This window comes from Gallinula chloropus (genome assembly GCF_964237585.1).
Source record: "Gallinula chloropus genome assembly, chromosome: 2".
Taxonomy (NCBI): Eukaryota; Metazoa; Chordata; class Aves; order Gruiformes; family Rallidae; genus Gallinula; species Gallinula chloropus.
Genome location: NC_140086.1, coordinates 34715341 through 35003698, shown reverse-complemented (window position 1 = coordinate 35003698; position 288358 = coordinate 34715341). Strand labels below are relative to the sequence as shown.

Genomic DNA, 288358 nt, shown 5'->3' with positions numbered 1-288358 from the left:
GAAACTTATTTTATGAACTGGAGTGTGCTTCACTTGTAAAGAAACTTACCTCATGGTAGTCTATGGCTTCCTTAAGGGAGACCTCATGGACAGAGGTGCTGATCTCCTCTTTCTGGTGACCAGCAATGGGACAAAAGGAAATGGGATGAAGCTACACTGGGGGAAGTTCAAACTGGACACAAAAAAAAAGGGTAGTCAGTCCCAGGAAAGGGCTCCCCAGGGAACTGGTCACAGCACCAAGCCTGTCAGAGTTCAAGAAGCATCTGGACAACTTTCTTAGTCATATGGTTTAGTTTTAGGTAGTTGTTGGACTCAATGATTCTTATGGTCCCTTCCAAGTGGAGATATTCTATGATTCCATGATTCTGTGATTCCTCCTGAGAATCTTGTGATGAGAACCAAGAGCTCTGTTTCTTTGAGTGTATTTCTCTGCTCTAAGGAGTCTTTTAATATGAATTTTGCTCTTCCCTTGCAACATCCTGCTCTGTCTCCTTACAAAGGCTCTGTGTAGACTGGCTAATTACCTACCTTGCCTCGCAGTGTCACTGTCTCCTCTGCTGAAGGTTGCCACATTCTGCCACCTAACTGCTCATTTGATCACTCCCCGATCAGTCCCTGAGTAATCAAAACAAGCCTGCTTGTCACTGTTTAGCAGAAACTTACTGCTTTATATTAACTTAACTCATTTTTTGATGAAAATAAGGTAGGCAGTGATCATGCAGCAGCTCTGGTCAGTTGTCTCCTGCATGTTCTAGGACTTCAGCAGCTGAATTCAGAGGAGTGCTACATAAAATTGCTAATAAATCTAGTATTTCCTGCTATTTTTAAAGGTTTCACATAACTTCATGAACACTGAAACATGAATGTGTTTTTTTGGAACAAGTAAGAGATTTTCTAGAATGGGGAGTTCCTTTGATTAGCTTGGATCTAGATGGAGGTTGTTTTTTAATTTGTTGTCCTTTCTGTGCCATGGCAGAAATACTCCTAGCTTTTAAAAACAGATTAGATGTATTTGTGCAGCCTTGTGTGTTCCAAATAGCAGCGAAATATCTTTTCCAATATCTTCTATACTGACTTCACTATCTAAAGAGAATCAGTTCCTTCCTTTACATGCTTACAATAACAAGAAACCACTGTTGTAGTCATAACATTTACCCAACAAAATCCAAATAGCTGAGCTCAGCCCCTCTCACCCTTTATACTGCTTCTACCAGGAGTGTTCAGGGTTTAGATAATTTACAGGCAAACTGTTCAGCTGTCTATTCATTAGATTTCTTTCACGGCTGAGTTCACCATTCCCATTCCTTTGAAGCAGGACACACTGGCTTGCTCTCCCTTTATACATTCCTTCCCCAGTGCATGTTTCAGGTCTGGTGCAGATGTTGGGCTTTCTTATGGTCTTCATAAAACCTCATCTCTTTACGTGCTTGTTTTATGCATTAGGTAATCTGATGTTGACTTCATCTTTGGTGTCTCTGTTTCGATCCACTGAAACAATAGCACAGTTTACAGTCCAAAGCTCTTCTTTGTACTAATAAAAACTGTGGAATAAATGGCAAGTGTGTGCCTGTACAAGTGACCCATTCTGTCTTTGGTGGAAAGGGAGTACTGGTGAAAAAGAGAATGGCTACATATTTTCTGCACAATAGCAGTTAAAGTAAAAATCTGGTCCTCTCACCCCCTTTTTCAGAAAGGCTACTTCTCTCTGTGGGGAAGTTGTGTCCATGATAGATCCACAGGTGGGGGCAAAAGAATCCTTGAAGTTGGGCACTGGGTGGACTGCAAGCATGTACAGTGGACGGGAAGATGTAAAACTGGAGGTCGGTAACTTTTAGTGTAGCATATGGGAAAATAAACGTTGTATTATATAGGAATATTAGGTATCAGACCACTGCAGGGAAGCAGGGACCAGCTGCCAGAGAGACAGCAAACATCCTTTTGTTAGTTTAGTTTTCTAGACAGGTTCACTGGGGCCAGGGGAATGCCGTTCAATCTTCCTTTTGCTGTGTTGTGCATCTGCATCCTAAGAGTTGGAAAAACCCTGGAAAGGGTAAGGTGAGAAAAGAATCTGTATGAAATCCAATAGAATCGTTGTGAAGAAAGATGAGTGGTGCCTACAAAAATAGCTTTTGCTATTGCCATGGTGGTGCATTGTTTGCTAATGCAAAACATACTGTAGAAAATTCTGTCATCTCTGGTTTGGCTTCAACATTCTGTTTAGCAACACAGAAATCACTGCAGTTCACTGAAGTGCAATTTCACTGTCTGGAATTTGAATAAGAAGTTGCTTGCAACTTTATACAGGTAAGAATCCATACTGATCGTCATGTGAAATCCTTCATCTTCCAAGTACCCCAGCAGAAAAATAAAGGAAATTAAGACTATCCTATCTGAGAAAGTTGATGCAACTATTTCTGGTTTGTGGCATGGACATACATTAGTAAAGGCATTGTCCAGAAATGATGGGGAGGCTTTTTAAACTGTTGTCATTTAATTGGAACCACACTTAAGACTGGCTTACAGATTCAGCACATACCTGGGAGACAATAGGAGTACGGGAGTGAAGCTCTTTAACTAGACAGGAAGGAAAATAGGGAACTTTGTATTTGCCATGGGTGCTGGGGGCAACAGTGCAGCTACACCCAAAGAGTCCAGGCATCTCTGTTTGTAATTTAAGTATGGAGCTATTACATGGTCTATTAATTTCAAGACTCCTTGTTTTAATGCAATCATAAAAGCAAGCAAGAAAAAATAATTCTAGAATGTACTCCATTCCAGAAGAATTGTCACAAAGTTGGTAAGAAAGGTATGTACCATATTTAAGTCCTTCAGTCTTTCTTACTTCAATCAGCTCCTTATTTAAAACAGAATTGTATAATAACTTCAGTGAGCATTGATTTGTGATATAAGCTTTTGATACTGTTTCTTCCATGTTTCTAATAGTTTCCTAGATTCTATTAATTATGTGTACTCATTTAAGGGATATTTTTAATAAACTGTGAACATACATATTTTTATGTGACTTTAAAAAGTTAGACTCAGCACTGTGAAATTCAGTTTGAACATAAATTAATGTGTAAAAGACAATATTAAAAGGTATAAATATGGAACTATTTTTGAAGAGGGTTTTTTATATTATCATTGAGGTGTTTTTTCCCTTTTGTATTAGAAGGTTGGATATATGAATAATCAAAATGATGGTCCATATCAAAAATTATGTAGAAAATTGTAGTGGGGTTTTGGGATTCTGATGGAAAGAAACTAAATGCAACTGATATGATAACTTTAATGTGTTGTGTAACAAATTAGCCTCACATTGTCTTCTCTTTCTCTCTCTCCCCTCCAGTGCTTTCCATGGAAGGGAAACCCCAAGCTAACAGATGCTGCACCATATTCCAGCAAGTCTGCTCGTGGAAGACTGACTTGCACTCAAAGCTCCAGTGGAAAACATTAGGAATTCTTAATTAACAAAGTTGGGGGGTTTTTGTCTGGTGTCAATGAAGATCAGCTGTGAGCATTATAGTCGTTTCCTTGTGTAATTTTTTTTTAACTTTTGGAGGTAAATTTTTAGCTAAATTCCTTTTTCATGAGTTTCACTTCTGACTTTGAAATACCAGGGAAATCCCCCCCACACACACACTTCTCCCCCAGCAACATTTCTTCATTAATTTTAAACTTCCACTGGGTGGCATAGTTTCCCCCATATAAATTCCAGCACATGTGATCCTGCTGTAAACTCGGAGCTCTGAGTTTTCCTACCTTTGGCACAACTGTGGTTATCACACTGATGGTAAAAGAATGCTCCCCCCTGTAGTATGTTCCTTCTGTCTATTTATGGCAGTCTGCAGATGGTCTCTGCCTTTAGTTTTTCAAGACTCTTGTGAGAAGTGCTAGGTAGGTTTCTTTTGTTTTCTCCTTTTATATCCAGGATATCTGGGGAAACCAGCACAACTCAATATAAATTTATGTGTCTCTCTTACATAAGACAGTTTGTATTTATGAAGCTTTCTCTGGAGATGACAGTATTAGCTAAAATGAAAACAAAGACATCTCTGGGGGAAAAAAAAGTAAGAATTGTGGTGTACCAGGACCACACAACAGACATTTGACTCTCTAATAGAATCACAGATGACAGCTGAATGCAGAATGCAATAAAAAACCCCTCACAGACATGATGGAAGAATTCTAGAGTCTCAAATGGGAACTGGAGACTTCAATCATATCCCCCCAAAAAAGAATATTCACAAAAAATAATTTAAATTAAATGGGGGGAGTGAGGGAGGGGGGGAATGGATGTTCTGCCTTTAATTGTCTACATAACTTGAACCTGAACTCTGAAAATGTATCTTTCCCTTCATCAATTAAGGCAAGCAACCTTCTGTGTCTAAATCTAGCTTTTCTGAATATTCTTAGCATGAGTATTCAAAATTGATCCTAACTATAAGCCTAACTTTCCAGGCATTTTTCTTGACATGAAGCTCCTACTCAGGCACAAAAGTGTTAGTGAGATGGAACTAAAATTAAGTCCCTTGTTAGCATCTGTCAGTGCAGCATGCTGTCTGTCATGGAACACATAGTGTCCTAGACCACTTCAAAAGCCACCAATTGTCTGAAAGTTGTTTGAGTGTCAAATGTCCCTCTAAATTAATCAGTGAAAACTAGTGAAGTGATACTTGACATTGTGCACAACTAGGATCTGGTATTTCCTGGTTTGCCTCCAGGTCTTTAGATGTCTCACTTGCCAAACTCTTCTAATGCACAAAAAGGCAATCCCTGTCATGTAGGTTTTGAGTGGCATCCTTCATTTCTAGTTGTTAATGACGTTTTCTTTTTCCATACTTTCTGGTTAGTAGTGGCAAGCTCTGTGCCCACTCCCCTTATTGTGTTTCCAGTCTTTTATCCCAATCTATTGTAAGGGCAACAGTCTAGTTCTCCAAAACCAAAAGATGTAAATATTCAGACAATGTAAAATAAGAGTAAAAAAAAAAAACACCAACCACCAAAACAAACAAGAAAACTGAATCTCTTGTGAATTTTCTTTATTACATATAGCACCATTCAGCCTGAAAGTCAGGACGCAATGAGTTTTAATTTGATATATACTTCCCAATTGATACACTCCTTAGACTGACAGAATCCCAGAACATTAGGAGTTGGAAGGGACCTCAAAATATCATCTAGTCCAACCCCCCTGCCAGAGCAGGATCACCTAGACTAAATCACACAGGAACGTGTCCAGGCAGGTAGCTGTTTATGGCTCAAGATGGTATTTCAGATGAGATGGGTAGACAAACAATGTTCACTAGCTGAGGGTAGCTGCTTGGAAACTGAATTAGTCCTTAAAGGTTGCAGACTGATGATGTCAAATTATGATTTTATTGCCAAATAATTGGGTTGTATCTTTGATCTGGAAACTTCTTAGGGAACATTCTATTTATTGAATTATTTCTCTATCTCGTGCAGTTAAGCAGAAGATGCCTCAGGGTTTGCAGAAAAATGCCTCAATATGTAAAACAGCTCTGAAAATTTACATAATGTGATAGTTGTCTTGAAAGCCATTCAGACCTTGGAAGAACTGTCAAAGATTTCGTCCTAAATCTAGTTGGTTTAGGAAGGTAAGGGTTTAATCTCCTTTAATGCATGGTACCAAATTGTGGGGAATCAAATATGCCAAGTTTCACTGTGTGGATGTCGGTCTTTGGAGGAAAATAAATGAAGCTTATTTCCAATTATGAAGCTGATTTCTGTAGAAGTCTGCAGAAGCTGCAGGTGCTCACCATTTTTAAAATTCAGGCAAGACTATGTAACAAATCAGTGGATGATAAAGGTTGCTAAGCATTTGTATGGAATGAATGATTTGTAAATGGTGTTTCTGAGGTTGGCAAAAAATGATAATCTTATAGAACCCAGGAAGGAACATCAATGTGATATGTAAAGAATATGAAAAGCATAGTAAATTAGTTTAATTTTCAGTCATGTATGATATTACAGTGATAAAAATGCAGATTATACCTAGATTATTTTTAACACATTGGTACAAAATTAAATGCTTCATTTGTGGTACGAAGTTCTGAAGTCCAACCCAATGTTAAGCACAGGCTGAATTTTTAAAGTGACTTGATAACGTGCTGACTAAAAGGGCCTGTGATTTGGTAATTTTAAGTTGGAGAGATAAATTATTGCTCTCCCTGAAGTACTAGATGTCAACAACTATCAAAAGAAGGAATTACGAATACATCATTACGTCTCACCCAGCACATAAGTTATAATTCATTTGCTAAATAGTTGTTCTGTTTTAAAGTCAGAAAGTATGTGATTTTTCCATTTCAGGTCACCATCTATGAGTCATGGAAGTGAGTGGAACAGGTAAAACAATGTAAAATTGATGCTGTGATACCTTGCCAACGGATATATAAATGTCCACACAGTCTGTTCTTTGTATCTCATTATTACACTGAAACATATTCAGGAATCCAATTATGAACCTTCTATTCTTCTGAGAGAGAGTATCTTCCTAGCACAGCTGTTAAAACTGCGGAGGTTTGGTTTTTTTTTTTTCTTTTTATGTATCTTTCTTTCCTCTTGCAATGTGGCTAAATGGAATACTTATGGATGATTTTCAAAATTAGCCTTAGGAAAGTTTTGCCAAAAGAGGGAATTGACTGGCTAACCAGACCTGGGGTTTATAATTTGAAAAACCTGTATTGTATTGTTTTAATTTTTTGTCAACTGCCTCATGTATCTCAAGGTTTTCATATACTTTCAGCTGGGTTTGTTTCAAAAAAGGTGAATCTTCCAAGTGGATATGGTCATTCTCTAACATGTTGAATTTTATCTGTATCACTCTTTGACAACTTTTTTTCTACTTGCCTAGATTGCTATAAGTTTTCATGACATTTCAGTTTTGAAGTCTTGCCAATGTATTGTATACATAATGAACTCTCTTCTGTTTTCCCAGAGTATTTCCTCAATAACTGATTCTTCTGTCTAGTGAAGTTAAAATGAGAAAACCACTTGGTTTGTGACAGTTCATCACAACTTTATCTGCCCAGACGCTGTTTTCTGAGGCCTTACCAAGTATTTTTTTTAGCTTGTACAATTGTAGTTGACAAGCAGTGTGTCTTTCTGAATACAAGGACCTGAATAGAGTTGCTGAACTGGTGATCACAGAGTTTTAAAACTGAAAGACATATTCTCTCTTATTTTCATAGGGAACTCTTCTTTGCATTTAACTGAATTTAACTCTTTCAGCTAAAATCCAAACCACCAACTGAAACAGATAGTTACATTTGGCTAAGCTCTAGTCAAAGTCGAATATATTCGGTTTAATGTTTTCCACTAACGTTTCTTTGGGAGTTGTATGTATGACTTCACAGACCTTTGCAGAATCAGCCTTCACAGGTTTAGAAAACTCGTGAATATGTAACCAGTCTCTGAACATATGGCTCAAGGTATCATTTTGATGCAGCAATGAAAGGATGGTCCTCCTCATATATTTAATTTAGAGACCTTCTTTCCTGTAGTTATTTATCATTTCTCTCTGGCTTTTCTGAATTCGAAGTATTTGTTTAGTTATCCTCACTCTCATCATGCTGTTCAGTTGCAATTTCCTGCAATCTTCTTGGGAATTTGAACCACAATCAGGTGATCTTATGGATATAGAGGACAGTCTCCTTCCTGAAAAAAACTTTTTTGCCATTTGACATGGCCACTTCATCAAAGGGAGTTGCAGAAAATCATCTGCCCTGGGTTGGACCCTTCAGCTGTTTCCCTATGTCCAAGAAGAACTTTTTTTCTAGGAATTCTTCCTAGGATTTCTAGGATACAAGTATCCAGCTAGTATTGAATAACTATCCCTAGACTGTATTTAAAATCCTGAATATCCAGGAACATATTTATCTTTTTAGCTTGTTAGCTGAGATAATCTGGAAAGCTCTTTTTGTTGGGCCCATAGCTAAAAGCACCAAAACATTTACCACAGCCTGAACATCTAGAAATTTTTCTTGGTCATTTTAGCAGAACAAATTTAGCTTTATTATTATAAAAGTCTTTCCTGTAATTATTTTGGATTAGCCTTTGAAGAGTTTAGTTTCAATTTACAGATTGAATCTGATTCATAAAATAGTGCTATTAATGTTGTTGGTAGGGTGGTTTGGCATAATTAAAATCTGTTGGCTTTTTAACTTAAATAATTGATATTCTGTAATCATTATAGACAATTTTGGGGGGTGGGGGAGAGTGGAGAGAGGAAAAAAATAGAGATAATTTTGTTCCTACCTTACTTGCTGGCATCCAGAAATTGTGGACTATAATTCTGAACAGCTAGCTCTGAATATTTCAGGTTTTCATTGATTTAATTGCCATTAAATAATTTTTAAATAAATGGCTTATCTCAGAGAAACCAAGCAATCTGATGCCTTATTTGGTAAACAGTCTTGAGTTTTTGAAAGCTAGAATTAGATTCTGACTTAAAAATAAATATTTAAGACTCCAAGGGAATTTTTAATGATTTTAGTTTTAGAATATGCTCAGACCGCTCATGCTGATTCTTTTGTTTAAAAAGCACTAGCTCTAGTTTCATGCATAAGTGCTGTGGCATGTCTCTTCTGGTTTTTTTGCTAAACAAAGACAATCTAGAATTGATAGACAATACATTAATATCCAAAAATAACTTTTCCTTGTCATTACATGGGCTTTTGCATTGACCTATATTAGGCAATATTGGTTTATGTTTTAAAAAGCTTAATGCATTTTAACTGATCAAATCTGATCCAGTTCAACCTATCAGTATTCCTGAATATGTGCCAGCAGCGTGAGCTGAATCACTCTATTTTGAGCTATTCCCAAATAAATAACAGGCAACAGCATTTAGATTTAGTTGCGTAAGACACTGAAAGTGCTTTAGAAAGACACCAATACATCACTCTTCAAAGGTCCATTTGTGTTTTATCTAACTAAAGGGAGAACAATCTGTATGAAAGGAGGAAAGGCAGGAAAAGATGCCAAAAAAGAAATTTGGAATTTCTCACTCCTAAGTTTAGAATGTGAGGGAGGGAATACCCAAGATGGGGGATCTTTGAGGAAAGTATATTTAGATGATGATCTCATGACAAACTATTCCAAACTGCTTTGGTCTGGTCTTCATGGATGTGGGGAAGGACATGAACTTGTGTGTCCCTAAGAAAGGTTTTCCATTACAGACTAGACTAGTTCAGTTTGCTTTAAATGAAAATTATTTCATTGGGGGAAAAAGGCTTCAAAAGTTGGGGTTTTTTTGAAAGAACTGATGGTCTTCAGTTGGAATTTTTTTTGTCATCCTATAAGGAAGAAGCCATAAATAATGAAGTTTCTTTCAGGGAGGGAGGGAGGAAAAATAAAGCCGTAACACAACTCTACCTGGTTATCATTTCTCCCTCTGCATCTACTGATATGTATTGTTCATATACAATACCTAGATAAAGTCTGTCGCTAAAAGCGCTTGCTAAAATAAACTTATTGCAAGTAACAGTATAGGGCAATAGCAGGATATTGTTGTGGGTCTCTCAAGTTCCAGGGGAAACTTGGAGTCCTGTTGAAAACCTGGGTCTGAAGAGGTGTAGCCATGCTGGTACAGTTCTGTCCTTAGTTAATAAATCCTGGTAGTTCCAATCACTCTGGCGCTTCTCTATGGTATATGCAGTCTATAACCAAGAGAGACTACTCAAAGATAATTGAGTTGGTTCAACATACATGTTCTTTCTTCCTTGCCATATCTGTATGAAGCTGACCTCACTGTGTATTGCTTTTGCAGATGAGACTTGCTGGTCTCTCCCAGAACATGTAAATCTTGAGTTTACTGGGCTTTGTAGCTTTTACATGCATGAAGATGTTAAACATCAGTAATACTACAAAGCTCATGACAAAAATGTGCTCATCACTGAACTCAGCCTTCAGTTATCAAGATGTGTAATATGGATTTTAACCATGACACAGATGCAGAGCTGGTGTCATTAAAAACCAGCCTGCTTCTGGCTGTGCTTACTGGTGCAGCACTCACTCACATGAACTAATACAGTCATTCACCTTTCAGCACCATGATGGTTCCAGATTTAGCCCAGCTGTCCCTTGAGCTGGTTCCACACACAGCCAGAGGAGGATACTGCAGAGGGTTTATCAGCGCAGAAGGGTCTGCATAAGTCTGGTTTGGTTCCATCGGGCTCTAGCAGGTCACCTTCAGTATCGGCCCTGCTGGACTTTCAGGTGAGAGCCAGTCTGTAACAGACCTCTGTGCTCATCTCCCTTGGTCTTTGGAGTCCCAGAAGACTTATTTGTGACATCCATTGTGTGGATTTCTAAGCCAGCCCTAGTCTGGGATTCTGCGTAAACTAATACATCTTCCCTGGAGTACTGCAGACAATGAGAAAAAAACAGAAGGGCTTCAGTACAACATCTGGTTCTAAGCAGCAATGTTAAGCCAGAGTTAACACCAGAAAGATCAGCTCAACTTGAACCACCTCCATGCAAAGTTACTCAGAGGCATCCACAACATGCTACATATAATGCCTCTCAGATACTATGTTTTCAAAGTTTTTCTCTTCATAATTTGATGCAATGGAATCCTTATTACTCTAGATACTCAGAGGCCACTGTACATCTCAGTACAGAAATGTCCAAATTGCCAGTTTTGAGGAGCATTTTGTAAATGCTTGACATTTCCTGTGTAAAGTAATGGTGTTTTTAAAAGAAAACACTGAACAAGCAAAAAGAGTCAACATGATTCCACTGAGGAACAATCTGCTTGTGAGAAATCTCTACAGCAGAGTGAAATCTAGCTGCTGTTAGTTTATTTGATGAAAAAAAGAAACAGACCATCATTTTGCCCACTTCCCAGAAATGAGTGTCTGTGGGTGTTCTCTCTTCTTTCTCACCAGTAATATATGAAATCTTGCAATAAGACCTGCAAATTACTGTAATGGAAAACACTGACATCAGCCCAAGATCTCCCTTGTTGCTTTTGCACCCTTCCTGTGGTGCAGTATCAGGAAAGAATCAGTTGCTTATTTCTTGGAAGAAGAAATAAGTCAAGAATTACTAAAGTCATCTCTAATGCTTTGCTGGATTGTTTTGCTTACTTAAAGCCTTCTTTATCTTAACCTGTAATTACATTTCTCCTGTGTAAATATGAATAGGAGAAAAAAATTTACAAATACTGAGTTCTCCAGAAACATGTGGTGTGAAGATGATGGGAAGTGGCTTCTCCTACTTATACTTGTGTGTCCCAAAACAAAGTATTCTTCTGTTTTGGAAAGAGATATTTCCAATGTGTATTACTCCTTTATCCCATAGGACAGGGAGCCAGTGGAGACCCCATGGAACTGTGATCCTGAGTGCTAAAGGAAACCTATGTTCATTCTGTAGCACTCATAGTAGCTGGGTACCTGATATTAGCAGGTAAATGTATTCAGTTCCTGGCTTTGGACTGTTAGAAATCCATTAAGGAAAAAAAAACTCATTACAAAAAAACTATGCAACCTGAACTGGGTTTCTATTTCCTCTACAGCTTACCCCACTTCCTACTGGTAGAAAAGGCCAGTGGATCATTGCTATAAATCCTTAGGAAATCATTCACTTTTGGTTCTAAGGTACTGCCCTAAGTTGGTAATCACTGCCCGCTATCTAGAGGTTACTACATCTACAGGTTCCTGCAAAAGAGTGTGTAAGAGCAGTGTGTGTAAGAGTGCTGCCTCCTTCCCTGGCGAAGTCAGGTAGGTTAGCTGAAACCACCTTCAGTTTGCCTGAGGTGATAAAGGATTACTTACTTCCTTGTATCAGCAGACTGGGGAGGTTGGTGACAAATACTAGAGTAAAACTACTTCATTTACCTTAACGTTACAAAGCAGTTATACTTCTGGATACCCTGATACAACCTCACACTTCCGTCCATGAGGACTGTGTTCCTAAAATTGTAGTGATTAGCAGGTCAGCAGATAGCAAAGAAATGTTTCCCCTTAGAATGCATGCAATAGAAGGGAGATGCATACAGGGACTGCAACACAATGTGAATACACGAGGGCGATGTATATGCTGTGGAAAGTGAAGACTCAGAAGCAGGATCATCAACTGGAGGAGATGTTGGCTTTTTGGCAGCTGGGATGTTTCTGTATGATCTGTCACAGAATGCTAACTCATCATGACCTCCTTTTTCCATCCTTCATCCTTGATATACAGCTCAAATTCACCCAAGTTAGAGAAAGATAATGATGGTGAAAGTGTAACCATTCAGAAATAGACAGCAAGAAGGCAGAAAAGACAAAAGTCAGGATTTCAGCCTCATAAAAGTGACCAAATTTGACAGACACAACGGCACAAATACTAGCCCCTAGAAAGCCATCATCTCCTCCATCTGACAAACCAAATGATCTTACTGCCTCCTTTTGAATAGCTATGCTTTCATCACTGTCATCATCCTTCTCAGATCATGACAGCATAAAGGATGGAAAAACAAATGGGGAAATGGTGGTGAGAAGGGAAGGCTTTTCCACAATTAATGATGTAACTATGAAATGACAGTTAAAGAAGAAATAGTGCAGGGTGTTGCTGTGCTGTATACTGAGGAAGATGATGACAGCTAGAGTTTGACGATGGAGATGATGGGGTTGAGTGTTTATGGGTAAGAATCAGGGAGAAGGCCAGCAAGGCGGGTGTCATGGCAGGAGTCTGTTACAGACCACCCAAGCAGAATGAAGAGACAGACAAAATATTCTATAAGCATCTATGAGAAGTCTCATGATCACTAACCCCTGTTCTTGTGGGGGATTTCAACTTAGCAGATATGTGCTGGAAATGCAATATTGCATTTGTATGGAAGATAACCCCCTGCCCAACTAGGGAAGGTGCCCTGCTGGACCTGTTGTTTGTGAACAGAGAAGGACTTGTGAGTGATGCAATGGTTGGAGACCTTCATGAGCATAGCAATCACGAAATGATAAAGTTTTCAGTTCTTGGACAAGTAAGAAGTGGGGGGAGCAAGACTGCTATGTGGAGAGAACTTGGCCTATTTAGGAGTCCGGTTGGAAGACAGACCTGAAGGGCAAAGGAGTCCAGGAAGCCTAGACATTCTTAAAGAAGGAAATCTTAAAGGCACATGAGACGGCCGTCCCCATGTACCAAAAGATGAGCATGCAGGGAAGACCAGCTTGGCTTAACAGAGAGCTTTGGCTGAAGCTCAGGTCAGTTCCTTCACTGACCTTTGAAAGAAGGAGGAGACAACCTATGAGGACTACAAGAATGTTGTCAGGCTATGCAGGGAGAAAATTAGAAGGGACAAAGTTCAACTAGAACTAAATCTGGCTATTGCAGTTAAGGACAATAAAAACTGTTTCTATACATTAGCAACAAAAGGAGGGCTAAGGAGAATTTCTTCATCCTTTGTTGTTGGCATGGGAAAACAGTGACAAAGGATGAAGAAAAGACAGAGGTACTTAATGCCGCCTTTGTCTCAGTCTTTAGCATTCTGAGCTGGAAGACAGGGAATGGGAGCAGAATGAAGCCCCAGTAATCCCAGGGGAAATGGTTAGTGGCCTGCTGCACCACTGAGACACAGTCACAAGTCTATAGGCCCAGGTGAGATACTCCAAAGGGTCCTGAGTGAGATGGTAGAAGTTCTCACCGAGACACTAACCTTGGTGCTGAGGAAGGTTTATGGAGCAGATCATCTTGAGTGCCACCACGTGGCATGTAGACAACCAGATGATAACGCCCAGTCAGCATGGATTTAGGAAAGGCAAGTCCTGCTTGACTAATCTGATCTCCTGTGACAAGGTGACCTGCTTAGTGGATGAGGAAAAGGCTGTGAATTTTGTCTACCTGGACTGTAGTAAAGCCTTTGGCACTGTTTCTCACATCATTCCCAGGCTGCTAATGGCTTAGATATGTGTACTCTTCACTAGGTGAAAGACTGACTGGCCCAAAGAGTTGTGATGAATGGAATTAACTCCACTCGATGGCCAGTCACAAGTGGTGTTCCCCAGGGCTCAGTACTGCATCCAGTTATCTTTGATACATTTATCAATGATCTGGACCAGGAGATTGAGTGCAGTCTCAGTAAGTTTGCAGATGACACCATATTGTGCAGGAGTGTTGATCTGTTTGTGGGTAGGAAGGCTCTACAGAGGGATCTGGACAGGCTGGGTCAATGGACCAAGGGCAGCTTTATGAGGTTCAACAAGGTTGAGTGCTGGGTCCTGCACTTGGGTCACAACAACCCCATGCAACACTACAGGCTTGAGGAAGAGTGACTGGAAGACTGCTCGCTGGAAAAGAACCTCAGCAACCAGCTGAATATGAACCAGCAGTGTGGCCAGGTGGCCAAGAAGGTCAATAGCATTCTGGCTTGTATCAGAAAAAGTGTGGCCAGCAGGACTAGGGAAGTGATCATCCCCCTGGACCTGGCATTAATGAGGCCACACCTGAAGTACTGTATTCAGTTTTGGGACCCTTACTACAAGAAAAACATTATGGTGCTGGAGTTGTGTACAAAGAAAAACAATTAAACTGGTGAAGAGCCTAGAGAACAGGTCTTATGAGGAGAGGCTGAGGGAATGGGGGTTGTTTAGTACAGAGAAAAGGAGGCTGAGAAGAGACTTTATCACTCTTCACAACTATCTGAAAGGAGGTTGTAGCCAGGGGGACGTTGGTCTCTTCTTCCAAGTAACAAGTGACAGTATTAGAGGAAATGGTGTTGAGTTCTGCCAGGGAAGGTTTAGCTTGGATATTAGGAAAAGTTTCTTCACCAAGAGGGTTATCAATCATTGGATCGAGCTGCCCAGGGAAGCAGTCAAATCACCATCCCTGAAGGTATTGAAAAGATGTGCAGATGTGATGTTTAGGCACATAGTTTAGTGGTGGACTTTGGCAGTGCTAGATTAAAGGTTGGACTTGATGATCTTAAGGGTCCCTACTAACCTAAATTATTCTGGGATTCTATGAGGTGGTATGAGGCATTCTAAGGTCAGTCTGCATCCAGCAAAATGGCAAAACTTTCCTGATAACCATGGTCTGAAGTTTATGTCTAGCTTAAACTCTGCATAAACACTAGAGTCTGTCTTATGGAAGTCATGTTCTTCCTTCACTGACCATTAAAATAAGCTACAGTGTCATTATATAGTCATAGGCTTTTTATTCAGCAGCACTCCTGCCTCCTTTGATGCATCAGATGAACGATGCTCACTTAATGAAGAACCATTCAGTATTGTTTTCATTTTGTTACTCAGTGTGTGGCCCTCAAACTGATTTATTACGTATTGTTCTGGAGACAGAGCTATGAATTCTCTTAGCAGCTTTCCTCACTACAGTGAATGTATGTATCTCACAAAGCAAGTTATTTTACTGGTGTTATAGATGAGGTGCTGCTCCACACAGGGAGTACATTTCAAAATACCTGCTGCTGAATCTGAGGCATTCTGGATCTGTTTTGTTCAGAGTACTTGCAATAAATAGCGCTTCAGATGCAAATACACAGATCCCATTGCTCTTACTGTGAGTGTTCAAGGCTTTAACAAGCAGGGGCCTGGAACCTCTGTCCAGGCACATAGAAAATTAGGAAACATACAGTTGCAACTATTTAAACACAGTGGAATTCATTTTTTCACAGTAGTATGAACTGAGAACTCTTTTCTCTCCCAGCATCCCCATATCTTTCTCACTGTCATTAAACTTCAGCAATGAAACACACACAGTGACTGTAAAAACCAAAGTGTCCTTGCCTATACAAACTCCATTCATTCCTTGAGGCAAGCCTATGAGCAGACTAGCAGGATGAGAAGTCACAGGGAAAAGGGGCAGAAGGCCACACACAGAGCAGAAATCTGATGTCCCTTTGGCACACGACAGCAAGCCACTGAATGTAGTCATTTAGTGAAGGCCAACATAATTCACAAGGGGTTGAAAGCAACTGATGTTTGTGAGGTGTCTGTCTACAGTCATGAGCACAACATTGTGCAGAGGGAGGAAGAGGCATAAGCTACACTTCTGGTAAAAGATGGGTTGGATACTGGTGACTTCCACAGCAAGCTAGAGCTCTTCTCCAACTACAGCTGTTCAGGGCCCTGACAAGAAGAGGAGCAAACTCTGATAGAAGGGTCATCTGTGCCAGCCACACTTGGCTGATAGGTGAGAACCAGAGCTAAAAAGAGAAGCAAAGGATAATAGTGCTTGGAGATTGCTTTCTTTGGAAGACAGGAGCACCCATCTGTTGCATGAAGCTGCTGTCTCAAGAGGGTGGTTACTTGCTCAGGACCTAGATTTGAGACACCAAATAAACCAGGGAGTAATCTGGTCTTTAGAATATTATGCTTTACTGCTTTTCCATATGGGCACTAATGGTACTATAGTACTGGTGTGGACCTTGAGGAGACTACTGCAGTCCTCTGGGGACAAAGGTGAAGGGTAAAGGACTTGAGATGGCATACTTGTCAACCCTGCTGGCCAAGGGAAACAATTGAGGCAGGAGTGGAAATGCAGCTCAGCGTCTGCCTGGTCAGGGTCATCAGAAGGGTTTTGGCCATGGGAGACTGAAGAATGAGAAATGCTAAAGAAAGGTAGGATCCATCTGAAAAAGTGGGGCAAGTGCATATTTGACAGCAAGATTTAAAGTAGATTTAAGAAGCACTTATTCAGAAAAAAGGTGTGAGGGTCCTGGTGGACATAAGCATACCAATGTGTCCTTGCAGTGGTGAAGGTTTAACTGTGTACTGACCTATGTTATCTAAAGCATGAAAAGTAGTCATGCACCTAGTCCTGGTGAAGCTACATCTGGAGTATTGTGCCCAGTTTTGGGCCTTGCAAGAGATATGTCAACAAAACTGAGAAAATCTAGAGGGCTACTAAGGTATTCAAGGGGGTGGCACACACATGACAGGAGACCAAAGGAACTGAGTTTGTTTAGCCTGGAGAAAAGAAAGCTAAATGGAGAGAGGGGACTCTTAACTGTAATCTTGAAGTATCTAAATGAAAGTTAGAAAGAAGACAGAACCTCCATCATTATGGAGGCACACATCAAAAGGAACAAGAGGGAACTGCCACGAGCTGCAAGAGGGAAAATCAGTTACATGAGAGTAATTTGCTATCGCAGAGAAAGGCTGTAGCATCTCCATCCCTGGAGAATTTCAAAACTCAGGGGACAAAGCTCTGAGCAGTCTGACCTAACTTCAAAGTCACTGTACTTTGAGCAGTTGATTGACTTCAAGAGCTGTCTTCCAAGCTTTTTTTTTCATGACTCATCTCTATTAGTTATCAAAGTTCTCATTTACTTTAAAGTTAGCTCCTTGTCACTATAGAGCACACTTTTCTGTTCACATAAATCACATTTCATTGTTGCTCTGAGGCTAGAGATAAAGTTCTACTATTTGACATTGCACTGTGAATGTTTATTTGGTTCTTGGTGCTTTGCCAGGGAGCACAGAGGAATATGATGGTAGAATGAGAGCTGCCATATCATCTAGTGCAGCTATGCTCATTCAACACCAGATAATGGCAAAGACACTCTTTGTGTACATTAACCAGATCTACCTCATTCTCTCTTTGCAGGTCACTGTGAGAGGAATAAATCACTGAAACAGAGTGTGGTTTTATTACCTTGACAAAGTTCCCATAATTGCTTTCACATTTTGTGTCTAATGGACACCTTTCATCAGCAACAGACTGAGCAAAGGCAGTTCCTGCCCTGCAACTGACTCTACAGAGAGATGGACTTGCAGTTCCTCCATCATTCACATGTTATGAGTAAGGATCATCTACCAATTGAGGTTTCAAGCACTGGTCTATCCTAAACTATCAGTAGGCACTTCAGGCAACAACAGTGTTGGGGTTCTTAAGCCTGTACATGTACATAAAACACAGCTGGTAAATGGTTTTCTGAAGTGGTGAGCAAACAAACAGCCAGCAAACCAGACATCCCACCATAAATCCAGCATCAACAGGGAACATGTGTGCCCGGCCCTTATCAACACTGGCAGTTCAGAGAACCATTACATTAATGTGTGGGCAGATACAGGAGGGAGCACCATGAGTTTGTCATAGTTCTTTTGCATATGTAATGGATGCACATAGAATCATGCACAAATTCAACTGTGAGTTAAGGGATTCCTGCATTACATTGGGCATTAATGGGTAGTAAAATGCCCTGATTGTTTAGGCTATGTGCACTGCAACTGTTTAGGCTTTAAACCCTAAAAGAAAACCAGTAAGGAACCTCAGTAGTTTTCAGGTGATATAAAAATCTGTCATGGAATTAGAAGTTTTCTCATGTTTCATGTTTCAGTAGAAAACCTTAAGGTCATTTCTTTGCCTGCAAAACTCATACATTAGATCTGTTTTGGCTCCATCTAGAGATGCATTTACAAACTGACTGTGGCAGAGCCACCTGCCGTGTCCCTACAGGCTTTGTGTAAGTGACCACAAGGTACATGATGTTGAGTACTGACAACTGATTTTAATGCTGAGATCACTACTAGTTCTAAACCATGTACCTTATCCTTCCCAGCCATTCCTAGAATGTGTACCCCATGAAACATTCATGCCTAACAGGGCCTCTTTTTGCCAAAGTGAACTTTCAGAAAGTGACCAAAACTTTGTGCAGAGGTTATAGCTTCACATGTGTTCTGACACAGCCTCCATAGGTATTCAGCAACATCCAAACCCACACACTGATTGCAGGCACTTTCATTCACTTGTGAAGGCTCCTTCTGGATAAGGGGCAGCTTTTGGACTGGGGGGTATTTCCTCTTCCCAAGCTAAGCCAGCTCTGGATGCAATTTTAATGATATTTCACGTAACTAACTGGAGTATCTTTGGATCTCAGCCTAAGCACAATTGCTTGAAATAAAATAGTTTCAACACACCAGAGCAATTGCCTCTTAGTAGCCTTCATCTGTGCATAGCTTTGTGCAGGGGGTTACTGGGAGGAACATTTCCACAGCATGTTGCTGCAGAACAGGAGACTTTCTGTCTGATAGACCTGTCAGCACTATTAACTTTGGCATCTCAATAGGATCCTGAAGGTCTTAAAGAACCAGAAACTACTCAAAGTACTTCTGCACTACGAATACGTAGGTTTAAGTTCAGGGCTTCAAGAGAAGACATTGCAAATGGTTAAGAAACAAAAGTCCTTGGGAAAAATAATCTTTGGAGAGAGAATTTCATCGTCCTGATCTCCAGCAGGAGAAAAGTCCTGTTTTTTTTCAGGGACACACAGACTTTCCCTACAGATTTCCTTCCATTTCCCATGGAGAACAATTGTTACCCACACACATTTATCTATACTGTTAAAACACATAATATGAAAAAAGGCAGGAAAATTTAGTATCTTTACTATTTTTGCAGAAGTGACAGTTTATCACTGAAATATATATATATTCACTTCAAAAGCTCAGCTTCCGAGAAAATGTTAAGAAAAGTTTATTCCTGTTGCAAAATCTTGGTTCAGGAACACTCAGATTGAATGAAAACATGCTAAGAAACTAAATTCTAGATTCAAGACTTGCACTCTGAAAAGCACCATTCAGGCAGAAATAGCTCCTTTTGCTCAGGCATGTAGATATTGTGAAAGAAGAAAAGAAAGCAACAAGGAACAAACAAACCCAATAATAATCTAATCAATTAATAAAAAAGTGCATTTAAATCTAACTACGTATCAACATTTATCATGTAACATGATTCACTAAGATGATATTTTAAAGATCACATGTATGTGCCATCACTTGATTTACAGGCTACAGTCAGTTTTGTTTATAGATTCTTCAGTACAACAGTCTTCCAGAAACTGCTAGTACAGCATCCAGGACAAAAACTTTGCATATTTATCTCAGGTTTGCTACTCCAACACAACTGATTACTCCTCTAGATTACTTGTAGAGTTGAAAAACAATGGGATTGGTAAAAGGAAGCATGTTAAAGGAAAGGATTGAAATTAGTGTTACTGTATTCCCATTCCCTGTTTTTTTCACAGCTTCCCTGTTTTTTCACAGCTTGAGTTTTCACAGAACCTGAAGGTAAAAACTGTAAGAAAAGAAGGAAATTTTAATAAAAAGCAGCAGAGACTTGATCATCTGAATATATGAAAAAGAGCAGACCTAAGGAGGAGTATTCCAAGGATACTGCCCCTCTGCCAGTCCAGCCCAGTCCTCACTCCCACTGAAAAGTCTGCTGGCTCAGACCTGGCTTTGGACTTTCTTTGCAGATACGTACCTGAACTGGTATTTAAAGCCAACCTACAAGCCTAGTCCTGTAGGAGTCCTACAGGAGCCAAAATTGTCTCCTGAACTTCTCCTACTGTGCCTGTCCAGAGTAATGAACATTTTGGCAGGGCAAGGAATGTCTGTATTTATATCAAGTCTAAATTTATTTAACATCCACGGTAGATGTCTATAGACCAAGAGATACTTGAGCCAGTAGGATAACTCAGACCATATGTAGCACTGAGTTCAAAAGAAAACATAGCCATTACTCAGAAAAACTTGATTTCTAAGAAGTGTAGGTTATTTTTGCTGCAGAAAGATGTATGGGATTTTGATGCGATCTCGGTCACAGAAAAATACTGAGTACACACAGACAAGCTCTTCCCAGGTAAGTGTGCTAGACTGACCTGCTAAAAAAGAGCACAGACTCTGACCACCTGCCCAAGTGCCTTAGAAAACTTGAGTCAGGGATTCATGTTTGATAAGACTAAATCCAGGGCAGGATTTTGGATGGTGAGTCACAACTCTGCCTGCAAGGACAGCTCAGCTGGGGGCCTGTGGGGAAGAAGACAGCAATCAGGGTTTTTATAATGGCAGTTTCTCTGGAACATCTATCCCCACCTGTGATCACAGGGACCTGGCCTCAGAGCTCTCCCTGGTCACAGTGCACCAGCCGGCACAGATAGCATCCTGAGACAGAGCCAACCAGGTATCCTGGTTTCCTTCCAAGCTCTAGGTTGCCTTCTGTTCCTGCAGGCTGAGTTTTGGCTTGGCTGCCAGCCTGCCAGGTAAACCTTGGCAAGCCATGTGTAGGTCTCTTCTCCCAGCAGAAAGAAGAGCGTGGTACCAGTGTTAGTGGTGGAGTACTTCAAAGTCTGCTAAGAATGCTGCCACACACACAAAGGCTTTACAAATGGAAGCTCTACAACAGTAGTTAGAAACATTTACATTTGGGCAAGCCAGGGACTGCAATCCTGGAGGAGAAATGAACACTGTGACAGCAGAAAGCCAGATGTTAGGACAGAGAAGCTAGAAGGCAGTTAACTCTTTCTTTGTCAGGTATTGGAAACACGCTAGTCTGGAAGTACTATTCAAAATACATACCCTCTGGAGTCATTCGTGTCTTTCTACATTAAGCCAGCTAATTTTTAGTTTTATACAGTAAGACAGACAAAGCAAATAACAGAATTAAAGGAATGTTGTGGGCTTTTTCTAGGACTTATGTCTTCCCAGTTTCATGTCTTCAAAACACATACTTGAGATCAATAGTTTCAGAGATGCTCATGAGAAGTAAAGCAGCAAAGGTCACACAGAAACTTCAAAGAACCACCAGGCTCTAAACTGACAAAGTCACCATTACAACTAAACCAGCATAATAATAAAAGTAACATCAACTCCTAGTTAACACTGTGCTTAAGTCATTTCCCAGAGAAACTGTGGCTGCCCCCTCCCTGGCAGTGTTCAAGGCCAGGTTTGATGGGACTTTGGGCAGCCTAGTCTAGTGCAGGGTGTCCCTTCCCATGACAGGGGGGTTGGAACTAGATGACCTTTGAGGTCCCTTGCAACCCAAACCAGCTTGTGATGCTATGATTTACACCCTGGATCCATTAGTCTTCTAGAGTAAAGAATGTTATAGAGCTAGGCACTACTTCTTAACAGATAATTAACAGTTCCTTTGCCTAAGTAAAACCAACTGAACTGTCACTCAGCATTTATGCTGCTTTCAATCCTGATAGCTTGTCCTAAAAAGGGGGTGTATTAGTAGACCATCTGTATAAAGAAAAGCCCTACCTACTTTTTCTTTCTCCTTTCACAAAAATATGTTTCAGACATAGGAGGGAATAGCAAAAGAAAAAAAACAACCCAAAACTTCAGGTTAACAAAAGAAGCTAAAATTATAAAGTTAGGACTGGCACAAACAAGTGTTGTATTACAATCTACTAATTAAACTTGTTCTCTTACAGTTTGGCTGTCTTAAACAATACCTGGCAAAGTTAAAGAAAAAAAAAAACAACAACTCTACCTGTTTTTCAAACTAAAACTACAGATACTGAGATATTGAATCCCATTTTCCTACTTGTCTCGGCTCACTCTATCTTGTTTCTTTCTATCTTGGAGGCCTTGTTATAACGATGTGTGATATACAGTATCTGTATCAAAAATTTAAACATGCATGGTGCTGAAATTACTGGGTACTACTCTGGTGTTCTATACATGAGACACTCAAGAGTGATCAGGACTTGGAAACTTTGATTTTATTGTGCAATAAAAAAAAAAAAAAAGCAGAATATTGTGGATAACAGATGCCATCAGATATGGCAGAGCACAGTAATCCTCACCCAGCCCCTAATGAAGCGCAGCAGAAGTGGAAACGTGCCATGGGCAGAGCCTCACCGCACGGCGGTGGGGCCTGGGCAGCACACGCTCACACAGCCAGCCAGCACTCCACACAGACTCCAGGGTCTGCTGAAGCTCTATGGAACAACCCAGACTCCAGGGTCTGCTGAAGCTCTATGGAACAACCCAGACTCCAGGGCTTGCTGAAGCTGTATGGAACAACCCAGACTCCAGGGCCTGCTGAAGCTGTGCCGCACAGTGGCAGGGCCTGGGCAGCACACGCTCACACAGCCAGCCAGCCAGCCAGCCCTCCACACAGACTCCGGGGCCTGCTGAAGCTCTATGGAACAACCCATACTCCAGGGCCTGCTGAAGCTGTACGGAACAACCCAGACTCCAGGGCTTGCTGAAGCTGTATGGAACAACCCAGACTCCAGGGCCTGCTGAAGCTGTGCCGCACGGTGGCAGGGCCTGGGCAGCACACGCTCACACAGCCAGCCCTCCACACAGACTCCGGGGCCTGCTGAAGCTCTACGGAACGCCTCTCTGCACCGCCGAAACAGCGCTTGGCAAGTGAAGTTTAATACTGCTGCTTACACCTCTCTCTGCTCCCTTTTCATCCTCTACCCTAGATTTTACTGTGCCTGTGGCTTCTTCCCCATATACACCCTGTGGCCCTGTGACTGTACACTCCCTTATTTCTCACTGTTTCTCTCCAACCATTATTTCATTATTCATAATGAATAACCATTATTTCATAATGAAAGATATTTGGTGCAAAGAGTAGTTGATATGAACAAATACTTAGCAGATAAAAAACTGCTTTTGTGGAGGATTGTGGGTTTTTTATCTTTAGAAAAAAAATCCAGGGAAATTTGCTTGCAGCTCTGAACTTTGAAAATCTGCCTATCTGTGCTGTAGTAGCACAAAGGCCACAAGCACTTCTCTTTTCATGAATAAAGCTACACATGGCTGCTGTGATCACCCACAGACTAGAAAATGACAGGAGCTTTGTGTAGAAAATTTCTCTTGGAGTTCACGAGCTCATATTTTTCAGATTCTTCAGACATGAAAATTCACACTATCGAAGAGCCTACTTACATCTAAACCTGTATTTAGGTAGGTGACAAATATTTTTGGGATCCTAGATGCGTGGAGTGGTCTGGTCTGGTCCCTAAGTATGCAAAGCAGAATGGGAACTTCACTAATGAGAACTGGCATGATGATCACACTAAAAATCCCTGAAGGCAAAGAAATTCCCACTACAACTTACACTGAGTTAAACTAGTTGAGCAGAACATTACACTTGGGATTCAGAAAGCCAAAATTTTGTTGCCTTCTAAGCTCAACTGTTTTCAGATTTCTATCTTTTTTCTGTTTTACTGTTTCCTAATCCAAGATAAAATTGGGATTTTTACTCCTGGTTTAAGACTTTGGCACAACCTTAACAAGGAGCAACATGCGAAGTTTCTCTCACCTACAGCTCTGTGGAAAGAGCAGTCCTCTAGAAACTGGGATACAGGATTGGTTTCAACAGAACACATGGATCTGATTTCCTAGGTGTGAGGAAACCAGTTGCTCTATGAAGCAGGGACACCTCTTTGCTTGCTGGGGACTCGGAAATGACAGTAACTCATGCTTGATTCTCTAAAAAAGCTATGGCTCCAAATCCCCAGGAGAGAGCTGAGAGATCTGGATTCCAACCAGGCAGAAACAGCAAAGCCCATAAAGGTATGTGAAACCCTCCCATCCCTCTCCTGAGCAGTTTATGCCAAGGTTTAGGTGACTTGCTACACTGTGTGCTGCATCAATCCAAGTTCCCGTGCAAAGCCCGTAACATCCACCTCACCCAGTTCTGAAGGCCTCGTAAAACAAGGCTCTAACTTGCATCCCTGGAGTACTGAAAGAGCTGGCATTAGTAACTTCTGGTAAGTTTTTGCTATACTTCTAAGAGATTTGTTGAGTGTGCTCCAGGACCGCCTTAAAGGAAGAAAAACCACCAAACCTCAAGTGAGAAATGACCACTGCCAAAGAATCTGGCACATCACTGGTTAAGTGTTTCAGTGTCTAATTATCTACCATTAAAACTGTTCTCTTAAAGCCAAAATTTATCTGGCTTCTATTTCAAGACATTTCATCCTATTACAGCTTTTCTAGATCAAAGAATTCTCTATTATCAAACTACTTTTCTCCACAGAGGCAATTATAGGTAGATTCTCATTTCGTAACTGTGTCTGCCTTAATTTATTCAGTTTAAAGCTCTCTGAGTATTGTAAGGCATGTGCTTGATTTTTGGCACAAGAACTGGATACTGCATTTGGCACTAGCATAAGCACTACTGGAACAAAAGTAGTATTACCTCCCCCATACCATTCGATATTCCCTTTTTATTGCATCCAAGAATTGCAGTTGGCCAAGTGGGAGCTTATGTTCAGCTGACTATCCATCACGTCTCCTCACTTTCGCTCAAAACACTGATTCCTGGGATAGGCTCCCATCCCCTTTCCAGATGTGTGACTTAACAGTTGGTGATAGTGAAACAGGCTGTATGGACACCAGGAAAGAAAAAAAGGGGGAACACCAATTAACTGTAAAGCCTGTAAACCTTTGCATGCCTGAAAAATTTGTGAGTTGTTAGCATTTCGGTCTCCTGTTGCTTCTCCAATTGCTATTAGGTAAAGCTTCTGGCTTCACTTCTGAAGAGGGAAAAAAAAAAATAAGGAAGATGTTGGTCATTGTGAAAGAGGATAAGGGTTCATAGAAATTTTATTCCAGAATGTGTCAGCAGCTGGCAGTTACAGACAGCGAGAAAACAGCATGTTTGCAAGAACCTGAACTTTATCACAGAATGTTGACAAAGGATCTGCATTATTTATTGTTCAGGGACCAATTGATTGTCCTTCATCCGCTTTTTTTTTAACTCAGTTACCTCATAATTGCTTCAAAATGTACTATCTGAGCATTTAATTTGTGGCTCGTGCCTCAATTCCAGTACAAATTTTGACCTTAACTATTGGGCTCGTGAGCCATTTCTGTAACTGCCTACTACAGGACATGCCCCAAGAGCAACACCAAAAATCCCCAAAGCTATCCTAGTCTAGGTGGTGACAAACTACACAGGATTACCAGCCTAAACACAACCACGCTTGGGTATTATTTCCCACGCTACGTACTTACACCTTGCAGCTGTTATCTGAAAGTGCATGTTAGAGGCAGGAAAGAAAAATGAGCTGCTGGAGTACCATGAGAAGCAGATCGACTTTCTCCTCACCACTGCATTTGTGCATCTACCCTTTAAAGGCAATTTGGGGCCTACAGCACTGATTAACTTCACCAGTTGATCTTTCTATTTTCTACAGGTATCGTATCAAGTCTGATTATATCCATGAAATGCTTTTCTGTTACAAGTCTGTAGGAGTCAAAGGGAAGTGAAGACCTTGTAGCAAAGTAATGGAAGACTTGTACTGACTGAATCAAACAAGGATACTGAAGTCAACAAAACCTCCCGGGACATCCCAGACACCTGAATCCTATTGCTCAGTGGTGCTGTTTGAAGCTGAAAGGAGTCAGACTGTTCTCTTACAAGACCAAACCAAACCCTTAGCTTTCCCTTTTAACAGTGTAAAGTGATTACTGTTTTTCACTGTGATTTTTTACCTGCACACAGGACCTTATCAAAGTGTTGCCATGTAAATCATACTACTTATTGGTCTACAAACATGCCAGACAAATTAATTACTTTTATGGTTTCACCTCTTGCGCTCATTAAACACTGTCCAAGCATTTATCAGTAGTCTAATTACTTGTGCTGAGCAGCTCTAAGGAACTGCTACTAAGTTCTGATTTAGTGCAGTCATAGCTTAAATGGACAAAGGTGTTCGTGCTTTCACATTTACCAACAAACAGCTAGATTTTGGAGCTGGACTTAAACTAGGAGAATTATCACTTCACATCTTAAGAGCTCAAGTTGCTTATGTATCTGGAAACACTGACCCACCTGATGGTTGGTTGTTTTGCTTAAGTTCTACTACACTAACAAAAGCTATTTTCAGGTAAGGTACAATCACATTTAAAAACTAAATTGGCTTTTGGCAAACTTTAATAAGCTAGCATTTTATGAACATCCTGGTAATGTAAATGCAGCCTGTGCCTAGAAGTGAGAAAAGCATTTCAGCCTGAGGAGATGCAACACACTGATACATTGTATGGGCCTTCTCAGCAGGCCAAGATTCCCTTGCTAGCATGCCCCCAAGAGAAGTCGGTTTGTATGCAAAGAAGTGAGCATTTTACCAGTCCCAGCTTTCCAATCTGAATGCTGCTGGACCTACACATTAGCAACCACTGTTCATATCCTCAGGAAGTCTGTGGTCTCCAATAAAACACTGCCAACAATGTAAATATGATCTTACAATCATGACTTTAACACAGTAAGACTCGATTTACCCCTGCCTCTTCCCTACATAGAAAAATCTTCTCACACAGCGTTCTGGTGCACTACAACCAAGTAGGAATCCTGGCCACTCAACAGCACACACCTCAGTTTACTGTACTTTTAACACAAATAATTGTTGCCACTCAAGAACTAATCAGTTGCCCACATTAATCCTTCCAGACCTTCTTCCTCCAAATGAAGGTGAAATGGTACTGTAATCTACATACCGCTATTTCAAATTATACACAGCTCCCTGAAACAGGTTACTTCAGGCTGACATAGCAGCCAGCACTAGAGAAGAGAATGACAAAGAGACCAATCCTGATGACACACTGTTTTGTGCAAGATGTTTTTATTAACAGACCAGAGTTTTAAAGACTGCAGCTGGGCATCTGAATCTGAAAGGGAAAAAAAGGTACCATTAGACACATGTAGATCTGAAACTATTCTGGCCACCCCAGGATTTCATACATTTCTACAGTTTGTAATTTGGGCTGAGAATACAGAATTTTAAATCATTGGATTTAAAAATTCAGTAGTCTTACACACTACTGTATTCACATCTCTTTACTCATAAAACAGCTTTCAAATGCTAGAACAAATAGGATAAATATTTCTACCTTGGTAGAAACTGGCACCCATTTTGCTATTTGTCTAAAAGCACAGCAGGAGGGAAGCTGATTTTTCAAGACATACTAAGGCGTTGTGCATTTTAACTTTTGCTGAGCACCTTTCAGGGACCATTTACATACAAGAACGAAAGCAAAAGCAGACTCAAGACCAGTTCCTGTAAAGTCTGGTTGAAAGCTAATGAAATTCAGTATCTTGCTAATAATGAATTGCCAAAATTTGGTAGCAAGTACTATGCTCTTTTCCCCCAATCTATATGAAGGAATTGGTACTGACAGTGGTGGTTTGTGTTGTGAGCTTTTTTAAAATTTGAGACTACCACTTTAGTTGTAAGAAATAAAGAACAAATAGTAGGAAGCCATCTATGTATAGGGAAGAGACACAGCCATCTTTAGACACGTGACCCTTCAGAATGATGTAGAATACTGCCAATATCTCACCTGAACCTACTGCTCTAGTTGCCCATTACCCTCAGTATTAACTACAACATTCTTCTATTTCCTACACGTAGGTTACCTGTATCTTAAACATGTAAGCTATTCAGAACAGTAGGAAAATAGCAGGAATAGAAAATACAGGGGGGAGAGAACAAACCATTATCTTAGCTTTACACCAGAGGTACATTTGCTTGCAGTCCAAACAGAACAACTTTTTATAAGGATAAAATAAGAAAGATGGAGTAAAGCCCTAATACATACATGGGGTGCTGAGCTAGAAGTCCAATGAAAAACACAAGCAGGCAGATGAATAACCCCAGTTTTTCTGCCAATATACTACTCATCACAGACACTTCTAGCCACTGCACTAGTGAATTAGAAGCTTCCCTCCAGCAGAAATGTTCCTGAAAACTCAAGATCACCAGTATACTTCAGTTTGTCAGTGAAGACAGAGGAAAAGGGATCTATAGTGACAGAAAAGCTGCAGGTTTTCAATAAAATCAGCAGTTTCTGTCCCATGCTCGGAAACCAGACAGGAACATAAAGTAAAAAGTAGTTTTGCTGTGTCTTGGCTATGAAGCCTCACCCACTAACTTGAAGGAAACATCTGAATACTAAACCTCTTGTTTGTGCTGCTGCTGGCACAAACTGTTAGAATGCTAGTGTGAGTAACCTAACATCACTGCAGAAATTCTGCCTCAAAAGTTACCCACTTCTTCCCATAGTTGGGCCAAAGAACTTAAGAACACTGTCACCAGTAGGCAACTATCTGCCTAAAGTGAAGGTTTTCATGTGCCAGTGGAAACCAGAGCTTTAAAACTGCTGCTTCACAAATGGAGACAATAAAGCAACGTGCAAGAAGTCTGCAGGAGTAGAAGCTGAAGCAAAACAGCCAACAAAAGTTTCAAGAAAAACACAAAGCAACCTGTCAGCCAAATGGAAAGGTATTTCACAGGTCTCGTTTAGCTCCTTGGACAGACAGAAGATCTCAGTGAGCTTAATTCACTACTTTTTGGGCTATAAAAGCATTTTTAGAGGCTTTAAAAAAAAAAAAAAAAAAAAAAGAAGACTTCCCTCCCTTCAGAGAATTCTATTTCTGAGAACTCATCCCAACAGCAACTGCACCTGCTTTAAGTTGCAAAGCCGCATCACCCCCCACTATTTTTTTAATTAAACACCACAAAGTTAGGAATTCCTAAGTAAGCTGCTCATCTGATATAAAAACAACAAAACCCCCAAAACAAACCCAAGCCAACTGAAAAACCTTCTTGCCTTTGAAGGAACTAGTTTGGGGAAAACTGGGTCTTTGCCTTATTATTCTTTCCAGGCATCCTAACACAATGAAGTTTCCAGCATAACTGTCATACCAAAAAGGCATTTATCCTTGACTGAAATAAAATATGGGCAACATCAAAGCTAGTTTAGTATGTGAAAAGAGGTGGAAAAAGCAACGGCAAGTATGAGAATTCTGAGAAGAGTTTTGGCTTTGAATGGCAGGCTTCTCATCAAAGCAGGAACAGCAGAGGAACAACAGCAGATGACAAGACAGATTGTTTGAACAAGATGCTAACTTCAGGACTCAGTTGTCACTGTCAAACTGCTTCAAGCGTTAACACACCTTCCCATCTCTAAAGGGCGGACTATTCAAATGGGCACATTAGTCTGCCAAAATTACCATCCTGGCCACATTAACATGAAAGCTTAAATTGAATCATTTTGAAGCTTGAACAAGCTGAAAATTTAGACCAGCCCTAAACAGGCTTATTATAGTAAAAATTAAATAATCTGAAAAAAACCACCGTACTTACAATCACAAGACTTTGATCATATTAAAAATTCATTAATGAGGGCTGCAAATATCAGTCAAGATCTCAGGGATTCCCATTGTAAAACCCAAATAAGGTTTTAAAACAAGTTACTGGTAAATAAAGAAGTTATTGGTAATGTTTATACTTCCCAAACGCAACAGCAACAAAGAAGATTTAACTTCTTCACAAATATTTCAGCTTTAATAAGGCTTTAAAAATAAAATCCAAGTAACTTTACGCTGTAGGTACCACCCAAGCATGGCTGAATATATATTAAACCTGAATGTTCAACCAGTAACAGCAACAGCCTACACAGCAGAGATGGAACAGTGGGGAGTATTAACCGTCAGTAATACCTTAGCATTAGTTCATTCTCCTTATGAGTCTGTTGATCTGATCTTCTCTGTTACCAGCATCCCCACCTTCCACGAAGTGGATGGTTTTCTTCTTCATTCCACCCCGAGGAGAGGATAACTTGAAAGGCCAAAGGAAGTTGTTCACAACTTTGAAATTCTTGCCAACAGTGTAAATTTCATGGATGATATCTTCCATGCAGATGATGCCAAGCTTTCCTACAATGCAGAAACGTTTTCAGAAAGGTTGCAGAGCCACTGTTCAATAACAAGGTAAAAATTACTGAGTTATTACTGTCATACCCACTTATCTTGATGCACTCAGCAAGTCAGAAAGCACACACTCTGTCCCAACACCCAATGTCTGTCTTTTCCAATTACAATGGATTTGTGGCAGCCAACTCAAAGTTACTTGATTGCTACATCTGGCAAGAGGCATCAGTTTCAACTGCTGAATATTTGTAGCCAGCAATGAGGAACAAAATCCAAATGCCAAACACTGCTTAGTAAATCTTAAGAAAATACAACTGTTCTTTGAAGAAAAGCTAAATACACAAACTGTAGTTGTGTGTAGCTCACAGAAATTCACTGAACTACTTATGCTGCTGAGTAATGCAATAACATTTCCTTAAGCCTTTCCAGAGTCTTCAGTGACATGTTACAAGTTAACTGCTCATAAAACACACTGCTGAAGAGGAAAGTGATTACCGCATAATACTTGTACTTTTAGAATTGATTATCTATTGCACTGGAGAACGAACACAATACTATCCAATCTAAAGTGAAACAGAAGTGCCAAAAAATGAGACACGCATCAGTGTTTGCTATCATTCCTACTGGAAAAGAAGGAGCCTCACAGAGCAGTCTATTTCCTGACAACTGACTACCACCCTTTAACACACTAATCACTTTCACTAGTTAGTTCTTCTGACAGGGAGGTCTAAAACACAAACAATGTCTAATATTAGGTTTGAAACTTCAAAGCTATTTATGATAAGCTGCTTTCCTGCTGCAGCACCTTTTCATTACTGTTTCACTGACCCATTAAAGGTCAAGGGGTTTGAAGTTAGAATTCTAAATTTAAAATGGTAAAATTCGATTTACAGTCGTTTCCAATACTTAACAATCAAAGTAACTTCCAGCTTGCTCTGTACTAAGAAACAGATTATTAACCCATCGCTACTATTCCCAGAGACAAATAAGGACAGTTGTCCTGCTTTGCCTTAAGCATCCACATGCAAGAAGCTGGTTTCCTGATGGTTAAAGTGAAGCAGTTATTTACCAAGGCGTTTCCGAATCAGGGCATTATCGGTCAGCGCAATGCGCTGCTTGTTGATCTTGCCATAACCACGCTTGTAGATCAGTTCATGCACAGATTTCAGATTGGGGTAACTGGAACAGGTAAAAAAGAAAGAATATTACGTCTCTGCAAACCACATTCCAAGTTAACATTCCCAAATGAAACTTCCACAACAAACAATTTTAAGATTTATTTCAGCATGCCCCAAGTGTAAACACAAAAGCAACTGAGAAGCAAATCTTACACCAAGCTCCCAAGAGTACTAGTATAATCCTCTCGCAAGCACTACCTTTTGAAGCATTACCTTATCCAAGTTTTAAAATTCAACACAGGGAAAGCACACGGAAGACACGGAAAGATTTTGAACACAAGGGAACCCTGCAAGTCTAGTGTAGCAAAGTGCAGACAGCATTCACACCCTGATTTGATAGAACTGGCCACCTCACTCACCCCCACGCAATGTAGGGTTCAACAATCCGCAGCATGTTGATGGAAGCTTTGTTGAGTTTCACAAATGTGCCATTGAAGATCTGGCGCAGGCGGAGAAGCTGCAACACCTTGCGGACCTTTGGGCTGACACCGTTGGTACTAGAGGACACAGGAAAAAAGCCTTTGTTATCTACATCCCAGAAAACACAATGGATCAGGTTAAAAAAAAAAAAGCACCATAATATCCTTTCTGTAAGAAACGCAACCCCATTTTAACAATTACACAAAACAACCTAAGTAAATTTACTGTCTATATATTTAAGTGAAAACAGATCTATTTCCATGAAAAGAATTAAAATAAAAACTATACTGAAACAATTTAAAACTTATCTTTGAGCTCTCCTGAACATAGTTCTTCCCATCACACCTTCCAATACTTTTCTCTAACACTTTATCAAAGCAGAGTGAAACAAACACTTCAAATAAAGCTTGGCAGTACATTAGGGAATACTGGCATGTAGTAAGATTAAGACGAAACGGAGCAACTGTGCATGCATCTGCAGCCTTGACGCTTTCTTAAAAATCAGGGATTGCTAAGGAGAGCAGACACAGCCAGCATAATGACTTTGCACTTAATTAAAACACAGCTCTGGTGCACGTACAATATTCTGTCAACAATATACCAAACCACCAGTAGAAGGATTGATTTTATTCACATACCCAAGCCCTCAAAACAGATAAATAGCAGGAAAGCCAATTTCAGTGCTTTTGAACATAAAATTGTTTACATCTGTAGTCAATCTTACCCTCTTATCCTGATCACAAATGCCAGTTTAGGTTCTGCTGGAACGTAGTAATTGCCAGCTTTCCTGGCCATCCTGGCCATCCGGATCTCCTGCCTATACATGTGCCTGTACTCCTTGTGGTATGCTTTGGCTTTTGCATAGATGAGTTTCCTTTGTGCCTTACGGAACTGAAATCAAATTAAAATTATTTAAGATTATATAATGCCTTTTAACACGTGAAAAGCACCTTCAAACACTATAGCATGTTCTACAAATTCTTGCAAATAACACATTAAAAGAGGATCTGCCTGTTATCATGGAATTTAGAATCGCTCTCACTGCTATTCCTGAAAATCTGTAAGATTTACACAGCAGTGCTGCTTTACCTTCAACAATGTTATCACACAGCAAGCTTACCCTCACAAAGGCTATACATAACACGTTCCCTTGTCTGTTAAGATTAGTCTTCTACAAATTCGCCCTTACTCTGCCCAGAACTGGTTCAGAAAAAGGTGCGTTTTAGTCAAAGACATTAAGAACACATTAATGTGCTACGCCTGAACACCATAAACTTTGTGTCACCTCACCAGTATAAATTGATACTGCAACAGATAAGCAATTTAGCTTAAGAAGTCATGAAACTCACCTTTTTTATAGCCAAGATCTTCTTCTGACGTTTGGCTTTCATAGCCGCATAAGCCTGCCGCTTTTTCAGCAGGCTTTCTGGTACCGATGGCACCTTCTTTGCTCTAAATCAAAAGGGAAAAAAAAAAAACCCACACCACTCTTTTAGTTAACATGAACATTGGAAAAAAGTTACACATGACAAACACCAATATAAACTCTTAACACAAAACATATTCAGGCCTTGCTGCCTTGAGCCAGTTCACTGAGGCATCTTCCTTGTTACCATTTCTTACCATGCTCCAAAGCAGCCTTAACAGACCACCTTCTGTACTCGACAAGACAGTCTGGCACATCAGTTGAACTGCACAAAACCTATGTACTCAACCACAAAGACTGAGAGCACTTGAGTGTCTGACAGCTTTTACCCGCTCCTGCTACAACCTAGTCTGTAATAAAATCTCTCTCAGAATAATAAAGACTTCGGCGGTTGCTTTAAGAGAAAAAGATTCTGGAGCATTCCACAACTCATCCCACAAGCCTTTAAACTCAGATTTTAAACTCTTCGATGTGACAGAGCTTGCAAGACCAGTACTTGCAGAGCTGTAATTACCCGGGCAGGCTCCTACCCTGCGCGTATCCAGCCAGGACTTCCCGGCCGCTCAACGCCTGGCGCATCCCAGCGCAGCACTGACCTCCCGCCCGGCCGGGAGGAACTGCCGTCCCGGGCCCTTCACCCACAAGCAGCGTTTGAGGCGAGCTCTCCCTCCCCTCCCCGCCACGCCGAGAGCCAGTACGGCAGCAATCTCAGCCTGCGGAAGGGACAGGACGAGCGGCGGCAGCAGCCGCGCCGCGCTGGGCCACATCCCCCCGCCGCTCTTGGCCCCGGGCCGCCGGTGTGCCCTCCCGCATCGCCGGTGGAGACTTAAGCGACCGGACAGGCGGTGGGCAGCATGCCGGCGGCGGGCGCGGGGTGCAGGCACCGCCACAGCCACCGATGGCAGCGGATTGTCCCAAGGCGGGACGGCCACTTACTCCTTCTCCGCCATGATCAGCGCCGGAAGAGAGAGGGCAGGCGCATGCGCAGAACCGACTTAACCCTTCTGCCGGAGCAGGCAGGGCCCTGAGAGCCTGCAGGACCTCGGTTTGGGCGTCCGCGGCGGCGCCTGTTCGCGGTCCAGTGCCGGGCTGACCAGCGAGCGCCTGAGGTAAGAGCGTCCGAGCGCTAACCCCCTCACGGCGGGGCTGGTACTGCCGGTGTGCCGGCCGGGCGGGAGCCGCTCTGCCCCTCCACCCTCAGCCTTCCTTCCCTTCAGGAGGCTGCAAACGTTCCGTGCGGTGGTGAGGCTGCCGCCAGGCATCTCGCGTCACGCAGGGTTTCCCCTACTCAAGCCTTAAAACCCGGCTGGGAAGGCACCGCCCGTCCTGCGGGGACGGAGGCCGAGGGAGAGGGTACCGCTCCCGCCGACCCCCTCAGGTACATCCGCACCGACAGCCGGGCAGCCCGGAGGGCGGGTCAAGCGGCAGGACGACCGCGGCGAGGCCGAACCTAGCTATACGCTGGTACCCGTGCGGCTCCTGCTCATCCCCGCGCTCCCGCGGTGCGCTTCCGCCTCTGGATCTCCCCGTGCGGCTTTAGGCAGCCGCTGCTCACCTGCGCCCAGCCCTCGGTCATCCCGGGCGGGACGGTTCACCGGGACCCGTGGGGAAACGGGAACCGCAGGCGCGGCTTTCGTCAAGCCGTGGTTTTATTAGGTTGGGTTTCTTCTCAGCTCACCGTACAAAAACGGTAACGGCGGCTGGGGAAGCTGTGCTGCCCGGTGAGTGCCCGAGGCAGCGCAGCGGCTTTTGATTCGGAGGGCTGCTGACTGCGGGCCTGATCCCCTGTGCTTAAAGTCACCCACGGAGGCACTTGGTGCTGGCGCTTCATTGCGTATGCACGGGAAGAAGGGGAGTCAGTGGAACTCAGAGCAGCAAAGAGTAATCCGGTGTGTAAAAAGAGCGGGCAGTCGGGCAAAATAAATGCTGAGGTCTGCCCTTGCCGGTTTTATGTGTTGCCTGCTGACAGGACCCAGAGATGCTGGGTGGCTCTGAATGTTACTCAGAGTGCTTTGGATTTAAGTCCCAGCTGTGTGAAAATAGCGTTACTTGATGTTAATACAGAAGCTTCTGTCGCTTGATCTCTTTAATAAAAACTATAATAAAGGGAATAACTAAAAACTATCAGCACACAAACGTGCAATAAGCCACCTAACAGTATCTGGAGCAGAAGACTGCGCTTTGTCCCCAAACTTTTGAACTTGAATTTCTGCTAAATCCGAGAGGCGGCCAATCCAGACACGAAGCTTCTCCAAGGGCAGCGAAGGCCGGCGGCCGTGCGGGGAAAGGAGGTGCACGCAGTGCCCCGCTCTCGGGCGAAGGGACGGAGGTGACGGGACGGGTCCTGCCCACCCGTATGCGGAACGCGGCAAGGGTGCGCTCGGCTCCTCGTCCTCTGGAGCCGGCAGTTCCCAGCGCTGGGTGGCCCCAGGGTGCTCATCTCTGGGAAGCGACCCTCGTTACCTCACGGAAAGAAAGCGCTGCCTGCATGCAGACACCGCCGAGTCCCTCCCGTTTCCACCGGCGCTTGGTCAGGCGTACGGAGCCTCTGTATTACCGAGCAGACGGGGAAAAGAACACCCCAAAAAACTAAACAAGCAACAACAAAATCACTGTCGGGGCTTTAGTTCCTCGCAGGTCGGCAGAGGCACCCGCGGCACGCCGACCAGCCGGCCGAGCTGAAAGCAAAGCGCGGGCAGGCCTGGGGGAACCCGGCGGCGACCCCGGCAGCCCGCCGCTTCCATGCGTCTATGACCTTTACCGCCTGTCCGTACTTTTTTTACCCTACGCTCCAGCACCGTGAGGGCCATGGCGGGCGCGCAGGACGCGCCGCTCCCCTAGGGCCAGCGCAGCCCGCGGATAGCGGCCCGCAGCGAGCCGCTCTCGGTCCCCAGCCCCGCCACCCTCGACCAGCGCCGCTGCCTCAAGATGGCGCTCCGGCGGGAGGCGCTGCGCACCCTGGGACGCGTAGTCCTCACCGCCCGTTTCCCGCCGGGAGGCGGCTCTGGGCCGGGCCCCGGGGAGCTGCTTGCAGCTGCCGGGGAACCCGCCCCTGAGAGGCGCGGGGCACCGGCCGGGCCCGTTCCTGCTCCCCTCGGACGAGGCCTGACACAGCCGCGGGACCCTCCTCCTGGCGGCCGAGAGGCGGGGCGGCCCTGGCGTGCGGAGTGAGGAGTGGCCGCCGTGACTGTGGGGAGGGGGTCCCGGGAATGAGGGGCGGGCCGGGCCGGCCCAAGGGAGGGCTGTGAAGCCCGGGGGAGGGGCCCGGCCGCCTTGCCCGTCCTATATAGGGGGTCGAGCGAGCAAGATGTTCACTGCCAGTAGCGGGGCCAAGGGTGTACGGGGACGTGGCTGCGGGCGGGCAGGCAGGCAGCGCCGGCTTCGGGCTCCTTCCTAGGCGCGTGTGACTGAGGCAGGGCGCGGGGCTGCGGCGGCGCCCGGCTCTGAGTGCGAGCGGCGCAGGGAGGGGGGCCCCAACCCCGTGGGGTGCGGCGGGAGCGGAATCTCCCTTCTCGCCCGCAGCCGGAGGTCCCGGGTAGGGGCGGCCCCAGGTGGGGAAGCCGGGCGGCGAGGAGGAGCCGCCTCCGCCGCGGGGAGTCTCTGCGCTGCCGGCGTCCGTCCCCCTCCGGCTCCGCGGACAGCCGTGCCGGGACGCGCGGGTCCCCCTGCGCGGTCGGGGTCCGGCAGCATGAACATCCTGCTGGAGCTCTTCGTGGTGACTTTCAGAGTGCTGTGGGCTTTCGTGCTGGCCGCGGCCAAGTGGCTGGTGCGGCCCAAGGAGAAGAGCGTGGCGGGGCAGGTGTGCCTGATCACCGGGGCGGGCAGCGGCCTGGGCCGCCTCTTCGCCCTGGAGTTTGCCCGGCGCCGGGCGCTGCTGGTGCTGTGGGACATCAACACGCAGAGCAACGAGGAGACGGCGGGCATGGTGCGCCACATCTACCGGGAGATGGCCGAGGCGGCGGCCGCCGTCCCCAGAGGTAAGCGGTGGCCTGCTGGGGCCGGCTCCCCGGACCGTCCCCGCTGCCCGGGCCGGGTGCTGCCCTTTGCCTCTCACCTGCCCCGCCAGCCGCAGGCCCTGCCCCGGCAAGAGTTAGCTGAGGCGGCGTGCCCGGCGGGCTCCAGCCCGGAGCCGCTCTCACCTGCCCGCCGGGCGCGGGGGCATCAAACGCCCGTCGTTGCCTCCGGCTCGGCGGTGGGGAGCGGAGCCCAGCTTCGTGCAGCCGTGAGCTCCGCAGCGCCTTTAAAACCCGCAGGTCTCTTTTTTTTTTTTTTTTTTTAAACGCTTTGGCAGCCACCGTAAATCATAGAATTGTAGGGGTTGGAAGCGACCTCGAGAGATCGTCGGGTCCAACCCCAAAAATAGACGAGTGCTTGTGTACTCCCGTGACACTAAAGTAAATAGTTTTGCTGTAATGGAAGAGTGTTTGCTGTTTCTACTCGACTACTTGTTTGAGTGTCAAAATCCAAGTAAGAACTTTATTTCTACACTCTCCCCTCCTTCCCCCCCACCCCTTCTGTTCTCTTGTCTGTATTCCTTAGTAGCTGGAGATGGAGAAAAAGACGTGCTGCCACATTGCGACTTGCAGGTTTACACATACACCTGTGATGTGGGCAAAAGAGAAAACGTCTACTCAACAGCAGAGAGGGTCCGCAAGGAGGTTGGCGAGGTGTCTGTCCTGGTTAACAATGCTGGCGTGGTCTCCGGGCACCATCTTCTGGAGTGTCCGGATGAGCTTATTGAGAGAACCATGATGGTCAACTGTCACGCACACTTCTGGGTAACTATAAGTTCCTTTTTGCTGCCCTTTTTGTCAGTGAGTTTTGACTGCTCTTGCTCCCTCTAACTTGCAAGCTCACCACTTTTGGTTTCTTATTTTTAACTTGCTGTTCTGTTTAACAGGAATGGTGGGTATTAAGAAATAATTTCAGATCAATGATATTGTCCAGAGTTCTAAGTCTTGTACGCTTTTCTGTAGCCCTGGACATGAAATCCATTGCAAGCATAACCTCTGAATCTGCTTAAAGGTTGTTACTGTTAATGAATGACTTCTCAGACTTCCTCCCATAGTCTTCTGCCCTCATGTTAGCAACTTTAAGATGCTGTTTTAATGATGGCTACAATAGCAAGCTTGCACATATCTGGAATAAAATACCTAAAACCCCTGCTGGAAACGTTGTTTGAATTGCCTTGGAGGCAAATTGTTCCTTTTGAAGGCTGGGAGGAAAGGCGAAAAAGATTTCTCAAGAAATCAAGCCAAGAACACGTTTTCAGGAATCCTGCATATTTGTCCTCATAGCTTTCTCTGGGGGCTGCCAGTGCAAGTAAGAAAATCTTTAATATGGTTTCTGGGCTGATATTGTCTCCATAACTACAGATGCTAATCAAGGAGAACAAGCTATGTGATCTTACTCTTTTTTTTTAATCTACCTAAACCTTGTTTTCCTGTGTAGCTTATTTTTAAACCCGTCTTAGTGTGGAGTTACATAAATTTGAGTGCCAAAGGAGGGCATGATGCACAGTTGGGTTGGCGTTAGCTGTCAGACTGAACCCATTGTTAGTATTAAAACTGTTCTTTGGTCCTTCAAATAAGGTTATGAAATACACTTGCATAACAATCAACGGATTAAGCAATCTGAAATATACTTCAACTTAAGCCTTCCTTGGCTGGTCTTACCTTTTCATAATAAAATGTTGTAAAAATGCCTCATCTTTAAAACTTAGAAGGCCTTCCCAAACCTACCTTTTTAACATGGAACTGAAATGCTGTTTCATAACCCTGAAGGAGCCCCTTCAAATTTGCACTGTGAAACCCTTAATGGCAGAGCAGTCCTTTTCCAATCTATAGTAAAGCTTGCAGAAAGTCCTTAAACCTCAGTGCACATGAGAGAGAGTTTAAAAGAGTTTGTAAACACACTGTCAGTGTATTTTAAGGCAATTTGAAAAGCTCTGAGAAAGCTCATGTGACTTCTTACATATAAGAGCTCTGCGTGTTACTCTTCATACAAGTTAAACTGATGCTCAAGCAGAGATGTGCACTAGATTTAATGATTGTTATTGATGTGGTTTGAATGCTGAATTGACAAAGTTTCCAAGAAGTCTAAATTATGACATCACCATGAATTAAAATATGGGAGGAACCTAAATTCTCCAGCTGTTCTTCCTTCAGGCCTAAGTCATATGCTTATTTATAACATTGTTTTAGAGACCTTTTTAAAGCACCCTCTGTGTTCGGAGTCTCTTACAGTAATAGAAAACTAAACTTAGAGTCTAGTTTTGCTATGACTGGGTTTCCATAGCAGTTTCATCCATCTCTAAATGTTACAGTGTGAGATGACCTTAAAATTAAAAAAAAACCCCATGCTCCAAGAAGGTGTAGTTAGATCTGAACTGTGGAACACGAGATCTTGGCTTAAGCTTCTAAGGAGCAGTCAACACCCTCTGTATTTTATTGAGGATCTGTTCATATGTATACTTCCTGCAGATCCTGTGTCCTGCTTTACTTTTTTTTTTTTTCTCTTGGCAAAGCTCTTTTTGCTTGTCTTCCCCTTCATGATCACAGAAAAGGTTGGCTTGACCAACAGTGGGTGGACTTCTATGAAAAGTATTAGTACTTAATTCATAAGATATCATCTGAATCAGCTGATTTGAAGCCAACTTTTTTGATGCAAGTCAATGCTGACTTAAACAGAACAATGTGTCTAGATGTGTGAAGTCTTATACAGCTGGTCTTTTCCATGTCAGCTTAACTGGTGGTCCAAAAGCAAATCTAATACTCTGGAGCATTATGCATACTTTTAACTATTCTTGGAGGGTGTTTCGTCCAAAAAGCTGTAAATGGATTTTATAAAGACATGGATCTTCCATGTAATATTGCTTTAGTAGTTAAGTGTCTATACTTCCTAGGGCTTTAGATTTTTTTTTTTTTAGTGTGTGATGGGGAATTCCCCCTTATGCCTTGACCATTAATCAAGCTTTGCAGTGCTTCTATATTAAAAAAAAACCTAAAATGGGGATCTAGTACTGTCCTCATAAAGCATCCAAAACAAGATGGATTGCCTGCTGTCCCTGCAGAATGCAGGTGATCTGTGCTTGCTTTATGTCAGCAGCTGCCCACCGAGGGCTGTGCAACTTCTGCAGTAGGCAGTGATGTGAAAGCCTGTTGCTGGTTTGCTGTTGTGACTCCAACTGGGCTGTGTGCTGTATCACACACTGGCAGTCAAGAGCGCCTCAGCAGCGTGCCACAGCCTAAACAGATGCTTTCCATTTTGCTGACTTTCATGATTTGTATAATCCTTCCTATGAGTGTTCTATATAAACATGTCACCACTGCATCATGTAGCAATTTCCACAGCATAAAGTCCGCTGTGGTATTAAAAACCTGTTATTTCATGCTGTGATAACTTGAATGCTTCTGATATTGAAAACATAGGGACAAAATCCATTCCCAGTAGGAAACAAGCCAGCTCTGGCTTGCTAAAATTTGCAGGTGCGTAAAACTGTAGTGGGAGTGTAACGTTACCTTTCCTGCCAGTCTGTTGCAAGAATAGTAAGTCTGCTGCACTTGCCAGTCACTGGAACTGAATTTCTGGCCAGGGAATTTTCTTCCTGTGATATGTCATGATTCAGACTTGATGAATGCTAAATCCACAATATCAGATAAAGCTGTTGCTTAATGATTTTTAAGCAGATATAGGAATAGCAGTTATCCTTTCTTATGGTTTTACAATAAAGCTCAAGCGAAGCATCAAAATACTGTGGTTTAGATGGTGGAACTGTACTTAATAAAACAAAAAACATATTTCATGACAATTCAAGATTCTTGGACCTACTCTAACTTTTTTTTTTTTCTGGAAGAACAATGCTGATTCTGGGTAAATAGGTCTTTGTATTATACAGTAGTGTGGTACTTAAGAAATCTTGGATTTGGTTGTTGAATGGGACCCATGGGGGGGGTGGGGCTAGGGCAGGGTAATGAACAGGGAACTGTGAAATTATAGTGTGAAGGTCCTTATGTATAGCAGATCTTCAGTATTCATCTCTGAGAGAAGAGTGATCTGCGTTTCCCTGCCATGTGGATCCTCTGGAACTTTCAGCTTAAAACTCTTCTCCTGGAGGAGTTCTCTTCAACTTACCAAAAGGGGGAAGCAAAAGCATTCAGCTCCAGCACTGTCGTATTTATAAAAAAAAAAAAAATAAATCCACATACTAGAAACTAAGGCCTGGAGTTTGAAGACTTGTGTATTGCTGCCTTAACTGGGGTAGTTATGTTTATTCACTTACAAACTACTTGATTTTTTTTTTTTTTAAAGTTATGCAGGTTTTTGGTTGGTTTTTTTTTTAGAAATTGGACAACTTTTTTGGTAGTCTGGCATTGATACTGGAAGAAATAGTGAATAAAGAGGGAAATACTACTCAAGAAATTAGGGCATTCATAAATACCCTAAACCTTAAATTTACCTTTGAAAGCAAGCTAATTTGCAGTTACAAAATCAAATATATATTTATGCAGCTGCTGTAGTTAGTCTAATTAAACTGACAGGGTTGCTAAAGCTTTGGAAAACAACAGTGCTTTATAGTTATCTGTAATATATCAATACTTATTGTTATTCTAGTCTCTTCAAGCTCCCTTGTGTTAAATAAATCTCTTATGCTTATAGTTTATTTAGTTTAAATATGGAAGTATTGCACGTAGTGTGCACACTGAATCTTCTACAGAAGAAAAGACATCTTAAATTATGCTTTTTGAAACTATACCATGCTGAGTCTTGTGAACTGCTGGCATAGTAACTTGATTTTTGTTTTCATCTCTAGGGTTCTAGTATCTATGATTAAATATAGACATGATACTCTACTGACGTAACAGCTAGCAATGTTAAGCATTTTGGATGACTGGAATTAGCTGCTTTAATTGCTTTTATTATTTTTATTTTCAGTTCATGATAATGTATCCCAAGATGCCTAAGTTTTCTTACAAAGTTTAATCTAAAAGTTCTTGACTTTTTTCCTTTGAAAAATGAGTTGGATTAAGTTCAAGCAAAACATATGAATGTGATCCAAAAAGTGTCGTCAAAACTAACTCTTCCCTTACAAAATGATTCCAACTACATGCCACCAGTAAATTACCCTGCACAGGACATGTTTCATATACTGTGGTAGCATGCTGGGTAGTGAATATAAAGAAGAAAAAGCAATCACACTCTTAGCTATGGAAATAGTCGTGTTGCACTAAAACTTGTAAGTGCTTTGGTATGGTTCTGCAGTTCATAGGTTCTTGGGTTCATTTCTCAAAGATAGAGGGAATCTATAAACTGAGAAAATACTGTCTTCCAGATGCATGCATGCTCTGGAAGAACTGCACTTTCCCATTTTATGAAGGCATGTATGTACCACAAGTTTCAGAAAACAAATGGATGTGTATATGTAGTTCTGGAGCTTGAGTGGGCACGAGACTACTGGCTCAGAGCTCTCCTCACAGATTTATTTTATGGTCTATCAGGAGCTTGTCTAGCCTTATGTCACCAGCTGTCACCAGCGTGTAATCTTCAATTTTGTAAACTGAACCTTGCAATCTGTGTGTATCTGTAATCTAGCCTTGCAATCGTGTTTCAGTTGTAGTGATCATTTAAAAAAAAAAAAATTGAAAAATCTTCATTTTTTTCATCCCTTTTGGAGGTACCAACCCAAACCATTTAGTTAGTTACCTACATGTCTAAGTATTGGCTGTAGAAGCAGTCTTATGTTGGTTTCAGAGCAGATGTAGGTAAGGATAAAACTGACTCTTCAGACAACTTACCTGAAGAGTTAGTAGACATAATTAAGCACTTCAGGATGGTGTGGTAGGTGTGTCTTAGTGTTAAGCAAAACACCCCTTTAGTTGCCTTGTGTAGGAATTGTATGAATTCAAGCACCTATATTTGGGATTCCAGAGTGCTGCCAACTGAACTGCAGTTGTTCCACAAGTCATTCAACTCTAGTCCTTGCATCTCTTCTGGCCATTCAGTTATGATTCTCTGTATCTTGATACATGAGTAGCTTCATGTCAAGGAGTCTGAAGAAAACAGCTTATAGTGCTTGTTTAATTAGCAACATTCCATCAGGGCAGTGGGAAACCACGCCAACCTTCCTGTATATAGTTTCTGTGCTAGAGCATGTTCCTTGCATGGTGGAGAATGCTGACCTCTTTTCTTCAAGCAGCAGCTGCATTCATGCATTTCCTTTCCTTCTATTTAATGACAATTTTCATCTCAGTCAATGAACAAATCTGAAATGACCATTCAGAATGTTTTCCTCAAAGAGCTTCAGTTGCACCCAAGCTTTTGCAGTAGCTTCTCTCAGGCATGCTTTGGGAATTAATTTGCTGTACCATTTGAAAGATGTGTGGATCTTAGTCTCTCAAGCAACTGAAAATAGAGAATTTCAGATTGTGACCCATGGATTATTCATAGGGTTGGCCTGTAGATCAACATCCAAGATGACAGCATAAGGTGTGAGCAGCCAGTTACTTCCATGCGCTAACCTACACAAAGCTTGAAGAGTTTGGGTGGAAAATAGCAATATATTTCACAAAAAACAACGTGAAAGTTCCATTAAAGAAAGGGAAAGTTGTCCTGAGGAGACCATGCAAAGATTTCCCAACCTACTTGAAACACATCTGAAGTATGAATTAATTAGTGGCTTGCAATTCTGCAGCCATTTAAAGCAAAGCAGGAGTTGCAGTATAGCTTGCAGAAGTAAGGCACAATAATGGGCTAATCTCACTCTTCAGCCTCCTGTGACTTATTCTGAGAGTCAGAGGGGTGCCAGCAAACTGAATGAATGCTTTCAGGATTGCTAATCTACTCTGAAGACATGGTCCTGGATGAGCAATCAGTGTGATGATTAAGTTCCTCCTTGTGGGGTGAGGTAGGTTTTTGCTATGCTGACTTTGGTCTGATACTTGTGAAGCATTTGAGGAGACACCAAAACCTTGAATGGAGCAATAGTCTTTGCCAGCACGGTGTGTAACCTTGTTAGAAGCGTTGAGTGGCTCCTTGCTGTTTCACTGAAGTACTTGGTCTAAATGATTACGTGTACACCTCGTTCTGTAGAGGTTAGGAAACTCCATTGCTTTAACATTCCAGATTTTGCTACCTACGAGTAAGATCTACTTTTATTTTATGAGAAGGAGCTAAGTTAATGAAGTCTCATTATGTCATTAACTTTCTGTAATAGCCAAATGACTATAGCAGGCTTCTTAGACAGGTGTGTTCATCTGCTCGACCGGAGAAAAGCAATTCTAATTATGCTGTGCCTAAGTGTCCTGCTAACCCAGTGTTTGCATCACTGCCTAAAACCTGTCTTAGCTGAGCTGTGTGGGTGAGAAATCCTTTCCTGTAGCTCTCAGTGTCATCAATTACTCTGACTAGACAGGCTGAGGAAAGATGGATGTTGTGTTCTCTAACACCATCCCTGTCATTTTAGCACTGCACTTTTAAAATCCTTTCTACTTTTATCTTTATCAGCTGTGAAGTGTAGTATTCTTTCCCATTGCTTCTAATGCTTTCATTTCACTTCTGGTTGTGGGGAATTTTTTGTTTGAGAGGGGAAGGTTTTTGTTATGTAGTTCTAGTACTAAAACTTTCCACAGTCTTCTGTATGTAAAAGCCAGAGCATCACTCTCTTGATAAACCTTGCTCCCTTGACCTTTGTGGCTTTCTGGCTATTCACACTGATGGTAAAACTGAGTTACTGATACCTGTCTGTCTTTTGTGGTAGAGGTCTTTCTGCAAAGGCAAACTGAAGCTGACTTACGTGTGATGCCGTGTGCTTTCATCTGTGGTCATAGGCGGCTTAGTCCGTTAAAGAGCCTTTCAAAATGTGGTTACGCTGTAGGTGAGTAGGGATAGACTTTGGGATCGGTAGAATCTCAGTTTCTGAGTGTTTAGTTTGAAAGAATATATGTCACAAACGGGGGGAGAGATTTACATCTGTGCTTACACTTCTGAATGAACACTTTGTTCTTGTAAATAATTATATTAGTATCATGATTTATATACCAGTCAAATTAACACTTGACACAAGTGAGTTATCACAACTGGGATGGGAGGGCATGGTAGGCCAAGGAATGCTGGAACAGCTGTGGAGCCGAGGTGGCTGACTTGGTGTGAGCCTTTTGAAATTCAAGTTTGTTTGGCTGTTGAATTCTGCACCTAAATGTGCCCTGGTGCTGGTCACTTCTGCCATCTGTTTGAACTTGTGTGACAGCTTCTTGAGCTTTCAGCGCTGGTTTGGAAAAGCACTTGAGTGTATGCTTAAAAGTAACTTGTCCTAAGTTTCTGTTCACTAGGGGTGAAAATACAAGGCAGCTTAGTGGTGGCAAGGCATCATGTGGGACTAACCTTTGAATCTGCATTTTTCCTTGCCTAGTTTTGGTATTCATCTAATCCTTGGGTGAGCCCATTCAGCTCACTAGCTTGTCCAGAGGAAAGACATTAATTTTCTTGGCCAATTTGATTTAGTTTTTCTCTTTAGAGACTAGGATCAACTCATCAACACTTCACACTTGTATTAGCCAGCATGTGTGTATGTGGGGGGTGGTGGTGTTGGGCAAAGGGTGAAGAGGAATAAGATAAAACCACGTAGCTGTGAACAGGACCTCTGCAGCTGTCTAACGAAATCTCCTTGGAGAGACTTTCTGGAATAGGATTTACAAGCACTAAGTGGTTAAATAGTCATAAATTTTTCCGAGCTACAGCAAGTCTGCCACTGAATGTAACAATTCAACTTCAGAAGAGATTGCAGTGTTTTAATTGCACACTATTAAAAATCCTTAGATAAAAGGTAAGTTTGTTTCCTGAGCACATCAAATAATGTGTTAACTGCTCTAGCTTATTTGCCTTGCACCAATGCTATGATTGCTGTTGTGTAACATCGAGAACAATGATCTCTGTGCCTACTGTGCTGTCTGACTTCTCTGGAAATCAGATGTACTAATGCTGCTTGAATGTGGAAAAAACAGGCCAGAGCCATATTTCAGCTTGTGGGAAACAAGCATATTTTCCACAGGCAGGCAAAGGAAGGAAGTAGCGCTCTGTCTTTGAAAACTCACCCCTAAGAAAGTGAGTAGCTTGGTGTTTGGTTAAAATGCCTGTGTGAGTAGAATCTTTGTTATTAGCTACTGTTCTGGTCACTGTGTTGGCTGGAGATTTTATTTGTCATTTTAGCCTTTTTGTTTTCTGCAGGGAAAGTTTACCTGCTGAGACTATTTATTTTTTTGCAGAGCCTTTTTGGTGAGCATGGGGAGAAGTGTGAAACAGTGTTTTTTAAAAATCTTTAATATCCATGCATTTAAAAAATGTTACTTCTCATTCAGTGAATTCATTCATAGTAAGATAGACCTTACTGTTTCCTCCACAAACTTTGAAGTTTAATTTCCATCCAACTATAATATCTTCTATATTTTTCCGTTTCCACTAAGGAAGACTTAAATGAAAAGGGGAACTTTCCTTCTAATCTTCCTCTTGTAAGATGCTCAGTTACAGCATAATCACTTTCCTTTTTATGCAGTAATTGAGTCAAAAAAATTACTTGGTGACTGAGTTGGAGAGGATGAGGAAAGTGACTCAGCTTTCATCTGCATGCAAGTACTATAGCAATTGCAATTCTATGGAGGTACTAGCCTTAAGGTATCTATAAAATGTGAGACAGTCTTTTTTAGTTTAGCCACTTCTTGGAAAGTCTGTTACATAAATTGTAAAACATGAATGCTGACTTCATATTTTCCGTAAGTAGTTCTGACAGTACTGTTCTCTAGTAATTTTTTGGAAACATGCAGACTAAAATACCAAGTTTTACTAAATATTCCAGAGGATGACTAAGCTTATGGCAAACAGGAGAAAAAATGAGTATTTAAAAGTTGGATTATGTTCTTGTTCACCGAACAGAATATTCTGAGCTCTTATCTAATAGTTGTAAAATTAATTTGTTATGCGGATTTTTCACTGACTCATAGGGGCATGTTTTCATTTTTGTCAAGATTATCAAATAGCTGGCAATAAATAACTGCTCTCCAAATGGTTGGACATTTGCTTCAAACTTGTGCTAATGAAGGTGAGGGACTAATGTGTTTGTTACACTAATGTCAACATAGCTCTGAAACACTACAAGTCCTTTGACATGGCCATTTGTCAGTATATAAACAAAGTAGAATTTCTAGTTGCCTGACTTCAACAGAGCTTAAACCAGCTTTTGTGGAAAGGAGGAGCCAAGTGTTAACTTCTTATATCACTTGACCAGCAAACACTAAAGTAATTTCAGATTTGACATTGAATAAATGCAAGTTAGGTCATCTTTACTGACAGTTCTGCCTGCAGAAGAATACAAGCTTAGTGGTGCTACCTACTGGGATTGTAGCTTAAGTTTCTGAATTTACAGGAGTATAACAAGGCTGCCATAGCCATGTTGAAACTCTGTGTTAGTCTTGAGTAGATGGAAACCTCAAATGTTTATATAGTAAATGTGAACAGAAGGATTCAATTACTTTAAACTGTATGTGGCTGCAAGGTTGGCTGCTGCCAACCATGTAATACTTGCTTTAATTTGAGTGGTAATTTGGTTTCATAGCTATGATAGTCTGAGAGTATGGTGAGATCAATATCTGTGCAGAATGGATATCAATGTCTTTGGAATATCAATGAATATTGGTGTCTTTTGAGCATGAGTCCTTCGCAAGCTTCAGTTCTCATGCTTGGTTACACCTTAATGTTGTGCTGACTGAAGAAGTCTGCAGGTATACATTTGTTCCCAAGTTCCTCTTTGGCCTAGATTTGTATCTTGCTTGTTTTGCAGAGCAAGGCAGTCTAAGCATATAGCTGGGCCTCCAACAACTGTCTTACCATGCCATCTCACCTACTTCTCATCCTTCTCAACTTTTAGATTGGTTTGGCATTTGAAATCCACAACAAGCATCATTGTCAACTTATGTTGTACACTTCACACTGCTGTCTTCCTGCTTATTGCTGGCTACCAAGAATCCAATACAATTGTTCCAGCTAAGATTTAAAAGCCATTGAAATTCAAAGCAGACAGAATTAGCTCCGAGGGCTCAGGATACCCTTGAGCCGTCAAGGGAGTGTAGTTACTAGAAGACATCTAATAGCCAGGGGGACACCATGAGTTTTTGAAAACAGTGTGGTATGAGTATATTCTGGATGGACTCAACTGAAATATGTTAACTCTACAAGAAATTAATCTAGGTGCTCTGCAGTTCTTCATTGGACCCTATCTCCAGCTGAAAGGATTTGAGACCAAAGGAAAAATGGAAGCAGAACAGACACTTTCAGACAGAGCAAGATAATTTATTAGAGGCAAGAGGTCTTGTAGGAGAGAGATGGCAGAGGAACTGGCATCCTTTCCAGTTAAGATTCTTTGTTGATAAACTTGCACTAGCATAGAGACAAAGAGTCTCTGCTGGCTAATGAACTTTTTCTTCTGTGAGAGGAAGAATGGGCTGTTGAGCAGGGACTCAGTATTCTTAAGTGAAGAATCAAAGAATGGCTGAGCTGGGAAGGGATTTCATCAGGTCAACCCTGCCTGCTCAAGCAGGGCTACCTAGAGCCAGTGGCTCAGGACTGTGTCCAAATGGCTTTTGAATATGTCCAAGGATGGAGATTTCCACAGCCTCTCTGGGCAACCTGTAAGAATGCACTTTTTCATAGCCATATGAAATCAAAGATTTGCAAAACCTAGGGAGAAGAGCTATAAATATACCATTAGTGATTTAAACATACAGGTGAAGCAGTTCTGCATCAACAAAGCAGGTACTCCTGCCCTTGGTAAAGGTGCACTCAAAATCTAGAGTGGTGCAGTGGTGGGGGATGCAGAAATCTTTACGCAACAGACCTGGGAGTTTGATTAGCAGCAGACCGCTGCAAACTTTAGGTAATGATGCCTTTTACACTCTCAAGAAGAGTTTCTGAAGCAGGAATTGTCTTATTTAAGTAGTGTTCTTGAGTACTTAACCCACACGCCAGAGGAAAGGGAGAACAAAGCTGTTTTCTACTTCAGTCTGAGCTAGCCAATTTGGGGTAAGATCACGGGAAAGGAAGCCCTTAAAAGAAAGGGCAGAGGTAGACAACGTAGTGACATAAGGCAGCAGTAACAAAAGCTTATGTTGAAATGTCCTTCCCCAAGCACTTTGCATATCCTACTCTCTGTAGACACAACCCTTTTTCAACTAAACCTTGTTAACAAACTATACAAAAGGCAATTTAGCCAGGCAACATTCAGTCGCCCTAGGCATGGCATACTTAGTTCTAGTAGTAAAGAGTGGAAATCAATGATTAATGTTTGAGAGATAACTAGTGGTATTAGTTTCCTGCGTGTTTTTTGGTTGGTTTGGTTTTTTTTTTTTTTTTTTTGAATAGCATTACTTATCTTATCTTTACTGTCTACCCATTGCAAACAGCTTTGTGGCACTAAGTTCTGATTAAGGAAACTGCTTAATTCAGTTTCAGCTTTCTTCTGATATGCTCAGCATGAGTTGACTCCATTCACAGGAAACAGGTAACTATTGGCTTTGAAAATTGAAGAAATTTTGTAACTGGACCCTAAATACTATAAATGCTAAACAAGTTAGTGATATAAATATGGACTGTAGAATACTTGTTCTATAGCAGATGGCATGACAGATGTTTTTTACTAGTAGTAAAGCCACTTACAAACTTCAGTTAATAACATTTAACTTTTTGTACAACTTCGGTGCTTCTTAGCGGATTAAATATGTCTGTTGAAAAGCAGGGGATTTTATGTGTATGTGTTGGTCATGAGGGTGGAGAAAACAGGAATATTAGTTATTAACATGATTTAATAATTAATTAAACCAAGTGATTCAAGTAATAGGTCATGTTTTTATTAAGCTAAGATTTTGTGTACTTCAAAGCAGTATTTTATTCAGAGTTATGGGGGGGAAAGGATGCTTATTTTTCTGTAAATCAAATACAGTTTTAAATTAACCTATGTTGCTTTTCACTGTGACTTCATTCTTCAGGCTATTTACTTTTTGTTGCCTTCACCTCTTAACCTGGATAGATCTTATCCGTGGTTTCACTCTGTCTGCAAATGTAGGCTATCCAAAGTATTGGGATGTGTGTGTGGCTTTGCTACCTTGTTACTCGTCATCATTATAGACTCCTGTTGAAGTCTATCTTGTTCTTTCATGAGCTTCTGGTTGCAAGGCAACTGTAACGTTATTACCGTGCATGTATGTTAAGCATTAACTGCTGCTGCAGTTCAATATTAACGGAATCCCCATGGCCCCCAAACAGTGGGTTTTTATGTGAAGGACAAATAAAGCTTTAGTGAGAAACTGAAGGTTGTGTTGCCTGCCAGGAGCTAAGTAACTAAGGGACTCTTTTTGAAATGAAATATTGGAAGGTCTAGCTTTTTTGTTTTGAACTCCGGGCCTGTTCAAGGCACACTTGAGGGCAATCCTCAAATATTTCCTTTCATGCTTTTAATACAGCTGTCTACAGATGCTTGGCTTGAGGATGTCATGTGTATCTCCTGATTCTTTTTGCTTCAAAAGGAGCTGGGTAGACCCATCAGCAATCCAGACAAATCTGTGACTTTCTTTTTTAATTCATTACTTTAGGAAGCCTGGATAATTCTGCTGCATTTTTCATTATCGTTTCTTGAGAATAGAAACTGAAGATCAAAAATAGCACTAATTTCCACAGCTATTCAAATATTTACTTAGACAGTGGCTAATTATCCTGAAGGGGCCCAGCACTTCTTGAAAACATTCAGCAGAGACATCTGAGCTCCTTTAAATCACAACTTTGGTCCCTTATGTTAGCAAGGTCAACAGTAGTTGTAGACTTCTGTCTACCTTCTGTATTCTGCCTGCTACTGGCAGACCCACGTCCTTTGGTGTGCACTCTCTCTGGTGTTCAACTCGGTAGCTGGTATTTTCATGTAGTCTTAGCATAGTCACCAGTCTCACTTTAACCTAATATTTCAGATATGCTTGTGTAAAGGAATTTAAGGATGTGGAGATAATATGGGGAAAGATAATTGAGATGATAGTGCCAATGACAAGTAATTACTCTGTTCTCATTGGAGCCAAATAAAAAAAAGCGAGAAGGAAAATAAGTGGTTAAATCCAGGCTTGTAACTGCATGCTTTGGTGCATGAGAAGGCATTTTGGATATTAGAGCCTCTAACTGGAATGAAGTCTTCTTTGAGAGTTACACAGTTCTAGGATATACTTTCAAGCCCTCTTCTAAAACTATTTGGTAGTGGCTGTCACTGTATTCCTGTAAATGAAGCTTTACCCTGTGTTTATAAAATGCATTGAAAGTTATCTTCTGAAATAAGCTGAGTTATATGGCTGTAGCTGAAAATAACTTCAGTCTGTTTAGTTATGAGCTTGCTGTGGGGGGTTTCCCTCTTTCCATTTTAACATACAGTAGTGCATTCATGCTACGCAACCCAGTTTGGACAAACCTACTTTAAGGCAAGGTGGCCATAGCCTGTCTGCAGAAGACTTAGAGGTGCTATTTTGTCAGACCTTCATGCATTCCTTCTTTCACTGGAATGGGAACAGAAACTGGGGCAAGTGGAAATATCTGTATTTTGATTGATGGAGGAGAGAGTGGTCACATGCTGTTCTGCACAGGAGTAGGAGATCCTTCAGTGTGTCCTACTGTGGTCCATGAAGAAGAATGGGAAGTAAAGAAGGTGACATGTCTGTGCTAAGGAGGGGGAGAGAGGATATATAAAGTGTTTTAGACAAAAACTTGGAACAACATTTTCTTGTTACCAGCTCTGTTGCTTTGTGATAATAGTTAAAGGATTAGCTAACACTAATGGCATCAGTCTTTTACGATCTCTGGTACCTTAATTCCCAGAGCTGTCTGGATGAATCATTGACTGATCACACCAATTTTGCTTCTTGGGCATGGCCAAGTAGTGCTTAACATGAAGATGAAACAATGCATTTACCCAAATGTTGCACTCATTTGCACTATTATGCATCTGTCTTGGCAGCCAGGAATAGCTGTGCCTTGGGAGGAAATATCTTACCTGTTGTACCAGTTCACTGCTGTTGGGAATAACTACAGTGATGTAAAACCTCACCTGGTGTGACCAGCCACAGAAAAATAACCATGCTGTATCCCCCTTATCTGAAGGGGCCACATGAAAAATGAACTGTTTCTTTGGCATAAAGGAATTTCTGCCTTAAAGCAGCTTGTTTACGCCATCAAAATAGTTTAAAAGGGCTGTTGAACATTGACAGAAGGCAGAAAAGGATGAAAAAAATTACTGTACTGAAAAACAGGAACTTAAAGTACCTTACAAGTTAGTACCTGCTTTGTTTGTTTCTTTGATATAAAGACAACTGTCTAAATATGAGATAGCATGTACTTTTCCATTTTGGTGTCCTTTCTGCTTTGAGTATCTGTTGTTTTGGGCTGCATACAGCTAACATTGTTTTCTGTGGATGCTTGCTTTCTACTTTAAGAATAATTAATCCAAAATTTAATTAAAAAAATCACTTTCCCAAACACAGTATTTCTTCATATTCTCATTTGCTGTATTTAGACTAATTTGTCTTGACATTGCAGCTGTGCTGTTCTTTGTGTTGCACAATCTTTTGAGTTTTGTTTCATTAAGAATGGAACTAAAGAATTTGGGGAAGGGGAGGGAAGAAGTGCTAGACTGTTAGAAGTTAATTTGCCGTAAACCGAAATGTTGAGAACAGATTACGAAAGCTATGAAGTGACATGTAATGCTTGTTCAGTTTCACACTTGTGAGAAATAAGTCATTAAAGCTGTGTGCACATGAAATAGATGTTTGGTTACAGCTACTGGGAATAGTTTGCTCTTACTGGTATGTTCAGAAGCATCTAGGAAAATGCTTTAGAGATCAGGAATTTATCTCTAGTCTCAAAAACATTAAAGAATAAACTAGCTTGAAAAACTAGCTCTACTTTCTGTTCAGAACAGCTTTATATGCTCAATCTTTCTTAGTTGCTGTATATAGACTACATCGCAGGTTATAAAATGCATATTTGCACCATGCTTTTGGGGCTTTTAATTTTTTTTTAATTTTTTTCTAAAAGAAGAGAATGCTTTCTAAAAGAAGAGAATGCTTAACTGGAATTTCTTTATTGAACATTGCATAACTTCCACTATATTCTACTTAGTGTTTTCCCCTCAGTGTTGACAAGTGTCTTATGTTTGCCATTAATAAAAGACCCAGCTCTGACTTTAAGAACTTAAATATTTTGGTTAGATGTCTTCCTCTGCAGCTGAGAGGTGTAAAACTGAAACCTAAAGGATCAAACCAGAAGGCAGATAGTTTGATTAAATCACTTGAGTTGATTTGAATTATTTTGGGGGCCTGGTTCATGACCTCTAATGTCATGGACAATACCATGTGTCTAGCTTGGTATCTTCTAATACTTTTTTTTTATGGAGGATTAGCATGTCCATGCGTCACCTCAGAAGACTAATGTGGGCTGTGCTACCTGTTCAGACAAACTCCAGATGGGAAGGCCACCCAGGAGGCATCTTGCCCCTGAATGGGTCAAACTCTTAACTAGTTTCTCAGCAGTACAGCAAGCGCACATAAGACTTCAGGTCTGGTAGGCAGATGTAGCTGAAGCTGAGAGAAACTAGAAACAAGAAACTAGGTTGATCTGGTTTGTGTAACAAGCAGAAAAACTGGGGACCGGAGTATGGGGAAAGCTGCTTTGATCAAGGAAGTGGGCTGTGCCAGAAGCTCAGTAAAACACTGATTTATTTGGGGATTGCTTATACCATGAAAGAAAATAACTTCACTTTGGGATTGTTTTTCCCAGCAAGAGGAGGCTGGGAGGAGCAGTGGGCAAGCTTTTACTCGGAGACTGGAAATGCATCCCCCCCGTAGGGTGTGTCTGCCTCTGACAGTGCTTGTTTTCAAGTTCTGACTCCAGCTGTAGCAGATGGCTGGAGGATGGCAGCAACTGAGATGACTTCCTCTGTCATCCCGTTAGCCAAGATGTTGATGGTTGACTGCTGAGTGCTGTACTTATGGTGGCTGTGTTATCTTTATAGACTGCTTCAGGTTTTAAATGGATTTGGGGGATAATGTCCCATAACAGAGTACAGAGGTCTGCTATGAAGATGTTTCAGAACACTGAGGTCTCAGAGATTTCCAGGAGTTGTCAGTTGCCTTCAGAGAAGCTGTATTTTTTCCGATGTGGCTGTAAATGGCCTTTTAAGAGATGACTTAAGTGAAGTGACTGTAGTTCTGCTGCTGGGAGTTGTTCAGTCTGGGCTTGGATTTCTGAAGAAGTCACCCAAAAGTGTTCCTAACGGGGTTTATTCATCATGTGCCAATTTCATTTTGACTGAGAAAGGGTTACTTTAGCCGCAAGCTTTGAAGCTGTGTAGCATGGTTAAGACTGGTCTTTCTGAATTTTACTGCCTTGTGTTTTTTTCTGGTTATTCCCCATGTCTATGTATATGTATGCTTGTGAAAATTCTCCTCTTCAGCCCTAGATAAATGTAGACATTTAGGAACACCTAGTTATAGTTTGCCATACTCAAAACAGAACAGTACTGTAATAAAGCCAATATAAAAACCTGTCCCAAGCTTGCTGCACTTGCCTGTTTATCTCTTGAAATAAAGCATTGTTTCATGCCTTGAAAGTGTGTGTGTGTGGGGGGAGAAAGTAATCTATTACTACTTCTTTCCCTTCTTTCTCTCCCCAAGACAAACTCCAAGGCAAGTGCCCCTTCATTTCTGTAATTGCCATGGCTTTCAGCCAGAGCTTCATTCTGCATTATCAAGCTTTCTGGCAACGCGAGGTGGCAATCAGTCATTCCAGTGTGATGTGGACAGATAACTGAGGCACTGCTGTGGAAACTGCTGCTGGAGCTGACTGATGCTCCGGAGAGGAGTAAATTGTTAGCAGGACTGAATTGGGAGCATAGGTCTCCTAAGGGATGGCATGGAGGATCAGGACTGGTATACATACCGCTGGTGTTGGGGTGTGTAAGGCAGGCTGCAGATAAATAACGCACTGTAAAACTTAAGTGCCGTCCAAGCAAAGTCTCTTACCTCTTCAGGCGGCGCTGCCCTGTGATGACTGGGCTTTGTTGCCATGCAACGTGGAAAGAGAGGCTGAATCTTTGTGTGCCTGGCACAGATTAGTTTAACAGAGAACTAGATTCTTGTCCAAGGCTCTGCCATGAGGAAAGAAACTAATGCAAGGCAGCTTGCTCAGATTATTTTTTATAATTAGCTTTGTTATGCAGTTATGACAGAATCTAGGAGCTGTATGAATCAACAGTAGAAAAAGCAAGGAGTCAGGAGGTCTGTTAATCTTCTATCATCTGCCAGCTGTCCAGTGAAAACACTCTTTTGTGTGGTGTTAGGAGGTCTGGATTAGTCATTTAACACCTGCAGGCAAAAATGTTGTACAAGAACATGTGAAAATCATTAGAGCAAAACTGTCCTGACGTCTGTGATTGGAAAATGCAGACAGCATAAGAATGGAATTAGATGGATTCAGCTGTAGCTTGCATGTCTTTTTAAGAATGTGGCTGACATGACTCAAACCAACAATCAAGCAAGTAGCAGATATTAAGGGGCATTTGCATGCTCTGAGTTTATGTCCAAATTACATGGGAAGACCAGGTTTCTGGGAAGATTAAGCATTCACCGTACTGAGTGAGTTAGAATGGAATAATAGTTCTGTCATGAATAGATTTATATATTAACTAGCCGTGTTTGTGATTAAAAAACATCATCTGAAGTTCTTTGGCAATTTAAATGTGATCCCATGTAGTACACTGATTACGTAGAAGCTGAAGTAAGTCTACACATACTATTTTGCTACTTCCCTGATTCTTTTTAGCATATGTGGTGCTCTGCTTAATACTTATGTAAATAAGGGACATGTTGAGTCAGCTTCAGAAAACAGATATGACAAAGGTAGGTATTCTAGCAGAGGTGATCTAGCTAATGCCCTTAATTACTTAGAGCTTGATTTTTTTTTTTTAAAGGTATTAACTCTGACTTGGGTTTTTAAACAGAAAAAAACTTTGTTAGAATCAAAGCAGAAGAATTGGAAGTTGAAATAAAATTTTTGTCTTAAATCTTGGTTCTGGTTTATTTTGTTTTATTTTGAAACTCTTAAAATAAGGAATTGTCTTTTTAATTAGAGATGCTTATGGGTACTAAAAAAAGATGGAAAGTGATTTAGAATAGTAGATGTTATTGTATTTTATATGTGAAAACATAAGCAAAACTCTGCCACCGGTATTTCTTTTAATGTAAGATACTAAAGATGATAAGTTAATTGGATAAAACTAACCATATCTAACTTCCCAAACACTGTCAATAACTAGAACTGATAATCAGAACACAGGTCTTAACACAGATATGCTGGATGGCATAATTAAACACTTGTCATTCCTTTTTCTGTCTTAAAAAAATGTGACTTCCATTTTAGGGTCAAATTATCTCCTTCTGATAACTAGTCTCTTACAGAAAAATAAACATGTCTGAGCTCAATTGATCCTTTAACCTCAGGATTGCTGGAGATATAATCCGTGCTGTCTGAATTCACAAACAAGCTGTAGATTTTCTGTTTGCATTTCTGACAAACTCAGAAGCTCAAAACCTGTACAGTCATCGTACTTCTAAATTCTTGATAATAAATTGAGATAGAGGTTTTGAATATCTGTAATGTAGTTTTTTATTGTTTTGTTGTGTTTCTTTTCTTTATAGACTACTAAAGCATTCCTTCCCAAGATGCTTGAAATGAATCATGGACACATTGTGACAGTTGCAAGTTCCTTGGGATTGTTCAGTACTGCTGGAGTGGAGGTTTGTTGGACTATGATTAACAATATATTTGGCACTTCTTGTTTAGGATAAGTATTTGTGTATTATCAGCTGGCAAAAAAACCAAAAAATCCAAGTGTTAAATACATTTGGAAACTATGGTGCTTAGTGCCATATCAAGACCTGGCTCCGTGTGAGTGAGATCCACAGGACTTGGGCAGCCACTGTATCCACCTGCTTTGCAGGTGGACTTGCCACTTAGAGTGAAACTAGGACAGCTGAGGAGTTCAGAATGCTAAATCATCTTTGAATTGCCCGATAAAGTTGTAAACCTGAAAGGTGCCCCCACCTACCTACATCTGTCAAGATGTTCAGTACTAAGCTTGGAAACAAAGACAAGGATTTTCAAAAGTAATGTTTTCTGTTTCTTGTTTCTGTGAGGAAACGGCTGCCAGCCTTCCCTCCAGAATATTCATCTCACCTGCCTTACTGAGCTCCCAGTTATGAGCATCTGGTTGTCCAGTTGCTAGCAGCTGTTTGAGAACACCATTTGGAGAGACTTGCTTGGTGTACATACTACTAGTTTAGGATCAGAGCCTGTTACCTTGCTTTTTGGGTCATTAGCATAGATGCAAGTGTGAGCAAAAAACATTCAGTGAAAATGAATTTTTGCAGAATAAGGGTCATATTATCCCATAAGCACAGGCTTCTTTGCATGTATGTAAGGCTCAGTCCAGGGTCTTAAACTGCAGTGTTTCATAACAGAAATTAATGGAGCTGCTATAACTTAAAGTGTTAGTGTATTTACTGTCTTGGGAAAACTGAAAAGAATTTCCTGGTCTGTGGAAATTATGTTTGTGAATATATCCAACAGAAAAATCAAAGGCTACTGCTGTCTATGTGATTACTTTTAGTGTTGCTGAACTTAGTGTTTTTATTAGGTTTTCAAGCCATATCCTCTTCTAAAAATTAAATAATACAGTCCAGTCTCCATTATATCTTCTGTTTAAGCTAACCTTAAAAATAAAGCATTTAAGGTGTTTTTTATGCTTACACCCTGCCAACTTTCCAAGCTTTTTCAAATCTGACCCAAGGTAGTATTGGGTATCTCAGTCCTTTGTTGTAGCATTTAATATTGAGCAAACTGGTAATTGGAATAACTTGCCATGAAAGCCTGCCTGATTGAAAGACCTGAATCCAAGGTAATATCCTCCTACATTCAGATTTCCTGCTTTGATGATTCTGTGCTAATTGCCTCAAAAGTAGTGATAAATCATTTGATGTGATACTCTATTTGGTGGGGTCTTTTGTTGCATCTGTGCAGAATCACATCTCTGTTTTGAACATGATTCATATCTCTCTTTTTTTAAAGTTGCCTTTTTTTCCATGTTCATTGCCAACACAGGATTATTGTGCCAGCAAATTTGGAGCTGTAGGTTTCCATGAGTCTTTGAGCCATGAATTGAAGGCTGCTGAAAAGGATGGAATTAAAACAACTTTAGTCTGCCCTTATCTTGTAGATACGGGAATGTTCAGAGGGTGCAGGATCAGGTGAGTAAAATTCTTCTCTCCTGTGTTTGTGGTGTCATAAAAGTACCTGAAGGTAGCTAAACTGCTACTGTAAAAGTAGTGAAATAAGTATTATCTCTGCTTTACTATATGCTAGTGTGATCTGTAATCCTGACATGAAAAAGGGACTTTCTGGATCCAGTATCTTCTGTCTCATTTGTTAGGCAACACAAGTTTTGAGCTTGGTAACTGAACAGTGAATATAAAAATCCTTGAAGTCTTTGCCCCTGCTGAGGCAGTGAATTAAGAAATTGAATTGAATTAAGAAAGTGAGTTAATGAACTCTTCGCTGAGGTCTGTGGTCCTTTGTGTATCTTATTAATCTGTCTTAACCAAATATTTCAGAAAAGAAATCGAGCCCTTCCTTCCACCCTTGAAACCAGAATACTGTGTGAAGCAGGCTATGAGAGCCATCCTTACGGACCAGCCGATGATCTGCACACCTCGCCTCATGTATATGGTCACCTTCATGAAGAGGTAAGAGCTGAAACACCAGTTTGTTGGCAGTACAATCTACAGAATGCTAGTAAAACACACAAGCATACATACTTTCTGGATATAAACTCTCTTCCACCTACACAGGCCATAAGTGCTGTTATGTTAGAATTCATAAGCCTCTTTCTTGGCTTGCATGAGTGTAGGTTGCTTGCTTGAGAAGCTACATAAAGCTGAGAACCTGTGTGTGATGCTTACCCTTCTTCTAGCTTCTCTTGTCCTTAGATTCTGATTTTTCAACAGGCTTCTCTTTCCGTTGTTTAGGGTCTTCTTTAGGAATGGGGCATAAGGCAACATCCAGCAAAGGAACCTTCAGGAGTTGTCTCTAGAACTAAAGTGTAGGAGGCCCAACTTGCAGATTCTCTGGGATGTGCAACAGATAAACTGGAAATCTGCACATTCGGAACCAATTTTTAGAGTCTTACATTTTGAGGAAAAGCTATTTAAAGGAATCACCTCCTTTGTCCTGTCTAATACACTACAGGTTTTGGATGGGAACTCAGTGTAACCAGGATGACACTGCAGTGATGCAGGGTAATACAGCAGTTGGCTTGATTCCACTGAAGCAACATCACTTGTATTCTAGTTTATAGAGAACAGCTTCACGGCTGTCTGTGTTTTGTTTTGGTTTTGAATCTGTAGAGTGTAGGAGGAACCTTTAAAATGTAACACTGTCTTATTTTACTTCAGCAAGGCATGGTTGAAATAGAGAACCTTGGTGCTTTTTATTCCGCTTACAATGCAGTGGTACTTCCCTGCCTCAGGTCTCTCATGGCAGACAGGATCAGCAAAGGCTAGAGGAGACTTCAATGCTCACCTCTTTCCTGGAAGAGAGGATTTATGTGTCTTCTGCCAACAAATCAAGCCCACTGTCAGCATCTTTAAGAACTAGCTTCTTCAACCAGAAGCTTCAGTGCCCTCTGCACAAGCAGTGCCTTATGCAGCAACAGTGACATCAAAGGCCCTTTGGGTTGTCTTGGGTTCAACACTTTAGCTTCCAACAGGGAGATCAAAGCTTCTGCATAATCCATGCCCCAGGCAGCAGCGCTGAGATCAAAGGCTCTGCAGTGGCTACTGCACAAGCAGTGCTACTTGTAGCAAGGACACCTGTACCAGTGACATCTACTACTCAGTGCTTCAGTGGTCATTACTCCTGATGGCTAGATTCTCTGCGTTGCTTTCCACTGATTGAGTGCTTGCTGCTATTTTGAGGGCCTGGGGAAAGCCTATTTTAGGCCTCCACTAGAGCCCCCGAGTACTGTGTTGGAAGTAAAAGTAATATTTTGTTGATATGGGAAGGAGGGGAGAGTCTGTAGCTAGGTATCAATCACATCATCAGCTACTGGAATTTTATCTGGAGGGGAAATTGCTCTCTTTACTTTGGATCTTTCATTTTTAGGATGGATGATTGAGTTTAGAATACAAGTCAAGGTTGTTAGGCATCTGGTGATCAAAGAACAGCATTAACTAACACTAATCCCACATTAGAGAATATCTTAAATGTCTGATGACCTCTGCTGATGTGGCTTTGAGCAAATGCTTTGCTTTTAGTACCCTCCACCCCCTTTAAAACAAGCTATCACACTGCTTGTGAAGCAGTAGCAGGGAATCTGGTCTAAGCTGGAAGCATGTAAATAAGTAGTGTCTTCCTCCTCTCTTACTTGCCTGTGTGATTGGAACTCTAGAATTTAAGTTTTCTGAATTGAATAAGTGTCCCTGTGGAAAAAACCAATATCCAGTAAGCCTGTTGGAACCAATAGCTATGTTGCCTTTAAGGATACCAAGTACACAGTGTAAGCAGAGGGGTTTTTATTTTATGCTATCGTCTTAAAGTTTTGCAACCTCTTTTTCACAGTATTCTGCCCTTTGAAGCAGTCGTATGCATGTACCGGTTTCTGGGGGCAGACAAGTGCATGTACCCTTTCATCGCTCAACGGAAACAGGCTACGAACAACAACGAGGCAAAAAATGGAATTTGAGCCTGGTTGGGACGGACTGGGGTGGAGAGGTGGAGATGATGGCCCGTGACTGAACTGCAAAGTGCACTTGCGTCCGACAGATGCAAACGTCACCGTCGCGTTGTGGCATTCTCTTGAGTCCTAAACCTGTGTACTGAACTCTAAAAATCAATGGGGGTTTTTTATATACTGTAAATAAAACTGACTAGAGTACTTGGAAAATGTGATAGATAAGCGAAGTGAATTTACAATGTAGCTGCCACCGTTGTCCTTTAAAATATCACTGTATGTACAGTAAATTAGTCATACTACTTCTTGTAGGGATGCACTGTGTGATATCTCTTTCTCAGCCTGCCAAGGTTTATAAGAGCTGTCTCTAACTAGAAGACACAACGTTTCAGCAATTGTTTGTCTTTCCCTATGTTATTTGGGAAGGGGGAGGGAAGAAAATCTTGAGATTTAAGCTATTGCTCATGACCTTTTAGCAAATTGAAGGACAGTGTCTGAATGCACCTCTTCACTTGTTCACCAAGCTCTCTGAAGGACACATGGCCCAATTGTGATGTAATTTTCTTTTGTAGCAACTGTGTGTTCTGTCTGAACAGAGATAAAGAGAAATTTGTAAACCTCTGCCTATACAAAGGCAAGTGAATGTCTCCAGTACTCTCAGAGCAGACTTGTACTGGGCACCTGGTTTTCTAGGCATCTGCTCAGTGATTTTAACTGACTCTTCCCAAGCCACTTGATTTGGAATACGCTCTGTTTTGTTTCCCTTTATATGTCAGAGTGCAATCTAATATTATGGGCTACATGTTTCTTTTCTTCCTCCCCATTCTTACTTCTGACAGAGTTCTCTCACACCCCCAAGGAGGCTGTTGTATTAAATTTCTGTAACTGGACTTGTGCCTAAAAGACAAAGCAACTCAGCTGAGATACAAACTGTTTATGTAAGTGCTGGTCATATGCCAATTATTAGCAAAGGAATAATAGAATAATGCCTGATGCAACTCTACATGCAGAATATGGAAGGGTGTAAAGATTTTTTTTTGAGTTGTACTCACAATGTAGAACAGCAAATGACATTTTTACAGTATTTTTTGTAAAGCAAACAATTTTGTGCCTTGAATAATTTGGTAATCTGTATTAGTGAAACATTGTAAAAGTGAACTTCTACCTCTGTATCTTAATGTATACCATCCACTTGTAAACTACTATCGGACAAATTGTGATTACTTTTTTAGAATGTCTTGTTAAATAGTGACCAATGCCTGTGGTTATTAAAGTGAGCCACCTTTTCTTTAAAACCATGATTTCAATGCTTCCTTCAAAGACTAAACTAATGCAAACTACTTGTGCCTGCTCCGTAGCTCTTGAGTATCAACACAGTTCAAATATTTATTGCTCAGTTCCTGTATCCACTTTGTAAGCTACATGGTTTACAGTGTAGTCTCTTCACTCTATCAGTAAGTACTGTGAAATGAGGCTGTAGGAGCTGACAGCTTTCCCTGCTTTCTAAACTCAACGATGAAGCAATTGGTCAACCAGCTTTTGAAGAACATTCATTTTGGTTTTCTATGGAGCTTCATTTACATCTACATAAGAATGACCTGGTGTGGTTGCAGTTTTAAGGAATTAAAAAGTAAATGCGGTTTCAGTACAACTGCAGTTATAACTATATGTATAGCATGCATTTTAACAAAATCTGTATCTGTGAGGAGGATAGTGTTAACTAAGCCTGTTTAGAAATGAATCTAAAGTTGAAGAAACTGTTTACATTAGCCCTTACTCCCAAGTTCCATGCTCTTTTGAAAAAGCCTCTTAATGACTTCCCCAGGGACAAATTAACTCCCATGTTCTTACAGCAAAGTCGCTAAGAGCGAGTACAACAAATTTCCTTCTGTTACATGGCATTATTTTAATGCATATTTTTTCTAAGATGTCTCCATCTCTAGTGGTATCTTCAACTAAGAAACTGCTTTTAAAACTTGACATATTGCTTATTAGCCTGACAGAAAAGGAAAAAAAAGCATCTGACCAGTAATATCAAATTTATATAAAACACTGTGCTAAGTTTCAGGGCTCGTAAAGTTCTTTAATTATCAAAGAAGTTGGCATCCTGGTTTCTCTGAATTTACTACTGTTCCAGAAATCTCATAGTTCATCTCAGTTCTGGAGCTGTGTGGTTGAGGGGTGGCTCATGACTGGTAGGCTCTGTGAGCATCTTTCTAAAACTTGGTCGAAGACTTCTCTTGTTCTCCACTTGTTCTAAAACTTCGCTTTTAATCTCCTGTTGAAAAGTCACATACATATAGAGAAATGGGATGCCAGGTACATTTGTAGGTCTGGTGAGAATTGCTTAAGTGTTTGTGGGGAGGGTCTTTGAGGCTAATTTTAGATTATTCTAGATTGATGTGTACAGTAAATTTGGTATTACATAACATCCCTGGAGACAGCCATGGCTCCAAACTTGACAAAATGGAGAGTCCTTGTTGTACAAAATGGGGGATTGAGCTTAAATTCAGTTTGAGTCTCCAGGGAAACAAATGCCAAGTGTTAACCTTTTCATAACACAGACGAGCTGTTTTAGAAACAATCCCGAAAATTCTGTCACCTCTAGTCCCACCTTAAAATAAGAGCACATAAAAAAGCTGGCCACTGTCCAAGAGGGTTTTTTGTTGACTTGATGGCTTCACAGGTGACTCCTGCAAAGCAGGAAGAGAAGACTTGTGACTGAGGATGTAGTGGAAACTGGGGTTTCCCGTATTTATATTACCCTAAACTGCCACAAATGCCATGTGATGCTGGGAGTTTTCTTTAATGCTATGATCAGAAACCATGAGAATTTTACCATGTCTCTTTGGGCCTGTGGCTATGCAGCAATTAAGTGAGAAACTGCACTATTTCAGCACAAAGCTAGAGCAACTTCAGTAGCTCAGGTAAAAGTTTTCATTTCAACTAGTAAACTGGTGTAGGACTGATTGCCTTCATTCTGTAGGAAGATGCTGCGCAAGTGTATTGTTACGTCCAGGTGAGCCAATGTGGGTTTACCTCTTGGTATCTTCCCATTTTTGCCTTGTGCTAACAATGAGGTGGGATAGGGAGCTGGAGGAAGTTTTCTCACAACACTCCTGCCTTCATGGTGCTAAGCTTCTAGGCCTGTAAACAAAGCGTTTGCAGATCATTTTATAGCACTGTACTTCCCAATAAGCAGGACAAGTTGCACCCTTGAGGTATCTACAGCGATAACAGTCAAGTAGAGGGAAATAGGTGCTAACTTATGGGCTTGAGGGTTTTTGCTGAGTTTGAGTTGTATTCCTATCTGGTGATAGACGCTTTCACAACAGGGGAGCTGGCTGCTTCCTCTCTACAGGATCTATCTGGGTAACTAGTTCAGACATTTTCATTTGTGCATGGTCCAAGGAGTGGTACCTCAACAATTTACTTGTGTTCTGTTTGAACCAAAGCTTGGAAGGTGTGTGATTACTTTTTCCTCTCTAAGGAGTAAAATGCCTCATGTGTGCCCTGTGGTTAAGTACATACACACCGGCTGGTGCTACAGGCTAAGTGGTGTATCAGAAACATGTTCACAACCAGGCTTACCTTGTGGCAGCTTACCCCTGGAGTTATGCTTTGAGAGTCTTCTGTGTAGCTCCCAAGTAAATGTCTACACAAGTAGTTTTTTAGAGCCAGGTTCTTCCCAGTGGTGCCCATGACAGCATCAGAGGCAATGGGTACAAACCAAAACACAGGAGGTTCCCTCTGAAACACTTTTTGTGAGAGTGACTGAGCACTGGCATGGGTTGTCCAAGGAGGTTGCAGAGTTTCCATGGAGATATTAAAAAGCCATCAGGACACGGTCTTGGGCAATGGGCTCTACGTGGCCCTGCTTCAATGAAGAGGTTAGACAAGATGACTTCCAAAGGTCCCTTCTCACCTCAAGCATTCTGTGATTCTTTAGGAAAAAAGGAGAGCCTGGTTTCTGATTAGGAGGCATGCCATGAAAGTTTATTGTCTCTTAAAAGCTTGACCATGTAGGAAGGAAATGTAGTCTGAATTCACATCTCCTATACCAGCCTCCTATACAGACAGTCCCAATTTGTAGCAGAGCCAGGATTATGCTCATTGACTTTATATATCTGAATAGGAGCCTGTAAATCTAAACTTTCCCTCTGTCCAATATAACAGAGGTGCCTGGGCGAACTAACTTAGCTCTGTAAAATCTAAGCTGTTCTCACAGTGAGTCTTCCTTCTCTTCCACTCCCTAGTCTTTAAAAGGAGTCTGGGATTGCCAGGTTTCTAAACTGGGTGTATCCATTAAGTAACCAGAGTGGGATAAGACAAGTTTGGACTGCAAGTATCTTTGCTTTTGGTGTTAGTAGTTTCCTGTACCATGTACTTGTTGGTTATTTTATGCATTAATGTAGTTACAGCTTGGAGCACCTAAGCTAGATCCCCAGTATAGTATAAATTGTTCTATCCCCACACCTCATAAGGCCTATTTGGGTGGTGTATGTAGAGCTGTTAACACACAGTAAGTGTGTACCTCAGCTTACACCATAGCGACTTGTGCAGAAGACCTCTAAGTGAGGTAAACTAATCATGAACAGTAGCCTTTTGCTTTATAATGAACAAACAATTCAGGAGCGAGTATTGTTCTTTACATCCAAACACCATCATAGTTTGTTGAAAGCTTTGTGTGTAGACAAAGACTCCAATGACCTTGGTCTTCAGGAGCAACTTGGGCAAATTTTGAAGAAACAAAGCGGTGTAGCACGCGCACATAAATTAAGGGATTAAGTTACAGACCACTGTGTTTCTAACAGTGTGCATCTGCACAAGAGTTTAATGCTCACAAAAGCACTAACTTAGCCTCTGAATTTGGTTCCTAATTTTTCTCTGTGCCCGAGTAGACAAGCCTTGAGCATCTGTTCAACAAAACCGGATGATTGTAACACGAACGGTAATCCAGTACGTATTTTGCTTCAGGTCTGTTTCTGTCTACTAATGCTTTAAACCCAAGGTTTCCAAGTACAGAAACTTTGGGGCTCTGCTCAGTTTTCCATTGCTGCCAAGTTCTTATCCACAAACAGGAAATAAAGGGGATGAGTTCTTTTAGCAGCCCCTGAAGCAGCATGTCAGGCAGAACTGGGTGATGAGGGCACCTGATTAAAAGCTGACTTTGTCATGAAACTCTTAACCCTGAATTCCAGGTCTTTAGTCACACAGCAGCTCCCCTCTCTTGTGGAAAAAAAAAAAAAAAAAGAAAAAACAGAAGTCTAGGGACAGTCCCCATCAGGGTTAGAAACATAAAGCCCCCAAACCTGGTATCCTAATTAACCAGCCACGTTTTGAGCTGATCACTAAATGCTGGTGTATGCAGTGATAGAAAGTATGGCTTTATTGTGCTATCAAAGAAATGAAGCAATTCATACTGACTTTATTTAAACAGAGTTTAAGTGGTCAACCCAAATATTTAAAATAACTGTAGAAATAACATTCCAGCTTACATACTTATCTATCTGCTTAATGCTGACAATACACAAACAGTTCACTTCTTACACACACACAAAGTTTTTGAGCTAAATGATGTATGTGCAGAAGTCAAGATCAAGTGTTTGTGTATGTGTGTGTGTGTGTAAGTTAAATTGACGGGATGTTTGTTTCCCTCTCCCTAAATGGCACAATTGTCGCTCTTAAGCCAAGGAGCCACAATGTATTTTGAAAAACTGAAACCTTTAAATACATCCCTGCCTGCACAGCCTGACCAAGCTGCCTTCAAAATATTAGTCTGTTCTGACTGAAAACATTTCAGCAAACAACGTGCCTGGGCCAGCGTCCATGGCACTGGGAGAACTAGAGACTTTCTTTCCTAATCCAATTATCAATAAAAGCTGCTGTGGCAGTGAGATGAGGGAACAGCCATAGCTGAGCCGCTGGGAAAGCTAGTAGCTGTGTCTGGGGACAGGTTTTTAGCAGGAGAGGAAGAATGGGGTGCTAAGATGGCTCTAGGGATCTCCCCTGCGTACTCTGCATCTGTTGCAGAGTAGTGTGCATGCACAGCACCCCACTCGTGTGCTGACATCCAGCCCGCCCTTCTCATCGCAGCTGCAGGCAGTCGTGCTCTTGAGCCCCTCTACACACTCTCCTCCTCAGAAGTTGGTCTGGAATAGCTACACTTAAGTGCGTGCCTGTGTTTGTGCACGCCCTTGTGTTTTGCAATAAGCATAAACAGTTTCAGCCTAACTTAAACAAGAGCAGTGCTCTGGAGTAAGAAGCTCTGTGCTCTGGGACTTGCTCAGGACTAGCCTATGCGTGTTGGATGCCTGTCATACTGTCATGTCTAAACAAGCCCTTAAAAGATGGTGACAAACTTTCGCTGGGACGTGTCCACTTAAGCTGTGGATAAGCAAAGTTAGCTTAAATGTGTTCTGTTTTCTTAACAGGCAAGAACATTTTGATCCACTGTTTAGAAGAAACCTCACTTGATACAGCTTGGGTCTTTACATACGTCAGTAGTGAATGGGCAGGCAGAAGTGTGCCAGGGTGATTAGGATGTTAGGTTTTCCTGCTGCTCTGAAAGCCAGGAACGCTGACCTTGCCAGCTGTTTTGGAAAGGAGCTCCTGGCCAGTTAAACTTCTGGCATGTAAGGTGAGGAGTTTCATTTCAACAGCAAGATCAGAGGAGAGGGTGGAATTAAGGTCCCCCAAGCACCCCAGAATCAAGCTAGCATCAGGGCTCTTTGTTTTATGGTGTCTGCACAGAGGTTTCACCAATTCTTGTCTTGTTACTCCTTCTAGTTCAGCCTTGCTTCTAGTGGGAGCCCAAACACAGACGGGGCTCCAAGGGACCAATGTTTCCTCAAGGCCCCTGCTTTCCCAGGGCTTGCCTGTGAACTACAATGCTTGAAATGCTGAGGATTGCCAGCTTCATGACCAGCAAGTGCTCACAGTGGTGGGAAATAAGCACAAGGCAGATGAGACCAAAGCTTCCAGTGGAGGGCTCATAAACCAGACCAGTCTAGCAAAAACATTAATACATGGATTTTCTCATCTCTTGCTTGTATCCACAATGCAAACAACCTGATAAGAAATGCCAGCTTTTCTCTGCTTGCAGTGACTCCAAATAAAAATAATTTAAACAATTGCTCTCTATATTTTATTTCTGAACTTACAGAAGTAACCACTTCTCTGGTTGTTTAACTAACAATCTTGACATTTAAAAATAACACGTGGCTCACCTAATACATCATCTGTTAGCATCTGCAAAATAAGGCACTTTGTTAGTCCCAGGGCTAAACTGGGAGTTTCTGATGAATAGTAAGGTGGTTCTGAAAATGCAGGTTGTTCAAGAGAGAGTTCAGTCTGGTCTAACTCCTTTCATGTCTTTATTTTGTGTGGCAAACTAGAACAAATGGAGGAATTGGGAGATGTGTAAGTGTCCTTATTAGATGCGGGAACAAACTAGGCCAGGTCCATGAAGAACTTATAAGCTTTGGTAATGCTTTAAAAAATTACTTGAACATTATTTTTTAGTATGGAAACCTTATTTACAGGCAGAGGATTTCCAAGCCACAGAGACAGCATTTTCACAAGGAAATAACTAATTTCTTCTTTACTGAAAGAAAACAGTGGTAACTTTCACCAAACCACTGTCCAACTCTGGTTGGGGCTGGGGCTGGTACAGGGACTGGCAGAAAAGTTGTGCCCAAATTTTCCATTCCTGGAAAAGATTTTAATTGAAATCAGCAAGTACAATAGACTTGGAGGTAAGTCTTCCCAGTGTCTGAAACAAGCAGCTTTTAACTTTCTCTGGATTTTTGGTATTCTAAATATTTGCAGTCCCCTGTGAAGGTTCTCCTCTGAAGAGCTAGAGCATCTAATAGGAACAGTCAGGTCAGCCAAGGCAGCTCCTTTTTATTGAAGGGGCAAAACTGCACATGAAATTCCACGACCCTTGAGCTTATGGGACATAAGTTTCTTGTTTTCTCAAAAAAAGCATATTTTCATTTTTGCCTTCCTCCTGATACTTGAATGATCAGATGTGGAGATGCTGTCAGTGTTCCTGGGCTTCACCTTGGGAAGCCGAGCCTTTGTTACTAAATAATTGGAACCGGACCTAAAATTATTCTCTCACTGGGGACTCATAACACAATCTGCTGCCTTGAAAATTCTTACACGAAACAGCTTGTGGGACTGGGATGGCTGGGAAGCGGATAAACTAATACGGCACTCTGGGCCAGAGGGAGCAAGGCAGAGCAAAAGCTAAGGCCCCACTGGGAAATTCATTAACCACAGCTCCTACAGCTGCTGTAACTTCCTGTTCTGTCACTGTCTGGAATTTTTCCTCGAGTCCCAATCCCTGAAGACAATTCCTGTGTTATGGTCAGGACTCTGAGGTTTCTCACCTGACAAGGTGCATCCTTGCCTTCTCTCCCTGCCAGGGGTGATGGGTCTGCCCCAGGGCAGGGGGCAGGAGATGAACCTCATGGGCAATGCGAGAGGTCCTCATCTGTCAAGATGTTCTCATGAGGGAAAAAGGTAAGTTATTTGCCATCATCATCTTCATGCATTTGCTACTCTCCCAGCCTATACCAGAAAGCTTCAGGCGCCCGCAATGGAACCAGGACAGTGAGCTACCACTTGTGGGCTGGCCCATGCACAGGAATGATTTTCCAGCCCAACATTCTGTCATTGCTCTAAGACTGGAGAAGTTGCCTGTGGTCTTCTGTGCTGCATTGTAAACCTACAGCCCCATGAAAGCATCTCTAGCCCTGAAAAAACAAAACACAAGGCCACAGGCAGAGAATACTTATCTAACAGCCATTTCACTCGCAAGAAAAGAGAGTGTGAGCATGTGTGTGCGTGAACAGGAGTGTACTAGATGGGTAGGAATCTCTAATACCCCCAGGCAGAGCTGTGTCTGCAGGCAGCTCCAGTGCCTCCATGGACACTCACGTTTTGTCAGACACTCTTGACTTCTGCTGAGGTAAGAGGAAGTTGCACGTCTACCTTTTCAAACAGAAACCGACCACACGTGGGAGAATCCCACCTCTGAAAAGGAGAAGGCAATGTATCAGCTGGTGAGACATGGAGAGAAGCCCTTCCTGACCCCACCTGTACCCTGGTGTCTGAACGACATCTCATGCCCACTGGTGCTACCAGCCATTTGCAGCGGTACCCTTGAGGAATGGCTGCTGATCAAGGGAAGCTCTTCATGGCAACTGTGGTTAAACTGCTTGGTTTCCAATTGTCAAGGTTGTTAGACCAGATCTGTTACTTGAAGCCATCCAGACAGGCTTCCGTTAGAATTACTAGGACTCACTGTAAGGTAGAAGCTTTGTCTGCTGAAACAGCCACTGCTCATATACCTACAGCAGCACAACGAATCCAAAGGATTTGGCTTTGACTTTCCACCCAGTGTCCTGTGCTGTTATGTCTGCCACATTGCCTGTCCTGTGCCAGTGCTGAAGTCCCTGGTGCCCAGTAACCCAGCCCTGAGTTAAGCTCTCCAGCCGAGCAGAAGAGCAGGAGAAGGGCAAATGCGATGCAAAGGGAAGGCAGGCGTACAGGCTTGCAGGACCCGATCCTCAAACAGCGCTGCATGGCAGAACTGCATCGCCATTTATCAAATCACTGCCTGCTCAGTGTCTGAGCATTTCACTGGGTTGTTCAGGCTACAAATCCCCAGTAAAAAATGCTGTTTGGATCTCTCACTGTACAAAGCAAAAATTTTTTGTGTGTCGCCTTAGCCACTGGGTCATCTCGTTTCTTTACAGACCCTTGCTGCATGAGTACCTCTGCCTTCTCCCCTAGACTGGGTCAGATCGAACCACGGATTTTCATCCTGGTCTAAGCCTTTGAGTTTGCAGCTTACCTCACTTGGATACTTCATTTAACTATGAAATTCGCTTCACAGATCAGATCTGCAGATGTCTAAGCAGTGAATGCTCCTGGAAAGAGCAGTGGTTATTAGCAAGTGCACACACAAGGCAGACTGGCATTGGAAAACAAAGCTCAAAGACAGTGAAACAGAATTTTATAGCTGTCTACCACACATGAAAAGCAGATCCAGCACACAAAGATACCCCCTTAGTTCTTAAATCTGTATTTTGAACTGACTTTCAACCAGGTGTTTCCACTTTAATTTGATCCCAGGCATTCCTAGAGGTGATGTAAGATCCAGATCCACAAGGTAATAATGAAGTCAAGAGTTGAAAAATTATCAAGGCCTAATCTGGCAATTTAGTCCCTTGTAAATCACTGTGGTTAGTTATTGCAAGGCCATTCCTACCAACTAAGTTCTCTTGAGACTCAGCATTAACTTCGCCACCTGTTTGACTGTCAAAGAGATAAATTTCCTTGAAGGGAATCTTCCACTCCTCACTTTATTTATGACTGGGAGGAAGAGGATGGACTGACTGGAAAACTTCAACAACAAGGGTCTGCATATGCTGCATCAGGGAGTGATACGATTAATTTAATCTGTTTGATATTACATATAAGGTCTCCAAATGAAGCATGTGGGATTAAGAAATTCTTCTAACTTGTTTGCTGGGCAGAAAGCTCTAATGAAATGTAGTCAATCGCTGCTTTCTCTTCTTTTTTTTTTCCGAACAATCAGACCCAAATGTCAGAAGATCACATCAGAGCTATTCTGTAACTTAACACTGCATGTCTTTCAGAGCACCTGTGCACTCAGTATCCCTGTGGCTAATACCCAAAAAGTGTATCAGTGGGTCTGAAAAGGCTCCTCCACTGGGAGATATAACAAAAAAAACCCCAGGATAATAAAAATAGCTCAGTGGGATGGATCCTTCAGCTAACTGCCTGGGTTACAGGAGCAAACCATGAGCTCCGAGCTGTTAATGAACTGAATAGCTTGTGTCTTGAATCAAAGATAAAGCAAAATACTTTCACAAGCTCATGCTTGAGACTTCTACACAAAGCATAAGCTCAAATTGCTGCTCAGGCTGCTTCTTTTTTTTTTTTTTTTTTCCTTTTAGGAAAGTCCTTTGAAACAACTGAAACTGGAGTGGACTAGAAGTAAAAAATAAAAAAGAGATTTTTGCTTGTTTGTTTGTTTAAAATGTGTTATTTCCTGCACACACAAGTTGCTTCTGACAATATTTTATTGAGTTTCTTCAGTTTGAAATGATTCAGCTTGTAGTGTAGGGTTTTTTAGAGAGAGGCCCTGAGCATGGACACACAGACGCACGTCACAAAACTCTCAGCATTGCCTTCTCTCCTTCAGTACCCTGAATCTGCATCCAAACCACATGGCTTATTCTGTATAAAATCTGTCCACATGGCAAACAATTTTCTACTGCTCACAGCAGTTTTGCATACATTTGTCATACATGGTACTATATTAAACCCAGCCAATCGATGCTGTCTCTGCCAAAAGGCAAAAAAAGGCTTCCATGGCTTCTCTATCCTGTCAGTGTTCCTGACCACACAAAGCAACCAGTGTAAAGAAATCTTTTACCTGAATTTACACAGAGTCTCTAATTTCCTAAGCTTTTTAGAGGAACTTGTTTTGTTATTCTGTACTCTTGGAGGCTGCTGGCAGCCATGGGAGACTGTGCCTCCATTGGCACGAAGGCAGAATGCTCCTTGTTCCTCCAGGCTGATTTACCTGCCAGTGCAGTGAGAATAACCAACAAGCTGTTCTTTATCATCAGGGATTTTTTTAAAGATTTATGAGAAGGTCTGGAGTTGGGCAGGGGGGGGAGGGGACATCCTTTCAGCCAGGGAGAATATACGTATTGAGAGATGTAAACCAAGGAACAGATCGATGGAGAGGAACCGGCAGAGCTCTGGAAGATGTTGTGAGCAAAGCTGGCAATGTAAGTGTGCCTTAAGGAACTGGACAAAGTTAAGTAAGCCGACACAGAGTTAAGGGAATGGTCAGGATTGGATTCAGAGATGTTTCTCTTCAGGGTGTGAATCCTGTGCGCTCTTTATGCTGAGCTGTACAGTGGGTGATGCCAGGACTGTGGTCCTCAGCTCTGCTCCCATGCTCCCTGGTGGGAAATGGGGAACCAGAGCTGAAGCCCTCAAGCGCTTTTGAGGGCACTGGAAATGACTCCATGTGGGTAGAAGCCTTTCTAGGCACCTCGGGAACAGAAGGTCAAACAAGCTATGGATGAGGATAGATTCAATATCCTTTCTAACACCCGCTGGTATTTCTGAAGAAGACTGACAAGCTTTCAGATACAGAATCTCAGCAATCCACAGCCCAAAAGATCTTGGTCTATTTCAGAACCATTCATTCAGTCAAACTCATTACATTACTTTTGATTATATTAATGTTACCCTTTTTTTGACCCAAACTTTAGCCAAATTTGTGGAGCTGCAGGTGTTGTATGGGAAACTGAATATGGAGTCAGCTGTCTCTCTGAGGCAATCCTGTTTCCTTGCAAAAAAATTCAGAAACTATGCTTTCCCTGGAGGTCCCAACTGCAGGTGACGGTCCTTTCCCTGTTTCACTTTGCTGTCAGCCAGAGCTCTGCTCAAGACACAGCCACTCTCCAGGCTTTTCTCAGAATCACATTTCTGGGCAAATTTACCAATGCAGGAACTGCCCAGGCAGCTTAGAAAGGGATATGACACTGCAGCCTGGTTTTGGGGAGCCTTGGTAGTGCATTTGTTTAAACTGGCTGGTCACTGAGTTAAAAAAGAAAGTACAGAAGAAGAGGCCAGAATTCATCTGCTTTCCAGACAAGTCCCACAACATTTAGCTGTGGAGACATGGTCCTCTTCGTACTACCTTGCTGTCCACAGAACCTTGCTTGCTTCTGGCCCAGCTGCAGCCAACAGAAGGCTCTGGGAAACTGCATGGTGGGAAAGGTGGCGGCATGGACTTCACTACTGCTTCCCTCTTCAGTCAAAAATGTTTCAGGTTTGTTTCCTAGAAGAAAGACCCACCCTTTGTCATGGGCCCAGTTTTCTCCCTTTTTTCTTGGCCTATGGGCCAAATGAACAAGCTGTGGGGGCACAGGACAAGAGCATCTTGATGCCCTAGTGATAAAAGGATTGGGGACAGCAGCTTGCAGATCCAATCTCTTGCTTTTGGCCAGACCGGTGAGCCCTCTCCTCCGTGCAACCAGAGACCTTCTGGTTTCCAGATTTTGAGAGCTCAGACAACCAGATGCCCACAGCTCCCTGACAAATTGCTTCTGCAGCACATCAGCCCCACTCACTGCACATGAGCAGTCAGGTCTGTGTGTGCATAGGGTGTCCTGTCTGTCCAGGCTTCTCAGGTCGAGCAAAAGTACAGGTTGGCTTTGAACTCTCTCTCCTCTCTTGCCTTCAGCTCCTGTGGCGTTCTTTTGCCTCCATCTGTAAACCAGGACTATTTGGATCCTCTGCTGAGCTGGGCAGACCTTAGGCAAAGCGTGTGGGCGACTTGCCATTACAAGGTGTATCTGTGTACATTGAAAACAATTGCACAATCGGAGTCTTCAGTGAGAAGCACGTGCTGATAGGAGGGCTGGGAGACAGCTCTAGCCTTTGCAAGCAAGGAGCTTAGAAGCGGAGTGAAAAACATGGTAAGAGGAGTGAGAAGCTACAATGTCATGAGCACTTTGGAGGATGGGGTTTGGCTGGCCGAGGTGACCAGGGACCCAGGAGGACAGGGAGGGCAGGGGAAGCTGATAAGGACAGGCGTTAGAGTGAATGGGGATTGACCCTCAGAGGAAGCCATCTCCCTGTACATAAGCGTAAGAGAAGTGGATGGGCTTGTGCAAGCAATTCATTCTGGCATTGCTTAACTGTTGAGTCCTTGGATCGCTTAATGACAATATTTTTCACTGTATTGACAAGAACACATAAAATATACATACACTTAAGATATATTAAAATGAAAAAAAAATCCAGTGCTTCCAAAATAACATTGGTCTTATAGAAAACAAGTTAATCTCTTCCCAATGCCTCTTTCTAAGTGTTATCTTTTGAAAAATGAGCAAGAAACGCTGTAAAAAGATAAAGCTGGAAAAGGAGGAGCCAATATAATCAGGGCTGTGCAGAAATTTGGGGTTCAGACTCACTGGCTACTTTTAAAATATAGCCCTATAGAGAGAAGAGTTTGTGTGTTCAATGTATGAATGAAGGCCATGTGAGTCCTAATTCACATTTCCTGGCCCATGTCAGTCTAAGCCATTATAAAAATGTGGGTACAGGGGTGTGGGTGCTTGTAAGTCATGCCTTTCAGCTATCTGGGATACACTTCTGTGTTGTCTGTATATGACATGTAACAAGGAGCTTGGAAGAACAAAGCCTGAAGAAGCCAGTCTTCAATTATAATTTGAACACATGCTCTCTTCATTACAAGAAAACAGCCAAATCGACCATTAATTTTCCAAACATGAGAGTTTAAGATGATTTACTGTTATTTGGGTGTGCACCCATGTACACACACGCAGACACAGACACACAGAGCTGCTTGCATCCAGCTTTACAAGAAATCTCAGAAAATAGCCCAGCCTGCTTTACAGAATTACAGTAAGAAGAATGTAACACCCTTTGCCATTATGTTTGCTGCCAGTGATTCAGGCGGGGGTGGTGGGGGAAGGGGAAAGCTTTTGGCACAGCAGCTCAAGGTCCCCCTACACTTGAACTTTGAATAAGCAGTGACTGTATGTTCAGGAGAACTGTGGGTGTTAGAGCAGGACAGTGAGATAGAGTGAGAGTAAAAAATACCTCAGCAGGGGCTTTCCTTCTGCTTTATGGAAAATGATGCAGAGCCGTTCGTTGTGTTGGGAGTGAAAAGGGACACAGGATTTGGAGACGGCGGTTTTGCGAGGTCATCATTCTTAGTCACAGCTATCTCATGGCAGCTGAGTAGCTTGTCTGACTTCACCTGGCTGCATTGCTCACCCAGTGCCCTGGGAGACTTTCCTCCTAACCAGGTTTGGATGAGAGGAGATTTTAAAAACAAAGTGTACTTCCTCGTGACTAATTCCTTTCTGATTTCTCTTTGGTGATACAGACCCAACTCCAGTGTAGTAGATACTGCATCACCCCAGGGACTCACCCATTTGTCTTTGCCCTGGAGGAACAGCTCAAGAAATGTCTGGGAGGGTTGGAGCCTTTCCCATCACCCTCACACGTGTGGGACTACCGGAAAGTGAGGGTTAAAGGGGCGGTGTGACCCTGGCACAATTCCAGGATCCCAACCCTTGAGACATCCCAGGGCTGGGAGATGCAAGTCCAATGCTCCTGGGGTTTTGCTACAGGCAGAGCTCCCTGCTTAGTCTACCCATCTTCAGAGTTGGGGGGCTTCACTGCAGCTGGGCTCCTTAGCGGTGTTTGCCCCCAGCCAAGCCTCTGGGAGGAGGTGGTGAGCAGCCCCCATCCCACGTTGGCACCATGCTTGCCTCCATCTGTGCTTAGGGCACTGAAAAGACTCTGTTATCACAGTCCCCCAAATGTTTGAAATGAGGGATGATGAACCCCAGTGCGAAAGAAAACAGCCATGTCTTAAAAATCAGGGGAAAAGCTTCATTGCCATCAGCAGCCTGTGAGAAAGGTGAGCTGCCCGCCAAAAAAATTAATTTACCTGCACACACAGAGATACACCCCTTTCCCACAAACAGCACCCACTGGGTTCTCACTTTTCCTGCCTGAACTCAACTAAAAATATGAACTTATTTTCTACATAACTTCAAGTTTGCCTATCTCATGATTAAAACCTGTGTTAAACCCATACAACCAGCTCAAGTCTTCTCTCACTTCAGTGGTCATTGGATCAGACCTGTAGCTAGTATCTAAGAGCTTTCTGGGTGCTTATGATTAAACTTTATCCCTGAAAATATCACTAAATTCTATCAAATTCTTCTCATATTTCTTTCCAAAGGAGCTCTACTCTTATGAGTTGAGAATTACATACTGTGCCTCGTAGCAGGTTTTTAAATTACATACCAGAACTGTGTTTGCCACTTGCTAGCCCTAGTAAATTTGATATTTACACTGTCATCAGCTAAAGTGTGTTGGGCTCCTGTTGTGTGACTTTGGGGATTTGCTGGGTTTTCTATAAAACACAGGCCAGCTGCAACAGTGAAGGCAGTTCAGTTTAATAAGCTAATAAATACATTTAATGACCCTCATTATGTCTCGCAGTGATATCTGGTATTAAAGTGCAAGTGTTAGCCCAAGTAGAACGTAAAATGGAAAGTCCCCTGCTGAAATGGTGCGGTCTGCTTGTGCATGTATTTGTACATAAACACACGCACATATGCATATAAACCTATTGGAAGTTTCCTGCAGAAGAATGGTATGGTGTTTATTTTCCATTAATTCTTGAGAGCTTTCAGCTATCGTTGCAGCTCAGAAAGAGGAAATCATTTTAAGTTGCAAGAAAGCTGTGTAGATAGGAGTCCTGGGATACATCTGCCACAAAATGAAGGTGAATGGCTACTTGCTGGCTAGCAGACACACTGCATCCATGGCTGTGGCACTGGTGGGTAGCCAAAATAATTCCCCATGGGGGTCCTTGTACTTTCTAACAGATTGGGGGAGGAGGATCTGAAACTCCATGACTTTCATAGATTCATAGAATCAGTTAGGTTGCCAAGTCCACCACTAAACCATGTCCCTAAGCTCCACATCTGTATGTCTTTTCAATACCCCCAGGGATGGTGACTCAATCACTTCCCTGGGCAGCTTGTTCCAGTGCTTGACAACCCTCTTGGTGAAGAAATTTTTTCTAATACCCAATTTAAACAACCTCTGGTACAACTTGAGGCCATTTCCTCTTGTCCTGTGGCTTGTCCACCTGGCTACAACCTTATTTCAGGCAGATGTAGAGAGCAATAAGGTCTACCCTGAGCCTCCTTTTCTCCAGTCTAAACAATCCCAGTTCCCTCAGCCTCTCCTCATATGACCTGTTCTCTAGACCCTTTACCAGCTTCACTGCCTTTCTTTGGATATGCTTCAGCACCTCAATGTCCTTCTTGTGGTTACGGGCCCAAAACTGAACACAGGACTCAAGGTGTGGCCTCAATAGAGCTGCAGTGGTAAAACTGGTTGCTGAGCCTGGATTGACAGTGTGCAAAAGGAGTTTCACCTTGGGGTTGACAGAGGGGGAAAACAAAACAGTTACCTTCATTAACAGAAGGTGGAGATAATGCAGACAGCAGAGGCACAGAACCCCTGTACACCTGCAGATCTGGGGGGTTTCCAGCACTTTCCTAAGAGAACACAATAGATAATCCTCTAGGCCAAGGTCCTAGGGTAAACTTCCACCTGCCTGGGAGACTGTTATCCAAGGAAGGGAGCCATGCTAAGAATGCCCATGCATCAGCTTGCTTAGCCTAACATATTTGTAACAGAAAAAGCCAAGCAGGAGCCATGAACGTGAGGAAAGGCAAAACCTTGCACATGACTGCACATCATATGGCAAACACCACACAAGTCACAGAGCAGCAGTAGGTACTGAAGGGGCCAAGGTAAAACAGCACAGCTCAGGGTGGACACCATTATCCTTGAGGGATGTCTCCACCACTCACCACTCACCTAGCCCGGGCATGACACTAGGACTGTCAGGAGGGCACAGGTTTGACATTCCAGGCTAAGTGGAGACTACATGAGGTTTTAAAAATCCTTTCACTGATTAGGTTCATGGGTTTGAATGGCCAAAATGAAAGGGAGATGCTGTACGGGAAGAAAATGTGAAGTTATCAAGCAAAGACAAGACCAATTTTTTTATTTAAAAATGCATCCTTTTGGTAAACTATTCAGTGTGTAGTTGCTGAATCAAAACATGACAATGGCTAGATCACATGGGCCCAAATGTCAGCATGTGCTCTAGGCATAGACATATCTTTTCTACACACAGTGTAGATTAAATAATGAATTAAGTGGCTAGTACAAATTTGAGTGTGGCAGAAAGCAGGGGAGAGAGGCTTGAGTGGTTTCTATTGTCACCAGAAAAGCGAGATTATCCTAGAATTCCAAATATGTCCAATCTTTATTTTTAGCTAATATGTTAATCCGCTTAACAAAATCTCCCTCTCTTGCAATGCCACTCTGCTTTCCTGCTTGTGGGATAGAAAATTACCTTCATTATAAAAGAATCCTCTCAGGCCTTGTGTTTTGGTCATTTTACTGTAAACACAGAAACTTTCCTGTGTTGGTCAGGCAATGTACTAGCACCATGACTTTCCAATGTTTCTGCCACCTGGGCACTGGAAGCAGATGGGAGGGACCACTGTGTGCATGCGTGCCCACATGCTCTACGTGTTCTGGGCTCTCTCAGAGGCTTCATAAGTCCTGGCATTAGCTCTGCATTCTTCCACTCTCCACACAAAGTCAATCTTTCCCCCCATAGCAACCCCAGTCAAACACATTTCTGGGGGGCAGTGTGCAGCTGTTCATGATTCCAGTTAGCTCAGCAGCCATGACAATGAGTGTGCACAACAGGTATGCTGTGGGCTTATCATAGAATCATAGAATGATCTGGGTTGGAAAGGACCACGAAGATCATAGAGTTCCAACCCCCCTGCCACAGGCAGAGACACCAACCTCCAGGCCTGGATCTACACAAGGTTGCCCAGGGACCCATCCAACCTGGCCTTGAACATCTCCAGGGACAGGGCATCCACCACCTCTCTAGGCAGCCTGTTCCAGCACCTCACCATTCTCTCCGTAAAAAGCTTCCTGCTAATATCTAATCTAAACCTTCCCTCCTTTAGCTTCAATCTATTCCCCCTTGTCCTGTCATTGGCTGCCCTTTCAAAAAGCTGATTCTCTTCCTGTTTATAAGCTCCCTTCAGGTACTGGAAGGCTGCAATGAGGTCCCCCCACAGCCTTCTCTTCTCTAGGCTGAACAAGCCCATCTCCCTCAGCCTCTCTTTGTAGATGAGGTGCTCCAGCCCTCTAATCATCTTCGTGGCCTCCTCTGAACCATCTCCAACAGTTCCACATCTTTCCTGTACTGGGGGTCCCAGATCTGGACACAGTCCTCCAGATAGGGCCTCTTGAGGGCAGAATAGAGAGGAACAATTACCTCCCTGGCCCTGCTGCCCCCCTGTCTTCTGATGGAGCCCAGGATACAGTTGGTCTTCTGGGTTTCTCTGGTTCTGGCAAAGACAAGAAGCAACATTTTCTCTTTGATCAACTGCTCTGATCAGGAGCAAACTGAGGAATGATAGCTTTTGGGAGAGATTTTTCAGGTCAGGTGTGGGCCAGGCTATAGAGCATTGTATAACAGGGTTTCAAAGACAAGAGACTGCAAGTGGGGAGAGCCAGAGATGAGTTTGGGACCTGTAAAACTAGGGACAGAAAGATTGTCCTCCTCAGAGTTCAATAACACTGTTAGTCACCATGAAAATATTGGAAAATGTAAACTATGGGTGAAGTTCTCATTGGCTAGAAAGCTAAGCTGACTCCCAAAACATCCCCTCTGAACTGGGGATGGGAACAGTATGCAACTGGAGGCTCTGAATCAGCAACCCACGTTCAGTGACATGGCCTGATCTCCTGTCTGCCCAGGCAGAGGCAGCGGGTTGGAGTTAACTGTTTTCCAGCCAGCTTTGCTGTCTTGTTCTTCATCTCACCTTGGAATTCAGTATGGCCATATGTGGTGACTTGACTTAGGAGATCCCATACTATTTTTCCTAGAAGTCCTTGTGGTAGACAGAATCTGTGAGAAACACAAGCCCTGGAGGATCACACCCTTAGAAGGTAAAGAAGGAAGAGACCAGTCCATTGTAATAATGGATTCAGTCTTGGAGGTAGTTTGAAATGTGCTTTCGTGAGCCCCACAAGGGCAGTAGACGTGCTGGCTGTGTTGCTTGGCAGTCCTTCTGTAGATGGACATGGATATCTACAAGCAGTTTATTTTCTTAATTGCAAAGTGCCATGTGCATGCTCTCACAACACAGTGATGGCATGTGGGGGGCTGGTGCTGAGGCAGTCTGGCCACTCTGCCAGAGCATTGGGTGGCTGTTCACAGGAAAGTGGGAATGGGCTCAAGTTGTGCCAGGGGAGGTTCAGATTGCATATTTAGAAAATTTTCTTCACCAAAAGAGTGGTGAAGCATTGGAACAGGCTGCCCAGGGAAGTGGCAGAATCACCATCCCTGGAGCCGTTAAAAAACTGTGGCACTTCGGGAGGTGGCTTAGAGGTTATGGCAATGTAGCACTGACAGTTGGACTTGATGATCTTGAAGGTCTTTTCCAACCATGATGATTCTATCATTCTATGCTAAGAGACAAACCTTGGAAGCCAGGGAGCGACAACACCCATGTTATACTTTTCCTCACACCTATTACTAGGCAATATTCCAGAATCTTGCAGGATGCACAAATCACCATTGTTTTAGAGATCTGCATGCTGAGCTGTGTAGAAACTTGTTCCCAGTGCTACGTTCCCTGCAATACTGCTGAGTTTTATGCGACAGCTGTTGTGCTCCCTAAACACCCTGTCTGCTGCAGCACATGACTCTGCTACTCTTGCTATTTGGTTTTGTTGCCTGAGTGAGTTTCCCTTCATAATGGACCATTGCAAGACAAGGGTGGGTGTGGCAGTGGGTTGAAATGTGACCTGGTGATGTTAGCATCAGCTGACCTGCCAGCTCACCACCTTCTACCGTGGGTGTTTCACATTATTTGTGGACTTCCCAAACCAGCATAGCCACACCTCTAGTCCCAGGGGAGCGTGTAATGGCCTTCGAGCCTAGTACAGCCCCAGGGAACACATGCTGGCAACAGGTACAAACTCTCCATCTCTTTCGGACACAAAAGCATCTATGCAGAGAATTTCTTGTGTGCCACAAGAGGTTCGCTTGCATCTTGCCTAATAGAAATGTGCTCCCAGTGAGTCCTGGGGGATCACAACTTACCTCCAAAGGAGAGGGCTGATTTTACAGAGCTGTAGTACTCTGCACCCCTCAACAGCACAGCAAAGCCGCTGTGCCTGTTACAGCCTGAAGAGGAAGTAGATACTCATCAGTGAACCCACCCAGGTTCTTGTGGCCTGCCAGTGCCTTTTAGCAGGAAAATCACAAACTGGCCTCTTATTCCAGAGAAACTTTGAGAGGCTTCTGCTGTTCTGTGGGTTCATGAGAAAGTGAAATACATTTTTCTTTAATATTTTTTTTCTTTCAGATTTTAATGATGACAGTCCAGAAGTTTGAACCCATCTGGCTGCCACTGGCCCCATTAGCTTTACTTTGGCAATAGCTGCTCATTTGTTTTGACAAAACCAGATGTTTCTTGCTGGGGCTCTTCTTAGTGTTTTGAAACCAAAAGGTGCTTTTCCAAGCACTTTGGAAGACAGAAATTGTGCACCTGACAAAGCAGGTAGGAGGGAGCTGAGCAGACAGAAACAGAATCCGAACCGGTATGTTTCACTTGGTATCTCATTCTTTTCAACTGAAATCTGTTTCAGTATATTTGTATTTTCAGCAGAAAGAAACAAGCATTTATCTATAAACCCTTTAACTAGCTGTGATGGCAGGGATGGTGCCACTCTCCCGGCCACAGTAACCATCTGAAATTTTTCCCTTGTCCTGAACCAGTTTTGAAAGAAACTCTTGTCAGTCATCAGGAGGAAGACATGCGGCTCTTTGTACAGTCATAGACTTGTCCCTTCTGGACGTACTACGCATTACATCATTGGCAACGGTTCGGTCTGAACATTCTAATCTTTAAAATGATGTCTGGTATTTCTGGTGACTAAGAACCAAAGAAGAAAAGAGCTTTTCATTACCAGTGTTCCACAATGCCTTCCCCGATTTTTATTCGTCTTGATAACCTCAGCCATTCTCTGCTCCCACGTGAAAAAGGGTTGGGCAAGTCTGGTTGAAACCACACTCTTTCTGCCCAGACAAAGGGCTGCACCACAGCATTATGATATCGAGAATATTCAAGCTGGGGATACTTCGAGGGCCAGGAGCCCATTCTTTTATGTGAAATGGAAGAGAGGTATTTCATTTCTTTGTATTCCTTTGAAAATGCCCACTGAGATGACACAGACAAAAAACAGACCGAGCCTACGCAGCCCTGACTGACAAATCCCTGTGTGGGATAGGTAGTGAAACCTTCCTGTTCAGTGAAACCCAGATTACATGAGAAGCATCTCCGGAAAGAAACTTGAATGCTGTGCCAGGCAGGAAAATCAAGGTGTATGATTTATTGGTGTCTGGCCTGCCTCTCCAGTGCTCTTACCCCACCTTAATTCTTCCTTGTATGCTTTCTGTCTTAGGCTTGTAAGCCCAAGGTGTTGAGGGAGAAGAAGGCTGACTTGAACATTCATTTCCTGCAAGGGTTTCCTGTATGATGTAAGAACGAGAGTGGGAGCAGCAAACAGCTCCTTAAATGTTAACTGTGTCGGGATGTTCGAGATTGTGTGAAGCAAACGGTATTCAGAGGCTTGGAGGAAAGGGGTTTTTTCCATCGGTGAGTTTAGTCACTAGGGATTTTTTTTTTTTAAAGTTTTCCTTCTCCCCAGCTCTCATAGGAATTTGAAGGTTAAGAAGGGGCCCAACAAACTAAAAGGAAATGTCCCCACTCTTCAAGTTTATTATTGAAATTGGCCAGATGTCATTTGTTTGTGACTAGAAAAAGGAAGTTATATTACAGAATGTGACACTTCAAACCCCATGGTAAAAACAAAAGTGAAAATGGAAAAACATTCAGCTGCACTCATTTACAGTTGTGATCCACAGCCTGGGGCCCTTTGACATGGAGATAAGAACGGAATTTTATCACATTTAGGTACATTGTGAGTGTTGCGTGTCCTGTACATTCAATCAGGTCTTCATCAGATGAATATGAAGCCAGCTGGGGTGGTGGGTGGTGGAGCACAAGTGGAGGAAATGCACTACATGAATTGTTTTGAAGTAATCTAATATTAATGATCCTTTCTTTCCCAGTCCCAGCTGGAATGCCCTCTTGTACTTGGACTCAGAGCTGTGAAATGGTGCCTTGTATGAGATATGAGATCTGCTAAGAAAAGCAACGTGAAGTTCTTCAGCAATTAACTAATTATTCTGGGACATTATTCTAAGCAATAATCACAGTTGAGGAGGTAGAAACACCGTTAACTTGTAACTATCCCACTAAAATTAATAAAGAAGAGGCAGCAGGCAAAACCTCTGCTACTGTTCATGGATCTGTATTAGCATTAAGGATCTTCTGCCCTTGTCAGAGAATGAGATGGATTATACTCCCCTGCAGTGCTTTCACCAGCAAGGCTTCAACATGCCCACTTGAAATCATCTAAGCCTTTTCTTTTTTCCAAGGTACATGAAAGACCAGGGAGCTCACAGGTCATAGCAAAAAGTTTTACAGGTGTCATGACATCAGATTCAGGTTCCCTAGACCCAAACAGATCCTATGATCTTCTCTGGTGAAAGAACAGTCATGCTACAATTATGACACCCGAACTTCTCCATAAGCCTGCCAAAGCCAGTGACAGTTTCTATGCTGTGAATAGCTGAAGAGTATGAACAAGAAGCAAGACCAGCAATTCCTGTCCCATAGGCTTCCAAACATGAGCAGAATGTCACAACTTCCAGCCATATCACAAAGTACTGGATGTGCCCTGAAAACCAAACAAAAAATTTCTGTGCTGCCACTCAAATTCTCTGCAAATACCTTCTCACATACGGTCACTTTCTCTGTGTGTGTGCATGAGACCAAGTGTCACTAACCAACATGTCCACAGAAGTGGGCATATAATAAATATATTTACTAGCCAGGAATGACTGCCCTTGAGTAATTATACCTTGAATTTAGGAGTTCTTAGGCGGAGAAAGAGGTAAAAAGTGATCAAGTTTTTTTGAGTAATACAGTGGAAAGAACAAAATGAGATCTACTCTGGACATGCTGGCTATTCCTGTATTTGTAAATCAAATAGTAGCAAAGACCATTCCCAAGCACTGAAGCATGTTTATGTTGTTCAGTTGTTGTTGGGGTCCCTGGCACAGTTCTGGCCAATGCCAGGCAGCATTCTCCTAAAATCTTCCCAGCATCTGTCAGGAGATGGTGCAGGCCATGGGCCACATCCATTAGGCAGAGTGAATGTACATTATCCCCATGCTCTGGTGGGCCTGAATGTTTAGGAGGCGCCTAGAACACGCTTCAGGGTTGGCAGAGCTTGGGTTACTCCTATGGATACAGCTACCAGTGACAGAAAAAGTGAAATTATTTTTGTTAATCCTGTTCCCACTTCACTAGTCATACAATCAGCGTGTTTTGGATGACTGTAGGAGACATACCTGAAAACTGCGAGAGATAAACTCCATTCTTTCTGAAAAAATACCAAGTAAGGGGGACAAAGTGCCCAAGCACTCAACAGAGAAAGCAGCCTACCTAGGATGGGCAAAGGTTGCTCTGAACCTGAGGGTCCCCATTAGCTTTCTCAGATGCTACCACAGAGAAGCTGCTGGCTCTGTGCCAGGCCATGTGGAGGCAGAAGCATTCAGCTGTTCATGCTGTATTTGTGTACCACTTTGAATGGGTTTAGCTATTGCAAGTGACACTTGTGCCACAGGATAGGGCTTCTCCTGCTCCAAGGTAACTCTCCATAAAAGAACTCAGAAGGTCACCTAATGGGTACTTTTCTGACCATACTGTCATAAAGAAATGGGATCTTATCAGGACATCCATAAAATCATCTTTGATAACAAGAAGAGAAAGTGTTGATAAGCTGTCAGCAAAGGGATATACCTCAGTATTCACAAACTGATTAATGGGATGTCCTTTGAGAAAGAAGCAATTATTCATTCTCCAGCAGATCTGCAAAGTAGGAGTGATGAAGCTGGGTGCTTGCCTCAGTAACAGACTGAACAATAGTGCCTGCATGAAAGGAGCAAGGCATGCTCCTTACAGTAACCGTGTGTGGTTGTGCAGGCACTGATGAAGAGTCATATCATTGCCTGTGTAATCAGTACCTACCTACCCACAACAATCAGAAGTCTATGAACAGTCATTGTGGAGGCAAAGTACATTGGTTTTCATTAGAATAAAACATGGGTGGGACCATTTAAAACCTCCTGAACAACACAACACCTGTTAGTTACACTGAGTGCTGGTAGTGAGAGACAACCGTTGGCTCTGTGAGACACAACCATTGGCTCTGTCTCATGTGTGTCAGCATTATCCATCCCAGCTGGTTGAAATACTCCGGATTGCTTCACAGATCTGGTACAGATAGGCTGTCTCTGAGTCAGTGAGCTGCCTGATCACCACAAAAACATGTTTTTCCTCTGTGCTGCCTTACTTCACTAGCAATAGCCTAATTGCTTTGGAATTTGACACATACAGTGATTTTGTACATTTTAATCTGATCAATTGCTCACAGTAATTTATCATCTTCCAAAAGCGAAGAAATAAAGGCATTTGAAAATGGAAGTCCAGTTCTTAAGCCTCCTGTTCAGGCTGCACAACATACAGGAACCAAACCCTTGCCCTAAATGCGCAGTCATAGAGAACAAATGTGAGTGGTGGACCTGACACAAATCAGAGTAGACTTGGTCTAGTTGGGCATTGAAATAACTTTTTCTTCGTTTGCCATGAAGCCTAAGGTCAGACTGTCCCAACTGCAGACAACAGAAAATATCAGAGTGTATGAGAGGTAAAAGTTTGATAGGTTTATTTGGCTTTATTTTGCTATAATAACAATACCAAACAAGTGGCTGACACAGGACTTGGAGGGCATCATTCTGTGTGCAATCTGCAGGACCAGCTCCAATTGTGGTGCAGAGTTCAACTCCCCTCTCCTTCCCTCACAAGCATGATTTTATCGTAGATGGAACAAGTCTTTGATATGCCATATAGAGCAATCATCACTCTTAGCTGGCCAAGGCAAAGCCAAAAGGTAGATGAGTGAGTGACTGAGAAGCCCTTTCAGTTGAAAAGAGGATCTCAAAGATTTGTCTTCCTGGCATATTCCTGTGTTCTGCAGGACTTTCCAGCACAAATTAGCTGTGGACCAATTAATATGCACTCAGTGGATTCGGGCTTGCAGACCAAGATCAGCCAGAGGATTCCAAGAACATTCCTAGAGGAGCAGTATTTGCCCTGGAACTGGACACTTTCCATCCAGAAATATACCAGATGAAGAAGCAGCTGCTAGAATGGAGGCAGAAAGCTGGCTGCCATGAACCCTGCACAGACTGCTCTGTGTCTAATATCCACGAGGAAGGGGGAATTGTGATCTGGCTCACAGATTTACTAGGCGGTAAGGACAGAAGATGAGTTTATGCAGCAAAGTAAGAGACTCTGACATAATATGGGTGAAATGTCAACTGGGTGGCAAAAATCAGTTATACAAAGGAATACTAAGAGTACAAGTTTGGACAGGGCAGAAGGACCATCATCAGTGTCATCTAGCACAGGACTTGAAAGGAAGGAGTAATAAGGATCACATCTATCAGTGAACAGCACTTGAGATTGAATGACAGAAGACAAGAAAGGCATATGGCTATATCAATCCAGATCAAACATAAATAATGTTAAGATTATGGAACAGAGGGTCCAAGCCTGGAGCAGCCTGTAGCTCATCTAACAGAGTGATGAGGGAGTGTTGGCCCATCTGTGCAGCAGTTTTGAAAATTAGGGTAGTCAGCACCTCACTGTTTGTGAAGGTGGGCTCAGAAGGACCCCTGCAGAGACGCTTCAGTGAGTACACAGAGCCAGCCCAGCTCCTGTACTGATATCAGTGGTGTCAACCAGGTTGGGATCCTCTTGAACCTCCACATAGGGGTCTCCATGCTGCCCTCCACTTCAATCTGGCGACACGATGGAGTGGCACCTGGCCTAGTCCTGAAGGCAGCCAGCTCAGGCTCAGCAGGAGGCATCTGTTCAGGCTCCATACTACAGAAAAACAGCTAATCCATTTTCAGGCCCAACCTGACTGTGACAACCACAGCAGCCTCCTGTGGTCACTAATCTACAGTCATCCACTGATGATAAAGAAGACCTGAGTGAAGTAGGTCTTATTATAGCTGGATAATTGTGGGTAATGGCAGCTGAATATATGTTTATGCCCTAAAAAGCGATTATACAAGACTTAAGCTGATTATCACTTGGAGACCTTTATGTGCCAGAAGCCAGCTGAGATTTAGAGCAGGTCTCACTCATGTTTAATTTCCTAAACAGCACAAAGCTATTAGGGTCAAGGTAGTGAAACATCAGCCATGAATATGCTTATAACTGAGGAAGTTGTGATGTACCTGTGGCAACAATGTATTCTGATGAACTTAAACGTGCGGCATGTAGCCACTTATCACAGCTGTGTCAGAGAGATGCCAGCTGCTCTAAGTGGAGGTTCAGCCTTGTCACATTCCCTTTTCTAAAGCATAATACAAGCTGCCTCACTGGGTGGTGGATTAGCCATGAAGACTTCTTTTAGGCCTGAGCCAGGGTGTAGAGCTCCACAAGTCCTAATTTTCCTTATCACATCTATTACATTAAATATTTGGGATGGTCACCTTTGTGAATTCAAGGGAAACTGCTGTTAGTATGTGAGCTTGTCAGCACAGCTCACCATTGTCTAATTGTAAAATGCCTTAGAGACAGCAATGGCCAGGAAGAGTTTCATTTCACAGGGGTCCCAATCATCTAAGCATGGAAAGTTGCAAGAAGGGTTTGCTTAGATGGCTTTGACACAAGCATTTAAATGAGACAAGGCTTGGGAAATGTAAGCCATGATGGTGGTTTTTTTCAGAATTACCTGCTCAGCTTATAATGGAAAATGTGTTGCTCCTTCGGCTCAGGAACCTTGGTGCAATTTAGAGAAATGCCAGCATTTGGTTTCTTACTGCTGAATGAGGTTGGGTGTCCCACTTCCCTGAAGTATTTTGGAAATCCCTACCCCTTCTCCTCATGGTCTGTAATGCAACTCATCTATATAGAGTTGAAACACTTTTCTAACAAGACCTTTCTTGCCTGTAGCCTAACTAAAGTGACTGGACAATGCCACTGAGCATGTGCTACCCCAGCTGGTTCAATAAGGCAAGGTATTGTTAAATTCTGATACTGTCAAGCAACACACTGAATTTTCTTCTCTGGTCTTGAATCTCTGTGATTACATCTTTAACACATCAATAACTTAGCCTCTGGTTAGCAAGGATCACTGAAGCATGACTAATCAGCAGATGAAAGTGTCTTTGTGGGGATTAGCTTTAATGAAAAGAAAAGGGATAGTTATTTTGGTAGTTTGAAATCTTCCATAAATCAAAGCGAATACTGACAAAACAGGTTCATACGGTAAGAATGAAGCTATTGTGAATAAAATTAAGGGAACAGCTACTTTTATATAAATCACAGGCCAGGACAGCATTTGTAAGAGAGTTCATGGGAACAAGATCATTTAGCTTCTTCAGGTGTAAATAACTGATATTTAGCTAATGCTAAAACATCCCTGAAGAAAAACAGATGGATGACGGCCCTTAGTAGGGAGTTTCTATTTTGATTTTCATTTTCTTTAGTTTTTAGTTTTAGGTTTTTTGTTAATTTATCTTAGCCACTTTGTTCTGTGCAGGCACAAACAGACAACATACAACTTCTTTTTTTCTACTGTCAGAAAGGGGGACATAGCCAGAGAAACTCTAGTCTGGGTCACTGATAGCAGCTGTTTGTCTGGTGTAAATTAGAAAGTTTCTTGTTCTTCTATAATGTGGCTTCGAGGAGCTCATGGGGGCTACGGGGATAGTGGCAAATAGAAAGAAATGCAAGCTCCACACCTTCTAGAGACTATTCATGCTCAGCTCCTGAACTTTAGACCTCCTATATACTCCTTTTCAGCTAATGTGCTGTATAAATAATCACCCCCTGAGCTCTTCCAGGCAGTGACTTAGAGCTTAACCCTCTCCGATGACTGTAAGGGAAGCCTGAAGTTAGACTGTATGTGTCAATGTACCTAACAGCTCCCTCTCTTTATGTTGTCTTGTTGGTTTATGCTGTGCCTTCTCCACTGCTTTATAGCAACTTTTAAATTTAATCCTTGTGGATGTGAAAATAAACCCCAAGCTTATAATTATTATACTGGAGTGAGTATCTCTGCCTCTGACTTAGTTAGGATCCACTTGGGCAGCCTAAGGCAAATGAAAATCCACTCAGATCCAGGTTCCCCTGTTTTCAACTATGCTTTTGTACAGCTATCATACGGACTTTTGGAAAAAAATGCTACTAAAGTGCTTTGTCCACTTGTTGCAGGAGCTGCTGCTAAACGGTTAATTGGAAAACAGAAATGCTTGTTCATCATGCTAAAGAAATGTGGCATTAGAAATAAGGCACTACATAGAGATGTCAACTTACAGTACTGCTCAGTTCCTGTACTGGAGGTTTTCCAATGCTCTGGGGTCTTTCATTTTGAGGTGGGGTTTGTTTGGGGTTTTTTGCTTATATGCTCTCTTTTTCTTGTGCCCTCACAGCACAAGCTTTCAAGGGACTCCTGAGTGAGTGACAGAGGTCTGCTGAAGAGTTTGTGAATTCGGGTCTTACTCTAAGCTTTTTAGAATTCATGCTGTTTTCACATATTGAAGACCATTTCCACATTAACTGAGGCTAATGATCAAATATTTAATATGGATCACAATTCCAAACACTGCCAATTTTCCCCTCTTCCTCTACAAATGTTCAAAGTCAGTGGCAATTCGTGCATGTGTGCATGTGTGTATCTGGGTCTTAAAATCATAGTTCCATTGCTACAAGTTTTCTAGGGAAATGGAAGCAAATGACTGCACAGTTACATAGTGACAAGAGTAGGATTAAAAAAGTTTTCATGGAAGAATTTACCATACTGCCCGGCATAATTGCACTTCCATTCTGTAGTTTTTAGAGTCATGATGAAAAAATAAAACCTCCAGACCAACAAAACTCTGTAATTAATGATGTTTACATGATTCATATTTTACAATTGGAAGGAAAAGGAACATTGCGTGAAAAAATGTTATGCACATTTTTGCACAACATTCTACTGATATATGAATCATGCTTGTCTTTGGTTAACTCAAGGGAAATAATCCCAGTAATGCATGTAAGGCAGTCATGCCCACATGTCTGGAGTTTTTTATATCCAGATTTCAGTGGAAAGAGAGATACTTTTTAAACAGATGGCAAACAAGCCCTTTTCCCCCAACTACTTAGCAAATTTAATAACATAGCTAATTATAGGATTGTGTATGTTAATCTATTCATATGCTTGCTCCATATATTTAATGTCACAAGTCAAAGCGATCTAAGGAATTGTTGGGCAATGGCAGCTAAATTGCATCCAGACAGTATTCCCTCTTTAAGTATGCTTTTGAGACCAAATCTCTAGGGATTTCTGTTGGCAATTCAGTACAAAAGCGAATATAAAATTATGTAGCTGCTCTGGCAGTGATGTCAAGAACAGCTGAAACATACTCAGAGGCTGCATCTGCCTAGTCTAAGGTGATGCCCCATGTCACATTCATTCCCCGAGGTTAGAAGGAAGAGAGTGAGGATAGTCATTCCCTGTGAATTTTCCCCTTGGGTGCTGGCTGTGTCATGGGGCCATGATTCTCCCAGGGCTGTTGGCAGGAGTGCCTCAGCCATCTGCTGAGTTGGAAGGGCCATTCCCTTCCTCACTCAGACTTACTGCATCTCTTTTAATCTTTCTGGACCCTCCACTCCACTACGGAGGACCTGGCCAGAACTGATGCTATACTAGACCAGTTCATCATTGATTCAAGCATGTTGACCACCTACATACTGCTGAGAGCTGCTTGATGAGGCTCACTGGGGTCTAGGAGCCACAACTGATGTGAAACATCAGCCCTAGCTTTGACTACAAGCAGAAGAGAGCATGAGTGCTTCTCATTGGTGCACCTAATGTAGTTTTGCATACGTTACAGCTAAAGTATGTCTGACGTCATTTGTGCTGGAGGTCAGAAGCAACTTTGAAAACATGCCTCTAAGAGAGGAGAGGCACGCTAATTATCTGTGAGGACAATGGCTCATTTCACTGTGACTGACAGTCTGGAGTACCTTGTACCAATAAACTCCTGATCTCAAGTGTCAGATGCACTGAGTAAATATATATAGGGTTCTTACATCAAAAGCTGTCTGTATGGCAAAGAAAACAAGCTCAAAACCAGACTATCTCTTGGTTAGTTTTATATTTATCATATGTAAAAGATTTGTCAGGCAGGGAGATCTGGGTGTTTACATCACCAGTTCTTTTTATGTGGAATTCAAAGCATATTACTAATAAAGTATAAAAATTCAAGCTAAAAATGTGAAACTTTTAAGAGAAAACAGCAATACTGTCTGGAATGGGTTAAACACTAGAAAGAGATGAGAAAATTTGGAGTATCCAAGTTTTATAACCTGTGGATCTGCCTCCAAGTATCTGTATGCTTCAAGTGCTCTTTGTCATCTGTCAGGATTATTTAAAAACTTTAAAAAATGTATGGAAACTAATTTAGTCACATATCACGGACCAGCTCAGGGAAGAGAAAAGTCTCACAAATCACAGAGGGATTAAGTTGGGGGGGGATTCAGAAAAGTGAGGGTTGGTGACGTCTGTTTCTGTGCAAGTGCCATCCTCACCCTTCAAGTGCAGGGGCGAGGTGTCTCTCAGTTCATTTAACCATTGTGAAACTCACTCAGTTCCCACAAAATGCTGAAAACCCCAAATATTCATACTGCAGAAAGTGTCTGGAAGCTAATAGCCTGTTTGAGTTTCCCTGCTAAATTCCATCATTTTGTGACTTTCATAATTATAATTATTTTCTCCCAGATTCTAACTCTTGGATCTGTTAGGAAAGCAAAAGTAGAGTGAGTTTATGGGCTCCTGTGCTACCCACATAGGAGCTAAATGTGTTTAGCTCCTATGCTAAACACAAAGGCACTGTTTTCCCCAGTTACGTGGTCTGTTTGCACAGGTCTTGGTGGGGTGGAGGTGCTGATGCTCTGGTTTGCTGCTTGCCCCATTTCTGCTATGGGGAGCAGACTTCCATGCAAAAATCCATCTGAAAAAGCCTTCCAGGAAAGCTTTCCACTGAGACCAAGCCAGAAACTCAGTCCTCTCTGCTACCACTGACTTTATTGGGGCCTGATCCCAAGCCCACACCTACTCTGTGCCTTTACCCCAAAGGCAGCGTCTCTTCCCGGTGGATGTATTTCTCTGAAGTGCCTTGCAATACTGGAACAACCTCCCCCCACCCCGCCCCCCAAGTCCTACATTCTTCCTGGAGTCTGTAGGTTGCTTTTAAAAATAGAGCATGCCCTGGCTGCGTGTCTCACTGGGCAGAGGGCCTACTGCCTGTCATCCTTGATGTCTCTCTTACTACTTGTTTCAGCTGGTTGTTTTCTTCGGTATTGAGAGACTCTGTTGTGTTCCACACTTTCAATTAAGGAGGAAAAATGCTCTCTGTTGTAAGAGTGAAACTGACGGTTGTACACTTTGGTTTGGAGCATAAACAGTTGCACAAGGATTTATTGGCAACCTTCCCTTCACTAAGGAGGCTATCAGCTAAATGTCACAGATGTGTCTGGGCCTTGCCAAGAGCTGGAAATGCACTGGGAAACTTATGAAAATGCCCTCAGTTTAAAAAAAAAAAAAAAAAAAGCTCTCAAGGATGTAGTGGACACGTGCTAGCTGCAACAGAGGATGAAGACTCTCCGAGCATATGGTTAGCATCTCTTCTTGCACATTCCTCCTTACCTCTGGAGTCCTCTTCCTCATGCAACAGGCTGTGCCTCTCCCCCAGCTCAAAGCAAGTCTTCCTCCTCCGCAGCTCATGTCTTCCGTGTGGCCTATAAAGCTAAGCTTTTCCTTCTTGGTAACAGGATCACAAACAGCGTAAAACATTAAGAATGCCCTAACCCCTTGACACCTTCATTATAACCAAAGCAACAGCATGATCTTATTGCTGGAATGCTTGCCCTCCCTTCCCTCATCACCCATGATCACATTATGGTTTAACTACAGCCTAATCCTGCAAACACTTCCTACCCAGCAGAGCACTAACCAGGGGCATAAGTAGCCCACTGACATTGATGAATTATTCCAGGTAGTATGTCCTAGGAAAGCTAAAGAAGTGTTTGTACCACTGGGCCATTTGGTTTGCAAGCTCTTGGGGAATATTATCTTTTGTCCATAAAGAATCATGCACACGCACGGTGCTGTATAAGTAATTAATAATAACAGAACTCACATCAAACTAGCACATATGGGAATTTGTACCACTGGCTTTCCTGGCTGCTAGAAGAAAAATCACAGAATTATGGAGTTTGGAGAAAGCCTCCTGATAGCATATCTAGGTTTGTGGAGTTCACCTCACTTTGGGAAAGTGTTTTCTCTTCCTCTGCACCAGAGGAAACATTGAAGGACCTTCACCTGGCAAGAAATGCACAGGAAGCATATTTTAAATGAATCCAAAATCTGATTAATATCTCCCAAAAGTAAAGTAAAGCTCTTATCACCCTGTCTAACCTTTAATTGCATAACACAGGAGGTCTGGGTTTTATCAAACTATTGACTCTTTTTATGTTAAGATTTCTTTGGCTTTCAGCAATGTTGCACAAATTGTTCCTTGGTGAAGGCCTTAAGCAAGAAGGCTGCTAATTTTATTTCCGACGCACTCACCCTTTTTGTTCTCAAATGTTGTGGTACAGTTTTCTCCCTGAAATATGACAGAATGAGTCTGGATGGATCCAAGTTATCAAAAATAAAAGATTAAATAAGGGAAAAACAAATAATAAGCAAGCAGAAAACAGAACTGAGAGGCCAGAGCATGGGACTCTATGTGACATTATAATACAACTGGTGGATTAAAGAGAAAAGCAAAGTATGACTAAGACAGAAAATAGACCTAAGGTTCTTGTTAGAAAATAGTTCCCTCATAACTTCAGATGCAATAGGTGGTTTCTGATTCCAAGAATCCATTAGAATGAGCCTTTCAACAAAGATAAAGAGTATGTCATGGTCTTACATCACCTGTTGCTCAGAGGAAAGTTTATCATGCAACTGCAGTAGTCATGAAGGAAGGTAGCTTCCTTCTCAGGAAGAAGGCTTCTGTTTCCTCATGGGGCTGGTGACATACGTGCATCATACTGAACTGCCATACTTTCCACATGCTTTTGCAGACCAGACTGAACTGTAAGATGCAGGGTGAGACTACCATGAATTTTTGTTGCACTGGGTGAGACTACCATGAATTTTTATTGCAGGGATAATGTCTTCAGTAGGCAGGTAGAATATACTTTTCCACCTTCAAAGAATGCTTTAGTAACCACAACATGGAAGTCACTGGGCTAATTCCTATTTCCATGGAAACCACTCTATTTTGTACAGAATAATTTAATATTTATTTTGGAGAGTATGACATTGAAAACTGCCTTTTAATTAGGTGGTATTGATATTTCAGTATTTTAAAGCAAAAACTTGGAACACCAGGCTCCTTCTGTCCTACCCTGCAAGTACCCTAAGCACCAGGTAATAGCAGTACTCCTCCTTTCTCACTGATACAGCAAATGCTGAATAGATCTGTGCAAAGTGAAGAGGACCAGCTAGAGAGATGGATGACACCCTGCTTCAGCAAAGGCTACAGCTTGGTGGGCCAGGCATTCTGCAAAGCAAGCTGCAGAGGAAGTTGTTGAACTCCAGTATTAGCTACTGAGTAAAAAGCAGATTTGTGTCAGCAGGAGTTCCTTCTTCAACAGTACTTTGTGTCTTGCCCAAACTGGTAAGGGGCTCTGAACATCTACAGGATAGTGTATCTTCTCCTTGGGAGAAAGGCACCATTCACCTCAGAGTTCCAAAGTGTTTGGAGTAGGAAATAGTTCATGTGGCTAAGATCAAAGTGCTCTGAACATGCCCAGAAACAGAGCAATCTTCTGCTTTCAGAAGATTGTCTGTGGACTTTAAGATGTTTTGTGTTAGATCTGAGGTGCACAGAGAATTTTCCATACCTAGTTTGCCCCTAAGTAAGGCACTTAAGCATTTGCATATCTAAATGCAGGTGCTTCTTCAAATAGGATTCTGCTTTCAGATGGGCAGGTAGATTGCTTCTATGCATAGATTTAAATACACACAGACACACACACAGACAAATATATGTAGTTTGAATCCATTCACTCACACAGAAGCACACAAGTATATATATAAAATTTGAGCATAGTATGCATATATAATGATATAAGATAGAAAATATGTAATATAGAAATGTAAACCATTTCATTCTGGTCAAAAAAGGTAGCATTGTCCTTTTGTCCAGGTTTTGGAAAAGTGCTATTTTATGTTTATTCTTCAACTGGAACAAAATGTGAAAGACTTCTGCTTGTAGAGAGAAAGCAAATCATGATTTATTTGGGAAAGGTTTATTTGGGGGTTTAGATAAACCAAATTTTAAAATAAAATAGTAAAAGAAAATAAATCATGGGAGTTATTAAGTTTCTGATTCCCCACAAACATTTGTTTGATGAAAACGTTTTTACAATCTTTTTTTGAAATCTGCATGGAAACTTCTGCATCACTTCTAGTGCAAACACAGCAGTTGGGAGTGCAACTGGGGTGGAAGGGAGCGACTTCTAGAAGTGTCCTGCACTTACCTTCAGATGCCTGCAAAGTCTGCCACAGCATTTTGTACATGAAGTGACAAGGCCTTGACAAGTGCCCTCCCTCCTCCTCCACAAGCCACTTGCTTTTGTAGATCTTCACAACAGGCTGATAGATCTGCTAGCATTTCAAAAGCCTTGTCAAAATTACTCCTGTCGTGGTTTTACCCCGGCTGAGTAACATGCAGCTGCGTGGATCTCAGCTCTCAGCCGGGGTAAAACCACGACAACTCCAAAGGTGATATTCAAGATAATTGTGCCCAGTTGGGATCAGATTTTCAGAAGACGTCAGAAAATCTCATCGTTTCTGTTATATTTTAACTAGGTCAGTCCTATTAGCGTTCTGGCCCTGGGTTATTTTGTCTATGAGTTAGGAGAAGCATTGAAATAGTAGCAACATCTTTCTCTGTGCTGTTGATCACATGCAACAAATATTTCACAATAATAAGAGAGCTGCACAAATTGACTGCACAGCCTTAGGCTTGGTGACTTTTCTTTTGTAAGGGACTATTTCTTTTCTGTGCTGCTTTACTAATTTAGTCCTACCATGTATTGTACATGGGAACTGTGGTCTCTCCTTACCAGATACCTACCTAAACTGTTTCTAGTACATCTGTAAACATTTCCCAACTCTGTGAGTTATTGTTGGGGTTGAACTTTCAGTTATCAATAACCCTAGCAATGAGACAACTTGGGAGTTGGTTAACTAAGCTGTGTGTAAAAGCTGGTCAGAGTATAGCTACTGTGCTTCACTCTGGGCTGGAACACCTTCCTTGGAAAGAAAAAAATTCTCCACCTCTTTAACTTTATATTTGGATTAATATCATTGGATTAAATTCTGGTTCTATTGAAATCAAATGTCTACTGTCTTCAGTACTATCTTCAGTACTGTCTTCAGTAGAGCCTGCATAGAGCTCAGTCTTTCAGCTACAAAAAAAATCAGTTATATTTTGAGCAATAGGTAACTCATTTTTATTCACTACAGGCAGATGTCAGGTTTTGATTTCTTTTTCCCTTCCATATTTGAATATGGTAGGAATTATTTGCTTTGAACCACACGCGATGACCTCCTATAGAATCACAGACTGGTTTGGGTTGGAAGGGACCTCAAAGAACATCTAGTTCCAACCACCCTTGGCATGAGCAGGGACAACTTCACTAGACCAGGTTGCCCAAAGCCTCATCCAACCTGACCTTGAACACTGCCAGGGAGGGGGCAGCCACAGTTTCTCTGGGCAGCCTGTGTCAGGGACTCACCACCCTCATAATAAAAAATGTCTTCCTAATCTCTAATCTAAACCTACCCTCTTTCATTGAAGCCATTACCCCTTGTCCTGCACTCCCTGGTGAACAGTCCCTCTCCTACTTTCCTGTAGTACCCTGTTAAGCTTTAAACCCAAATAAATTTTAAAAAACCTAAGTCTATCTCCAGCCCAGTTTGACTACAGTCAGTTGGGAGTGGGGGGTGGAAACGGTCTGTAGAGTTAGGAAAGGACCGTAGGGAATTAGACTACATCGACTTTATTATTATTTCCTTGAACATTTTTTAACAGGTACCAGTGGCTTATAAAAAAGAAAATCTGTGCTGCATATATGTAATTGCAAACAAAAATAAATAAGCAGGCTTAGGTGATCTGTTTTAATGCACAAAGATGTTTTTAATATTTTGTAGTGAGAGGCATAAACTATTTTATCCAGGTTTATTTTCCTCCCATTTATTGTGTGCTGTTGGATAAAACTTAATGGGCATCCCCCAGATCCTGGTTATTGTAAATAATGGAAAGTTTGGCCCTTAAATAAATTATATTTTCAGGTTAGCAACCAGCATGTTTTGCTTTTCCTCTTCTCATAAATCAATTATTGAGGTCTATTTAATTAAGAACAGATTAGAAACATTTTCATTGTTGTTTTTTAAATTTCCTTTGTACTGAAGTGCTATGGAGTTAAAACACCAAGCACAAAAGTGCACAGCCAACCATGACTAACTGCATAAAGCAAATAACAAGCTGTATGATCAAAAACGAAAGCCAGTGCCATTTATGTGGATTAATAGAAATCATACCACCAAGACTTCATACATGTCTCATCTACTGATGTACACACTTGCTCAGCTTGTATCACGCCTCAGGAATGCAGTTACAAACAGAAAGGGACCTGTGTGAGAGGTAAATACCTAGAGGAGAGGATGTGTTTCCCTGTGCTGCATCCTGATGGCACCTTACCCCTTCAGCTTGGGGTTTGTTGGCTGTGGGGAGGGAAAGGCAGAGCAAGGTGTTGCTCAGGACATGCTTCTCTCTTCCCAGCTCTTCTGGAGATGTCATCAGGGAGCTATGCAAAACACATGCACCAAACACAGTTGCTCAGTGCAGACAGCTTGCCATGTGTGAGCTGGAAGGGTGGTCACTACCCATTCCCACTGATCACAGAACAGTGATCCCACAGAGCACACGAAATCATCGTGCTATGTTGTATCCAGGGCTCTGACAAGTCCCTGTCTTCACCATCATTAAAAATAACCTTCTAGCCTCTGCTGATTTTCCTCAGGGGTTGCAAAGGCCATTCTTATTTAGGCAAAGAAAATCCTACCTGTTTAATGGGGTGCAACTGAGAGTAGAGAAAGGCTGGATGTTTCTGGGAGAGGATAAAGTGATTTTACCAAGAGTACTTTTTTTTTCATAGGCTTATGAAACAAACAAAAAAAACCCCAAGCCTCTGCCTGTTAACTCAAAACCAAATCCGGCTCAAAAGTTTTGCTCGGCTCTTGCTGCAGGAAATGGGAAACTTTCTGCTATTTCATGGGGAATTGGAGCAGGCCAGAGAGACCAGAACAAGAAGAAGCAGTCACCCACCAATAAAATTAATGTAGTAAAGTACTGTCAGAGAGATCAAGGGCTTTGCATACCCTTTAGGAAGGATTCGATTTCATTTTCATTTCAGGCCAAGGAGGAGGAGATTCCATATTCCTGCAGTCATTCATCCCGACTACTCCCCTACTGATTTTTGAAATCTGCTATGGCTCAGCCCTTTCCTCATGCTTCAGAGGGGAGAGGCAGCAGAGGGAACAAGAGCTCCCGAGACTCCTCTCCATTCATAATCCAAAACCCCTTTAAACGTGCTGCAGATGATTGCTAAATCTTTTAAGTCCTGTGACTTTGATCAGGGGACATTATATTCTGGCATAACTCTCCCTTGAACTCAGTGAGGACTCTATCTGAGGGGTAAATTCAGCTCCACTGTAACTGGAAGGTGAACGCTGGGATGGCTGGGGACAGAAATCTGCACCCTCTTCTCTGCTTTACAGACCCGATACTGCTGCGTTTTGCATGTGTTGGAAGCAGCACATCTGTCCCTTTGGAAATCAGTGCTACATGTACCAATGCGAGAACAAAAACTTCCAGAGTGTGTTGAGTTGTTGACAGGCCAGTATGCAATTGGAGATGATAACAGATATAAAATTAGCTGTGAATTCTTGCCCTTTGAGTCGCATCAGATACCCCTGTTCACTCAGTGATGAGGCTTTTCCTGTGCAAGTTCTTAGTTCAGTGACCCCCAGCTGTTGAGAAAATTTTCTGAAAGGATACCTGAGGGTCCTATTTTCTCTTTAGCATAATTCTTCCTGATTAATGAGTGTGATAGATGCAGATCTGATGACAATTTGGGTCCCGAGTCCTCCAAGATTTGAACACAAGGTTCACCAGTATGCCCTCAATAATCTGCCAGACTGTCTGTCCTAAGACTTTTTCCTTATTCCTGCCTTACTCCCAAGCACCACTTTGCACCTCAGATCCATATCTGTAAAAAATGGCATTGATCATCTTTGACAGTGCTCCGAGATCCAGGATGAGAGGTATGGGATGTGTGCTAAACAGGGTACTAAACCATTCCCTGTGCTGTGCAAACACAAGTTTGACAAAGTCTCTACCTCAAAGAAGGTTTAATCTAAAAAAGTAAAATAATTTTAAGAAATTAACAGCTGTCAGAAAATTCAACCCCCTTTAGAACTAATAATTGCATTCAAAACATACTGATACTCTTCCAATGTCCATCATTAGCTAATTACAAAACAAAACTATATATAAACTTTGATCTGTTTCACATGCCCCTATTTCCCAACTCTTATCTAATTCTAGGAAGCAAAATGAGAAAAAAAATCAGGTTACTGAAGGAAAATAAATTGGGTTTAGATCATTGAATTTTCAGATGCTGCCAGCTCAGGAACAGGAGTGAACCACCAAGACCAGATTGGAGACAAGTCCACCGGCTGCTGCAACATCTCTGATGCAAGAATTTTCCCTGAGCTCTTGGAAAGTGCTAGTCATAATCCCAAACTATGTTTTAAGCTAATTTCTGTACATCTGTGTGCAAATACTGGGGCACTTTCATTGAGAAACTTCTTGTGCATGATATACAGGTGGGCAGAGTGAAACCTCTGCATTAAGACAGAACCCTTGGACTGCCATAGCAACACTGAAGGTGTTCAGCTTTTGATGAGCTCCATAGTGAGGTCTCATTGCTCCCATCCATACCTGCAGGGAGCAGGACCTCTTTCTCAGATTTATGCCAGGAAAAGCTCTGTCTCAGCCTTCACTGGAGCCTCTTTGGTGAGGCTTTTAACCTGTGGCTTGGGAGGTACTTTCAAACTGCCATCTGTGTGCACTTTACCTCAGGCCGCAGAGAACTTCCTGACTTTTGATTACAACAATTATTAGTCAACCCTGCATTTGGAAAATAGTGACAAATCCTGCGGCTTTATGACTCCCACACCAAATCTGCTCCATGTTTCTACAGAACTAAGAAAAAGAGCAAGTCTCCCAGCTCAGTTACTTGTCTTGTTTTCAGTCGCAGAATCAAGCATGCCTCTGACCAGTAAGAGGACCTGAGATGACGATGGTTTCACAGACATGATCTTTCTTTACTATTATCCCAATGGGATGGGGTAAATGAGCCTTCCCTGCAACTAGCTAGGCAGCTAGTTGCAGACATTTGGTTGCAATCTGCTCATATAGAGTGAGGCAAAACTTTGCTGTTTTCCATGTGCACTGCAGCAAGCCTGGTGCTCAACACAGAGGCCATCTGCAACAGAGCAACTCACCCAAAGTTTACTGGGCCCATTTTCATGGCTGTGCCTAGGGAATGGCACCAAGAACCTTGAACTTCTGAGCAAACCAATACAAAGGGTTTATCTGTAGTGAGTTTATCTGTAGTGACAGGACAAGGAACACATCACAGAGGTGCTGTTGATGCTAGGGAGACCATACTGCCACTCTCCTCACCACATCCTTCCCAGAAAGCTCAGCCTCTTGTCCTTAGGGCAGAATTGTCAAGGAATGGGCTTACCTCTTTGTGTTGTTTTTGCTTTCCATGGAAGGGGACAGCAATACCATTTGTATTCTACACACTGGCAACTACTGATAAAGCACTGACTGAACCTGTTTCTGAGTTCTCTGAGCTGGCTGCTGAGGTGAAAGAGCAGTAGAATTGCTGCTCCTGTTGCCAGTTAGGCAGGTAACATATCCCTGAGCAGGATGGTGTGCAAAAGCTAGGTATTTTTATATGCCGCTGTCAGAATAACTTGAGCCTGCCAGGTGCCAAATGCCCCTGGAATTCTCCCAGTTCTGTGGGAACTGAAAGACTGAGCTTGTTCCTGACTCTTTTATGGAGTCAGACCCCAGAAAATGGCGAACTTTTAGAACAAAGACTCCTCATCTGCTGAGGGGAGAGTGAATCATACTCACAAGAAACACGAAGTAGAAAAAAAGACTCTGAAGTTTAGTGACCATTGCTTCTGTAACAGCATGATGCATGCTACCCTGAAAGCCTGTCCCAGAGGTGAATCAATGTCACCGTACCTGGCACCATTTCCTTACACTGCCATTTGCCTGCTTTCCTGCGTGAGTCACTTGGCTTGTGATCCCTGGCTTACACGCTTCTAAAACCTTGTACAATGTTGTTGTGACTGTCATGCACTTGGCAGAAGCTTTTCATGTTCATTGCATTAGGTTTAAATAAAATAAAATATCTGTATTTTGGATAAATAAATTGCTTAAATGCCAAGATGACTGGTCTGACACAGTAAGTCTGTAGAAAGCGGTTGAACCCTGGCTTTGGCTGGGTAGCCAGTTATTTCCTAGTTTGTGATTTTCTTTTTTTCCCCACTTCATTCTCTTAGTTGTCTACCCATGAATGATAAAGAAAGAGACAACACTGTCACTGTACACATGAACTGATGTGGTTTTACTGCATTTGGACACATGCTTACAAGAAATATGGCAGTACAGAGCATCCAAAGGTCTTATCTGTGCTGCCACTTCTTTCACAAAAGCACGATCTTTACATCAATAGTTTTCCATCCCCAGCTTGATAATGTTGCAGTCCTACCTTTAGCTCTTGGTCCGAATGCAGAGATTAAAAACACTCAGTTGATGCAAACGGCGGGTTGATACAACACACAGAATGGGGTGTAGATGTGCTTCACACAACAGAGAGCAGAATTGAAGGGGAAAATGTTGCTTGGAGGCAAGACGCCTCTTTAATTGATTATGGCAAGGAAAATCAAATACCGTATCTGCTTCTTTTCCTGGAGCATATCAAGACTGATCATAACTAACATCTGTTCATGTTAAGCAAATACTTGACATGATTTAAACTTCTGTTTGCAAACAACTCTGTGTAGTGCATCTTAAAGTCATACATATTCATAGAGAATGAAGAATGCATCATGTCTGCATAAAAAGATAAGCTGTATGACTATATATGAAGACAACAACTACAATTCTCACAGCACTGTCATTGGTTAATTTTAAAATATTCAAGCATTATTTAAAAAACAGTAAGCTGAACTTAAAGCTACACTACAAAAACTGAACCAATGCTGACTTGTTTTCCTCAATATTAATCAATTTTAAAGTTGTCTTTTTTTTTTTTTTTTCTAACATGTTTGTTAATTAGTTGTTATTTTAACCTCCAGTAACATGATCAGACTTCTTCTGCCTCTGGGCAATTGAGTTATGCTCTGATCTCAAGTTCTAAGGGAAATGTTCAATTTTATTTTTTTCCACAGTTGAATAAACAATACCATGTATACTATCTCTTGTGTTAGAATAGCGTTGTCTTCACATAAGACTCAAATAATGGTATTAGTCATTCATTTCCTTGTACACATACACCCTATTGCGTGTTGACAGGTTTATAAGGATGCAGTGGCAGCCGTGGGTGCTGGGAAGCTCCTAGACGACAGCCTTTGAATCCTTGCAGTCCTGAGCAATGGTGCCTGAGTTAGTCTGTTTATTGTCTGCTTTCTCTCCCAGATGCTTGGCTTGTCTGAAAGATTAATACATTAACAAGAGTGGTAAGGTCCAGGGTTGCACATCTTTAAGACATGTTTATTAGCAGATGGCACATGAGATTCAAAGGTCACTGTGGAAGGTAACATTTTAAAGTGAAACAACAATATTTATGTTCAAATACTATGCTGATGAGATCATATGGAAAAATGTTTCTGATTAAATTAGTTTATAAATAGCCATGATATATCTATTAAAAATTCTGAATGCCACTTTTAGTCTTCTTTCTCTTATTCTATTACTTCCTAATTTATTCAATAACACAAGACTACCTTCTTACGTAAACAGACTAGCAGCTGGGAAAAAAATTATCTGTACTGGATGGGCAATTCCACTTTGTTAAATAACTGAAAATCCAGTGTGAAACCTGGTTCTATTGTCTACTACTTAAAGCTAATATTCCACCTAAGAGTTCTTTAAGACCTGAAAGAAATTTCAGCTTCCTTTTAAATTCTCTGGGGTAAAATTCCTCTTGTGGACATAAAGACTTACTGGCAGATAGCTATCCTTATTTACAGGCAATATCGTGCTACAACACATTCAACAAAAATCATATTACGCTACTTACACAGAATCCGTACAATGAAAAGAAAATCCCTTTCTTTAGGCTTTCCATAGGAAGACCGATTGTCTCATAGCTCATTAGTAAATATTAAAAATTAGGAATGCTAAACCTGAAATCTTGTTTATCCTCTCAAATTGTCAAAAACTGTACGTAAATTCCAGAGGTAATATTTTTGCAGAGGTTTTAAAGGGCAGCTAAGCTCTTAATTAACATTTCTTATCTACCATGCCACACAGGCATTAAAATGCAGGGGATTTAAATGGTACTTACTTTTCATGTGATCCGTTTTCAACTTTCAGAGCCCCTTCCACTGGATCCAGTCCTTGTTCTGAAAACTGTTTCAAGGCACTTAACGCTGCCTAAAGAAAAAATGAGTTGTCAAAAACCCCACTGACACAACTGTATTAACACCAAGCGGAGTTGTGTACTTTGGTATTTTGCATTTAACTAATTTCCTGCATGTTGAAGCCATTTAGGCTACAAAGAAAACAGAGAGGGCACACAGCAGTGCCTTGTTTGGCAGCTGCACTGGTTACATCTTCTTCTTCTTCTTGGTTATAGGAGTGACTTCCATTTGTGTTAATGCAAACTTCACCACCTACACAGCAAACAAGATGTACTTTTAGGATTCTTGTCTCTCTGGCCTGTAAAATCTCTCCAGGTTCCCCATGTGCTTTCCTAGACTCAGGCTTCCTGGAGCTCCAATGGACCAACTTGTTTTTGTAGATGACTGCAGAAGGTGTGAGCAATGGGAAGAGAGTCAGCACAACACTACTGGTACTCCAAGGCTGGATCTTGAACAACTCCATAGACTGATGTCTTATACATTAAGTGAACCAATATGGGATGATTTTGAAGCATGAGCAAAAGAAGAAAGATCAATTTGCAGTTGACATTTTTCCACACAAGAGCATCCTCTGCTGACCAGCTTCTCTTTCATCTTCATGAGTCTTGCTTTAGGACTCAAAATTGTTCTTCTCTCACCCCTAATTGCTTTGGTAAAAGATAAATGATTTTTTGTAATTAATTTAGCAAAGGTTAATTATGAAACTCTCAGACACAATGTGGCTGACTTAGTAAACACACCCAGCACAACAAAACAGCTGAGGTCAGTTCTGTCTTGAAGGTGAAATGAAAACTGGATTTTTTTCCCTTCAATCACTCCAGCCTAAGATGCATTCAGCACTAACCACAAGGGGGGGAAAAAGGTAACTTTGTTCACGGATGTTGTCACCTGAAGTAGTATCTCAAACACTGGAACTGACTGCAGGCCCTGCATCACTGTTCTTCATGGTGAGGCAACAACCGCTGTTTAGAAAATTGAAAGTTGCTGTCTTCTTAATGATTGGGACAGAAAGCATCCACATCTCTACCTTCATTTCCCATTCCTCTTGGAGAGCAGGGACTCTGTTCGGAACAGGAGCTGACATTGTAATGAAGTACTAGATTTGTTTTTGTACTAATTCTTTGCCTGGATTCTTTCACCAGCTCCTTCCTTTGAAAGGTATGTTTATCCAACTTAAATATTATTAGACAATGTCTATTTTGGTGAGATGAATACCAGCACAAGAATTGTCAGGTTTCCCTGCAGTAAAAGACCATGTATCCCAGGTTTCCTTACAGTTATGACCCGCTGCTAAAGCTTCAGAAGGCAGTACAAGGTATTCCCACCCATAATGCATGAAGGTGGAATCTTTGCACTCTGTGATTTTTTATGGGTTTTTTTCCCTAGCAATCAAATAAATAGCTAAACATGTCTTGGTAAACCTCAGATTATGACTGTTACTTACCCACCTACTCTACCTTTACCATGTCTTCTGAGCCCTCTGTAATCTGACAACTAGCCAGCTCTCTACTTGCTCCTTCCCATCCACTGAGATAATTTCACCCTTCATCTTAAAACCCCTGCTGCCTACATCCTTCTTTTTATCCCTTTTCCATGTTATGGCAAAGGGCTGAGCCTCAGCTTCACCTCAGCAACCAGTTTTCCCATTACAGGATCCTTCACTTTTATCACTCATTCCTTTCCCTAGTGACTTGATTCCCCCTTTCTTTCTTTCTTCTGCTTTTCTTGACATTTTGATAGATTTGCATTTTTTACAAGACAACTCTTTCTCTACCACCTCATAGTGTCCCTTCAAGTTATAGGCATGCAGTCTCAACTCCTATAAGCTCGAATGACCATTGGCCTTTCCATTCTGGGTCTTGTCTGCACAGCAAAATCACTATTCAACTTAAGTAATTTCTCCCAGTGGCAACAAGGGTTTTTATCTACTCTCCTCCCTCTCAACTATGTGCTTGTTCCAGTAATCTGACACCTTCTGCCATCCCAGTTTCTCTCTTCTCCTCCTCTCCCTGGGGTCCTTTTCATCACAATGCAGGCACTACTCATCATGTGAGGAAGGGGAACCATTTGGGCTCTTGTGCTTCCTTGCACAGGACTGTTTCTGTATTGTACTTTAGTCGGTCATGTGTAAGCAACTATGAGAACCGAACAATTCAATGGGTAGGGACTGGCAAAGAAGAATCTCCTGTCTTCTCACATCCATTTTTCCTGATGCACACTAGCAAAACAATCAGGATCTCCTTTCTTCTTATGTATGGTAGTCCAAAAACCATTATCAGGTAGCACTGAAAGCAGAGAAGGAAGCTGAGACATCTGCTCCTCCTACACAATTTAACTGCTACCTCATCTGTTTTTGAACCCACCTTGTTTACTTTATTATATCCAGTCTTAGTTTCCGGGACTGATGTGTGAATTGTAAACTCATTGTTGAAGAACTGCTTGTTCAGATTATTTGTTTGTACAGTGGCTTGGATGAAAAGGCCCTGATCATAGTTAGCAAGAAGCAGTGCCAAGTAATGTTTCATTCAAGATTAGATCACAGGTTCATCATATGATATCCAGAACACTCTGATCTTGATTGGTGGTCACTGAAATCCCCAAATCATCAAGAGATTAAATAGACCAACCCAAACTTCCTAATTCCTTTCTAGAATTGCTCATATGAATACATCTGCTACTTACTACTGTTTTACTCATAGTACTGGCTAACGCAAGGCATACCATGTACATTACAGAGCAGCTTTCAGGCTTGTTTTACAGAAAAACTGCTTTGGAACTTCCTGGAGGAACATTATCCACTATTTCAACAGGAACAGATCATGAGAACATCTTTTCTAACAACAAGGGAAGAAGTGCTACAATATAAAATAATGAACTCTTTGCCTGTAATCATGGACCATTACTATATGGGTGCCAAGGAAGTAAATATGGAACAATTAGAGGAAACCTATCAAATGAAGTTATAATTTAAGGTGTTTAATGACAAGCATAATAAATACCAAGACAACATCCAAATCCTAATCCTTGCAACATGGATCCTAATCCTTGTAACATGGTGCAGTCTCATTTCTCCATCTGACTCTTCTTCAAGCCATGCCCTTCCCAAAATGAAATGTGATATGATAGATAAATCTTAGATCTAACATACTTCTAAAACCAAATATTAGAGGAGGGAAGTGGCAAGAGAACAGTTGTGTACCTGTATCCTTGATCTTCCAAGTAGCGGTGTCAGGGTGTTTGTGTGAGTGCTGGTGAAGAGCCAGCCCTTTACACTGTTCCTCTATGCGAGCCTTCTCACCTTTGCTGCTCCGGAAGCTGACGATCTCTTCAAAAACTCATGCTTCTCATTACCAAGTCCACCCTCCCCACATTTTCTGCCCCAGTCCCGCATCTTTTCCAAGCCACTCCAGTGCCCCTGCCTTTCTGCTCCTTACAATCTACCCCAGAGCTCTGACTTCTTTTACAGCAATCACCTCTACTTCTTCACAAATGTCCTGCTACCTAGGCCCCTACTTTTTCCTGCTCCTAAATGCTCTCCTGCCCAGGACCTCAACTGCTCCCACCTCCCAGAGCTAAACCTTTTTTCCCCAAGTCCTCTCAATCTCCTGCACCTCAGTCCTTCTTTATCTTCCAGTTTCCAAACATATTCCAGGTTTATATAAGGTCTGATTTCTTTTGCGTGGAACTATGTCTCTCTTTCTGTAAGATGCCTGTGGGAAAAGCCTAACTACTTACATCCTGACTTTTGCAACAACATTTGAATTTTGGGAAAGTTTCTTTCTTTTTTAAAATATCCATTCAGGGTATGTGACTGAAGGACACAGTAGATGAATGGTAAAGAGAGCCTTGCAGTGTCTTGAAAACTCCCCCTTTTTTTTCTCCCATAACCTGCTTACATTTGGAAGGATCCACAAAGATGAGAGAAGCTGGTAAGTAAAAAAGGCTTTGGATCTCAATAGATGTCCTTAATGTCATTTTCCCTGTCATGCCCCTAGACAGACATAAAGATGTTGGATTCAGGAAGGAAGCTGGTAGCTGAGAGGCTGTGACCTGAATAGTCAGCAGACTGACACAGAACCCAAGTAATCTGCACCAAAGAAGAGTTACAAGCAGGCACCAGGCTAATTTAATCCATGATTCAATTCTATTAATCCCAATAGATTTACACCATTTGGCTTAAATATAACTTGTGAATGGCAGATAACTTAGGTTAAATAAAAAGGAAAGAAAAGAATGGAACATTTGACAGTGAATCTGGTGAACAATTTCCTCTTTTAAAGGCTCAACACTTCCTTCCATTGATATTTTTCTTACAATAGAGCATCTGCACAGATATAGAGAAATTTTTCTCTCCCCCAGAAGATTTTACAACTGTTTTGTGAGTGAAGCCCCATAGGTTACAGAACAGATGTCTTTACACATTTCTTGTATCACTTGTTTTCTGTGTAGCTACAACAGTGCCAAAAATACGATGCCAACAGGATGCACCGCACTGTTAACTGTTTGTCTTGGCTGCCATTTCCATTATTAGTATGTGTGTGTATCAGGATGAGGATGGATGTTTCCAGTCATTTTTTAGCTTTCCTCAAGTCAATTGGCAATTAATAAATAGCATTGAAACTTGTGAATATTCTTCCTGTTTCTCACTCTGGGGATTAAACGTCTTATAATGACAATCTAGTAACATTAGATCATTCTTTTAGCAGGAACAGCAGACAGGCACTACACTAGCCCATGTGCATTTAAGAACCACATCCTCATGATAAAATGTTCACATTTGCTTTAGCACAGCATGTGGTTTGTGTTTTCCCTCTTAAATCTATATTGCATTTTAGATTATCCCATGAAACTGAAAATTGTAAGATTGTTCTCTGTGGCCCTTCCAGTTGACTTTACCAAGGAGGTCTGAGACAAACCTAATAAACTCACTGGTTGATACTCTTAGTTTACTGGTGATATGTCTCCTAATGTCAGTATTCTAAGTACGTAAAAAAGCCATATTCATCTTGGCCTTAATCCATGTTTTCTAAAGACAGAAAATTATGGGCAGAAATAGTTATGCTGCAAAACTGAATTAAGTCAGGGTCCAGAGTAGGTCATGAAAGAGAAGATATTGCTGTCTTTATTAGATATGTCATAGTTCAAAGCTGAGTTTGCAGCGTGGAGTGACTCACTGTGGTCATACCACCTGTAGCCACATGCCATATACATGAATAACCTCAGGCAGTACCCAAGTTTAGGCTTGATAAAATTTTTGTGTGCCAGGCAAAAATGATAGACAGATCTAATTCTAGTCCTTGATTTCACAAGCCAGAGCACAACAGCAGAGTTAACACATGAACAAACTGGTAGCAAGTGTATTTATAAACAATCAGTGTTCATTTGTTTTCCAAGGCAATAGAAAAATTGTCCCCTAAAGAAGGGAGGTTCTTCCTCACTCCCTGGAAGTTGAGGAGTCAAAAGTCAATATCATCTGTGGTATAACATTGCAGCAAAGCTGTTTGTAGCAGGAATGAGATGTTCTTCATGACTTTTTAATATGTGGATGCCCTAGTTCTGGCCAGGCCAGAGTTAACCTGGAGAGGCCAGTTAACCTCCCCAAGCATCCAGCACAGGTGAGCTGAGTTAGCTTGGGCTGTTTTTCACACCACCTGACATCACTTCCCCATAAAGGGTCTGGTTGGGGAGAAAAACTCCTGGTGTCTCCAGGATGGTCTGAGTGTGGCTGGGCCATTGGTTTGGTCCTCATGTTGGTGCAGTAATGGGTGTAAGTGAAATTTGCCACAGGATGTTATTATTCCCCTTTCATGGTGATTTTGTCAGTAAACTGTCCTTATCCCAACCCATAGAGGCTCTGTCTCTTTCTCCTCCAGGAGTGAGTGAATGGCATGTGGTGCTTAGTCACTGGTTGGGGCTGAACCACCACAGTGGATTTAAATTTCACATTTAAATCCTATTGAAAGAACCTCAACAATATTGCAGCTGCAGAGGTGAGTTTGAAGTACCCCAAAGCTAAGGAACTATTTAAATTAGTATGTATCTAAAATAATTGTTATTGGTGATTGTTTCTGCTTTCTCTTGGGGAGATTTTTGACTGTGCTTCCACTTGGCTTTAGCTTGTCTACACCCAAAATTGCATGAAAGGGGAGGATATATTTGCTTGTGTAGACCTGCATATATACACACAAAGTAGCTAAAATTTGACTCCTTACCATAGCCACTTAATTCTCTTTGATTCACCAGGTTGGCCACATACAAGCTAAATAAAGGCTAGGTGATGGGTATTGCAAACAAATCCCTTTCTCCCACTGCTTCTGCTGTAAATTAATTTCCTACATCGCAAGCAATAACTTCTGCTAATTTTTGCCACTTTCCTCGCGATGTGCCATTCTCCCCAGCTGATTAAATTTCATGTGAACCAGTGTTAACATCTGTTTAAAAATTAAATTCAGAAAAGCTTTTCACACTGTACAATGTAAACCGTAATTAAATGACTTTAAGCCCTTTCCTCACATAGTTTATGATATGCATGAAAAACACGGGGTTATAATCTGATTAATTTATGTGGTTTACAGGGAAATAACATTTTCCAAACCGATTAATCTCTGCACAAAGGCAGTCACCTGATAGGCACTACATGTACAGCTACTGATTGCACCTGTCAAGAGAAGGAGCTTGGAGGACAGGAGTCCAGTATCTTCAAACAAAGAAGGATGATTCATAGATGTAGCTTAGAACAAGTGCCACGTGGTAGTTAATGCTACCCCCAGGCAACTCATGCAGCCAGCAGTTAAATGACACACAATCCACGTACATCCTGACCTTGCCAGCTTTCTGAGGGAAATCCTAAAGTAAGGATTAACTGTTCTTGAACAATTTTTCCAATACATTAAGCAGAACTTCTATCAACAATAGTGTTCATGTCATCTTCTTCTATCTAGTTTTATTGGACACTTAATGGATGAGGGAAAGGCTGTGGATGTAGTCTACTTGGACTTCAGTAAAGACTTTGACACCATTTCTCACAGCATTCTGATTGAAAAACTGGTTGCCACTGGCCTGGACAGGTGGACCTTCTGCTGGGTTAAAAACTGGCATGATGGACGGGCCCAAAGGGTGGTGGTAAATGGAACAAAATCCAGCTGGAGGCCGGTCACAAGTGGTGTTCCCCAGGGCTCAGTTCTCTGTCCACTTTTGTTCAACATCTTTATCAATGACCTTGATGAAGGGATTGAATGCTCCCTCAGTAAGTTTGCAGACGACACTAAACTGGAGGAAGTGTTGATCTGCTTGAGGGTAGGGAGGCTCTTTAAAGAGACCTGAACAGACTGGACTAATGGGCTGAGACCAATGGGATGAGCTTTAACAACTCCAAGTGTAGAGTGCTGCATATGAGACATAACAACCCCATGCAGCGCTACAGGCTTGGGGCAGACTGGCTGGAGAGCTGTCAGGCAGAGAAGGACCTGGAGGTGTTGGTTGACCGCAGACTGAATATGAGTCAGCAGTGTGGCCAGGTGGCCAGGAAGCCAAATGGCATCCTGGCTTGTATCAGAAATAGTGTGACCAACAGGTCTAAGGAAGTGACTGTGCCCCTGTACTCAGCATTGGTGAGGCCACACCTCGAGTACTGTGTCCAGGTCTGGCTCCTCACCATAAGGACATTGAGGCCCTCGAGCGAGTGCAGAGAAGGGTAACCAGGCTGGTGAAGGGGCTAGTGGGCAAATCATATGAGGAGTGGCTAAGGGAGCTGGGGATGTTTAGCCTGGAGAAGAGGAGGCTGAGGGGAGACCTTATCAGCGCCTACAATTACCTGAAAGGAGGTTGTAGCCAAGGGACAGAAGATAGGAGATAGGACAAGGGGAAATGGCACAAAGCTGCACCAGGGCAGGTTCAGATTAGATGTTAGGAAAAAGATTTTCACTGAAAAAGTTGTCAGGACCTGGAACAGGCTGCCCAGGCAGGTGGTTGAGTCACCATCCCTGGATGTGTTTCAAAAAAGGGTAGATCAGGTACTTAGGGATATGATTTAGCATAGGAAGGGCAGAGTTGGACTCGATCTTAAAGGTCTTTTCCAACCTAGTGATTCTGTGATTCAGTGATTCTGTGACACATGTACTTTCTCCTCCATGCATCTCAATATTCCAAGAAGTGGAGTGTAAGACTCTATTCAACATGGAATTTTATTTCTGTAATTTTTAATCTTTAACAATCTACTTAAGTAGACTACTTCAGTTAACAGCAGAGTTGGTTAAGTATGGCTTATTTTAGCCTGTGAACCACCACACTAGAAATCTGTCCACCATTCTTGGGACTATGCAGTATTTTCAGACATAATGAATGGCAAAGCGTTATCTCAAAGCCCAGGAAAAAGCTGCGTGATCATCTGAGGCAAAAGAGTTCTATTGCTTTACTGGTGATTCAAGAGTTTCTAGCTACAAAGAGAGGAAACCATTCTGAAAAGTACCCAATTTTTAAAATAATTAAAAGGTATGTTTTCATATAAAGAGTATATGATAAATGATACTGAATAGCAAACTTAACATTAATGTAAGATTAACCCAGTGTGGAAAGGCTAGTCTGGTTGCCAAGTTTAGGTTGCATTCTTACTTGTGTGTGGGACTAAGACAGGACAGGATTGCTGAAAGATCTGTATGGGACTCAGAGAAGAAATATTCTTAAACCTGTATCCTTTTAGATTGCTCCCTCTTCACATATTCCCAATGGGGGAAACAACATTCTGAAGTGCTAACAAAATGCTAGCTTTTGTCTCTGTGGCAATATATGCTGGAAATCAGTAAGTCAGCACTTTTCAGGTTCAAGACCAGTATCTACTGGGGTGTGTCTACATCCTCTAACAGTAAAGTGAGGTGTGAAAGTTTGGCCCCAGTATCAACAGTTAAAATAAGTCCTAATCAAGCCTCTTTTGTCAGATAATTTCACTACCTTTTCAGTGTATAATCTTTAGTTTTTACTGATTTTGTTCTAGAAACTTGGAAGTTCTTTTAAAGTAAATTTATTTCTTAAATTGAACTTTCATATTTTTGTTGTTACAATTGAAAGAACAAAGACAAAGAATCATGCACCATCACGGCTTACTTATCATCATGGAGAAAAATATTTAATAATTAAATTCCCAAGCATTTATATGAAATATATATGACAGAATTCCACCAGGCAACAATTAATCTTCAAATTAATCTAATTTCTAATTTTGCATGCTCATACTTAACACTAACTTTCAGAATGAGGTAGACATCTAAGTAAAATTGGTGCTTTCAATACTTAGAGACTTCCAAAATGAGAGCATTTAGATGGTCAATAATTGTATGGGTATGTAGATGTGTAAAACATGCAGTTGAGACAAAACTCAAGCATGGTTGAGAAGCTACAGACAAAAATTATAGGCGATTTTAAGAAACATGGCTTTAAACCTAAAACTGAAAACAGCAGAATGTATATCCTCAGGCAAAATCCTGCACCAGCAGGGAAGAAAGGCCATGAATCACTGTCTCTTTCATCACTGATGGCTGGAAAATATCCTTGTCAGCTGTGTTCTCAGAACAATTTCGTTCGTTTAATTAATTATTTATTTACAGACATTTCACCACATCGCTGCCATGGATTTCCAAATCCACTGTCATTAACCCTATCTGTATTGTAGGAGATTTTGACCTCTTGGTTGTAAATGAATGGATTGAGGTTCTCAACTGTGTAAAGAGTTCATTGTAACTTCTAAAATATGCTGCAGTGGACCATCCTCTTAAGCTTATGTAACCTTCATAGTTCCATCCTGTTTGTAACATCACTGCCACCACCTTCACTGCAGAGCTAGCAGTACACAAACAAGGCAATCGCCATGTCATTCCCTACTAGGGAGTGGGCCCTGACCCATTATGAATAGTTAGATTTAGCCAGAACTGATTCAACAACATGAATGAGTTCTAAACTGAGTTGTATTTAAACAGCATATAAGTATTTCTTCTGTTATTTAAGTGGTTTTCTTAGGCAAATGGTCATACAGAGTGGCCAAAAGAATTGGTCCTAATTGGTTGGTATGAATTCTTAAAGATCCACACCAAAACCGAACAAATTTCAAACTATCAAGTATTACTCTAAGTTTGGTTCAACATGGTCACTCTTCCATGTACAGTGAACCTGTAAAACACAGTGACTCGTGTTTAAATGCTTGTCACTTCTACTTGCAAATATCCTTTTCTTCATAAAACAAAACGGCACTAAGGACCAGAGGTAGTTTTATTATTCCTGTTTTTAAAGAAAAGGAAACAGAAGCGAAGAGAGAGTGCATGAGCACCCTCACAGGCTCAAGGTCAGGCAATAAAAGTAAGAATCAGTTTTACTAGTTTACATGCATTGCATCATAGCTCAGGACAGACAGAGGGAGGTTCTGAAAAACCAAAAGCCCACAACGCAGTCTTCATGGCAGCTGCAATTTTAATTCAAATGCCTCATTCCTCTCTCTATCACCAGCAAGCTATAATCATCCCGTTAATGTTAAGCGCTTGCCATGATGTAGTAGAAAAAAGGACTCCTTTTAAGACACAAGGGGAGGCGAGACCCTGTAACAAATTTGGTTTTGCTCAAATATTCTAGTGCTTTTTTTCCCCCACGGCCTTACAAATTTTTGTTTGTTTGTTTGTTTAAAGTGGGACATGCTTATATTTCTAAAGACTGTCCAGTTCACTTCAGACAGGGGACCAATTTCCAAAATATCAGACTCCTTGTTTTTTCCAATTTTAAAATGAAAGAAATTTTGCTCTCTCAGACCAAACCCGTTACCTTAGATTTTAAGTGCCTGTCAGCCTAAACATGACTAGAAACTTTGGTTTGAAGACAAAAGCAATAGATTACACTAAATGCAAAGGACTGCCCATTGGGTCCTTCAAGCAACACATTATAGCTGGAACAATGGGTGAGTTTAGATGGGGCTGTAGATTCCTGCATTACATCTGTCATGAAGCCCATGTACTTGTGCCTTTGCTTCTGTGTAAACTCTACTCCTGTGGCCCACATATAGGCATTGGGAGGAGGATACCTCCACCCTCAGAGCACTAACGACCAATCCCCCTCTTCATTCTCCAAGCCTCAGTCTACAAGCATGCATGCATGTCCAAAAAAGTACCAAATTCACATTGACAGCTAAAAGCATTATATTTAACATATATGGCATGTAATTAGAAATTTGAGTGATATTCCAAAAGGCAAGATTTTTTTATTCTGATCTCAGGGTATTTTTATACTGCATTGACTGGTATTTTTCTCCTAATTGAAGTTGATTTAAGTGAGATCAGAATCAAGCCCAAGAACTACAGGCTGAACTTCTCATCTGAAGCAGTTTGTAGCCTAATTTTGTCCTTGCTAACTGCTGATGGCTTGTCCTCATCCCATTTTAACCTACAGCCATCAGCTCCTTTAATGGAAGTGTCTATAAAGATCTTCTCTAAAATATGCTTTTCCAGCACACTTAATGTCTTTTAATGTCTTTCCAATTAAATCCAGATGTGAAAAGCTTAAGGAACAGTTCTCAGGACTGAAAAAGATGACATAAATCTTGCAGCTGACAGAGATCCCACTGAGCTCAGTTGGGGAAACTCACAGAGGACTTCTTGTGGGCCAGAAAAGCTGCTGGGTATAAAGACAGATGTGTATACTCCTATTAAAAAAAATTTAAATAAAAACTGACTCCTACAATGAGGTATACACAATTATCAGGGACATTACTTACTCAATCCCTCAATGTGCTGAGCACATCCTGTGCAGTATAGATTTCCCTCATCTTTTCGGGAAGTTTATCAGAGTTGAAGGGGGTCACATCTGTTTGAGAAAGAGCCCTTCACCTTTCAGGACTGCATCTTTTAAACCACTGTAGGGGCTGATTCTGGAAAATGGTGTCTTGGTCCCATACTGCTATCAACAGGGAGATAATGTACTCAACAAAGACTCTGAATTTCTGCCCTCTCTCCTTTACCTCCTCCATAATCAGGTTAGCAGATTATATTGCAGTTTCCTTACAGAAAAGTCCCCAAATGTGCTATTAATTATAAATTCTTGCCAATCTGATGGGAAACTGGGCATTCCTAGTAGCTGACTACCACTGCTGGGTAAGTGCTGTTTGTGCAGCTGTCAAGTTGGGGTTTGTTTTGCTGTGTTACTCGTACACTCTCAGGATCTTTTTATTTTTTGTTTTAACAACAGTAGATAATCTTATTTTGCCCCTCCCGAACTGTTTGTAAATGTGGGCTCAGCTCAAGCCACGTCTTTCAGAGATACAGGAAGCAACTCCCTCCACACAGTTTGTGTTAAAGAGAGTTTTCTAGAAAACTGCCCCAAACTAATAGCTTTAATACTTTCCTACACTCCTGCTACTTACTTATTTTGGAAATTGGTAAATTATCCAGGCAGTCAAATATAGAGCTACATTCTCATGAGACACCAGAAAGAAAATCAAGGAAAAATGTACCAGGATAGAAGAAAACCCCATTTCTAAGTGAAGATGAAGTTTGAACCCATGTTTATTAGTGGCAGGAACTTCTGAAGAGACATTTTGGACAGTGTTGCTTAATTGCCTTTTTTTCTAATGCACATAAAAAAGTTTTAGCACAGTTTGGTGTCATGATGGAGTGCATGAAAACATGAAACTAGATACTTAAAGGACAACCTCACAAACTCAAGTACAACAATAAGTGATCAAATATGGGATTTGGACAAGAGTGCAAGCACAACACTGAAAGCAGTAGGCTCCTAAACATACATACAAGAGCTCCTGATGATAAAATTCCTCCAGTTCTCAATTTGCTTTATTTTCCACTATGGCCAGCACTTTTCAGGCTATCACTCCTGCAGGGCTGAAGGCTGGATCTGACTCCCACCGAAATCAGTGCTTCATGACCATCACTCAGGAGACATGAGGAATGCCCTTCCCTTGGAATGAGCTGCTGTCTCTGTGAGGATACCACTCTTGGCTAGCTCAGGGAATGAGCTCAAATCTCTTGTGTGTTGCTGCCAGGGACCACCAGGCCAGCTCTGATTTATAGCTTTTTCTTTGCAGTTTTATGATACAAGAATGTTCACTTGTAATTACAACAGCATTTTGTTGGCTCCCTGCCTTCACTTGGGTATGCACAACACCATATCCTTCATTCCAGCCTTTTTATGTCAAGACCCAAAATTCGAGAAGAAAAGTACATCAGAAGTATTATGAAGATGCTGCAGACCTTGCTACTCCCCAAAGAGGAATCTTGTTCATATTTGCTAGGGGACACACATGTGGCCAGTTGGCTAGGATACTGAACTAGAAGTCAAGAGGAGAGCTGATCAAAATTCTTTATCAGAAAAAACATTAAATAAAGACACAAATCTTTTTATGAGAATATGGCTGTTTTGAGAAAAGGTTTTCTAGGTCCAGGATAGACTCTTCAGTCAAAATATCACAGGCAAGCACCATACATAACCATGAGGCTAATGACTATGCTTAGGGTAGCATGTTCATATATTTGTTGGCATTAAAAAAATTCAAGAGGTCTCTAGTTCATTTCAAAGGAAATGAAAATACTTGAACTCTTGATGTGTTTTGTGAGATTAAAAAACTAGTTTCATTCAAAAGACAGTGACTCTGCCACTAATCTACTTTGTGACCTTGGAGAACCACTTTAGCTCAGCATTTTTCAGATGTAGACTTAACTCGTGACTTTGAGATCATCCAGTAGTATATTTCCATCACTTTTGGTGTAAATTTGATGTTGTCATTTTCAGTAGATGCATACACTTTTCAGAGGAAATTCCAGGTATTTTAGATACCATTTAATAGTTAACTGTCAAACAATTCCCAAGTCTTTTAAACAAAGAATACTTCTGTGCTAGCTTAATTTATAGAGCTATATATGTCCCATTTAAAGTGGCTGTGATTAAGAAGAAACGCTAAGCTTAGATTTTTCTACTAAATGAGAAAAGTTAAAGCCAATAAACTGTATCTAGGATTTTAGCTGGGAGATGAAATAAAGGGCACATTTGTTCCTGGTCACTGAATTTTTAACCTGGGTCTGTTGCTCCTGCTGTTAAGCTCCTATACATTCCTTACTTGCCCGTAGCATCCAGCAATCTCAGCTCTCAGAGTTTGGAATTAAAGGTTAACTGCAAAATAAAGTCACTTTTTCTTGGGAGAGCTAGCGTATGGCAAATACCACATTTTCTGACAGAAGAGAACAGCTGAAAAGGTTAATTTCTAAAAAGAGGGCTTCTTCCACGCATATATATGTATTTTTTAATTTTAGATCAAATGTATAAATTCCAATAAGATCAGATGTATAAATTACAATTTATTTAAGGATTCTGACAGTGTCTGGAAAACCTGGAAGATGCTGCTGAATCTGGTGGATCAATGCAACCTGTAATTTCTCCAGCCTTTTAGTGAAGGGAAGCAGAGGCTGATCTTCAACTTTGACTTAGACTCAATTTTCTATCTCAGGTTTGAAAATACTTTTCAAGTTACCCAAAGTTTGCCTTTATTACACAGCAAGGAGGAAAGAAAAAGCCTGGGTTTGTAGCAACAAAAGAAAGCTGTGCTATTTCTGTCCCCCTCTAACCTTTTTCAAGCTTATATTTGTATTTTCAATAATATGCTTTTAAAACTAAAATATTTTAACCTGGGGGTTTTTTTGTTGCAATAGAGGGGCAGTATCATGACTTCATCGTTTCTCCTTTTACCTCAAAATCCTGTGAGGGTATTTGAGTATTTCCTAAAGGTGAAATAAAAAACCAATCTGCCTTCAGTGAATCATCACTCCAGTGATCAAGTGAAATGACAGCATTGCAGAAAACTCTTGCAATACATATTTTTTCCCCGCCAAGTCCATTGCTGCTATTTTACACACAAATTCAAGTATTTCTTTAATGAATGAATCTAGAGGCAAAGGATCAGTCTTCACCTAAAATCTATAGCAGCTACATTCCTATTCATTTTGTGAACTGGCAGATGTATTTTTACGTATTTTCTGCTCCTTGGAGCTCCCCTTTTTAATGGAAAGGACAAATCTACCTTCTGATTCAGCTTCTACTGCTGTTTAGGTAGGAACTGGCTGTGTGCACCTGGATTTGCTCTACAGTCATTAACTCCTACTTCTGGCTGCTACTGCAGGTAGAAAGATAAAACTGATGCTCATGATGTGACACTTTCAGTCGTCTCCATGAATTCTGTCCTGTGAGCTTCTCTGGTAAGAAGGGCATATTGAGGGTACTAGGTAGCTCAAAAAGTGCTGAGAGATGTTAACAGGCAGGAACCAGATTTCCCCAGGAACTCTGACTTCTCAAATTCAGGAACCTCTCCAACTGGCAGCTGAGCAATATAGATTAGACAATCCTTGACTCTGATTAACTGAGCTCTGCAGCTATGGATCTGCTTTTCCTCCATTTACAGTTACAGTCAGAAATATAGATAAATGTCCAACAACTTTACTGAACAGCTGGCTTTTAGTCTGGAAGATCTGCTAACAGCTATTTTATCATTTCATGCTAGCACCTATTATTAAAATCCATTAACCACAGCTGTCAAAAGGAGCTTATTGAAAATCTTGCTAGTTACAAAATAACCTGTCAGGGTTATATTCAATAAAGAATTCAGGTGCTTACAAGTTTTAAATAGCACATCCCTGGAATAAAATCAAAGGTCTAAAGTTAAGTATTCGGTTTCTTTATTTGGTGTGAAGAGGAGAGCCAGGTTTCTCTGAAGAACAACCCAAGAAAGTTACATGCTAAGTACGGAGCTACCTTCAGGCAATGAGGTACTCCAAGCCCAAGGGTGAACTCCTCCTCTCTGGAGTTCAGCTGAAAAGCCAGGACCATGTTTGGAGGATCTTGCAGCTTGGTTGGGCTAGGATCTACAGCTGGCTCTTTCAGCTCTTTGACAGGCCTGAACAGAGCTCACTGTTTTCAATGAGAAGGTGACCGCCAGAGGAGTAGGTGTAGGTGAGATTCCCCTTTTTCATAGAATCATAGACCAAGTTCAGAACTGATGAAAGCAGGAACTGCAATCCAATACTTCTGCTTTTCAGTAGCTTCTTTAATAATATAATAATAGTCCTTCTCATGCTTATCCTATGCAATCCTGAGTATTTTAAGTTTTTCTTATACAGTGGCCCTGGATATCTGGGAAGGTAGATAGCTCTACTTGCATTTAGAGAGTCTCCTGTGATGTGTCATTATGAATACCTTAAAGCTGTGGAAGGAACAGAGCCTGAGTCCATGTTTCCTGAGTAAGGCTATGTTACTGTATGAAGCACAGAAACCACCAGTGACTGCTCCAAATGCAGCTACAAAGAAAAGCCTTTGGGACACTGGATTATCTGATATTTTTTTTTTACATATGATGCATGTTAATTAATATACAGCTGTATGTTAATAAAATATTTTATGAAGTTAATAATAACCTTCACTAATCAAGCTCACTTTATGCAAATTATTTAAAAAAGCCTGCATATGTATGCAAACCTTATGAGAGGGTTTCCAGGATCAAGCTACAAGCAGTTTTACTTTGCCATGATGGAGTAAAATGAAGTCATTTAAAATCAACACACTCACAATAAAAGCAGAAATACTAATGTAACTTAAATGGCAGTAAAGACTAAAACATTATGCCCGGTCTTAGTTAGCTCCAAGAATTTAATACTTGTAGCTGTCATATAAACAATATAATCATAGCATAAAGGAGACACAAGCTTTTTAAGTCTGCCACCAGAAGCAGAGAAAATGCACTCATAACCATGCATATTATACAGTAATATTCTTCAAGCACAAATAAGACCTAACTGAAACCATGCTTGAGATAACTGTCATGCTATCGAGTTACAATAAAGAGAGGAGGAGATCAGACTTATTCTTTCCTTCACAATGAAATCAGTATAAACAAATCATATAATGTTTGGACACCAAACTCCTGAAACAAAGAAGCCTAGAAAATCTCTTAAAACCACCCACAGACTCTGCATGCTGGCCTGTGATTATACAACTGGAGAAGATCATCGAAACTGCGATATAAACCAATGTCAGTCTGCAAATGATAGTACTACAATGGTTCTAACAAAAAATAGAGCAAGTCCCTGGAACAGCCATCAGTGAGGAATACTTTCACGTTTATCTAATCATTTTCCCCATAAATGAGGGGTTCTTTTTAAAAACTTAGATGAAGAATACAACTTAATCCCCACATTTAGGATAATAGCTCTCTTCTGCATCTTTACTAAACTGCAACACACACCCAGCTAAACATAAAATGAGCCTGAGACCAACAGTACATAGGAAGGCTTCCTAATGTGCCCCAGTGCCTACTGCATTTCAACCTGCTCCTCTATGAAACCCATTTTGTCCTCATTATTTGTTATATGGGAATACTCACACTCATTTTTAGAAATTAATATGCTAAACAGCATATCTCTTTCTCCTAGACAGAAAAGGAGAGGCTCAAATGCTGAAATCCTTTCAGTTCTTTGAGGAAAATGCAGACCTCACATAGACTATACTTCTACCTCAGAACTGTAGTTTTTCTCCTTGCCTGGCTGTAAGAAGCGAATGATTCTAGGTCTGAAAAAACATGTGCCCATCTCAAAGAGGTATGAAAGAGTATGGCCAATTCTCTGTCTACAGATATCATCTCAAAAGTGTAAACCATTGTGTACTTCTTAGTTGAGGCTTCACAACATGCAGGTTACACAATAATAAGCACTGGGATAATCCTGTTGCCCTGAAGATGGGGGGTCTATGATCTATCATTTTTTTTTGTCTGTTTCCACTCTATTTAAGGCCCTATATGGCTGAAAAATATTTTACTCAAATCGGAAGTTAATGATATGATGCAATCACTTTCCTTCTCACAAAAGCTGTGAAAAGCAGTGTCATTTCTCTCTTTCCAGATATGCCATAGAGGAATTTGATAATTCATACCTGTACTTAGTAAAGAAACTTACTTCATTAAAATCAACCAGCTCTGAAAATTGGTTAATAATTTATATTTCCCTAATATTAATCTCATTTTTGTCTTTAAGCCACAATTGACTGAGCTGTAACTTGGTAACAACAATAGGTATTAATCACACAAAAGAAAACAAAGAAGCAGTAATGAGCTGACAAAGCTTGTTAGTCTTCTCCAGTAAGGGTGGAACAATTAATAACAGAATGAATGAATATCAATCATTCAATTGTGTAAAAAAACATCTATGGATATAAATAAGAGAAATTAAGAATACCAGCTGACAAAAGCTCAAAAATCTCGGGGGGGGGGGGGGGGGGGGGGGTTGGTGCGGAGTGTGTGTGTGGAAATCTAGTTGCTATTAGATTTAACAGACTGTGAAATAGCAGTTTAATTATTAAGAACGTGGCAAAACCCCTAATTGCATTAAAATGAATAAATTGAACACTTGTATATCAACAGTGCTTTTCAGGAAAAAGAAGGAAAAAAATGTCTTAGCTGCTTTTCATGAGTGCTAGCTCTCCTGTATTTTATCTAGCACAGTGCTTTCATCAAAGCCAGTCATAATATATGAAGAGCTAAAGTAAAATAATTTTCCTAAAAAAAAAAGGATGTGATTTTCAATATGCAATTTTAACTTGTGATGTTTACAATTGAATTTAAATTTCTAATGGAAAAACATAAAAGTAAAAAAAAAAAAGAAGATGGTTTAAGTTGCATGTTCAATTAAAATGCAACTCCCACCCTTCTCTGGGGTAGGGGTGGGATGGAATTTTCAATAAATTGTCATGTGCTGATATGTTTTGTATCGTAGCTACAAGTTCACAATGTACACTGCATATTTTGACAAACAACATGCTTACTTTGCTAATAATTTCTAAAAAGAGAGAACCCCTCCTTATAACAGCTGCAGTGGCCCAGATGCCACAAAAGCAGATGCCTTCGCTATGCCGGGGAGGGGCAGGCCTTCCCTTTGGGCAGGCACGTGAAGGCCCCGCCAGCATCAGCCTTTCACAAGCACATTGTGCCTGATGGGGTTTGGCCATGGGAGAGGGCAGGAGTGTGAGCAGAACTGGTTTAATGAAGAAAAGGAATTTATTTGTTGCTGTACAGATGGCAATGGAGTTTCAGGCCTGGCTTGCTGAGCAGAAAACAGCAGTTCCAGCCTCAGTCTCCCTACTGCACCACAGTGCAACTGCACAGTTCTGATTTGGTCAAGGGATCAAGCCGTAGCCTTGAAAAATTGACTCCATAAAGACTATGATGTGAATGTGCTGCATAACAACTTACCAAGTAGTCAGAGTTGGTTGATTTGGATGAACAGTAAAGTTTGGCAGGCAGAGGAGGCTGCCGGTTGCTGTTGGGCTGGTGAGAAGATAATATTTCCTATTGTTGTCTCTACAAAGCCCTCAATATGCTGTTAGACTAAAAAGAGCAAGCAACAAAAGCACTGATTTCTCCAGGAAAGCAGTGTTTCTTCTTCCTTGTAAAGCATTTGTGGAAGGTCCTACTTGGTAGCACTGGCAACACCAGCCCTTAGCTTTCCCAGGGAAGCAGCAGCACAGAGCTCCTAGCCTCCTCCCAAGATGATTACTCTCTCTGTGCCTCATTCATGGTTTTCACCAGTTTCCTACGGCACTGAAAAAAATCAGTCGTCATGCTGATTTCACTGTTGCACTGTTTCAGTCTGCAGGCTGCCCTGGCTGACACGGTGGATGCTGCCCCTGGGCATCCTAAGAGCTTAGCACAGGGTCTATTGGAAAGGGAAGAAACAGGATTTTGCCTTTAATACAATGCAACAAGAAAAGGGTAAGCAGAGGGTGAGGTGAGGCCTGAGACCAGACAGGAACTGATCTGTGATCCTCATCATGCAATCTTCTCTTTGGAGAATGCTACCAGGCAGGAGCAATGACAGCTGCGCTCTCTTCACTCTAGTAATAGCAAAGTTGGATTCCTGTACTCTCTTCAGTCCTGTACATTGTTTTACTACTTTGCATTTAGATGTAGGACACTCCATGTACCTGCAGTACGCAGCATTAAACCTTGTATCTACTAAATCTGCCACCATAGAAGCCTTTCTGCTGGTGGATTTACTTGATGTGGTTGCTGACTACAAAGTGGGCTCAAAGGACAAACTCCCCTCAAGCCCACCACTGCAGAAACAACTGTAGCATTTTACTGATGTAGGCAGGGTCCAAGTGAGTAAAGGCAATTTGCAGCACACTTGAAAAATAAGTTATTTTTTTAAACAAAGTTCCTTTGTTCAGTTTTAACACATTTCTTGACTTGTATTACCCACTTCTCCCTTTCCCATTCCCAAGTAAGGTTCCATTAATCATCCCTCTAATGGAAACACTTGTCTCTGATCACTGAGCAGTGGACACAGGCATAGTCTTGGGCATGCACTGAACAAGAAGCCCAAGGGAAGCCTAGCTGAAAGGTTTGGGAAAGCAAGGATGCCTTTTTAAAATAAACTTTGGAGAGGTCAGCAGGACAGCAAGGGGTCAGCACCAGGCAGCCAGTGGGTGGATGGCACAGGAGAAAGACAACAACACTTGTCATTAATTATATCTGTTGGAATGCTACACATTTTCCCCCCCAAGTGGTAGCACTCCAGACATCCAAGCACAATCTCTCCCACGTCCTACTCGACCCGAGGCAGGGCACATGCCAAGAAGCTTTCATATGCTAGAAGCCAAGAAGTAGCTAATACAAGCGGAGGTTAAAGAATTTAAATTGTCCTTCCACTTTGAAACATTTTTTTCCTCTAGTTTAAAGCCATCCTCTTATAACTGTCTCCTCTACCAGTGAAATATATATTCCCTTAGAGCTAAATATGGCTCAATATATGTGTCCAGCCCCAGGCTGACAAAATTCTGACTTTCTTCGGAGATGAATAACTATCAGGAACTGGACTGCTCAGAACAAGAACTCCACTCTCAATGAGACCCTGATACTATGTACCACTTACCCAGGTCTAGATGTACCTATCTGATCTGCAAAAGTGTTTTCTCCTATAAACTTTTTTTTTTCAGAATGTCTGCAAATGCCAGAATGGACCTCTGCAGGTGATGCTCTTGCAAAACTTTGAACTATCTGTTTGGCTAATTGTTTAATGAAGAGTAGTATTTTTTAATAAAACCCCAAATAAATTGTTGACTGGAGAAGAAAAGGCAGGCTAATAATTCATGGATGAGTCCATTCCTACCAAACTCTGAATTCACCAAAGGCATAGTCTAAGTTCACTGTCTATTGTGAGCAAAAGGAGACAGGTATCCCTGGAACATGATTTATCCTATCCTAAATAGATAGGTGGGAGGAATCCTCCTCTGGAAATGCATCTCTCTGTACTTACATTGTAGAGAAAGCAATAAAACTAACTTAATCTAGAAGCATCGTAGGTCTTTGAAATACATGCAAGATGTTTTATTGACTCCACAGTTTATGAGGAAGATGTAGGTATAGGGACTCCAGCATAGGAGCTATAAATCATGTTCATATTGTGAAAATCTCTACACACTGCAGAGTGGCCTGAGATGTCTTAAAAACTGCTTGTAGGGGTCTTTTGTGTAGATGGATCAAAAAAGCAGAACCCACAGGAGGATTGTGCTGGGGGAGAGTGGGGTGCCCCCTGTAATGCAGAACCCTGTTTCACACTAAGAAAACTAGATAATTACTTGAGCAAGATTGATCTGGATATGAAAAGCTTTGCTAATGGGTTCTGATTATTAAGTGGGGAAGAAATTAAAAGCCCATGCTTTACTGGGGTCACTGAAAAGCACTGCACTAGTCTGTGATCTAAGGGGAAATTCCCCCACGATGCAGGGAAACCCCCTGCCCTAAATCAGTCTCTTTTACACTGCAGTAGAAAATAATATATTTTTTTGTAGAGAACAAGGAGATCTTTAGGAAAAGATAACTCCTCCAGCAGATAAAAAAGAGACCGTGACTGTGTTTTCATTTGAATGATGCAACAAACAGGGAATAATCAAACTGAGTCTTGCTGTCTGCCAGTTCAAGATCCAAGATGCCCTTTGAACCCACAACTTTAGAGCCCGAATTAAATTACAAAATATTTTTGAGAGCTTTTGTTTAACCTTTTCTCTGTAGTTTTCAAGCTTTCATACAGTCATAAACCACAGATAAAACTAGGCTAACTCTACAAACAGAAAAATATTGTGGAGGGAAACATATGCTGTGGTATGGCACAGTATCCACAGGAAAGTATTAATCACTTTTTTACTGAAACAGAAAAAAGAAGTACCCAAATCTGAAAACGTTGTAGCAATGTAAAAGTAACTTGTTGGAAAAAGAACTCCAGAGTGACCCATGATGTTTGTCACTCAGAGACCCGTTCTTCAGTACCAGCACTAAACAAAAGAGGTAAGAATAGACACCAAGTCACACGTAATAATTTAAAAAACAACTCTTCTTGTCTTCCCCTCAGAAAACAACAGCAAACAAGCCAAATAATGAGCCTGGTTGTGTTGATTTAAACCATTTGCAAAACTGCAGTTCTGACTTGTGCTTGTATTAACCAGAGACCGGATGCCAGGCTTCCTTTCCTATTTTGAGAAATTTATCATAGCTAGAAACTGCTTCTACAGGAGATGGAAAGACAGGCCTGAAGCACAATGCAAAAACAATGAAATCACTCTTAAAACCCCAAAGAGAAGTGAAAAAGAGAGCTGACCAAATCATTGGTTTCAAAATGAAGCACTCTCAGATAGCAGAATTCATTCCTCAGATTTCAACTGGGGCCTTATTACAAATGTTGGCACCACACCCCAGGACAGTTCCTTCAATTTAGCTCCTCTCCCTCTCTGAAAAAGTCTATTGATTTTCCTGGTCTGCGCTACGTGGATGAAAGTTACAGGTTGGTGATATTTCTGTTCCACAGTTACAAACCACTTAGATTCATCAATTCATAAAGCCAGAAGGGAATCTGGGTTGATGTAGTCTGACCTCCTGTATATCCTACTGTGATACTGCTGTCCTTGAGTGTTGGCCAGAAAAATCCTGTCCTGATCCACAGACTGGTGGAGGCAGTTTGCTCAGAACTTGTCCTTTGTCATCCGAATTTCTTTCTCTATCTTCAGAAATTTGTTATTGGTTCTTATTATGTCCTTCTCAGCTAGATCAAAGAGTCCCTTAGGAACCAGTAATTTTTTCTTCATAAGTACTTTGACAGAGTCATGTCAGCTCCCAGTTTTTTTCCTTTAGACATTACACCAAACAAGCTTTCAAGTTCCTTACCAGGAGGCATTTCTCCCCACTTCCTTCAGCAAATACTTTTTCTGTGGCTGTTTTCTGAACTTACCTCAGTGTTTCCATATCCCCTTAAAAATGCTGACATCAAGGCTAGATGAATTCTTCCAGCATCAGCTTGACCAATGCCATGTGCAACGATATACCTTGTAGCTCATACTTAACTATTATCCATGACGTTTGTGGTCAAGCAGTGTAATGGGAATTTTTATTCAGCTGCCCATCTTACATGACTCCTGATCAGTTACTTACTTGCAAACTAAAATTCTCCATTGTGTCAGTATGGCTTTGATCCCGTGTTCCATCATGAATAATCTTGCAGTTAGCTATGTCAGGATGGACTTTGTCGAATCAGCTAGGCTTACCGCCTTGGACTCTACAACTCACCACCACTCTGATGCTCTTGTGTTACTGAGGGATGAATTGATGCTTGCTTCTAGACCACCAATGAACTCACTGCATATAACCCAGGAATGAAAATTAAAACCGAATTTTGAAGTGTTTGTTTCTGTGTACTGTGGAGAAAGACCAATACAGTCTATCACTGTACTGTAACAGATTTCTCAGGATAACGCAGGAAATGTTGTATATATAAGAAAAATAAAAGGTCTCCAGTTCTGTGTAAACTAATGATAGGATTGAAATGGAGATATATGTATGTGCCAAGAAGACACTGCAGGTCAAACTCTGATTTCTGTGCAGGTTAGGTACATGGATCCCCCTTTTTGAGCCTATCTGTGACATGCTCAAAATCCATAGCCTTCTCACACTTCTTTGGCAGGTTAGATTTAAGGGATACATATGAGATAAAAGCCTTGAATTGTGTGTATTAGTCTTTTCAACAGAGCTAACAAAAGAGAAAAGAAAAAAAAAGTAATACTGAGCCCACAACTTTGTTATAATACAAGAAAAAAATTGCATATTGTCAGCAATGTGAACTATCAAACTTGAAGTGGGAGCTTTCAGTACTATACAGCTCACTAGCATGGAATATTCTGCTGAACTGAAAAGTTTGAAAGTGTCCAAGGAGATCTTGCCTATTTATGGTGGCTTGACCCTGTCTAGCAGCTAAGCCCCACGCAGCCACTCACCCCCCCTTGCCCTGTGGGATGAGGGAGAAAATTGGAATGGCAAAAGTGAGAAAAACTGATGAGTTGATCAAGACAGTTTAATAAGTGAAGAAAGAGGAAATAAAACCAGGTGATGCAAAAGCAATCACTCACCACCTCCCTCCAGCACAGATCATCAACCAGTCTCTGAGTGATGGCTACCTTGGAAAAACTCCCCTCCTGTTTTATTGCTGACTGTGATGTTATACCACACGGAATATCTCCTTGGCCAGTTGGGGTTAGTTATTCATTGATATGTCCTCTCCCATCCTCTTGCTCACTCCAGCTTGCTTGCTGGGGCCAGGCCAGAGTGAAAAACAGAGAAGGATGTGGAGCTGTGCATACACTGTTGAGCAACAGCTTAAACACTGATGTGTTAGGAACACTTCTTTTGGTCACAGATTTAAGCCACAGCATCTTGCAGGGTGCTATGAAGAAAACTGACTCCATCCCAAGCCTGAGCCAGTATACTCCTGCACAGCAGTGGAGTGATAACAGGTACTGAATTCAGATTGCTAACAGCTCTGCTCTAGCCCAAGTGGGTATTTACCTTATTTGGGTATAGAGAATATACATAAGTCATAAACAGCTGTATATCCTGAATTCAACAGTCTGAGACTGCAGATTGTCATAACCAACAGAGCTATGAATCCCCACTTCCTCTAAACAATACTGTGTTTCTTTAAAGAAAATAAAAGATATCTGTATAACAAATGATAGGATTCTTTCCACACAAGACAAAGGCTTTCTTCAAACAAGAGTTGTTCCTCACTGAGCTCATGTTGCTTTTTAAAAAGAAATATATTTTTACATGAAACTGACTTTTCTTTATTGTCTTGCAGTCTTGAATGTCTTGCTCTGCTTGCGTTAGTATTTGAAAATCAGTATTAATGTCCTAAAGAGTTAGTTGCACAGATTACACTAAAAAAAAGATTGTTCAAAACATTCAAACTTGGAATTATTTAGGGTGGCCCTACTTAGATGTAAAAACAATGACTATCCTTAAATCTTACTCTTTTATTAGCTTACCAGTTTATTTTAATTCTCAAAATTCACACATTTCTATACAACTCACTGTATAGTAGCAGCCTGTACTGTCTCAATGACAGGATATTAAATACCCTGCACTCTGTTTCCATTTAGTGTAGAAAGGAATCTGGGTCTGTTGCATCCAGAAATGGAATTAAGTTATCAGAGAATATTGATTTCAACATTGAGAAATGTTGTGGCTTTAAAGAAAAATTTAATTGTGAAATGAAGTTAAAATAAAAATAAGATAGAATGTCATCTATTAATCTCAAATAGGGTATTAGAAATAGGAGACAAAAACTAAGTTCTGAAAATTCAGGTTTCTGCATCATCCTCACTCAACTGTGATGTTATTACTGGCCAAAACCACTTGGTTTTGTTCCCATAGCTTAGCTAAAAGTTTATTTGTTGATATATGATCCCAGAAAAATCATTCTCTGAGTTGGGATAGGAAAACAGCTTAGACATCCAGCCCTTCCTCTGGAAAGGTTTTCTAAAGGCTCCATTGCTTTGGTCAGACTTTTGTGTCTGGGCTCATAATCTGGGAAAAGCAAAGCCATGAATCCCCCAAAGTTATTATTTTATATAAAGTGGCCTGTTCTCCGGCTGTTATTCCAACCAGGGAGGTTGGCAAGAGAGATCAAGCTTATACCTGCCTATAATATATAGGTTCTTCCCACTAAGCTCCTGAAAGCTGAAACACTGTGGATTTTCTATCTTATAAATATCCAATTTAAGAAGAAAAAAGGATCAGGTAATCCATGAATTTAAGTGATGCTGCGATCCCATTATGAGCAGAAATCTTTGGACCTTTCTAAGTTTTACATTCCATCACCTGAAGCATTTCCTTGAATCATTTCTTGCAGAGTTCAGTGTGTTGAACAATGAGATTTGAAGTTTGGAGAAGGAAGACTTGGATACACTGGAATTATCTGAGATGTGAACATCAGGCAGGAGAATGGCCGTGGTCCACACTCCTTCTGCATTCTTCAAGACCAGATCTATTTCACTCACCTTGGTGACTGCTCCCAGGGTCTGCATCCAGGCAGCTCCTGGGGTACTTCCAAACACAGCAGGAGCAAGTACCCGCTGCCTGCTCTGAGGGGCTAGCTGCAATGCCTTCCCTGGCCCATGTGTTTGGATTATGGCTGGGAAACCTCAGGATGGAGAGAAGAGGGGAGGGAGGGCACCTGTTTCTTGCCCCTGTGAGAGGCTGTGAGACGGCCAGAGTATCTACCGGACTCGGGAGTTCAAAAGCACTTCTCAGAAGTATTTTTCTAAATAGCGAGCTCAAATATTTTCCCCAGTAGTTATATCAAATGTATCAGCAATTTGTAGAAATTAGGTGGTAGGGCACCTTATTAATCTAGCTGTACAGATTGAAAATTGCATTATTCTAAATGTTTCTCTTTTCTAGAGCTGACATAGACAGGATATCCTGCATCCAAGGTTTCTACAGACGCAAAAATATCAAATCACATCACAAATATTCAGGCAAAAGAGCTCTGTCTTATGAAAAGTCATATTCAATTTTCATTATTAGTTACCAACAGTGTCCATCCTCTGAAGGAAGCACACGGGATGGTTTTGAAAAGTGGTCACGTGTTCTTCCATTTAATATAAAATCTGTTTTTTCCTTTTTGTGCCCTGAGGAAAGAAGCACCACTTCCTTACGTTCTCTTGAAATATTTTCTTCTCACTAGTTCTGAAGAAACTTCACTACTTCTGATCAAGGAGGAAGTGGAGATGCCAACATTTGATGCTGATTCAGAGGCACCCACCACATGTTGTAAAAGCTGCTGCCTAAAAGGGATTATGTGTTCCTTGAACTATTATACGCTTAAGGAGATATGAATAAACTTCCAAATTCCAAAATGATTAGAAAAATAGAAATACTCCCACAAAAAAGAAAAAAAGAGAACCAAAAAGAAAGTTGATGAAATGGAACCAATTCACGCCAAATTTTGCCAACATATTTTATATGAAAGGGATGTCAGATGCCCTGGAGTTATTTATACAACTAGTCTACAAACAAGAACTGTTAGTACGAGAAAAAAATGGGTTTCATCTGCTTATTTTTCAGTTCCAGAACATTTATAAACCTGTAGCAAAGAATAATCCAAACAGACTTCCATGTTCAGAAGATTATACAATGAAGAATCAGAAGACTAGTTTGTTCTGCTGTAATTTAGAGCAGCATTGAGGCTAAGTCATGCTAGAGATTGAGCAGACCAGACATGATGTGCAGTCTTCTCCCACCTCATCCTCTAGATCCTAATTCAGAGGGTGAAAAAACCATGGAGACCAAATTTTCACAGCTTTTTTAAGGGTACGGTCTATTACATAGACATGATGGTCAGTTTTCACTGGGGCTAGTTTCACTGTCACTATTCTAAATCTTCTCTTTGAAATACATTTAATAACATCAGGTCACTAGGTGGTTTCTGATGTGTAAATCGCTATCTCCTTGCCTTGAAAGGTTCAGACAGAAAGAAAAGTTAGATCCTTAACTGCACTAGTCCCTGGCATTTATCAGAGGATTTTTTTTAATCAACAAAGAACCATAGTGGCTGAAAATCTGAATGTAACAATCCAGGAATTACTGAACCAAACTACTTCATAATATATTGCAGTTCAGTTTCAGTATAACCCTAAGCTTTATTGCATTCTTCTCCTCAGAAGCAAATGTGCCTGAGGCATACTATTTTTGACAGTCTAGAGTACATCCTCCATAAACCTAAATTCATATGGTAAGCTCTTATTCTTAAATCCAATTTTATCCTTATTTGAGGGGAAAAACTACAGATAAGGATCAGTTTCTACACTTGCCCATAGCTGCTTCAGAAAAAGGAATGCAAACTGACAAAGCTTCTTTATTTCTTATTATTCTAATTACTTATCCGCAGTTTGGATCATGATTGCTTCTATTTATACTGGGATCCTACACATAGCACTATTTCTGCATGACTGCTTGTCAAACAGACACCTCAAACAGCGATAAACAGCTCCCTTTCATAATTAGAAATTCAGAATTTTTCAGGGGAAACAAGTGAAATATTATTTAGATAGAAGGCAACTGAGCTGCAAAACAGAGCTGTGTACATCAAGTTTAGTCATAGAAGCAGTTGGAAGTAAAACAAAGTCCTAAAATAAAGATCAGGGCTCACACTCCATGAAGTGAACTTTTAGTAATAAAGCATATTTACACATGTGAAATATTCAAAGCTTTTAACACATTCTGCATTATGCAGCTATATCCCATAGACATGCTTTAAAAGTACTTCAAATCATCCCATTCTGACTAAAAGGTTACCCACGATTAGCATGATGTAAGTCTTGTTTTTTCACTGGGGCACACAACAAAATTGTATGTAGGTAGCTCTGCCTCTGTTTTGAAGGGTCATATGAAAGAGGATGAATGTGAAATACCAGCTTTCATTTACAAACCTACATTTCAGGTCCTGTTAAGAAGCCTTTACACACAGTACAGTTAGAAAAACAAAACCTGTGCATCATTTATGTTAGGAAATGATGCAGTTAAGTCAAAGTGACAGTCAAGTTTCCAACTGAAAATTAGGGCGGCTAATGGGGAGCATTGACACAAACTGTTTTTAGCCTCCGCGTAAGAACCTGACGTGCCAGTGACATGCCCTGCGGGTCTGACTCACAGGCTGCTCTGCGTGACAGATCCCCTCCTTCACACGCTGCGGAGCACAGTGGCAGCAAGGAATTACCCGAGAGAAAGTTTGTCAACTCCTACGAATTCGGGCAGAAAGGGAGGCACAGATAATTTTAAGGGAGAAAGTACTTGATTTCCTTCTGAGCAAGCTAATGCAATGCGGTCCACTTGGTAAGAGCTTGAGGCGAGGTGTTGAGAGCACTCCAGTTCAATGGGCTGCAGTCAGCATGGGATGCTGAGCACATTTCAAGTGGCGCCCCGAATCATGCAAGCATCCAATATGCTCACAACAGTCTTACCAGTCATCCTAAAGGCTTGCACATAACCCACGGCCACACAAAAAGAAGGTTGGAGCATATGGCAAGATTTTTAATTGCTCCGAAAGACATCAGAGAACTTTACAGGCATCTGCAAAACATTACATATCCAAATGCTTCAAAGCTGGTTTTGTAAGATATCACTATCGTGCTGTGGGACTGATCCTCCTGTCCTTCTTTTGCTTCAGTAACCCCCAGCTGAGAATCTGAGAGTGCACTGGCCCCGCAGCTCTTCATTTGAGGGCATTTATTGAAAAACACCAGCAGAGAAAAAGGGGCTGTAGTTAAAAGATTCTGATGTAACTCCTTCAGATACTAATGAAGGTATATGTACACAATTACAATATTTTGCAGGTTCAGATTTGTCCTGCTGCCTGCCCAGTCCATCTGCTCCACTTTAGCGGTTTCAGTAAGGTGAGCATGCTCCCAAACAGGTGGGAAATTCCTGTGAAATTCCCCTCTTGTCCCCAGCCCCTTCCTCCGCCATTCATCCTGTGTGAACAACCAGCCCTGAATACGCTATCTAATCCTAGAAGCTGCTTCTAGGACTAACTTGCTGTCAGTTTTGGTCAGACGGCTGCTTTATCTTGCCCTGTACTCAGGGCTCAGAGTCACACCCACTTTGACTGACAACATGAAGCAAATTGCATTACCCTGTTAATCTTTGAGATTGTCACAACGATTCAGTGTGGCATGTTGGCAGTATGGTCAAACTCAGACCTTCTGTGCCAAAAGCAAATGTCTCTTACACTTTAGATAAAGGAAAGCCTTTGCTAAGCCCTTACTGTTGCAACGCTTCTACAGATATTTATTTTGGTGGCAATATCTGCTTAAGCAGTTCTTCTCTGCTCCTTTTCTTGCCACTCCCCCATCACCATTCCATTCCTTGTGTTTCTCCATTAATTGTGTTACTAAAACTATCTATCAGAACATATCAGTGACCTGCCTACAATTAACTGGCCAGAAAAAAAAGCAGCTATATTTAATGTCAGCCAGTTTTCCCATCTCATTCATGCTACAGGCCTGAAGAGTTGTGCCAAGGCAAGGGGTGGCATGTCAGGCATACACATTAGTGTCACCACTAACAGATGGTCTGTGCAACCATGCCCGATGAACTACATTAGAAACATGATTCATTGGGAAAGTTAATTCGGTTATACAAGTCGACTCACAACAGGAACCACAGGTTTATTGTGGAATAAGTCAATTAAGCTATTCTCTACAGAATACCAAGGCTAGTTTGGCAAGAAGGATAAGCCGATCTAACACTGTGTCACTGCTAAAATTAGTTGTCCGGTCTCCCCCCTCAGGAATGTGCTCCTGCCACCAGTCTTCCACCACCACAAGCAGCCGATCAGCTCCCAAGTGGAGGCATAAATCTATTCACCTATTTTCACAGGGTTCATTTTTTCTAGTTCTAGACCTCAAAACCTAGTCCCTTTAAGGGCAGATGCCCGCACTAAGAAGCCAGGGTGACCACGCAGTTGGGAGTGAGATGACAGGGAAGGGATGAGATGGCAGCTAGCAATTAAGTTTGTTCAGCTTTAGTGTCAAACGACATAGTGACTAATGAAATACAAAGAAGTACTACCTGCCTGTCAGTCAATCATTCATTGAGCATAAAAGGGTAGGAAGGTTCATTCTCCTGCCTTAACCTGGATGTGTTAGAACTGGGCAAAAAAAGTGGATTAATTTCTGCTGAGCTAAGAGTTCTGAGAGGATAAGAGGCACGGCTCATTAGCTCCCTTAGGTGTAGAGGAGGAGAAGGTGGCTTTTCACCTAGGGGCTTAGGTAAACACAGAATTTTGCAGGAAAGTGCTTTCAGCAGTCAAGCTTGAGAGGAAACATCAGACTAAAGTTTGCCTCCTAGCTGTCTTTTTAACTAACAGTGGAGATATATTATGAGGAAATTACATGTATAGGATTAATTCTGTTTAGTCTCTATCCTGTGCAGGTTGTCACTTTCTTTTATAGTCTTTTATTCTTTGGTAAAAGGTTTCTGAAATGCAACTTCTCTCAGTGTTTTGACAATACAGAGACTTTGGCAGTAATACCAACTGTAGTGTAAGAAGGGCTAATTCAGCATCTTGGCCTGAGATTTCCCACTTCTTGTAAGTGCCTATGTATTAAATGGGACAACCTAGGCTGCACAGGTGAAGAAAGCCTTGTCATAAAATATTATGGTGCTTTGAAGCATGCTCTTCTACTCTGAATACCTAGATCTCCTGGAGGTTGTCCCTGGCCATGGCAGGCGGGTTGGAACTAGATGATCTTTGAGGTCCCTTCCAACCCAAACCAGTCTGTGGTTCTATGATGATTTTATGATTCTATGAACATAGACACAGGAACAGCAAAAGAGACTAACAAAAAAGAATTAGAATACATTGAGGGGAAAAAGGCTGGGTGCGTGCTCCACTCCTTTCACTGAAGCTGCAGCGCAGAGCAGGCAACAACTTCAGGTTCCCAGCAAGAGAGGAGACAGCTGCCTGACTCTGTGGGTGGTCATTTGGGAGAAGAAAAACCTGATTTTCCTTTTCTACTACTAACATTTGTGGTCTAATTTAGCAAAAGCTGTATTTTCTAAGTATAGGAACAGTTTTAGGTAATTTTAAGGTAAAACTTAAGGTGTATTTGAAATTAATCTATCATTCATATGAAAGGAGCCTACTTGTTCATAAAGTGAGGTACAGACCTATAGCTCTTGCACCTTACAGTTAATCAGAGCACTGGAGTTTTTATTAGCACCTATTTTTCAGAAGCTAACTCTGACGCGCTATAATGTTGAAGACCTGTTTAAAGTCAAAACAACTAGTTAATTTAGCCCCAGTCTTCGAGGACTCTACACAACAAGGCAGAAACTTGGGCCATCCATGGGTAACACTCTGCACAGCCAGTGCTACATTTGTGGCCATTGTCCTCGCTTTCCACTGAGACAGAGTGAATTTTCACAAGAAGCTAGGAGGACACACAGCCAGGACAGCTGTTTGGTGCCCAACATGGGACTAGGAGGGTTAAGACAACAATAGATCTGACCAAAGCATGTTAAAACAAAAATTGTATACACATTTATTATATTAGGTAAACAATCACTTATCATATTTACTGTATTAGTTAAATAGTTGCTGGTCACAGTTGTGTTTTGTTTGTTCACATGGTTGTTTTATATAAACCCTTACCTGCTCCATGTATTCCCTCTGATGCTGTCTATCACCTCTGGGAGTGGGATCAGGATTCTCATTTTTCTGTACTATCTAATATCAATTATGATACGATAACATCACTGCTCATAAGGCTGATGCCTGTCAGATCCCAATGGATGTGATCAACAAAACAGCAGCTATGTCTCCACCAACTAGCAAAAAGGAAACACAAGCTTTCTTTGGCATTGTGGGTTTCTGGTGAATGCACATTGCAAATTACAGCCTGACTGTGAGCCCTCTCTATTGAGTGACCCAGAAGAAGTACGATTTCAAATGGTGCCCTGAGTAGCAACAAGCCCTTGAACAAATTAAATGTGGAATAGTCCATGCAGTAGCCCTTCCCCCAGTCCGGGCAGGACCAGATGTTAATAATGTGCTCTACACAGCAGCCAGGGAGAATGGCAGAGACCTCAAGTGTCCTACCTGGAGCATCCTACCTGGAGTCTCTGGCAGAAAACACCAGGGGACACTTGAGGTTGACCTCTGAGGTTTTTGAGTTGGTCATACAGAGGATCTGAGGCCCCTATACTCCAACTGAAAAGGAGATATTGGCAGCATATGAAGCACTGATCTGCTTTGGAAATGATTGGTACTGATGCCCAGCTACGCTTGGCACCCCACCCACCAGTGCTGGGCTGGTTGTTCAAAGGGAAGGCCCCTTCTATACATCATGCCACTGATGCTATGTGGAGCAAGTGGGTCACACTGATCACACAGTGGGCTCAAAAAGGAACCCCCAATCACCCAGGAATCCTGGAAGTGACCATGGACAGGCCAGAAGGCAAAGATTTTGGAAGGTCACTGAGAAGGTTGTGACAAGTTCTGAAGAGACCTCACTGTATAATGAACTGCCAGAAAATGAAAAGCAATATGCCCTGTTCACTGATGGATCCTGTCACATTGTGAGAAAGCATCAGAGGTGGAAGGCTGCTGTATGGAGAACTATACAAGAAGTTGCAGAAACTGCTGAAGAAGAAGATGAAACAGGCCAGCTCAAGGAGGTGAAAGCCATGCAGCTGTTTTTAGACATTGCTCATTGTGAAAAGTGGTTGGTAGTCTACCTCTACACTGACATTTACTGGTGGCCTGTCTCCTCTGTGAGAAAAGGCTGAGTGAATTGGGGCTGTTCAGCCTTGAGAAAAGAAGACTAAGTAGGGATATGATTAGTGTTTATAAATATCTTAAGTGTGGGAGACAGAGGAAAATAGCCAGCCTCTTTTCAGTGGTCTGTGGAGACAGGACAAGGGGCGATGGCCTCAAGTTCGAGCATAGGAAGTTCTGCACCAATATGTGGAAGATCTTTTTCACAGTGAAGGTGACAGAGCACTGGAACAGGCTGCCCAGGGGGGTTGTGGAGTCTCCTTCTCTGGAGATGAATATTCAAGACCTGTCTGGATGCCTACCTGTGTGACCTGTCCTAGGGAACCTGCTTTGGCAGGGGGCTTGGACTCGATGGTCTCTGGAGGTCCCTTCCAACACCTACAATTCTGTGATTCTGTGATATTATGATACCCTGCTCAGTATATAGGGAGGGGGGAACTGGCCAGGGAGGAGGGATCACTGCTCAGGGATGGCATGGGCATCAGGCTCTGGACAGTGAGCAAATAGCATTGTGTATCATCCAATCTGTATAATCTTTTATTAGAACTGTTGCTGTTATTTTCCTCTTCTTTTGCTGTCCCAGTAATCTGTTCTTATCCCAACACATGAATTTTAAATTTTTATTCTAGTTCACCTCTCCACCTCACAGGGAAGGAAGGACGGTGGGAGTGTCTGCCTGGTACTCAGTTGTGGGCTGGAGGTAAACCATGACAACATACAGCAACAAGCTTGATGAATCTAACCTGAGAGGACATCGAGAGCCTGAGAAATTTGTTCAGCTGTTGTAACCTGCATATAGTTTTAGCAATGCACTGAACACCCCGGTTAGCAGCCCACAGCACTGCAAGTGGATTTGAAGCTAAGTGCTTCTTCACTCGTAATGTGTTTTCTCCCAAACAAGGTCTGTCAAGCCAGGTTTTTTTTTTTTAATTCTTCTAATCAAAGATAAACTACTACCATTATAAATGGGATGAAACTGTGACTTCTTCATTGTGGAATCCAGCCCTTCAAAGTTTAGTCAGTAATTCCAGGTTGTTTTCTTATCAAGTATTGCTTATTCACCTGTTACCAGCCCCACAATGTTTTCATTCAACAGAGAAAAATTTGCTTGATTCCTGCCTCTCAACAAACAGAAATTAACTGGCTTACTCACAGCCATGCATGAAGACATTAGACCCAGCTGCTGTATATCTGCAGCAGGTCTCAAGTTAAGATTAAAGCAGTGTACGGTGCCAAGTAAATTAACCTAACCAGCAGTTTTCTCTGGAAAGAATACTGAAAAGAACTGTAATATACGTCCTTTAATTTTCTTGCGTCAGCACTAAAGATAAAATTAGGTATTTGCTTCACATCATTTACAAGGGGAGGGAAAAAAAAAGCTTACATGGGAAAGTGTAGCGAGGAGCTGAAGCGGCAAGAGAAAGGGATGGAGAAATGCAGGCTTGCGGGAAGGAATCTGGGACAGAAGTAGTGAAGGGCATTAAACCCTCTCCTTTGGCATTCACTTTCTCTAGGGCTACACCACGCAGTAACGCTCACGCTTAAAGAGAGTGGCGTGCGCAGAGCAGCTTGGGACAGGCTCCTGCTGCACTTGCACAGCCTTGCCCTGGGAAAAAGCTTGCACAGGGCGCGGATTTCACGCTGCTGCTTCCACGTGTGAGCACAGCACTGGCAGCCGAAACCCCCACTTCCCACCGACATCCCCACCCCTCACCCTGAGGCTGGGTTCCTACACGGTCCCCGATCCAGTAGCTGGCACAGCGCTGCCGACAGAGATTACTAATTATGGCAGTGTGGGTCTGTAGTGCTGACACCTGCCCACTCAGACCAAAACTTGTCACTTCCTTCACAGAGGCCTCCCACAGGCATCACATTTGAACAGCTGTCAATTCCTCGTGCCCTGGGCCAGATCGGTGCAGGTGACCTGCGAGTGAAATGTTTTCCCCTACTAATCCCCAGTAGCCATCGAGGGCTCTCTTTAACAATGTACGATGTCACTATGTCAAACAAAAATGGTACTAATTTCTGGTTATGAAGCGAATGTTAAATTTTGTTTCCTAATAATTATTTATATCAAAGAAGAGGAAGACCAAATCAGTGACCCGTCCTTTACCTTTAGTTTTCTTTGAGCCCTCTGTTCCTTGGAACAACAATAGCCATGGGAATCACAGCTCTCTAGGGCCCGGCAGCTCCACAGCCTGGCAAATCTGCTGTCTCATTTTGCTTGCGGTTCTGCTCTAGTGAAGAAAGAGCAGCAAGAAAGCTGAGCATTGAATGGTCAAGGGGACCAGGAACCAAGGGACACTCCATTTTCCCTCTTTGGAGGGGTGATAACAAGACAGGCAGATTCTGTCAGCTAAATATGGTCTCGAGATAGCATCATCAGTGGGGATTTCTTAACCAATATTGCAGTCACTTGTAAGGCAGAAAACCAAACCAAATCGTAAGCTTGGTAGTGTATTAATGTTTAGATATTCATAGCCCAGTTGATATGTTGAACCATATACTTGCTTCCTCTGCCAGGAAAATTATACGGATCTAGATACTTGGGATTATATACAAGAGAGAAATCTTAATGAATTCAATGTGGCACCTTTATGTTGCTTACGTTACATGACTACTCAAATATGTGTATTTTAAAAAACAGAAATATATTCCTTCTGTGGGGAGACAAAAATATGGCTATTGTCCATCTGCTGAAAAAAAGAAACAGCTTATGTGGCAATTTTTAGCTACATTTGGTTTAAAAATGAACTATGCATAATATAGAAAAAAAGACATCTTTTTCTAAAGAGAGATTTTCAAAGAGCCTTATGAAAATTAGCTGTGCATTGGAGCCAAATATTTTGCAAAAAGAACTTGGAAACAAAATGCTGATATTCTTTCTTGGATTACTCTCAAACGGAGGCTTCTGACGATAATACTATGCAGCACTTGCATGATATGGACAATTGCCTTGGGACTGAGAAATCAATTCTGCAAAGCACTAAAAATTTTGAAGATCAGCACTTTGTGGGATTCCGCCAATACTCTTTCTGGGACCGGTTCATTGCTGAGACACCCAAACTGACTTAGTGCTACTGATATATTTCAAATGTTAAACATGGTCTGCAGATCTGAATACTACTTTATGAAATGATGTTTCCTTCAAGCATCTAGAGATAAATCCTTTTAAGTCCCATCTGCAATGTACTGGTGTTTGTAAGGGCACAAAAATCCTTCAAGAAAAACTGTGGATTAACTTTGTAGCTCATCAAGGTATATGTGCCATGCAAAACTGTGTTTTACTGGAGACAGTTAAATCTAGTGTTTGGAACAGATTAACTAATGCTATAGAGAAAATACTTAAGAAGAAAATAACCAGGTAGATGTTTGTGGCTTAAGAACTTCTAATGGCAAATAAAGGATCTATTTTATACAGCACATGTGGATTACAGCCATTTTACGATGTCTTAGACCATTTAATTATTCAGAACAACTTAATCACCTGTTTTTCCTATTCAGCTGCAATACATCTGAAATGAGCTAATACTTACAGATTAAAGCACTGTTCCAGATGAGTAACTAGAGTCTAAAACTTTATGGTGAAGTTTTAGAAAAGGATTAGCAAGAGTAGATGGGTGAGTATTGGTTGACTTTCCAATACCTGCCTATGGTTGCATTTTTTGTACTTGGTCAGTTCTGAAAAATCAGTTTCTCTGATGACTTTTTTTTCTTTTCTTTTTTTTAAACCAAAGCATCTATATATCGATTGTCTCTTCCTACTAACTCTTTCTCCTAACTACACATTTTACACTTCTAACTACCAGTAGCAAAACAGCAAAGAGAGAGTTTCTAAAACTAAATCTTGTCAGCAAATAAATCATTGGTATGCCACATAAATAGCTTCACTCTTGGCATGCTAAATTTTCATGCTCTGATAAGATTTTGGCATGATCCTTTAATTCTTCTTGCAAAGAACACAGATAATTAAATCATGAAGTTTTCTTGGTATTGTTCCCAATCAAAGGCAAAGTGACTATACCCAAAACATCACTACTGCTATTACAATGTAAATAAGGCAGCAAAACCCTAATAAAGAGATAAGAAATAAATCACTAGAGTGTGTGAACTTTGCAAAAGCTAAGTGGTTATCTTCGTCATCCCCTGAAAATAGGGAATAATAAAAACTGCTTTAAAATGCCTATATAAAGGCTGAAGAAGTAAGCAGCTTTCCTTACGGAGTTTCTCTAACTCTTCTGCAGCACAATTGGCTTTGTGTGTGTTTGGGGAAAAGGGGTCCAAAAGCTTTGTGAATTATTCAAGAAATCTCGAAGTATTACGGTGGACGTGTCCCAGAACACTTTGTCCCTGGCTCTGAGCCCCTGCTTAGCAGCACAGACTAAAGGAAAGCATGTTCTGAGCCTCTGCAGTTGGTGCCTACTGGTGACTATTTGCTTTGCCAGCACTCGCTTGCTCTCTATCCCTAAGTGCCAGTATGGGTCCAGTCTTCACACTCCTTCTCTCTTGCCATGTACTCCCTTGCCATTCTGATAGCTCAGGCCACATAGATTAGGCAGAAAAGGCAAATGCTCCAGGCCACAAACTTCTTTGTTCCTGCCTGTAAGTGGGATGCACACGTGTAAAACTCTGGGTTATGACTAGAAGTCACCACTGTGATACCATTGTATAAATTCTTAACAGGTACTAGGGTAGAGAAACAAATTTATTGGCTCTTCAGAGCCAGCTCTGGGCAGCTCCTTTTTCAGCTACAAATTTATCTGAGTTACATGTCTGAGATAACTAACTCTATCTGGTGCCATGCCTTCTACCTGCCGCCAAGCCAGCCACAGCCTGTGGAAAGGAACTGAGAACTGGGACTAGGGTTGCAAGCACTTGGTTAGATATAGTCCATAAAACTGTAAAACTGAAGACTGAAAAACCTAGAGGCATTGGATATGTGATTGCCTACGCAACCTTGGCGTGGTTGTTACAATCTTTAAATACATGCTCATTCCATTCCTGTCCAATGCCACTCACAAGATGGGCATATTCATAAGACTAGGTCTTTTCCAACCTTGTCCCATCACAAGCCCAAAATTTCTTGATAAGGAAAGTGGCAGATTGAAAGGACAGAGGAAAAGCAGCAGAGCCCACTAAGTAAGAGCACCAGGGTTTATACTTTCATGTTTATCACCAGATTTTCTGACTTTTAGCAAGATGCTGAGCAACCTCATGCCCCATTTCCCTATCTGTAACATAAGCAGAATGATATCAACTTCCTTGTTAGAGTATTTGAGATACACTGATGAAAAGTGCTATGCAATAATCAGGTCTCTCTTTTGAGATATAGGAGTTACACACCTCATGCAACCCTCCCTTGTGAGGTGGAAAGACTGAAAAATCTCCACACCTTTCAGTTTAAACAAATCTAAACATTCCTAGTCCTTGGATCACACCTGGAACTATTTATTACCAAGATCTGATCCTGTGATGGGATTAGTTCAGCCTCAGTGTTGCAGTAACTCCACTGTGGTTTCACTCTTGTAACAGGGAATAAAAATACATACTTCTGGAGTTATGTTTCATATTAGATGGTGAGCATATTTGTATGAGCCCTCATTTTCCCATTCAGCTTCAGAGGATCCCATTACAGAGTTTTGTATGGTTATTTTCTACTTTTGCATTGGGTCAAGCTTTCCCCAGGGTACACTTCTAATTCATGGTCTTCTACATTATTATTACCCTTTTGACCTAAATGATTAGCCAAAGTTTGAGGCCCTGAGGGCTGTTTCTGTTAGAAGGAGAAAATTATGAAGTCAAGCATCATTTAGGCATATCTAGTTAAAAAAAACACCTCCAAATTCACCCACCCCCAAATTTACTCGTTTCCTTGAATGCAGGAGATGATACAACAAAAAAATCTCTGCCATCTCTTCTTGAAGGCTTTTAAATCAGCATCCAGACCTTTTTGGGACTGTCACAGAGCTTCTCTAATTCTTTTTTCACTTTCTTTTCTTCCTTTGAGTTTTTTTGTTATGCCTTTTCTCCTCCTTTACCTATTTTTTGTTTCTTTTCCTTTTGTTCTTCTCTTTCAGACATACCTAATTTCCATAGAGATTAATTGAATATCCAGTCACACCCTTCTTCCACCTAATTCAAATGGCTGAGTGTCCCTGCTGTTATTTCGGGGGGGTCAAATATGCCTGAGATTAGGGTGAAGGCTGCTATTGTTTGAACTGCTGCTAGTATAAATTTACCTGTTCCTTAAAGGAAGGGTGTAGTGTGCACCAAGTTCCACAGTTTTTCACCCAAAGAAGCATGCCAAAAGTTTGCTTTTTGGGGATGCTGTCTAGAACCTTCTGGTTTACTTATGTACACCACTCAGCTGGCTCCAGAGCCTGCAGCCAAATCAATGCTTCTGCTGGTTGTGCCAGGCTAGTGAGTGAAGGGAGCAGCCCTGTCCTCCCCCAGCCTCCTCTCCCTCACTGCTTTCAGGATAAACAGCTGCAATAGCTCAAAGGAAAGTGTGGTAGAGGGTCAGGAATGAGAAGTCAGGAGCAGGGGAAAGGCAGGATGGCGCTTTTGGCATTGGCGTCAGCACACCTGGGTTGAAGTATTCCTCAAACAAGCCTCATCCATCGAAATCTTCCTGAGCTTTGTGCAAGCAGAAATGCTTACATAATAGATGCCAGTAGCTGCCAGCTCTCTTTGGATAATTTGGATAGGAATGGCATGGAAAAGCTCTGAAATTTAAAATTATGTCACTAGCATAAATTACAGAGTAGCACAGAGTTTCTCAATGCTTACTAATAACATATTTAAGTACCTATCCAAATAATTGGAGAACAGAGAACATGAATATGATGAATTCTACCTGGACCTGCACAGACACAGGGCATTTTGATATTTCACAGCCTTAGTAGCTGGAACCCTTGAAAATTTTAAGACTGTAAGAACCTCCAAAAGGCTGCTGTGAAACAGAAGTACAATTTAAAGAGTGACTTGCCCAAAGTTAATGGTGGCATTTGCAGCACAGCACCCTTGTGCCCACATCCCCATCTCCTAGCCCATCTGATCACAGAGCTTTCCTCACAATGGGAGTCCAACTATTATCTTCAAAGGGGAAAACCCTGTGTGAGTAAGCTGTAAAAATAGCAAGAGAGAAGCACATCAGAGAATGCCCTGCTATGATTTCCTCTTGCAGATGCACAGTTTCAAACAAATCTCTGGCATCGGTTCTTGAGGCAATACACGCTGCATTCTCTTAACAGCTTAAACAGTTGTGCTATAACCCCAATCTATAACACAAATATTAAAGTGGAAAAAGTGTGCATAAAATCTATATTACCGCATTAATCTCCAAAGGACATTTGGCTAATAGAAAATTCAGCATCATTTTCATCGATAGTTCAGGGAAATAAAGTTGTAATAAATTTCTGCAAGGCAAAGTACTCATGATTGAATGAGGCTAAGCAATTAAGATGTAACTTTTAAAATCGCCTTTGAGGTTAAATGTGGAAGAATTATGAGTAAAAGGGCAATTAAATGCCAGACTTTTCAATCTAGGTTCTCCTCATCAAAGATTCAGTTACCTAAATTGTTTTTCACTATTTCAGAGGAAGAGCCGGGTGTAACAATATTTCATCCCCCACAAGAGGAAGTAAAGAATACTCTTTCAAACAAAAGCATTACCAGGCTATCAAAATCTTTACAAAGAAAAATAAACTAATCAAGATTGATCTACAAGGGCTGTCAGGTTCCCAAATTCCTAAATGTTAACATTAGGCTATAAAAGCGAAAAGAAGGGTAAAATGTAGCCATTATCATCTTCATATCACAATCCTGAATAATGTATAACTTAATGAGATGTGAGTTGTATGAGCAGTGTACTTGGTATTTCTATAATCTGCAACTTTTTATATAAATTTACATGCTGTGTTTAAAAATACTTTCCTTCTGAAATCTTTGTAAGATTTATTTTTGAGGAGAAACATGGATCCACGCATGTTCTGATCCTGCAGACATTTACATATCTGACTGACTGGTGTATATAACAACTCTATTGAGTACAGCTATTGAAATTTAAGTGTTTTCAATACTGTAAAGCCAATTTTTCTCCAAGACACACATGAAAAATGTAATAGTAAATGACTGAAAAATTAGACTAGCTGCAAAGTACAGTTGTGTATGACAATTACTAAAATAAAACTTTTCATAGTATTTAAATGGTAACCTTTTTTTGCATTTCCTTTCTCTTTCCAATTGAAAAAGTCCTAGTGCTTTGGTACAAATTAGTATCAAAATTTTATGTTGTCACATCATATTCCATCCAAAGTTTCCAGGACTTGTTCAGATGCAGCAACTTAACAACCTCACTTGTTTTGTGAGGTTTTATGCCTCTATTCCTAGCAGAAAGGGAAAAAAAACCTAAACAAGGGAAAAGGAATATAAGAAAACAGGTTTCTCACCCAAGGTCAGTAATATTTCTATTACTAAGCTATAAGGTTTAGACTACTGTATCTGCATCATATAAACAAATAAAGACCATATGCAATTTTCCCTTGGGCAGAAGGGAGAAAAGAAAGAAGCGCCTTTGGCAGATGCTAGTCACATCACTTACCGCGTGTCTGGAAAGCCCTTAGAAGGCGTATCTATTCCAAAAAAACTCAATAAATTCAAAATTCACACCAGTTTGTTGCAAGAGCTCACAGTTTTTATTTTAAACTAGGAATGTGTTATTTTGCCCTAACTTAAAATAGCCACGCACAACCCTCCTTTAAAAAATACCACACTGAAAAATATTCCCTTGGGATACACAGGACAAAACTGATTCTCTTACTGAATGAAGCTAAACCAAAGTATCTCTAACTAAAAACCTTCTTACAGGCCTGATAAAAGAAGAGTCTAGGAACATGGGAGAAAAAGACGTACAGTGAAATGTGGTGGGTTTTTACCCTGTACAAAAAAATGCACATCTTTTTCTTGTCTTCATTTACACCATTAACTTTGTAGCAGCCACTGTAACTGTACCGTTCAAGCTCAATTGTGCACTGGTTGGAACGAGTCATGTTCTTTACTGCTGCCATTCACGTCACAGTAAAAAATAAATCAGTTCTCTGATTTTCAAAAAACTTATAAGCCTCCTCACGGAGCTGTTTACAACGGCCTCTCCACCTTAACGTTTCTGAGATACATAGGCAGACTTCCTGACACATGGAAAAGAGTGCAAATTACTTGAATATTCAGCATCATAAAACACAGTCACTGATATAAAAGCTGAAAATGTGCATACCAGCTTTTTATTGTGCGTTTACAGCCCAATTCAAGTTTATGAATAAAGTTTCATTAAAAGCTGAATTATTGCATATCGGGTACGCTGGCATTATGTTAACGCTAAACTAAAAACCAGAACCAACTGCATTTCTATTTGCTGTACACAATCAAGCTTCTCCACGTACATCTGTAATTTCTAAGAATTCCTCTTGCTCCTACAACAACCTTCTGCTAATTTTCTTCAATTTTCTGCTCCACTAACTTAAAAGTCATTTCCTTAAGAAAACAGATGACAGACAACCTGAGTGACTGATTATATTGTGCCATCACTTTGTTTTTTCTCTGAGGCCTTGGTTTAAGAGGATGGATGTTAGTGTAAATGACAGAAAGGGGAGCTTCGCATAGGATTTCACTTCTGTTCAAAGACAAGCTAATGCAACCTCGCTGAGGTGCAATCAACTTGACAAATGGATGCTGTGCAGCCCTGTGCCTCCCACTGAAACCCGAGAGTCTGATTTACACAATATTCCCCCTGTAAACGGAGGGAAGCCCAAATTCCAATCAGACTTAACGCTGCTCGGCTGTATAATGGGTTGATCTGATAATTCCTCCCATATAATGAAATCTGATAATAGTGGGAAAAAATACATCAGAGAGAATGGAATACATTAATGAACTTGTAAAAATACACTTAAGTCTTAACAGATTTAATAAACAGAGGAGGGACGTCTCAAACCGGGAGCCTTCATATGTGGTCAGCAGTTCTCGGGTTTAACAATGAAGCTGACTGAAAATACAGAGTTTCTATTTACAATTGACTACATTCACCACACCTTTTTTCAGATGGCCAGGAAAAAAAAAAAAGCATTTAAATATCAAAGTAAGCTTTGTAATATGTTTACATGTCTTGCCTTGTTCTGTTTCCCCTTCAAACTAAACTAATTCTATGATACAAGCTGTTTTCTCAGGGAAATGTGAGTCAGATAGAAATGTTTTCCTACCCAAGAAACAGCATTTCATTTACTAACTGGAAAAAATAGGAAACATTTGCTTTCAGACTTTTAAGATTTTTTTTGGAATTGGGAAACAAAGACAATTCCATTTCAAAATGGTTTTCACACAACTTCGACAGCTGGCACAGAAATTAACTGAATGTTTACACTGGAAAAATGTCACAGAAATGTCTATTAAAATCAGTATTTTTTTGCGTATCACAATAAACTATTCTGAGTGTCATTGTTCTCTACAAATAAACATTTTGCCTTAACAGCTACAATTGCAACCAGAAGCTGTTCTCACACATATATAAGTTCAGTCGTGCAGGATTTTTAGCGTTTTATTTACTTTGCTGTTGTCACAAATAAAAGAAAAAAAGAAAAAAACTTATGCAAACATTTCATGCTGAAGTGAATGGATTTCAACAGCTGCTGATTTGGTGACATCGAGAACCCCAGTGGAGATGTCCTGCTGAATTAACGTCTTGGAAATGTTAAAAAGAAACTTCAAACAGCCCTTGTTTAGCAGGCGGTCGAGGCTCGCTCTCGGTGGGGATCATGTGAAGACTAGCAGAGCAGTCACTCAGTCATGAATCAGAGTTGTCAATAGTTGCCTATTTTCTCAACAGGTGTCTCAATCACACGCCATAATCCTTCCCCCATAGGCTTCTGTCTAACAGGACTCAGGATCAGGCAGGACACCGCTTTTGCTTATGTGAGGCACACATCGATGTCTTAATAACCAGCTCCCTCCGACCGTCCTCACTGACATTTATACTTGGCATAAACACGTCTCTCGCGTGATGTGAGCTAGCAGGGAGGGCATGAGAACTGTGGCACGGGAGGGAGGAAGCATTTAATCCTTTGTTATCGCTGCAGGTAAGCACAGCAAACACCAAACAATCATCTGATGGTTTGTCAGATGACTAGGACATGCCATTATATTGAGGTGCCCTTTGTGAATGACTATGCAGCACTCAATTGGCGCGCAGGCAGAAGGCGGCATCGCTGACATAAAAGGTCTTAATGCAAATAAAATAGTAGGGAAATGGTTCATACTAACTAAATAAAATAATGAAAAAGTTTAAACTAAAAACTCTATTTTCCAAAAGGGTTGTGGGGATTTTTTTTTATAACTAATTTTCAGTCATGAGTTTCTAACAAATTTTTTGTAATTAAATTATTTTTGTTGAGTTTGGAAACCCTCATTTCTTTTGTATGACACATACATAGGTGTTAACTACAAAAGTAAATTAAGTGCTGTGGCTCACAGCTGACAGAACCCTGAAGAAATTCACAGAAATATTTCAATTACATAAGTTTTACCCTATAAAAAAGTGTTTATCTCTATTCTTACAGCAATGCTCTTTGGGCCACATCAGTACTAAGCAATGCAACAAAAAGATTTAGAGAAATTTTTCTTAGCTTTTCTGTCAAAAAGCCAACAAACCAGTAAATATTTACTAATCACTTAGTGAGCTTGCAGAAATGATATCATTTATGATGTGAATTAGAACCAACCTTGTATCACCAAACTACTGTGGGCTTCCTGTTGCTACCTTTGTTTTCCAGTTACATGTACACAAAATGCCGATGGTCTGAAGTAATCTTTTGCATTTTCAGGCCAGTCTCTTCCTGTATCAGTGGTAGAAGTATGCTTGTTAAATAATGTGGGCAGGTTAGTAGCACGGCGCTTCGATTTTTTTAGTAACAGCTCCTGTGGAAACTCCAGCTTCTGCATGACTCACAAATTAAACATAAAAGGGGATTTACCCAAAAAAAAAATGTAGCATCAGCTTTATGCGGTGTTTTGAGATCATAAGCCCCCTCGTTATCTGACTTTATAAAAAAGTTCCCTAAGGAAGATAAACTCTCCAAATGTAGCATACAATTTAATAATTTCCAAATACCTTTGGAATTCATGTCAAATGAAGTTAGACAGTAAAAGTGGTGCAGTTTGATCATTCCAGCTGTATGTCAAAATTCTTCCACATTGTTGGATAACATGAAAGTGCAGCACCAGTTCCTGTCACCCTCAATTTAAAAACTTTTGATATACTACCTCTGAGCATGGAGTTGTTTAAATACTATCTCTAACATCAGTCTAACATCAGTAAACTGCATGTACCACCTGCACAGTGACTTGAATTACTGAAACACAACACTGCACAATTAAAGACATCACCTCAGATTTCAGCAGAGAAAACATTGTACTGAAGAAATTTATATAGAAAGAAAATATTTTAAATATATTTCAAATGTGAAATATAATTTGATTGTATATCTGATGTATACACAAATGATTCATTTATATAGGATACACCATAGTGACAAGTTGTTTTAAGTATGTTGATAGATACATACAGTCTGGGTCCCGTCTTGAAAGTGCTATGTAACTGAGTGGCTCTATGTCCAAGTAATCCCCATGAATTAATTTTAACTGCTCTCATAAGCACTTTGCAATTTGACATACAATTTTTTTGCAATTTTGGCAAGAATTAACATAAAGTATATACAGTACTTCTTATGTTGTACAGACAGCATATCAGTATATGTTTGTTTTGCTCTGAGGTAATTTGTAAGAACTTTGCTCCTGCTCATAGACTTAATTTTAACCTATTCAAGTTTGCATAAGTATTTTGGCATAAGACTGGATTAATCAATTGTTTTCAATAGGACTGCTTGGATGCATGCTGCTTCTTGCACATTTTTAGAGAGAAGACTTGCATTTTATATGATTTATTATTTTTCTGCAATTTTTGACACTATTTAAGGATATTACACAGAGAATGTACCAGATTATTATTTAGAGAACACAAATATATCCTCAGCAAACACAACCTTTAAGGAGACTTCCTAATGAAACTCACCTGGCACTGACTGATTCTGAGGGGGAGCCCAGCCTCATACAGACAACATTCACCAAACCATCCTAATCATACCAGCATATTGGAACTTTACTCCCAGTACTCAGGGAATGTAACTTGTGTGATAATAAAAATTAGGGGAGATTGAATCTTGTTTTCTATATATAAAGACTGACTTTAACACAAATATTGTATTCTTTCTCCCCAACAACAAGCAAGAATTGACTAAAAAGAATAATCTGTTTTGGAGCAAACCCTTAATGTCAACACGTAACCACTGTAAAAATGGACCTCTGCATTTCAAGACCAAAGAAGCTTAAATTATTCTGCGTCTGAGAGAAAGTTTGGGTAACCTGACAGTGGTCCTGCAGTACCTACAATGACAGGGATCTGCAGGAGGATGTCTCAAAGTTAACAGACAAAGACAAAACAAGATTTTGAGAAAGGTAGAAGAAGATCAGACAGGAAAAAAGGTGCACAACTTGTCAGTAAGAAAGGACAGGAGTGGTCTTGAGCCTTCTCTTTCTTCTGCCAGACAAGGAACATAATGGAAACTTCAGCTGCAAACTCTAACACATTGTCTTTAGCAAAGTTTCCAGCATCAGTGTACTACACCAGCATACTCACATTATCCATTTCAAGACCTGAAAGGACTTTTTTGACTCTTTTGCAGAATAGAACCACAGCATGTCACATGGTTATATCACTCTTAGCTGGCAACATGGCATGCTGACCTTCTAACTTACACCTGAAATGGAGAATGTGATCGGGAACACAGGCAGGTAGCATAATCCATAGAGTCCATCTGATAAAGAGTATCTATCAAAATTGCACTCCTGCTCAAACCACCAGTCAAATACCATGCTGGGATATTCTGTGCTGCTGCTGCTCTCTCAGTTGTGAAATGCTTTGTGGTCTGCAACAAGGTTTTAGAAGGGAGGTCAAGGAGAGAAGCACTACCCAAAAGGAGACCTACAAAACACTGTGGCACTTCAAGACACAACCCAGCAGACATATCTGTTCTCAGGAGACAGGCAGTACATTCCTATGAATCCAACCATAAGCCTTTACTTTTCTATACTTCCCTCCACCACTTTTTCTAAAACCAGGAATAAAATTTTCCCCTTCAGTCACTTGTGGCCAGCAGGAGGCAGTGGGCATACAAATACCAGCTACAGTGACTTGTAAAAGAAAATAGACAGAATGTAAGAGAATTCAAAATATGGATTATTAATTTTACTATAAAATTTGTGATATGGCTAGAAACTACAGCTTTCATGCAGTTTGGACATTAGAAACAAACTGTAGAAACATCAGTTCTTAGTATGACTGTGTCCATAGATGCTGTGTTTTATCCTCAAACACCTAGGCAAGATTGCAGCCAAAACAAAGACGGGACACTAAACCCAGGCAGTGGAGCTAGTTTGACATTTCACCTGAGGATCAACCTCACTCATATCAGTTCAGCTTGTGTTTCTGCCTGTCTGTACATTTGCATAGACCAATCATCAACTAATCTAGTGGGACTGCTCATGCAGACCTCTGTCAGTATGAAAATGTTTACAGGATCAGGACATTTACTCATTTCTTGATGAACCAGGTGTGTGGATACTCATCTGGTATCATCATAAACTGAATGGGCAAAGCTCTTGAAAAAGATAAAGTGTGCATCCATTTGAAAGCTCTTTCTTTCCAAATACCATAGTTTAAGGTACCTCAAAAGTCCAGAATTAGCCTTTGAAGTTTTGCCTTTATTTTTCCTCTCAAGACTTTAATTTGCCCTTCAAACTTTGGATCGCAGCCTGTACTACTTTTGAAGCTTCATGATTAATATTTAACTTTATTAAAACTGTCCAGATATCATCAGTGCTACTATACTGATACACATGGACTATCCTGAGGCTGCTGATGGAACGCATCTTGCCTAAATATCTCAACAAGTGACAACCTTTGAAAGAACTGCTGGTGGGCTGTTACATCAAACTGTTTCGTACCTTTTCATGCTTTCTTTCATTACAGAAGTCTTTCAGGCAAATAAAAAAAAGATTCTTTCTTTTTTAGCCCTATGCTTTACCTACACTATTTTTTAAAGTAGTTTTTTAAAAATAAACTCCTTTTTTATTTAGTCTAAATGGTCTTCAGTCCAGTTTTATTATTCAGCTTCAGAATAAAGTTCAGGTTTTATTGAAAATAGCCAGTTTACTCCTTGTCACTTCCCTCGCTGTTTAGGCATATTCAGAACCAAGATCTTCCTTAAGATATTTCATAATTTGATCAAATTCTATACTTCCTGTTTTTCCAACTGGTTTCAGTACTGTTCTCGTCATTCCACTGCTTATTTTGTCACATTTCCCAAGCCTTACCATAACTCAGTGCTTGCTGTATTTCTGCATGTTTTAGAGGCTATTTAGATATGGAGCACTCTTGGCTAGTTACCCTAAAAGGCATATCTTCTTGTACACAGTAAATAATCTGCTTCTGAATTTAACGCTTTGCTCGCTCCTCTTCCTTTCAGTGACACTCGTTGATATAAAGTATAACTGTGACCATTTTATTCAGTCATTGACTTCGTACAAGTTATTTTGGGGTTTGACAGGTACCTAAAAATCCTGCTGTTGCCTCTTGACTTGCCATCACTGTTAAGATAGGAAGATGGATGCCTGAACACATGAAAGCACAGATTCATAAGGCAGATGGATGCAGTATGACCTAAAAAGTGTATTAAAGCAGTCCCTTCCCTAGCTGAAGAGCTAAACCAAATTGCACTTAAAAGGGATGTGTTGAGGGGAAAGCTTGGACACTCATTGATTGCCATGCTGCTTAGCAAGAAGCCCCTTGGCTGCTGAATATGTGTTCATGAGCTTCCCTCAACAGTGAAAGTTACTTTCACAGAGCAGCTCCAGCTATATTAAAGCTGTCAGCATTTGTTTTTATTTTTTGCCTTTCATTACATCTGTTAGAACATTTCTTAGAGAGTGAAACTGAGAGTCCAAATTGCACAGTTGCTTTAATAACCTTGTTCTTTACTGAATGTTGGTCCCATTCCACTTAACCCTTGGAAACACGTTGACCTGAAGACAGACACAGTCATCAGAAATACAAAGGATGCAGACAAATTTTTTATTTTTCAGTACACAATATATGTCTTTAACTAAACTTCACAGCAGAACAAAGTCTTTAAGAAAGGAGGATGATTTTTTACTCTTTTCATCTACATTTGGTTCAGGTGTTACCTTTTCTAAATGCAAAATATTTAATTTCAAAGTGTAAATGTCCCTTTTAGATGAAAATATATATTGTCCCAAACACAATTGCCTTACACTCTACTAAACACAGACAGGGATGGCTAGAGGCTACAAATCTTTAGGTTCTCCACTGATGCATTAACTAAGCAAAAAAGACAACCTTACTTGTTTCAGAAAGCTTTATTAGAATAGGAATCTTTGAAGACAAACACAAAAGATTCTAATATGTTTAGATTTTTATAATGTAAACAACTAATTTAATGCATCGCTAGCAATACACAATAGTCGCCATCTTGCAACATGAATGCAAGTAAGAAACTGATGTAATCTGTGAGATATTTCAAAATAATTAATTTGGGAATGAAAAAAGAACTTTTATTGTGTAAACCCTCCTTGTTTGCCTTTTTTTTTAAAGAAAAAAGATCAGAAAACTGCAGCAGTTGAACCTTTGTTAAATGAAGGTAACAAGCAATCATTTGAATTGGCCTCTGAATTAAGAACGTGTAATTGCCTGAGAAAGGGTAATTGATCAAAAGGGTTTTAAGTGTTACTTATCAGGGAAGTTCAAAAAACTCCATGAGATCCAGTTCATTTAAATGAGGGCCGAAAACCTTTCAAATTTCTGCAACTTTCACAAAGTAATTTGACATGTCTAAACTGTGTATTTGCCCCTGCGTCAGGCTTCTGCGCTAATAGTTTTGTTCTGTAAAGGCAAACGGAGCAGCTTTAAGTATTTTTGGGTCAAGACAATGTTTGACACCTCCTTTTCATTTTCCTAACTGCTTCTCAAACCCATACCTTCTTGCTTAACTATTCTGTTGCTTAGAAAATGGTGTCAACTGTTCCTTTCCGATTTTTTTCTTTGTTGGTATTTGCCTCACAAGCATGGACAGATACATTATAACAAAATAAATTCTACACTCTGATCCCTGTTTATTTCTTGTTTAATTTGAAAGAAGAATTCTGGGTTTTGCAGACTCCAAAATGAAGCCCCAGGTCCTGCAGTACTATCTGAACTGATTAACTGAGGCACCCTGGGAAGCCCCTGTCACATGAACAAGCTTCATGTAAGTCCAGATGTCCCCTAAATGACTGACAGTGTATTATTGTACCACTTCACATAAATGACAATGGGGCATTGAGTCAAGTAAGACAGCATAGGAATCTTCTCAATTAATAATTTCATATAACATGCTGTGCTAGAAAAAAATTACCCCAGTTATTTAAAAGTATGAAATATTTAGGGAACAGACTGAAATAGGACTGGCCTGCTGAAGAGCCTGACGTTTTGAAATGATGGCTGAATGGACTTTCTATGATATCACATACATTTGAGTTACTGGGATAAGACTTGCAGCCAGTATGAGCAAAAAGGTGTGCTTTTTATGAAAGTAGCAGAGGTACAGCAGTTACAGGGAATGCTCAGAGCTCCACTGCCAGCAGCATACAGAGAACTGAGCCTCCGGCACTTGTCTTTCTTTCTCAAGCAGCTAACATAAGAGATTCAGCAACAGCGGAGGGAGGTATAAGTGTATGCCAAAAAGCCCTTTATAAATCCACGTTGTGTAACCAAATTTTAAAAATCCTGAAGCTAATGTAAAGCTTTTTCACAGGCAGATGGAGAGCTGGATGCTGAGGAATTTCCCACTGCTGTCTCCAGGTTAACACTTAGATTTACAAAAGGGAGGAAGAAGATGCTGACTCTCCAGATACTGCCGGGGGAAACACCGACTCTGGGTGAATATCTCTTACTGCCTTAAATTGCCTTTGTAGCCTGACCCGGCAGGCCCGGCCTGGTGTCCCTGTGGCAACTTCCAACCTTGAGGAGCGCAAGGCCGGGAGGTTTGAACAATGCCGCCACCAGCTGGATACGTACCACTGGCAGGGATGGGGTCGACTGTAGAGTAAGGTAAGCATATTCTTCCTGAAAGATATGCAAGACGATGGAAAGGGGCAGTTTTGTATTGGGTAATGCTGCTCCCAGACTTGGAACGGGTACCCTGCAATTTCAGCAGTAAATAACTTAGTGATCTGTTATAGTTTGCTTAGATTCGGCCACTTGTGGGGAAAACCAAAGGGCAAGGTTTCCTTGATGGTCTGTATTGGAAAATCATAGCTTAAGGCTCTTGGACTCCCCAGAGGATCCAAACCCTTCTTCTCACCCCACTGAACAGTGCCCTAACTGCTGTTCTGTGGGCTGGAATATGGGGTGTAATAACTGTGGGGTGTTAACAAAACAAGAATCCTCCCAAACTCGCCTGCTCACCCGGCTCTACTGAGCACAGTGAATCAGAGATGACTACTCTGTCGCTATCACTTTGTGGTCCTGTGGCCACCCAGCTGTGCTGGGTTGTGGCAGGAGGAGGGTTTCTACAGAGGATTCTTCCTCCTCCAGGGACAGGTGTAGAACAAAATTTACATCTTCTGCATCGTGCATGACTACCTGAACCACCAAGCTCTGTAGGTAAAATAATTCATCATCTTTCCCACCAGTTTTGTGAACCTTGGTAATTTTTCTAGTTCCACTTAAAATGCCCAAGTACAAAATGAATTATTTTTTTTGGCTAGAAGCATTTTTTTCTTTATTTTGGACCAATTTGTACTGTTTTTTTGAGAGGATGAAGGATGAGAGGAGATTTTGGACTGTAAAATCAATTATTTGTACAGCCGTAAGGATCTGTGGAAAACTAGGACTTACAGTCTCCCTAATGATGGGAAAGAGAATGAACAAATATGAAGAAATAAGTATAAAAATTGAAGTTTAAGTTAAGAGTTCACTGTTTCAGTTTTGCTTGATACCTCCATTTTAGTGTTTATTATCTCAAGTCCTGGATCCTTGAGAGAGTGAATTACTTGGAAGCAGACTCCCATTTAGCATATGTGAAGGATCTTGCTGGAATGAAGCATTAGCCTTGAAACACAGACGGTCTGTAAGGGCTACAAAATGGAGGACACAAGTATATATGGAGCTTCTGTGGATGCAGGAACTCCTGTATAAAGGGAAGATATTGCTTATTCCATACTTTGAAGAGAAAGTTCATTGGTGACTGTCCTGTCTCAAACAGTGGGAGGTTCTGACTTGATGATCTGGGAAACCCAGTGTGACTACAAAAAAATTGTATGTGAAATGACTTTTGGAAATGAACTATAGGAGAGTATAAACACCTTTATTGCCTTGGAGATGTCTGACACTTTCCATCAGGGCATTGATGACAATCATGTAAAAAAGGAAAATAAAATCATTTTCCCATGTAAACCATCAGAGATCAAGATCGGGTAAGTCTTCAGCTCTTTCTTGATAGGGTATTTAAAGAAACATCTCAGAAAGAAAGCAGGATGTTGTTGCACCATGAATATCTAGTAACTGAGTTTAATATCAGTGCTGCTAAACACAGCTCCACTATTTCCTCATGCTCAGCAGAGATCAGGCCTTTAATGTACTGATCCATGTTACAGGTAGCATAGCTGAGAGGGTAACTTTAGAACTGAACTTTAAACTGGACAGGACGTTGCCAAAATCTGCACTGAGCAGGCATCCAGGACTACGTTTATACTCTTCCCATTGCTTGACAAAACAATTCTTTGTTCCTCTGGCAACCCTACCTCCCTGCCCAGAATAGACACGAGTTTGCCTACAACAGCCTAGGAAAGTGCTTGAGCACTAAAAAACATACAGATGAGTATGTAAGTTATGTAGACACAGCTGATGACAGGCAAGTTTTGCTATGGGAATGTGGTGCTGGAAGGCAGTCCAGCTTTACAGAAGTGTGTATACTAGCTCACCACCAAGGCTGGGTACACAGCACAGACCTATCTCAGAAAGAAGGAAAAGCTGCTTAAACTCTGAGCAGATAGTCGGAGGAAAATGGTACCAATCTGGTGAAAATGAAGTGGTGACAGAGAGGAGTGCTCAGTTTTGTTATCCCACCATATATCACAGTACATAAGCCAGACTATCCCCCTGTAATTACTTATAAAACCCGACCCTTTTCACTTCCCTTTAGGTGTATTGTCAGAACATTTATTACGAGGTCCTGGCTTTTTTGAAACGAAGGGGTGTAGGATGTCAGATTTAGTCTCTACTTGCACTCTGTAGAGCCAGGGGTTGCACGATGATTATGCAAACAAAATCCTATGAAACTTCACTCGTACTAGGTGAATGCACAGGGCCAGTCATGTGACACCATTCCAAGAGACGTGGAAAAATTAGGTGGCAAACACAATTTTGGCAAAAGCGGGGTTCTTCAGACACAACATGTGCAAATCATTACTTTGTCTTGTAGAACATTTAAGGAAATGTATTTTGGAACTGCAATTATATCATTAGTGTGTTAAGCAACTTCACTGCATGACAAGTGATGAAACACGTATCAACAAACAAGCCTTGCATTGCTTTGATCAGCATGTGGAAAATGCCATGGAATAACTCTGGCAAGTACAGGGCAGGCAACAATATGGAGGTGCCTATAAAACAGGCGACTGGGCTTTGACTGAGTGTTCATGTTAATTCATAAGGGCTGAAAGGTGTTATCAGTCCTAGAAACTAAACTGACATTGCTATTAAAATGAAAATGCTGCCTGTCAGGGGCATGCAGTCAGTCCCAAACGCAAGACAAGCTATTAGGGAAGTCTTCTTCCACTTCATTTTTGGCTCCATCTCTGTCACCAGCTTTTGTTTAGTAGATGTATGTCTACCCATTTTTAACTGCTGAGTAGGAGAAGAACCTACCTCTGTTGTCTTCCCTCTGCTCTTCCCTGCCAGGAAAAAAGCTGTTAGATTTCTTGACACTGCAAGTGGGCTGAAGCTCCTGCTTCAGTGTGACACGGAAGAAAACTGACACTTCTAGCTTTTCCAAACTTCCCCAGTACCCTTCTCTTTTAAGCTTTTTCCCTTCCCTAACAGCCACAGCAGCAAGAAAATTCCAGGTTTTTACATTTCACCATTGCCAGCTGAGCCTAAAATAACAGCAAAACAAACCAAACCAGAAACAGATTGAAAACTAAGGACAGCAAACAGCTGGCCTGAGGTCCATGGAAGGTTGGCTCTCTGTGTGTTGTTAACGTCTTTCTTTTTAATGCCTTTCTTTTCACTTCCACATGGTACACAGCACCAAAAGCCTGCTATGATACTTTAATGCAGGCAACTACTAAGGGTGCAATTCTGAAAGAGCTAAACTTCTCTAGGTCAGGGCTGCTACAATGCTGCTCTTCCTCCCTCCTTCTGTGTTCACTCCTGTCCTCTTCCTTGTGCTAGATTCACTGCTGCACAATGAACAGGTTTAAGGTATTAAACAAGACAAAAGGTTCTACAAGAAAAGCGCTTTCCTGTACACTTAATTTTTGCCTCATCCTCTTCAAGTGACATCATACAAGGTGGGTAAGTTGATCTAATAGCTTGCTGTTATGGAAGGGGATGGCTCCCCCTCCTCTACTCTTTGCTAGGCAGTCCTGATGTCTCCCTTGGTTCAGCTCTGGTACTCATGTAGGCAACAGTGGGCTGGTTCAACCCACTTTGCGGCCTAAAAACTTGAGTTACTTTCTGCCAGCTCAGTAGTTTAGGAAGCAGCCAGCATTGGAGATGAAGTCAATGGGAAGGAACAACAAAGGTAGAGTCTCCTGCCTTGAAGAGATTCAAAAGCTGCCTGGACATGGGCCTGGGCAGCCTATTCTAGGTGGCCCATCTTGAGCAGGGGACTTGGACCCGATGACCTTCAGATGTCCCTTCCCACCTCAACCAATCTGTGGTTCTGTGAATGTCACCACTGTTGTGAAAACTCACCCAGAGTTGTCACTGGGATGACTCCCCCCAGCTTTTTTTTTTTCTTTTCCCAACAGAGAAGGGAACAGTCCCCAAAACATACCTGGTTTTTGTCATCATTTACATGTATGTACGATACCCAGACTGCAACAGTAGCATTTCATACCCTGCTGACATTACTGTGTAAACAAACATGCAGACAGAGCACTGAAAAATCCTATTCTGCATCTTCAGCAAGAGGCAGTCACATTGGGAAGCTACTCAGGAAGCCCTAAATGAGATCACTGAAAGGGTCTGGCAGGGAGATAGCTGTGCCTTGGTTTACATTCTGCTCCTATTTGGCAGTTAATTAGTGACTTACTTTTTGAGAGTGAAAGATTACACATCCTGAACAAATACAAATGTTTGATCTTGGGCTCATCAAGGAAAACTTCAGCAGCTGCCAGGGAAAAGCAAATGTTCTGTCACGTACATCCAGACTGGGATAATGTGAAACAGTACATGAAGAGTACAGGGAGGATGCACCAGCATTTCCACACAGCTGTGGGGAGCACAGCAGATGAGGACAAGGTACCAAATAACAGACAAGAACCTAGTGAGCCTAAAACCTGATCAGATGAGTCCTGACTGCAATGTCAACCAAAGAGGTGTAACTTTCCTGGTACAAGAAGACAAGAGAGAAGCGTGTTACTATATATGAATATATATCAACATATTTCTGTCTCTTTTGGAGCACCAGGCACTCAGCTATGGCCATGCCTGAGTCATCCTGAAAATTACAGAGCTGTTGAGGACAAGGCAGCAGGCAGCCAGATCACATTGGCAGGACAAGGACACCAACTTGCACGAGATGTTTTTACAAGATCAGGTAGGAGTCCTGGTGCCGAAGGGGCTGTGACGGAATCACAAAGCTTTGGGAAAACTGCTAGAAGATTTTTACTGAGTCTAACTAAAGTCTTCTCATTTTATTGAAGAAGCCACTCCAAAGATAGAAGAACTGAATTATAGTAAATCATGTAGAAATGAGCTGACAAGTCAAGCATGTAACACCAGCCAAAAAAAAAAAGGAATACATGCATTTTTTAAAAGAAAATCCTAACATATTCTTTGTTTTTTGGGCTATTTTCACAACAGAAACATCCACTGTGAAGTAAATTAGAACATCTAGAAAATACTAATTTGGCCTTAGAAAAAATAATTTTAAGCAGGAATTAATGTCCTATCCAGTAATTCTTTTTTTTTTCCTGACGTGGAAAGTTATCTTAACAAAAAACCCAATCCCATTAATCTTTTTTTTTTGTTATATCTTTAAAGGAATTCCTATCCTCTGCATACTAACTGACTACATCATTAGTATTTTTGGCTTGGTTTTTTTTTACAGATAAAGTCAGTCAGTGACTCTGGCTGGCATAAATTCCCTAGGTGCTGCCTTCAGAGCATGCTCTACAAACACTTCTCAGACCATAACACATACATAGATGTGGATCTTCATACCTATGTATTTGCTGTTGCAAGGTAAAGTTCTTCTTAAACCTTAGGTTCCAAAGCTCCAAGCACCTTCCCTTGAGCCTGTCACCGTCTCCAAGGTCTTTTGTCCTTAGAGAACTACTTCCCTCTTTGCTGTGTTCAAGTGACATTAGGAGCTGCTCACCTCTGTGCATCACCATAGTTTGTTAATCCTGCCCAGAAATGCCTGTTTCCAGGCTGACAATGATGGCTTGCTACACCCCATATTTCAATGCTGTCTATTGAACTTTCCATCAGAGATTTCTGAAGTGCTGAGTATGGCATCTTCCTTTGAGTACAGCCCCTCCCTGTTGAACTCTCTTATCAAGTCTATCTCACCAGGAACTCTTCTACAATTTCTGCCCCTGCTTATTCTCTTCTCAGCTATTTTTATATTTGAAAATAGTGGTAGATTATATATAATGTTACACAATCATTATCTATTCTAGAAAATAAAAGGATTCTATTTTATGCATTGTAAAGTGTAGGAGAGTTCTATAAACATGGTCTAACTTACAACACAAGTATAATGGATGGGGTTAAGAAAGCATGGATTAAACATATAAGCATAAAAGATTCGTTGTGACACACAGCACATCTCATTGGGAGTACTGGGTGAAGAAAACAGAAGTCAGAAATAAACAAAAGGTTGCCAGCTCCAAAAAACACACATATGTTAAAACACCCCAAATAATAATAAAAAACATTAAAGTAATGAGACTTTAAGGAAATGCCCTGGTCTTTGAACTGTCTCCTGAAATTTAAGTAGAGAACCAGTCACCTCTCAATGAACATCAAGTTACCAGAGGTTAAAAATTCAGTTGTACATGCAGAGTACTCTACAGCAAGTATTTAATAATCTCAAAATGGGTCCAGTCTATTCTTCTTCATCACCAGGACAGACTTTAAAATTATTAAAACATGAGTGTTCATCCTTTCAACTTGCCTGCTGCTTGGAAAGCCTTAAGAATGCACCAAATATATTATTTCCCAGGGTTTTCTTTGCAGCTACAACAGGCACATTGATATGAGTATAACCATGGAGCAGAGCTCTACAGTCACTTAGAGCTAAATCATTCAGAAAACTAGCAATTATTACAAAACCACTACAGTTAGTAAGATTGAAACTATGTCATAGGTCATTCTGTATGACACAAGCTATCAAATTTAACCCAGCTACCATTACAATGAGTCAAATAATTTGCCTTCAGTGACGTACATCTCTAACAAGTTCGAGTATTGACTAGAATTCTTTAGAAGTAGAGATCTCTATTTCTTTCAATAGCTTGCTCTGACAGCATTACATCTTCTAACTAAAAGTTCTTGGTATGTCTGTGCTCAAGAATTCAAAGAGCACTTCATATAACCCAGCTTGCAAAATCTGAAAGATATTTATTAGTATTGGTAACGAGCAATTCAGTGTTCAATACTTCAAGAAGCTAAGAAAGCAGAACCCTCTAAGACTTTAAGCAGTAGAGAAGACATCTTTATCCATTTGGTTGGTTTTTTGAGCACTCTCTTCCACTTAGCTCTACCTCAGTCTCCTTATCCCACTTCTGTGGCCGTTAGACACTCACCGCTCCACTGCATCGCACTTTGTTAGCTTTTTGCTCCATTCCACCTATTTTTGCTTACATAACCACTTATCTTTGATTTTTTCCTTTTTCTGTCTCCCACTCCTCATACCTTGAATTTTCTTAGTGACATAAATAGGACAACTACCTCAACTTCCTTTCCGTTACTTTGTATCGCCCACGTTCAATTCATTCCTCAGCTTCACACTCTATGTCTAAAGTCCATCATAACCCCTGAGAATAGGTTGTCTCCAGTCCCATAGCAGGACTCATTACCAGGTTTGCTTGAGAAAACCAACAGAAAATGGTGACCATTGTGACTAAGAGTTGCTTGTAGATAAATTCTAGTGAAAAAAAACCCACCCAAATACTAGTAGCCTTTAAGGAAAGAGAAACTTATAGGTATAGTCAGACACCAGGAAACAGAAAATAAAAAAAAAAAAACACTCAGGAAAATATATTCTAAACCCCATTAAAGTTCTACTAAAGACTTTAGCATACCTGAATGTAAAACCCAACAAAACATGTGGCAGGGTAGACAGCAGTGGTACTATAGGAATGTTTCCCGTTTTTACCAGCAATTGCTTCCACAACACTGCTTCGTGATCAAATGAGATATGCCTTGTCCATCAGACATTTGAAATACACACTAATTAGTGTACAAGTATGAAATGTTTATTTTAATCTGGAATTGCCTAAATTAAGTATGTGGGGAAAAAATTTAAACTCATTAAAACCACAAGCTAAACCAATCTAAAGAATGAAAACTCCCTACAGAGTATGGGAAAAAAGTTAAGTGTCTTGAAAACCTGCTGCCTCAAGTCCTGGCATATTTGAAAAAGCAAGATAATGTACTTATGTAGGATTGTAACCACACTGGTATCTGCTGGGCAACAAACCTCCCACTGGATGTGAGCAGAGAGATACATTTCAAAAGACAAGTCCAAACTAAAAGGTAGATTATAGTGCTGGGGTTGCCTTTGGGATTCAGGTTAGCTTTTTCTTTCTTTTGGGTTTTTTTTTGTTTTTTTTTTTCATTTCCCCCCACCCATTTCTGTTACTTTTTTATCAAGGTATGGGGTTCTTATGCCATTTGTCTTCTGACAAATCTGGTATACAGCTTTTTTTAATTAGATATTCTCACACTAAAGATTCCACCACTTTCCCCCAAACTATTCCAGAGTGTCATTCAGACAGACTTCCATTTAGCAAACTAGAAATTATAGAATCTATACTTTAGAATAGACATGAGAAAAATGATATTCATAAGCACAGAAGTCCACAGGTCCTGAGGTCAAATCATGTCAGGCTCGCTGACACAAATCAGCATGTCTCCATTGAAATCATGGGCCTTCAGGTGACTAGTCCATCCTAATTGCTGTATGATATAACACAAATTATTTGAAAGTACCAGATTACATAAGAAGAGTTTCTAGAATTTAACTTTTATAGCATACGTCTGTCTTGTGCTTACTTAATTTGAAAGTCTAAAATGTGAATAATTCAGCTTACCAAAGGTACAGCAGCTCTGTCTCTTATTTTTGCAATAACAGTATCAACTAAACCTTCTGTGAGGGAAACTGGAAAAGCAAAATCATACCAATCACACAGGAACAGGAAAGGGGATTTTTTTTTTTAGTAAGTTGAATAAAGACTCAAGTTTTGTCATTAGTTAATTAATTCCAGTGACTGGGAAGCACTTGATGTGCTTTCTGTTTGTTTGCTAATGATTAATTTTCCCTACCTATCCAGGTGATGTCTCAATCCAGTCCTGCCGCTCCCTTACCAAACACAACCAGTCAGTATCACCCCTCTTGCCCAGAAAGTGGAATTCCTTTGGATTCCTGAATCCTGTCAAGGATGCAGATCTATTTTGTGGACCACTGGTTGGCACTTGGCTTTTAGTTTATTTTTATTTTCTCTGGCTTTCAGCTCAGATGAAACTTTTGCACAGGTGATGTGGGTTCAAGTAATGCAACAAGCACCCCATTGTGCAACGACATAACATCTTTGTCCTTTTTAAGAACCATGTTGGAAATTACATAAAACCAGTGATGAATATTTTTAAAACTTCAAATTGAAGCAAGTTTAGGAACTTCTAGTTATATAATGGCCCAAGAAAACTTAATTCTGCCTATTTTATCTGTATTTTTTCCCTCCCAGAATAAAATCCTCTTTGGAGCACCAAATGGATATACCTGGGATCAAACTAGTGGTGCACATAATCTGGAATTCCCTAATTTCTAGATGCTTGCATTTTCAGGCCCAATAACACTTTTTCACATTGATGTCTTAAATATATAATTATTCAGATGGCTTAAATGTGCTTTTTGCTTACAAAGTCTTTTTTCTGTTTACATATCATACTCTAGCCTAAATAAATGCGAAGACAAAGGCCAAGCTGGCTGGTAGCCCAGAACGTAGTTGTCACCAAACTGACAGGGACCACCTTAAATTCATTTAAATGTCTAAATATTGTATTTGAGTTATAACTAAATTTTAAAAAGCGATTTTTACTGAAAGGAAAACGGACTGACTTTAGAACAGCATAAACAAGTTGCTGGATGAAATGAGAATTGGATGTTGAAGCCTGGTCTGACTTACCACCGCTCTCCATTACTCTAAAACACCAAACACTTAAGGACAGGAAGTATTCTCATGTTACCATGTAAATAACTAATGTGCTTAGTTTATGTTAACAACTAACTTAGAAACTTCCAATTAAAAGAAAACCACCACCATCACCAATCAAAAATACAGCTAGGAGTGTCTGAAACTTTTGCCCAGAAGTAATGAATTCTCATAACTCTTAAGGTGACTTGTCCATTTTGCTTAGAGCATCTTACGTAAGAGTCTGGTAAAGTGTATGGGAAATGTGAACACAGTAAGAGCTAAAGATGGCCAGCAAAGGCAAATAAAAATGGTACTTCTTCCAACGTACTGAAGATCGGAAAGGTGCAAGGTTTGTTTAAAAGATTTCTTCTACTTTCTTCCTTTTTGCTTTTAAAATTTTTGGAGTATCAAAGCCTTGCCTTGCTTTTATATGTAAGAGCAATGGGGGACAAGAAGGCTAGAATGGAGGTTCCCCTCAATGCCTGTATGAAGCAGCAGGGTGATGAGTGGCTGAGATTTTTTTTTCTTCTGGCTTTTCACCAAAAGCTGGAATTAAACATTTTAAGGACAGCCAAAACAGAGTTGTACAGTCCGATTAAAAATCCTTGTCCCCTCTCAAAGGCCACTTCCTTGTGACAGATGATGGCTAGAGAGGATGGGTTCATCTCTGCTTCTGCAGCTACCCATAATCTTCTAGTAAAATTAGGACAGACAAGACCTGATATCTACTTAAACAAAACCTTTGCAGAAACCTTATGTCTGACTTTAAAACCAAAGCATGTTCTTCAGGCTTTCCTACTATTTTTAAAACATACATAAAAGGCCACATAGTTTTGTCTCCTTTTCGGGTCACTCTTGAGATCCAATCAGGACTTTATTACAGCACCATAGGCAAATCCCAGTGACAAGAACATGCCATATGAAAAGCACAAGATGTGTTGAAATTTAAAACTTCCTGATGCTGACATTCTGGCCTTACTAGATATTAATAAAATTACAAGAGTGCGGGGTGAAGGTATTATACCTGGTCATGGCTGGCTTCAATGGAGCTTCCGATACCTTGGAAAGTCATCTGCACAGGAGACAGTGTCAAACAGGTCATACACTCTTTGCCATTTTGTCTATCACTGTAGTGTACCTATAACAGAATAACATACGTAATCTGCTAAACACCAGGTTTGTACAAGGGTGTCATGCTAAAATACTGTCCCTTTTCAACAAGTTCGTAAGAAGAATTCCAAACATTTACATTGAATTCATCTTTAATATAAAACAAGGAGTGTGTAAAGTACTCTAGGTAGTCATTTACTGAACTATTGGGCCAAATTTCCTGATATGTTTATTGGATAGTTTCTAAAGAGCTGTGTCCTTCAGTTTCTGAGACCTCTGAGACTGAATTCAAGATGTTGCATCTATACAGGTGTAAGAATCTTGTTTCAAGTTATAGTTTCCAGCCTATATGTCATGTTAACAGCATTTTGAAGCTTAGTTATAAAACTTCCATGTAGTGTATTATACCTCCAAAATAATAGATTGAATTTTTCATTTGTAATGCCACTGCTATCAAAATGAACTTTTTTTTATATGGTGACATAATGTTGTATATTTGAATTGGATTTTGTAATTAAATCAAAATGGCAGATAACATGGAGAAGAATTCACATTCTTCTTAAGATGCCTAAGTTACTCTTTTCTAAGAGTAACTCATTCCTGACTGATGTCAAGATATACATGTTGAGCCTGAATCTTGCATGAAATACAGAGGAAGATGGTGCTTCCAACTGAATTATTTTCCTTGCCTCCAGGTTCCCCTCAGAGTGCTTAAATCACCTAAAGAAAAGGTGTGTTTTACTACGCTGAGACAAAATGAAATTAAATGTTGCCAGTGTTGCATTATTAAGAACAGGTTGCCACTCATGCCCAATGGCTGAGACATCACAGTTCTCTGCACAGCTCCTGTCTTTCAGACAGGCAGATCACGCACTTTGTTCTAGGGGAGAGGTGGAATTCAGTTTATGGTGGTAATTTACATTGGCTGTGTGACCCCTGTCAGAAATGGAAAGAGAGCTCAGCTCTGCTGGAGACAGACCTTTTATGTGAGTGTCTATTTACAGCTGTATTGCTCTCAGGCAGAAGTTACACAATAAAGCCCCATCTCGACATTTAGGCTGAAAAACTGAACTTTGTGATTTCTGAAGACAACGAGGAACCGTATTAGGTGGCGGAAGTGATGTATAACCACACTGAACTGCACACCGTGCGTGTGAAATCCCCAGTGCCTAACTCTTCCTTGCCACAGGTGCGAGCTGGGGACACTACAGCTGAAGCAAAACTAGCTGAGTGAGAGGAAAAATGAGTCTGTGAATTTCTTGACCGACAACACATCGAAACAGTTTTGCTGCAGCCAAAAGTGAGACACAGAACATGAAATTCTTGTACTGTGCATAGAAATCACGATTTCACTCAGCCCTTCTTAAAGCTTTCTGGATTATCCCTGCTTCTCTTCCTCTCAACCCCCACAATATGTGCCTACTAAATTGCCTGTGGCTCTCTGCCAGAAAAGCCATACTACTTACTTAGAAACCACAAGAGGCCCCTTCACATATACAAAGGTTTAACTTTGATTAATCAAAAGAGGTATGAGGGTATGAAATTTGGCTTGTGAATATAAACCCAAGTTCTTGAAATGTCGGGGACTACTGTTATGACAAGGACTTATCAAGCTTCCACAACTGTGGTAACTGGTTGCAAGCTAGGTGTTGTGCTGGGTACACGTTGTGGGAATGCGACATGGAGAAATGGGGCAGAAAAGCTCAAGAGGACGTCTGAAAATGTGACGTGGCAATAGGAGCAAAAGCTGGTGACCAACAAAATGGCCTGTCTTAGGGCACGAACAGAAAAAAGGCACTTTCTGAACTGCATGGCGTGTTTATAGGCTTATTTTTCAGGAGAACAATATGAGTAAGGTTACACTTCACTAAAATCCACTGGAATGAAGCAAGATTAACAAGCTTAAAAGAGCAGGAGATATCCAGAGGAAAAATTATGATTAGTATTATCTGCAATTACAATTGGTACTGTCTGCAATAGCAGATTTGATCCGCGCCCCCTCTGGAGTCCCATGTTGAAATTGTAATAAATTCAGGATTTTGCTATCTTTCTAGGATTAACTTTCCCAAAGGAATTTAGTGATACACTTATGGCCTCATCTGAATCTATCAATCCCATTACTTTGAAATTTCTTAAACAACAATCCTTTAATTATCTCTTGCCCCACTGAAGCTCTTCAGCTGAGCCAAAATAAACCAAAGTTTAGGGTTTTTGTCAACCAAGAGTGCTGGCTATTTACTGATTTGAGCAGAATGTCCAAAATAGGCACTCAGAAATAAATGCCAGTAGTCGAATAGCTACAAATAGTCTGAGTAGCAGCAGATGCTTCTAGGTTTTTGGCCAGCAGTATGTTGCAAATATTTCAGTTCACATGCCCATGCTATTCTCACAGCGTATGGGAGGAACCTGAATGTCTATAAACCTAGTTTAGGAATATATAATATCTAAGGCAGGGGAGCATGAAGTCACAGCAAATACTTGATTCAGTATCTGTGATCAAGGACTGGTGACTGAGGGCTGGCCAACCGTGATTACGAGGCCATTACTGAGATTCACAGTGACTATAATACTTTCCTAAGTTCCTCTGTGCTTTAAGAGTCAAGAGTGCTCAACCACAGCTCATTTCTGCAGTAACTCTGTTAGGCAGGTAAGGACACTTCGTGGACAGATGTTAAATGACTCATCCAAATTCACTGGCAGAAGTGAATGGCAGTGCTGGGATTATGACCCATCATTACAGCCTCTGGCCTAACCACAACTGGTCGTTTTCCCTTTCCATACATTCTAGAGGTAATAAAGAGTTATGAAAATGATTGCTGCCTATGCCCAGGACCTAATTTTCAGGCTTCAATTTTTTGTAATGGAGGGACATTCACAAATTAGCTCAGTGCATTTTAAGGATTAAACAGCAATGAGAGTTCACTTATTAAAATTCAGAATGCTTTATTTGGATATCATATAAGCAGAGATTTTATAGAACAGCATTAGGATCTGGTTAGAAAATAATGGCCAGCATACAGACGTCTGTAGCAAGGGTTGTGCAAGTTTCTACGTAAAACACGAGTCTCCAGCCTTGGACTATTATGAGTGATTTACACATAATTCTCCTCCAAGATGTGTTTACATAACACAAAGCACTGCCACAGGAAGATCCTGGCAATAACTCTAAATGTACCTGCTCATTTACTGGGAAAATCATACAGCGCTGCTAGCTTTTCTCCTGGGTAACTTACACACATGGAGTACCTGAGATGAATCACGTATAACCAGCCCAGGAATCCCAGACACAGCACTCAGCTGCGCTGTGTGGACTGGGCACAAAACCTCACCGTGCAAAACAGAAATGTGCATCCCAGGCATCAAAATAAGGAAATCAGTTCTAGAAGTAATTTTTTTTCACGAGCACGTGCCATGGATTGACTCATACATGGGCGCTTCTGTGTCCAATGTTCTCAGGAGATGCAATGTTATGCCCTTTTCAGAGATTACATCGGCCAGGAACAAGCCACAGGGTACAAGTGTGGATACAGGGGTACTACTAACAGGCACGTGTACAGAAATGAATGTGAAGCTCTGAAACCACTTGACAACCATGTTGAAATTTGGCCCTCGGTTTTCATATTTTAAATTGCTGAGGAGATGCAAATATTTTGATGGATGTTTATAGCTTCACATAAAGGAAGATACAGGATGAATGTTTACGACCTTGCAACTGAATGTGGAATGGCATAGCCAAAATTCTCAATCATACATGTTATTTCACAGAGGAAACCCTAAACGACACTGCCTAAAACTGCCTAAGAAATTACATTTAAGGTTACTTCTATCATAATGCTTCTCCAAAAGCAGGAAATTTCCCATTTCTTTTGTATTTATAATGTCTCTTGAATCTGACTTTACTATATTACCCTTCCCCACGTGCAAGTGTTCTTACAGAAACTAAAAATAACGCAGGATTTGTCTTGCAATAAGATACTTCAATACACTGGGTCAATACTTAATTTCAGATAATGGCCACAGTTAATCTGCATCAATTATTCTGTAAAGACAGTGTCCTAGCTTCAAGCATGGGGTAGTGTGCTGGTCTTCAGTGAGCACTTCTGCATTTGAACATGTGTGCTTGTGGATGAACAAGGGCTGTGGCTCAGTGATTCACAGCTGAGGAAGGTGATAGACCTGTTACACTACTACACAGTAGCTAAGTTGATCTGTAATACACCAAACTAGTGTTAGAAACGAGCCAACTGTGCATCAACAAGAGATTGAGTGGAGCAAAAATAAAGGCTACTACTTTCACACACTGCTGCTTAGATGTTCACAGTTTGAAGCGCAACTTCTGCCCGGCCAAACACTTTCTTTCTAGAACATTTATTAACTTAAAAAAAATAATATGAATTACCAAAAGAAAGAAGTCATCTGTGACATTGGAGTTCATGTTTCCAAACCAAAACCTACTCTGAGTCAAAGCATCAGCAGGAGTCTTAGAATGCTAGACAGAAATAAACTAGGTAATAAAATGCCATTATGTTCAGCAAGGCACAAATCTTCTGGATTGACAAGCGCAGACTATTTTGTTAGAACAAAGGATGGTATTCCTTTAAATCTGCCCCTTAAAGTGAAAGCACCCTACTTACTCCTGAATTTAGAGAATAGTTTCCAAGCTTTTACATAGGTTGCTCTGTATTTACAGCAACGAGCATACCAAAATAGGCTTAAAAAAGAGATGTTAGAATAGTCATTTTCCTTTAGCTTCCTGGTGAGATACCTGTCTGCTTCATATTGGTCTTTCTTCTTTCTCTTTCTCTTGCTCATCTACTATTACTCATGCAATCCACTAAAAAAAATTGAAACAGTGCTGTTTGTTGGGGCTGAAACTGTTTCATATATATTTATTGGTAAAGAAATACTTCTGGCATGAAAATAAATTAAAGATAATTTCTAATGTCAACCATTTTCTCAAAGCCTCTATTAGCAGTTTTCACAGTGTAGCATTCTAGTACTTAAAAGCATAAATCCTTGTATTATCCATAGGGCTTTCTTAACAAATAACTGATTACCCTTTTGGATGTGGACCAGTGTGACAGAGGCTCTGAATACCACTTCACCTTCTTACTACCTGCTTTACAATTCCAACTATTTTATGTGTGAAAGTAGGACTACAGTAAAACAAAAAAAACCCTTAAAAATTGGGGGGGGGGGGGGGGGGAATTCCTGTTCTATGAACAAAGTTGAAGCACAGATACAAAAAAAAAAAAAAAAAAGACTGAGATGAAAATAATTGTCCCAGATGAAAAAAATAAGACACACAATAAAAGAAATTTCAAAAAAAAAAATCAGAAAAATGCGTTGAATCAAACTGTTTCCTGCAACGCTGGAGTTCCTTGATGTAGTGCGATTACTAAATATAGTATTTTACTAATCTCAGCAGGGAGCTGGCTAACTGCGTGCCCGTCAGATGTTTTTAATGGTCGCCCCCCGTGGACCAAATCTAAGGAGTGCATGAAAAACACCCACATTTAAAAAAGCCCCTTTGCTAGATCATTAAGGAAAGATAAAGGCCTGTACATTCGGATGTGATATATAACACAATCATCGTGTCAAGAAAACATATGTTTGATTAGCGCGCCTCGGGTTCATTAATCGCTGTGTCGGCTTCACAGCAGTGGGCAAAGTTTCCACCGTAGCTACTGCACAGAAGGGTAAAGATACTCAGTAGCTTAAAGACTGACAGTTTGGCAGTAAATCTTGAGCTATTCCAACATGCTCCCCTCTCACAGTCCAAATAGCAGCTCCGTCGTAGTCTTAAATCTTCAGTAAAATACAGTCCTAGGGTTTAGCTCAAGAAATAAACCACTACGGCACCTAAATAGGTAACAACCAGCAGACCTAGGGCACTGTCACAGGTTCCTGTGGGAGTATTTTACATTCCTGACTACATTAATGCAGACACTTGGTATCTATGAACACGTGTGAAGTATAAACTAATCTGATCCAGTTCACAAAGAGAACATATAAAATACCTGTTGAATGCAAAACAAGCCAATCGTCGGACCCAAAAAGCCTGTACATTGGGGTTTTCTTCATGCTATCTGGATATCCTCTGAATTCAGAGCTCCTGCTTCAGTGATGCAGGAGATCTGGAAAGCTTGCCATGTATTACACTCAGCCAAGCAAGGGAGACCCAGCTCCATCCTACCTCTGGATGTGATCACGGAATCACGGAATGATAGGGGTTGGAAGGGACCTTGAGAGATCATCTAGTCCAACCGCCCTGCCAGAGCAGGATCACCCAGCTTAGGTCACACAGGATGTTTGGTTCTAATTAAGAGAAAATTAGCTAACACTGCTGTGGCAGCAGCATAAGGAAGCTCAGTACAGGAAGATGCTTACTGATTACCTTCTGCTTGTTAAACCTTAATGCAGGTGTTTATTTATGAAGTCAGCCTTCCCGTGGAGTGCATGCAAAGAAAGCAACCATCCTTTCAATGGGTGGCATTCAAAAGCATGAAGAGACCTGCTGGTCTGATAGGGAAGCTGAAATCAGGAGATGGGATATGGTTTTCCATAAAAAATCACACACTGAAGGATGGGAGCCCTGTCAACCCGGGGATGTCCTGTTTTCATCACACAGCCAAAAAAATGGAGGGAGGTGAGGGACTGTGTGGTCTGCTAATAAAGTGCACGGAGGACAAGCATGGCATGGAGCATTTCTGGAGGAGCCTGTGTCTCAGGTATCATCCTGCACAACTGGGTAAGTGTCAGAGGAATTTGGTTAGTTTGGAGAGAGAAGGTAGTTTGGGTTTTAAATCCCTTTCTAGCAAAAGCACCAGTGGATGTGCACTTCCACCTACGCTCTTTTCCATCGTGAAGGTTGTCACTGGAGTGAAGGGTGGAGCAAGCGTTGGCTGTTCTCTCTTTGCACACCGTGTGCAGAAGCCCTGGATGCTGCATTAATGAAGAGGGAATGGGATCACTGTGAAGCTTTGAGCCCCAAAGTGGCTGCCTGAGTTTGCGGAACAGCCCGATGCTGATCTAGACACAGGTTTCGTGCACTAACCTAAATATAGGGCAGCATGTGCAAAGAACCACCATTCTTTAATTAAAACAAGACACGATCATTTCACTTCTCAACACTATCCCGCTTCATTGTTCTCCCAGTTCTGAATGAGACTGAAGGAGACCACATTCCAAAGCCCTTTGAAAGCTTCGGCTTCAAGCCACGGTGAGAGGAATAAACTGCAACTCGTCTCTTTTTCTCCTTTTTCACCTTTTCTTGTTGCTTCTCTTTTTAAGGGCTTTTGCTTGAAAGCCGAGTTCTCTTATTTTAATTAAAGCTAAACCCTAGCCTGCTAGGAATTCACCATAGCACCTTCAGGTTTTTGCCAGCCAAAACTCCCAGTCTTTCAAAGTTCTGGCTGTATTCCAAGCCAAGGTCCGTAGCTGAGTTATCAAGTCACGTTAGGATTTACTCAGAAAGATTTTGGCAGGGAATGAGACCTGGTGCGTTTAGTGCTGGCTGCAGTATTCTGAGAGATCCTGACAGCTTTTAAACTTTTTCATACCTAAAGCCCCTAAATACTAAAATTGGTTATGAAAATACAATTCACATTTTTTTCCATGGACCAAGTTATGCACAGGGATATGTGAGAGGGTTTTAATGGTTATTTGCAAGATGCCGAAGAGAAAAGCTAAAATGTTCCCAAGGTGACATCCATACCACACCTGGGGACTCAGGCAACGCCATTAGCCAGTTATTCTCTATTCTTCTTTCCTTTTAGAAACTGAAACAAAAAAGAAGCACCTGGCTGTTTCTGGGGGCAAGAAGAGCAAAACTCCAGCAGTAGTTGAATAAAGGACTTGCTTTTTTGTGAGAGGGAGAGAGGTAACAATGGCCAGAATAGAAGAGAGCTACTTTAGACAGATTTCTGGACAGAAGCCAGGTAGCTGGAGACCTCGTGTCAGGAAATTTACTGCCCCTTGTAGCTAGATTTGCATTTGCTTTCCTGATCTTGCATGCTCTTAAATTAACTCAGAAACATTCTGCCTGCAGCAAGTACTCCCTCCCGCAGTATGCTCTGAGAATCAAGATGCTGAGAGTCCAAACCTGCGTATCTTTCCTTAAAGAAACTGGCATGAGAACAATTTTTATGGTTGTTTTTTTATCCAGAATGGCCACCACTACTGCGACTGCCTTTGAGGACAAAAATCAAATAATACAGACTAGGTGGCTTATAGTCAGCAGAAACATTTCTGAAACTAATAAAACCAGAGACACTCTGGGCAACTGCAAGCTGTGGCACTGCCTACCTTCTCTCTCAAGTTAGCCAATTAAAAAACCTTAGAGATTAAGTCCAGGTTCTTTGATTTTTTTTTTACATGAAGTTCTCTCAAGACCACTTCTTGCTATCAGCTTGTTCTGTTTCCTCCCTCCCTTTCACATTCCCAACATGTTTTCTTACTTTTGGCTAGCCATGTATGAATTTGGGTTTGGAGACCTCGAAGCCCTTACCTACATAACCCAGCCATTTAAGTTGATTTTCAGCGTTGTAGGACACCTGCAAGTTCCTGAGAGCCAGGGAAGGACTCTCAGTTAACAGGTGCAAAGCACAGATGTCACTAAAGTATCAATAAAATCCTGACTTATCTGCTTGCCTTGCTTGGAGGAAAGCTCTTTGTTACTCTGCATTACCTTTACAAGGAAAAGAGCAGCTGCCTCGGATAAACAGGGAAGTTTTGCAGCAAATAACCTGATAAAAAAGTGTAAGTTTTCTTCAGAGCACAAAGACAGCAGGTTCACACGGATAAAAGTTCTCCTATTTCCTGACTTCTGCCCAGCAGTACACAACTGTAAAGATGCCAGCGAACTGGGGAAAGAAAGCTGTGCTGCTTTTGGCCAGGATGGAGCTGAAATTTCTTCACAGCAGCCTGTATGGTGCTGGTTTGGATTGTTGATCAAAACGGCGTTGTTCGCAGTGCTCAGACAGCATCAAGACGTTGCTGCTGCAACACCGGGGGGTGCACAAGGAGTTGAGAGGGGACACAGCTGGGACAGCTGACCCCAGCTGACCCAAGGGATATTCCATACCATATGACATTATGGTTAGCATATGAGGTGCTGTGGGAAGACGAAGGGAGGGGGAGTCTTGGTGTTTGTCTTCTCTGGTAACCAGTACGTGAGATGATGGAGCCCTGCTTTCCCGGGGATGGCTGAACACCTCCCTGCCCATGGGAAGTGGGGAATGAATTCCGTCGTGTGTGGCTTTGGCTTTACCTCTTAAACTGGCATTATCTCAACCAGCCGTTTATGCACTTTTAACTCTGTTTTGTCCCTCATCCCACTGCATAGGGCAGAGCTGCTGCCGGGGATAACCCCTAATAGTCCTTTCTGGTACCCGACCTGGGATATGAGGGGATTCAACATAATGACAGCTTTGATCAGAGCATCTAGACTGAACTTACAGTTGGGTAGCTACTAATTGTCAGGCTCCTGTCCTTGCCATGGGGCTTGCTTGCTTTGCTGCATATTTGGAGTCTAGGACTTGCTAGAGGCTGCTTTTCCCTGCTGGTGTTGCCTGTACTCCTTATTGTCCTGCTCTGCTCTGCTTTGCCTGGGAACACACTGATAACAGCAATGGGCTGGCACAAGGCCAGGGAATTGCTGCTGCTCTTGGACTGCTGTACTGGGCAGGCCGGAACTCCAGTCCAGGGGACTGTGACCGTGGGTAAGTCCATGCTGGAATATGTGGCCATGGAGTAGTTCATACCTGAGCAGGTACAGCCCTGAAGGAACTGTGGCCCATGAGTAAGGTCACAATGGAGTGGGAACATCCCTAAGGGACAGTGGCCTGTGGATGAGCCCAAGCTGCAGGAGAAAGGGGAGGAGCTCACTGCCCCTGTCCAGTGGGACAAGGAAAGATGGTAATGGATACATCCCTTAATTGCTCTAACCCATCATTTGAGTTGCATTTTATAGGAAGTACCAGGAACCCCCTAAACCAGTGGAGGACAAGCCTCACAAGTAATGAAAGGGCAGCAGTAACTCCAACCTGAGCTGACTTTGGTGCCAAAGAACTCCACAGAACATACCACCTCTCCTGTCTCGAGCAATTACCACAATAGATGGGGGACAAAATTAACTCAATGGCTATTGGTGGACTTTTAAAAGGGGTGGCCTACAAACTGAAGGAATGGTATTTGTGTACACATCTAAGAACAGCAAGGCCAGGGTGGTTATTGAGCATCTGTTAGACAGTGTGGGACCTCAGTATGACGTAAATGTTATGGAATAAGGCGTAGAAAACACACTGGTTTTGGCTATGATGGAGTTAATTTTCTTCAGAGCAGTGTATGTTTTGGATTTTTGATCAAACAACCAGCATTGTTAGCACACCCATGTTCTAGCTATTGCTGAGCAGGGCTTACACAGAGCCAAGGCATTTTCTGCTCCTCATTGTGCCCCGTCAGTGAGCAGGCTGGGGGTGCACAAGGAGTTGGGAGGGGGCACAGCCAGGACAGCTGACCCCAACTGACCAAAGGGATTTCTCACATCATACAACGTCATGCTCAGCCATGAAAGCAGGGGAAAAAGAGGAGGAAGCGGGGGATGATCAATGTTATGATGTCTGTCCTCCCAAGTAAGCATTACACATGGTGAAGTCCTGCTTTCCTGGGGATGGCTGAACACCTGCCTGCCCATGGGAAGCAGTGAATGAACTCCTTGTTTTGCTCTGCTTGTGTGCAGAGCTTTTGTCTCTATCTCAACCCTGGAGTTTTCTCACTCCTGCCCTTCTGATTCTTTCCCTCATCCCACTGTGGGGGGGGTGACCAAGCAGCTGTGTGAGGCTTAAGCTGTCCACTGGAGTTAACCCATAATAAAAATCTGGAGTAATTTCAACATCAAGCAATAGTTTGGTAATTGGTGAAAGTGAAAACTTCACATCAGAAAGAAAAACAACAACAAAAAAAGAGTATCCAGAGAGACAGAAACTGAGATACTAAGGATTTTGTCAGCCATTTCTATAGGTGTCTGTACCCCCTGTGGGTAAGAGACCTGTGGAGGTTATTGTCCTGGCCACTAAGCACAGCACGGTACGAACACATAGGATGATGACAATACCCTTCTGAAAAAGACCAGATTTCAAGACTTGGTGATGACAGAGCACAACATCATTCCATGCATCATTTTACAGAAACTGGTGTGACCAACAAGCAGGTACAGTGCTAGTAAAACTTGAGTACAACACAAGGCACCAGGGCAGTAACCAAAAGCCCAATTCCACAGCTCGTTTCACAGAAGTGGGTACACATACTCCATGGCAACACAGTCACTCTTGAGCTACTTCAGGAGGTTTCACAAATCCTAATTTTTAAATACACTTTGAGTGCTGTGAATAAGGTGAATCAGGTGATGGCAGTTCCCTCTGTGCCTGACTACATGCTACTACTTCACAGCAATTTCACTAATGTCTGCAGTCTAGTCAGCCCTGCCAGGAAAGAAGTCTCCAAAGCTGGGGGGGAGGCAGGGTAGGAGTTGTCTAGCAGCACAGTTATGTACATAGAGTTATGGAGAGGGTGACTCCAGATGTGGGTATTTCCTTTAACAGCCTTATTTCAAAAATATTCTCTAACATTATTCAACATTTTCATTTTTTTAATATCTTAGTTTTCCCTGCTTTTTGGGAGATAAGATCTTCCTCAAAGAAGCAGGGTTTTTTATATTTAAAACCAGATTGCTGACACAGCCTTCAAATCCATTTTACAGTAATGATTCCAGGAAACACAGTGTTATAATTTCAAGAGCTTCCTTTATTGTTCAGGTTTTTTCTAACCTGAAAGAGTGAGTAGTCTTCTGCACTCCCCAGAATTGCTGGGATTCCAGTCCCAAGCTGACACCAGCCACAAACCTTTTTGCAGCCATCATGTTAAGGGACAGAACAGCATCATCTGGGTTTACATTTTTTTAGCACTTGCTACACACTTTCCCTCATTGGCTTTAGCTGGAGACTTGTTAAAACATGCCTTTTGATTCATTCATGTGAAGGGAACTTTCCAAATATGGTCTCTCTGACAAGTAACACTATAAGGTTATTTTCTGTCCTCTTTGTCCCATCCTGTAAGAACCATCTTTAGTATGAAGGGTGTTGGCCTCTTGTCCCTAAAAACTAGTGACAGGACAAGGGGGAACAGGTTCAAGTTGTGCCAGGGGAGGTTCAGATTGCATATTAGGAAAAAATTCTTCACCAAAAGAGTGGTGAAGCATTGGACCAGGCTGCCCAGGGAGCTGGTGGCGTCACCATCCTTGGATCTGTTCAAAAAACCAGGTAGATGTGGTGCTTCAGCACATGGTTTAGAGTTTACGGTGGTGTAGCACTGACAGATGGACTTAATGATCTTGCAGGTCTTTTCCAGCCATGATGATTTGATGATTCTATATTTGCAACTATATTCCTTACAACAGACACAGTACATAGAACCCTTCCCCCCAAAAGGCAGTAATTATTTTTTTTCCCCTCTAAAGTGATTTGGGGGAATCTGAGGTAAATCTCATCAGCCATAAGAGATGGTATGGATTTTGTCCAGCCTGCCCCAGCTCAGCTCCATTTCACCTCTAAATAAATGATTGCTTAACACAATCACTGATTAAACTTCTAGCTGCACCTTTTGCAGCCTAGGCTCAGTAGGTAACTACTGAGGAAGAGTGGAGTTGAATGGCACCGTGGGGACCACTTTATGCAAAGCAGCGAGCCACAGGAAAGAAGGAAAGAAGCAAAGAGAAGTTGCTGCTTTCTATCCTGACAGAGAAATGGAAATGAAAACAACCACAAAAAAAATGAAGATCGTCTGTTGTAAAAACTAAGGCAGGACCTTTGGGATGGGAAGGTAGCCCATAGTCCATCAGAGGCAGGAAATGCCCACTGACTTTCTGAGAAACCACGGAAACTTCATTTTAACGTGCTGCTTCAAAGCCCTCTACTACTGAAGCTTTCACCTCCACCACAGCATTCTTGTTACTCTGTTTTCATTTCTTCCCATCGGCAGCCTCAGCAGGGAGATTCTGCTGAGAGGGAGATGTGATACTGAGCATTTCTCACAAAGCTTTCACCTTATTTCTACTCGCCAGAACAATAAAAAGCAGTCCCACAATTCCCCTAGCTGTAGCCATTTGAATCTAGAGCCAATGGGGAACGCTTGGGGGGGTTTGTTGTCCTGCATGTTTTTCTCCCTAACCTTGCAATCTGTACCAATGAATTCTTGCCATTTTCAAAGCTAGTTCAGAGATTTATGTTCTGCGAGAGCTCAACAGACTGGTAAATGTCTTGCTCCAGCATTCTTCTCCTTCTTATTTATCATGGGGTTTTTTCCATGAATGTGACAAGTTTATGGAAAATTTTGTAGTGCAGTCCTGTTGCTCAAATCCACAACTGGAGTGTCACTCTGTTGCCTTCAGAGATACAACAGTTTGTACAAGTAAATGATCTGGCCTTAGTTTTCCAGTCCTAAGTTATACTGAAGATCACAGAAAACAAGTATCCTGGTGTGTTGGCAACGACCGATGAAACTTCAATTGAAAAAAGTCCTGCTTGCCGTGGGAAGAGAAACAGACTGAAAAGGGAGAAGATGTTGCTTTTACTGAGGTAAAAACCAGCTTCAGAGGTAAGAAAGAAGGGAAATAGTTGATGTCAAGACTCCCAGGGAGCACTTCCAAGTTAATTATGTATATTTCCCTGGGTCATGTAGCAAACAAGAACTAATGAAAAGAAAGCTGCTTCCATCTAGTAGAAGTCCAGCGAATTTTAATTTAACTATGTGAGCAACATTTCTTAATGTGACCTGCTTTGGAGGAGAACTTTGGAACTGAAACTACTGTTTCAGCCATCATCAAAGAAGGGGCACACTTGGGACACAAAATGTTAGTGAAGGACAATAAAGGCAACTGCATCAAATTTCAAGATACAATATGACGATAACAGTAATTTATATTTCAATTATTTTATATGGGTTTAACCCTGAATCCCTCACTCATTCCTTCTTGTATTAAAAATTTCCACAGAAGTCCAATCTGATTTTCATGACTGTGTCTAGGAGATGTGCTGGAGAGAGGGTTTCAGGCCTCATCATCATTAAAAAGACCAAGAACTGTTTCACCATCATGAACACTGTCAACAAGTTCTGACAGCTAACTTAATACTGGTCAAAGAGAAGGAGATTTGGGGTAAAGCAAGGTCGGGATTCACAACCCTTGCAAACTCAGGTGGGATGGATGTCAATGTCATCCACCATCCTTTATTTGGGAGGCTGGGCACCAGTTCTGTGGTGCTGCACTCAGCAGCAGCAGCAGCTAAATCTGAGAGACCAGCAGATGGTATGAACAACGGCTGTTTAACATGATACACCAAATCTGCAGAAGCCAGACTTGCCCCTTTGTGCTCTTCCTGTAAGTCTGTACATCCTTCAGCGAAAGCAGTGAGTAGACACCAAGGGAAGTACCGTTATCAGTTCCACCGGAATGACAACCCGCAGCGTGTGAGGAGGTGTCTGCATCAGATGACACCGGGCAGAAGTCTCAAAGGTAAGACTGACTGCAGGCAATGAGTCCACAGCATGGGGCAACAGCCCCAATTTGGAAAACACTAGGTAGGGTGTCTGGGTTACGAGTAAACTGGAAGTCAGGTCCTTAATCTGAACAGGTGTTTATGAAAATCCCAAGAAGCATCTATCTCTCACACCCTCTAAATGACTTGCTATTCGCATTCACGGTACCTGAGACAAATTTGAAAATGGTATTCAGGTGCTTTTTAAAGTTTTACCTGCTTATATGTATTTCTGCAGTGAGATCCAAGCACTTCTAGACCAATTTCCAAACCACACCTCCAACAAAGCAAAATGAATGTTTGTTTTGCTTAAAGCCACTGTAGGGAAAGATTTGAGCTCAGTGTCAACCTTTGTACCAAGTGTGTAAATTTAGATCAAGCCCAGTTCTGCTGACCATTCAAAACCATGAGCTGAAACATAGGGGCCACAAGTTAACCTGACTCTAGAGCATCCATCCAGCAGGACTTCTCCTGTGTGAGACATCACTCAGAAACACATGCCTTTGCTTTGGTTGGGGAAATGAGAAATACTTAGAAATGCCCAACAAAAAAACATTGAATTTCATCATGTATAAAATGGAACAGTTAACCACTAAAAAAAAAAAAGGCAGAAGGCAGAGGGGAAAAAAAACCCAAACAACAAACATACAAATTGTATAACCATTGCAATTAAAGGACTACATCATGTAGAAACTATATCCTGTGTGAGGTTTTATTATGTAGCCACCACGGAGGAAAAATTAAGATCTCTGAACCCTGCCAATGCAGCAAGCCAAGTATGGCTGCAGCCACGCAGCGGGGCTGACTGTGGGCACTCAGTCACAGCTTTTTAAAGTTTAGCTCTTTGCTTCATGGAAAATCCCAAGGGGACTTCCCACTGGCCTACCTGCAACTTCTGTTTTACCTCAGTGAAAACCAGAGGCTCAAATTTTTGAGGTGTAAACAGCTTCTCTGAATGTTTCCATTAAAACAAACTCTGAATAATTTGCTGCACTTTAACCGGCCGCAAAAATAACTGTAACTTTCCTAATCTAGTTACAAAGCAATGGCCAAAACACCACATAGGCACTTAAAAATAACAATTTTACCAAAGCTGAATTTTCCTTTAAACAATCTCCGGGCAAAGTCTGCAAAACAATTACCTGCCAGATCGTTTTCATAAATATGAAGCAAGCACTAAAAATGCTTTATTCAGAGTTTGTAAAGGCTTGCTTGAAGTATTTGTGTGTAATTATCACTGGTAATTTGAAGCCAGAGCCTTGAAAGTATCCAAGCTAAACACCTGTTTGTCAGTGACACTGAGCTGATGTTTATCAATTACAAATATCTTTAGAATAATAAGCTGCAAAAGATTAAAAAAAAATGTAATTTTTTAGTACTTTTTCATACATTGGTCCCAATAACTCTTAATATCAAGGGCTTACAATAGAACATGGCTGAGATTATATACAAACAGTTTAGAAGAATTTAAATTAAATAACCACATTTTAAGACATGTCCCCTGAAGCTAAAGAAGTTAAAAAAAAAAACCATTCAAATAAGCAAATAACATTTTTTTTACATTTACAAATGAAACACCATATGAGTATTTATTGATTTTTTTTTTAAAAATCCAAAAATACATTGTAACAGAACAGAATGTATACGTTCTTCAATGAAAGACAAAACTATGGTTATCATCTGGACCAGAATACAAATACATGCTAACAATTTAAAAATCATTTTGGGTTATTCAGGAAACATGAAACAAGCTAGCTGTTTGCAAATGCAGTAGTTTTCTACTTAGTAAATATGCCTGAGAAAGTTAACCTGTAAAGAAATCGGCTTTTAAAACTCTTAAACACAAAGAGCTTTCTAGGCTGAAATGGTGAAGAGACCTGTGATATGCCCCTGACAGGCCACCGAGCCATTTCCCACAGAGATTCTGTTCACTGCTCCACCTCTGCTCAGCCACCCAGCAGTGGCAGAGTTTCACATCGATACCAGGCTTACTCCAGCCAGCTGCTAAAGAGCACGCCAGGGTGATGTAAAACCATCAGCCACAGACACCGTGGGTAGATGTTCAGAATCGAGATTCTCTACCTTGGTTTGTATCAGGGCCAGGTAAAAAGTAGTAGTCTGGTGTAGGGTTGTGGTTTTTTGGCTCGAGGTAAGACCCTTTAAAAACAATTTCTACACAAGCATCTAGAATCCAAAGCATGAAAAAAACCACCCCAGGACAAACACAACTAATCGTTTTACAGTGACCACATACTGTAGGCAAGTAGGAATCGAGACAGTAACAGAAACTGTGCATTGGTTCTGTGAAATTAAAAGTGTTACTGGTAGACAACAAGCGACCTGACAGGATGTGAAAGCGAGCAGTGAAAACCTCAGGGATTGAATTTCTTTTCACTGGAATTCATCTGTTTCTACTGCAGGCAGGTAAGAAACGGAACTCAGGAAAACTGAATTCCTATTAGCAGCTTAGCTCTACTATGGTGAGGCTGAGACTTTGACCGTTTCTTGCATTAAGAGACATTCAAACTAATGGATCAGAAACAACATTTTATAAATGGAGACCAAAAGAAAGCTGATGTACATTTATAGACAGAAACAGTGTTAGGTCAAATCCACAACCGGTCATACCTGATAATATGCAAATGCAATTTAGCTATGCTTCTTATGCCAACAGAACATCTGACACTATTTCTTGAATTCTAGCAGCCTCTTTTAAATCACTTCCAACAACTGCATACTTTGCAAATTACATGGGCTTTGATGAAAAAAAAATAATCATTATCAGGCATGCAAAAATTCTAACAGAAACTTCCCATTTCCAGAATTTGGTTACATGATCAAATTACATATGCTACAACATATGAAACCAACTTTTCAAATGAAACAAATTCACAGCTTTGAAAAGAAAAAGGGGGGGGAAAAAAAACCCAAACCAAAACTCAGTAACCTACAACAGGAAGAAGAGTATTTCTACATAGCTGGCCCTAGCCTCCAATGGTGTGTACAACACAGCACAATGAGCTACTCTCCATATATGTGTGTAATTTTGCACGTAATGGTGACTGGGAAGAGGCTTCCTTTCCCCATTGTCCACACTGCAGAATGACTGGATGTACTACAGAGGCTGCCACTGTCCTATGACATGTAAGGTATTTGCCACTGCTGGGTACAGGCCATCTGCACTGACCCAGCGCGGTACATCTTACATTCTCTAGTATGGACTTGCCATGTCAAAACCATTCTGCATTGCTCTGACACCAGCTCTGCTCCAAGGCTGCACCTTCTGAAAGAAACGTTGTTCTACAGGTTACAACTAAGAGGTGCAGGGTAGAAACAGAGTAACGGCTTTAACGACCTGGCCCAGAAGATAAATGCGAAGTTAAGGTGGTGCATCAGTACCTTCTGGGTCAGAGTCTAAGAAAGAGACCAGTGCCAGAGCAGCATGTAAAGCTTCTAATGCCAAGAGGTGAAGACTCTCAAATAAATTCGTGTTAAAAGCATAATTTAAGCCTGCAATTATTTAAGCAGAATAAACAAAGGAGACAAAGATGGCCTGCAGTAAGGTGAATGGAAGAAAGGAACAAAAAAAAAGAGGAGGGACATGTACATTGGTGCTGGGTTTTATCTCCTGGACCCAGAAACTGCCTTGGACATGAACTAATTTTACAAGATAAGTTACATGCATGCCCACATTCAAGAGGGCAAGAGGGAAACCTTGATGGCAATGCTATGATTCTGGCTGAAGAGCTTCATTTTCCCCCTCCCATACCTGAAAGCCTTGAATCCTTGCCAAATACTCCAGCTGTTTTGAAGGCTGCACTGCAGGACAGGGAGAAGCAGGAGATATTCCTTTTAGACCTATGGCTTCGGCAGTTGGGGACGTTCCGTTCATGAGAAGTTCCCTGGCAATTGTAGCTGTGCTATTTGTTGTAGGAGATATGCTGAAGAAAGAGCTAGAAGTCTGGCTCATTTCTTTTGGTGACAAATAGCTTACAGTGGTACCAGGGGCTGATTTGTTGCGGCTTGCTTCCATCTCTTGATAAACATCAGGGGAGAGATGGAGTATTCCCTTTGGTGCTGAAAGTAAAAGCAAAGATCACTCTCATTACTCTAGAATGGATTTGACAGATAGACTATTTTCATTAACTTACTTGGCAGTGGAAAACAAAGCAAGCATTTAAAAGCAGTACCTTTTCTCCACAGAAACTGTAAATTAATTTGCAGGACTGATTTAGAAACAAAGCAAATCTGAAGAGCCCCTCTTCTTCCTCTTCCCCCACTCTTGTTAAGAAGGTACAAACCTGGACTTTAAAACCGTGGATAGCACAGAACACACACCGTGAAAAATCAGGTTTGGAGATCTCCAAACCACCAGGAACAAACAGCTGCTACTTCAAAACAGTAGCACGATCAATATTTCTCTACAGCCTCCTGCCTCCTACCCAATACAATCATTTACGCTGTGATTTCACAAACAATTTACACTAGCTGATGTCAGCACAGTCACCATCACAAGTAGTTCTTTTCTCTCCCACCTACAGCTGCTGTTTGTTCTCTCCAGCTGCTATGCTGCTTGTGCCAGCACCAGCACCTGTAGGACCACGCAGGGATGCTCATGAGAATGAGCTATGGGAGGCAAAGGAAGGGCAAGGCAGCGTCTTGCCAGAGCCACACTGCCTCAACTGCTGCCTTCAAGCATCAGCTGAATTACATCCACAGCCTGCGTTTAAATAATCTTCATTTACCCTGCAGCCACATTGTTACTGTGCTAACGACTCTTGTGTGACTGACTGCTGGGAAACAGGAGTACATACATCAGCTTTGCTCATATTCTGTGCAGAATTAGGGCTGAAGCTTGCCAGTTTTCATGTACAATGAAGCATTTTGTTGGAAACATGAGTACCAAGTTTGCTGATCGAAGGGGAAAACCTCTTTCTTATTATAAATAAATTGAAAAATGAGCTTGAAATGTGTAATTTCATATTAATAGCATCCTTTAATCTTCTAGCATATAAGTGAAAATAGCGTGGGTTAATCTGAGCCATATGGAATTTCATTCTAGGGATGATAAACCTGTTTGTTAACTAATTTAGTAATCCTTAGAGAAATCAAGTGGTTCAATGCTTAATTAATTTGCTGTACATATTAAATTAACCTCAGATTGTAGAATAAATTCCAAGAAGAGAAGAAAATTAATTTCCAGGTACCTAGAAAGGATTCCTCTAAACCTTGTAGTGCAAGTAGTATTTTTTTTAAAAAAATGTCTACCACCGGGAGAAGACTCAAGAAAAATATTACCAGTAATTAATGGCCTCATTTTCACCTACATGGTGAGAATGGAACTGCCTCACTGCTGACTCAGCAAACTTCTTACTCCTGGATCTTTTAATCGATTCACTCGCACATTTGGCTGTTAAATTGATACTGCTTTTGGAAAGCTGGAACATCAGCTTATACCATTCATTCAGACCTATCTGATATTCACCTGGTTGCTCTCCCCACCTGCCTTCATGGGGCTGGGGAGCCTGGCTGGACCCTGAACTCAAACTTTCAAGGTGTTTTTACTTAGTCTTACAACTGGCTCCAAAGCTGGTGGCCCCTGTGCTGAACTCCAAAGCTAAGCACAAATTCATTGCTATGGAGAAAGAAGAAGAACAGGGTCCCTAAAATTTCTTTTTCTCTATTTGGAACAATTTAGAATATAACCCTATATATAACAACAACTGTGTAAGCACAGCAGTATTTTGTAACACATAATCACTGTATGATAGAGTGATTCTATTCCCTTTTTCTGAGGCTATAATCTCCAAGCTCTATTACTGCTGATGTTTTAAAAAAGTCTTATACAAGAGATAACATGAATGAAAACTAAAGTAGATAATGCAGGTATCGATAGCTGACATTAAGATTACGAAACCAAACAGCAACAATAACATGGAGTGGCAGGTGATCGCCACCTCCTATGCCTTGCCCCACTGTAAATCTAATGTCCTACAAATATTTGAGAAAAAGAAGAGAAAATCAAGGAAAGGTAAAACAACATACTTGATTAGAAATAATATATTAGCCCCCTCCCCCAATTTTAGAAAAATATAGTACAACATTAACTTAAAAAAAAGTTTAAAGAAGTTTAAAACCAAGTCCAGAGCTGCAGATGTGTGTCCCATTGATGTAATATTACTTAAAACAAACATTTTACATGCTTTCTCAGCCATTTCACTGTTTTTACATGATCCACCCAAATATCTAACTGCTGTCTGGAACAATGGTTTGGAATATTTCCAGATTACTAAGCTTTCTAAATGTTAAAATAACTAATATGCAGCATATGATGAATAAAAAGATATTGAGCAGAGCAATAGCAAATGCTCCTGAAGTACTGACTTTACTCTAATGGTGATGTTAAATTAATAATAGTACTTTTACACTTACGCAACACCTTTCTGCTAAAGACTTCAAAGTGCTTTACAAGCAATAATTAATTTAAATCATACATTGGCTCTGCAAGGCAGATATTATATTACCATCATTGATTATCTCTGGAAACAAAGTAACGTAATATTCCAGACATTACATTAATACAGTTGCAAGCTATTAACTTTTTATATTCAGCTGTTAACTTTTTATATATATTTCCTGAAGCTTCTTAACAAACCTATTTTAAAAAGCCAGTAACAAACTTTGTCTCTTTGAAAATTTCTATCAGACAAATTCATTGCAATTCATGATCTATTTTTAAGGTATTACTGAGGTTTTTTTATAATCATTCCTCACTGTGGCCTGCTTACTTCAACTCCGTTGAACCACAGAAGACTCTGTGTGTGTGTGTGTTTGTGTATAAACAGTTTAGTTACAGTAGTAAAGATGTTACCACAAGACAAGGAGTATGACATCAACCAACCAGTAAGTGTAAGAACAGAGGAATTTTTCAGAAATTATCTTAATCAGTCTTCAAACAAGCACTTTTACAAAATACATGGGAGAAAGAACTACTATCTCCTAATACCTTTCTGCATTGCAGGAGAACATCTCTAGGTGAATGTTTTGTATTATTTTAGTCTTTCAGTTAAAAAGAATATTGGATATTTGTGTCTGTTAAATATTTATCCCATACCAACTTCACCATACTCCGAAGGTAGCATCGTAACTATTAGGAATCACGGGGACTACAACATTACCATTTAGACCAACAACACTGCACCTTCTGCTGGATGTAATTTAGAGGTACATTCATGAAATGTGTTAAAATAATTTCTATTTCTATTATTTAAACCTATGAGTAAATATGCTATGACGATATGCAGACTAGCTATGCAATGTAATCACTAACATTTGAAAAACATGTTTTATTTACCCTTGCCAATAATTGTTAGCAGCCTCTCTTCTGGAATCTCAGAAAATGCCATACCTAAGACCTCTCTTAGCTAAGAATAAATTTCTTGGTCTTCCATTGTCTAATTTTGCTGTCATGCACAAGACAACTGCAAAACAGTATAGACTACAAGGCAAATGTATGGTTAAGAGACAGAGAGTGGCCCAACTATCCTTAACAAGCCTTTCCTTTGAAGTGTAATGTTGGTGCTTTAAGTCCACTCCTCTTCCTAGTAGCAGTAGTACAGGCAATCTCCAAAAATATGTTGGAGTGACGTTAATTTTACCCCTAACCCTTTCTCTACAGAGTCCCTGCCCTGGTTTGGGCGGGGATATAGTTCATTTTCTACCTAGCAGCAGGTATAATGCTGTGTTTAGGATTTAGGTTGACAATGATGTTGGTAACACACTAAGAGTTCAGTTGTTGCCAGGTAGTTGAGGACCTTTCACTTTCTCACACTGCCCCACCAGTGAGGAAGCTGGGTGTGCACAAGAAGCTGGGAGGGGACACAGCCAGGACAGCTGACCCAAACCAGCCAAAGGGATATTCCATACCATATGACATCATGCTCAGTATATAATTAGGGTTGACCAGGAGGCAGCCCAGCGAAGAACTAGCTGTTCATCAGCTTTGGGTGGTGAACACTTGTGCTGTGTATCACCTGTTTTGTATATTAATAAATCTTTATCTCAAGCCACTAGTTTTACCTCTTTTTCTTTCTGATTCTCCCCACCACAGTGGGGTGGTGGAGAGTGAGTAAACAGCTGTGTGGTTGTTGAGCTGCCTGCTGGGTTAAACCACGACAGGTCCCCTTGGCTGGGAAGCCAAGAGGCCCTTGCTGCAAAAGGACCTTCATTCGTTTTGGAGTTCATGGAAAACAAAACTATCAGAGGGACCTTCTGTATGGACTTTACTTTTTTTTCACAGACAACCCCAATTTTCTCCCTAAGCTCTCACCTGTTGTACAGGAAAGCTACCCTTGTTGGTGCATCAGAAACAGGGTCAGATGGTATATGACATCCCCTGACACCCCTGAACTTCTCTAAACTACAGTGATATGGGGCACTAGAGTGAAGGAGTACTTTCATGTCTTGTGTAATGATGCAAAGTAAACTTAATATCCAAACGTGTCACACATAGAATAGCATCACAGTTTAACACCCTGATATCTGAAATAACTCATCATTGGATGAAAAAAAGATTGTTAATAAAGAGGTAACAGGTATTTTTGGAATGGAAGAGAATATTAGGTATATAAAAATTTTTAAAAAAGCTTTCTTTCAGATTATGCCACATATATTGACATTAAATAAAGCCCTCATATTTTACTGGTTAAAATACGTGGCAAAAACTTGTATTAAGGTGGGAAAAGCTAGATACAGATCCAATCCCGACTTCACTATTATGTCAATTAAAATGGGCAAAGCCTGGAAGCACAGAGGACTTCCACATGCAGTAATTCCATCACAGAACTGACAGGTTCTCCACATGCCCTAGAATAGGGCCCATTACAAATCCACTGAGAGCAAAAGAGAGAAAGAAACCCAAATAACTATTTCAGTAACATACCTGAAAAATGTAAATATTATCATAAAAAGGAATTATCATTTTATTCTGTTCTCATTGTAAAAGCCTATTTATATACTAGAGTATTTTCAAATTTTACTTTATTACCTCAGTAGGAACTCAGAAAACGTCAGTCAAACAACTGAATAGGCAAATAGTATGGCTGTTATGTTCTCAGTAATAGTCTACAAACAATCTTGGCTTGAAATACGAAGATGCAATCATTACCTACTTAGTACAGCTATCTGTGGTATTTCTAAGTCACCAGCTACTGCAAGATTCAGACGTGAAAAAATGTTTTGTCATTACACAATGTCCTTCAATCAAAAGATCTCGTCTACTTGACCTTAAACAAACTGATGTTATATAAAGTCACTCATTAAAATTCTAGTTTATTAACCCTAAAATAACCATGGCATCGAAGTAAATCCTATTAAGCTCTTCACAAAGTCAAGCACTGATATCCCTAATTTCATTGGAACATTTTCTGTAGAGCCAAAAAGGAAATTGCAGTGTTGCAGGGGACTCAAATTGTATAAATTTCTGTAACATTTGGTGTTTAACTCATATGAGGAAGTCCTTTAAAATCTCCCACAGCTTTACTCCTGCTTGGGAACATAAGATTTTGGTAAAAATAAGACATAGTGTTTGCAGTAGGAAATTCCTAAAGGATATTCTATGAAATATTCCAATATGCAGATGAAATACCTACACCATTATTTTTAGCTTGTAATTTCTGCATCACAAAGTTGCCAACAATATATCAGTGTACCAGATAACTGAAAGTTAAGATGAAGCAGGCTGTGGAAAAGAACCAATCTAAATGAAGAAGAAAGGACAGTATTCTTATCAGTAAAGAGGATCAGCAAATTTGGAGCACAAGCAAATGCTTACAGATCAAGGTACTTGTAAAAGCTGCAAGAAAACTGTTTTTGAGGGGGTAAAGCAATTAGGAGAGTGCCCAAGTGCAACTTGGAGGTGACCTAGACAGGCAAGACTATTCATTAACAGATTAAGAGGGGAATGAGAATTGTGATGAGGAAAACAAAGGCATGACACACGTGTAGAAGAGGTGAAAGAATGAGCAAGTCTAGTAGACAAGGACAGAAAGGCTTTGCTGAAGTTAAGAAGGTCAAGGGGGACATCAACAAGCACAGCATAGGTATGAGTGAAGATGAAATCAGAGGAGGAAAAAGCGGTGGGGGAGTGGAAGTCACAGGGATAAGATGTTTGATAAAGGAAAGATGGAGGAGAGAATGGAGAATGAGGTCTTGCTTCTGACAGCACTAAAGCCTCCGTTTAAGCATTTCAGTTCTTCAAGGACATTATTATCCTATACTAAGAGTGAGGTATGTGGTGGATTCCATCTTAGGGATAAGGTAGTAGGAAAAGGAGAAGACTATAAAAAAAATCTCAGAAAAGTTAAAGTATGTAGAGAAACAGAGCATTGAGGTTAATTGTGTGATGCTGCTCCATTTATCTGGCGCAAGATAGAAATCCAAACGTAGATAATTTGCAGAATTACATTATTAAATCTGAATATTGGAATTTTAGGGTAAAAACAACAGGAGAATTTATCTGAAATTATCTCTAACCATAGATCTGTCTATCTACTGTCATGGTGCCTGTTCCCTCTTTATACATTTTATACATCAACAGCTTAACAGCTAAGCAGTCTCTAGGAATCTGTCTTGGGTTCCTTCTCAGCCGGAGGGCATCCAAACCACAAGCCTCACAGCCCAAGTGTATGTCTTGCACAACCCACACAACTCAAGAACTAGGCAACAGGTTCCTTGCAACAGTTTTGGGTGGGTTTGTATCTAAAAATATGCAGAATGTAGTATCTCTAACCAGCCAGGGAACACCAGAATACGTATCTGCACCTTCACTTGCAAGTGCTTTAAGCAACAGACAGGTTATAAAGTAATGACTCCTCTAGATCGCTCCTTCTCTGTGGATTTCTCTCATTTAGACAGTACCTGATTTTTTATTTCCTACCTGAAAATTATAATGATGCTAGATACACATCTCCAAAAGGTGTCTGCCATAATCTACGTGACTCTGCTCCCCATGAGTATTCTCCTTCTGGTTGAAGAAGAAAACTCAATCTAAGTATCTCAACTTTCTGTACGTGCTTAAAACACGAGGTACTTTAGAACCACACATTATACCTTAAATTCAGCAAAGAAAGCATCATAGCTGAAGATGAGGTACTTCAAGAGTCAAACCGAGCGTCTGTAAAAAGGAAAACACGGGGAAAGGAGCAGGACCAACTACAGTCCTGATTTTACACACCTGAGTTATGCTCAAATCCCACTTACACACAAAAAAGCTGATTTGGATCTTGTCACAAGCTCTCAAAACAGCAAGGAAGAAATAAACACACTCCCTTCCCTGTGTCATTGCTATTAGATGTTTTTTTATAAGAGGTGTTTTAGAAGCTTTTCCAACTATTTTTAAAAATATGTGGAAGTTGTACTTAATGGTATTATTCTGGGTAAATTATCTCATTCTCACTGCTAGATGAAACTGAAAAATAACACACAAGTATTAACAATGTCAAAGACAGCATAGATTTCCTAGCTTCAGTGGCTCATGGAAGAAACAAAACTAGACAAATCTCCTCTGCTTCTAATTTAAATTTTCCATTATCTTCAGCTAGAAAGAAAATCTCAGACTCTTGCTATAAGAAAATCTCAGACTCTTGCTATAAGAAAATTAGCATATCAACCCAGCTGCCACAGAGGTAAGGTGCTTTTTAAACATAACCAGCTGCTAGACTGCTTGAAAAGCCGCTATCCAAAGTTGTGAGACACACAAGAGTGTCAACAAGCAGCTCAGATGATAGAACTGCTGCCTGAAACACACAGTGATGGTAGAACATTCACCTGATGGTCTGTTTGGTAACCCCCCCCCATAAACCAAAACAAAAAGGCCCAAATCAAACGGATTGAAAACTACTGTTCTGTGGCCTGTGCTTCACCAAATCAGTGGTGTTGTCAACCCATCCTACTGTGGCTTCTATTCAGAATGACAAATAATTCAACAAATGTTCAGTGATGTATCAATCTAACTCCTAGCAAGAATGTATTATAATTGATGAAGTCTACTAAGATTGGAACCAACTCAGAAGTGAAGTTCAATGAAGCAACAGTACTTTTCCACTGCAAATCACCTTTGAAATACACCCCTAAAAAATTAAATCTTCCAGCAAAATATAACACATATAAATTCCAATAAAAATTTTCTAAAACACAAACAAAAACCTTTGTTCCCAAACTGCAGACTTCAGTTACTGTTCATGGAAATACGGGGGTATTAAATTACATCCACCAGGTATTTTTAATCTTTCTCATATTCTTAATCTATTCTTTAGGTAGCTTTTTAAAAACACTAAAATACACGTTATTTATAGGAAAAAAGCTCAAATTTCCTTATCACAGATCTAAAACCATCTTCTGAATATCTATTTGCTTTTTTCCCTCATTGCCTCTTTTTTTTTTCTTTTCTTTTTTTCTGAGAACAATTGCATGAGATCAAGTATCTTTGTTCCTCAGGAGATCATATGCTCCTGCTGCTCATTTACCATCTGAAATCATAATCATCTGTTGGTGACAATCTAATCATCTTCACAGTAACTAATTGTGATGTCACAAACAAATGATTATGATTTCAGGTGGTGAACAAACAGCAGGAGCAGATGTACTCTGAAGAACAAAGACTGTAAAGTCATGCACGAATCCTTAGTAATAAAATGTTAGGCAAGAAAAACAAAGAGCTTGTCCTTGACAGAGAGGTAGCACTGCTCTGAATCTAATTTCTCTATTATTGGTTTTTCAATACTTACTCTGTGATTCCAAAAATTGATGGAAATAGATAAAGGAAAAACTATAATATGGGAAATTGAGGGTGGGGAGCATATAAAAACAGCTAGAGGTTTTTTTTTTTCATTGTTAGAATTACAATATATAACAGCACTGTTACTTTTTGCTTTTATTTTTACATATTTGTGTTCTTCATAGCTCATCTAGAGCTTCTCCTGGAACACATCCTTTATGATGTTTGTGATTACCCCATCCAGAAATATAAAACCAAAACATATCCTCAAGAAAATGCACTTTGCATTAGGATTGTTTATTTCCTTCACGTCTTGTTTTTGTTGATAAAACTGCTTAAATCAAATCCAGAGAGATAAATGAGCATTCTGTTGACAATAAATATCCCCTGTATGAGCTGCAAATGCTTGTGGTCTGCCCACAGTGTCTGGATGTCTACTCCTGAAGCATCATGGAAAAAAGTCATTCAATGTTCTTGTTATTTCATGTGTGAAAAATGTCTAAGGCATCTCAAACCAAGAAACAAATAGCTCCTTGTTTCATCTTTAGGACTGTGAAATGAAGAGGAAAGGTAAACTTGTGGGAAGAAGCATTTCCAGTAAGTAGGAGGAACAGAAGTGAAGCCTGCTGCAAGGATAGCTGGATAGCTGCAAAACTACATGATAAAAGGGAACAGAAGTTAACTTTCAAGGACATTTCACAGAAAACACTAAAAATGCATTGAGCTAGTATGTAGAAAGATACAGACTGAAGGGTATTTCCCATCAAAAACTAACTACATAACAAGGGCACAACGAAATCTGCTCTCCAACTGCTAAAATATGTAACTGTTCTGCTTTTTGTTTTTGCTGCACTGAAGTACACACCTGCACCTTACTATTCCAGTTTTATTTCACATGGTTTCAGGTGAAGATGTACCGCATTACGCATACAAAGAAAGAGTACCTGCCTGGAAAAGGAAACCGAGGCACAGTACGTTGTGCCAGCTGGGCAAGTTCTTTACAGAGAGAGTGATAAGGTGCTGGAACAGGCTGCTCAGAGAGGTGGTGGATGCCCCGTCCCTTGAGGTGTTCAAGGCCAGGTTGGATGGGGCCCTGGGCAGCCTTCTGTAGATCCAGGCCTGGAGGTTGGTGTCCCTGCCTGTGGCAGGGGGGTTGGAACTCTGTGATCCTTGGGGTCCCTTCCAACCCAGACCATTCTATGATTACTCTGCCTTGGTCAGGCCCCACCTGGAGTATTGTGTATATTGGGCTCCCTGGGATGTCCTCGAAAAAGTCCAGAGGAGGGCTACAAAGATGATTTGGGGCCTGGAGCACCTCCCCTATGAGGAAAGGCTGAGTGAGCTGGGACTGTTCAGCCTAGAGAAAAGAAGACTAAGGGGGGACCTTATTAATGTTTATAAGTATGGGATGCAGGGGGAAATGGCCAGCCCCTTTTCAGTGCTCTGTGGAGACAGGACAAGGGGCAATGGCTGCAAGTTGGAGCACAGGAAGTTCCACATCAACATGCAGAAGAACTTTTTCACAGTGAGGGTGACAGAGCACTAGGACAGGCTGCCCAGGGAGGTGGTGGAGTCTCCATCTCTGGAGATATTCAAGACCTGTCTGGACGCCTATCTGTGCAATATAAGCTAGGGAGCCTGTTTTGGCAGGGGGGTTGGACCCGATGACCTCTCGAGGTCCTTTCCATCCCCTGTGATTCTGTGATTCTATGATTCACTGTGTGGAAAACTAGCACATAATATTCTACTAGAAGAGCAGGCAAAGTGCTCTTAGGTAAATATGTACTGGCAGACCATCCCCCTCCTAAATACTGGCACATGATTTTAACAAGAAATCATATCTAAGGAAAACTGGTGTGAAACATACAATGGTATTGTATAGATCTCCAAGTGCTGCAATCCCCTGACATAAGTTACACTCTGAAAAACAGGCCTCTTCATAGAGCCATTCAGTAGGAAGGTATCAACTGGACTTACTGGTTACCTAAATAACACACAAAAACGTTCTCTAAGTTTTCTATCCAGGAATTTGTGGTTCTTTCCTATATATTACAAACAAATGATGTGATACTTACATCTTGAAAGATCTACAGGATGGAAACTATCATGGAGCTTTTCTATATAAATATAGACTTTGAGTGCAAATCAATACAGCAGATTCATAATTCTATCAGAAAGGCCATTTTAGAGACCAAGAGAGGTTTTGATGAGAAACTCAAAAAGAAGACCTATTAGCAACTCATTCAGCCCAGGGTGATATCACATTAACACTTTTAAAGAAGAAAAATGCATTTCTAGGTCTTCCATGAACCCTGGATGAGACTGTAAGGTGAAGACTGGTCTGTCTTTAACTGTAACATGTTAATTCTCCTCTACTGCCTTAATGTGGAAATCACAGCTAAGCTGTAAACTTTAAAGAAAATACCCCAGAAGAAAAAGCCCTTTATGGAGTGAAGATTTAAAAAAAATCAGTAAAATATATCTGTGCTTGTTGATAACATTTTGGGTTCAAACCATTCCCATTTTGCAAAGGGATAGCACAGTCCCTCTGAAATAAAAATTATACACTTTAATCAGCTGATAATTAATAATGCCTCTAGATTGGAACCCTCAAAAAAGGAGTTAAGGGATCTCTCAACAGCACTGTCATTGATAAATGCTCTACAACTACTAATATGATAGCTAAATATCTTTTGATTTCTTATGTACTTGAAGATCAGTAGAACATGAATGAAGACAACTAGAAATGCATTTCAAGTTTTAGAAAAACATCCCAAAATTTAAAAAAATCCTGTTTCTGTCCCATGGCCTGTGGTAGCATCAAAAAGGTCTGAAATCCATGAAAAGTAAGGTTTTTTGCTCAGAGCACAGGTTTGAAATACATATTTTTTAAATCTTATCTCCTATGGAGTGAGCTTGCATTTGTGTTCCTTTTCTACATTTCCCTGTAAAACTGACAAAGTTTTTTTGCAGATGAAGCCTAGTAAAGGGATTGTTTTTTCTTGTTGGTATAGTAGATGGTTGTGATGTCATCTATAAATATCTTCACTACAAGACACTGCAAGGAAAGTAGAGAAAAGCTACTGGTCTTACTCTGTTGTCCCAAACTCCAACATGTTAACATATGAAGATGTTAACGTTTGAAGATGTGTCACAAACCATGTCCTTCAAAATTCTGACAATGCAAATAGAAATCTTCTAGAAGTATTGATGGGGATTGATGACAGGGCTGGAAGGAAGCAATTAATAAGTCTTAGATCTTGCAGAATCCTTCTTTTCAAGGAAACACAATGATATGTGCGGAATCCAAGATGAATTTAAAATGTAGCAAATTGTTTATATAAGTTGAAGCACAAATTATTCCCCAGGCCTAGTGAGTGGGAAGATTGCATTGAAGCACTACTGAGCCCCCTTATAATCTGCTTATAGGTCCATGTCCTTCAGACATATGTAGGCAAAAAATCAAAGTTAGCTCACGTGTGTTTGTCTCTAGTGCAATCCTTAGCTGAGGGATATAATGCTTAAGACTTTTCAGAAATTCAGAACTCAACGCAGTTCTGGAGAAGAATCATACAACCACAGACTGGTTTGGGTTGGAAGTGACCTCAAAGGCCATCTAGTTCCAACCCCCTGCCATAGGCAGGGAAACCCTCCACTAGACAAGGCTGCTCAAAGGCCCATCCAGCCTGGCCTTGAACACTGCCAGGGAGGGGGCAGCCACAGCTTCTCTATGTTCCTGTGCATCGCCAGTCTTATAGTAAAGAACATCTTTGTAATATCTAATCTAAATCTACCCTCTTTTACTTTAAATCCATTACACCCTGTCCTATCACTACACTCCCTGATAAACAGTCCCTCTCCGGCATTCTTGTAGCCCCCTTTAGGTACTCTAAGACATAAGCCTTTTCTTCTCCAGGCTGAACACCACCAGCTCTCTCAGCCTGTCTTCACAGGAGAGAACCCTCAACCCTCTGATCATACTTGTGGCCCTCCTGTGGACTCACTCTAACAGCTCCATGTTCTTCTTATGTTGGGGGCTGGACACATAATCCAGGTGGGGTCTCATGAGAGCAGAGCTCATCACAAAGTGAAGGAAGTACTATTTATACTATCTTTACCACTCTAAACAGGAAAAAATCTAGTTATGAAGTCACAAAGGTCTGTCTTATTCATCACCAACTGCAGTGAAACTGAAGCTGGTCTTCACCAACAAGGCTCAAGGAAGACAGAAACTACCAGTAGTGGACCCTGATCAGAGTCAGGGCTATGTGAGTCCATTGGACCAAATGGGATACATCTTAGTGTGCTGAGTCAACTGGCTTATGCCACTTTATTATCTTCCAGAAGTCACAGAGATCAGGAGTCATCTTCAAGGCCACTATTACCATCAGAAAAGGCAGGCTAGTCAGCCTCACTACAGTCTCTGGGAAAATCATGCCATAAGTCTTCTTAAAGCCATTTACATGCACACAAATGAGAAGAAAGCCATTGTGAACAATCAGCACGGATTTACCAAGGATAAAAACACACCTCAACAACCTGATTGCTTTTTATGACAAAATGACTGGATTTATGCATGAAGGAAGAGCAGTGGATGTCATATACCTCGGCTTTAGCAAGGTTTTGACATCCTCTCTCACAACATCCTTGCATCCAAACTGTTATATTAGAGTCTAGATAGATGAATTACAAGATGATGAAAACCTGTTTGGACAATCAGGCTTAGAGGACAGTGGCAGGCTTTGAGTAACCTAATAGCAGCCTTCCAATACCTAAGAAGAAGTTGTCAAAAAGATGTAGCCAGGCGCATTCCTGAGCTATGTAGCAAAAGGAGTATGATTGTAAAAAACAAACATGAGATGTTCTGATTGGCGTAAAAGGAAAAAAATTCTATGTGAAGATAATTAAGTACAGGCTGCCCAGAGAAGGTATGGAATCTCCATCCTTGGAGAACTGGAGAAAATACATAAGTAGCCTTGTCTTAACTCTGTACAGGCCCTGCTTTGAGTAGACAGCTTAGATGACCTCCTAAAATCCCTTACAACTTGAAGGATTCAATGAGTAAATAAAAATTTCCTTGTTCCTGCACTCATTCATACCTACATTCACACAGAGGTCACTCAAGAGTTAATTATTCTAATTGCATATAAACCCCCTAAAATATTTACAAAAAGCATTTCAATTGTATCAAATAATCCAAGTAGTACACAGACAAAGAGAAGTATAAGTATAAATTTAGAAAGTATGGCTTACTGTTACTTGTTGGCTCGGGAAACCCAACATTCTGTCCATTCCAACTCTTGTTTTCTCCAAGCTGGAACAGGTAGAAAAAGACAAATATGTAAAGAACAAACTAATTCTTAAACAGAACATGCATGTTTATAAATTTAGTTGAAAGATTCTAAAAAGGAATGCCACATCTGCTCACAAAACTTTACAACACATCTTAATTTTTGTCTAAAATAGGTTATTTGAGGAATGTACCCTTCATGAATAAACATTAGCAACTATTGCCTAGCACTGAAATATAAATGTTTCCCCAAGGATTAGGCTCAGCTCAGTATGTTACCAAATCAGACCTAAAATGAAATGTTTTAAGCAGCTCTCAACTGAAAACATACACAGACAACAGAAATTACATACTAAAACAAGAAGATTCTAATATCTGCCTATGAAAGAACACATAAACATTCTCCAAGTACTTTGGGTGTAATTTAAAAATATTTACTTTCTAGGAATCCATTTAGTTACTGAAGTGGACGCAAGCATAGATTGCATTTTTCCATTATTTTAATATAGAAACTTTTTTGAGGAAGCTAACTGTCTTCAAATAATTTTAATATGTTTAACACCAGTTATTACTTTGACATAGAAAATGGAAGCAATTAACACAGATGTTAAAAATGAGGCCATTCCTAAAGTCTACACAGTAAATAAGATGGCAGTGTTCTAGATTTATGCATAAGTGTGGATAAACATGTCCAAACATCTTCACTAACTAGGAGCTACTGACAAGGAGTTCGATGACTGCAAAACAAATGATCCTTTTCAGTTTCACTAGGATTTTGTATGCAAAAAGAAAACATGGAAGATGACTGTTCTTCAAATGAATAAGTGATATGAAACCTAGAAATATCTGTATTTATTGTTGTCTGTGGCAGCAGCATGGTTTTGTTATGAATCCATACTGTGCATCCGTAACACAATCTGAAAATCAGCATGAGCACGGTGCTACAATATCAGAAAAACATTCCCAACGCTCCTCATTCCTCTCTTTTTACTGTTTATTTAACTTGATCATGATGGGGAATTTGACAGGAATTAGTCTGTGTGTAAGTTATCCTTAGTGCTGCTGCCTAACATGGATGCAGTCCACTCTGGTTTTCTCCTCTCCAACAGAATAAAAGTGGCAAGAAGAAACAAACATGGAAGCATGCAAAAATGGAGATATTACAACTCTTTGTTCTGATCCATAGAACTAAAATTCCAATAGCAGCAAAAGGTCTGTCAGGGCACTTCTGAATTGCTCTCCTCAGGACTGCACAACCATTACTGATTTCTTCCAGGAAGCCTTTACTTTTTTACATTATCTTGATTACCTTTTTACCTGTGCTGCCATCAGCACCATGCATGGCTCACACGACACTCTTAGGTCTTCACTAAAACAATGAATACTGTCACTTTTTATGTGCTGGGATTAATGAAAAAACACTGAGTTTGGCTTTGCGCTGCTTTTTAGGGAGGAAGAAGGAGATGAAAGGATTTTTGAAGGGGCAAGGGAAAGAGAAGTTTCCTTTTTAAAAAACATCAGAAACAACACAAGTGAAAACTGTCTATTTAGATGCCAATCTGATACATCAGCTAATCTACACTGGGCCCCAGTTTGGATACAAATAGAGAAACAAATATCTTGTAATGGTACATCTTTATTGTGCAATCTACATACAAGGAACTCTGCAATGCTCAAATTGGTAGAGATCTAAGGGCTATTTTCCTCTCTTCTCCAGCACAATTTAGTTGGAAAATTAAAATGCTTTCATCTACACAAAGTAACTTGTGTATCTGCTTTAAATATGTTCAATCTGTTATATACAGAAGATAAAGCCAGATGTTCCAGATATTTTATGTCCTTAACCCCAATAAAGCTGTATAAATTTGTTCTATGCTCTTGAATACTCCCACTACATAAAATTTGAGTAGTTCACATTTTTTTGATACAGTATCATGTTTGCTCATTGTGTTCAGAATATTAGGCCATTGTATGCAATTATGTCAATTCTGAGACATCTACGTCTGCAAGCATGTAATTAAACCTGTTTCTTTAAAGACAATGCACTTGAAAGCAAAAGTTTAAAAAAAACCAGGGAAACAAAGCAGCAATGCCCCTCTTTAGCCACTCAAGTTATTCTAATGATTTCGATGTAACCACAAGTTTCCACTGTGTAGAGCTCTCCAAAGCAACTATGTTGTGGGCTGAATTTTTTTCAGGCTTTATCTCTCAAAATTACTGAGTAAAAATACTTCAGCCAATTTAAAATCCAAGAATAAAACCTTAAGTTTTCCTATTAGGGGGAAAAAAAAAAGAAGAAAAAATGAAAAAAAGAAAAAGGTTGACTTATCTATTTTGCCTTGTTTTTCAAAAAGCCCAGATTGCCAGTGAAGAAGTAGTTGAAACCAGCAGAAAGTATCTTCTACAGCAGTAAAATCTTTGCATGGGCATCCTAACAGTTAGTTCTCACCTTTTCTGGCTGGTCTTGAAGAGGAGTAGAGGCTTTGTAACCCAGCTGTAGCAACATTGCTTCTGCTGCATTCCTTTTAGCTATTTTCTTGTTTGGGCCTGTTCCAGTAGTAATCTCATTGCCTACTTTCACCTTCAAAAGAAAACACCAATCATAATTATGGTAAGTGCAAGAGTCCTTAACATCACCATGTAATTATCTCGCTCACCTACCAACAACCATCAGCTCTTCTGATGAAGAGGTCATCTTTGGAAAGTAAGAACAGTGCAGAAGGGGTCTGTAACATTGCCTCACACAGAGGAGCCTGTTTAGGTTTTTCAGAAGGTCCCCAAACTCTTACCAAAGAGCTACACTTCTCTGTATCAGCGCACTCAGTTGTCCCTCTCTTCCACCCGCCTCTGTGACAATCCCATCCCTTCTGATGAACACCTCCCCAACTCTTACTCCCCCCTGTCTTTCTTAATACGGGAAGCGCTACAGGATCTGGACTTCCTCGTCCTTGTAGGAGTGTTGCCTGCAAGAGCCCCCAGCATCATCACGACAGTATTCAGAACAAAAAAGATATTTAAATCAAAGTGGTTTTAAAAGAAAGATGAAAAACATGTTTGCATTCTTCCCCCTTTGTTGCACAGCAAGAAACACAGGGCCTAGGGCTGCTTTCTTGTCTGCACTTACACCTGACAAGCTTTTATCAAGACTTCCGAGTCTTTGGAAAGAAGGCTCCTCATTGGACCTGCAGCCTGTGCTGCACATAGTGTTTCTGACAAACAAGATGACTTTCATGAAAGTAGGAGAAGTTAAAACCTCAAAATAAATTATAGATAATGGATATCCACAAAGACTGAGGTTCAAACATTCCTATTCCTTATGTTTGGTATCATTCTTGAACTCCTGAATCTACGTTTGTGATATTAGCACTGTTTTGCTATTCACTTATGCAATATTCATAGCTCTTTGGTAGCTACATATGGTGCTGTCCATTAAGCCAATTTATTTGCCCAACTTTCTCTTAAAGCAGCATATGATTTCAAAAGGGTGTTAAAATAAGGAAAGCAAACCAAAATAAAAATAGTAAAATAGACAAAGTGATACGAATAGAAGAAACCTTAGAGGTCAAAGACATGTAACAGTCTGCAAGGAGCTTTAAAAAATTTTAAAGATAGGCATACAATTGCTAAATAAATACTAAATGTATTTAGTAATTTATGTTATTCAATAATTATTCATGTCCCTCAAATTATCATGCATATTTTCCTAAGAGTTTGAATTTTTCTTTACACAAACACCTATTAATTCTACATACAAAGAAGAGGTTGTAGAAAATAGTAATGATCATGAATATTTCTTCAAAGTATATGTATAGTTAAACAAGATAAATATTAATAAACTTGAAATAAAAATATTATCCTCTATGCAGTTCCGCAACCACAATTAGAAAATAGCTTATATGCTATAAAATTGAAGGACTTCAATAGGACATGAAAAAATTGATAATTTATAACATAGCTCACAATAAATCAATGTGCTGCTATTTCTCAGACCTGTAAAACTGGTTTAGCTATTATTATAACCTCTATGAAGGATTAAAGGTCTGACTACAAAGAGAAAGAGCTTTCTGAAATTAACTTTGGGAACAGAACACCAACTAATGTCATCAGAGGTTTTCTTCTGTTTATCTAGTGGTCAGGACAAGTAATTGGATCCATTTCATCACATCTAAACTTGCTCTTTGTGTGACAGATAAAAATGAACATATTATCTCTGGATATTTTACTTCCACATTCAATTAAATTAAATGAAAACACTGTTTAAGTAGTTTACACAAAGGCTTTTTATTCTGATAAGGTTTTCTGCATGTCATAATGAATCCACTGAGACTTCCTGAAGGCAGGAGAAAAAGCAGTATTTCAGTGAGTAAATATCATAAAAGGGTAAAAACAGGGCTTTGGTGTTTTAAAAGTATATACAATAAAGCAACTGATCTATGGAATTTCTTGGGCTCTTTCACAAATCTTCCTAGAGAAGTGAATCTTCTATGTACTCACTGCTTTTAAGATTTTTTTTTTTTTAATTTAAAGAAAAGATTTTGCCATTACTGAGACTCCTCCAGTGGAAACCCAAATTCTCAGCCCATCCTCCTAACACTGTCCTCTGTGGACACTCCCATAAGGGTGTCAGCAGGGATAAAGGGATGGTCTGTGATAGGATCACTCTTTTTCAAATACTTCCATGTCATATAAAAAGTTGGAAATCCAAGTTTATACTCAGAAAAAAGATTCTGCAATAAAAGGAACCTACCACCTTCTTTTGCTTCAGAGAGAACAATAATCAATCATCAAGAAAGGTGACTGAGGTCCAAGGAAATGAAGATAGCTAGCCTATCTCAATTGACATGATGAAGGGATTTAAAGATTTAAGTGAAAACATAACCAATTTCTGGAGAAGGAGGTGCTGGAACATCACAAATTCTGCTTGTGATCAAACGTGACATTTTGGTGTGGTTTGTAGACAAGAAGTCAAAACATGTTCAGGTACACTGTTCTGAATTGTTCCAGCACAAAATTACCCCTGAGTGAAAACACAACAGTAAAGAATTCTTTCCTGTTCCTAATCTTAACCTGCTGTTCTGCTTATCATGCTTATATCAAATCTTTGTGAATGTTCTTAATTTAAAAATTAAAGAAACATTAATGAATTACTGTTCCTGTATTAAGTCCAGAGCCCCTAACCAGACAGGCTAAAACACGTGATGGGAGGCTTTTTTTGTGGTATTTCCAATATGAACAAAGCCACAAAGATACCGAAAATCTGAAAATATTTACAGGACTATTTTGTTAAATAAATACATGGAGATATTAATACCTATATTTCAAACAGGTGTTTGTATTGCAACCCACTGATCAACACTAGCAAAAAAAAAAAGTATTTCAAAAAGCAAGTAAAAGTAAGTAAAACTATAAACCATCTGGGATAAAGGCAGAAACCATCAGGTGAAATACAAATTTTAAGAGTACTGAAATGCAAAACCACTGCAAGGAAAGCATTTAGAAGGCACATAACCCAGCTAACATTTGGTTCACCAAGGGAAAGAAGAAAGTGCAAACAGGCTTTCTGACACAGTATTTCAAACTCTTCTTGTAAAGCAAAGAGCTAAACACAGAGGGACCCTGCCTCCTTTTATGCCACCATATTGCTTGAGTTTGAACGTAACATAGCAAGGGCCTTATTTCAACGTGACAGCAGATGGTACCTGCATAACAAACTCCCGGCGGCGAGGCATTCCTCTCTCTGACAGAAGAACATACTCTGGTTCCTTCTCCTTTTTGGCCTGTTGGATCTGAGCCAGACGACTGATGGGATTCATTCCTTGACCATACTCTGGTCCAGTCTAAAACAGGTTTAAAAGAAAGAACCATTATTTCGGCATATATCCATACAACTATTGCACTGCTTGACTTCTACTGGGGTCACCTCTTCTTTAACATCCTCTTTAAGAGAATAAGAAGTCAATGACTTCCCACCTCCTGATCATGAGACAGAAGATAAGGATTCTCACGCTGAAAATCGTGGCAAAAAAATACACACCTACTGAATGCCACTGCTGCAGGTAGTGTGCACACCTAGCACCTATAAGCTGTCTATGGAGGTAGTATGAGGATGGGTGAAAATTAGCAGATTCATCAGTCAGTTGTATCTCATTGCCCTATCTCTGTGATCACTAAACCCCTTCAAATAGGTTGCTACAACACTGGAGCATGCAGGATGCTAAGAAGAGGTGGGTTTTGCATGGGGACAAAAAAGATTTGCCATGTAACAGAGCTGTCTCTGTCAGCCTTCTTGCCTTCCTTCTTAGCACTCCTGCCTTCCATCCTACAGTGCAACTAAAGGTGTAGAAGGTTTACTCTGTGTGTCATAGGAATTCACACTCACAAGTGTGTAGTGAAGCTAGGAGAGAGCATCTCCAATGTCTAGAAACGCTGCATGTTGTGAGCTACCCACAAACTATTTCAAACGCTTAACAGACAATAATCCTCACAGTAACATGTCAGAATGTGTGGTTGGGGGGGAATTGATCTGATGGGGGGAAAATGGAAAGACTGAAAGACTGGTTTGTAGAAGATTACACAGACAGGTGAAAAATGCGTCCTTATAAACTATCTGAAATCCTTTTAATATGTTACTATTCAGGTGGCTCTTGTAAAGCAAATAGGTAGGAAAATATTTCTTTGTAGATCTTGCAGAGTAGAAATTAAGACCCCTCAAAAGTCATATTTAACTGATTTATATATACCATAACACAAGAAAAGAACTTGAAAATGTAAATGGCATTTGAAGGTAGAATTGCTTTTATGTCATTAAGGTATTTCCTTTTCACAAAGATGTTTTCAGGATAAGAGAAGATCAGCAGTCATGCTTGTTTGAGCTTCTCAAATAAGAACAAACAAGTGGTCCAGAGCCTAAAAAGATGATCAGCAACCGAAGGCAAAGACAGAGGGATATTACATTCAAGAAAGCTGTGCAGCAAATCTTACATTGCATAACCACTTAGGTTATTCGGGAAGATGTGGGTGAAAGACTTGAAACAATGTCATGCACAAGGGCAGCAGTGTGGGAAGAAGGCAGGCAGAGACAAAACGCAGAGCTGGCTAAATAAAGTGCAGGCCGTAAGATTTAGACTCATAAATAATATATATAAATAAAAAAGAAGTTACTGTTGTAATTTTTTTTTTATGTCCAAATCAAGCACATGTTAAATGAACAGAAATGGGCACACTGAAAGCACTCCAGAAGTTTGGATATTAAAAAACCCCAAAAACCAACACAAACCCTTCTACATATCCAGGTTATTTTGACTGTTAATGCCAAGCAAGGCCAACTTTGGATCATTCAATTTAAGACTGTAGTGGTAACTGGTATGTAGCATTGTAAGAGATTTTTACATAATTATGTACTTAGCATCTTTCTTGAGAAAAACTTTCCAAAATGAGACAGCCAGGGCCAACAGCTTTTTAAGATCTTGCAGTTTCAAAGCTGCATTAATGCTGATAGTTTTCCATTAAACAATTTGTGATGCTTATTTTTTTTCCTAGACATTTCTGAGAATTAGATCCCTAGAATTTCAGTAGGAGCTAAATATCTAATTAACCTAAGGGATTTTTGAAAGATCACTCATTCTGTTTTGAAGGCAAATGAAAAGACAAAGATCTTTGTACGTTTTCCAAACCCAGTTTTGCACTCTTAAAAGTATTTGCTTGTTTTAGGTGGCTTTTCTGTTGGCTGCCCCTACAGAACCCTGCACTTGGTGCACTGAGTATACAGATTTCTAATAGTCACAGTTAAAGTAAACACTGATTTACTTATTTTTACAATCTAAGAAGAGGCAAATACAGAAAAGGAGATGAAATTTAGGTCCTAAAACTATATTCTGAAGCATAGGTTTTGGACATGAAATTTTCTTGCTTTTTCCTGTCTCAAGGTTCCTGATCTGCACAGTGTGGGGTAAAAGTGACTCACTAACACCAGAGAGAAAGTGAGCAACTCTCCACCATTATTTATACCGACCTAAAATGAGTATGAAAGGCTATTAATGTGCCCTTCATATACTTAAATGATGACCTAGCATGCCAGACAATAGAATATGATGTACAAAGACTTTAACTACTTCCTCACAAAATAGTACTTCCTAAAATAACACTCAATGTGGCAGATTCTGGCCACTTCCAAAGCCTTATCTTCTGCACTGAAGAGATAAGTTAATCTGTTCAGTTCTTCACTGCTGAGACCAGGTAATCATCATGCTCATAAATACATGGACACTATGTGGCTGTTTTTGCTAGATCATTTAGAAGACCAATTACTTCAGATGACCCTTTGGTTTTGCATGAATTTAGGATGAGGACAAACCAGGGCTAGTCACCACAGACCGAATGAATTGCACAAGTAGCAAATAAATCTACTGCCACCAAGAATAAAAGCTTCATTGAAGAAGCTTGAGCTCACAAGTCTCGAGAGCCTCTAAAGGAAGCCTCATCAGTGCAGCAAGAAGCCTATCAATATTCTCTGTAGCAGGGCATGTTTTAACAGATGGTTGGTTCAAAGTTCACAAGTCCTCCATGGGCTGGTCTCCAGTCAACTTTCTATCTGTATGTGAGAGCTAAAGAGCATTATCAAACACAGGCACGTGAAACAAAAAGTATTGTTCTTTGGTGCTTGACAAGTGGCACACTAGGCTGAGATGTCAACATACTCCTTGCTTTCTTTCAAATCTTTCAAAAATCAAACAAATTGAAGCTGAAACCACAAAACTCCCAAATATATCTTCACGAGGGGAAAATCTGGACTGTGCACCATTTCCTCATTATCTACTATTTCATCTCTCTCTCTCTCTCTCTCCCCCCTCCCCCCGCAAACTGGGGAGGGAGGAAACACCAGGGATAGAAATGCCACAAGATGCTAGTAGGGTCTCCTAAAGGAGATGGTGCTAAAAATTCACATGGCTGTACAGAGCTGCTTGGAGTGTGGGATCCCACCACCAGACCTGAACCAAACCCCTGAAAACTTCAGAGACAAGAACTCAGTTCTTAAGATGAGCACTTTACAAGCCATTATATTTGATGATTTCACAGCATTCTCAGAGTTCAAAAAAGTACAGGAAGATCAGCACAGGCAAGCAAGTAACAGTATCAACACAAAATGATAAATAAGCCTTTACTGATTTAAAATCTGAGGAACTATCTAACTTTCTGAGCAAACATGCTTAATTCTGTCAAAGGCGAAAACATACCTTCAATATTGTTTTTGGACGTTTTTTAAAGTAAAGTTTTGGCTTTTCAATCACAGGAAGAGGAGGAAGTTTCTTAAGTTCTTGTAGAACAGCCATTGCAGCACGTTTCTTTGAGAGTTTCTTACTGTTGCCTTCTCCTTCTGCAGTGAATTCTCCTACTGTAACTCGTGTAACAAAGCTCTTCATGTGAGGCGGTCCACTTTCTTTAATCACCTTTTAAGCAAAAATAACAGAGGGAAATCACTGTATAAAAATATAACTTAATGTTTGTTCTTCTGCAATGTACTTACTACTAATCTGTTTGTCCTGCTAATTGAAGGTGCTTAGATGGGTTTTCATAAAATCCGGACAACATTAAATGACAGTACCAGGTTTGAAGACAGAAAATTAAGGCTAATTAGATAAAGCAAAGCTAATCATCACATCATGTGTTTCACAGAAGATACAGTAGACCTATATTTTAAAAAATATTTATACAATAACATGATACACAACAATAATGCATATTTAAACCAAGGCTGCTGGGTTTTTTTCCTTGCAAGGTGCTTCATGTACTAAAGAAATTCATGAAGGTCGACCAGGCTTTGGCTATTTCATTACACATAACATATTCAAAGCTATATTTACTTGGCATCACTTCAACACATTTTTAATATGTTTCTACTACCATTAAAACTTAGGATGTTCATGTATGGTCCCAAACTTCATTCTTAGAGATCTGTATTTTAACACTGTCCTAGCTGCAAGGCAGCATGACTGTTCTCCAGTCCTACCTTGCCAGAGTACACAACTCAGAGTGACATCCCATACTTTTGAAAGGCTGCCACTGTGTTGCTTCCACAGCTCTCAGCTGTCCTTCACAACAGCACCGAAAGGAATTATCAAAAGAGCTACCACAACTCACACAAAAGCTAACCATTCCTGAGAACTTCCTTTTATTTACTCCCTTCCAAACATGTTCAGGATGCCAATGAGAAAACCCATTTGAAGTACTTCTCCGCTATTAAAAGTTACAATAATATGGAAAAAATGAATGTTCTTGAATGCTTTAGTTTCCTTTAGCTCTTTCTGTGTCTTCATTTTCCCACAAGATGCACACCTCCTTTTAGGAAGCTATACTGTTGGGATGCGCTCACCAACACATCGCAGCACTGCAAGTGCTAAGAAAGCCATTTCTTCACATATGCACCATTTAAGGGTCTGGAGAATGTCTATCAGGAATTAGCGACCTCATCTGGGAAAAGGTTCAGTTATTGTGTTTGATGGGCGGAAGCAGCTACCTAATTTAATCTTTGTTACACATAATGTGTGCAAGGAGACAGAGCATCTGACAAGCACCTCTTTGTAATGTCTTCAAAATCAATACAAATACTTACTTTTTCAATAGGTGCAATTACATCAAACATTTTGTGGCAAAAGCGTTAATTCCTGAGCGCAGCGGAACCGAGGTAAAGGTGCTAAGGCCTTCTCGGTGTAATAACTGTATTTTTAATGGGCTGAAACCTTCAACCTTAATATTACTACAACATGTTTTGTATTAAAGTTCTTTTTATCAAGGTCACGTCCCTTGCATTACTTAGTTTTGCTGCTACACTGTAATGAGGTCTCCTTAGGCTTGTATTTCTTTTTTAAGCTCTCTTTTGCGGCAACTTCACCCAGCAAATACAATTATCACAGCATATATTGATAAAAAGACACAAAATTAAAATTAACAGACAACTTTGCCCACATTTTCCCAGAATAAGGACGAGATCTGTGCCAGCATGGGAATTTTCTGTTGTGGTCTGTGAGTGTTCCCGCTCTAAGATTCCAGGTAATAATAGTTTCAGAAGGGTTTTCAGGACTCCCTCGCTTGCAGGTTGCCCACTGGTGCCTCACTGCATGAGAAGGCAGCGGTGCTTTTGAGGCACTGCCCCACAAGAAGCTGCACTGCCAGCACCAGAGCAGGGACAAGCCCATCGCCAGGATCTCTGGATCACAGGCACAGTCGGGCTTTGTCGCAGTGCTGAACACCTTCTCCTCGCTGCAGCATTCCCCACCCTCTTTTAAAGGCATAACCTAATCCATCCCTCCACTATCCAAGTATTGCAACACATTGGCTGTAAAACACAGCTAAATTAACCTTACTGAGGTCCTTAATCTCTACATGGTCTTACTAATACCATTATATAGGTGTTTCTACTTACATACAATACAATGTATTAATAAAATATGAAAGAATGTCTATATTGACCAGATGAAAAAGGACAACATAACCTAAGAAATATAATTGCTGAGTTCCTAAAATATTAGTTTTATGGAAGTTTTCTCATATATCTATAAATGCACACAGACTCACATATATAAAAAGAATGTTAATACAAAACCAGATTATATTTTCTTATACATTAAAATATACTTCTTAATATAGAACTAATGTATTCCGGTGTTTTTAATCTTTTAAACTTTTAAGTATGTGGCACGAGGTAAATAATTGCCTGGAAAACCTTCAAAATTGTTTCTTTGCTAGTGTGTAAAAGAAAAAAGTCTGTGTTGTCAATGGAATGAACCCCATAGGATTCAGATGGGATCCGGATCAAGCTAAACATCCAAATTTGGTAATTTAGCAAAAAAACAATATTTACATAACAACATTTTTGGTTAACCCCAGATTTAGATCTTTTTACTCCACATGATTTCAAACAGTTGTGCTCTAAGCCTAGGGACAGAAAACACTAAAAAGAAATTCAGCCTTCGCTATCAAAGAACACTGTATGCATTAAATTATTTCCTCAGTTGAAAGATAGGACCTGTGGACCAAATCATAGCTAATTTAAAGCTGAGATTTTGATTAAGGGTGACAGTTCAATACAGTTTTCCTTTTCTGTTCCACTGATTTAAATAATAACTCCAGCAAGAGAAAAAACATGGGTCCAAAACACATCTAAGGTCAAGTTACATGAAGAGTGAATTTGGCTCAACTTAATGAATCATGCTGAGAAATGGAAAACAGCAATACAATTACAATGGAAGAGCAACACTGCTGCAATTACTAATGAGACTGCAGGTAGAAAATTCAAAAGACTATGGCAAGATTTAATGGACATTAAAGAAAAAACAACATGGGAAACAAAAAGCAGGTCAACTAAACCTGTCACCTACCTCCATGATTATTTACAAGTTTTAAAACACCAATATATTTCCACATGCTTGTGCAGGCAGACATACCAGACTTCAAACAAACAAACAAACAAGTCTGGATGTTTTACTAAAACTGGAGTGAGGAAGGAGTGAGGAAGAACTCAAATGAAAGCTGCTCAGTACATCAATCATTCAACAGGAAAGCCTTAATCCCAGGAAAGCAGGAGCCAAATGGGTGTGAAACATCCTGCTGAGAACTTGCTTGGTTTCCCAGTCAGCAATTTGGCCTGTTCCTGGTTCAAAATACAGAGTCCCTGCCAGTGATATGACTGGGACCCAAGAAACTAACTGTTTATCCGAGGAGAACACTGGAAGGGGTGTGGAGGGACAGAAAATTTGCCTGTTCAGGCACCCTTTTCCCCTCACTCCTGACACAGAGAATGAGACAAAGATACCATTGCATTTGCTATTGTATAGAAATAATATCCCAATCCAAAGAAAAATACTGAAAATAAAATGGCCTGGAACACATGTTCTAATACCTGAAGCTGTTGTCCTCATTTATTGTCTTTCAGGCTCACCCAACTCCTTACTGACAAGTTGGAAATTAGAACATCTATCTTGCAAAAGAACAAAAAAAGCACAAGATTTTAGCCTATGGTGAAGGAGGGAATAAGAAGGAAAATGGCCATTTTACAGCTATTCTAACAGTTCCTACAGCAATCAGTTTTTATCTCTCCTCAGAGATCGTTCATTGAGAGTCCTGCAAATGCCTTAGATGAGCTGCACTTTGACTTGCATGTGGATGAATAAAGGTTAGCTAAGGATGCACCAGTGGGTGAGTGGGGGGAATAAAGCTTGTTCTTGGTTAGAATGTTTTTTCTTAGTTAATGATTTAATAGACAGAAATTCCTTGAAACCAGTTCTAAATTTCCTGGGCAATTAAAACCAGCTGTATTACACAAAACAGCGAGCAGGAACTCCCAGCATTCTGCACACTCTCCCTTTTTTCCACCCCCCATGCAATTCCAAGGACACGTTTACATAGAACTGTACATATCTTTTATGACCGTTACTTCACTGCATAACACAACACTGCTGGAACATCTTCATCAGATGAAGAAAAGGCAGATCATTTTATAGCTCAAAAAAAAAAAAGCTGGAGAAAGCTTTGATGCCTGCTTGGAATAACACAAAACCATTTGTAAATAAAATCCTATTAGAACATCAGATCCTGGGGATTACCCATAATTACTTAGCAGTTTTATTGAAATATAAGTCAGTACCAAGTTCAATCAAAACTCTACTTAAGAATGTCACCTATACTTAGATTTAAAGGCAGGAAATAACACAAAACCTGTCAGGAGAGCAAGAAACTGTCTTATTTCAGTGTTGTTAACATTCTTTGGCAAGTGACACACTAGGCTTTTCCTGTAATAAGTATCTCAGCCTTCCTTCTCTCCTTACCAAAAGCTGAAACACAGAATTGAATTTAAGAAGAGATTCAAAGCGCTATCCCTTTTTTCTGAGCTATTCCATGACCCATGACCATACATCTTCTTGTATTTTAAAGTCCTGATTTGTATGGAACTATTCCAAATACTTTTAAATACTTAAGGTAGAAAATTATGTATGAAAACCGAAGCGTTAATGACAAGCTTCCGTTTTGAAACGTGGGCAAGTTTTCCCATCATGCCCAGTCTTACGTAAGTAATCTTTTTTCCACATATTTGCAATTGATAGACCCATGTCCACAGACACACCAGCTTTATCCTCAAGATTTTACATTCTCTTAACTTTCTAATTAGTCAGTATTACATAGGCCACGTATATGAAAGCATATGCACATTTGTTATACTGAAGAACTCTTAGTCAAAACCATATACTTTGTCTTTGGCTCTCTTTCCTACCTACCTTCTGAGGGATTTCTCAGATTTCTCAGAAGGTCCAAATAGCTCATTTGACATTGGCTAATCCATGGATACAGGCCAAACTTATCAGGAAAATGCATATGGCACACTGTTAAGGCATGCCACAGCATAATTTATTTTCTGGCATACAAATACGTGCCTATACTTCAACAGGAAAAAGCACTAGAGAAAATACCCATCACCAGTAGAGGCATTACCTATGTCCTTCATATATACTCAGCGTAAATGTAAAACACAAAAGAGAAAAAGAGCCACTTACATTAGCATTTTCTGCTTTAAAAAAACCCCAAGCAACCAAATAGCCAAACCAAAACCCAGTTTGAAAGTCTGGTGGTTCTTACCACAACACAACTTTTTTACAACTAGTTTGTGTAAGGGCTTTTTCATTGGAAGAAAATTCCTGTTACTACCACTCCTTCTCTCCTAGTTAGTTCATTGATAGCATTGGAGCTATTCCAAATGCTCTTTATTACTTAAGGTAAACAAAGGTGCCAGAAGCAGGTTCACAGATAAAGTCATATGAAATGAGAAAAAAAAAACAACCCAACAAACCATGAAGATTTAAGTAGAGATAGAGAAGGGTCAAACAGTGTGGAAAACAGATACTCATGAAGCTGGGAAAACTTCACATCAGATGCAAAGTGTCTCAATGGGAACTTTTGTAGTGTATGCCTACAGTTAAAGCAAAGATTTTGGCTGACTGTTTTGAAGGTTATTTTAAATCACACCACGTGTGACCACTGGTTCTAATCCCACAGCACTACACAGAAGATGCCTGAACTGTCTTTCTGCCATCCACTTGTTTGCAAGCAAACATTAAGTCTCTAGTACTTCTGAAAGAGCACCTAATTTAATAGTAAACACTCAAGTGTCTTAGACAGTGACACATTACCACTTTTTTTTATTCATAAATTGCATGTATTTAAATGCCATATTCACAATGTATTAATATTATTAACTGTGTTGAGTTTTAGTGGCAGCTTTTTTTTTTAAAATACTTTCTTAGCAAACAGATAAATATGTAACACATACCTCAAAACTGACAGGTATATTGCGCTTCAAAGCAATTTCAAATACTACACTGATCTCAGACTTGTTCGCATCTTTATCTTCTTCTGATTCTTTTCCTGCTTCTCCATTCTGAAAATGAAGAACACATAATCATATTACATTTTTTTAAGATAGAAACATAACATGGTTCTCCCCCCACGATTTCTTAAAGACTTCTGAGTTCTCGTGTCATGCTGTAAATCAGTGCTTGTACATCCATCTCAGCACCCCATTATGAGGCACCCACTGACCGTGAAGGTACTTACGTTCCATAATAAAGGAACACGTATATATAAATTTATAAATGAATGACTGACTGCAAAATAACTTGTATGGCTTTTAGCTTTATTAATGACATGGATAATAATTATCTGAACACAAACTTCTTGTGTCAAACAGGAGGTTCAAACAGATCCTGTGACCTGTTTGTCAGTCTCTCTAGGGTACCCCTTCCAAGCAAGGAAGTACAGAAGGCTGTACTTCTCTCAGAAGAAGTTCAGATCACCCCACACACACACTTTGACTGGGTCACCAGGTTACAGGTGTCCTCAGCAGGTCCAGCTGGTTAACGGCCCCTCCATGGACTTCCCTCCGGGAGTTATGACCAGTGTGAAAAGGTAGTGACAGAGAACAGCTTGCTCAACACAGAACATTATTTATTTATCCATAGGAACATAACAAACAGAGAGGTTACAAGATAAAACAACAAAAGGCACATCCAAACATTATCCTGCCTAAAATTCAGCTTTGCTTTACATTTTAGGTAAATCTGATTTTTCTGAGACAACCAGAGCATGGGGATCGGGCAAAGAGTTATCACCTCCTGCAACCACTACCTTTTGGTGTTTGTCCCCCAGGCCACACCTTCCCTACTTCTCAAAGGTTTCACTTTCAGCTACTCTCAAACTGCAAAGCTCTGAATGTTTCAAACTGGGATCTCTCAACAGCCATGTAACCTTGGCCAGGCTCCTAATTTTTTATTACTGGAGGTAAACATCAAAGAAACTTGGGCTGAATTAGGTGGATTCCTGCAGAGTTCCCATCTTACATAACAAAGTCTGATCTAAACCCTCAGCCACCAGCATAGCTACAGACACCAAAGTTATAAAATAACATTAAAAAAGCATTAAGTTCTTCACATTAACCATGAAATTTCTTAATCTTTTATCTACCAGTTGTTAACAATATATTTGTCTTTAAGATAATGGAGGACCAAAAATCTGACAGTCAGCTACAGCATCCAGACCTGGGGCACTTTTTATCTCATTGCAGAAATTTGAATGGAAGAAGAAATTTACATCCCTGAGATTGATTTGGAGCTAAATACAAAATAAACTTGATAAAGTTTATAGAACTCGCTGAAAAAAAAAAGGCGCAGTGCAAAGCAGCAACAAAGGTAGTTGGAATGAAATTATGTACGACCTCTAGCTTATTTCATATAATGAAATGTAAAGTACCGCTGAAATCAAGAATGTAGGTCATTTATTTGTGTAGGACAGGCAAGGTATGGAGTAGGTTCTGTGAGAAAAATCAACTGAACAGAGATAAAAGGTCAATATTTGAAAGTAAAAATCTATTTTGGGGATACAAAGTATCAACCAATGAGTGGGGTAATACTATTGTGTGAAAAACCTCAGTGACAACCTTAATCAGTACTGTATTAAATTAAGTTTGTGTTTTATAGAGGACACTAGATAATGTGAAAAGCTGACAAAAAAAGCCACGAGAAGGAACTTACTGAAGAAACAACTTTAAACTCAGACACTATGGAAACAGTTTTATAAAAAGATTAAAAACTACTTGACTGTAATCTGTAAATGTATATGGGAGACAGATTTTTGATATGTTTGCTACATTTACCAAAGATTAAAAAATACCAATTAGATAGAAAATGAAGCTAAGTGTATCTTGAAGAAATACCTTGCAAATTATCTTTGAAATGGGGAACAATCAATTACTGGCATAATTTACACAAAATAATATAAATCCTACTGGACTGTCACTGGACCTTTAAGTTAAGAATGTTGAGGTTTTCTAGCTGTACCCTAGCTTAGCAAGACAAGCAGAGTCTAATGTAGACATTACTGTTTAAAATTTCATGATTATTAAAAACACATTGGTCCAGAAAATCCCCAATCGTCCCTTCTACCTGTACAACAGAACTGTTTGCATATTTTTACACCAAGCACAGTAGAAAGCCTAACTGTGAGTGGAGAATAGGGAGGATCATGGACTTCACTGAGCAATAAAATTTCAAGCCTTAGTCATATGACTTCCCTAAGGAAGATAAAACATGTTCAGGAGTGTCTCAATTACTTTGCATTTAGATTTGGTCCTTATTCTACAACTGACACTTTGATCACAAGGCCTTTTCTTAGCTTCACATCTATGAGACAACAGAGGTGCTTTGGCAGGCACACAATGGCTCTTTCATGAAATCAGGTTTGTATTCACCTGTAACCCTGCCCTGTTTGCTGACTGCTTCTTGTTTCTGCTCACCTTACGTTCTTCTACACGTTTGCACAATGAAGTACTGAAGATGGCTATACCCCTTAGATTTTATCCTTAACTAAGGTGTTTATTTTAAAGGGGGAAAAAAAGGGTATCTCAACACAAAATAATATATAGAAGGTGCATAAAGCAAACACGGTTATGAGGGCCAAAAGGTAAAGCCATGTATTTCTTATGCTATATTCCATGGATCCCATTCCAGTGAAATTGACTGCGTCAGTAACGGATCCCATTCCAGTCAAATTCACAGAGTCACTAATGGGATGCAGGGCTAGACTGGTACTGGCAGGTCTGTCCTTCTGCCTTCTCTGCTCTCATTGGAAGCACAGAGGCAGTGATAGGGGAAGAATGAAGCTCGAACTAGTCATGCAATTGAGGCCAGTCAAGACTCTAACCTGTACTGGCTCTGATCCACGCATGACGTTTGAGGAACAGTGAATCAATAATCCTCTGTGGCTGACTCAAGCAGGTCAGTTCTGCTGAAGGAAGCAGAATTTTATTGAGCTGGAACATGTCCCACAGTGAGGGCACATCCCATGACTGCACAGCACCCCTGCATACACTTCACATGACCAGTGGCAGGGACAAGCCTGAACCTTGGCACCATGAACACCTGAACTCTACTTCAACCAAACTCCTTTCTCTTGAGAGCTACACACAGTTCCACATGATGCAGTTCTTTGTACTCCGTCATGAATCAGGCACAGTGTCACCTCCAGCCTTCTCCAGTTAACTCTAAGCCATGAAGTGACAGACATCTTTCTTCATGGCTAGCCTGCAACCAACTCCCTTTGCCATCAACATGACCAAACCACAGAGGTTTCCCTGACTCAGTCTGCTACACACAGACATCTGCTATTGAGATCCTACAGTATCCAAATAGTCTTCAACTGCTGCATCAGAAACTCATGGTGCTTCCTAAGGTCTTGCAAGCACTATGTGAATGTTTCAGCTAACCTATGCTATGGTCTCCTGACAAGTCTTACCAATTTTCCTCACAGCTAACTGTGGATTTGACTCAATTTACATACATTATTTATGTTGGTGAAGAGAAGAATGAAGTTACTTCATTAGCTTACAAGAGTGGCAACCCTACAGTATGCTATGAGAATTTAGGAAACTCAATTTGCCATGACTATATCTTCTAAAAGCCTGCACATCCTAACAGACACTGATCTAAATAGAAACTAAAAAGACACACTAAGGCAAGAATTTTATTAAAGATTACTTTTGCTAGGTAAATGACATATATACTTTCGCTCTGAAAACTTAGTATACAAACCAGGTACCTATCAATCATTTATATATATGTAAAAATATGTATTTTATAAATATAAAATTTATTTCTGTGTACTACTTATTATCCTATGTGCTTAGTGGCTTAATTTCCATTCTGATTAATGCATATCTTTAATTCAAAATTGATAAAATATAATATAAACATATAATTTTCAAAAACTAAGTACATGCTGAGCTAAAAATATTTCAATAATATGAGATTCCCATACGGGTTTGTGCTAAGGATTCATTATCAACCAACATATTTGACTGGAAACCAAAAGAGAAAGGAAGGGAATTAGCAATGAGAAAGGAAACAGTGATTCCTCCTAAGACATTATATATTCTTTTAAATAGCCTTCTTGTTTTAGAAAAATAATCAATATTAATTATGGTAAGTGATTTTGAAGATGATTTCCTGATCCAGGAAAATAATGTAGCAAAACAAAAGGGTGAGTAAAACTCTCCTGGGGTCAGAGAAGGACGTAGATACAGGGTGAGGCAGAAAGAACAAAACTTTTTTTTAACACAGACAATTATTTCCATTCTTACAAAGCATCTCAAACCTACCACACAAGACACTGAAGGTACTATTAGTCATGTTTTGTACTGCGCAAAGGAGTTCAACAGGCATCACCAGACAAAGTGTACAAAATAAAAAGACCATCTCCTCGTGCATTTATTTTGGCACATTTGACTGGGCAATTTTACTAGATTTGTCCTTCCAATCTGCAAAGATTACTCTGAGAATAATTTTTAAGTATTTTTTACAATACAGCACAAAATTGTCATTTATAAATCGCAATTCACACCACCTACACGCACAGCAGTGAGAAAGCCAGCTATTAAAAAAGGTACGAAGCGGCTAAAAGCCTAAAACCATCAGACAGACCACCAGTAGCTATCAGTGAGCTCCATCAGGTTCTTAGCTATGTTAGGGACAAGTCATTTCAATTGTAAAGATCACGTTCATGGCACAACATACATTTAAGATTAATAATTCATTCTCCATGAAGCCACTAAATGGGCATTTTCTATACATTTTTGGTATATTTATTTTTCACTTAATCACTGTTCACAAACCCATCTTTAAAAAGCCTACTTATATAAGTATAGTTCCATATTAGTATAGGTAAGTAAGTTCCATGTGCTGTTATAAAAAGATAACACCAACAACTTGTTGCAACAATGGTGTTGCTTCTCTAATTACTGAGACTAATATAAAAAAAAAACCCAAAACACTAAAATTTAAAGTTTGAAAAACTGGCAATTAAATTGTTCAACATGGTATCTTAATGTGAAGATTAGGAACAGTTTTCTGAAACACAAACCTGAGGTATTTTTTCTGGAATAGGCTCATTCTGGAGAGCCTGAAGGGCCTTCATGGCAGCATTATGTCTAGCAGCTTGACGAGTCTTTCCTTCACCAAAAAACTCACTGTTGCCCACAGTTAACTGGACGTAGAAAATTTTAGGCACTGGGCAGTGATACCTGGAAAGAAGTCACGAAAAGAAAACAGCGACATAAGTTATGAATTTTAAGCATCCATTTTGTATAAAATAAAGCAGTAATGAGGGATAAAACATTATCTTTTCTCGCAGATTAAGACCTAACACTCAAATACAGGGATTGCTCCTCAGTAAGACTGTCAGTAACTCTGACAGCAGCTCCTACATGCAAACTAGCTCTTCACCCGCATTTGCAGGGCTCTCACAACCAGCTCTTCCATACTTCAGGCCAACAGCCCACCTCTGTTCTCTTCTTGGTTTGAGTCCTGAAAAGATTATACCTAAGGAGAACAGAAAGCTCCCCTGGAAGTCATGCCTGGGAAACAGCTCCTGCCCCATTAGAAAGTGGTACGCAGGTGGAAGGATTGTGAGGTGACTCATTTGATATTTGCCAGCATAGCTCAGCTCCTGGGGATAAGAAGTAGTCAGACAGTAGAGAGTCAGAGACCTAGACAACGTCCTTCTAGCCTCTTTTTAAAGCTCAAGTACTGACATCGTAGAGAATAAGGAGGAGTCCTCTTCCAAAGTGTAACAAAGGGCAGGGAAAAGCTCTTCTCCAACTCTGTAACAGTCAAATATTTTCCAAGCACTGAAAGAGCAGCAGCAGACACAACCACATTGTTTTCCCTTTTTTCTTCCCCTCCTACAGAAAAATATCCAAATGTTAATGGCAGTTTGTTTTCCTTAATATGTCTGAAAGCCAAGGAAAAGAAAGTTCAAGCAAGTCTTTCTATGAACTGGTACAGCTATTATTCCTCAAAGGAAGTAGCTCCTTTATTGATATCAACTGCACACTTGATTTGCACCTGAAACCTGTCTCTCACTAGCAGCAAATGAAGAAAGAAACCTAACGCGGTTCTTGGGCTTGGGACCTCCTGTCACTGCACTGTGACAACCACAAACTTCTACACAAAAGAAGCATTTCTCTCCCCACCCACCTCCCCCTAGTCAGAAAAAGCAAATCAGCACAGATCATTAGTTCAAGTCACTGTTAAATTTTTAATCATTTAAGAGAATATTTCCAAAATGTCCTGTAATCATATTCTACATAGGTGATAGAATTTGCTTCATCCTCTTCGCTCTGTGGCCTAGTCTGCGCGTGCCCCTTCCTCAAAGGTATTTCTAACACACTGGAGATTTAGTCCTTCGAAAAATACGTAGCTATCAGAAACGGCTTCTCATTTATGACAAATATCATGTCCCTAATTTTATGGCAATGTAAGAAAGCCCAGGATTCCTTCCCAAAGTGTGGCTAAAAGCTAAGTGCATCACAACAAAACAAGAATCACTCTAAAGCATGGCAAAATGCTACATTTTCCTTCTTCCTGTTAAAGGAAGCATGCTTTCTCCTAATTTTCATCTCTTGGCATGGATGGAGATTTTTTATTTTTATTTTTTAAATATGAAGACTTTCTGACTTTTCATTAATAATTGTAACAGATCAGATTCGTTAAGTAATTCTGTGATTTGATTCAACTGTAAAACAAAATAAAAAGTTTCTTCAGATAGCAGCACGCTTCAAACCCCAACAAGTGTGAATAAGCACTCCAGTCTCAGTGTCCCTGAACTTTGTGCCTAATTCTAAAAATATGTTTATATGGAAAGTGCAAAACCATAACGCTGGCTCCAACAAGCCTCTGGCTATAGGGCCTTGGAGGGGTGAGCTAAGGTACCTTTACGACATGCAAAGAGTAGGTATTTACTTTGCTTTCCTGTTTACAGTTTAACACAGTTATAGGGAATTATTAAGGCCTGGAAAATGCATTTGCTTATGCAACATTTTCATAAAATTATAAAATAAGTCAGGCTGGAAAGGCTCCTGGAGGTTATCTGGTCCAAACAGTGCCCAAAGCAGGGTGATAAAGCTCTGAAGTTACAGTGCCTTGTCCTGGGCACTGGGGATATCTCCAAAGATGAAGGTTTTGCAAAATCTCTGGGAATCTCATTCAAGTGTTTTGACCACTTTTTCTGGAAGAACATTACAAAGTTCCCACATGTGCAACAGACTCAAACACCAGCCACCTTTCATTAGCAAAGCTGCTGTCAAACGAAAGCAGTTCAAGAACATGAATTTCTATCCTACTCTACTGCATCTTTCATTGCTTCTGACACACAGCAGTCACCTTCTGCCTCCCTCTGCTTCTAAAGAGTATAAACCAAGACACTATCAATGTGACAAAACCTACAATAAAAAAAAAATACATTGGCTTCAGACTGATATTTACCTCAAAACAAATGGTAGCTTTTCAAGTGAAAGGGAGAATTTCACCCCTTGCCTTCAGTTAATGAGTTTACATAAAATGCTTCCTATATCAACACTTCTCTTAAATGTATTAGTTTTATTTGGTTTGCAATAGTTTTAGGGAATAATAAAAATAAATTTGGAAAGATGCAGGAAATAGATGTAAACAATACTTTGAAAGACTCTAGGAATCAAGAACAGATCTTTGACACCAACCATGGGTCAAACTATATTTTCGAAGTGAAAAATCCTACACTTATCTAAAATAAAAATAATGAAAAGCTTCTTCAGTAAAGACACGATCAACTTCACTTCTTCCACAGCTGGCTTAAAGCTGTCTGTCCCTGGCTTCTCTACGCAGCTAATCTGATTCCTCTGAAAGTCTTTTCTTAGTTTACTATAGAAACACAGAATAGTTGAGGTGGGAAGTGACCTCTGGAGATCCCCTAGTCCAGCCCCCAGCTCAAAGCAGGTCAGTTAGCGCAGACTGCTCAGGGCAACTTCCTGTCGCATTCTGAGCATCTCCAAGGTGGTTGATTGAATCATCTGCCTGGCAGGTGTTTGACCACACACAGAGTAAAAAAGTCTTCTTACAAGTAAATGGGATTCCTTGTTTTTCAATTTGTGTTTCTTTTTCACTGGATACCACTAAAAAAAGCCTGGCTCCACCTTCTTTACTCATTCCCCTAACGTACCTGATGCTCACTGGTAAGATTCCCAAGCTTTCTCTTCTGGTCCCACTTCTCTCTCTTCTCAGATAATAGATGCTCTAGTTCTTAAATTACCTTAGTGGCCCTTCAGTGAATTTCTGGTATGTCTATGTCTCTCTCGTACTGGGGAGCCCAAAACTGGACCTCTATGTAGCCCCTCCCCAGGGCTGCATAGAGGCGAAGGATGATGGACCTCCTTCCAACCTATTAAAAATGCTCCTCTGAATGCAGCACAGGGTGCTGTTGGCCACCTACCTTTGTTGCAAGGGCATGTTACTAGTTCTCTTTTAACTTGGTGCCACTAGCACCTCTTGGTCCTTTCCTGCAAAGCTGCTTTCCAGCCAGCTGGCCTCCACTGTGTTGTGATATACGGGGTTATTCCTGCTCAGGTCCATTTCCATTTGCTGAACTTCAGTAGGTTACTGTCCACCCACTTCTCCTGCCTGTCAAGGTCTCTAAGGACGGCAGAGGAACCCTCAGGTGCATCAGCCTGCCCTCCCAGGTTTCTATCATCAAACTTGCTGAGGGTACATTTTATTACATCATCTCGATTGTTAATGAATTTATTAAACAGTGCTGGCCCCAGTATTGACCACTGGTGTACACCACAAGAGACTGACCTCCAGCTACACTTTGTGCCACTGATCAGAACCTCTTAAGCCTGTCAGTTTAGCTAGAGGGTAAGAGACAGTGTCAGAAGCCTTGATAAAGTCAAGACAAACAACTTCTGGTCCACTCCTTTCACCCACCAAGCCAGTAATCTCACTGTGTAAGAATAACAGATTTGTCAGGCACAATCTTACCACCTTAAACTCATGTGACTACTTCCAGTCACCTGTCGTATGTCTTAATATGCTCAGAAATGGTTCTCAAGATTATCTCCCCCATTGTTTTCTCAGGGATTGAAGTGAGGCTGACTGACTTTCCCAGGAAGAAAGGATTTTTCCCACATCCTTCTTGCCCTTCGTGAAAACAGGAGTGAAATTTGCTTTCCTCCACTCCTCAGAAACCTCCCCAATCACAGCAGTCTTTCAAAGATAATAAAGACTGGCATCACTATGGCACCATTCAGCTTCCTCAACACTCATGGGCACATCCCACCAGGCCTCATGAACCTGTCCTGTTTAAATATTCTCCAACCTAAACTTCCTACATTGAGGGTAGTACCTACTCCAGACATTCCCACTGATCTTAGGGACCTGGGACCGCTGAAGGCCAGTCCTATTGGTAAATACTGAGATGAATACATTTTGAGTACCTCTATCTTTTCTATGTCCTTTGACATCAGGACCCCTACCCTCATTCAACAGTGGGTACCTATTTTTACTTTTGCTCCTGTAGAAGCCTGTCTTGTTGCCCTTCATATCCCTTTTCAGATTCAACTCCAGATGGACTTCAACGTTCCTAAATCCACACCTGCTCACTCGTACATCCTACGTCACCTCACCTGGGCCACAAAACCTGTTTGGGTTTAGTCAGAATTTCCTTGTTGATCAATGCAGGCTTCCTGTTGCCTCTGCCTAACCACCTGCACATTGGGATGGGCTGTTAAAGCATTCTTGAGCTTGGAGCAGGTGAACCTTAACAAGATCTCCAAAGTTCCTCCTTTCTTCTGGGCTGTATCTCCTGGGGTTTTTTTCCAAGCAGGTCTCTGAAGAGACCGAAGTCTGCTATCCTGAAGTCCAGTTTCCTGTGTGATTTAGTCTAGACTAGTCCTGTGTGATGATCTTTACAGGTCCTTTCCAGCTCCTAACATTCTGTGATCTGTAATACTCACCTTATGCCCCCCAAGATCCTATCACTATCTCATTGTCACTGCACTGACCCCATCCCTAACCAGTCCTTCATTTGAAAGTGTGAGTTCTGGCAGAAGTACCCCTCCTCACTGATTCCTTATTCACCTATGTCAGAAAGTTGTCACTGATGCACTCCAGAAACTTCTTGGATTGCTTGTGCCCTGCTGTGATTCCTTCCAGCACATACCGGGGTGGTTAAAGCTCCCCATGAGGACCAGGGCTTGGTATACCCTCCAGTCATGACCCATAAACTATCAGCTGTCTCATCACTCATCCCCAAAGACCTATGGATTCCCACTGCACTCTCACACAAAAGGACAACACTCTGCCCTTACCATCCTGGCTGGTGCTTCCTAGAGACCTAAACTTTAAAGCTCCATTTCTGTGAGCTATACCACCATGTCTCTGTGATTCTGCATGCCTCTTATGCTCCACGTGTCACCTTGCAGTATCATTGGTGGCCGCAATGAAAAGCAGCAGTAGGTAACAGTTTGAGGAACAGACAAACTGTTTCAGTCTCTCCAGTGTCTCAGTCCAAGTCCTCAATGAGAAGGAAACCTCCCTGCACAGCAGGTTAGATTCACAGATTGTGGTCTCCAACCCTGCAGTAGGAATCTGCCCACTATTGTCACTTGCTGCTTCCATTTGCTGCTGCTGTAGGACTCAGGCTTGGCTGGACTGGATGCCTCAGGAGCTCCCAGGCTCTCACCTGACACTATGGCACTGAACCTGTAGTTGCAGATCTACAGATGGAGCAGAAAACTTCCTCATGGTGCCAAAAGTTACAAGCTTCCAGCCTCTGCAATTGCAGGACTCCTTATTTCCCAGCCCAAGCAGCACCCATTCCCCTGCTCCTCTGGTATAGTTGTGAGTTCAGGCTCTTTTACCTGCAGTTTCTCAGAGAAGATCCAATTGATCTCTTACTCATTAGCTCTAGTGACATCAGCACAGGTTGCTGACATCTTCCTGCATCTCCTTTACTTGGTAATACAGACCCTCTGACAGTGCACACTTCCTGTAGACAAGACCACTGCCTCCTATCCCAGTTTCCAGCAATCTCTGCAGCTGAACCCCTACTCTGGAGATGGATCTGACTTGAGGTCTCTGCTGTACCTGTGTTAGCAGCTCCAGATGGTACAAACTACTGTGGCAGGTGGTGCCTTACCACTAGTGCTGAGCACACACACACACACACACAGAGTCCTCAGCAGTGTTTCGGGTTCCCTTCCATGAGAATTGCTGCACAAACTGCTGCACCCATGGGCTGCCCCTGAAAGCAGTGCTCTAGGCCCTGCGCTTCTATATTGGCTTCTCCCTAGTACCTGCTGAAAGGGTGCAGGTACTAGGGAGCTTTTGATCAGGAATAGTTGAGAGAGCTTGTTGGCAGCTGCTATTGCTTGCTAGATGCTGCAGCCTCCTGTAGTTATCCTTTCCCTGCCACAACAGGTACCCTCAGGTTCCTCAAAGAGTTCCCAGGAATCCTCCCACCATCCCAGAAATTCTCAGAAGACCCAGAACTAAAGCCTGGGAACTGCTGCATCTGTTGGCTACTTCTGTTAGCTGCAGCTTAGCACAGGATAAGGTCTGTCATGCAAAAGCAGTAGGCACCTTGATAGCACATCCACCTCATTACCTCACAGTCCTTTTAAATAAATAGATCCTTTTAAATAAAAAGAAATGTGGCAGTGCTGTGAACAACTGCCTGGGTGAGGTAAGGAAAACACAGCATCCATCTGAAGTTCCTGTTTCTTGTTGAGTTACTAGGAGTTACTAGGCATACCCTTCTCTCCGTGATATGGGAAGGAGGAAAGCACGTGAACCTTAATCCACTTTATAAACTCAGATCCTACAACAGGCCCTCTCTTTTTCCTCCCCCCATCTGCACCTTTTCCTTTAAGGAGTGTTTAGGGAGCTATTTATGTGATAATATGAAAAAATTATATTCGGCCTGTGGCTCTAGAGCCTCACGCAGCTCTTTGGCATCGGCAGAATGATTAGGCTTTTATATGGTTTTGATTAAACTTTTCTTGCTCTGCTTGGCCTCAAGCAGAGTTAGCAGTGATAATAGGAGCATTGCTGGGAAAGTGCAAAGGAGCACCTGAAATCCTCAGAAAATGGACTAAACTTGTGTGGATGTTGGGCTTCTCTATGATATGGAGTGTGTCAAATAGAAACAAAACATCCTCCTCATCTTTTCAGTGCTGAGGACAGAGACTGTATTAACAAAAGCCTTTAAACTAACCAAAATATTGCAATTTGGAAGTCCAGTGCAATGATTAAACGGAGTTTTAATACAGAATGATTCTGCATGCTTAAGATGCACACTTATGTATGGAACAACCTGCTGCACTGATCTGCCACTGATCATTAACAAACCTTCCCAATATATTACATCTGAGTTACTAAAAAGCACTGAAAACATTAACAGTATTTGGAACATTTATACAGAATATGCAGTAACATACCAACATAGTATTTTCCCTCCCAAGAACACTTAAACATTGACCCTACATTCCTTTTCTCTCTGTTGCTCTGCTCAGCCACAGAACTGAGAGAGTCAGGATTTCCAACGCTTCACACACAGACTTATTAGGTTTCTGCCAACACTTAAGGAATATGCATCTCCCTGCATTCTGTGTAGTGGTTGCAAGATGGGATTTTTCTTTGAACAAAATTCATGTTTAAAAAGATTACCAGGTAATACTCATATACTGAGTGTAAGCTGACAGACTCATCCAAATGACAGAAGACTAGAAGACAACAAAAGGATAAGTAAAATCATGCATTACATTAAAAAAAAAGAATGTGATAAAGGATAATTCTTCAACACCCAGTCACATATAACTTATTAAAACAAATTAATTTTCATCTGGCTCTTCTGGACACTTGAGATGCTTAAGATCCCTCAAATCAGAGGTCTGGAAAGCAGGTTCTCTTTATTCTCTCTGTGTTTCATGGCATCAGAAATACACTCTTTAGTTAATGCCATTGGTATCACTTTAGAATAGTCAACCTGAAAAAGGATATTTGCTCTATGACTGTGACCTTGAATGCCAAGTTTCAGCAATGAGCAAATATTTACAACTAGTTATAAACTCCTAAAAATAGGGGTTCATAACAGAAATGCTGACAGACCTTAACTAAGCTGGTGTGAGCGGGCGCCACTATAATTAAATAAATCACCAAGGTCTGTTGACAATTAGAAAACTCATTTTGGTTTGCCACAGAGACAAACAAAAATTCTGTTCATTATAATTTTACTGGAATATGATGTCATAACATGTAAGCATACTGAAACAATCTGCTGCTTTTCTAGCCAAAATATTAATTGCATACTAAGGAGCCCTTGGGGCCTCTTCCTTTTTGGCCATCAAATCCACACACACAAAGACAAATAAAGTATTAGTGTATATGTTATGTGTTCATACTGCATTTCCTGCATTTCTCTGGATTCCTCAATGGCATAAATGTTTCTGATAAATATTGTTACATTATTCTTAGAAGGGGGGAAAAAAGTGCAAGTTGCGGTTCATGGAAACCAGGAAGTTTTGTTAGATTCAGCCTTCTTTTCACTGATTAAAAACTCCACGTTTTGTCTAAATTCTAAATTTCCAATAGTCAAGGCATTCACCTAAGCAAAAAAGAACAAATAAACCAAACTACTTCCCCACTACATCAGTGTTACAGGAGGCATTACCATATTCCCCTTTCATAACGCGAAGTGAAGAGGAACAGGGACCGTTCTGGCCAAGATGAAGGTCACTAAAATATGAGATACAACACAGTACAGGAAAGTCATTCTTCAGATGCCAGCTCCACACTGAAAGGGTCATTCTCTGCACTTTTTCCCTCTGGCTCCTTTTCTGTACCAACTCAATCACGCTGGCAGCCCCGCTGACGCTGCTGAAGCAGGAAAACGCTGAGAGCTTTGCGAGGGGAGGGATAGAGAGCCACAGACCGTGCAGGGGAGTAGGAAACAGCATTTGCTGTGAACAACTTTTTCTCTGTAACATTTGGAATTTCTCTAGGGGAGCGAGTTGCTTAGTGCAGCTGTTCCCTGGCCATGCCCTATTTTTCTAAGCAGTCCATTAGCCACGTGCATTTCTTACAGATGTGAGCTCTATGTTTTGAAGAAGGAAACATCCAGCATAGCCACTTTTGTCTTCATACAGTCCACCTTCTGGTTCTTTAAGCAGGTCCACAACAACATCTGGGAACAAAGAGGCTCTCTTTTCCAAGTGCTCCTTTTGAGAACTACAGTCCATTATCCCTCTGGCTGTCCTCTTCCAGACTACCTCCACATCCTCCAAAAGCATTCATAATGTAAAGTGAGCAAGAGAAGGCACTATGTATCACTTTTAGCCACAGACATCCCTTATTAGATGGAAAGGTAATTTTCTTGTGTTTCCATTCAGCTGATTTGTTTAGAACCTATTAATCTTTTCACCTTTCTAATGCTGATCTCCCATGAGACAAAAAAAGAAAAATCATGCAACTTGCCCTAGGTTACCCTTCATTTGAAAGAGGGGTTTAAGCTATAATCTAAATCTTTAAAACTTTAAAATTAATTAATTCTGAGTGACTCAATTTTTTCCCTCTATATACTATTTTCTATGATCAGTTTATGAAAGCAGTTTTTGCCTAGTTGTAGAAAAACCCTAAGCAACAGAATGTTTAATTGACTATGTAAGAATCATAAAGAATAACCATGTGATGGAAATGTATTAACAGAAAAGAGATTCAAAGCATGTTTGTTTTTTTTCAATAGTGAGAAAACGTAACAAAGATGCTTTCCATTTTAAGACACAGAAATCCTAAACTTTCTCTATTTCAAATATAAGTATGTTAATAAATCCTGCATTAAACAGTCAAGATCCATGAGTTGCAGGCAACTACATAAAGCAGTCTTCTTTATCTGTTAAGGCCTACTAGCAGACACATTACATTACTTGCTTCCAGTGCTTCTGCTGGGAGGATCACAGAATCACAGAACTGTAGGGGTTGGAAGGGACCTCGAGAGATCATCGGGTCCAACCCCCGTGCCAGAGCAGCTCCCTAGCTCATATTGCACAGACAGGCGTCCAGATGGGTCTTGAGTGTCTCCAGAAATATATCCAGGATGATCTATCAGAGTTGATACTTAGGAATCTCCTAACATTCAGCTTGGCTATACTTTAAACTTTTACATGTTGTTTTGTGTCAATGCTGTCCTTTAACTTGAATAGCTTATTTACTTTTTTGTGACGTTTACCCCCCAAGGTGAGCTTTCCCATGCCGGTGATGGCAGGTGGGAGTGGTTCTAGATGATCTTTAAAGTGTCTTCCAACACAAACTCTTTCGAGGTTCTCAGATTACCTCTCAGTCTTTGCTCTGTGAGGCAACCATTTAAGGTATTTCAGAAGTCTTCTGTATAAAAGGCTACCCATTACACTAATAATCTTCCACAGCCCTGTTCTTATAAGAGTCAAGAATGGTAACCAATATACCATATGAAACTGTGCTGTGTAACAGCAATATTTATACACCAGAAGTGTTTACCAGAAATATCTTGCTCAAAATGTTTTAAAAATCTCCTTTGCCACTCCTCTGGTTCAACTGCATCAGTTGTTCTTAGTTTACCTTGTAAATAATATCAGATAACACTCCTGTTCTGGGATTTACAACTGAATAACCCTCAGGTGACAACAGAGTACTACTAGTGCCTGTGGTCTTAATCTTACATTTTATACTTGAAAGTCTAGTGTCATCCCATTCTAATGTGTCAGTCCTCACGATCACCCAACTCCTCCCGTGTATCTCGATCTTCCTGTGTAGCGATGACACTTTCTACATCCCATGAACATTTTCCTATTTTTGTGCAAATACCTTTAACAAAAATAATTACAAAAATTGATTCTAAATCTGGAAAAACTCTCCTTAATAATCTTCCTCTGAGTTTGCCTTTTACTACTGCCAATTTTCTTCTCCTTTCCCACCTTACACTTCTCATACAAATCCCCATCTTATCCAGTTTAATGAAAACAGTAGCCTTATCTAATGCTAGAAAATGCTTAACTCAATCCCAGAAATACAGGATTTACTTTACTCTCTTTGCCTAAAAAATGAGTTAACACAAAACATGCAAGGTTAACACATTACAGACACAATCTAGCTACAGTATACAGTAATTTCATGTTGAGTTTTATCCTTTTTGACTTCCATGCCTTTATTCTTCCTTTTAAAGTTTGGGCTGAGCCTGTGAATATTTCATTAAGTTAATGATGATATCCTTTTTTTTTTTCCTTTTCTTCTCCTTTTTCTCCTTTCCCTGGGCTAGAGACTGTGCAGTTCCTTCAAGCAGCATGACTAACTTAATCAAAAAAATTGACTCATGCTTCCACAATCACAATATTGAAACATTCCTGAGTAAAAAACAAAAGGGAGGGGGATTCAGTTTGACATAACATTATCTAATGCCGAATCTTCCCAGAAGAATCTGTGATGACTACACGATAATATTGCCACATCAGTGTATCTCTGAATTCCAAGTTGCTCAATACAGACATTTGACTGAAATAAATATTTCAGTATTTACTCTCTGCACATACCACTACTTTGTTTACCATTCGCAGTAAATATGTACATGGACAAGTAAAAAACAGTTGCTCATCAAAACTAAATACAAGAAATCAACATCAAGCTACAGGCATTCTAAGTTAAATACTTTAGCAGTCACGGATAAAGCTAACAAGTAACACAGCACACATATATATGAGGCAGCTATACAGCACTAGTTATAGAGAGATGCTTCCATGCACAGAAAGTTCAGACCTCTGCTTCCACTTTTATTGAGCTCTCTCATTCAGTGTAACAGTCTAAAGCCTAAAATCTAGAAGTACTTTTCAAAGTGCCAGAAGGGTCCCAAAACCAGTCTGAAAATATTTTTTTTTAATAAAGAAAAAACAGTTCAAGAGATACAAAAGGCTAAAAAGAAAAAGGCTAAGAAGCATTAAAAGGAAAAAACCCAGAGGAAAAGGGGTCATGAGATGAACCTTCCAAAGTACTGTGTGCTGGGCACTAAGGTAGAAAAAACAAGTGAAAAACAATAATCAAAATCAAGATAGCACAGAAGAAAATGCAGGGTACCTCTGAAGAAGTATTTTTATCAATCCACCAAATAACTAAGTAATTAAAATAGTCAACAGAATTTCAACTTATTCTTGACTGCAAAAATAGCATCAATAATATAAGAACATGAGAAGAATACTGTCTCCAGAGTTTAAGGCATTGGAAAATTTCAAGTAGATAATCTGAAATGGAGATGGGCTGGAAAGGAGGAAAAGATAAATATGAGGAAAAAAGAGCATGTTCTTTTCCGTGACATAAAAACAAGTACAATAAGAATAAAAGGGAAAACATAATGAAGCTGTGATGTAGACTGTATACTTAGAGGTTAAAGCAGACATCCAGAAGACAAACATCTCAAACTCTTATCTACTTCAGCTCATAAAATTTCCCATGAACTGTATTACTCACTAATCTTTACAAGCATGCAGAGTGGTTACTGAGAATGCCGTCCAAATACCCATTATAGTAAAAGAACATAAACAACGTTGCATATCTGACTACAGTATCACTTTCTTTCTACATAAGAAACTTATGTTAAAAAAAAAAAGCATGGCACTTGCCAGCCTAGGGACTACGTACACAAATGAGAGAATAAAGTACTTCACTCATTTAATTCTATCATATATTTATACTGGTAATACTTTGCAATAAAAATGTTACTAAGAAAATCATCTCAGGCAGAGGACTTCATAGGAATTAATTAACCACAAAGGAAGAAGGCCCAAGAATGCTCACAGAGTGATTCTATCCAAATTAATTTAAATTGAAACAAGTAGTGTATACTGGGCTGCATTCTGTTCCCACTTGGAAGAATGTAAGCATATGGACATTCAATTGCATTATCCTGAGTAGAAAAATTAACCTATCATTTTAAACTTGGCAATCAGAGGTTTGAAATTAGAACAAACTGATAAACCACACGTAACTCTGACTTAACAAGCCTCCTCTCAGCAGCTGAGTGCAATCAACCAAGGATGCACACTCTCCTACCTCGCTAGCTATCCTCTGGAGCATACTATCATGGTCAGCTACAGATTCTCTCCAAAAATCTTCCCATTTGCGCCATCAGACTTGCAAAGAAATAAAATGTGAGCGAGAGATTGCTTGGGCAACTGGAAAAGGAGAGAATTTTCAATTGCCCTGCAACACTCCTACCAGCATCCTAGAAAAAACCTGGATGACCTTCCTAAGGAAGCTTTAGCTACACCCAGGAGGGGAAGGGAAGGGGTATCTTCATTAATCATAGTGAAGTTTGGAAGAGACAAAAAGGTAGGAAAACAAAGAGTGGTCAAGTCTTTCACTGCCTGGATTCTTTTCTACTTAAAAGCATAAAGAGCAGTATTTCCTAGGAAAGCTTATTCATGAATAGCAGACATAATACTCTTTAAATTTGCAAACTTTAATGTGCGTAAATCCATTTATACCCAAGACTAACACATAAATATAAATTCATTGCTAATAAAAATGTTAAGTGATGCAACAAGGTTGCAGCAGTAGTGGTCAGTAATGCATTTGCCTCAGTTGGCCTACTGAATAGAATTTAGTACCAAATTAACACAGAAAAAAGTCAGATCACAGAAAATTGATGTACTAACACACACGGTTGCAGACTTGCTAAAAGTTAAGAAACATAATAAGGGTTTATAAAATGGTGTGGAATTGTGTTCTAGAAAGCAGGGACTCAGAAAAGGCTTGGAAGATAGAGATACCAAGGGCTGTTGACCATATGTGTATCAAAAATAGTTATTATGGCCTTTAATTTAGTAAACAAGGTCACTATAGAGATTACTGTTACTGAATTGAACTAATGTTCCACCTCCTTAAGAATTCCCATTTCTGTTTCACTGACACCAATGTCAGACATGAATCTAAATCAGTAAGGTGATTAGACTCCACTTTATCCTCTTTTGTCATGGAAAAGAGCCTCGAAGGTAAGAGATTTGGAGTTTTTTTCCAGAGATGATTCCTTTTTTGATTTCAACAGTTGGGGGGTTCAGCCCCATTTCAGTGAAACAAATAATCCAAACAAATTGTTGTGCCAAAGTACCTGATGCTGTGAGTGCAGTTATGTTTTCTGTGACAATAACCACTTTAAACTGGCATTCCTCTTAAAAAAGATTCTAAAAAGACAAGTACATCTTCAGAATGTCCTGGGAATTAGCATTTCACCAGAGATGTTTCTTCACACCGCACAAGCAGCCACCAAAGTCACTGCTGTAAGCAAGACTTGAAGAGAAACTTCAACAGTGGCTGTTGGTGAGAAGTTCTGTGTTCAGACACCATAAATTCTATCACAAAAGAATCTTGAAAAACTTTCTTAAGAGAAATAAATACTTCCTTAGTCTGTGGCAGAACTTTAGGTTCAAAAGGGACAAAGACCTTGAAGTAGGAGAAAGTGCAATTCCAGTCAGATCTGAGTTACAATCTCTGAAAAATTAGCCACTACCCTTCTATCTGTTTGTTTCCATCAGGAAAATCCTAACAGCTGTTACAGCAGTTCACCTGTGTCTTTACCAAAAAAGCAAGTAAATCATGTATTTAAATCAATCTTCAGGTTCTGGACATAGAAGAAAGACCATTACAAGAAAGAAGACCAACTGGTTTTGGTTCCTTGAAGAACAGGACCTCACAGGTCTCTTGGCTGAAATACCCACAGTTCAGCAGAAATACAGGGAAAAGATAAGGGTGAATAAAAAGCTAATCATGGAAAAAAGGAACACACCCAAAATGTTCCTGCTCCTGGAAAAGTACTCTGAATCAGGGCTTATTTTTATACATATCAATGTAAGCCTTCTGTCTGTATCCTGAAAGTAAAGCTGCCTTGAAACAATCATGTTTAGAAAAAGGACTGAGAGACACCTATTGCCAAGCCAATAGACTTAAGAGATTCATGGGGTGCTGGGGCAGACTGCTGGCTCTGAAAATGTTTGAATCACAAGGTTTACAGGAACTCTCCCAAGTGGAAAAGCAATGTTGACAGATAGACACTGGGCAACCAAAGCTGCGGAGGATCTGTACTTCTTTATGCTTTTCAGCCTAACTGAGAAGAAGAAAAGTCACGGCTGAAACTTGGAGATGCAGATCTGGGGGCAGATGTACCTTCTTCAGAGCAGAGAAAGATCTGAGGAAGATGAAAACCCAAAGAAAGAAAAATCTACCAAAGCCTTGTCCCATAGATAAAAACTTCAGGAGAAATAGCCAAAATGTGATCCAAGGACCACTAAAGGAAATGGCAGTCCTCCTACCAGGCAGAGTAAGCACATAGTTTGAGGAGCTCACTGTATTCTGAAATAGAATAAAGAAAAATATTAATTGAAAGGACAAAGTATTGGGACTCAGTGCTCCTCTGCAGAGAGGGCCAAGAGGTCATTGACAAACCTACTTAATCTTGAGCAAAAGTTGTTTAGAAGAATGCAACGGTACATAATGTCACATCTTGTGTACCACATTTTAGCATGAAGAGTGATGATGCATCTAGCTAAAGCTAAAAAGATTTTCAGGATACCAGGTAAGTGCATTGAGACTTGGAGAACGAAGAGACACTCCACTGGGAACACTACCCACAAAGCTTGCTCTGTATTCTCTCAGCTTGATTTTTAGTCTACACAACATTATTTTAACAGCTGTCAATGTAATATTGTAAATACACTTAAGAGTATGTATTTTATTGATCCCTGCTAGGTTAAATGCACCCATTAACAGAGTGGATGGTAGCGATGGGATGCATTTGTCAGAGGGATTACATGCACAGCGCCAGAACACACGTCACCTAACACCATTTTGTGAGCGCTGCGAAACTTCACCCTAACAGGGTGAGGGGACTGCAGAAAAGCTGCTTTCAGGCAGAATTTAATGGAGTCTGTAGATTCCACAGAAGAATCTGGGTTTTCTGATCCCACATACACTTAAGCATTTTTATGATTTAAAACACCATAGAAATTAAACACTGGCTGTCAAACATTTTATTGCAGGAATAAATATCCTCTGTCACTGTAGGCATTTTTGTTGGATTTCTTTTTTAAGCCAACCATACTAATGGCTATTGTCTAAACTGATAGCTACTGGCAATGGCAAAGCTCATCACCTGCAAGCTCCCTTGCCACTGTTCTTTCGGGAAAACTATCTTAAGACAAACAGATGTTTTTGCTGTTTTAAACCAACAGGAAATGGACTGACTTTCTCCCTTTTCCTTTCCTAGAAACAAATACTAGCAAAGAAATATCCTAGCACAGCTGTACTCAACCCTTCCCTTACAACAGTTTGTCTGTGTGGGAGGCAGGCAATGAGTGGGAACACACAGGCCAGGGGAAGTGAAACATAGCATGCAGAAGATGAACACAAAGATTTCATTTAAAAGTCTGTGAGTGGATTATTACACCACAGCGCTGATAAACTAGCAGGGTAAAAACAGGGTGATGCACAACAGTTTGCTTTAAGATGTGATCCGAATCCTGTCTCAACTGGTAATGTACACAAAACTGAATCAGTTATCAGTTGTCAATCTCAATCCCCTCCAAGTGATGTCCACATCACCAGAAAGCACCATTAGTATGTACAGACTGCAGGCTTGGTGGCCGAGTTGCAGCCTTGTCTTTAAAGAAATGTCTTTATAGAAATGCCTGGGAAATTAAATAATGTGGTGAAACATGGAATTCTTGCTGTCTCTGTGAATAAACTAAACTCCTTTACTCATACTAGATTTCCATTAAAAAAAAAGGAAAGTATCACTGAAGTTATTGCACTGTAGCCTAAATCGTTATAGGAGAAGGAAGCTTGAAGAAAACGATGAGACAAAACACTGCAGCAAACCTGGTTTTAATTGTTTTATGCTGGAATTACGACATTTTAAAGTCATGAAAAGCTTTAGAGTAGAAAAAGGCAACTTTTGAAAGAGTGCTTCTGCTGCAAAATCCTTACACCAAAACGCAAATTCATGCTGCCACCTAATGGCATAAATCAGCAGTTTCCAGTGACCAATTCAATTGCTCATCTGAACAATCACTTTCATTACTCTTACGACTATCATTTCTTTCCCTGAATTTTAACTCTCTGAAATCCCTGTTTTTCAGAATGAAATCACAGTTTATCTAAGGAGATATAACCTATTCTAATCAATTTCTATTTCCATGTAGTTCTTAGTATGTCTTCAAAAAGTGGTTTTGTCCATTTATCCAAAAGGTTGGGAGGTGAGCAGGGAATGCAGAAAGGAGTTTTTCCTAAGTCAGCCCGTAAACATCTTTATCATTATACCTCTTGATCCATAAAATGCAAGTTTTAAGGACCAAATTTTACAACGCCAACTGAAAATGGAGGCAGAGCACCTCAGACTCCTGAGCTTTTTAGGGAAAGGACGTTGTACCCTACGGCTGAAGGCAACAACTGTAGCAAGGTAAAAATCCCAGTGCCACCCCATCCCACTCCTGGACTGAGGGGTTTATTCTCCTGTGATTAACTCTGTTTCATGCAACAAACTTCAGAATCGAGGGTCCACTTCACCTGGGGAGTTAAGGGCCCCAGTATCCACAGCCTAGTAGTTTTTTTGCAGCAAAATGCTTCCTTGTTAAATCAAAAGCATTTCAGTACCAGAATGCCTGTTTCTTGTTAGAACTGTTATTACCCAGATTTACATCCCTAGAGTTTGCTCTTCTGATACCCCTCTTCTTTCTGGGGAGAGATTCTTAACTTCTTCCAGTCCTTCCACTGCGATAGTCAGATGACTCCCACTATAACACCTATAGCGCTCATAATATTATTACAAATCAACATTCTTAGGATTATTTCTCAGAGTAGGATCCAGGTCTAGAGTCAGATGCCTAAATTTAGGTTATTTAGTTAACCTGTAGAAACTAAGTTGCTATAATGGTGAAGCTCTGGAGATATCCATACAAAACACAGACAGTTTATGGTGTGACAAACAGCATCCTCTACTAGTGAGTGACTCTCTGACTAGACCTTCCACTGGTTATAGTGTCAGACTAGGTTTCCGGTGCACAGGCAGAGACTATTTAGGTATCTAAGGTTGGAACTGAATCCCACCAGCGCTGTAAAGAACAGCACCAAGCAGCCTAAACCCCAGCACACAGTACCATCAGATGCAGTCCTGCACCTAAGATATCCACATGATGTGACACAGGACGGATCGATGAAAAGCACGTTTCCCATGAACAGCTGGAGTCCTGGTGGATTATACGAAATAGTATGATGATTGAATGCTGTTTTTAGGGCTTCCTTCAATTGCCTAAACATAGCTACACAGGGCCATTTGAAAGGCTCTAGGTTATCTTGCCGGGCCTTCAGCTGCCACTTTAGCAAAGGTCTCTTGCCAAACCCACTGGTCCCATGTGGACGTCTCAAAGACTCTATAATGTCTCAAGTGGCACTAGAGGCCTATGTTTAGGAAACTTAGTGTCCTCACATCTGCCACAATACATATGCTAGGGGAAAAAAAATCTGCTTTGTACACAGCTGTGCATTAAATCTTCCTGTGCTGCAGAAAGCCTCCATAGCTGGAATCCAGCAGCAGATAATAGGCTAATCGCATGCCTGGAGTCACGAGCAGTCTCCAAAGAGTAATCTGAACTTTACCTTTTCCAGGCTACTGGCTGATCTAACCAACAGTAGATGAAAGTCTTTCAGGTCCAACAACCCTCGATATTATGCACTGGACTATTTGTACCTCAAATGGATGAGGCTCTCCATGCAGAGAGAGATCTAGAAAGTAAACAGGGTGTTCAGGCAGCACAAAAGGACTTCCGAATGCCAGAAGACTTTCAGACTTTGTTCCTTTCCTGTAAATTAAGCAACTGGGTTGTATAATTGTAGGTGTACTTCTGGATAGTCCCAACAGATTTTATCTTGTCTCCTGCAGTACAACCTACTTCAAAATTTGGCTTTTACACATTTTCTCCTGGCTAGATTTTCCTTTTTTCCATAAAACTACATAACCATTGTGGAACAAATGAAGCTAGCTGAGGATTTAGACTGCACTCAGCATCAGATAACACTAGCCTCAAATCTGTTCCCTTTGATGCACATATTTGATCTTCAACTCAGCATTCACACAAGGAACAAACTTCTCATTTTATTCCATTCCTTTACTGTACAACCTTTTATTCATCTGATCTGACAATTTTATCAATTTATCCAATAATTACATGGTCTATTTTCTTTTTGATCACTAGATGAGAGAACACATTAGCCCACCATGAAGCTATCAGTAGCAGAATTAGTTGGCCAAAGACTCAAACTTCCTTTTATTATACCTCATTTTTTAAAGAGCTGATTCAGTATTTAGGGCAGTAGTCCACAGGGCTGAGAAACATAATTTCCAGAGCAACTAAGTCTATGCAAACAGTCTTGTGCAGCATCTCAGTGCCCAGTAGGCAAGCTCCTGACCCACTAGGTAGGAACTGCATGCCCACATAGAGCAATGCCTTGTGCTTTATGGCCAGGCAGCTCAGCTGGCTCCAGAAAACATAAGGATATGCTGCTTCTTTATTTCTCCAAGTTTGGTCTTGCAAACAATCTATATTCAGGAAGAAGCAAGCATAAACAAAATTAACATGAAGGCTCAGTCCAGCAGAAACTATTGAACAGCAATGCACAGAAGCTAGAGTTTATCCCAAGAACACTACTGCGTTGCGTGCAATACTTAAAGAACTATGACACCACCCAAATTCCTCAAAACCAAACAAGAAACTGCTTTAATTATTTTACTTCCATTCTTTAGCTTGTCGTTGTTTTGTATTTTCTTTGTTCCTATACTTCACAAGTGGTTTTAATTTTGAAGGCTTTTTTTTAATCAAGGTTTTTCAAGCTCTCCAGATTGTGGCAAGACATATTTTAAGGCATTTTATGTAATAAGCAAATAACTTCTGAATTCTCTCAAAAAACAAAGGTTGAGTTTTGTGATTCCTTTGACAATACTTTCCATTCTAAAACATCAAAGGCTGCTTTTCAGATTCTAGTGGTTTTATTTCTTGGCTGAAAACACCACTTGGTTTGGGTAAGTCAGGAAGATATCATTTCTGATTTGTCATTTACAGACATCCTATAATTGAAAATACTGCAGGACAATTAAACTTCAGGAATGACTCTCCTCAATCCTAATTGAAAAAAAATGTCATAAACCAAACCAGCATTCAATAGCTATAAGGCAAGGTGGACGACGCTGTAGTCAGAACTTTATATCTTATTTTATCCTTTAATGGCTCTAATTTGAATAGCCATGATTTTAATTATTTGTAACATGGCTTAAGCCAACTGCATACTCAGGGATGAGAGGGAGTACATATTCTAGCATTAGACAGGAGTAGTAAGCACATGTTTCATCCTCAACTCTGCCAATATTTCTCAAACCTAACTTGCCATTTCAAGGCTTGGCCTCCTCTGAGTAGCGTGCCAGTTCCACTGAATCGTGCCAAACAGTGTGCTGAAAAAACACACAACCTACATCAGCAAACAGGCCCTGAAAGCATCAGCACTTCCTTCCCCAGAGGCAGCTCGTAAAGCTCTTAGATAAAAGAAGCCATACAAAATGCAGTGCTCAAGTGTTGTAGCTTTTCCATAATGTATATTTGTTTGAGCAGGAAGTCACATGACTGTTGCAAAATTGCTTAAAACACCAACATGTGAGGCTTTAAAAAACCAGGATGCAACTGGTAAATTTTGAGTGCCAGAATATGGGGTGTTTTTTGTCTTTATTATAATCTCTGTCAGTAATACAGAAAGCTTTGTTAAATAAAAAGTTGTCTAACATGGCTGGATAACTTCTCTCTGTTCTGCCTCGTTACCAGAGGCCATCAAGCTTCCTAGTACCAAACCTGCACAGATTTTACTTGAATAAAGAAAATCCAGAGAGAACTCCCAAGCTGCTTCAGCAGAATGAGATTAAAAATGTTGAAGCTGTTATCTATACTGTGACAGGAACTCCAGCATACAGAAACACAACCGACCAGAGACCTAAGCTGATAACTTCATATGACTCAACTCAGCATCACACAGACTTCATCAGCTCGGGTCGAGATGCAGTGTGACAGCAGTGGCCCGGTGCTGACAACCCAGCACGTGTTGCATTTGCTAGCTCTAGTTTGAATGAAAAGCCAGGTTAATATGCCCACACCTCACCCACTCCCAAAATGGACTGTGTCTTACCTACTTAATTATCCCCTAAGAGAAGAGCAGGCTTGCTCCAGCACAGGAAGAGACTTAACCTGGTTTTACAAGCTGCCTTATATGCCTTACCCTCTGCTGTCTTTTTTGGTATACCCATTTTTTTGTATACCAGATGTATACTAGAGTTTTGCTTTTCCAATCTGTAGAGCCTGCTTTCCACCTGCAGCTCTTTAACTCCTCTCCTAAGCCACCTGGCCATGTGTTTTCCTGAGTTTCTATGGATTTATTTTCCCCTTGCTGTTCTCCCCAAGCTGTTATTCTCAAGGCCCTTCACCTGCAAATATCAATGTCAGCAGTGTTGTACCTACATCATGCCCTTCTCCTCTTTCCTTTTCCTATAACCTGGCAGTAACTTTCAGTATACAATATGGAGCCCAATAACATGCAGGCAAAGCTTAGTAAGCAGCCAGTATTCAAGGCCTGTGCTGATGCAACACTACCAGCATCACAAGCAGGAACAAGCAACAAAGAGCTTGAGCAGGTCCTCATGCAAATCACAGAATTACTATGGTCAACTGTTATGGAGAACACTTGCTGTATTGGAAAGGACACCCAGAGGAGGATGCTCTTCTTGCAGAGCCCAACCTTCCAAGCTGGCCACTGCAGAAACTTTCTCCTTTCTCTATTTTCCCCCTCTCCCTTGCCTACTTTCCTTTTTTCCATGAAAGTAAATTCCATCTTCAGTATCAGTTTATGCTATCAGCTACAGATCTTGCAACCACATCTTTTGCACCCTGCATGTAAACCCGGTTCAACATCTTCTGTGCATCAGACTGCCCACACAAATACACCCTACTGCATGAGAATGTAGTTAGTTCTTTGCATGTTTAAATCGGGCTGAGCTGCCCTTAACTCCCAAACACACATTCCTGCCCTCTCTCCAGTGAGGGCACAAACTCCTGTGTGACTAGGTGAGGAGGTGTTTAAGGACAGTTTTAAGTCTAGCAGTAACTTCTCCTTTCCTCTCCCCTTGGAAATGGACTCAATTCCAAACTGCTCAACTCCCAGCGCTGGAGCCAGGAAACTCCAGGGACACAAAGGCTGAGAACAAAGAAAGGAGGAGGAATCACTGCCACCTCAACATAAATCATCTTATCCTGACAGGGAAGCTAGCCCTCAACTTTGCATACAAATAGCAGCTCTTAGGCCACATTTCCATGAGTTACTGAAAAGGATCTTTTGTGCCACTTGAAACACCAGACTTAACTGGTCTAAAGATATGCCCTGGGATGAACTTAATACTTCTTTTTTTTTTCTTGAGTCACTCATCTTGCCAGAATCCAAGCTCCCTAGCACAGTCTCCTAACCTTAATCTGTATCCTCAACTATGTGAAGAGCACATTTTTAAAAAAAGAGATCCTGGGCATCAAGTGGCTTGCAAGCTGCACAAACCCCTCAGCTGCAGGACAGGCTCTCTGCAAGAGAGGGGCTGGCAGGCAGCTCTCTCTCTGTGGCTTTGCCTTTATCTAACACAGCAAGAAGCTCTCCTGTGAAGACTGTCTCTGGTCTGATTGTACCAATGACAGAGTTGTTCCCTTGTATGAAAATCCTGTAAGAGTGTGAGTGGCTGAGATGGGCAGGATCTCTGCTGTACCGAGATCTGCACGTCATGCTGCTCATGGGTCAGAGTTCTGTTCAGCGCTACACTGCCCATGGCTCCCAGCATCTGAAGGGGTGGAAAATGATCTATGCTATTCTCTTCTTACACTGTCAGCTCTAACAAACAGCATACCTTATGGAGTCTAAATGCCTTTCTTACTGGGATCATAATGGATCAGCACCTCTCAGTGCAAAACAAGATGATGAACAGTTATTTCCAAGGCAGGAGTAGTCCCAAACCAGTACTACCTGGCATCATTCTTCTCTTTCCTCTTTACCCTGCTATTTGTGTGTGAGCTGGTCTATGCACAGGGGTATGTGTTTATGCAGACACACAGATCATAGAATCAAAGAATGGCATGTGTTGGAAGGGATCCCAAGAATCCCAGAGTTCCAACTCCCTGCCAGAGGCAGGGACACCAACCTCCAGGCCTGGATCTACACAAGGTTGCCCAGGGGACTCATCCAACCTGGCCTTGAACACCTACAGGGATGGGGCATCCACCACCTCTCTGGGCAGCCTGTTCCAGCACCTCACCACTCTCTCTGTAAAAAACTTCCCCCTCGTATCTAATTTAAACCTTTCTTTCTTTAGCTTTAATCCATTAGCGCTTGTCTTGCCATTGTCTACCCTTTTAAAAAGTTGATTCCCCTACTGTTTATATGTTCCCTTCAGGTACTGGAAGGCTGCAATGAGGTCCCCCCACAGCCTTCTCTTCTCTAGGATGAACAAGCCCAGCTCCCTCAGCCTCTCTTCGTAGGGGAGGTACTCCAACCCTCTGATGATCTTCGTGGCCCTCCTCTGAACCCTCTCCAACAGTTCTACATCTTTCTTGTACTGTGGGCCCCAGATCTACCTATTCACTACTTAGTTTTAGTTATTCATCAATTTACTAGCCGGAGAATTACTAGGGTGGCCAACTGCACTCAAGTAAGAACAGTGAAGCAGGCAAACAGATCCTGACCTCCTGTCCCACCCTGTTTGTTCTGCAGTCACTGAAATCAAATGCCCTCAGCTACCTAATGCGCCCAGAGGAATAAAGCTCATGTACCATTTTACCCAAACATGGGAACACAGTTCCGAAGAAAGACAATTCACAAAGAAGCAAACCTAAAGACTGCACTTAGAAATACCACTCGTTTTCTATAAAAAGAAATTAATTCATAAAAGTTAGCAACTGACAAGCATTCCAGGTTCTGCTTCCACAAATGTGTTTCAACAACTAAGTTCAGCGCCCAGAGTTCCCCATTTTATGTTTTTTTTACTAGCTTACATTTTTTCCAGCCTAGCCTTTTTATCTGTTACTCAAACTAACCTCATTGTGATGGCTACTCAAATAAATGTAGGATTTCTAAATATTAAAAAAGAAAACTAATTTCAGGCACCATAGTTGGTTTTTAAAATCATTACATATGTAAGCAGAGACTCGGGTCAGCAGTGACCAGAAATATAACACAAGTAATAAAATCACCAGGCACTGCTCTGTCACGAATGAGTTTTCTTCTGGGCTACTTTAGGCTTTTACTGTTCTAGGTATTGCTGCCATTGAAAAAAAAAATCAAGAGTTAAATGTTAAACCCTTAGAGTTATCATGTTTTAAAAATCTGGGGGAAAGTTAAAAAAAAGATTAAGTCAATTCAGGTATTTAATTCCTTAGACAATTCTGAAATGTTGCATGTGCCTTTCAAACTCCTTAATCTTAAAACATTTTGCACCAAAAATACTCTTCAGAGCTCATAATGTCATTCTTCCTGAAAATTATGAGATGTGTAAAAATTGATAGGAAATCCATTATGCCAACCTTTAAAAGAAAGTCAACATTTTTTACCAAGTAAACATGCTATTAGGAATTCCTGGCCTATTTTGTTTTTGTCTTATTTTAGAGTTTATACTTGGTATCTCCAGAAGACCTGATCTATTAAGAGTTCCTCTGCAGAAAAATAAGGAAAAATGGAAAGAAAACCTGTCTCTGAGAAAGAAGTTCTTGGGACTGCAAAATAATATATATTATTACTTCCATTACTGTTGCATTAGATACAAATTACATTCAGGATAAGCTGGAGCGGTTTCTCCTATGTGTAATCCACTTGTATGAATACCAAAGGTGAAGATGTTTCAAAAATTTAGAGCATATCAAAGAAAGAAATATTTGGATGATCAACTAAGTAAACAACTCCACCTACTTAATTTTTTTTTCACTCTTCAAGGATGTGACAATTTAAAAATAAAATTGTGAATGCCGCCCTCTCGACATCTACTCCAACTTACTACAGTACGTTAATTCTCTGCCTCCTCACTGCCATGGCCACAGGCTGTAACTCCAGTATGCACATTAAAAAAGTAGAAACAGTTGATTTACGTGTCTTTATTCCTTGTGACATGTATAGGGCATCTGTCTTCTTTCAGAAGGAAATTGTGCATGTTTCTAAATACGGCTGCAAAGACTCTCCTTAGTAAAAATTCTTAGGTTTATTCTACTCTGAAGTAACCTAGGAAGTTCATAAATATTTAGAACACATGGATAAGCAAATGCTAAAAAACATCAAATAACAGAAAAAGTACAAACCTCTGATTGTACATGCCCCGGAAGTTATAATTTGCTCTATAATTGGGAATTGGCTTTGGATCTAATGGCCTGTAGATGGCAGGCTCTCCTCTTTTCATAGCCAGACCATTCAGCTCCACTGTTGGAGTTATACTGCCTGCAAAGAACAAACAATTCATGTAAGGCACTTAAATCACAGATACTGCAAAATACACAAGCAGGACTGAGATGAGCAGCAGAGAGCTGCATAATTTTTTTGTTCTTATGTTAAAAAAGAAGTAGCTACAATGTCATTTCAGTTTATCTAAAAGATAGGAATTACAGATGTCAACTTCATCACAAGTGATGAAAAGTAGCATGTCAGTGCTATCTCCATGCAGTTTCAGTCCATTAATCTTCACATATGAATGAAATAGGCAGTGCTGTAATCAAGCCGGTTAATCACCTTTCCAAAGTGCCTATAATAACTTATCACACTTTCTGAAACTATAAAGATAAAAAGAATAACATCTCCTCCCACTGAACACCATTAAACAGAACCACAGTTACTCCAAAGAGGCCCTGAAACAAAGAAGCAGCAGTAGGCATGACTGCAGCCATTTGGTAATCTTATGAGTCAGAAAAAACATTTTATTTGCAAGACATGAAAACAAGACTATGACTGAAAACGAACAGGAATGACCTAAGGGACCGAAATAAAACTACTGGAAATCAGTGTCTCTACAGCCACCTACTGGTGACAGAGCACAAAGACAGAAAGCAGCCAGCTCCTGCTCACCAGCATGGTCTCAAAAATGTCAAATAAAAAGCTACACTGTGGCTTCGTTTATTTCTTTATTTATTAAATAAAATGTTCGGCTATAGTATTCCCCGACTGTGCTAAGGAAAACCCTAAACGAGCACAATTAACATTCCAGTAACAAGGAGTTAATATTTTTTCAGAATATTTTCCTAAGAGGTTCAAATGCATTTAGCCCTACAACTATGATGCATTTCCAACCCTCCACTGAAGCTTTATATGCCAATTGATGAAAAATTGTATGCAATAAATATTATACAATTATATTTTCCAGAGCAAGGAGTGACTATGAATTCAACTATACAATAAAAATTAAAATGTCATTTTGATGAGAAGATACCTGGGCATATACCATATTCTTAGAGCAAAATTACAGACTCAAGTGATATGATTTTTAATGAACTCTCTTTAAGGATACACTCAGAGAAGCCAAGTAATACTCTGCAAGGTCAAGAATCAACCCCAGGATCACTTTTTTACAGAGGTTTGAGCCTCCAGCTTTCTGAACAGCCAAAGTGACTGTGACGGTGAAGGACCTGGGGCAAAACCGGTGTCCTGGGTCTGGAGAAGGAATGTGGTGTCCTCCAAAAGAGCAGAGAGCACTATCACATCACTCTCAAACAAGCCTTAAGGGCTGATGCTCTGGCTGAAGCACCCTTTTTTTTTTTCTTTTTTAAATGGCTTTAATATAAGAACAAAAATTTTTACAAAACAGGTGGGTGGGACGGCAGGGAAATAAAAAGGGAAGTGAAAAGGGAGGGGGGGAAGGAGTGTGAAAAGGAAAAGATGACATTATTTTCTCACAGCTTGCTTTCTTTGATCTCAGTTTGAAATACAGTAAGGAATGTTATTTTTATTTATTTTATTGAACAAGACAGAACAGATCACTGAACACGTGGCTGAGAGGTGTGCCTGAAAATGTGCTGCATGCATAGAAGACAACTCACAGGTAACACCTCAAAATGAAGGATGCAACACACCAATCCACATTCTTTCTATTATTGAAACAAAAGCTTCTAAAGCCATCTGAACCCTTTTTAAAAGCACAGGTTGTTATGAAGGAAAATACTTTTCAAAGTTCTCATACCAAATCCTGACGGTTGATTTACACAAGAGATGCAAATTCACAGGGTTGTACTGGATAAAAGTTCCAATTTCACCAGAAAATTAGCTAAAACAACTCTTGGGAAAAAAGTTTTATTATAGTAATAACAGTCAGTCCAGTCTGATTTTGTCCTGTCTTCTGTTAATCCCATACCATCATTTGGTATGGATGTATACATCCGAGGTTCAGCTAAATAATTCCAATTACAGTTTAATCATTTTAGGTATGCCCACTGAAAATTCTCTTGTGCACACTCACTAGAGGTTCTCCAGTGTACTATCATACCTATAAGACAACTGTGTTGATTCTCATCCTCCAACTTCACATACAACTTGTTAAATTTATTGACTATTCCAACACTTCAACAAGGTTTAACACAGAGAGGGAAATGTCTTACCTGGATTATTGTTAACATTATTTTTGGGTGGTCTAGGTGTTGGTTTGGGAAGGGTGGTTTCATTCAACGCTTTGCTAGCAGCAGCATGTTGGGCTTTTTTAATACTGCTTCCTTCAGCTTCCCAGGTCTGTTCTCCAAGAGTCAGCTGCACTGTGAACATCTTCAAAGACAAAGAACAGGTAAACACTGGCAAGATTATCACTGTGGGTTAGACCACTCTGTATACAAACTTCCAGGGCCTAAGAGAAGCTGTGCTCTTTTCATCAAATTCAACTCCTAGGTAACACATCTGATTCTGACAGAGACCAGTGTCCTTATCAGTGGGCGATATCTGGCCTTTTATATGACAAAGTAAACCAGCATAATGTTAATGTCAACCATCAAAGAACAGAATACTGTTTAAACCAAGTAATAATAACTGCAAACTGGTCCTCTGCTCTCTAAAGGCTATATACAGGTTGGCTAAGACTGTATTTCTTCACACATTTGAACACATTTAGTCACTTTTACCTGTAGAAAACAGGTTAAAAATGCTATTAAAACAAAAAAAGAAGTAACTTTGTAGTAATGCTTAACAAATACAAATGACTGCACTCTCTTTTAAGGCAGCAGAGAATGTGTTTCGCATTTTTACACAGTGAAAGAATTTCTCACACTCTCTGAATTTTGAAAATAATGTGTGTTGTTAAGGCAGCATCACAACTCAAATACGTTCAAAAATATAAAGAAAGAAAGAAAATAAGTATTATCTTTTTTGAATTAAATTGACTACTGATAAAGCCCATTTATATTTTAAAATCTTCAATAAAAGATTATTTTAAGCAGTAGCTATGCTGTGCAAGTCACTACAATAAAACACATTTAAGATAGTCTGTCTTCTATACAATACATACAGGTTCAAATTTGAACATTTAAGAACAAGAGGATAAAAGGTAAGAACTGAATGTCTTTTCCATACCAATTCCATACAGATAAGGCAAGATTTAATAGTCACACACAGTAAACTAAGATATACCTACCTCAGAAAACACACTAACTTACTTGAGGCAACATAAAGAAATCTACGTATTACCGTGAGGAGTATATGAAGTGTAATTTTCATCTGGAGAATTATTTGCTCTCTAAGTTTTAATATTGTTTAAACTTGCTAGATCCAGCACCAGGTATCTAGAGACAGACAGAACTGACAACTTTTAAATTTGCCTTAGCTGATATTTTCATTTAGCATGTACTGGCAAACAAGCATTTGAACCCAAGTGCGTACGTGCGTCCCAGCTCAGCCCTATGCACATGCACGCAGCGCCTATGAACTGAACGCTATAAATACATACTTGTGTCTTAATTACAGGCTTAAGTTTTGGCCTACTGTAATTTTCAGCAGCACAGTGCCAGTCCCTGGATCACAGTTCCTACAGCCATGCTTTTTTTTCCACAGCAGTCACGACAATTTCCTCACAAATCGTCTCTTAATTTTGCACTGTCAAACCCTACCCCCACCTGAAAGCCAACCTGGATATCAGAGCTAAATACACATAATTATATAAATTATCTATAAACATACATCCTTATCACTAAAGGAGCTGCAATTTGATTTCTGGATCTTGAGTTTACATGTTCTATATTTTGCAATAAAGTATTGGTGTAGTATTCTCATAGGAGAAAAATTATCTAGAACTTCAATCAAATTATGATGAATAATGGCTACTTATCTATTTATAACTCTCCCCTCAATGCTTAGGGCAATAAATAAATTCAAGATAATAAAAGGCTTGCTCGGTAGATTTCTATAGCTCAAACTCTAACCTTCTCACTTAGCCCATCTGACAAAATACTCCTGCAAAACACCCACACACAGTAGTAGGTGAGAATTTAATTAAAGGAGTAAAATTGCTTAAAGCAAAGTCTGGAGCAGACAATGAAGTACTCAAGTTCCGCAGGACCTAAGCTGACAGGCATTTCTCATCAATTTTCTAAGTCTGTATTTCTTACATTCAACCTAATTACCTGATGGTTAGAGAGTGGAAGCACAAAGGCCACCATGCTTTGTGCTCGTCCTTACTCCACTGTGCTCATAAGGTCAATCTCCCCTAGCTCTGGCTCCTCACTTTCTCTTTCCTCCTTCCCAAACTTCTGAAGTGTTACAGAATCATTTTGGCTGCAAAAAACCCTTCAGATCACCAAGTACACCCCTTGACCTAGCACTGCTATGTCCACTGCTAAACCATATCCCCAAGCACCACATCTACACATCTTTTCGATACCTCCAGGGATGGTGACTCAACCCATTCCCTGGGCAGCCTGCTCCTTGCCACTTTCCCTCTTTACTGTACAACCATCCACTTTCTTTTGCCACTGTCTCTTTTGTCTCCTCAGATGCCATTGACATAGAAGCACAGAAGCAATGATCACAGAATCACTAGATTAGAAAAGACCTTTAAATGATCGAGTCCAACCACACCTGTCCTATGCTAAACCATATGCCTAAGCACCTCATCTACCCGTCTTTTAAATATATCCAGGGTTGGTGATTCAACTGCCTCCCTGGGCAGTTTGTTCCAGTGCCTGATAACCCTTTTGGTGAAGAACTTTTTTCTAATGTCTAATCTGAACCTGCCCTGGTGCAGCTTTTGTCCATCCCCCCTCATCTTATCACTTGTTGCTTGGGTGAAGAGACCAACATCCACCTCTCTACAACCTCCTTCCAGGTATGTGGTGATAAGGTCTCCCCTCAGCCTTCTCTTCTGCAAGCTAAACAACTGCAGTTCCCTCAGCCACTCATCGTAAGGTTTGCTCTCCAGCCCCTTCACCAGCCTGGTAGCCCTTCTGTGGACACACTCCAGGACTTCAATGTCTTTCTTGTAGTGAGGGGCCCAAAACTGCACACAGCACTCGAGATGTGGCCTCACCAATGCCAAGTGCAGGGGCACAATCATGTCCCTAGACCTACTGGCCACACTACTTCTGATACAAGCCAGGATGCCACTGGCCTTCCTGGCCACCTGGCACACTGCTGGCTTGTGTTCAGTCAATCAATTGAACACACCCAAAAAGAATTTCTGATTTTTCTTATGATGAAGATTCCACCCGGATGGCAGACTCCTAGGAACACTTACTGCACTGTCAGGAGGCACCACTTCTCTCCCAGCTCAACTGTTTCCAGTTACCCATTCCCCCAGTTGCCAAAGCTTCCTTTCCAGAGACAGATAGGAAAAAAAACTATAAAAAATAACTGGTATTTGTGGTCATGGCACAGACAGCTGTCTTGTGGAGCATGTGTCTGAAAACCATGAAAACTACTAGTGGACAGGAACAGAGTATGTGTAGGAGGAAAGCAATGTGAGATGCTCCTTAAATGGCAAATAGCAGCAGCAGCATTACATCCTTCAGGTCAGGCTTTCTAGGACAGACTCAGCTCTATTTCACATATTCTATCAGGTATATAATCATATTACTAGCAAGACATTATATTAAGCTGCTAATATGGTCATAATAATTTCTATGCCCCTGCTTTTCTTAGGTAGAAGCTATGCCAGTCTCCATAGCCTTATTAATATCACTCTTGCTCTTCATCCCCCTCCCTCCTTTGTTTTTCTTATTTGCAGCACAGATCACAATCAGACAGTATTCTTCTGACTCTACACCACACATTTATTTTTCTTTTTATCCCTATGAATGGAACTAAAAATAATAAAAGCTAAATTGAAAAACTGAAAAAATTAAGAAATCCATTGCACACCTGGCTTTCAAAAAGTGCAGCTAAGGTTCAAGTAATTTCAATGCTATTAGTTCCTTCAAAAGTAATAGCAAATATATGTTAACTATTTCCTATCTTGCTAAAATTTAAAGAATAGCATGGATGTAAGGTAACTCAAATCTCTGTACTGCTGAGGGAAACAATCAGCCAAAACCGTATCTTTAGGTACAACCAAAGCACTTCTTACTTCACAGTAATGGGAAGAAGGTCTCAAAATAACTAAACAACACAACAGTGAAAAGTTACAGAAAGTGTCATCGATTTAACATGCTACAACCTAGAACCAACTGACCAGTGTATCCTGTGGTGCTAAACGCCTCCAGGAAGGAGAGAAGCACTTCCATCTCCATTTGCAATGAGGGATCCTGAAAGCCTGCTGATTCTAAGCAGCCCTGAACCTGCTGACATCATTTCCACCAGCATAAAGGATGCAGGAACACCAGTCAAACTAAAAGGTCAGTGATTTGCATCTACTCTGCACTAGCTGACATTAACTACAACTGAAAAACAAGGGGCAACAGCAGAGACACAGCTCATGACTAACTGAAACTGTTACTAACCTGCAGTGTAACCCCAGTCTTACGAAGTTTTGCCACTCTAGAAATACCAAGTACAAAGCAGCTATTAATTATGCCATTGTGTTCCTCAGAATTTTCCAGTCTTTTTTTCCTCCCTCAGATTGCTCCTAACTAGGGAGGAAATTCAAAAGTACATCTGAAAATTATTATCATGAGAATACCCCCCTGCATTCCCCATCATCCAAAAGTATCCTAAAGAAACTGGTATGATAACTGACTAGAATTAACTGCCGGTTCACTAGAAACAACATAAATGCTGTAGTCATATGAAGAGTCTTAGTATCACTGTAAATCTTAAAATTGCACAGAATTTAAAGGAAGGAACAAAAAGAAAGTTTGTGCCCTATAATGCAACGTCCAAAGATACAGTATCAATGCAATTCGCTTTATGGACACAGAATCATATCAATAAATGCTTTAAAAAATGACACAAATGAGCTTTGTTGTCATCTGCACTACCATGAAACAAGTGCAGAGGTAGTTACCAGAGGCCCATCAATTTGGGTAAAAGATTCATGCAGCTTAAAAAGCAAATGCTTCAAAATTATTAAGAAAGGGTGGTGATACCCTGGAAAGACCTTCACAAGCTCTTTAAAGAGACCAACAAATATAAACTCAAAGGTGGAAGTCAAAGTAAGCTACAAAATGATCTATAGGGCTGCAACAGAGATACAGACATACTTTCTGAAAGCATAGTGGAAAAAAAATATCAAAATAAAGCACAGTAGGAAACCCCCTACACTAGAAACATGGCTGTGTTTGACAAGCGATCTTGTCCAGACCATGACATTATCTGTTCAGCATTTAACGTATGGCTCATCACCTGGAACTGTGACCTTACCTTGGCATGAGCAGGCCCTCTTTCATTCAGAAGCTTATACTGGGGTTGAATTCTATTGAAACGGGCTAACTCATTTACCAGACACATTGGAGTTTTCTCTTTGGGGTTTGCCATGTTATCTTGGAGAGGAGCTGTAAATAAAGAGTCTGTAAAGTTTGTGTGGAGAAATGTATTCTTCACAACTTCGCAAAGCTTTGCAAAAGCAGCAGCATGCTTAGAAAAGAAAATACTTTGGCTAAAAAAAATAATTTCTGCACATATGCTAAGTACAATGGTTAAATACCATTTACATATTTAATAATAGAGATTATTCATTTCATAACCACTTTGATTACATGCAATTTAAAAAGATACAACTATTTATTTCCAAAAATGTCTCTATAAAAAGATGACCATATAGGAGGACATATATATATGCTATATTTTCTATGTCAACAAAGTTTACTGTCAGGAGTATACTGGTTCCAGGAATTGACTACTCTTTCAGTGTGGTTCTCTCAACACTTTGACACGTAAGGGGACAGCATAAGAGTTAGAAGATAAATATAGCAGATGAAACCCTGTGGTTTAACTTACTTCTCCCTGCTTCTTTCCAGTGTTTTAGTCTTTTCTCACAATAACAAAGTCACTCTCGGAGCACTCCCAAAGAACACCTTTCTTCGCCCTTTAAGGATTTTGTTCTGCTTTTCTTAAGACTACTTACTTCATGTATGCTGCCTTACTATTTTTTAACCTTCTGCTGTTTCTTTATCAACTTATTTCTATTTGTGCTTAACATACACTGTCATTTCCTGCTTATTTTTGGGGGATAACATTTCTGTATTTTATACCCAGTTCAGCATAGGAACTACAGCATTTATTAGGCTACAAAGGAAACACTGAATACTGCCAAGCAGTCTGAAGACATTCTGTTCTAGGGAAGAGAAATACACTTGGAGACCTTCCTGCACCACTAAAACTTCTCTATAAAAGATACGCTCAGAATTTAACAAAATAGACATGTTCTTTTCTGAGCTTTTTTATCACTGATCAACACTTCACTCTAAGTCTGAGCCCAGTGAAAGAAGCTTAACGTAGTAAACAGTCTATTTAGCAAAAGATTTTTCTACAGGATTTTTCTCCTCTACTTTAATCCTCTTTAAGACCTAACTTTATTTTTTAATTTAACAAGTCATCAAAAAGATTTATTTGAACATCAAAGAAAATATCCCTGGACCAACTTACCTGGTGAGTTGCTAGAAGGCGCGGGATCCACAAGGCCGGCAGTAGGACTGCTACAGCTGGCAGCCGACTCCGAAATGGACCCGTTCATTGAGGACGGCAGACCCAGTGTATTTGTAGTTGCAACTGGTAGGGGTAGCACCATAGGGGACATGGGAGGTCCAGCCAGGTTTGTTGCAGTCTGCATCTTAACTTGTGCCATTGCCTATCACTGCAATAAACAAATTACTATCAGCAGGGCATTTTGCATTTTGAATGTTAAATGACAGTAGTGATACTAACATGTTTTTTGCTCCTGGATCTGGGTCACAAACTACCCATGAAAGTCATGCCTCTACATGCATTACTTTCAAACTGTTGCACAGAGTTCACAACCAAAGAAAATCACCGGAGCAGAACCCACACACCCTGACTACAAGTTATGCTGCTCAACTATGGGGTGACGCTGCCTGAAAGTCAGCAGGCAGAATGATTACTATGGAATAGAATTCCATATAATTATTCTGTGGATGAGATTAAACAGATCATGTCTTTGCAACAAACTGTCGTAGAAACCTTTTGCCATCGTTTTTCCAGTAAAGTGCAAACAAGGCCACAAGAGAAAATCCCCATTTTTCCTGTCTGCTACCAAAATAGAAAAAAACAAACAAACAACAACAGCAAAGAAGCAAGTTCTGAAAAATCACTGCTTATCCAGCCAACATGCTGGTGCACCACTGGAGCACTTCAATCCTTATATAAATTACTAGCACCGGCACCAGGATTTCCTAAACTAGCCCTTAATCCAGTGCCTAAAGCATTTACCTGGAATATGCCAGGTACTAATTACCTCTCTTTATCTGCCCAAATTAGGTTCTTTATTACAAATAGCTGTTTCTGGCTAAGTCTACGTGCATAAATAACCAGGGTCAGGGCGCGGCTCCTTCATAGTATTCACTGAGTGTATGCTCCTTGGCAAAAAAATTTGGCTACTGATAAAAAAACTCCTGCAAAAACCACATGGGAGCAGTTCAGAGGCCAGCAGGCACCTCAAGCAATCCACTCAAATAAGCAAGGAGGCAATCATTCGCAGTCCTCCAGGAAAAAGTCATGGGCTTCTCCTTTCAGCATAAGGAGCAAACAGGATCATAGAATCACAGAAAGGTTTGTGTTGGAAGAGACCTCAAAGAACATGCCCCATGGGCAGCTCCCATTAGACCAGGTTGCCCAAAGACCCATCCAGCCTGGCCTCGAATGGGGCCAGGGAGGGGGCAGCCACAGCTTCTCTGGACAGCCTGTGCCAGAGCCTCACCACTCTCACAGTAGAGTTTCTCCCTAATATCTAACCTAAACCTACCCTTTTTTAGTTTAAAGCCATTACCCTTTGTTGCTATGCTCCCTGACAGTCCCTCTCCAGCTTTCCTAAAGGCCCCTTCAGGTACTGGAAGGCTGCAGTAAGGTCTCCCTGGAGCCTTCTCTTCTCCAGGCTGAACAACCTCAATTCTCTCAGCCTGTCTTCACAGGAGATGTGCTACAGCCCTCTGATCATATTTGTGGCTCTTCTCTGGACTTGTTCCAACAGCTCCATGTCCCTCTTAAGTTGGGGACCCCAGAGCTGGATGCCGTACCCCAGGTGGGGTCTCAGCAAGGCAGAGGAGAAAGGCAGAAGCTCCTCCCTTGACCTGCTGATCACGCTCTTTTTGATGCAGCCCAGGATATGGCTGGATTTCTGGGCTGCAAGCGTGCACTGCCAGCTCATGTTGATCAACATACACATGTCCTTCTCCTCAGTGCTGCTCTCAATCCATTCTCCACCCAGCCTGTAGCTGTGGTTGCAATTGCCCTAACCCATGTCCAGGACCTTGTACTTAGTCTTGCTGATCTTCATGAACTTCCCATGGGCCCACCTCTCAAGCCCGTCAAGGTCCATCTGGGTGGCATCCCTTCCCTCCAGTGTCAACCACACCACATAGCTTGGTGTCATCAGCAAACTTGCTAGGGGTACACATGATCCCACTGTCTGTGTCTCTACCAAAGATGTTAAATAGTGCCAGTGCAGTACCAATCTCTGAGGAACGCCACTCATCACTGGTCTCCACGTGGACATCAAGCAATTGACTGCATCTCTATGACCATCCAGCTAATTCCTTATCCACTGAGCAGTCCACCCATTAAATCTGTGTCTCTCCAATTTAGAGACAAGGATATCATGCAAGACAGTGTCAAATGCTATGCACAAGTCTAGGACAATGAATTTTATTCAGTAACATGGACATAGACTGTATTTTTTAGGGTTCATACACATGATATTGTCTGTACAGAGTAGATTGAGAGAAGAATGCTCTAACAGCCAGTGAACAGCCTGGGGACCTGGGCTCTCACCTGGCAGCAGCTCTGACTAAGGCAGAGGAGGACAGGAGCCCAGCTCTCCTCCATCATAGGCAGCACCCTTACCAGTAAGCCATTTGCTACTTCTGCTGAGGTTCCTAAGTGTTGTAGTTTTGCATGACCGGGTTCTGGCGGAGAAAGGGATGGGGGCTGCAGGGGTGGCTGCTGCAAGAAGCAGCTAGAAGCTCACTGCAAGCCCCAGAAAGAAAACATCAGCCAACTCAAGTCCAGAGTCATTGCTGACTAAGGCCAAACCTACCAGCGATGGCCACAGCACCTCTGGGAATCTCATTTAGGAGGAAAAAAACCACAAGCAGGTGCTTTTTGCCACTAGAGAAGGAAGTGAGAGTATGTAAGAAACTGTGCAGGCACCAAGCCAGGGAAGAAGGCGGGGAGGGGATTGGGGGGGGATGAGGTGCCCCAGGTGTTGGAGATTCCCCTGCAGCCCATGGAGAAGACCATAATGAAGCAGGTTGTCCCCCTCCAGCCCATGGATAATGATGGGGAGCAGAGATCCCATCTACAGCCCGTGGATGACCCCATGGAGGAGCGGGTGGAGACACCTGTGACTCTGTAGGAAGCCCACGTTGGAGCGAAACCTGAAGCCTGTGGAGAGACCAACTCATACTGGAGCAGGTTTGCGGGGGGAATTGGGACTCTCTAGGGGGAACAGGCTGGAGCAGTCTGGGCCTGAAGATAAGCACCCCATGGAAGGGAGCCATGCTGGGGCAGTTGGTAAGGAGCTGACGCCCCGACAGAATGGACTCATGGAGAAGTTCATGGAGGACTGTCTCCCGTGGGTGGGACCCCAGGCTGCAGCAGGGGAAGGGTGTAAGTAATGCCCTCCCCTACCCCCACCCCCCAAGTTGTTTCCCAAGAAGGAAAGCAGCTCCTGAGGAACTCACCAAAGCCCCCATTCCCCACTTCTCCCCCTGCCACAATGAGAGTGAAGAAGGGAACAAAATCAAGACTAAAGTGAAATCTGCTAAGAAGGAAGGGGGGGGCGGGGCTGGGGGAGGAGCTTTAAGATCTGGCCACACTTCCCATTACCCAACCCTGGTGTCACTGTGTGTGCAGTGCAGTGTAATGAATTAGAGAGTTATCTTTCCTTTATTCTGCATTGAGTCTGTTTTGCCCGTGACACTGATTGCAGAATGATCTCTCCCTGTCCTTATCTTGACTCCTACGCCTCTCAATATCTATTTTCTCCCTTGTCCAGATGAAAAGGGGAGTGATAGAGAGGCTTTGGCAGGCATCTGGCCTCCAGCCAAGGCCAAACCACCACACTACGTAAACATCCCATCTGGCACCTGAAAATTTTTTACCTAAAGTATCTTTGAAACAAGTGCACCTATATAAAAAGTTTTGATTGCATCAGTATTCCCCCTCCCCAATCCACTAAAAAATATCCAAGTATCTCCACTCAGAGGGTCAGTAGTGTTAGATTAAGATCCCAAATCACTCGATACACCATAGAGTGCAACTACTCTAACACTCTTGCACTAGTTAAATGAAAATAATAAATCCTATTACTGTTACTCTGTGCTTTAGAGAAGAGGTTCAGACTGGAACACCATTTTTATTACTGAGGAAAGACCGAAAACTGACTTCAACCTCTGGAAAGGCGAAATAAAAAAAATAAATCAAAAGTAAGCTCAGATGCAATCACTTGCCCTTTTCATAAATAACATAAGTAAAATGCTAATAGTGACAGATTATAAAAATACATATGTAGTCCTCTGAGATATATTCAAGTACTTCATGTTTTCACAAATACTAAATTCAGACAGCAAAAATCCTACTGTCACTTCAGAGCAAATGTCATACAATACAGCTGGTATTGTTGGAAGGGCCAAGCTTAAAGACTGAAAATGTATGTGACTATGGAATTCTTTGCTGTACTGCATGTTTAATTCTGATTTTAAATGTATTGGTATAGAACAGAATTAATTTTAAAAGTTACTTTAAACTAAGTCAATTAGGCCATATTTACTACACATCTTTAAAATGCAAGCAACATAAAATATTATCACAATAATTAAAGTTTTAAAAACTCCTTAGAGTATTTACAGCATTATTGCTTACAACCATGAGTACAAGAAAGTCATCGCTCATGTAATACTGTACGAGATACTACGGAATACCTATTGTCAGGCCCTGCCAGTTGTGAATTATCCTTACAGCTTCCAGTACCTTAAAAGCTTGTTGTTCTTCTCAAGAATGCAAAAATTACTAATAATCAAATAAAATCACATGCTTTACAAAGTATATTTATAGCTCCTATAGTATTTCCGTGTGTTTTGCAGGATTGACCCTTTTCTATCGAGGATTTTTAAAAGTCACTTTGATAATAGTATCAACGAACTACAAAAATTAGTAAGGTGAAGTTTAGGAGAAAAAAAACATTATCTTACAGTAAAGTACTTAAGAAATGAAACCATGAAATCTAAATAAAATCATAACATATTAGGTGTTGGGGTATGCTTATTTTATTAGGTGTCTTACATATTTAAAGCTGAAGAACTCCTACAAGGAACTATAACTATCTTGTAAATTAGTCTTCATAAACAAAGATGCTGGGGGGTAAATATAACTGCAGGGACTACCTCTTAAGTACTTGAAATACAAAGATAATCAGTTTCTGATCAGTATGAAAAATCCACTAATCAAGAGTGCAGAGAGAATATAGTTGATATAGTGCTGTCATGTCATTTTCACATGCCAAATGTTATCACAATCAGACAAAAGCTATGTGCTACATTTTTTTGTTACCTATTTGAGACATCTAACAGTGTTGTACTATTTTATGAACAGCAACACAAAAGCGTTTTGGTGCCTTCCAGCCACAAGCACAAACCTACACAACAAAATGTAGGACTTTGGGAAGAGCTTTCACTAAGATGGTGAAAGATGAGATGCAGTTATATAACCAAAATAATATTACATCTTCTGTGTGGATGTTTTTGAGAAAGAAATGTATCTGGCGTATACAAAAGGGATAGTTTATTTAGGATATTACGAATACAACTTAAAAAGCCCCCACTACCTCCTTTCAAATGGTTAACCCAAGTCACGTCTAGAGAACCGCTACACCCAAGCGTTTCCAGGGGAGTTTCTGTGGATGCCAGGCAGTGGTTACAGACGCCTGGGTTGTGGTGAGAACGCCGGACCGCGCCGCTGTGGCTGCCAGCTGTGTGCCTCTCGTGAGCCGCCAGCTGCCTCACCAAGACATCACAGCAGTGACATTTCTTGTGGTCTTAATCACATATGTGCCTCCCCTGTCAAAGCCCGCAAGCACTGCAAGTTTTTGTGAAGTTATATCCCAGAGCTCATGGCGTCGTCAGGAGTGCTCAGATCACCTTTTTTTCCTCTCTTACCCGCACGGCTGTATTGGAAATGTGAGAGCAGACATCTAAAGGGATGCAAAGATACCATGATTGCATTTCACTTCACTTCCACTTCTGAAAGTGATTTGTACACAGGCAATTACACAGGTTTCAACAAACAGTTGGTATCAACTTCCTTGTTAAACTATTAGATGTCAATTTTCCTCACACTAAAAAAACTAAACCAAACTTACATTAAAGCAACAAAACACGCCCCCCCACACACATACACACTTTAAAATTTAAATACTCTTGTCAAATATTCCATTAATTTTTCTTTAAGTTAGGAAGTACAACATTAATTTAGTTGTAGTCACAGATGCAGAATATTTTCAGTAACTGTGAATAGACTCACGTCATACTAAAAAGCATCACACACCATAAAGAATTACTTCCACTTCTTCCGATGATTTCTTGCACTTTTCTTGAACATTAATCACTTTATATCCTTAGATCTTATAAGATATTAATTAAATGCTCCAGTGAAAGGATTCTTAGAATATGTCACATTAAATGAATAAATAAAGACAGAGAAAGTAGATAAGACAGCACAGACAATGGAAAACATGAACAATGACTTTTCAAGTTAAACCACTTTCACACCATGGAAAAAAATGAAAAAGCAAGGCATCACTTGAAACACAAGTTGTTGTATGAAAAAACAAGACTCAGAGAGACTTATGATCTTAGTGGCCAAAACAGAGGCCTGGGCTTCATCTGTGCAGAAAGTGAAAATGCAGATATGCACCAGGGTGTTACCACACTTTCACATCCAACCCAAGGTACCAAATCTACTCTGCATATAATTATGTAATACATGGCACCTACTATGTATTTGTGAAGTGCTTTACAAAGGTAACGACTGAGGGCCAGCCACTCCTGAGTAAGAAAAACTATCTGACTTATATCTCAGATACCCAATACTTCAGCATATATATGTTCTCACCAGTGCTCATTTCTCAGAACAGTATGACATTAACTATCCCAATTCCTTTTCTGCAGAATTGCTACCCAGTGAATTCTGGCCTGTGCTCTGTGAATCTGACCGTTCTGCAGCTAATGAGACTTTGTGCTTTTGCCTTCCATGAATTCACTTATTTAAAAAAAATAAGGGTGGGGACGGATGGGGAGATGGGACACAAAATAAAAAAGAATTTCAATTTTTCAAGATCACACTGAATTTAAATTCTAGTTGTAAAGTGCAGCCTCCTGCAAGCCTGCTTTATAGTATCTACAAATTTACTAAGTGCACTTTTCCATCCACATCATTAATGAAAAAACATTAATGAAAGCTCCAGGAACAGCATTACAAGAGACTGGGGGCAGTGTCTAAGCAGGCAGCATCTCAAGGTTTTTTCCAGACCTACTCGTGCTTTGGTTCTCAGCTTATAAATGTGATTCTCCTGTAAAAGTCCCCAACTCACAGAACTCTAATAAAGTTAATCGTTTCCTAAGTAAGGAGGGTTTAATTTTAGCCTTGAAATGTCATTAAACTCTCTGTTCTCCTTCTATTCTCTTGATATTACTTCACTCAGTTACACAAAAACATACAAAACCACCAGAAGGCAAAACGTGTTTCTTGTGTGCCACTTCTCACATTTATGGCAAATATTATACATATAAGCATATTAATACAGAAAGTACTACAGAAGTCCTAAGCTTTATGTGATTTCTTTTTACTGTGTTGTATCTAGCAGCTCATTTGAGGATGACAGAAAAGATACAGCTCTGCATTACCTTCAGAGCAGCTGTTAATTGAATCTTTTCTGTTCTATAAAATCAAATAACAAGATAGCCACACAGTAGCAGCGTAGCAAGAGCATGACTTAAAGCAACAGTCAGCAGATGGTTATCTAGAATTACTAACAAAATTGATCTTATTTATATATTTTTAAATAGGCAAAATTGACAAGCTACACATAAAATCACACAGGGTCTCTATATATTACATATTACTGCTGGCCCCCACGATTTATCCTTTCCATTTACTCCTCCATAAATTAGTTGTGTTTTGCCTTACTGGGATGGTTTGCCAACAGTCAAACTAATCTAATGACGTGCTCCCACAGCAGAGGACAATCCCGTGTCCTCTCTCCACTACAGCAAAAAGCTACGGCTCTTCTGTCCATTTACCTCACTGAACCAGCTCACAGGAGGGTGAGGAAGGAGATGAGAGAAGTGTCTGTGTCTGCACAGGGAGGGCCATAAGCTCCTGACCTGGAATGGGAGCAAGGAATTAGCCCTTCCAACTCCTGCTAATCAGCTTAGCTTTGCTGTCAAAGCAATACACCAAAGTTCAGCTCCTTCACGCTGTTCAACATAAAACCTGCTATCTCATCCTCAGTGATTTACTCTTCAGAAATCTGTGGCCAGTGTTTTGTTTTGGCTGTCTTTTACACTAGAGACTCTTAATTTCACTGGAAATCTAGACATAGCTATCAGCTAATTAACAACTAATACATGAGAGCATCTTAAGTTAGACCTTACAAGCATTTTACTTTCCTGAAGTATGGGGGGGGGAGGGGGAAGTGGTGGGGAGGAAGGGGGCGTTGGTGTGGGAAGCCACCACTACACTAACTCTTTTATTTTGGTTATTTTGATAAAATAATTTGCAACCAAAGACAAACACACACACAAAACAGTAAGACAAATAGACACAGGATATTCAGGATTAATAATACTGAAAATCCAAGGAGCTGCAAGGCTTACAAAACAGTTCCCGTACTTGCTCAGCGCTAAGCCCAGCCCCTGAGGACTGACTAAACCCTACAGCTCCTGACAGGCAGCTTCCTTTGCTCTTGGCCTGGAGCAGGCGGCAAGGCCGGGCCAGGCGGCTGCAGCGGACACCAAGTCAGAACATTAAAACCCACCACACTTCCAGAAAACACAGAAGAAGTTGTTTTTGTAAGGATATTATCATCCACAGAGGAATATCCTTTGGAAACTCCTATACACGATCAGTAAGCTTTCTGAGGGGAGGCAGGAAAGTATTTAAAAAAAAAAAAAAAGAAGTAGGAAATTGAATAGATTAAAAATCTGCACTCTCAATACTTTTCAACCACTTCTTCAAACAGCAGTCAGCTCAGCTTCCCTTCTGAATTACTACACAGGACAAGCACATTAAAACAAAGCACATACAAGAAAATGACTTAAGACTCAGAAGACTCAGCTAGAAACTGCTTCATCTCACAAACTTTTTCAGCTTGATGCTGTATCAGTTCCCTAATCTCCAACACTGCGCTGACCCAAGATGCTACATGAAGCACGTGTATCTCTGAATCAGCGATCAGATTTGCATTACTTGGGAATATACATATTATTAGCATGTCTCACCAACTCAATTCACCTCTAACAGCTCTGTTTACAACATCTTTGTATAATTTTGAAAAGAGAGGAAAAATCTCCAAACAAAACTAAACCAGACAAACAAAGGTAACTAATTACAGATTCAAACCCAACAAACTAAGACTTTCTCAATCAAAATGGCCAAAGGTAGCAGGTTTTGTTGCTATTTAATGATGACGAGTTAATAATGGTGCAACAACAGAAAAGGCTTACCCTGTGATCAAGTTAAGATTCATACAGCTTGAAATACACAGTGCATGTCACAGAGCAAACAAATGTAATAAGCAAGCATTTTGGACATAGTAAATTGCTTAAGCCACTACAGTAAGAGATGAGTAACCAATACAAAAAAATATGGGACCAAGGCAGCCATCTACACGTGCAGTGTATCTCTCACCAGAACAGTTACTGTATAGCACTGCTGTCGAGTGAGATATGAGGATTCAGGTAAGGATTAAAGACATCTATGATTTAGATTTCCAAATACAAGCAATGTGTCTACACTCCCACTGGAGTCAAAGAAAATACAGTATGGAATTCAGTAAACCACCCATGGTTTACCAGTACTATTTGAGGTGTCCTAAGTTATCCATCAGCTGCTGCCTCAACAAGCAAAAGTCAGACCCATGCCACATCTGACACTGCTCATGTCAGATGGTTCAGAAAACTCTGAGAGGAAAAGGCAATGAAATGGCAATAATGTGTATAAACAAATGTCTTACACCATGAGTCGATACAACCAGCGGACCCAAGGAGTTACTGACAGTGATCACCAAGCTTGCTTCTCTCTTAGCGTTAGCTAAACCACTCAGTTGAGTGGAAGCTGAAGACTGGATGGGATAACTTAGTGTCTCACACTGCACTAGATGCTGAAACACAGGCAGCTGAATGAAAACCAAACCCGTCTTCAACAGCAAGTGACCATGGAGCTCATAAAAACTAACAGACACAGTTACAGAAGCAAATAAAGTTCCTCGCAGAGGGGTTCGCCACGTAATATATTTGCCTAAGACAGACCTTTTTGGAAGGAATGATGGAAAACACAGGGGTTAGGGCACTGACTGTAGTTGTGCACATTTGCATGTGCAAGAGCCTAAAACCTTGTAAGAAGAGAAACTTTAGAGAAAGTGGAGCGTACTGACAGGCAGGAATGCAACTCTTCCCTTGCTTCCCTGGCAACAGCAAGGCTGACATGAAAAAGCTGAGTAAGGAGCAGCTCAGGCCATGGTGTACCTTACTGCCTACAGGAAACCTGAAGAACCCCAGCCTGTACACATGGCTAATTTTGTCTTTTTACAGAGAAATTATAGTCAGGTCCTGTGTACTCCAGGCAGTCACTTGAATTCTCAAGTGGAGACTTCACAGGCAGACATGAAACAGAGATCCTAATTAGAGAAATTTTATTAATATTCATCTTGAACCATGATGGAAAAAAGGACTGCTATTCTCACAAACCACCACACTGACACCAAAGATCACTAATGCAAAGGCTGAAAGAAAACAAAAATCCTGCAACCAGAGCAAACACTTTGTGAGGAAAGCTTGGCTACAGGGAAATTCAGGAAGCTTAATCACAATCTCCCTTGTTTGAAATGACAAGGGAGATCAATCAACTCAAAGATTTCGATGCCAGAAGAAAAATACAAGATTAAAAAAGGTAATCTATTGCATCGAAAACTGAGCCAGGTGTGCATCCCAAGGCTTTTCAACCTGCTTATAACCCAAACCCAAGGGGGAAAGATCAGGTCATTTCATATAGGGAAGTGGTTATCACTTAGGGATCTGGTCTAGCTTAGGATGGGAATGGTTGAACTTGATGATCTTAAAAGGTCTTTTCCAACCTTGTGATTCTGTGTGATTCTGTGATATAAATGTCAACTGCTTTGCAAAGAGAAACTCATCAGAAAGTTTGTTAATCTCAGTTTAGTGTTGCTCTCTGGAAAACAGAGAAGATGATCAAAAAGCCATGGAAATTTTCAACAGTCAATATGAGTTAACCCAGTTCTCATGCTGCCACACACTTTATGCCCAGAAAAGGCACCGAACCAGCCAGCCAGACTACTGAAGTTTGACCCAGTCAGAATACCCTGAATTATTACAGAGAAGAAAACGCAAAACTCCTCCATGGAACACCAAGGTGATCGTCAGAGCCTTATCTGAGCCTTCCATATTCAGAATCCATTATGGTTTGCAGTGTATCCAAAAAAATAACTTACAGATGTCTATAGAGTCATACAGATCAGAAGCTGCCATCACACACAGAGAGGGTAATATCCTTCACCGCATTTATCTACTACAACTGGAAGCAGCCACTAAATAAAAAGCTGGCTGCCCAGTATTGTAACTCTAGATGAATTCTTCCTCCTTGTGACTGTAAACTAACTATGACTTCCAGAAAGCTTAAAGCTTGTATCTCCCCAGACACCGTGATTCACAGTTGTATCTGTACATTTGTGAAAAGATGATCTCATCCGGTCTCGCAACCCTGTGAAAAGGGAGGACAGGACAACTAAGAGAGACTCTAGGTAAAGCACAAAGCTGAATTTCCAGGGCTACCTTAAAATTTACCCACACAAAACCTATCAGAAAAGTTCAAGGAGACAACTAATCATCTTAGTGACTACCGAAATTGCAAGCACAGAAACTGAGATTAGAAAGATGTGGAATGAATGACTATGTATTTTTTTTTAAACTTTCTGGGATGTCATTTCAGTGTTTACACTGAAATGTGCCACCAAGACTCAAAGGGTTATTCAGAAATTATTATTGGCTGCCATCATATACAGAGGTCATCATACCATCTTACTGCAGATGATGGGCAGGTAAACCGTATTTACCTTAGGTTAAACAAAAATGAGTTACTAAGCTTTTTCATGAAGGAAAATAGCTGAAACGAAGGGAAGCCTAAGCCACTGGTTTAACAATCAATCATCAGCTTAAAAGTGCAGAAGGGGATTAAGTAAGTAAATGAAAAAACCGTGACTCAGAGTTGCTGCGCTGCCGCTACAGACTCGTTGGCATCAAAGCTGTAATTGGTTTGTTATTTGTGATACTGGAGTCTAACCAGAGCTCCTTTCAAGAGTCCAGTTTCTTATTAAATTAGTATTTTTAAATTTCTCATATGTATTTCTAAAAGCTGTATTTTTTCAATTTGTGCTAACAACTAGTAGTTATATTCCTAACATTTTAAGTAAGCTTTCACTGACTTTAAATTACAAAATACTCTTACTCTAAGTAAAACATTCCTCCAACTGTTACTTAGTTCTGAAGCAAGCAAAAATTAATTCTTGACAAAAGGTTTATTCCTTAACTAGAAATTGCATATTAATGGATTCAGAAAATTACCTGTTTTCTTTGACTGCCTGTGACAAACTAATTCTCAGACCATTTCAAGTAACTCAGTGGAGTAGCAGAAACATGTTTTTTTCTTTGCAAGAAGTCACAGCTCTTGCTACCAGCCCTCCTCACAAAGTAATCATTCCCTGGTCATTAATAGCTACAAGATCCCCAGAGAAGGAGGTTTCAGTAGACGAAGTGGCAGGTGTTGTGCTCTGTTGTTAGAGAAGCAGACCACATTCTGGTTTGTGTGCCTTCTTCTTGTTCTTCATGAATGTACTTAGCTTTGAAATCCTGTTTTTGTTCAGAGTAATGAATGCCCACCTTCAAGTCTCACACAGCTTCCAAGAAGCTGCAGCTCCTAGATGCAGCAAATTGCCATCTCCTGTTCATGAATCACTCTCGGAGTTCCCCTTCTCTCAGCTCTCTCATGGACAACATTCTGCGATGCCTGGAAATAAGCTACATTCAACATACAGCTCATGAGACAGGATCCCTGTGGAGCAGAATGGGACCTCTGCTCAGAGATGTGGAGTGCCTTGGCAGATCAGGAGTTCTGCAATAATTCAAAGAGCCTCCTCCCTGGTTTAAGTTCAGGTCTCCTGAGTCAATGAATAACGTCAAAACCTATGCTTTCAGCTGGAGAAAATTAACGGTTTGGAGATGCTATGTTTGGGGGCAATGTCATGAACTGTTGTGGAATTGATGACACAAGCCCAGCTCAACAACAATTAAAACAGAGGCCAAAAATTAAGGAAGTGCACAGATCATATGTAGCCAGTGGTGACCTGGGGCCACCAACACTGGGCTCCAGCAAATGAGATGGGAACAGACATAAGCCAAAGGGAAGACAGCTAACTGATCCAGGCAGCAAGCAGCTATCAATGCAGACTCCTTAAACATCCTGAGAATTAAAAAAATCATCAACAACTCAGCCAAGTACAGGACAGCAGTCTCCGATTGATCCTGTGTAGCAAACCCATGCTTTGAACAGGAATTACGAACTTGTGCCATGACACAGTCAAATAAAGTATTATCTTTAGAAGAAACTACAGATCATAGGAGATTTTGACAATCCAGGAAAAGGAACAAATCCTCGTGGAATATTCACAGATCCTTTCAGAGTTAGCAAAGGCAGAAAACCCTGAAGATAAACTGTTGGATATATGATCAGTGCTGAACAGTATGAACTTGTTGCACACAGAGCACACGTTCTGCTGCAGCGCAGAGACTACACACATCTGTCAGGATGGCAAAAGGTGAATCTCTAGAGTTGAAGCAGCGAGGATACTAAACAACTAACAACAGAAAGGAAGAGTGCTGATACGGAAGGGATCTGGCTCAAACTGAGCACACTGTGAGTGCACAGAACCAGCATGAAAAAAACAGACCTTTTCCTCCAACTCCTCATGCGTTAATGGTTAGAAGTACCAAGTAGGATACATCATAGCAGAGGAAATAAAGAGATCCAGCCACACAGCTGATGATTCAAAATAACTTGTTCTCCAGACTAAAGGAAGTTGTAAGTGTAACTATTACAGGAAAAAAAAGTAAATGAACCGTGAATTAAAATTTGGAATTCTTTCAAGTATTTTTACACATATAAAGAGTCAGAAATAAAACAAAGGACAACTCTGGTTAAAAGTGCAACCTGATTCAGTCATAACATGAAGTGATTCAAAATAAAAAGAAACAGCACCTAGAAATGTGTTAAAGTTAAAAAGAAATTTGCATATATGAGGAATGACAACACCGTTCACAAAAGCACAGGCTCAAGATAGATGGGATGACACTCTGAGCTGTCCTTTAAAGGAATGTTTTTCTCACCACTCCATGTACTCCAGGACCAGTAGCTTCAGCAAAGTATACTTAGCTTTTGTGCCTCCTGAACTACCCTAAAACCAGACCAAAAAAATAAACTTGCTTTTGACTTGCAGGGAGCTAACATTTCTGTTCACCACTGACATTCCTGTTCCTTACCTTCAAAACCAAAACTGAATAAACAAAATGCACTTCAAAAGGGAAGAAGGACCCTGATTTCTAGGACAGCCAACAGAACACGCTCTATTTGGCTACACACATACGCCTAATAGTCTCATCTCCTGCAACAAAAGCTTCCTCCTCCCTAACAAAGGGAAAGAGTACTTTCAGCACAAAGGCCATCTGACATCTAGGTTGTGATGAGACACAACAAAACGTTTAGGTGGAAGTGCAGGACTCAAAGCTGTGGAGCAGTCTGCAATCCAGTGCAAAGACACACATTTGAATCACTGTCAGCCCTGGAACTAGAACTGCCTCAGCTAACCTTGTTCACCTGCAGTGCTCTGTCCTGCCCTATCTTCGGGATGTATTACGTGTATCAGTTTGACAGTAACTGTCTCCCATGGTCCTGGCAGCTATGAGGTGCCTGAAAAAAGGGAAACAATACCAGGTGATATTTGCAATCGTAGCGAATAAAAGCACTTCTTTTTTGGCGGTAGACACCAAAACTCCCAGTGAGCACAGAGCTGGCTTAAAAGCCCTGAAAAAGTTCAAAGTACTACCATGACACAAAGACACACACACAAAAGTTTTGAATTCAGAATGGATAAGCTGGTGCTTGCATCTCTCTTAAAATACTTACAGTATGGCACTACAGTTACAGTACTAGAGATCCGTTTCAGCAGCTACAGCAGCAGTTTGCTCTCATGCCTACCCGTAATGAAGGTGAATGTTCCAAGGTATCAAGGGGCTCGACTGAGTAGAATTCGAAGGGAACCAGAAAGAGTCCAAGTTTTACATACAGTTTAATGGTTACTTGAAAAAGGGCCTCCAAAGCCACCTCCTCTGGTGAATTGCCACTGACAGTAATTTTTGGAATGGCCAGTTTCAGAAGAGCCCCCTAAAAGAACAGCTAAAACTGCTACATTAATTCTTCTCCTGGGACCTGGCAAATACCTTTGGTTGTTTGCAAGTCCCCATCCAGAAAATACTCATGAATGACAACTCCAAGTCCATGGAAATGGGATCCAGTCCTGTCAACTTTCACTTGTTTATGGCTCTAAGTGACAAAGACTGGCCAGCTGAAGAAGGGTGAAGAAAAGGTGATGTGAATCATTCTCCCTCCTCAAGAGTTCAAATCCCCTATCTAACCCTATGCATTCAGCTAAGAGAGAATGTTGAGAGAGATTTCTGAGAAACCAGAGCAAGCTTTACCTACCTCCTGATCTAGGATAAGCTTTGCATTCCCTCACATGAAGCCAAGCAGAAGCTGAGAGGACACCTGTTTCATACAAGACCAGTAAGTGTCTTGCATTGAATTGTAAGAAGGTCAAGAAGGATTTTCAAGCCATTCATTAAGGTTTCCAAGCCTAAAGAAGTACAAAGGAATGTCTCTTGGGTAGATACTCTTAAGGAAAATACCCAGTGGCCATGTCACTTGAGGGACACTGACACCATAGATGGAACACAGTGCTTAAACCTGCCTATCAGATACTCAAGACTGGAACAAAAAGCAGAGGAAACATTTTTCACAGTCTGGAAAGGAAATAAACCCCTACAAGCTAGCACCCAAGACTGAAGAAAGATGAGAAGGGTGAAAAAAAATTTAACATAAAAGAACACATGATTTTTTAGCAAGGAATTTTAGATTTCTTGTTCTTACCTTAATCAAAGCTCCTACAGACTTTGTTGGTTTGCTTCTATCAGTACATCTGGATATGCTACAAATTGACCCAACATGGCTCTGCATCAGGTCTGCACTTGCCCCTTGTGAACAGGGTGTCTTGCTTTCTACCCTCCAAAATGTACTAGTTGTATGGATGTGCTGTCTGTTTGACATGGAAGAAGTTCTGTCACTTGCAGACAGTTACTTATCCAGACAGCTTCAGTTACTGACATCAATCCTCATGTTGAATATGATGACATTTCCTTATATTTTTAAAAGTGTTTTACAAATACAATAAACTGTTTTGTTTACTGTACAATAAGCTGGAAACTACAAATATGTAACAGCTGCCAAAAATAAGAAACTAAGAGTAGCAATAAAAATTAGGTTCCTCATCTCTTAAAAAACTCTTCTTGTTCCAACAGGTTCTTCCACTGCACGGAACTTCCCCTGAAAATCTGCTCTCCTATGCTCTAAAACATTTCCTTCAGCCCGGAGACAAACAGCCTCCTCAAAGCTGGCAAGCAGTGAAACTGGAAGCGTGACCACTGCTGGTACGGTCCTTGGGAAGTTTTCAGAAGAGGAGGCTGTAAATACACCCCTCGAGCGTGTGGCACTACAGTAAACATCCGAGCAAGCTGCCTTTTCCCAGAAACTAAGGGTAGCGGGTTAACCGTACTCACCACAATGCTATCGCCGGGGACCTCCCCAAACACCAAAGGAGTCTCCGCTCAAGCACTGATTTCCAAGTAGTCTTAAAAAGACAACCCCCCAACCACTATTTTAATGGTGCCTAAATTAGAAGATCATGGGGACACAGAAATATATTGAAGTCACAAAATTAAACAGCTTAATATGGAAACAAGGCGCATCATTTTCCAGAGGGAAAAAAAAATTGGATGTTTCATTTTATTTGGTTAAGTATCAATAATTTTATAACACACTAGTGATGTGCTATATACAGAAGCACATCAACTAACAACAACAACAAAAAAGATATGGTACAACACAGGTAAACGCACTGTGACCCTGGAGTACAGACTTTACTACTGGGAAAGTTTCTAAATACTACCAGCTTAAAACAAACAAAAATAATCACAAAACAGTTGCTGTTTAGATGAAGTATGAACAAACTTTAGCAGCTACAGACATGCACGTGACTTTAGTATTACACTACCACAGATGGTTTCTCAAAATTCATTTTTAGATTAGGAGTTGTGGCAAGCAATTTTTTTATTATAAATAGTTTCCAGAACAATGCCTGACAAGACATCTCTCAGATTTTTACTGAACTCTTGATCTTTTAATGCAAACATACTTTGGATAATGCTGATCATGACTGGTCACTGACAATGAGCAGACCCCCTAAGCACAGAGCCCTGGACTTCAATATATATATATATATATGTAACTGTGTTATACACGGGTTCCATTTCCTCCCTTCCTGGAATTTGTCACGTGCTCCACCAACTCCGTTTCCCCCCCTCCTCTCACCATACATCCTCTCTTCCCTGGGGAACGCTGTCAGCTCCAATCCCTGATCTGCCTTTGCCAGACCCCAACCCCATGCTTTACAGGCTTCTCAATCCAATGAAGACCCCTGCCATGTCCTTCAGCCTCACAGCTTCAGAGACCATGGATACAGCAGCCATCAGCAAAGAGCATGGAGATGAAAGAGGGGTGATGGGGTGAGAGTCCCAGGTAGGGCCTCCAGTAGCTGTATTCACAAGCATCAATGCTGTGAAACCAGCAGCAGGAATGGCTGAGGAGCATGAAAGCAGAAAGGGGTAGTGGGGATTCCTGGTTTCCCACGTGGATTTCGGTAACAGTGCCCATAACAACTTTAGGAGAGCCACGATCTGCCTGTGTTTCTCTTCCTCTTTTTTTTTTTTTTTTCCCCCAGAAGAGAGAGAAAATTTAAGAATTATTGTGAAAAATACAGGCTAGGAGTGACTCAAAGATCTGAAATGCAAAATAATTGCTCTGGCAAAAGCCAGGCCTAACTCTCATCCTACAGATCTTGCTGCTGCTATGAAGCATACACACACAAAAAGCGGCACTAAAAACTGCACACTATATAAGGCCTGTTCTCCAACAGTACGATATTATAAGAAGATGTATTTTGGGCCAAAGGACTGGACACAGTTGATGTCTTTTTGAAGACTGACAAATCAATAGCCACGTATTTTGGGCAGGTCAAAACAAACTGCCTAGATAGAGCATGACAGGTGCAGCTTTCCTAATGGTTGGTGAAGCACTCTTGGAATCGGAGGATCCACTTCACTACAGCCTGTTGCCTAACCTTCCCAAGGTCACTTTTCACGACACTTTATGAGTAAAACACATAGTATTCAATTCATTTCCCACATTCACACCAATGTAAACCAGGATTACAGTGGAGTTATGTTTAGAAACTTGTGCAGGAAAAATTAAGCCCAGTATGTGCTCCAAGGAAGGGGCTGATCAAGTTAAGTGCCTGTTTAAACTTGGTCCACTCAAAGATGAGGATAAAATTTTAGTAGGGCCTGTTGTCATAAGGCAAGAAGTAACTATTTGAAACTAAGAGAAGGCAGATTCTGACTAGATATTAGGAAGACATTTTTTACACTGAGGGTGGTGAGACACTGGAACAGGTTGCCCAGAGAGATGGTAGATGCCCCATCCCTGGAAACATTCAAGATCAGGCTGGACTGGACTCTGAGCATCCTGATCTAGTTGAAGATGTCCCTGCTCATTGCGAGGGGGTTGGACTAGATGACCTTTAAAGTTTCCTTCCAACCCAAACTATTCTATGGTTCTTTGATTAAAACACCTCTGATCAGGCATTGCCACAAGCAAAACCAAGAAGCTCCTTTACAAACTACTTTTGCAATTCAGTGTTTAAGATTCTTCAATTTCAATTACTATTTTGATATAATTCTTGGGGCACAAGGTAGCTTAAGCTATACAAAACATATGAAGACTTTGGCACCCAGACTACAGCCTGAACTGAACCCAAGCTTGGTAACTTCTGCTAAAACTGAGAAAAGTCACCGAAAAGTTCTCTGCAGAGCAAAGAAAACCTCAATTGGCCCTTCCCTTCAGAAACTATGAGCAAGGAGGCAGTCTCAATCCTCTTCCTCGCTGTCAGCAACAGGAATCTTAGCAAAGACAGGGAAGACCATAAGTCTCTCTCCAGGATTTTTTATAGAGCAAGCCTACAATCAGTGGCTGGAAATCAGTACTGGAAATCTTATGCTGATGATGGTATTCTAGGAGAAAGATTTTGTTCAGATACCTGTCAGCTTTGCACTGTTTATAGGCACCAATGTCACAACAAAACCTGCAGAGAACTTCTCTGTATTTTAGTAAATTGCTTAAATACATTATCACAGGGGTGTAGACTGCTAACCTGAAATTACCACAGAGCCCAGGAAGGCCTTACAGCTCCACAGCTTGCCGCTAGTAACTAACGTAAGCCAGGTATAGAAATACATGCTTGCTTACAGAAGCACAATGCAACTATGGGTAGTTACACCACAGCAAAGAGTCCTCCTCGTGCCCTGTAATGGCGTGGTTATTCACACGCATTCCTCAGAACTGTTCAAGACAGTATTTCACACAAAGAGAGGGGCTACAACAGCAACACTTCACCTACTCTTCTCTGTAATATAAACTTTTTTTTTTCTTTAGTACCATGGCTGTTGCACAGGGACCATTCCAAGCACCATGTCCCCAGGAGTTTACGTCTTGGTATCCACAGAAACTGCTTGCTGGTAAAAGGCAACACTGGGCTGAAGCACTGTGGGGAAGGATTTCTGCTCGGGTGTCAGTGGCTTGGCGGGTGGAACCCCGAGCACAAGGCCAGTAGCTCCGCTGCAGGATTCGCTCTCCCCGGGTGCCCCAGGCAGCCCACGCCGTCTCACGAGGGCATGGCCGTGACTTCCAGGCCTGGCTGCCACCGAGACGAACTTTCTCCCAGCAGACAGACCCGAACACCTGGAAAATGCCACCGCCACGGCGGCCTGGGCCAGGCCGTCATCAGCGGCGCCGCCCTGGGTCCCACACCCACCCCCACGGCAGCCCCGAAACCCTCATCCCGGGCGAGGACCGGCAAACGGCTCCACTGCCCATCGCTGCGTGGAAAAGACGCCGACATCCATTTTGGGACCGGGAAAGCCCGGACCTGCCGGCGAAGTTTCGGGCCCTGTCCGAAGTTTGGGGGCTGCGCGAGATGCGCAGAGCGAGAGCGATTCACACGGCGTAGGAAACCGCGGCGGCCGAGCCGGGGGGTCCGCGCCGCTGGCCGGGCGAGGAACGCCCGGCACCCATCGCCCCGCCGCCGGCGAGCTGCCACCCAGCGCCCCCGAGGCCGCGCACCTCAACCCGGCGCGGCCGAGCCCGAGGGCACGCCGGGGAGAGCCGAGGGACGAGGGGCAAGTTCAGGTCGCACCCAACTACTTCCCGAGGTCTGAAGGGGGGCAGGCCCGGCGCGGTCCGAGCCGAGCCCAGCCCCGCAGCACGGCACGGCCCGGCCCCGCGGCCGCGGCCCGGCCTTGGCGCAACGGCCGCCGCCAACAGCCGGACTCGGTGCGTGCGCGGGAGCTGCGGAGGGGGCTCCTTCGCGGCCCCCGAAGCCGACGGCGCTCCGGCGGCCCACCTGTACCCCCGCCCGCCCCTAGCCACCCGCCGAGGGGTGGTGGAGGCGGGCGGGGGCCCCGGGGCGGATGGCGGGGATGGTGCCTCCTCCACCGCCGCCCCTCGCCGGAGCGAAACGGAGCCGGCAGCACCGTGGCGCAGAAGCGCCTGACCGGCCCTGGAGAGGCGGAGGGCGCCGAGGGACCGGCGGAGCCCTCGCCCCGGCGGGAAGAAGAGAGACGGGACGGGGACTCGGACATCATGGCTGAAGCAGCTCCCTCCCCTCCGGCCTGGCCCGGCGCGGCTACCCCCGTCCCGCGGCCTCCCCGCACGGCGGCGGGGTTCAGGGCCGCCCCCCGCGGGCCCGGTTACCTGTTTCCCGGGGACACTTTGGAGACGCCTCCAACATCGGCAAACACTAAAGAGAACTGACCCCGCCGCCGCGGCGGCCGCCGCCGGCCCCAACCACTCCGCCCCCCCCCCCCTCGCCCTCCCCCCGCCGCCGCCCCGCCTCGGCGCCGCCCGCCACCCTCCGACGTCCTCCCCCGCCTCTCCGCCGCCGCCCCCGCCGGCCCCCGCCGCCCGTGGGGGGGTTCCCGGCCCCGCGTCGGGGCCTCGATCTCCCCCCGCTCCCTCGGTACGAATGGCCCCGTCCGCGTCCCTTTCCCTGCCCGCTGAGGCGGCGCGCAGTGCCCCTAGCGCCGGAGAGGGGCCCTGCTCCGCGGCGTCCACCGGCCCGCAGCCCCGCCGGGGCCCGCGGCTCTCCGGGCTTCCCTTACCCCGCGGAGCCGGCGAGAAGCGCCGACCCGGCGATGCCGGGAAGCGCGCGTGGGCGAGGCGGAGCGGCCGCGGCCGCGCCTGGTAGGGAAGCCCCGACCCGGCTCCGAGCTCCCCCGTTCGTCGCTCAGCTGGGCGCTACGAGAGGATCAGCGGGAGGGGAGGGGAGGGGTGGGGGGAGCGCTGCATTTTTGCAAATAGCTCCGCAGGATTTTATTTCCCTCTCTCCCCTCGCCGCTTCTCGTGTTCTCTGACCCCTACCGGCGGCCGCCCTAGAGCCGCCGGCAGCGGAGGCAGAGGTTTCTTCCTCTCCGCCAGAGATTAAGCTGTAAGGAGCCAAACAGCGAGCCTTAACGCAGGGGAAAGGGATAGCAGCTTGCAGCAATACAGCACTACACGGCACCGGCTCTGGGGTTTGTGCCAGGGCGGCTGCAAAACCTCCTTTCTTACGTACCATCTTTTTGGTGGTTTGGATTTTTGGCAACCCTCGTTCCGTGCCCTTCCACCCAACACCAGGCCTGCGGCTCTGCCATCAAAGATTCAGCTTGTTGCCAGATTTCAGGGGTTTTCCGTGTCCCCGAGAGATGGGAGAAATTAAAGAAATTCATTTCTAAATTTTCTTTCTTAAATTTAAGAGGAAAAAAAAGTGAAGCACAGAGCAGTCAGATTTGGGGATATGCAGAATTGAGATTAACGGCTAAATAGTTTATTGAATTCTCCCATTAGTTTAGAAATTAATTTCTTTGATTCCCCCTTTCATTAATTTCTGACCATCTTTACCACTGAAAGGATAACATTCTTTATCTCAAAGTAATCAAGTTTATTGTTCATTTTTAAAGGCTTCTGCTTTAACCCACACTCCACCTTAAAATTTTACAAGCTGCTTTTTTTGCTTAGTTTAAGTAATTATTTGACAAGACAAAACTAGGACTTTTAAATCCTTGACAAAGCCAGGCAGAAGCATCAGAAGTTGAAGCAATCAGTTTCTTACCCCACTTGCAAGGCTGCACTAACAAAACTCTTCAGGCTGACAAAACAGTAAAACAGTTTGGGTATTTGTTGGGGTTTTTGGGGGGGGAAGAATGCCTGTATCTTTACAAGGCAATGGGATTTTAATGATAGCTATGGAGAGTTTAGAACATTAGATATAGAATATGTAATTTAAAAAACATCAGATATTGAAGTCAGGATGAGAATGAATCCAGAGTTCGTATTTCCTCTACTATCTGTTTCTCACTAAGATTTGGTTTGGGTGGTTTTGGTTTATGTCTGTTTGCATTTATGTTTGTTTGGGTTTTTTTAAATCATGACTTGGAACCATAGCCTGGGTGAAGTTTGGTAGTACGCTTGTACAGCGTAGACAGGCACGCACACACCAAATACATGTAATGACACTCAGTGGCAGGGCTGTATGAGGAGCATTTAAGCCATAGCAAGGTTTTATTCACACCAACAGAACACTAGCTTGGCATTTACAATTTGTTTATCCACACTTCGGGGACTCAGCATTTGCCAGGACAGTTTTATACGTACCCCGTATTCAGCCATGGTAGCTTGCAATCCTCCTCGCCTTATTCCTCTGTTGTTTAATTCTCCTGTTTCTGAGACTCCTTATCCCTTACCTCATTTAAGAACCAAGCACAAAAGTACACAGCACAAGACAATTTCTTACGTGTTCTTCCGATACAGTTTACCAACAGGTAGTAACACGAGTACTTTTCATAAGGCTACCACAATTGTTTGCCTAAGTAAGAAGTTCAGACACTGAATCATTATGATCTTGTCTACAAAAGTTTGCGGGTTTATTATTTTACAACAAACTTTATTTTCTTACTAACCATTAGTGGTTTGAAGAACAGCCCTATAGTGTAGCATATACTTAGCACCGGCGTAGCCAGCAGAAAATTGCGTTCAATGAATGTCAGCATCAGGTTACAGGGGAGGTTTTCTGAACTTTCTGCAATAGCTGTATAATTCCAGTAAGCCTCTAAAAGCTCCAGTCTGTGCGACTATTTCAATACCTAACATGTTTATAATATTGCTATTACTACACAGCTAAATGCTTAGTTTAAAAATATATCTTAGCAATACATGGATCGACTCAGAGGAGTCTCATCTCAATATACATTCTGTGCTGCGAACGGCACATAGCTGGAGGAAAACCGAATGAGCAAATTTTATCTGAACACTTACCATATATATCTATTTTTAAATAGAGCGATGACTTCTGGATCTAGTTTTGCCCAGATAATAAACAAAGGATCAATTATTTTATAATCACTTTAAGTCCATGATAGTGTTTTACTTTTTACTAAGTTTCCTATTTGACTGGAGCTTTACATACATGAACAATGAAATTGCATTAGGAGCTACTCTTTAAGATTTACTGTATGTTTTGTAGGGTTACTTTTTTTTTTTAATTCCTACCGTTGGGATAAGGGATAAAGGCTGGTCAGTACCTCCAATACAAGCAGCTTAGCAGAAACTAAAAACTCCTTGATTTTTGAAAATGAGATGTATAGTTTGTATATATTCATCCACTCGCCTCATTAGTACAATGGGAGTGTCACGACTTGCCCAACACAATCTGGTTTCAGTAGGTAAGTTAATAGGAGTGATTAATTCAGTATGTAGTTTGAAAACAAGAGGAAGAAAAAAATGCCACACTAAAGCCTAAGGGCCTGCACAAATGCCTAACTGGGGGAAAGGATGCAGAGTAATTCCATTTGGTCTGTATACATCAGTGCAGGACAATTGAAGACACTTGGCCTTGTAATTTTTAAAGTCAAATTCAGAAAAAATAAATTGGCACTTTGAAGCTGTCTTGCAAAAAAATGTAATTACGTTTTAGTGATGCCTTTTGTTATTAGAATTTTTTTTAAATCACCAAGAAATTAATTTCTGCCCCTCAACACAAACTGGTGCAACAAAAAACAAACAAAAAGTCCCCCAAAGAAAATGCAGAGTGATGTTATTTCACAAGGAGGAGACTGAGAACCACGGCAGCAGGAGCCTGCTTTTAAATCAAGACATCAGAAACAGAAACACTGGGTGGAAAGCACCTCTCACAGACATCTGCTAAGCCACCCGCCCCACCCCCTCAAACTAGGGCCAATTTTAAAGCTGGACTCAACTGGAGTTAGCAAGTTACTCAGTTTGCTTTTGAAAATCTCTGAGGACAGAACCTGTTTGTGCCAGGGTTTGATAAAGTTTCTTTTCAGCTGTACTTTTAAAATTTGTATTAAAAACACAGGTGATATTTTGATACTGAAGTTGAACGAGTAATTAAGCTAATACACAGCACTCATAATACACCAGTAGGAAGTGGATAATGCATTACTTAGTCATAGTCATTCAACTGAGTGAAAGCCTCTAATACCTTAATACCAGAAGAATGGGTCCCTTTTTTAATATACATATAATATTTTTCCCATTAACTAAAAGGTAGTAGAGAGGCAAAAGACAGGAGTTTGGGATTGTATTTTATTAAACCCCAGTATTATTAATAAAACCTAAGTCTAATCAGACCGCTGCTCTCCCAGTCTCACAGGTGCAGAACTGTGACTATGAAAGTAGAGTTCTGACAACAGTGCATGTCATACAAGTGACTAAAACAATTCATCACCTTAAGCAGTACATAGAAACATAAACAAACCAAGAGACAACCAACTTACCAGTAAATACTATACAGAGTTTTCTCAGGTAATGGAAACCATTTATTCTTTATGCTCCAGTGAAGACTCACAAGCATAAAGTTGTGTTAACACATTATCTTTCATGATTCACATCTAACATGTGTCCCCAAATCAGAGGAATCACACAGCAGCTTCAAGGATTGAAGTGAGCTAGAACTCATGCTCGTCAGCGTATATTCAACTTTTTCCATCCCTTCAAATCACTGTTGGTATAATGACACAGTGCAACCTCTAGGTCCTCATCTCCTTTGGCAAGTATCATTTTTATCAGAACACATTAAAGGAAATCCCACCAAAATGATGTGCTGATTTTGCAGCTACCAGTTTACGTCTAGCTCTCTTATCAAGGTATCAAAGCTTTGACCCACTGACCCAATTCAGATCGCTTTGCAGGTAGAATTGTACTTCCCTGTAATTATTTGCTCCCATTGCTCTCATACATCAGCACTGGAAATAGCAAAGCCTTGTCTAAATAAAAGCTTTACCCTTTTAATAATGCTAGTGAAAATTAATAATTATTTTACAGTAAATATTAGGAATTGTATTACACATTCAGAAGAAAAATCACGTAATTCATTATCCCTGAATTCATGTATCCGAAACTGCAGGAAAACTAGCCCCAAGTCTCCAGTTTTAATTTACACATTTAATTTGTTTTGCATTATAATGACATGACTGGTTTTGTGCCAGCTATTTCCATCATCTTCCATTTATTTTCAACACAAGGAACTGTAAAAACTCTCTGTACTGTCATTCCTCCTCCTTACGACTACAAAAAGTAGTAATTACGGATATTTATGCCTATCTAGTTAGTATGCATAGTAACTGTATAAACTTGTGTGCATAAGCACAGTTAGTTCATACACACAAGTCCATCATCTGTGCCAAATACAGGAAGCTTCACATATTTCCTATTAATTTTTCATATTAAGGAAAATCTAAGCTTGGATCACTCCTGTAAAACACAAATCCTGGAATTTTAGAAGAAAACCCAGATAATTTGGGTCAGTCAGGGCTTCAAATCTCACAACTACAGGCAATAAAGACAAACATTAACTACAGTCCGATGAGTTAGCAAGAATAAATGGCAGAACCACCGACCTGAAGATCACGGTGTATCGGTTTTCCATGACAAAGCGCAGCGTCAGACATTTAGGAATGGCCCACTGCTCCATTACTGGGCTTTGCTGCTTCAGGAGAATACTCTGCCTTTACACAGGCGAGAAGTATGGGAAAGCCAAAACGTAATTACAGGCCAAAGCAGCTATAGATTCTCTAGGATTAAATTCCTGTTCACAAGCCTGGGTGTGGGGGAGGGTTTTTTTGCTGTTTGGGTTTTGCTTTACTGATAGCATTCTGACTACATAAAAAGGCCTTCAAACAAGTCCAGGCACGATGCTATTTTCACTGACGGTGTCGTACGAGAACATCACGCCCATCTTGAAGTGCTTTGGACTCTCATTTTGTGCTTCTCACTACAGGCAGAGATTACAGCAGCATACTTCAAGCACAACCAGAGCTACACCAGGATCAGCACTGGTCTGGCTGGACATCGGGGTCGGCACGTTTATTGGCACAGTTGTATGCACTGTACCTAATCATACTCTTATTTTCCATACCACACCAGGGCAGTTAAGACAAAGCCCAACCCTCCTAAAATACTGTTTATTGCAGAACCATGGAAAAACTGCAGTAAGTTGAAAAGGACTTTAATTTCTATCATTTTGTAGAAAAAAAAAAATTACCTAAGGCAACTGGGCAAGATTCTAAAACTATGGAGTAAGTTAAACCTGTATTAAATGATTAAGTTTTAAAATTACTCTCTTGGAACAAAGACTATCTTGACATGGAGTCAAACAACAAGCAGAAAAAATAAAGAAATTATCTTTATTAGAGAGCATTATACAGGCTCTTCATACAGGAAAAAAGCCCCTGGGGAAAAAAAAAAAGCTTCAGAACTTACTAGTAAACATGAATCAGTCAACAACATAAAGGGCTTATCACAATCAACAGGAATGACACGAAAGCATCGCCTACATGTGCTCTGTAAGTACAGAATCTCGTGAATGGAAAGAATAAAAGCAAGGACAGCCAGCAGCACTGTCACTCGCTCATTTTTAGAGGATTACTGATGCTTTCACTGTGCTGTCTGCACTATCTCCTGTCAGCACACATGAGCTCAGGTCTCAGTTCGCCCAATTCAGGTGGCAGCTCTTAAGAGCAACTAGGCACATGCTACTTCTAGGCACAGGAGCAACATACAGCTTCAGAGCACATGAGTAAACAGTAGGTACTACAGTAGGCATTTATAGAATCATAGAATGGTCCGGGTTGGAAGGGACCCCAAGGATCACAGAGTTCCAACTCCTTGCCAGAGGCAGGGCCACCAACCTCCAGGCCTGGATCTACACAAGGTTGCCCAGGGCCCCATCCAACCTGGCCTTGAACACCTCCAGGGATGGGGCATCCACCACCTCTCTGGGCAGCCTGTTCCAGCACCTCACCACTCTTTCTGTAAAATACTTCCCCCTAATATCTAATCTAAAACCTTTAATCTAATCCTTCCTTTAACTTCAAGCCTTTCCCTCCTGTCCTGCCATTGTCTACCCTTTTAAAAAGCTGATTCCCCTCCTGTTTATACGCTCCCTTCAGATACTGGAAGGCTGCAATGAGGTCCCACCGTAGCCTTCTCTGCTCTAGGCTGAACAAGCCCAGCTCCCTCAGCCTCTCTTTGTAGGGCAGGTGCTCCAGCCCTCTAATCATCTTCGTGGCCCTCCTCTGAACCCTCTCCAACAGTTCTACATCTTTCTTGTATTGTGAGCCCCAGATCTGGACACAGTACTCCAGATGGGGCCTCACGAGAGCAGAGTAGAGAGGGACAATCACCTCCCTGTCCCTGCTGGCCACCCCTCTTCTGATGGAGCCCAGGATACCATTGGCCTTCCAAGCTGCAAGAGCACACTGCTGGCTCATGTTAAGTTTCTCATCCACCATGACACCCAGGCCCTTCTCAGCAGGGCTACTCTCAAGAAGCTCTTCTCCCAGTAAGTATGTCTGAGATTATTCTGGCCCAAGAACAACACCTTACACTTTGGAGTGTTGAACCTCACTAGGCTCACCCAGGCCCTCTCCTTCTATTGTGTCAACTGCACCACTCAGCTCGGTGTTGTCCACCAACTTGCTGAGGGTGCACTCAATTCCATTGTTGATGTCATTGATAAAGACATTAAAGAGCACCGGTCCCAAGACAGACCCCTGGGGGGCACTGCTTGTGACAGGCCTCCACCTGGACATAGAGCCATTGGCCACCACACTTTGTCTGTGTCCTTTCAACCAGATGCAGATCTTCTGCATCTCCACCTATCTCAAATGCAATTTACTCAGTTGACAAAAAGTTTGCTGTGTATTACATGCATGCAACAAGCAATGTCACTTTTCACAGGACAAGAATGAATTAATTGTGTAACGACATGTTCTGAGAGATAAATCATATTCATGTTAGATAAAGCTGCTTAAAGCTGTTTGGCTCCAGATCATTTCACAATCCTGTCAAAATTAAGCCCCAAAACTTTACTAAAGTTTTTTTGGAGGACTGCTAATAAAGTAATAAATTACTGGCAGCAATGAAGGAACAACCTGTTACGCACATAATCTGACAAAGCTGCACTAGAATATATTACTACATGCAGGTGTAACTGCAATAAATGCAAGTTTTGCAGCAGTTCAAATAATTTTCCTTTTTTAATTTTTTTAAAATGGTCAGCACAACATTCTCCCATTGATAAAACATAACCAACTCAACAAACCCAACCTTATCCTGCATTGTCACCAAATCATCATTTGCAATTATGTGTTAGCTATCCCAGGGCAGTGGGAATTTAGGACTTATGGGAGTTGCAGGATATTTTGATAATTGACACAAGTGAACTAACTACTAGACGTTTCTACCAAAAAGTTGCTGTAAAGCACTTAATCAGGCCACCCATCCAAATCACCTTCCCACCCACAACTTACCAAAAGCATTAGTTTTGTGACAATTGAATGCTGCTGCATTTTACAATTTAAGGAAGAGTAACCCCCCATAATTTGAGACCCCTCTCACGCCACAGATATCTCCATATGGCATCCTCATCCTGTTTGTTGTCACAATTTGCAGTAGCATTTGGAACACCATTTCCAACACGGGATTGTTTGGACTACTACTTGTCTAAGTCAAAATCGCCAGTCGCTCCAGCACAATGCTTAACACAGATATGCACAAGAGGTATGATAATGCACAAGAGATTAAAATATATTTATAGTACAAAACTCCGTGTGACAGAAAACAGATTAGTGGAAAGCGATTACTGCAATTTATCTTCTCTCCCTTAAACTCAAATCCTTATTCAAATCAAGACTTCAAGCTTGATATGCTCTAAATCATCTGGAGATTGGGAGCTTTATCAGCCTTTGTGATTTAGTAATGTATATTTCCTATACTGCTACTTTCAGAGTACTAATCTTCAATATGTTGGCTACACTCAATAAGTAAATGTGTATTCCATTTTCTGCATGTGAAATATAACTACCAATGTTTTCTGTAGACGTAAAGAATAAGATAGTCAAGAGCTAGTCACCCTTTGTCATTTGTCAGAATGACAGCTGTCACACGTTCTTTACTGACCCAGTAGAAATAATAAATCAAGATCAAAACCATCAGACTTCATCTGTCTTCTGAACAAGACCCTCAGAGGAAGGGGCGAGATGAGGAACACCGTGGTTTTGTCTTGAAAATCTCCTACCACAGTGCATGAATCCTGTTCTTTAATGATTAGACAAGTGAGATCCATATCTGAGCCTTCTGTCTCAAAAGTTTTCTGTATTAGGAGATGCCTGTACCACATTTGGCTTTCTACCTTATCTCCAGAACATACAATATGTACCATAATGATTGCCTCCCATTTGAAAAATAACTGAGCATTTTCTGAGTAGCTTCACTGAATCTGTAACTCTGTATCTGATTATCGTTGGGAAGTGCTGGTCTGATACCAACTTTAAAAGTAACCACACAGAGCAATGCTAGCAGCCTTGCTATTCTGAAAAAACAAAACCCAAAGAGGCAACAAGAAAAAAAATCCTGGGCGCAGAAACTCAAGGCATCTACACGGACATCTAATAAATCATTCAAAAGCTTTGGATTAACTTCAGAAATTTTCCAGAAAAAGAGTGACAACAGATAGGAGAATCCCCTACCACAGACTATCACAGGCAGTCCAGACTCCAACTCTCAAGTTTCTCCTATCACGTAGCTCAACTCCTGCCTAAACCAAGGTTTCCAGTACTTTCACATTACACAGCAAAGCCTGACACGCAGATCAGGTTTCAGCCATCACCTCCCAAGCCGCAGCACATGATCCTTTCCATTTCCTGCACTAGCTCTAGAACTTTGGATCATGCAGCAAGCTGATCCCACGTGTGGTCTGAGAAGAAAGATTGTCACTTTTTCTTCTCCAGTCAGTTTCCTACTGGTTTAGCACGCGACATCATCTCAGTGCAGACTCGGACAGGAGACGCATGGTAAGAACATGAATCCTGAGGCTGGAAAGAAAGGAGGAATATACAAATTCCTCCTTTTCAGTGGCATTAAGCTAAAAGGAGTCACTGAATAGCAGGAACCATGCTTGATTTTATCTATAAGGATTAAACACCCTGGAGAACTGCATTGACACCATCCCGATGATATTGTGGTCCTGGGAAAGGACAGGCCCAGAATGCTGACCTGAACAGATTTAACCCTGACCTACTTGGCAGAAAGCGCTCCAGAGTGCTCCAAGAGAACAGGTTCCCACTTGCTGAAGACAAGACTGAAGTTTTAAGGTCTTATCGTGGAGATTTTAAAATACAAACCCGAACAAGAGGAGCAGCTGTGGTCAGTGCAATAGGATTTGCTCATGACGCCTTTCTCTGAGGCTACCATTACGGTTTTCGGTTCTTTGGTGAATTCCTATTCCAGAAAAGCAGAGTCTCTTGTAAGCAGCTCTTCTAGCAGCAGAACTCCAAAGAAAAATGACACTTTGAAAGACTAGGTTACACTTGCATATAGCACGGACGTAAAGCAAAGGGGACAAATACAATTTGACCTGTGATCTCTGACACACACCTTAGGAGCTCCTGCACTGAAGAGACTGTTGACAAAGGTGTATAAATCTGATCTCTACACTGCTATCATACACTGCATTATCAATTGATTTTGCATTTCGTTTTTGCTTTTTAAAATACAAAATTTCTTTCTTTTTTTTTTTAATTTTAATTTTTCATCTCAATGAAATCCACACAAGTTTCTAAGAACACTTCGTAACTGCAATTACTTTGGAGCCACACAGGTACAGAAAATGTTCTTGCTTTGTAATTTAAAAACTCCTCACTTTAAGTAGCTCCAGAGATAATTTCTTCTGTTAAATGGTCAAAAACCTTCAAACACTACTTTAAAAACTACTTACAATATGGAGGGGAAGAAATTTGTCAGGTGAAATGAGCATTTTGCACTGCTGTTATCAGCAAAATTAAACAAAAGCAGTGGCTAAGTATTTTTTTCAAATTTGCATTTCTGAATTATATTTGAATATAATAAAGGAAGCTCGTGATATATCTACTCTTCTACTTTTATTAAGGTATTTTAAAGCCTGATGATTTGGAAAGTTCATAGAAGTCCTGGAAACAATAGACCAACAAGTACCTGGCACATAAACCAAATCCCAATTCTCTCTTCCCACGCAGCTGCGTAGCTGCAGCTGGAATATCACCAAGGCAAATTCATTCCCCTTACCCAGTTCAACACTCAATTGTTCATGTATCGCTCATTATGAGAGCAAATCCAAACTGGACTGAGGGAAGTAACTGGTTCTAAAAGTTAAGGTCATTCAAACCTGATCTTTTTAGAATGACCTGGATTTCGAAGTGGTCAAGCACAACATAATGCTGAATTGCGTTACCTAAGGAGGCAAAAACTATACTGGCTACCCCTCAAAGTTAAAAATTAAATAGCTGCACTACTGCAAAAGTCTTGAATGTCAACAGGACATGATCTAAGAAACAGCAGAGCCACTGGTGGTTGTGTGTGTGGTCCTGCCCCCACCCCCCCCATTTTTAAAACACCATATTAACATTTACATTAAGATGGAAAGTCTTACTATCGATTCTATTCAAACCTTTCTTGACTGACATTTGTTTAATCTGTTCATTAAAATTTAATTACTGACATGGCAATTTTATGGTGTCCTTAGACCATACCTTTAAAACCTGAGACATGAGTGGTATTTTGTCAGACTTTGAAATAAAATAACTAAAAAACAAACATCCAGAACAGTATTCATAACATGATATATGAATTTAAAAACTTCATTTTTCACACACACACACAAAATTAGGTATGAAGTGCCTTTTTCCTGAAACAGAAGCTGTAATCTCTTGAATAAAAAATCGTAAAAAGCTGAAAGCAATTATTGGTATGAGGCAGCAAGTTATAGTTTAAGTCCTAGAAACTCTCTTCCCACCACTGCAGTTTACGAGAATCCTGCATTTGAAACTCCTCAACCAATGTCTGAAGTGTTTGTCAAACTGCAAAGAATCACAAACTATTTGATCAACTGTGAAAAATGAAAGCACTACATCTTAGTGATTTTTAAATTTTTTTTTTAAAGAAACTATTTCCTTCAGCTGTCACCACAGATCCCTTCTGGAGACAAGAGGAAACACCTCACTATTATCCAAATTCCTCCCTTGATATCCATCGTGGCATTCTGGAATTACTGACCGCTTTATTTCAAGAGTAGCTGAATGTAAGGAACAGTGCTGCTGCACTCCACCATGAAAAGGTCCACACGTATGTCCATTCAAGGGTAGTAAACTATTTTAAAACAAGAATTTATTGTGTTATAGTATAAAGACACTAAACACAAGACAGTGTTTAACAACATGAACATTGACACAAAATAACAGCAAGATCGTTCCAAGCCAATTCTGTAACCATGTCATGTGAGGAATTCCAAGTGAACGAAAATTACATACACAGGGTCACCCTACCTAAAGGATGGCACCACCTTCATCTAGTTCAAGCCCTATTTCAGGATATCATATCATTGTCAGAATAGTTGCATTATTTTGAGGGCTTGAGTGGTATATAGGCTTTGTCTTGGCCCTCTGAATATAGGTGAACTTACCCACAGATCTACATGAGAACCAATGGAGGCATTTCTACTGTAAACCAAAAGACTTGAGGTACATTCTCTCCTAATCTACCTTGCAATTTTTTGATCTAAGTATATTATAGGGGAGTTATTGAAGAGCAGCATAAATTTGGTTATTTAACTTCA

At 40.9% G+C, this 288358-nt stretch overlaps 3 protein-coding genes across 4 annotated transcripts; 1 reads left to right on the top strand and 2 right to left on the bottom strand.

Moving 5' to 3' along the window:
• Nucleotides 1-27301: 27301 nt before the first annotated feature.
• On the bottom strand, nt 27302-34436 carry RPL7 (ribosomal protein L7). The gene is made up of 7 exons (XM_084280203.1): nt 34384-34436; nt 33371-33473; nt 32746-32912; nt 31961-32098; nt 31493-31602; nt 30214-30429; nt 27302-27380 (listed from the first exon to the last, which is right to left on the bottom strand). The coding sequence occupies exons 1-6, from the start codon at nt 34395-34397 to the stop codon at nt 30221-30223; spliced, it is 741 nt and encodes a 246-aa protein (XP_084136329.1). The 5' UTR covers nt 34398-34436; the 3' UTR covers nt 27302-27380; nt 30214-30220.
• Nucleotides 34437-37135: 2699 nt separating this feature from the next.
• RDH10 (retinol dehydrogenase 10) lies at nt 37136-61585 on the top strand (the record flags this gene model as incomplete). 2 transcript variants are annotated; one of them, XM_084279966.1, is made up of 6 exons in its annotated part: nt 37136-37424; nt 37990-38225; nt 57210-57308; nt 58672-58817; nt 59181-59312; nt 61186-61585. In XM_084279966.1, the coding sequence occupies 6 exons, from the start codon at nt 37136-37138 to the stop codon at nt 61307-61309; spliced, it is 1026 nt and encodes a 341-aa protein (XP_084136092.1). In that variant the 3' UTR covers nt 61310-61585. The 2 variants fall into 2 exon arrangements, with proteins under 2 accessions (XP_084136092.1, XP_084136091.1); XM_084279965.1 differs by having other exon boundaries at nt 37987-38225.
• Nucleotides 61586-103032: 41447 nt separating this feature from the next.
• Nucleotides 103033-275936, bottom strand: STAU2 (staufen double-stranded RNA binding protein 2). The gene is made up of 15 exons (XM_084260187.1): nt 275908-275936; nt 254842-255049; nt 253618-253748; nt 248445-248604; nt 246165-246300; nt 220793-220952; nt 215655-215762; nt 209572-209784; nt 206038-206175; nt 202788-202919; nt 200302-200362; nt 186043-186350; nt 167597-167710; nt 105004-105092; nt 103033-104145 (listed from the first exon to the last, which is right to left on the bottom strand). Exons 2-15 carry the CDS (start codon nt 255038-255040, stop codon nt 104052-104054), a joined length of 2043 nt encoding a protein of 680 aa, XP_084116313.1. The 5' UTR covers nt 255041-255049; nt 275908-275936; the 3' UTR covers nt 103033-104051.
• Nucleotides 275937-288358: the final 12422 nt, after the last annotated feature.

Excerpts from the sequence above, each read along its gene's own strand:
- RPL7 (XM_084280203.1), bottom strand. Across the intron at positions 32,913-33,370 it reads AGATCTTGGCTATAAAAAAG|TTCCGTAAGGCACAAAGGAA; the intron begins GTGAGTTTCATG and ends ATTTGATTTCAG. Across the intron at positions 31,603-31,960 it reads GAACCCTACATTGCGTGGGG|TTACCCCAATCTGAAATCTG; the intron begins GTGAGTGAGGTG and ends TACCTGTTCCAG.
- STAU2 (XM_084260187.1), bottom strand. The coding sequence starts at position 255,040 with ATGGCACAAGTTAAGATGCAGACTGCAACAAACCTGGCTGGACCTCCC. Across the intron at positions 206,176-209,571 it reads GTCCAAAAACAATATTGAAG|ACTGGACCAGAGTATGGTCA; the intron begins GTATGTTTTCGC and ends AACCTGTTTTAG. Across the intron at positions 200,363-202,787 it reads TTCAAGACCAGCCAGAAAAG|CTTGGAGAAAACAAGAGTTG; the intron begins GTGAGAACTAAC and ends TACCTGTTCCAG.